The 280,943-nt window shown below is 40.6% G+C and overlaps 3 protein-coding genes across 9 annotated transcripts; 1 reads left to right on the plus strand and 2 right to left on the minus strand.

The window, feature by feature from the left end:
• Nucleotides 1-4,936: 4,936 nt before the first annotated feature.
• Nucleotides 4,937-26,924, minus strand: C2H5orf22 (chromosome 2 C5orf22 homolog). 5 transcript variants are annotated; one of them, XR_010069960.1, is made up of 10 exons: nucleotides 26,763-26,924; nucleotides 24,361-24,506; nucleotides 23,033-23,182; nucleotides 20,321-20,777; nucleotides 18,930-18,992; nucleotides 16,638-16,759; nucleotides 15,669-15,735; nucleotides 14,934-15,073; nucleotides 9,242-9,350; nucleotides 4,937-6,071 (listed from the first exon to the last, which is right to left on the minus strand). XR_010069960.1 is itself a non-coding variant. In XM_063326085.1 (10 exons), the coding sequence occupies exons 1-9, from the start codon at nucleotides 26,859-26,861 to the stop codon at nucleotides 9,326-9,328; spliced, it is 1,269 nt and encodes a 422-aa protein (XP_063182155.1). In that variant the 5' UTR covers nucleotides 26,862-26,924; the 3' UTR covers nucleotides 4,937-6,071. The 5 variants fall into 5 exon arrangements, 4 of the variants coding, with proteins under 4 accessions (XP_063182155.1, XP_063182157.1, XP_063182156.1 ...); XM_063326085.1 differs by having other exon boundaries at nucleotides 9,326-9,350; XM_063326086.1 differs by lacking the exons at nucleotides 4,937-6,071; nucleotides 9,242-9,350; nucleotides 26,763-26,924 and adding exons at nucleotides 13,129-13,581; nucleotides 26,479-26,676.
• Nucleotides 26,925-26,945: 21 nt separating this feature from the next.
• DROSHA (drosha ribonuclease III) lies at nucleotides 26,946-101,496 on the plus strand. 3 transcript variants are annotated; one of them, XM_063326089.1, is made up of 32 exons: nucleotides 26,946-27,014; nucleotides 29,690-30,547; nucleotides 33,685-33,777; nucleotides 34,343-34,574; nucleotides 35,473-35,614; nucleotides 39,243-39,397; nucleotides 42,420-42,500; nucleotides 44,579-44,665; nucleotides 44,778-44,864; nucleotides 47,916-47,987; nucleotides 49,595-49,676; nucleotides 50,965-51,039; nucleotides 54,394-54,563; nucleotides 59,111-59,235; nucleotides 62,970-63,069; nucleotides 66,052-66,159; nucleotides 69,930-70,037; nucleotides 72,487-72,625; nucleotides 73,288-73,348; nucleotides 75,465-75,524; nucleotides 77,503-77,602; nucleotides 80,348-80,450; nucleotides 82,944-83,014; nucleotides 84,114-84,158; nucleotides 86,645-86,802; nucleotides 87,651-87,756; nucleotides 91,455-91,596; nucleotides 92,561-92,643; nucleotides 92,755-92,858; nucleotides 94,482-94,574; nucleotides 95,400-95,446; nucleotides 98,413-101,495. In XM_063326089.1, the coding sequence occupies exons 2-32, from the start codon at nucleotides 29,697-29,699 to the stop codon at nucleotides 98,541-98,543; spliced, it is 4,011 nt and encodes a 1,336-aa protein (XP_063182159.1). In that variant the 5' UTR covers nucleotides 26,946-27,014; nucleotides 29,690-29,696; the 3' UTR covers nucleotides 98,544-101,495. The 3 variants fall into 3 exon arrangements, with proteins under 3 accessions (XP_063182159.1, XP_063182158.1, XP_063182160.1); XM_063326088.1 differs by having other exon boundaries at nucleotides 26,958-27,014; nucleotides 29,629-30,547; XM_063326090.1 differs by lacking the exon at nucleotides 26,946-27,014 and having other exon boundaries at nucleotides 30,190-30,547; nucleotides 33,627-33,777; nucleotides 98,413-101,496.
• A 21,219-nt stretch (nucleotides 101,497-122,715) lies between these two features.
• On the minus strand, nucleotides 122,716-229,697 carry LOC134511711 (cadherin-6). The gene is made up of 12 exons (XM_063326091.1): nucleotides 229,497-229,697; nucleotides 176,145-176,496; nucleotides 153,105-153,399; nucleotides 151,510-151,629; nucleotides 149,316-149,483; nucleotides 147,597-147,784; nucleotides 145,874-146,127; nucleotides 139,884-140,020; nucleotides 135,188-135,309; nucleotides 134,283-134,400; nucleotides 133,944-134,195; nucleotides 122,716-130,100 (listed from the first exon to the last, which is right to left on the minus strand). Exons 2-12 carry the CDS (start codon nucleotides 176,370-176,372, stop codon nucleotides 129,610-129,612), a joined length of 2,373 nt encoding a protein of 790 aa, XP_063182161.1. The 5' UTR covers nucleotides 176,373-176,496; nucleotides 229,497-229,697; the 3' UTR covers nucleotides 122,716-129,609.
• Between the last annotated feature and the right edge of the window lie 51,246 nt (nucleotides 229,698-280,943).

Genomic DNA, 280,943 nt, shown 5'->3' on the forward strand with positions numbered 1-280,943 from the left:
AAGGTGAGATCAATACAATGATCACCTTTTTATCTACCTAGGTAAGAAGCCTAGGTATTCATCTAAAACAACTGCAGTGCTGAACATAGAGTGGTCATATTCACACGACAAAATAACATTCTGTTGGGAACAAATAAGTACTGGCCTGTTTTGAAAATCATCAAAGCTAAGAAATGGGCACAGACAGTGGGAGAAAGTTTTCAGAAACAAATGCATTAATACTATCAAGACTAAATAAACTCTCTGGTACAAAACCAAATATTCTGGAAAGCTATCTCTCATTCATGCAAAAAAGCAAATGATTGCACATAACAAAATGATTTTTAAAACCCAGAAGTAGGTAATGCTTTTTACTAGCAGGGAAAAAAGCTGAAAGTAGTAAATAAATTATTTACAATAAATAATCTAACTGTTAAAGCCCTCTCATCTATCTTATTGATTACTCCTGGGGGACTATGGACATCACTAAAAGGGAGGACTTGGATGCTGCTGTGACTTGCAGACTACTGTGGTGGGTTTTGAATGAACTTTTTTGTTAATGAACAATTGTTAAGATTTAGACAGTATTTTAGCATCCTGGATGATGATATTTGTCTTGTTCTTAGCTACTATTAGTAAATGTTTTGGGTTTTTTGTATTAGAAAAATGTATTTTCCTTGTGAAGTATTTAAGTTGGAACATTTTGATATTTTGTCAATTAAAAATTTCATTTTTTCAGATGAAATTATTTTTATTCTTACATTTCTTTCATCTTACTTAAAAAATATTTCAAAGACCCCACGTTGAAGCAAACAGACTAAAAATATATGTAGTTTTGACCAACTCAGTATGAAAAATTTTTACAAACTAGTAAAATCACAGATAAAAATGCTGAAGCTTTCTTATCCCAATGAATCAAAAGGGAAAATGGAAATGGAAATTGAGGGAGTATCTTTGGTAGGGTAGGGAAGGACAGAAGACTTGAAAGAAGGAATAATAGAGCACATTTATATTTGGAACTTTCTCCTAAAAATACTTTTAAGTGAGCAGGTTCTCTTCTGTTCCCAGACACTGCTTAAAAATGTATTGACCTGTGTCAGGTATTTGCCAAGGTTTTCTCAGAAACCTGAAGAATCACGAGGAGCACCAAAAATAAACACACTAGTGGGAAGTCATCCCCAATAGTGTCTAGTGCTTTAAAAATGTTTCTTCTCTATGGGACCAGTCACAGGCATTTTGTTGACTGACCAGTCCTCCTTTTCAGCCGTTGGACCTAAAATCTCCAGATTTTATTCTGCCTCCAAGAACACTATTTCTTTCCTAGGAACTGATGGACTGAGTAATTTGCTTTTTTTGCTGTCAAGCACCCTATGAAAACTGTAGTGTATCATATATACTTTATAAACATATTCCTATTCTTTTTGCAGTTTATAAACAAGGAAACAAAAAATCCTATTAGTGAAGTATTTCTGTCTGATATGATATCGTTGCCTGCATTGAAACTTTTGGACTATCTGGGAAATGGAAGTCACTAATGCATCAGCTTTTGATTTGCACTTCTCGGGAACTTTAATGAGCTAGCTGTGAGCAGTCCCACATTTACTTGAAATAAAATAACACTTCGAGGCATGGAAACAGAATCCATCCAAGATTTGGTTTTAGTTACAGGAATTTACAAAAAGCCACACTTTAAAAACAAAATCAAAACAAGAAAAAAAGAGTTGTCTTTAATTTTCAATGTTCAAGGTGTGAGGAAGGACTGAGATTTATTACATCACTACATTGTACATTTAGTAAATCATTACATTGCTTTTTGAGAAGAATTAGCCCTGTGTGCCAATTAAGGAGGACCAGCCACCTGTCAGTTTAATGACTGGCCTAGGGCCAAGGTAGGGAGGGACTCAGAGAAGCAGTGGGCTGTCTGGACCAACGGGGCATTCAAGTTCGAGCAATTGGAATTGCACAGATGATAGCAGAAATTCAGTGTTAACGGGAATTGGGTAGCTGGTGACCTGTACTACCTTTAAGTGAAAAAATAAATAAAGCTGAAGAAAAGAGAAGAAAGCCCCAAGGCAGGCTTTGATGCATTGAAGTCAGGTATTTGAGTTAGCTTGGACGTCAGCGTTCAGATGTGAGCAAAATCAAGTGGCAGGGAAGGACCACCTTGTGCGGGGCACAGCGTTCCAGAAGGCTTTCTTACACCTTAGAGTCCTATTAAATTTGTGTTTTCCAAAATACGTTTATGGCAATAACAAGAACAGCTGGAAGAGACGCTGGGTAGCAAGCAGAGTACAAAGGACATAAACATTAGAACAGAACATAGTACAGGGAGATTCAGCATATTATCTCATATCTTCATATTAATAACTCAGCTGTGAGATGTTTCTTGACTGACTGAGGCTGTACATTGAATAAATCTAAGATTTAATGTCACTTAGGGCAGGTGAGGGATGGACACGTTAGACCTGTTTTAGGTGGCCTAGCCCTAAGTTTGCACATAACAGGCCTCATTCTGTAATGTAGTGAAAGACAAACACAAAGGTAATATTATTTTTCTTTGTTTTGCCAAGCGCCTTGAGTAAAATTATATGCTAATGATTCTGCTAAAGGTAAGCAATCCCATAAGAAAGCTCCCTAGCAGACAATGCAGTCCTCTGTGGCAGAATATGTGCAAAACCATTAGGACATTTATGGAAACTGCTGACAATATGTAACTAGCATTTAGTGAGGGAGGGCTGGAATGATTTGTCTCTCTCCAGTGCAGTGGCTCCTTCCTTGAGAGGATTAAATATCCCTGTTTGAAATGATGTATGCCCAAAGTGAATTGCAATTAAACTGTAAAAAAAAACCCCAAACCACAGAATAGAGCCAGATGAAAACTCAGACCAGAGCCCATTTCTTGAATCTTTGGGTATACGGTGAGCAGCAGCTTTTCCTTGCAGAAGAGAGTTCCCTTATCTGAGAGAGGAGGGAGGTGGGAGCTCCTGTAAGGCTGCGGGGAGGTGAGCACCAGCCAAGGGATCCATCCATCACCTTCGCGAGCTGCGCTTGTGACAGAGAAGCCGGGAAGCCAGGGGCCCACAGACTGAAAGAAAGGTAAGGAATTAATCTGCTTTGCGGGGGTGTTACAGTACTGGACCTAGCCGGGCTGCCTCTCTCCTGAGACGGGTCTGCGGCGGGAGCTGATGAGGGTGAGGGAGGGGGTCTGTGCCAAGGCTGGGACTGGGTTTGCCGGGTCCTTGGCTTCCCGCCTGCATCGGGGTGTGGGAGCTGCACCTCCGCTGCGGGGAGAGAGGTGCTCCTCCTGCAAGAGACACTGCAAGCCGAAGGCAGAAAAACGGCGTATTTCCTTTCATCTTGCCTCCTGAGAGTGGACGGGACATGCAAAGGGTTTGCGGTCCTGATGGGGCCACCAGGCAGGCCAGGACAGGCCCTTCCAGGTGCGGCCCAGTGGAGGCATAAGGAAACAGGACCCTTATCCTGGGTCTCCTGGAAATGGGTCTCTTTCCCCAAGACTGACCTTGCTGAGAGTGGTTTTATTCCTCAACAGCTGCAACAGAAGGAAAATGTTTATGCTGTTGACTCTTTGACCCCCCCGTCCCCAGCCAGGGAGATCGACTCGCAGTGCAGCCATCAGGGGAAGGCAGAGAACAAGAGCTGCCAGAGACAGAGAGCCTGCAACGAGGGGGAGAAATGGAGACAGAGGGCACAGTAACCTCAGACATCTGACTCATCCCCTGTCCATTTTTCCTGAAAAAGCTCATTTTGTTCCACAGTGACAAGCAAGGAAACCGCAGTGTGGCTGGGGCGGAGAGCTGGTGATGCAGAGGGAAGAGAGTCGCCACTCAGTATCTCTGGTTTAAGACCCTATTTTGTATTGCACACAAGTGCATGATAGTTTTACTGTTTGTAACAAAATGCTCAGGCCGATGGTCCCTGCTTACTGCAGGGGGCTTGGGATAGATGACCTTTAAAGATCCCCTCCAACCCAACGCATTCTATGGTCCCTCTTGGAAGCTGAGCCATGATTAAGGTAGAGCTATCTCAGCATACCTCTGCTGCTGCGGAATACCTGCAAACGCCCTCCAAAGTGTGCATCCTCCCTCCTCAGCGGTGCCAAAGAGAGCAGCTGGGCTGGCAGGGCCATCTGGCTACAAGAGACCAGGTAGAGCCGCTGTCTTAACACGGCACTGCTACACCGATATCCCCAAGTGAGTTAATTTCTAATGGGCCTTCATGTCCCACCTTTACAGCACTGACTGGAGGTGTTATGTATTACAATTCTGTTGTCTTGCTCTGCATAACAGATATCAAAATAAGCTGAGAGGAAACTGAGGCAGGCACAGGTAATGGGGGATTTGTACATGTGGTCAACAGATAAGCCACATCCAGCAGAAGCGAGAAACAGAGACAGCTGTTTCTGGTTTTGTTTGATTGCTTTTTGCCAAAGTAGAAAACAACCTTGAAAATGTCCTCTTAATATAGAAATTAATGTATTTTTAATTATGTAAGACTGGTATTTTCTGGAACATATTGCACAGTCTATGTTAGTCATAGATTTCAGTTGATATAAATTTGACATTCATGAACAAAAACTGTGCCTGAAATGAAGAGTTCTTAAAAGCTAGGCTAACATATAGTCAATTCATGATCTTACTTTAATTCTGCAGAACCATAGTAAATGTGTGTGAGTAAGCACAGGCAGGGTGCAGGAACAACCACAAAACCACAGAAGAAATATAAAGAGTAAATTTATTTTTGTTACCTCACCAGCCAGGGGATCCCCGAAGCAGCACCCAGGCAGAGGCACACAAGTGGGGATGTGGGGACGCAGGCACCGCTGAGCTCTGTCCATGCTCAAGGATCCCCGGGTTGGTGAGGTAATGAAAATAAATTTACTCTTTGCACTTCGTCTGTGGTTTTGTGGTTGTTCCTGCACCCTGCCTGTGGTAACTCACACATTTGGTGTAATCGCCAGGATCCAGGAACAGCCATGCCATGGCCAGCCAAAAAGTTGAGGACTGGGACCACTTTCCTGGCTACACTGGCACTGCTGGAAGCTTGGCCTGAAATAGATGATGGGTCAGTTGTTACTCCCCAGGCAATTGAAACGGCTATGAGGGGACTGCCATGGAAAGGGGAATGGAGTCCTCTTGCAAGTTAACGAGGAGATTGGGATGGTTTTTAGTTACTGGTCTTAGAGCTCTTGATCATGAAGTTGTAGCATTACGGCATAAAATGAGAGAGCTGGAAAAGGAAGTCGTGACTGTAAGATGCAAAAGCAATTGCTTAAGAAGTAATTACTACTCAAGCCATGGGCTGCAAGGTACTGTAGAGCAGTTGGTAGCATGTATTGCTAATAAATGAAAGGACAGGTATGGAAAAAGTAAGGTTTTTATTTCCCAAGTTCATGCTCTCACCACAAAACCTTTGTGGGATCCCAAGGAACGGGATGGAAATATCTGGAGTGAATCCTCAAACTCGAAGGTTAAGTTTAAGTCAGATTTAGAAGGCAGGGAGGTGGTGGAAGCACAACCCCTCATACAAATCAGGGGGCAACAGGAACAAGTGGATGGGGCAGTGCAGGTCACACGTACTTACTCCCCGAAAGAGTTAAGGGAATTTTTAGAGATCTATCAGCAAAACAGTAGAGTTGGTGATCCTCTGAGTCCCCGCTTGTGCGCCTCTGCCCAGATACTGCTTCAGGGATCCCCTGGTTTGTGAGGTAACAAAAATAATTTTATTCTTTGCAAGCTTTTTTAGAGATGCATCAGCTAATAAATGGTAAAAAGTAGTGCTGAGCTTTCAATATAATAGAAAATTCTTGAATACCCAGGAGGGAATTATCCCATTGTTTTTTCTTGATCACAGTTTAGGAAGGGAATGAACTTGCAAAGGTTCAAGGTTTCTTCCACTTTACTTCCAGTCCTTCAAGTAGCTTTCAAATGATGCATTTGTTGCTCCACCTAGTGACCATAACAAGTATCTCCACGGTCAGGAAGGATTCCTCAGTTCAGGAAACAATTGCAGGTCGTGGGGATACAGGAACTGGAGAGTCACAAGAAGGTGGTTATCTGTTTAGGTGCTCTGAGCTGCATAGAACCACAAAACAAGATGATTTACTTTTGCAAACATCACTTTTGGATGACATAGAAAGTGTCTGCACAAAGGATAGTGGCGAGTGATTAATCTAATGCTAAGCTGCACGAAGCTGACGTGTCTTCGTTTCATCCCAGTGCAGCATGCAAGTGAGTTTTGAGGTTTTTAATAGAGAACTGTCTCCAGTGCAGTCCCCAATGCAAGGACTCAACTAGGCTTGACTTGCTGTCTGAGCTTCCTCTAGAGTTTCTTTCTGGACATCCTTCACTCCAACCCTAAGACCACTCTTCTAACTAATAATAGCTAATTCAGAGCCTATCACTTGCAAGCCTCATTAGGATCATTGCCTATTGCAGTATGGTTAAACTAGCAAAGCCCTAAATGTTTGTTCACCCTTGGCATGACTTTTGACTCCTTCTGAGGCCTTCGGTTTCCTAAAGCAAAAGGTGAATGCTAAATAAATGTGATGAGCTCCTACATGAACTGGGATTCCAGTCTTTTCAGGGTTTTAATAGACTTCTTTTTCTTCACACAGAAATCTGATGGCTGTGTCTAGCCCAGGATGGAGTGGAATATCTTCATATACTGGTTGGGTTTTTTTTCTGTTGTTTGAAAACAACAGAAAATTGTAAAATTCAGTTTCACTTCGGTGATTACAGGGGCATGTGTGCATCCATAAAAATAAGATCTAGCCTCAAGAAATATGTTTTTAAAAATGTGTCCTCTTGCACATAAAGATGAAAATATGGATGAGGTGGTTCCTTTACTACTGCTGCATACTAAGAAATTAGAATTCATGTTGCTTGTCCTGGTTCAGTACTAATATCCAGACACTGTAGTTTAAGCCAGCTGGTCTATAGTGTCCTCCTCTTTAGAAAGTCTTCTGCATTCCTTCTGATTTTCTCAAGCATATGTAAGATATTTGTGCCAGAAGGAAACTGCCAAACTTTCTAAAGCATTCTCGTCTTTTGTATCCACACAAGGTGAAAGAAAGCACAGGTGTTACCTTCTGCTTCTGAACTTCTCTGTCAAAGAGGAAGCCAAATCTCTGCCTTTTGAAGACTTGTTATGAAGTTTGTGTATCCAATAAATTATTACCCATTTCTGGATGGCTCTGTGGCTTTCTATCCGAGTTACCCAATCCTCCATCTGTGTATAGATAAGGCTGCACCAAATACTACATTTTAAAACATAAAAATCATATTCAAGCAAGGCTAGCTATTCTGTCTTTCAAAGCAGTAGTGGATAAATACAGTTTTAAAAGGCTTTCCTCTTACAACTTGAAAAAAAAAAAAAGGTTTGTATTGCAAACAGGCTCATCTTAAGTGACTCCTGTGTCAGTGTCTCAGAAAAGAGAATAAAGCATCTTTTACTGCAGTGCTGAAAAATGTCAGGTTTATTCCATTTCTTGACATAGAAGAAAATCAGTGATGATGGATTTAGAATAAAAATGGAAATGAAGTGTCATTTTCAATAGTAATTTAAATTCTAATTGTAAGAGAAACCCCACAACATTGCACTTCATCATAATACACTGCTGCTGCTCCAGGCTAATTAATCCAAGTCAGTTATCTAATTACAATAAATAAAGAATATCATTGAGTATTCAAAAGATCATGTATAACTGGTATGAAATTCTCAGAGCAAACACTAGGTCTAATATTAACGTTTCCAGGGAGACAGCCATCTCGATGCACAGACATCTGGAGAACTACTTAATATAAAAACTTTATGGATGTTTTCAGTTCTGCTCCTATAGTCATCCTGGCAACGTCTTGATTAAGGTCAAGTAAGTGCAAAAGAGTAACGGTAAAATTTCAAAAAGCAAAAGCAGATGAAGATGCAGAAATCTGTTTTTGCAGTGATAACCAAATTGGGGGTGGGCTATTCCATTCAGTTGGCAAAGACCCTCTACAAAGCACAGCAAAGCAAAGATCAAATTAAAAAGCTGCAGAGGAGCGTTTCCTTTCCTTCATTCCCCTTTTAGATGGGTTTCTACCAGTGAGCACAACTTGCCGTCCCCACATTGTTAATTTCTGCCTCTCCATGGGAGGCGTAGACCACCAAGGAGTTCGACTTTTTTGCTTCTGAAGCTGGAAATCTACCCTGACAGAAAGGTAAATTTTCCTGGCAAGATCCAAATCTTGATGCCTCTAAAACCCGGTGTAGCCGATGTTGCCAGGGGCCTGAGGGGTAGCTGAGACAGGGAGGACCTGAGTGCACAGTGGCACGAATCAGCCAGGATGAGGGATTGCCAGGTGTCCCCCAGCCCTGGCATAAGCCCAGGGTTGTTGTCCTTTTTCCCCTGTGACACTGAATGTGCTGGGGCACCAAGGGGGCTCAGCACATCTCCCAGGTCATTTCAAGAGAATTGCAGTCTACACGTTGGTGACTCTGTTAAAAGTGGCCAGTCATTGCCCTCCTACTCTAAACCCCAATTAAAGGGCTTTATACAGAGCAGAGCATGGCTAATTTTATCAATAATTAAATTGTTAGTGCTTCTTCTGCACTAAAGGCTGGGAATTTAATTTCTGGAGTTGTTCTGTATGCTGCCTGGGGTTTGCACGGGCTCTCAAATTTCAGAGGTTGATGGAGGAGTGAATACCTATGTTAGTCACTCTGCTGTTATAGGTGCTATTTAAAATCAAATCCACTCTTCTCTTAAAATTAGCAGCTGCTCCATTTCTTGCAAAGAAAAAAAAAGTTATTGTATTTCTTATTTAAAATGGGTAAATTATAATCCTGGTGCCTTCATGGTGGTGTTTAAAAGCACTATTCTGATCAAATTTCCTTAATAGCATATCTGTACAAAAGAGTAAATGGCTTAAGCTTGTTTCTAATAATGTTATTTTATTTTTCCAAGCACAAGGTTATAACATGCTTTAACTGTATTACTTAAGTAAGTAATGGGTACTTGTAGTTCATTTAATTACAACCTTTTCCTTTATCCTGAGGAAGTTCTTTACAACGTACCTTATTTTTTTCTTTTATCTTCTGGATGAAATATGTGAAACGTTAAATGCAAGAGTGTCCATTGGTATTGGGATAAGTAAAAACTTACATTGCACTGACGTCCTCTTGGAAGAAACAGAAAAAAAACACAGCTGGGTCTAGGTCACTGAGAACATTCCCCATAAAGAAAACTGTTCCTTTGAGTACTCACTGCATTTGTTCAGACAAAGGTCCTGACTGGTGAAGGGTTTGCATTAAGATGTTCATAGTAAAGTGAGTCGGAAGAACTTCTCACCTATACGCGTTCTTCAAGTGTCAACCTGTGGCAAAACAAACTGCAGGAGTTAGGCAAAAAATTATTTGCCATCTGGAGGGACTTGCAGAGAAAGGTGGAGTGGGAATGAAAAAATTATTCTAAAGTGCCGTTATGACCTTCTACAAGTAGCCAGTAAGTGAAAGCAAGATGAAAATATTGCATTGTGCCAGGTAAAAAAAAACCCCAAAGACAGAGTTCCTGACAGAATAAAGTTTGGATAGGAACGCTTTTTTTGCAAAAAACTTACTTTTGGCAAACAAATTATATGTTGTAAAACCCATTTGCTATGTAGTTGTCAGCTACCTCGTGACATGCAAATTGAGCTAGGCTCAGCAAAGGTTCTTTAAAAGTCACTAACACATGTTGTAAAAAAATTAAGCCCTTAGACTTCAGTTCTACACACTCTAGCCTGAATTCAATAGGTGATGAACCAGACAGTTTTTCATCAATGCTATAAGGCTTTTGTTTGCTTTCCAATCTTTCCTCTAAAGCCCTACAAGCTGGCTATTGCATAATCATATCAGCAAAAATCAGCCCTACCTGAAGGTGGCTGGTTGCAGCCCACAAAAAAGACAAATAGCCACATAGGAAGTGAAGGGAACATTAAATTCTGACATATTTGTGAGAAACTGTGGTATAAACAGACCAGGTGTAACCCACTAACACAGGCAACTATTAACCTGAACTGGAGCTTGACCCAGACTTTAATCTGGCATAGAGCATCAGTCGGAGAAGTGTATGCTGGTTTATAAATCCAGGCCATTCCAGTTGAATCACAGTAAGTCTTTTCAGCCAGACGCACAGCCAGAAACTCATCAGCACCCGCTTCTCACCGGTGCTATCCTCTTTCTGGATGCTTACCTTCCTGGATGCCTACTTCCAGACTGGACGTGAGCTCTGAGTTTTCCTTCCCTCTCTCCTCTTTGGGAAAAAATGATCCTTTCTCTCCAGATCAGCAGCCTGTCTATTAATTTATCGCAGCATCTCCAAAATGAATTTGTACACCATTTTCTAATATGAATTTCAGGGTACTCAGGGACTTTGCACTCATACTTTATTAGAGAAGTGTAATTTTCATGGGTATAAGAATTATCTTGTCTTACTGACAGGTGCTTCTGAGAGTGGAAATTACTGCAGTACTGATTGCAGAGAGAAATGAATACCCTCCATTCAAGCAGGAAGCTGTTTCTTCAGCAAGGAAAGTATCTGATCCTTGAAAAGGCAAGTCTAGCTGTAAATTTGTTTATAACATATCAGCAATGAACTTTCATGTTTTTAATGGCTATATAGGAGGAAGGACACAAATGGCAGAAATTTCAAGCAGAATTTTTTGGTACAGGCAAATTCATTTACCATCCAAACTCAGACAAGAAAGGCAAGTATAAACACTGTTAATTTTGCCTTCTTCCTTCATGCTTCTGACCTGAAGACAGTAGATGGGAGGCTTACAAACTGCACAATATGCTTAGAAATGCCCCAGAAGTGTAATCTGGTGCTCTGCCTGGACTCTTTAACACCATCACAGGAGGTACCAGTTGCCGAAGAACCCTTCTTGACCTAAGGGCAGATTCATCCTGTCAGATCTGAGAAGGACCAGCCTGATCCAGTGCCCCTCATTAGGCTGGGGACCAGCTAAAGGCCCTTCTTTCTGGTAACTTTATAACAAATTTGAAATTAAAGGTCTTTTTCAATCAGGAAGTAATTTTAATATCTAATAGCTTAATTTTGAAAGCTTTTTTAACTCTCAGGGGGCTATTAAGAATGTCTCAAGTTTCTACATTGCTTAAAAATTCTACAACAGAATAATTCAAAGACGCTTGCTTTGCCCTTTCTTGAGTTCCTTCCAGACCTTAACTATAGATTTTGTCTCCTTTCAAGTGTTTTTAGTAATGTGTGTGCCTTTTGGCTACGAAAGAAAAGCAAGCTGTGAACTGAAGAGACAGTATTACAATCTGTGGTCCTGAAGACTGGACGAGCTAGGGTTGGCCCTTTTGGCTGCCAGGGCACACTGTTGACTCATATTCAACTTGCCGTCAACCCAAACCCCCAGATCTCTTTCCTCTCATTCCCCAATTTGTAAGTATAACCAGGATTACTCCATCCCAGGAGAAGAATTCACCACTTGCTCTTGTTAGATTTCATATGGTTGGTGATTTCCCAGCTCTCTAGTCTATCCAGATCTGTCTGGAAGGCCTCTCTACCCTTGAGGGAGTCCACAGCTCCTCCTAATTTAGTATCATCAGCAATCTTGCTCAATGTACATTTGATTCCTGTGTACAGATCATTTATAAAAGCATTAAAGAACACTGGCCCTAAAATTGAGCCCTGCAGAACCCTACTGGTGACTGGCCGCCAGCCTGATATAATCCCATTTACTATAACGTTGGCCAGCCTTGCATCCAAGATCCTTTAATACTTCATAAACAGTCACACATTGCGTACAGAAATGGAATCAGATCACGTACTGCCTGTGTAAAGATATTTTTTTTTTTTTTTTTTTTTACAAGTAAGAGCTGTTCTTTGCTGGGCTTGGAACAGGTAAGCAAACAAACCCATTGGGTGAAAGGTGGCAGGGGTACTCCTGTGCTGTGAGAGTTACGTTAGCCGCGGAGAGAGAAGTGCTCGGGGTGTGATAGCACAGTTCTGCCCGGCCAACCGAGGCTCTCACAAAGCCATCTGTGAATAGAGGCACTGCCTCAAGCCACAGCGGGCCCTAAGGGCTCACCCTTCCCACCCAGCTCCTGCAGCCAATTTCATGAACTGACACTGTGCAGCCTAACGGCCAGGCTCCACGGCACCCAGCCTGGGGACAGTCATGGTGGCAGCCCCCAGGGCTGCGCCTGGCAATGGGCCACTCAGGACCCGAGATGGCCTGAGCTGTCAGGGCACAGCAACGGTGGCTGCTCCCTCCAGGAGAGCCAAGGGTGGCCCTGGAGCAGGCCAGGCCGTGCCGCACCGACAGGGCAGAGCCACAGGACTGGAGCCAGGAGAGCAGGGCAGGATGGAGACAGCAGCAGGTCTCAGCAGTACAGTGATCACTGGGCAGTACAGTGAGCACGGAAAGAAGCCAGGTCAGCAAGGGCTGTCATTACCCCAGGGCCCTGACACTGGCTGAAGGAGGGGATGTATTACAGACCAATAAAAACAGCCTGTTTGTTTGTTTTGTTGTTTGGTTTTTTTTTTCCCCTCTGGAAGTGGCAGTTTTCTCTAGAACCAGATTTCTTTCTAAATTAAATGGTTCTAAACCTGTTATTTTCCAAACAGCAATACTGAAATGAGAGGAAACCCAGTCCTGGAGGTTTTGCTGCTGACTTCAGTGAAGTTAAATCTTTCTTTCTGAAGAAAACATCAATTCAACTCCTTACAGGATTCAACAGATACAAGCATGCACATGCACGCGTATTTTTTATCCTCAAAAATATCTAAAATGAAAATACCAAGCCAGTGTCTGTACATTAGAGATATTATCTGAGTCACCAATGAAATACTCTAGGGCAAAATAAGACAAAGTTAACACAATAGATTATAAATATAAATGATATTCTGTGGATGGGGGAGAAGCCATAAGCTACTCTAGAGAAATGACAGAGGGATGCCTGGTCAGCTGAGCACAGCAGTTAAGAAAGATCACCACGTAAACCTAATGTCTTAATGGCATTATTGAGATAATTTTTTTAAAAAGTACAATGCAACTCAGGAACATGTCTGCTACTCACCAAGCTCCAACAAAAAAAAAAAGTTTAATTACATAAGAGAAATGCATTTATTTTAAGAATTTGTATATATAATTTATTTTTTTTTTACAGATACTTAAAGAAATCAGGTAAAAAAATAATTTTATGGACAAAACAGTTTCTTTTGCACCAATTTTAACACGCAAGACAGTAAAAATAATAATCACAGAACTAATCTGAACAAAGCCAAACAGGTGACAGTTCAGATGCAGCAGACTTGGAGAAAGCAATGCAACTCCAAACTAGCTCTTGGTCAGCTTGGGTTCTAGTGCCACCTGCTGAAATAACAGTATTTTTCCCCTTGCAAACATAGCAAATATGCAATTTAAATTAATCCACTGCATTAGAGGGCAATACAAGAAGAACAGTCACAAAGAAGATGCAGTGCTTGAGTAATCTAAGTGCACATCCAGAGTGCCATACACCGAACCTAGTAAATTGAGAACCTTCTCTTGAATGATGTCAACCTGCTCTGAAGGGCAATAGTCATCCAAACTTGATCTGTAACAAGGAATTGAAAAAAGCATGAGAGAGTACAGATATCACTGCAATATGTATTCTTGCAATGCTCTGTGTCTAGGCTGAAGCTACTTTCAAACCGTGATGAGTTCTGCCTCCCAGTATCCCTTCAAAGCATTGCGCTGTGCTTCTCCTCACTACTTTCAACAGTAACAGTTTGCCTGAAGAACAGAAAGTCTGGAGCAGATTAGGCATGTGACCTATTCATCCTTCCAATTCTACTCTCTTCCTGACTCTGACACAAAACATGTTGGCAGTCAAAGTTCAAGCAAAAGGACTGGTGGAAAGTTAAGACTGAAGAAAAATTCAAGTGCCACTGGTGAAATAGGTAGGAAAACTTGAAAAAGAAATCTTCACAATCCCTGGGATATGACATTATTTACAGTATCTATTAATGAACTGCAAAAAGATACTAGTGAAAAAGCAGAGCTGAACCTTCTTGGATTTTACATCTGTCAAGATCTATGAAAATGATTCTGTATTTTCTCAGTAACAGTGGCTGATAACCCTGCAGCTGGCACAGGAAATACAGCTTTCTTTTATTGTATGCATTAGCCATATTTTCTTGTTGACAAAAACAATTTCATGTCAGTTTCTGCTATTATTGCCTGCCCTTTAAGGGCACACTTAGTATTTCTGAAGTGATTAAATTACATCAATTTGTCAACAGTTACACTGTGGTGTTCATATTAAGTTTTCTCACGACAGATCCCTGGTTCACCCAGGTCGCTGGCCTCAAACTCCATCCTATTCTCCCAAAGAAGACCCTTACACTCTTGGAAGCGTAACTTTTACCCCATACAAAGCTTTACTAGAGCTTTCTAGAATATCAATCCCTTTAAGCCTATTAAATGAAAACCCCTTCCATCAGGAGTTCCACTGAAAACAGAAATCCTATCTGTGGTAAAACCCTAAAACAATAGATTACGGAAGGTTTGTCCAAGCTAGCTTTGCTCTAACTAGCAGAAGTAATAAAAGTAGCGAAGGTGTAGGAAACCCAGTGAAAGCTACCAATCTCAACACACACAAGGCCTCATCACGTGCTTTGTATAGCCTGTGCTAAAGCTCATTGAGTCATAATGTTTTCATTGCTTTTGAAATCTGTGCTAGCTACTCTAAAGCCCAGTAAAACCAGAGATCAGTGCAGAACCTTCCCTTAGACACTGTCACTGCCTTGTGAGCAACATTTTCAAATGTCAATTTTCACTACGCTGTAAGTCTTCCACTTTAAGACAGAACTTAAGATGTGCCAACCAGTGCTACATCAATAGAATCATTTAGCTTTGTAAGCACAGTCCAAGTGTTTTAAAGTAAAGTTATCTACATAGTCTTACCGAGCAACTGTCACAAGTGTGGGCTTAGGCATATCTTTTAGTAACACTTTAATGGATTGTATGAGGCCTTCGATTTCCTCTTCAGTGCTAACATGGTGGGGAAGCTCCACATAATCACAGGTCAGACCAGCCTGATGGACCTACATGTAAATTAAACAGAGATTTAAGTTCTGTTGATGAATCATTGATATAGCTTATCTGTGTGAAAAGTCTCTTAAGATACTATCTCTAGCCCAGTAGGTAACTTACACCTCTTCAGGCAGTAAGAGTTGTTTTTCCCCAACTTGTTCTTTAAGCAAAAAGAATAAAATTCTGGAAGGTTGTATGGATCATTTCATTATCTCCAGTGTACTGTACCTCTCCTATGAATTCAGAGTATGCTATAGCCCTTGAAGATGATAAGTCTGATCTTATACAAATAGGTACCTTGATTTAAGTTCTATAAAGCATATCAGCAGACCCTGGTGAAATGAAACCTTCCTTCACAGGAAGCAGCCTGAGACATCACAGTCCTGAAAGATCACATTAATGTTGCCTAAATATAGACAAGTAGAATTTTAGAAGCTTTAAAAAGAAAAGCTGGCCTAAGCAATAAGACATGGGAAAATTACCAAAATCTCACAAAGTCCTGAATAAAGATGCAAGTCTAAAATGAAGCATGATCTTTTCCCACGCATAGCTGAAGCTATGCTTTTGAAATCCGTCTACCTCCTGCTCTTTTACCCAGTCACCTACCATTTCGTAGTCTGGGCTTTCCATCCTGGTTTTCAAACTGTGAACTAGTTGAACAAGTGGCTTCATTCTGCAGTTGGAAACACATATATTTACCTTAAGTGGTAAAAAAACAAACAAAAAACCACCACCAACAAAAAAAACAAATGAGAGAGGGGAAAAAAAGAAGAATGTAGAAGTTATCATGGCCTAGGATTCGAAAATGAAATTTGTCCCTCTGTGCCATCTCACACCTGAGAAAAATGGAAATTATCAGTACTATTGTACTGTTTCACCAGGTCTTTCTTAGCAAGACCCTATACTCACACCTGCCTCTGGCAAGACATCTTTGCACTTCTTTTAGGGCAGACCTGGAGAGAAGCTGTTGTAGCTCTAAGTTGTATGAACTTCATAGGAAATACCTGTGGTCATTGTTACAGAGGTCTGGCAGTAACTGCTGCATTTGATGGGGAAAATGAGTGATTTTCCCATCAAGGGAAAGCTCGGACTTTTGCTATTTCTTTTCAGCAGAAAACATTTAGTTTAAAAGCATAGTGGATGCTGCCGAGATGTTTTGTGGACACTGTCACTCAGGTACAGCCTTTCATTCACTTCCATTTTTCCACAGCAAGCAGAGCCTTTGGGACCACCGAAGAAATCCTTCTCCATATCCTCCATAGTCTGTTGCTTTTTTTGAGAGCTCTGCTTCACACAGATACCTAAATTGTTAGTCACCAAATCTGCCTTCCTCCACAGGCAACACAATTTGCATGAAGCTGTACAAGGCTGATCTTGGAAGGCTTACCATGGCACTGAAGACAGCAGACTGCCTTTTCTTTTGTTTTGTCTGACTCTTTCTTCTCCAGAATTAAAGAAAAAATGGTAGCTTTGCATAGATCCTGTCCAGCTTCTCTCCTTTTCTGTTAACAAAGTGCTGGGCTAATCAGTTCCCAAACTACTGTTTGCATTTTAAGCCATTTACAAATCTCCTACCCAGGACACGAAGCCCACTTCTGTAGGGTCTCTTCATCATCACTGTCACACAAATCTGCAAATGCTGCTTCCAGATCTTCTAGCTGATGAACACGGTTTTCAACACAATCCAGCAAACCCTCCTTTAAATAAGCACATATAAAAGTATGTTAGGAAAAAAAGAGGTAAGAACATCATGGCTTACACTACGATTTAAATTCTGAAATGACTGATCTACTGGAATTGGGGAATCAGAAACAACTGATTCATTACTGCAGAACACCTTTTCAAAAGGATCAGAATGAATGCCTGCAGAAGCTGTTATACCTTCAGAATAAACCACCTCTCTTTGCACTGTCTTTCTTACAACAAATGGGAAAAGCCACATCTACATGCTGGTAGAATACACCAGGGAGAGCAAAGAAACTGTGTATGACTTATTGTTGGATTTATTTCTATAGCACTGCAATGCTCAGATGAGTGTGAAAAGAGAATTTAATTTTATAAGTTTTAAAAAAATATTATTAAATCAAATGCATTTTCAGAAAAACAAAACAAAATGGGCTCTTTGATGCTTTAAAGTTGTTTCAACTCTCTGTGCCTGAAAAAACATGGAATTAATTTGTCAGTTATTACTCTGATCCTGCAAAGGCTTATGCCCTTTCTTAAAAAGTTTAGAACACTTGAAGAGTCAGTCTTCTTCGAGTGACGCTATGTACATGAATATAGTTGTGCATGCGAACGTTGTCAGAAAGAGATCCACATAACATGTAAAATGAAAAGCAATGCTTGGCATATTTGGTATTAAAAACGCTCAGTGCAGTGGCATGTGAAGGAAAATTATGAAAAGGCACATTGTAATAGATGGGTAACAATTAAGAACATAACAATTCCCTCTTAGGATTCTCCTGGCTGTATCATATAACAGATGCTGCTTCTTGTGGCCAATGATATCAACTTTGGGCTAATTTTTAAGAGGAGCTGAGGGTATCAACCATTCATAGAGTACAGCTTTATGATCCTATCCTGGGGTATAAGATACTTTTCCAAGCAGCATCGGTAACTAACCTTAAAGACACGTCCCATCCCCCTCTAAACTACTTAAAAAAAACCCCAAAATCAAACAAAAAAACCTCAAACACGCTATTACCTTCTAGTATGACAGAAATGTACACCTAACGTACTCTGGAACTACGAAAACAGATTTTAAGAGACAAGACACCTAGGATACTTTCTGAAACTTTGAAAAACCACAAAGTTCACTAGTTTTCTATCTTCAAGTCCTTTAAATTGACTGTCTCACTATAAACTCATCCATGCATCTTGCCTTGTTCAGTTCTATACTTATCCATTACTCCCTGTCTGCTAACCATTTCAGTTGCCTCCTATAAACTTGTTGGCTTTCGTGAATAACTTATGCCCTGAAATCACATTGGGAACTTAAGTCAGAAGTGTTTACCCCTTTCACATTTAACTACTTTTTAAATAGGTAACTGTTTTCATTGCTGATTGACTAAGAAACTTTAAAATCAATTTGACAATCTTCCACATACCTCCATTTCTTTACACACACATATTAATTAGGATTCAGTAATCTGTGATAACTGTATGTGTTGAATCTTTGTGTATTGGTGTTCAAATGAGATTACAAAAGCAAAGACAAGATCTTGTTTAGAAATTACTTGGTGTAATGACCATTAGCATGGCTGTCTCCATGGTTTGGGCTCAGGGCTGAATGATTATTTTGGCAGCTACAGCAGGCTTACATTTCCATAATTCAGAAGCACACAATGCACACAATGAAAAGTACATTACAGTGGTATAATACTGGCTTTTCCACATCTAAATAAATAGGTGAAATACCAGCTAGACATTGAGCTCTGACTATCAAGGAAGAGCAACTACAGCAAGGAAGGGGAGAGCCTGGAGGGAAGAAAAACAAAAAAACCCAACATAAAAACCCCCAAATAAACAACAAAAAAACCCCAAACCAAAGCCCTGTTGAGTCACGAAAAGAACAGGATTGCAGATGACTTACTATGTTTTAAATTCTTCCTTGTCAATTACCACTTGTTTACAGAAATTAATTTTCACATTCACGCTAAATATTTATGCGGTTCACACGTTTAACCAAAACATTTAATAAGAAAGAACTCCTAAGATGCTGCTGATTAGCATTCAGCATGCTGCATGGCTTAATTGGAGACCACTTCATTAAGCACCTTTCATAGGTTCCTTCCTCGTCGTAACTCATTTTCATTGGGTAAATCAAAAGAATCATTCCCTCATGCATCCCACAAGGAAACACCATACCTCTGTTGCATTTTTATGAGGCTTCTTGAAATTGTACAACTCTTGCAAAAGCTCATACTCTGTCTTTGAAAAGGAAAAGAAAGAGGCAAAAAATTAGGCTCTTCAAACGTGAAATAAAATCGTCAAAGCTCTCCTTCTTCAAAAAAAGATTTTGATCACTTAGACCATTCATCTACTCTAGTACTGCAGACAACTTTCTATAAATGCAGGTGAGGAAGAGGCTGTGAGGCTTGAGAAAGTACTTGAGTTTGGCCTCAGCCAAACATTTTGCAATTGCTTAACTTCAAGCCTGACCTCAAGAACACAGCTTTAAAAGCTAAATATTTACAGTCTATTAGTTAAGAGACTCTGAAATGAAATACACATTTTGCTAAACAATGAGATGCTGAGTAAAACTGGGATAGCAGATTTAGGCAGACAAAAGCAATAGGAGAGTATGACTGTAAACGAAAACTGGATGGGTAAAGGCTTCAGGCTGGTTGGCCAAGTTCACAAGTAAACTATTACCAGAGGCTTGCCAGCCCTACTCCTTGATAATACTCTCATTTGCTTTTTAGCTTTTCCTTGTATTCTTACATTTCAGGTGTTAACTTGTGAAAATTTTTGGATGGAACTATCGCAATTTACAATAGAGGAAACCTAGTTAAGAAATGTTAACTGCAAATGAAGTCGTTATATCAAAAAAGGTACGCTGTGTGCTCTGCACAAGTCCGCTTCCAAAGCTGAGAAGCTACCATCGCATAAAACCAAAAAAAAAGCACAATGAAAAAAAATAAAAAACCCTACACCACCAACCCCCAGAAAAACCAACCAACCAAAAAAAACCCCAACCCCTGAAACTTCTCCATTATTTTATTCAGAATGTATTTTACCTAAGAAAGGTATTGAATTTTATTCTTATATGGCAAGACCCCCACTGTGCTTTCCCTTTGTTGTTCGCTTCTCTCTGTGATTCAGAACAACTGACACAGCACACTGTCTGAAGATACTGTGATGCTAAATACTGAACAGCAGAAGCTAATGCAGGTCAGGGACAGTATATGAACTTCTTTACGGTGAACAAGGAAGCAGTAGTCTAGGTGAAACTCAAAGATGTCAGATGTTGGGGGTCTTGCCATATAAGAATGCTTGCTCACTCTTATACTCAGCAGTCCAGACAAAGGAAATGAGAGCAACAGCCTCTCATCAGGAGAAGTTACCACTCTTCAGGGATAAAAAAATGATACAATCTGCCACCCCTCCCTGATGAATCTTGCTCTGGGTATTTGGAACATTACCTTTGGAAACCCAAGCTTAGCTTTTACGTCCTAAGCACAAGCAGAAGTGAGCCATACACCATTGAGCTGAAATCAGGACAGAATGGTATGAGGCCTCTCCATTGTCATGCTTACCTGTGTGTACATTTCTTTGAACGGATTTTTAACTGAAAAAAAATCTAAGTCAATGTCTAAAACATAGGCATCCCCTTTCTGCAGCACTTGGCAGACATCTTTAACAACTTCCCTTATTGGGCATTCACTGAAAGAGCTTGAAGCTGAGCACTCTGAAAACATTTCTGCCTTGTTTGGGGCCCTTGCATTTTGTACTTCCTTCTTCTTCAGACTTGGGGTGCTGTGATCAAGGTCACCAGGAGCCACTGATGAAGAGGCAGAAGCAGTGCTGGCTGTGTCATCTGTGTTTAGCTTCGGTCTCTTAGCAGATGCTACTTCGCCATTTTCTTCCTGGCTGTTTGATGCTTCAGTAGGGTTAATGAGAATGACGTGTAAATTTAAAGGCTTCTGGTTTTCCAGCTGATCAGCAGGGACATAAAGACCATCACTTAAAAAGTAATGATCTGTACCTGTAACCCTACAATTGACAATAACTCACAGTTAATATACATCTTTGCAAAGAGCTTAGGAAAAAGCATGAACACTTAAGGGATTCTAAGATGAATGATTGGATGATTGATGGGTAACAAAAGCAATAAAACTGTGTACACAAAATTATCTATTTTAATCTGCAGGTTTTTAAATTTAAGTTTTTTGTACTTTATTGCTGAATCATTAAAATTCACCCTACATTTTTTATGGTAGCCCTGCAAGGTTTTTAATGGATAAGAAAAAAATTCTACATTATGTGCTACTAAGATTAATTTGTCATTGAATTGCATTCTAAAGACAACATTCAGAATTTAATAAGATATTGTCAATATTATGGCATATAAGACTGCAAAGCTCTGGATATTTTGTCTTGGATTGCCTATTTTTTAAGGAAAATTCTGTTAGCCGTGTTTGTGAATTGCTCTGAAACCCATGGATATTGATTTAGTAAAAGTAAAATACTATGAATTAATAGGTAGCATTTAACTCTTCTTTACCACCGATATAGATTCCCTGTTCTAAGTGGGAGAGACCAGGTAGTTTGATGATGAATAGCTACATATCAATGGAATCCACTTAATTAAAAGCAAACAAACAAACAAAAACCAATGCTAAAAACTCTGCTTACAGTGAAAATTTAAAGAATATTATTTTCTAGCCATGTTTCAGTACATTAAACCTTCAGCACCATAAATTCAGATTAAAAAACAAGCTTAAGAAGAATTGTGAACTTCTGCTCACTTGTGTTCAGGCCTTATTTGATTACAGAGTACATCATCAATCAACCACAAAGACAAATAATTTCATGAGCAGCAAAAACGTGAAGCTTAGTTCCCTCATATCTTGTGGCTGGATTATCCTAAGCCTGCTAAGGTGAAAGCTTGGATCACAGCTTCATCTTGTTGATGGGGCATTCACAGGGCCTCTTCTCAGAAATTCTCCACGGTTCAACGTGAGCTTATGGTACTGCCTTTTGCTTAGTATCTATTGCCTATCCAGCCACCTGTTGTCAAGAAAACATCTAGGAAGTTCGTATTTCTGAGGACTCTTTCCCTTTCTTCCTTCATGATTTTTGTAAGCCTAGAACCTGAAGAAAAGATACTTGACCGTTTTCAAAAGGCATCTTGAAATGTTGTTTTCAAGGTTGCTAAAGCAAACAGGATCTGTGGGAGAGCTATTCAGCCATCATGAAGTATTTCTGTACGTGTGCTAGTTCTCATGGTTAACTGTAACTGAAAGCATTAGCTTTTGTCTTATTATTTAGGTTTACTTTAGGCCTCAGATTCATAACTGTAGAGTTTCTGTGTTCTTAGGTGGTAAAATAGAGCTATGCTGTCTTCTGTTAGACTTGCTTCAAAAGATTTATTCCGATATGCTGGCAAGAGACTTGATTTGGAAACGTCCATTCGAGCTGTACAAAATCACAATACAGGGAAAATGGTGAATGTGAAATTGTCATTGACTGCATCTTGCACAATTATGAGGGGCTGTCATAGGAAATCAAATCACAGAATGATTAAGATTGGAAGGGACATCTGGAAGTCTCTTGTCAATCATCTGACTGACGAAGAACTAACTTCCAAACTAGATGAGGCAGGCTATCTAAGGCCTCATCCAGTTGAGTTTTTACTTTATCAATAATGGAGAATTCTCTGTCTGCTTGTGTACCTGTTTCAGTACTTAACTAGTAGATTAAGTTAAAAAACAAAACAAAAAAAAACCACGCACAAGAAAAAAGAATCATCAAGGGAAGGGAAGAGATTTCTCCTCTTATTCAGCACCAGTGAGGTCACATTTGACATACTCCACCCAAGTCTGGGCCTCCAGGATGAGAGAGATGACAAGAAACAGAAGAAGGTGATTAGAGGGTTGGAGCACATGATGGGAAACTGAGGGAACTGGGTTTGTTTTGTCCTGATAAGGGAGGACTGAGGAGGATCTAATTGCTGTCCTCTGTTACCCAAATCCTCTGTTAAAAATTACTGCTTTCTGAGATTTTGACTTTAATGAAGAGAACCTATTTAAAACTTGGGTAGCTGAAATTAAACGTGAATAGCTAGAATTACCTATTAAAAAAAGAATTCAAGGCACAATTTTAACTGTACTCACTCAAATAGTCACCGAGGAACTCACAAACAAATTAAATTTTCATCTTTATCCAAGAATACAAAAAAAACCCCGCCCATGAAAAGCTATAAAGATAGCTTTCATATTTGTAGCATATGACAGCAGACAATTTACCTGATTGTAGTTGTTGATAGGTCTTTCCCAACTAAAAAGTGGTGTTTTCCTTCCGAGATCTGCTGAGCCCAGGGTGGGTGAAGCCACACTACTTGAGAAATATGGCCAGCATAAACAGCAGGCATAATCCAGTTCTCAATACTTAATTCACTGTAATGAATGGAGAAAGACTGGAGATAATACTGTCACTTTCCCTGTAAGTAAAACATAGTCAAGGACACAACAAACAACTTCTACATCTTGAAAACCCCCATGCAAATCATCTGAAATTAGTTCTCCGCGTAAGGTTCACATCATCAAAGAAACAAGAAGAGGGAAATCTTTATTCCTAAAACAGACCAGACCAAAAGTGTCTACGCTAGAATTTTAAAAGTTAGGATTATAGAGTGTGATCAGCTTCACTCTTAGTATGGCACGTTGATTATAAACTACAAGGATTTTTTGTCCTTTTTCTCTTGATGCATCACACAGAGGAAAGTACAAGGAGCATCATCAACACTGTTATAAATGTCTTCAAACATACCTCAAGGGAGTATTTTGCTATAAACTGCTCTAAGTAGATTTTAAATATAATCTCAATAATTAAAGGGAGTCAATCAGCACCTACAGAATAGCAACTTTCCTGATTATCAATGCTCCTTTTTTTTACGTGTATGCTACTGCCCACAAAACTTCTTATTCATCCAACAAAGAAAATAAAATATTGACCATGAGTAGCATGATACAATTACTTACATACCAATTACATCATCATGTCATTGCTGTAAATCACCATAACACTGAAGAAATCAACACTTATTTTAAAACAGGAAAAGAAAGACAATAGCAAAGATCACTCTGTGGCTTGTTACTGACCTAAGTAGTTGGGCAAAATATCGGTCTTAACAGGAAAATCTTGTTCAGCTTCACATATTCAACCACGTCGACACAGGAGAAGTTATTTAAATTTCAGAGTCAATTTTTCAGTATGAGGAGAGCTGTTTTAAAACCACAGCTCTTCAGACATAAAGCACCCACTCAGGGTGTTGTCCTGTTACTCAGAGGAACTACTAATTGGCCTAATAACAAAATATACTATTGAACAACTAAACAAAGTAAATTTCTAAGTCTTAAATAGCTTGACAAGACACTTAAATATTTGCCCACATTCAAAAAACATCGTCAAAAAAAAAGTTTTCAGTAAAAGTGAAAAGACAGCAGATACAACTTGAGGCTGACTTACATCTCTTTTGTTCATATGTCTTATACAGTCATATCAATATTCACTATAAATCAAAGGCAGCAGGAACTAGACTTAAAAGTATTCTGATGCAGTACCCAAGCCTTACCTAAAAAGAGCTTCTTTGTCAAATACAGTGTCGGCAGGCATATTCACAGGAATAAGAAGGTCTGGATGGGAATCAAGATGAACAAAGCTGATGTTACTGGCAGGAAGGTGCTTTGAACCAATGGCACGATAGATGAAAGGCAGCACCTAAAACAACGGAAATGAAAATATTTCCATTGTAACCAGTGAGCTGAAAAATGCAACAGCTTTAACAGCAAAACCACTAAAGCTTCCTTACCATGCATGGGTGCTGTGGAGATAAAACCATCTCGTTACTTGTGTTTTGTAAGTTAACTGACAGAGTGTGAAAACTGACCCCACCATCATTTAAACTGTAGCTGATCTTTTAACCTATCCCCCTTGAAGAAAGGGCTTAATTCCTAATACCTACATGATTTAGTGGCTGCAATAAAGAGACTACCTTTCTCAACTGCCCAACCTTATTCCCTGCTGAAGGTCTTCACTCAAAGGTAGGAAAAACCTACCTGAGATGAGACAACTCAGCAATTTATAGTGTAGCCAACCACTGAAGTGCAATAATGTAGGGTAGTAAAATGAGAAAACTGACAGCTGATTCATGATACCTCTTACACTGAACTGTAGTAGATGGAGTCCCTCCCACAGTTATGGGCCAGTAACTGCCTTAGCTGCCAGAACAAATCCAGCAAGGGTTGTGAATCACAGCCCTATTATACAGGGAATGTGAAGACTGTAAAAGGACTGGGCAACAAAAATTACACATGATTTCCAGATTACAACAGAATCTGAGACAATTTTTTGGCATAAAACTGATGACAAATCCTGTGTACTACACAAAACATGACTGACAGCTGAAATTTGGACTGTATTTCATCTGTCTAGTAATAAATTCCTCAGTTTACCCACTAAATATGCAGTTATATGTATACTACTGTAACAGCTGATAAAACAAGGTTAAAAACAAAAAGGGTTCCTTGATCCATAACTTTTACTTGTTTGAAAAAAGGAAGTAATCTGGCCTACGTAACAACCTACAATCTTTGCAACTAAAGTTAAAATTTCACCTCAGGTAAGTGTAACTACAAATTGTGAGACTAGGAGAAGATGGAGGAAGACATGAGCGACTAGAATCTCTAACCTTGCCAAGTTCTCCTGCTTTGGAATTAAGAACAAAGTTTCCTTTACACTAGCTGGTATTATTAATGATGCACCTAGTGACATCTTGCCCTAGAGGAACATCAGTGTCAATAAAGGACCATATAAGTTTCTATGAAGTTCTTACACTTGCTTTATGCAAGACAGACCAACGCACATACACACATTAACTGAAAACACAGCGTATATACTGAGTATGAATAGACTTTGTTAATTGAGAACAGAAGTATAGAAGGTAAAACAAAAGATGAATCATTAATAGTCATTATCTCAGTATTCCTGTCACAGTGACACGCTTAGTCCTTGGTTACCATGAAAAGCCAGCTATCATAGCATAATATATTTCAGTGAGTCCTAGCAAAAATGACCTGTGTTAAACTATTTACTTAGAAGTTCAGAACATTATTTTCTTCAGTCAGCTTTATTACACTAAAATTTTCTGTTTGCAAGACACTAATAGCATTAATATTTTTCATTTTTATCTCCACAAGATCTTCATGCCCCCAGCAATCCTCACTGAAATCAGCAGGCTTCTGCACTGCTGGGTGAAGAATCTGCTTACTTCAGACTAAGGTCTCGGCTTACGTTACTATAGACAAACAATACGAGAGACCTGAAAAAGCAGTTCAAAAGCAACTCCTTCTTCGCCCCCTTGTTTAATTACTTAACTAAAAAAAGTAAATTTCCATATTTAACATTTCTCATGAAGCGGCAGTCATTCTGCTTGTTGGGATGTGATTATATTTACCAATTTGCTGTCCACACATCACACACTGTGTAGGGTTGAGTTTCCAAGCACTTTTCTGATACCTAGCTAATTCTAAGAGCTATGTAATGTAGGTATTATTTCCTTTTAACTACAGCAACTACAACACAAAGAAGAAAAAAAAAAAAAGAAAAAAAAGACAGCAATAATTGGTTAAAAAGGTGCCAAAATGGGATCATGGCATTAATTAACTTGAATCAGGAAGGAAAGTGAGGTCACCTGAGCACTGAACTTCACTTATGCTTCCTTAGGGAAAGGGGCCGCAGGCGCGGGGACCGTTCCCCGCCGGAGGGAGACACCCCGGTTACACGGCGGGAAGGCGCATCCTCCCAGGAGACCGCCGGCGACCGCACAGCGCATCCACCGGGCACCTCCTTTCGCTTCCGCCTCCCGGACTAAGCCTCCGCCCCGTGGTGAAAGAAAAGAAACAAACAAACGAAGCTACTCCCCATGCACGACCCTAGGGACTCCCCGCTCCACTGTCCGGCCCGCTGGGTACTCACGTCCTGGTGGTCCTCCACCACCCACACCGGCAGCGCCGGGTAGGCCCGCAGGCAGCCCCCGCGGGGCCGATCACCGCTGCCAGCCGCCGGGCTGTTCATGCCGCGGCAGCCAGGCAGAATGAAGCAGAGCCCGGCCTTCTTCCCTCCCTCTCTCCCGGCGGGCGGCGCTTCCGCCCGCAGCGCCCTCCCACCACTTTCCGCTTCCGGAGCCGGGCGCTACGGGCCGGGCCGGCCTCGGCGGCGGGGCGCCAGGTGGGCTCGGCGGACCCGGCTGCCTGTCTGGGGGGTGTTGCGGGGAGGATAGGGACTTCCCTTGGGCTGCTCCGTTACAGTGCCGCGGGTCCCCGTGGGGAGTCTGTAGCCGCGGCGGGGGCAGGTCCAGGGGTGGGGGGGGTGCGACGGCGCCGGTGGGGGTCAGGCTGGCGGGGCCCAGGCGGCCCCTGCCGGCAGCGCCTCCCGCGGCAGCCGAGCGGCCTGCGGCTGGGGAGGCCGCTCCGTGAGGGGAGCGGGGCCGTGCGGCGGGAAAGTGGCGTGGCGGAGCCGGCCCGGGCAGAGCCTGCCCCGCCGGGTGTCGGTCTCGTCGCCGGGTTTGTCTCCGCCGAGCCTGCGGTGGCCGTTGGAGGCCGTTGCAGACCGTTGGGAGGCGGTGGTTGGATGTGGCCTGGTCTCGGTGCCCTGTTCCTCTCAGCTGTGTGGCTGCAGGGAGAGAAAGGTTGTTTTTTCGGTGTTTGTTAAAGGAACTGGTGTTACTTTTGTGTGTGGTGGCCACCAGCACAATAAGCTGCTTTTTTTTAAGTGACAGGAAAAGGAGAGTTTGCCTCTTACAGTGTTTTTGAGCTTACTTAAATTTAAATGAAAATTGAATGTCACCAAAGTTTGCAGTAGAGGGAGCTTTAAAATAATTTGGGTGTTTGAAATAATTTCATGTATCTTTTTTTATGTTTCTTTGCAACTGTGATTCTGTGCATTTTGAAGCAATGAAATTAAGGTGATAAAACCAGAGCAGTTCTCTGGTGTTGGGGAAGAACTCTATTTAGAGAGAGTTAATAAGCAAGACCTTTTGTTTGAATCCTATAACATGTTAAAAAAAAAAAGTGCTTTAAGGCAAGGCAGTGTGGTATAGTGATCTCTGCTTTAATTTCTTTAAGGTGATAAGCATATAGCTCAGCGTATGTAAACGTCAGCAAAGTATAGAACGGTTTTTTCTTACAAGCCTGAGCTGTGTAAGGTCGTGACCGGAGAACTAAAGCAAAATCGATTAAGCATCTAATCGCTTAGAATTAATGATGATAAAAGGTTGCGCTTTTGCCAGGCAAAATAATAGAAATGGACTTCCCCCCCGACACACACTCTTTGTTTCTTTTTGAGAGCCTTTACAAGGTTGGAGGGTACTGAGGAGGTACGGGCTGACTGGAAGGAACAAATGGCTTTAACCGTCATGGCTGCTACCTCCTAGAAATGCAGGATTCTCACTTTGGCCTTAGTCCAGTTTCTCTGGAGAGGGAATGAACGCCACTGCCACCAATTCCAGTGGCTTCCACTAAGCCCTGCATGTGTAAGGAGAGACTTAAGGTTCTCTTGGTTCTTCCTCCTCTTCATTTCTTTTCCTTTCTCACTTCTATTCACCAGAAGTTGTCTGCTCTCTCTCAGTAAGCTACATCTTTTGCAGCAGTGGCACCAGAATGCACCTGAAAGTGGTGCTCTGAGCCAGTCCGGGTTGGACATGTTGCATGGTAGCACGTGGGAGAATATTCTGTGCATCTACGTCAGCATCAGCAAAGCCTCAGTAAAAGGGAGATTTTGTTTTCTTTATCTGGTGATCTTTCTGATTATGAGTGTGTCTCTCCTTTTTTTCTCTCCCTCCCCCTTATGGAAAACAGGATTTGAGTTCTGCAACTGCTTAAACAATTTTTTTTTCTCTCCCTCCATTCCAGCCAAGACACCATGAATGATTTTTTAAATTTTATTTTAAAAGTTATTTCCTTTCTTTTCCCAGTTTTTGAAACTTAACACTGTAATTAAAGAATGAATTTTAACTTTAATGAAGCATAGTTGTTTTCATTTATGAACATTAATACAATGAATTAAATACATGTGTAGTTTTGAGCAAGACTTAAACCTACTTTGCAGCAGTGCCAATTGCTGGAAAAGTAACAGGGCCAAGCAGACAGCAGAGGGATTTTTTGAGAACCATTTATTTCAATGAAATTGGAGTAACAGCACAATCTACATAATATTTTATATTTTTTTTTTTACTGTAGCCTGTCAGATTCGCATTTCACAAAAATTTACCTACCTTACTTAAAATACTTCGAAATATCTATTGAATTCAGCCCTTTACTAAATTGGGGTCACAATTTTGAATGTAAATTGCTGCTATGTCATTTAGGATTTACATGATTTATTGGACTAGGTAACTTGCAATAAGGCGTTACTAAATTCATTCTGCCTGAAGTCTAGAATCATGTTCTAGAAAGGACACCTTGTTATGGGACTTTGGATGACCATTGCGGTTGTTAAAATGAGTGGTTTCTTTGGTGTGGGGTATCTGAAAACTTTATATCAAAGTGTCTAGTGAATACTAGTAGAGGTACTTGAATCCTTGGCCAGTCGTCGTATCAATCATTTGTTGAAATTAATATTGCCCAAAGTCAAGGAGTGTGGTCCAGTTTGGGTTCTGGCTTAAAGAGAGTAGAGTGCTTTTGTGGATTAGAGGCTTAAAGGAATCAAAGGGGCATAAATGATGTATACTAGAGGTACAAGGAGCACAAAGCTCTGCGTGAAAGACAGCGGACATCCTTCACTCCTTCTGTTAAAGGAAAGTGCAGAATCTCTAATTTCGGTGCTTTGGAAATACTTCCTGCAGATCCATCAAGGACATCCTACAAAAATTGTGTGACACTGGACTTTTATTTTCCTCATTGAAGGTGAGCCATGTCTTTCCATTCCGGGCGAGGATGTCCCCGTGGTCAGGGGGGACCAGGAGCAAGAACTTCAACACAGACCTACCGCCCTCAGAACCTACGTCAGCTTCACCCACAACAGCCCTCTGTACAATACCAGTATGACCAGCAAACTGCCCCTCCAACAACCTATTCAAACCCTCCGACCACTGGTTACATGCCCCCCAGGCCAGACTTTGTGCCCTATCCTCCTCCAGTGCCACCTTCCACGCAAAATCCCATCAGCCAGTGTCCCATGAGGCCACCATTTCCAAACCACCAGATGAGGCAGAGCTTCCCTGTCCCTCCATGCTTCCCTCCTGCACCTCCACCCGTGCCAAATCCTAGCAATGCTCCCGTGCCAGGAACTCCTGCTGGGCAAAGCACCTTCCCTTACATGATGCCTCCTCCTGCAGTACCTCATCCTCCCCCGCCACCAGTCATACCACAGCAAGTCAACTACCAGCCTGTGTACTCCGCGGGCTACTCACAGCAGTCGTTCCCACCACCTAACTTCAATAGCTATCAGCACAACTCTGGCTCCTTTCAGAGCAGCGCTACCAACAGCGGTGGCGGCAGCAGCCATTTTCGGCACACGGGTCAGTATCAGGGAGAAAAGTCACAAAATGATCGACGGTCTCCAGAGAGGAGCAAGCACTACGACGAGCACCGACATCGTGAACACGGGCACATCCACGGTGACAGGCATCGGTCCACTACCCATGGGGATCGTCGGGATCGAGGCCGGAGTCCGGATAGGAGGAGGCAGGAAAGCAGTCGGCACCGGACAGATTACGACAGAGGAAGGCTATCGCCTCATCACAGAAGTTACGAGCGTAGCAGGTAATGTGAGGTATCTTCCACTTGCAGGGGGAAAGCTGCAATTATTGTCCCATAGTATTTGCGTCAATGTTCTTCCCTCACCTGTGTTTTTCCCTGTAGCTTGGGAGGTAGTTGGTACTCAGGTCTGCTGGAAGGAGCTACTGTTTTGACACCTTTCAGGTACACTGCTCCTGCCTCACCTTTGCAAGCTTGGCAGATTTGTTGCCCTTGTCCATGGAGACAGCTGGAAGCAAAGAAGGTCTTGTTTGAAAACTGAGTGGATTGCTGAGTAGTGCTCTACTCTCATGGGTGTTTACCGTAGAACATGTGGCATGAAAGTAGAGTTGGCGCAACTTTATGCAAAAGGCTGCGTTCAGAGTTGAGCCTTACAAACGTTTAAGTCCCAGCACTTCAAATTTCAAGATTTAGGGTTCCAGGTGTTGCTTGAAATTGGTCTTTCTTGGAGTAAGCCCTGTGTTTGTAAAGAACCAGCACTTGGAGGGGGTTTACAGTCTGATAGCTGCACATATCTAATCCTTGCAGTGAGGTGTTTTAGTGAAAAGCATGTTGCGCGGTGTTCTTCGTCCTACGCTGTCCTCATCCTCGTGAGAGACCAGTGCAGGTGTGTGCAGGCTTCACAGGACCTCCCAGTGAGTGCGTAGACCTGCCTGTGTGATTCTGTTCAGGATGAAGACCTTGGCAAGCCAGCCTGTCGTCTCAAGAGAGGACTGAGGTGAAAATTAGCATATACCAGTTAAAAGAAATAGGCAAATTGTAAGCTACATTGACATCTTATGATTCAGGTGGATGAGTGTGGACAGCTTATTTTGGGATGTATCATGAAGTTTCTGTCTCTGTGTTTCATAGACACAAAGAGCTTGCAAATTATGAGCTGGCCTGATGCAGTTTGCTGCGTGGTGTTTTAGAGCAAACCATCAGCAGTTAAATCTTTCAAATGTCTTAGATTTGCTCTCTTGATCACTCTTTATATGTTTAATGATCTAGGTCAGAATATTCAAGGAGAGACACTGGAAAGTTAAGTATTTAAATATTTGATCAGGGCACTTGGATCATGTGCTCTGATTTTAGAAGCTCTGAGCTTTCTCATATCACACATGAAACATGAATTTACACATAGTGCCTGTGGAAATGAAGTTACTTTAATTTAGATGTGCAGAGATTTAATTGCAGAAACTTAGCTGTATTCCAAAAAAACCCCACACAGACATCACGTTCAGTAAGTTTACTCTGATTTCCAAAATAGGATTTTCCTAAAACTGAAGGCAGCTGGCGTTAAGGCACTGGCCTTTTCTGTATGACAAGCTTGTGGAATTTTCTGCCCTGTGTAGGTGACTCAGATATTTGCCACGCAATTTCACAATTTATTGTTTAGATTTTAAAGTTCAGTTTTAAGTTTTAAAACACACGTTTTCAGCAGCTTCTTTCTTACACATTTGTGGAGTACTGCGTGAGGCCAACAGTTTCCAGGTCTACATTACAACGTATCTGCTTATTTTAATAAGAACTACTTCCTGGCCATGTTGTGGATTTTTTTGCACAGCATGGCATAGAATACGCTCTCTCTGAAGACTGAAGTCTGTGCTTGAACAAGGCACGGGTAGAGAAGGATGAACGGGTGTGGGGAAGAACAGTAGATAACTTATATGAACTTTGTGCTTTGTAAATTTGCATTCTATTTCATGTTATGCATATGGAAACATACATATATGTGTTCATAAATAAACTTTACTCATTCTGTTAGTCCACCAAACCACCTGATGCACGTATTTATGGTTCCTTGTGTATCAGCATACTCATTTACTAGGAGATTTGACTGATAACACAAATGGTTGTGGACTAACAAGTTGTCAGCTGTTATCAGAGTGTGAAAACTGCCTGTGTGATCTTTGCTGCCTCAAGTACACAGTAATTTCACAGAATCATTTAGGTTGGAAAACACCCTCAAGATCATCAAGTCCAACCGTTAACTTAGCGCTGCCAAGTCCACCACTAACCCATGTCCCGAAGCACCACATCTACAGGTCTTTTCAATACCTCCAGGGATGGTGACTCAACCACTTCCCTGGGCAGCCCTTTCCAGTGCCTGATAACCCTTTTGGTGAAGAATTTTTTCCTAATATCCAGTCTAAACCTCCCCTGGTACAACTTAAGGTCATTTCATCTTGTCCTTTTGCTTGTTACTTGGGAGAAGAGATGAACACTCACCTTGTTACAACCTCCTTGCAGGTAGTTGTAGAGAGCAATAAGGTCTCCCATCAGTTTCCTTTTCTCAAGGCTAAATAACCTCAGTTCCTTTAGCCACTCCTCACAGGACTTGTTCTCTAGACCCTTCACCAGCTTCACTCATCTTCGTTGGAGATGCTCCAGCACCTCAATGTCTTCCTTGTAGCAAGGGGCCCAAAACTGAACACAGTATTTCAGGTGCAGCCTCACCAGTGCTGAGTACAGCACAATTTCTTCCCTAGTCTTGCTGGCCACACTAGCTGTTGGCCTTTTTGGCAGGCCAGGCAGCTTTTCAGCCACTCTTCCCCAAGCCTTCAGTTAATTTAAAACTCTTTTGCCCCAGAAATATGTTTGAATGGTCAAGTTCTTTACGTCTGTGTCCAAATTGAGTCTTGGGTGTCATAGTTTCAGCATGATGCAAATTTTCTGTGTCTGTCAGTTTTTTGTGTGTGCTTGAGGTGGCTGTCAAGGAGGGAGGGCTTGCCAGAGACACTTGAGTGACTGCTGCGCTTACAAAGCTATTGTGCATGGAATAGGTTTTTCCCCTTCCTTGAGGCATTAGGAGTGGTTAAAGACACAACAATCTTACCCTTTGCCATTTGTAACAGGAGAAGAGGAAGAATGGCAACAAGCCCTGTGGTGAATTTATAGAAGTTAAATTTATAGAAGCTCTGTATGGCTTGAATTAACATTTGTATTGAGATAGATGGCTTTATGACAAAGGCAGCGGAGATAGGTGACTGTCTTTTGCAAATTTCTTGAAGGTTAGCATTAAGAATGTCTGGGTTTTTAGCAGTCAGCATGTGTGTATTATTTTGCATAACATGATCTCAGCCTGCTTCTGTGCTCCTTTCAGGTGTGGAATGTATGAAATGCCAGATTTCTCATTTAACTTATGTTTTGGCCTCTCCAAGGGAGCGGGAGAGGGAGAGGCATAGGCACCGTGACAGCAGAAGATCACCGTCGCCAGACAGATCCTACAAAAAAGATTACAAGAGGGCAGGAAGGTAAGGAAGATTACATTCGGTCTCTTGTGTATTTGAGGCTCTGTGCATCTATGCATGTGAGTTGTTGTGTATGTATATGTGCATACGTGCCTGGTTTGAAATCAGAAAAGATGATGTCTTAAATTTATTACTGTCTCCTTATACATGCAAATGTCAGTTATCTCAAGACCTTGTAGAGTTAGAAACAGGATTAATCTCTGGAGAGGACTTTGCTGCTCTGTCCTAAAAAATTCCTCTTGCATCTGCTTCCAGTCTGTAAATTACCAATGCAAGAATGCAAGTAGGAATTTTAATCTAAAATAGTATGTATTTTTTCATTCTAATTCTTGAATAAGATTTAAAATACAAAAGCACTTTCAATTTTAAGTCATTTTTTTATAGTAGGTCAGAACTACAAAGTGCTCTTTACGTTGCAAGTTAAAAGCAGGATAAGGCAATTGGATTTTGTTGTAGTTTATATGATAGAATGATGTAGTGATATGAAGCAAACTATTTTTTTTCATTACAAAACTGTCACTGTTAAAGTAATAAAGGGAATTGCTTTCGTTTACTTTCTCCCACTAAGTCGGTCTCCAAGCAGAGAGAGAAAGAGACCCCGATGGGAGGAGGACAGAGAAAGGTGGTCTGAGAACCAGAGCTCCAGCAAAGAGAAAAACTATACCGCTATCAAAGACAAAGAATCGGAGGAGAATGCATCTGAAAAAAATGAAGAGGAAGATGAGGAATTACTTAAGCCAGTCTGGGTTCGCTGTACTCATTCTGAAAGCTATTATTCCAATGACCCAATGGATCAAGTGGTATGTTTGTGAGAGAACTCTAAAATTACTGTACACAGTCCTTTATTGATTATTTGATTACTTGATTAATATGAACCCTTCAGCAGGATCATGTTTTGTGTCATTTAATCCTTCTCTCTTCCCAACCATCTCAGTCTTTTAACCCTCTTAAGGACTTAATTTGTTGGTATTCTTCTCTATTTTCGTCAGTTTCTTCTGTCTGTTTTCATTCAGATTAGTGGTACGTGGAAGAGGGGCACTTTTTTGTCTTCAGGAGGGAAGGGTGTTTTGTTTTTTCTGTTATAGCTGTATTTGAGCAAAGATGCCTCAAGCATCGTATATTCCTACAACCATGGAGAAATTTTGTGCAGAAGCAGGAAGTCAGGTTTCTTTGTACTTGACAATAACACTCGCTGGTGGAGTAGAGATAGAGGGAGGGAGGTTTCTGGGGTTTTTTTGTGTTTGTGGTTGGTTGTGGGGTTTTTTTTGAGAATGACATGGAGGGTGGATTCATGGTAATTTGAAGCAGGCAACAAAATGAGCTGAGTTTTGTGTTTCATGTCTGTGATGAAATTTTTTTGAATTGCAAAATACTTTCACAGGTCTCCTGTTTCTTCTAAGCCTGTTAAAAATCAATGCTGAGCTGTACTAAATGCTTAGCCATAGTTCTGCTTCGTTAGGCCAAAGGTTTGATGATAATGCACTAGCAAATTAAGTAATTTCTCTGCTAATTCACCTGGTGGAGCAATGTAATGGTATGCTAAAGCCTTAACAAGTATTTCCATGTTTTGTTGTACTACACTGAGATCTGTCTTTCCCCTCTCTTGCTTTTCATTGTGAAATGCTGTTACATGTTGTGTTCATGTGCTATTTCAACACTGTCTTTTTCGTTGTTGTTGTTCTGCTTTTTAATTAACAGGGGGACTCTACTGTGGTAGGAACAAGCAAGCTCCGAGATCTGTATGAAAAGTTTGATGAGGAGTTAGGAAAGCGACAGGCAAAGGCCAAAGCAGCCAGGCCCCCATGGGAGCCACCAAAGACCAAGCTGGATGAAGATTTAGGTAGGTAAAATCGATGACAAAACTTTGAAATGGAATAATCTGTAGTTAACCTGGTTTTGGCAGTTGCGTGTATTTAATAATGTTGGTGGGGTAATCTGTGTTTTGTAAATCGTTCCTTTGTATTGCATGCTCATGTGAGTTTTACTGTTACTTATTGTCGTGGTTTTGGCCAAATCGGCCTATGGCCAGCGACAGCCCCTCATGCACAGAGAGTAGGAGGAGAGATAAAGAGAGATTTATGAGTTTAGAAGAAACTAAACTACTTTAATAAAATACTAAGAATAAAATAAAAAGGAAAATAATGAAATAGATACAGTATATACAAAACCATGTTAAGCTCCCAGGATGACGTCACCAGCAGGTACTGGGGAAGTCTCAGGCTGGACTCAGCAATGGGTGGGAACTGAATTCCACAGATGGAGTCAGGAACACATCGATCGGGATCAAAGGCAGATGAACAGACAGGGTCCTCCTCGGACGTCAGCCATTGAAGGAAGAGAGTTGACTCTTTGATCCCTCAGCTTTTATACCGAGCATGGGGCAGGTGGGATGCAATACCCCTGTTGGTCAATTTTGGGTCACCTGTCCTGTCCGCTCCTCCCCGCAGCTGGGACCCCTCTGTGCCCCTCCGCTTCCGACCCTTTAACGGGGCAAATAACGAAATTAGCTGACCGGGGTTGTTATAGCAATAAGTACAATCAAGAGCCTCTCTGCATACCATTCCTTGGCACAAACTGTCTTATCACTCTGAACAAACTGCTTCAGACACAACATGCTGTTAATTTCAGAGAGTTAGAAGAGGCCTAGCTAAGAAATAAAAAATACTGAACAGAAAGTTGGTTCTGTTTTACCTCAAACCAGGACACTTTTGACTGAAGCAGAGCTGGATTCTTTACCCAGAAAGTCTAAGGGAAGATGGGGAGTATCCAGCACTGCCTTATGCTAGAGTCTTTTCCATGGTATGAAAGCACCTTGAGCATGATCAGATAGGCCAAAGCATGGTGCACAAGAGGCTTGGAGGAGCTCCTGGTCTTATGTTTCTAAAAACAAAGCAAGAGTAGTGGTGATAAAATTGCATGGCTGCTTGTTATGGCACTGACTTCATCTTTCTTCTGGATTGTATTTTGGTTGTGCAGCTCTGCTTCCTATAATCTTATGCAGAAGTATTAGTTTTCAAAACATGGTTTATCTCCATTGTCATTCTTCCAGTGAAATAAGTCTGCTGGCTGTATCAGTTATTGGGGAAATACTGCTTGAATTAGCAGGGCATGCTTTTTGATAGCAATTTGGCTACTCAGAAGCCAATGAAAACTATTTTTCTTGTTTTGTGAGAACTGTTAGCTATTCCTTTTATACTTTCAGCATTTCAGTGTTTCATAGTGTGTTTAAGAAATTCTTAGGTGTATCGCATTAATTTAGATACTCTGTTGGGCGTGCTTTTTAACTGATGTTTGCTGGTTGAGCTGTTTCAGACTCTCATATCTGAGCTTAGTAACTATTTAAAAATCACATATAAAAAATTCTGAAGTTGAAATACAGGTATATAATGACATGGTGAGTGACATGCTGGTAGTATAAAAAGATAAAACAAAGATGAAAGAAAAAAATGAACGCAAATTAGATAAAATGTGAATTAACTTTTATAAAGGAAACACCTTTTTTATGTTTTTTTGAACAGTGTGTTTGCACGTATTCAAATTTGCTCAAGAATTGATAGCAAAGTTAACTGTAGGGTTTTTCGGGAGGTATATTTTCACGTGCATGAAGCGAGGGCAAAACTGCTGCATTCAGCGTAGCTGTGTGAAGCTTCACTTCCTCAGATCTCTGCAGAAAGAGTTCCTTTGCTGCTCCAGGCTAAAATATGACAGGGCCAAGAGCAACTTCTCTGTGTTTCTTTTTCCACTCTTTCTGGAGGACCCAAAGGCTCCGTGTCTACGCTGGTCCCCTGGGCTGGTGTCTGTGACAGTTTCTCCTACAGCCATGCTTCTGGAGTGTCTAATAGTTTGTCTTATTTTGTACTTAAGTAAATGCTGTCTCTGTTCTTCCTTATGTTAGCAATAATTGCGTATTGCAGTGAGATAGCAATGCGTTTCAAGAGCACTTTTAGATCATGAAAGGCCGACTTCAGTACATGAAACCTAAATTTTTACATTGGTCTTTCAGAACTCCATCAGGTCCCACACTCGTTTTGCACCTACAATTAGACTTGCACAACTGATTGATGTTTGTCAGAGAACTTTTAAAACTCAAGTGTTTGCGGATTTTTGTAGGAACATAGGTGTATGCGGATTTTTGTAGGAACATAGGTGTATGCGCATTTAGGCAAAACTTGATTTCAACTGAGCATATATGACCTATGTAAACCATATGTCCCAAGGACATATTTTAATAATGTTATGCTGAACTATGGACTGTATAAAAATACAACATAATTTTTTTTTTAAAAGCGTATTTTACTAGTAATATTCTCTTATTTTCTCTCTCTCCCTCTTTTCCTTTTAACTAAGGAGAGTCTTGTATTCAATAAATACACATATTTTAAACCATAGTTTCACAGTATTTCAAAGCACTGGCAGCGTAGTAATATGTTTTCTCTTAACTGAAAACTTAGAAATGGAAGAAATGTTGCATCCCTCCAAGCATAATAAAACTTAGTTGCATCATGGTATGTGTCTTGGCTATGAAGGCATTTATTTAAGTTGGAGCTGAGGAGATCTGTGGAAATGAGTGACGTTACTTGTATAAGAAAGGGAGTTGCTTGTAAGTACCACAAGAGGTTAGAGATATTTATGAAGTCCAGACACTTACTAAAATTATTTTGACAACACCACAAAGGAGATATTTTAACGAGTCTAAGACCGTCTTCTGTTCTTTTTTTTCCTTTAGCATTATTCTCCCCTCTGATACATCAGAAAACTTCTTTCAGTTAATACAAAGAAAAATATCTTAAAAAAAAAAAAGTAAGGAGGAAAACTCACAGAACAGGGCTTCCAAGAAACTTATGACTGGATTCACTCAGTTAGTAGTTCCAGGTGTTTTTCTTATCTGTGGTTTCTGATATGTGATAATGGATTTATTAGAAGTAATTGGTTTTGAAAAACTAGTCTAACAGTACACGTTCTACAGTAATTCTGTACTTCTATACATATATGCTTTTTCGAAACTCTTAAATAGAAAGTATTCTGCTACAGACAGGAGCATTTTTAGGTAAAATGAAACTAGACATAAGTACTTTGCTTATTGCAAGCAGAATTAACTTTTAAACAAGAAGAGGTTTTTTTGGTTTTTTTTTTTTTTAGCTTTATGGTAACACATGTGTTGGTTATAGCTCTATAATCGTTAATGCCAAGTAACTGAAATTGTTTTTCTACAACTGAGCAGTGGTGCTCCTGGACAGCCAAACAGCAATCTCTCAAGTATGCAAACAGATGCAGTTGTTGTAGACGTTTGCTGTCATTTTTAATTAAAAATGCAGTTGCTGTCCCTCTTCATTAGCGTGAATATCACATACAACTTTAATAACTCTGTGCCACAGTTAGCTATGGCATGTCAGAGAACGCATTGCTATTGGAGGAGAGAGTGTGTGGAAGTGTTTTTCAGCTGTTTTTATTTTCCCTGTGTGAATCAGAGAGCTCCAGTGACTCGGACTGTGACTCTGAAGATGACAGCAGCTGCTCTAGCAGTTCGGATTCAGAAGTTTTTGACGTCATTGCAGAAATTAAGCGTAAAAAAGCACACCCTGATCGTCTCCATGAAGAACTGTGGTACAATGATCCAGGACAGGTATGGTGAGAGGAAAAAGTACTGTGTGTCTGAAAGTCATTCTCCCCTGTAGACCTAAAATTCTGTGTTGCTGTCAAACATGCTGGGCGACATCTATTTCAATATGCATTTTTTACCCACCTTTTCCCTTTTCTCTCTCATCTTCTTCAAAGCCCTTCACTTTTGATTTCAAGAGTGTGGTTCCAGCTCATGAATCCTGGGATTTATTCAGCTGGAATCATGTCTGACAGTGTTAATAAAACCTGAATTGCTAACGGTCTTCTAATGTCCTCTTAGCCCTGAGATAAAGGCGCACAGATGAATTCTGGGATGGAGAAAAGGCAGCATGTTTACCTCCTTTACAAATTTTTCACCTAAAAGCTCTCTGCTCATAATGATAAATAATGTTTTAAATATGCAGTTAATGCTCCTGATTTCTTGTCTAATGCTTTTTTTTGTAATTGCATGGAGATTATAATTCTCATTAAATGTAATTGCTGAACTCATGAAGTGGTGTTTTGAATGTATACATTGCACAGAAGACTAGTTTTTGTTTGCAGATTTGCCATCTTCATCTTTCTTACTTAAATATTTTACTGTCTATCCTCACATTGTCAAATGGCACCTCAGTAAATTTATTTTTCTGGCACTTTGCGTGATGCATGAGTTTAACATGCAACAAATCATAATGCCAAGAGATACTGCAATGCTTATTGCCACTGTGGTAATTCAAAGGAGTGTTGAATATTCTGTTACAGACTCATGTTTATGCCTCTAGTTAAAAAAAATAGTAATAATGTGACTGAGCATAATTAGCTATTTTTATTTGTATGGAAAACAAAATTAGAAAACTGTTTAGATATTTAACTGAAAAAATTGTGTAGCCCTTGGGCACACGTCAAAGTAATGTTCCAGGCCAGAATATTAGCTAAATAAGAAGACATGGAATAACTGTTGTATGAATAGATACAGGAATGTGTGGTTTATGAGTTTCCTGCTGAAAAACTTTCTTTCCCGAGAACTTTCTTGAGACTGACTCTTTGTCTTTCTTGAAGGGGCTGAAATCAGATCATAGTGAGCTTGTCAGTGCTGTACTACTTTTGAGTAGATTTTATTTGAAAACGTTTTAAGTTTTCCTAGGTATTTATGTGTTGTGCCAAAATTCTTTCTAACTATCACTACATAAACCAGGAATGATTGCCGGGCACACTGGCCCATACAAGTACACCGTCTGACATGGAACTGGATTTTTACGATGGATCTTTCCAACCCTTCAATCTGAGCAGTGTGTTTGTTACTCTGGATCATCTCCAGCAGTGCTGGCAGGTGCCAGAAAAATTGTTAAAGCTGATGCCACCACAATGGCTTTTTGCTTACAAGTGTTATTTACTTGTTTGTGTTGCCCTGTTGGTCAGAGAAAGTAAGAAGCCATTGCCTTAGTTTATGTAGAATTGTGATCGTTCAGCATCATTTTATCATCACTTCATGATTACTTTTCGGCATCTTGTTCCATGAGCTGTGTCATTAGTGTGTCAATAGGGACAAGATATCTGACTCGCTTCTCAAGTCCTGGACTTTACAGGTACCTCACATCTCTCCCTCCGTTTCGGTCTGTGCGTTTAATGTAACAGAGGCAGCGCTAGTGCTTGTTTTTGGGGGAGTGATGAGCAATTTGCTATTGAGTGTATTTTTTAACCCTCTTCTGTTTTATGGCTGTATAAGCCGGTGAGGACGTATGCTCTTACCTATAAGCATGATTCAATTTCATTGATCCTGTACTTTCCTCAAGGGTCTCAAAGTGCGGAAAAAAAGTGTGAACAAAAAGATGTCATGTCACTTTGTTGTTAAGATTGCAGTAGTCAGTTCCCAAAGGAGTAGAGAAGTGCCCGACTTCTTACATTCCTTTGCATGTATGCACTGTGCCAGTCTGAAGAAATTAAATTGAGATTAACATTCAGAGAATTAACATCAAAGCTAAAAAGTTGTGTCCCTCTCCCTGCTGTCTGAAGACTACATTAACAGCAGTTTGGTGGCTTTTGTTTCCTGAGGTATTTTCACATTGTATCTATTTGCTGGTGGTACTATTTAGCTCCGCCCTGGACGCTGGTTCCATTTTCAGACTGTTTATAACGGCACGAAAAGTTCTGCTGGTTTTTGTATTGCATTGCAAGGTTGTTGGTTTTTTCCTAAGTCTAAAAACAATGTTTCAGTTCTTGAATTCAAACTTTGAAAAAATGCCATTTAGGCCTGGGGTTGGGAACTTCATTTGTTTTTCTGATTTGGTTCTGGGTTTTGTGCTTTTTTTGTTGGATTTCTGCAATAGGTGTGATGTTAAGAGCAGAAAACTTTAGGCTATTGTGGTAATTGATGGTCTGCATTGAACTTGGTCATAAAAGTGAAAAGACAGACACTAGCTTTATACCACGTGCAATGGCCCTTTTTGATATAGCTACTTGATGCACCCATGCAGAATACTGAAGTGGGTATGTTTTTCCCTCTTCCTCTTTTTTACTGAGCTGTTCGCAGGATGTAATTGAAGTCTTCCCATTACTTCTTTAAAGTAACAAGTAAAATCTTCAAATGGTCTGCTTTGCATACTTTTGGTGATAGCCTTCCCACGGTGCAGAGGGGTTAATCAGGGACGGGATTTCAGTCAGTGAACTGTGTGGAACTGTTTGCACTTAGAGATTTCAGTATGTAAATATTTGCACGTGCATGTTTAGGACGTGAATCTCATTTTAGGGAGAAAGTGTTCTATTTGTATGTAAAAGAAATGGAAAAGATGTATATGACAGTAGAGTGGTAAGATTCTGCTGAGAGCATTTTTCCATCTTATGCTTCTGAAACGGTGACGAAGTTCTAATGCTATTGTGCAGTTCTCTTACATTAGTCTATACTGTTTTCAGTTTTATTGGCTTAAGAACATCCACTTAATCTAAGCATGACAGGCTTTTAGAAGCATCAGCACTCCAGGCATTAAAACTAACATACTTTTCCAAAACCATTTTTCAATAAAAACAGAATCCTATTTTGTTTTTGACAGATGAATGATGGACCTTTGTGCAAGTGCAGTGCTAAAGCACGACGAACAGGAATAAGACATGGCATTTATCCTGGTGAAGAGGTAACTAATTCTAAGAATTGCCATTATGAATACAAACATCCTGCTGTAAATTCGTACTTGGGTTGATTTGAGGGTTTTTTTCCATGACTTACAGGCTTAGTAAAAACTCCTGTGCAACTTTAAAGCACATAGTTGTGTAACCTCATATTTAAAATGCAATACTAGTAATGAAATCCACCTGAAAATTATGTAAAACTTTTGCTTGTATTTGTTCAGTTCTAGGGTGGGGTTTTTTTTAAAGTTTCTGAAACACCGTTGCATTAATAAAAAAGAACTTGTGGTCAAAGATCTACCATCTTCAAGTGGATGAGTATGTTATGAGGGCCGTCTTTGTAAAGGGATTGTTTTAAAAGTAAATAAAGTATTAATTCTGCTGCTGACAGGAGCAGGAAGCTTGTCAGGATATGTTCTTCTTGCCTTAGCACTAGAGCATGTCTGCACTGCGCACAGTGCTGTCTGCACGCTGTCAAACAGTTTAAGTTCTTTAGGAATGAGTGATTAGAAAAAATTACTCCATCAGCTTCCTGAAACACATTTGATAGTGGTAGTGCCTTTCTTTTGAAAAACATTGATGAAATAGTGCTTGGTTATTTTTCCGTAGAAATACTCATTTTTACACAGCATGCTTCGTGACCAGTATTGTTTCTGGAAAGAAAAATACTGTTTGGACCACCTCAAACTTTTTTATTATAAAAACCGTTGCTCTTGTGAAAGAATTTGCGAACATTAATATGTAGGTTTTACGATTTACCTTTTTAATTTTTCTTGAAGAATTTCATTTTTCAATTTGTCTTTTTACATATATTTACTAAAACATTCTTTTATTTCTCTGCAGTTAAGGATTTGTGAATATTTCTGTGTATTATTCCATTTCAGAAAAATTACTTTGGTCTTACTATAAATTGTCCCAGTTCAGGATCAGTTCCTCCCTACGTTGTCTCTAGTGTTTTTCTTGCAGAGAAGGAGAGAGAAAATTTTAGCAGGAGAAAACCGGTATATAAAACCTGCTGCGTGAAGGCAGCTGCTCCCTGGAGGAAGGCCAGCTGGGAATTTGCAGTTTCAGAAAATCTCCTAGGATATACTAGTTTTTACAGTGTCCTGTAGATAAAACTGCCTAGCTTTAAACTGGCTGGTTTGTAACGGTCTTGTCGCAGCAGTAAGAAGCTTAATTTGGGGCTGAACAGCCAGAGTAATTTCCCTACTTATTGGATGGGGTTTGCAAAGTGCACAGAGCTGCGTACGTGTGTAGCTATCTTGCCATTCCCATCAGGCCAACTTTAGAAATGCTGTTTACAGTAGTACCCCACTCGCTGCCGTGATTTTTTGTGTTTTTTCCCTGTGCAGACAGATGTATTCTGAACAGGCTGGTGGCAGCCTCTGAGCTGCAGCAAATTGGATGTAGGGCAGGCGAGAAACTGGTTTTGTCTGACTGCTGAGGATTTTTAGGTTTTTAAACTGGACTGCTTCAGAACAAGCTGGAAGAAAACATGAATCCCAGGCAATTGGTGTTGCATCAGTGGGCACAGAGGGCTGGCTGCCTTTGGACCTTGCAGGCGGGCATTACAACCTGGCAGACAGAGCAGGGTTACCAGCGCTGCCTCTTGGTGATAGACTAATCCCTTCTATTCAGGCCCCAGATTTGCCCCAAGCAGATGAGCTGATATCTGTCTATCTTGATAACAGACTTTGAGATCTTCTCATGTGAGGTCCATGTTCCTTTTCATAAGCTTTTAAAATCAGTTTCCTGAAATGAATTTATATAAAAGAGGAAATCAGCCTGGTACGTAAACAGCTAACTGCTGTGTGTAAGAAAGACGGAGAGTCAAATGGAAAATGACAAAATTACAGCAATGTTTTTCACCTTTTTTTCCTTTTGAATAGCTCTAAAAATATTTCAGAAAGTGAAAATGTAGATAAGGCCCCGCTTTCCCTCTTCCCAGAATGCTTAATTATGACTACCTGCTTTTATTTAATTTTTCCTAGTGCACATTTCATGGCTATTAGAAATGCTTTATTCTCTCTTTTAATCTAAATTTGCCTTGACTCTACACATAATTCTACTTATCTCTTTCTTTAAGCCCATTAAACCATGTCGCCCCATGACCAACAATGCTGGAAGACTATACCACTATCGAATTACTGTGTCGCCTCCCACAAACTTCTTAGTAAGTACTTTATAAATAATTCTAACCAGGACTCTATTTTTTTTTTTTTTTCAGTGATGGAAGTAGTAATGCTTCTTGCTTACTCCGTGGTGGTTTTGTTTGCTTTTTTTAGACAGACAGACCTACTGTTATTGAGTATGACGACCATGAATATATCTTTGAAGGGTTCTCAATGTTTGCACATGCCCCACTAACAAACGTAAGTATGTTCATTGTTAGATACATGGGATTTGTTTGGAAGGCAAGCTGTTTCTCCCCTGAAGTAGAACTTCTGTAAAACAACAGTACGTGTATGTTAGAAATATCTTGCCAGCCCTGGGGACATGGGAAAGACATTTATGCTCAGGTTTTGTCCTGACTAATTGTGGTAAGCGTTGTCTTCAAACTGACTGGGACTGTGATGTGCATGAAAGTAATGCTTTTTACATGTGTCACAGTTTGGAAGTGAAATAAAACATGGAATAAATTGTTAAGACTGTTAATTGGATTTAAATTGGATGAGGAGGTTTGTTAAGTTGAAAAAGTTTAAAAACCAGCAACAACATCAAAAAAAGGTTTTCCCTTTGTTAAGTGACAAATGGACTTCTTTCAGAGATCCACTCTAAACAGATTTCAGAGCTCACTGTAAACAGATGTACGCAAGTTCTAAAAACTTGACTAGATGTATCCACTACTTTCTGATATCTGTTCAGCTTCTTCAGGAACTAGGCAAGTTATGATTTTTATTAAAACTTGTAGATATTTAAAGGCAATTAATTTTCTATTTTGAAAGCAAATACAACAAAAAAAGGACACAATTGGTACCTGATTGCCCTGCTTTTCCAATAGAGGCTGTTAGCCATATCTGAATGAAAATTATACAAATACTCCATTTCTGTACATTTGAAGATTTTTTGTTTTCCTCATATTTCAAGAACTGTTTTTTCAAATGTTGTCAGGTTTGTTTGTTACCTTGGTTTTATGCCTATTGCTAGCTACACCGCCAATACGAAAACTCAGTATAAGAATGGTTATCAGTACAGGACTGGGATGTAAGAATACTGGAGCTGAGAGGCACTGAGAAGGCAGCAATTATTTTTTTTTTTGCGACGGTTCGCTTGCAATGGTATGACATTACTTTTGGTGAGCAGGGGAAGGGACTGTAATGTTGATGAGAAGTCAGTAAGAGACTAGAGTTCAGCCCATGGGATTGAAGCGTGAAGCGCTCCTGCCGGGTAGTGTTAACTCAGCCTTGGGATTCAAGGTAGATTTGTTCCAAGGCTTTATATTTTCACTTTGCAAAGGAGCAAACAGGAACAGTTTTGTTTTGCTCCCATTACAAGGGTAAAGAGACTACCTTATTTTTATAATTTTTGTGTTTACTGCATGACAGGAAGGCAGACAGTCATGGAAATCTTTAATATACAGCAAACAAGGAAAACTCTTCTTGTCTGACATGAGTAGTTAGTGGAGACATTGAGCTTACTCTTACCGTAAAGCGCTTGTGTGTTTTTCTCATTCCAAAGAGGGGAAGTGATCAGCAGCAAAATGTTTACTTTTTTACAGAGTTGAATATAAAGCAACACTGTATTGTCAGTTCCTGTTACTAACAGGTATAAAGCCCTTTGGAAGTAGTCTCCTGCTGTCTTGGGATGATTTTGTCAACATATAAGCTGCTGTTTGAGAGGCATTTTGGAACATACTTGATAAAAGAGAGGTGGCAAAGGGTAGCAAAAATAGAGATCTAAACACGAACATCTTTGAACGAAGCAAATTTCTGTAATTTGAAGTCTTAGCTTTAGCCGCTGTTAGAAGTCTTACAACTATTATTACTATTACCCAGTACTAATTGAGCCAGTCAGATATTGGGGAAAATGGTTAGTACAGTCATAAGTGAAATTATAATTTTCTTAAATAACTACCAAAACAATTTTATAGTACCAACTGCATGTTCCTTTGCTATGTATTTGCTTGTTTATGTGGAACTCTAATTCGGGGAGATTTTGGTCATGGTCACTTCTCTAAAGCATCCATTTTCCATTCAGTGCAAAGAAAAATACCCCAGGCTACTGAGTTTCTGAATCAGAATATCCTCTCCTGGTTGAACTTAGATGTTAGAAAGTAAGCAAACACTCCGTGTATTTTTATTTTTTTTTAAAAAAAGCCCAGCTGATTTAAAATTGACAGGTTTTCCTGTCCTCGAATTCTAAATGGGACATTTGACTTTCAAGGTTTTTTTATTTTTGTATTCACATTTAATATTGTATCAAATCCTATTAAATTAAATTTTTGGTTTGGTCGTTTGGGGTAACTCCTTGGTTTATCATGCAGATATCAACAGATTTTTGTAGACAATATAGTCAAAGTTTGACAGTGGGCTGCAAGAAGATGCAAGCAGAATATTGCACCTCTGTTAAGTCCATTAGTTTCAGTGCAAACCCAGCACCGTTCAGATATTTATTTGTATGTTTATCAGTGCAAAATAACCTTGGGTTGCTTCACTTTTACAGACCATTGAATTGTTCTACAATACTTTAATGTTTGCAAGGCCGGTGAACAGTAAAACTTACTAAGAGCTGTAAATATGTAGGATAGAGTTAGATATTTCTGTAGTCTTTTAGAAATTTAGCATTTCTGCTTTAAAAGATTCCATTTAAAAAGCAAACACCTTTAGCAGTCCACAGACTTTGCAAATAAAGGAACCTTTTTTCAAAGGTGAAAAAAAGGAATTAGATGTTTGTCTTACTAGTTAGTTCAGTGAACTTCTGAGAATATCGATTGGATGAAATTAGTACAAACCTATAAATTTATCCCGAAGTTCTTGTGTTGCTGTGACTTAAAGCCGTATTTTAAGACTGTATAGCTAACAGAATTGGCAGTGTGCTAAAAACACCTGGCCTTCAGGTCACTGTATCAATCTGACATGTTGTGTCACCAACAATAAATTCACTTCCAAATATGCAGGTGAGAGAAGACACGGGTTTACTGAGCTGAGCATTTTCTTCTAAGCAAAATTTCATCTCCAGTAGATGGCATTATTTAATCTTCCTTTACCATCCCTCCTGTCAGCCCTGTGTTATTATGGAGGTGGATGTTGAACTGTTACTTTTCTTGCACGTGCTTCTGTTCCTTTCTTTGCATGATCCCCCAGCGCAGCTGTTTTACTAAGTGCCCTTTTCAGCAGACAGTAATACCTTTGCATACAAAATTGTATTAACTATACATTTGATGCTGTATAGTTTTTCATGCTGAATTTCTATTTTCCTTCCAGATTCCTCTATGTAAAGTAATCAGATTTAACATTGACTATACAATTCATTTTATTGAGGAGATGATGCCTGAGGTAAGAAGGATAATTAGTCAAAAAGTCAGAGTGGGTTATGTGTTGTTGATATGCTTAATGGATTAAACTCTTCAGAATCCCGTCTTGTGAAATCTCTTGGAGACAGTCCGTGTTCTGAACAAATGTCTGAAAAGGAACTTGCACTTAGAGGTACTAGCATAAATCCATCTACCTAGGCTATCATATATTAAAATCAAATAGTAAGAAGTGCTTATATCCATAGCTTCTTTTCATTTTAAGTTATATACAATATATGTCAGGTACTCTTATCTGGAAGCTGAGTTAGGCATTATCCTCCTTTTACGGATGACAAAAATGCGGCATATGGAGGTGCTGGTTTGCCAGGACCCCATAAGTCAATGGCAGAGCTGAAACTTAATCATGAGTTTGAAGCTCTGAAGATTGCTTATCAGTACTTAATATAAGCTGTTGCCAAAACAAATTTCCGGTGGAACAAACAAAGCACATTCAGTTCATAATCTTTTTTTTTTATTACAAATTAATCCCTGGTGAAGCCAGTTTGTGAAGTAAATTGCTGCAGTGGAACAGCATTTGTAGGTACAGAAACACCCCTGCATATTAACTACAAAGATAGGATCAGTGCTTAATTTAGTCACATATATTTACATTTTTCTTTCTAGTTATCTCTCTTTTCGTTGCTCAACAGCATCTGAATATGAGCAAGAGCTCTGAAATTCCTCAGCAAGATTAATGTGATCAAAGCAATTCATTTCTTGTTACTGAATCTGCTGTGTTGTCTCCAAATCTTGTTCTAAAACAACAAATGGCCACCAAGCACAGTAGAGAATCTGACCTTTTTTTGGACTCCTGGTCAATTGACTACAGCAATTGGCTACAGCACTATTTGGAGATCATCTTTCCTAATGCATTCTTGTGAAAGAGATTGTCTTGCTGGGTTTGGAATTTATGGCTGGTATCATATACATGCAATTTATATCAGCCTGGCCTGATGTTGTTTGTTAAGGAAGGCTTTTTAAGTTCCTTCATTTCTAAACAAAAGCTCTTTGGAGGAGCTACTTCCCCACTTGATGAGAAGAATCTCATTCTTTATTTTTTTTCTTTTTTTTTTTTCTCCTCTCCTTTCCTGTTGGCTCTTGAGGTCAAAATCCTCAATTTGCATTGTACTGATATGTTGCTATGGAAGTGATCATGATATCACAGATGGTGATTTATAAACTTTCAATATGAACATGTAGGAAAAACTGAATTATGAACATGATCCTTCTCAGAAATATGTCATCTGCTTAGCGTGCTCAGGTGAAAGGGTTTTAGTGCGTGGTGAATTAATTTTCGCAGATTCATAATTTCTTTCTATAGCATTGGTTTGGACATTGACTAAAGAGTCTTCGTTACAATGGTTTCATGACAATGCTTTTGTGACAATGCCTTGTGAAGGGGATCATAGTGTTATGTTACAGTAGATGATTACAGATACGTAAATACTGTTTCCAAAGCCCAGTGTCTAGCAGTTGGCAGCTATGAGACACTGTGTTTTTTCATTGTTTTATTTAAATATCTGTGACTGGCATTATTTGAATTATACTAATATATTATTATAATTTGAGATTATTTTTTTCTTTCCCCAGAATTTTTGTGTGAGAGGTCTTGAGCTGTTCTCTTCATATCTATTCAAAGATATTTTGGAGCTCTATGATTGGAATCTTAAAGGTAATTTTTATTTAGGGGAAAAAACCCATACAAAACCTCAATTAGTTGTAGCTTTCGTAAACAGGACTCTATTTTGTTATGTTCTTCAGTTTAAAAAGAAGGAAGTGGAGAGGGGCCTTAGAACAAAGTCAAATGATTGTTTATGTGAGAGGGACAAGCTTCCACTTTCTTCTTCAAGAAGATGATATATATTAGAGTTCATTAGTGTGGTCTATAGCAATTAAAATGCACAAACTTGGCACTGTATTCTTGCAGATAAACTAAATTTCTTCCTTAATCCCAAAGTTCTTTTTAGTCAGACAGTAAACATTGTATGTTTAATATTGCACAGTATCGTGTGCACAGTATTTTGAAAGCCAAGGTGTCAGGTAAACTATTCTCTCTGTTTTTTACAAGCTAACAAACAAGTTACTCATACAGTATTTCTCTACAGTCAACTTACAAAGCAGTGTCATACAGACAGCCATAGAGGATAACGTATCATTATAGCTGAATGCTTTTGACTTGAAAAGATGAAAGTATATGTTTCTGTGAAGACTGTGACAAAGGAGAATTTCAGGGATGATCCTTCCGTTGGTCTAAAAGAAAACTGAGAATGTCAAAGGAATTTGATTTCAGAATTGTGGGTGTGCTTTGGTGTCTTGACTTTGTCCATGAAGATGCACTCTGCACTTACTGCAGTTAAACAGAGGGGCATAGAGGTTTCATATATTTTGTTGAGCCTTCTTTGGTTTGATACTAATTGTATTCTGATATCAGTGTTGTCTTTTGTACCACTGGTTCTGATTGTTCGTTCATTTTTAACACCAGGTACTTACTGGTTTTGTTTTTATTTTCACACAAAGCTTTGGATGATTAAATAGGAAATGAAAAAACCACAAAACAGTATCATGGAAATTTCCTTGCTATGATTGTTATTGTAACCAAAAGACACCCCACTAATTGGGAGGGACTAATAAACTAGTGTCTGTAAGTCTTCAGTGAATTAATTTAATTTTTTTTTCCTGTGTCACTGTTTTAAATAAAACTACTATGTTTTTGTTAGATTCTTTTTATTTTTAAGTTATTGTAGCTTTCTTTGAAATTGTCCATGTGAAAGCTTTCACTAGAAGTTGTTACTCTGTTCCTCTCTGCTGTGCATTTTGTTATTTTTTCCAGTGAAACTTAGGCCCCCGCAAATGTAATCACCGTTCTTTGATTTCATCTGCCGCAGGGTTACATTCTTTTTTTTCTTCTTTTGCAAATATGTTGCTGTTCATAACTTTTTCGTATTTTTTTCATATTTAAGGTCCTTCACTTGAAAATGATTCTATTTGCTGTCCCAGATTTCACTTCATGCCTCGATTTGTGAGATTTCTTCCAGGTAATGTATATATTATGTACCTTTATGGAATTAGATCTAAAAAAAAAAAAAAAAAAACAAAAAAAACCCCAACCAACAAACCCTCAAAAAACCACGCACCCCCCAAAAATAAAAATCTACAGAAAAAGTTATTGCAAATCAAATGGTTCAGTCAGGGTAGAGATCTGGTACTTCGATCTGAAACTGGCAGTGCTTGCTGGCAGCAGGGATGGTTTACTCAGAACTGAGATTCAGATGGGCAGGCCAACTCCCGCTTCCAGCTTTTGTCTCTGTCGTGGTGATTTTAGATAGCGCTGGGTCATCCCTGTCCTGCCCTGTGATGGAGCTGTGGCATTTGAGGTGTGCTATTACCTGATCTCACATGTGAAACTGCATTTAATGTCCTCTCTGCTCTTCAGGATACTGTGTGATTATATTAAAATTATTGATGTGCAATTTTGAGGGTCGGCATGATTGGCACCCCTGAGCACATGTTGTTCTGATTGTTTCTTTCTTTACCCTAATGCAAGCTTAGACCTTGCAGCAAAGGCTGAAAGACAAAGAAACACCATTGCAATGCAGTTCAGCCCTAGCCTGCCAGCCAAGGACAAGCTTCAGTCTGGAGCGTTATGCTCCTTTTGAGTGAACAGCTTACACAGGCATTTAACACGTCCTAAGATACTAGGACAGACTTTCAGTTGATATAAATGTCATGGCTCCATTGAAAATGTGTCCTGCTGAGATCCTGCCAGTGATTGCTCCAGAAGGGTTGTGTGGACAGGAGGATGCATTTCAGCTGCTGGTCTGAGGGTGCAGATGAGACATGGAACAATCTTCATCAAGAGGGCAGTGGCCTGGAGGTGCTCTCTGCTCTGGGCTTTGAAACTTAGTTGGGATATTAATTATAGCTGTAACTAAATGAGGTTTGGCTCATTACTGTGGAGAGTGCTGATGGCTAGATGACTATATTTCTAATTGTTGTTCCTTCCTGGATACACAACACTTGTTCAATCAGAAGCAGAGCTCTGAGGCTTGCTAGCAAACATTGATTTGGTTCTGCTGAAGCAATTTACAAAATAAGCCATCAAGCCACATGTGGCTGATTAACTTGACCTCGTCACAAAATGACAACAAGTTTGACCTGCCTGGTTTGTGCAGCTTGAAGGTGTTTTCCTGTTAGTTTGGGGTTTTTGTATTCTGATTTTTTTTCCTTTTAGTTTAGAAGTCATCTCTTTCTGTGCTGTTGGATTGTTTACTGATAGGGAGAGATAAGTCTCTATAAACATGTTTTCCTGTGTGCTTCCTCCTTAAGGTTCCCTGCTTTCTAACTCTTTATAAAAATGTCTTTTTCCTGATATTTCTGCATATATAGTTGCCTTTTAGCATCTTTATGACAGGTGTTTTTTAATCAAGTTTGCATTTTGTATTGATTATTTTTTGAGATATCCTTGGAGATTTTTAATTTCCAGAGAGTGGGAATCTGTTTCCTTCAGGTATGTTTGCAGAACATTATTTATCTCTGTCTAATCAAAGAAGATATATTGGTCAACAGGGCTCCACACATCCATCAGCTGTCTCTTTAAAGATAGAAATTAATTGCTGATTTCCTATCTCCTCTACTTTTCTTTCTTTCTTATTTCTCTAACATAGTTTAAAAAGATGAGGTTTGGGATGTCAGGTTTTCTACATGGATTACTTAGAGACAGGCCTTGGGGTAGCTCTAAGCTTTGAGCTCATCATACCGGATTTACTGAGTGCCGGAGATGCATAGCATGCCGGGAGAGTTGCTGCATTGTATTAATTGTCATAGTTTTATATGATGATAAATATATTAAGAGAGTAAAAGACTAGAAAAACATTTGAGGTCCCAAGTACTGCGTGTTCTGACCCAGGGAAGGTCAGGTCTCTAACTACTGTTTAGCACAGCTACCTGTAGCAACCTGTACCCTCCTAGTACATGGTCTTCAGCGAGTAAGGCTACGCTTCTTTTTTTCAGGGATTGTTGGACGTGGGCTACCTCTTGCGTAACAGTATAATCTACTTGTTGACAAACTGAGTCCCCCTTTAATTTGAAGGAAAACTTTGCACATTGAATAATCTGCCCCTATAGCTATTTAGAAGTATTCTCTGTTTCCAGTGAGGTTTGGGGTGTATTTTCCCCATTTAAGATTCCCTCTTGGAGTTTGAATGAGGTTAATTGTTCTAAGAGGCTAAGTAAGAGAAGCACGTATTGCCTCGCATGTGCATGTCTTGCAGAGGACATAATCTTATGCAACACTGCTGTTCCGCAGCAGTTCTGCAAGACTTTTCCTGTGTGCCTGGGATGACATTCCTTGTGCGGTGGCATCATCCTCCATATTGCTCTAAGACTTGATTTCTGGTTTTTCTCCACTCCTTTTTTTTTGGTGTGTGTAGTGATAGAGAGAGTGCACTCAGTGGCAGGACCAGATTGCTTCTGCTTGCTGCGGAGGGGAAATAAACATTTGTGCTCTGTGGGGAGGAAACTTGAAGGTGCCTCCATACCTACAAATTAACACCCTATTGCTGAAGGAGGGGGTCAGAGAGATGTGTGTCAAAATTGAAGCGCTGTAGTAACGTGTCTATCTTTTTACTCATGTGAGCAGACACAGTGAAATTGAATAGTTGGTGTCTTCTGAGTGGTGGTCTGTCAGGACCATCACTCACTCGTCTTTCCTGTTTGCATCTTCACATCTGTAACTGGCTACCTGGAGCCAGTCAGATGTTTATTATACCATCCTCCTTTGTTACAAACAGCCTTTGCTGTGCATGTTTTCTGGGGTCTCAGAAGTATTTAGCAGTTTTCATGTGCCCTTAATTCATTTAGTGACAGAGAACAGTATGAGGCTATTTAGCCTTCATTATTGGAGGTACGGCAGGTAAGCACTACAGATGAGCTTAAAATGCAAGGATAACTTGCTACATTCATCCAGAAGTATCCCGTAAAATTTTGAGTGTTCTTTAAAAAAGCTGCATAAATGCCTACAGGCTTTTCAACTACCGTTGTTAAAAGAGTGATAAAAGTGTGAAAAGGAAGACATAACTGGACAATGTAACTGATTGTTCTGCCTACTTATTTTAAAGCTTTTTCAAGCAAGTTAGAAACTTCAGCTTTACAGTATGATGAAACTGTTCCTCTTGCTACCATTACCATTATTGCTTCCAGTTTAGCAGTGTTTATGCATGTGCCGTATTCATCAATAAAACATTTGCCTTCATATTTGTCAAGTCGCTTAAGCATTTTGCATTCTATTTTGCTCTTCCAAATATTATATGTGTTCTCCATATTTTCTCTTTTGCTCATGCTTAGGAGTGAATATCTGAAATGTGTTTTATTTATTTATTCATGTTTTTAAGATGGAGGAAAAGAAGTACTCTCAATGCATCAGATTCTTCTCTACTTGTTACGATGCAATAAAGCTCTGGTGCCTGAAGAGGAGATCGCCAACATGCTTCAGTGGGAAGAACTGGAATGGCAGAAATATGCAGAAGAATGCAAAGGGATGATTGTTACCAGCCCTGGCATGGTAGAGCAAATAATTCTGATTTATGAACAACCCAATGACATGTACATGTCTTGTTTCAGAGAATCTGCTACAGGCTGAATTGGAAAGGGAAAAGATGACTAGTGACAGTGGAGATGACTGTAGGAACAGTTCATTGACCTGTTCCAGCCCTGGGAAGAATTGCACCCCCTGCTGTTCTACTTGAAGGGCAGGTTTCCAGATGAGCACTGTTTCAATGTGTGCGTTAAAAGGAATGGCAATATTTTATGTGTGTGAAACAGCAGTTTTCTCCTCTGCTTTCTTATTTTTTCAGACAGTCTTTATGTGCACAATATAATTCTCTTTTCCCTGACACAGGAACAGAGAATTAGTAACTATTCGCTGTTTTCATTCATCTTCCTCTTTTGACCCCCTAGGTCTATTTGAAGTGCTCTATCCAGATTCTGCCCTAAATACGGAGAAGGTGTTTTCTGCGTATTTGTTTTTTTCCACGTTGCTTCTATGTTGCACTCACTCACACTGAGGAATTTTGTGTACGTTAATGAATGCATCCATTAACTTTCAGTGCCAGTCTTGAAACCCCTATGGCCTTATTATTTTTGGAACAATTATTATTTTAAAGCATGTGTTCTCTGAACACAGCTCCTTTCAACTCCAGTGTTTATGTGAATTTAGCCCATTTTTCTGAATTTCACACTTAAGAAATGTGGGTCATAAGAATAGATGATGTCCACAAAAAGCTGCAGCTCCATATTTTGGACCTGATCTTTTAGACTGCCATGCAGTTTTCTCAGTTGTAATACCTTTCTTTCTCTGACTTAATTTTCCTCCTTTGCTCATAGCTCAGCTTCTTAGCTTCTCCAGAAAAAGTGTGACTTGGTATCATGCCTAAAGGGGAAATTTAGTTTGCTAACTGAAAAACCTGTCCCCAAACTGCAGCCAAGGTGACTTCCTAAGTATATTTTTCAATTTCATATTTTTAAGTATGGCAGCATCACATTTAGTAAACTACTTCATAAGCTAATCGTAACTGGGCAAGATAATTTATTTTTCCCTTGTTTTCATTCTGAGTGTTTTCGTTCTCGTTAAAACTTTCTAGACCTAAAGGAAAATAAAATCATCTGTAGGAACACGAAATACAGAATACATGTGAACTGTCACTATGTAAAATTCTACCTGAGCTGGTTAAAATTGAGTGTTAAACCAGAATCTCATAATAGAAATTGTTAGTCTTAGCTGTTTCACTTAACATTGCCTGTGGTTTCTGTGATGCAAGGTACGTGCTACTGCACAAGTCGTCAGCATCTGAATGGTATACACTGACATAACTTCAGTGGTTTTGCTGAAGATATGCTGATTTCAGCTAGCTGAAAACTTGCTTTTTTGTTTAGCGTGAAGCAACGCGTATATGCTCCTTCCTTGTGCCTCTGAATGGTAACTGTCTGTATGTACAAGGCAGTGCGGTTTGTGAGTGGTAGCGTTAATTTTGAGATTTTGTGTGATTTTTACTGACAGACTTTGCATTCTACAAGACAATGTCTTTTAGTGATGTATGTGGACATCAAAATATGTAAGCACAAAAGAAATCTACAGCACTTTGAAACATTGTCATGTTATAATGCCATCATTAGAACATGATTTTTCTCCCAAGAAGGTTGCAATGACTTTTTTCTTAGTTTGTGGATTTTTTCTGTCCATTGCAGCATATCCTATTGAGTATGAAAGCGAGTGAAAAATAGAATATGAAAGTATTTTCTATGCATTTTACGACGTTAAAAGATAAAACAGTTCTGTTGTTGAGACAATGTGAAACTGCTTTAGAAAATGACAGCTCTTCAATTCAATTCTATCCACTTGACACAACAAAGTAAAACACCACTAAATTTTGTTTTGCTGCCTTCCTCCACAACATCACTTCAGAAATAATAATTCTTGTGAGCAGATGTAGGTTTTATATATGTATTTTTTTTGTTTTAAAGTGAGGTGTATATATGCATGATGGAGAAGAGAAAAAAATTTGATAGGCATATAAATCCTGTTTACTTAAAAAACTAACAGTAGTTCAGCTTTATTTAAAACCATTTAATTTATTCATGGTGTTTCATTAGTTCAATGAAACTTTGTGTTGGAATGGACTTAAAGTTTCACAAATTTTAATCCTTTAATACTTCACTTTTTCTAAAATATTGCTGCTTTTCTCACTACTACAAATACATATGTATTTTAACATATTTTTGTGCTACATCTGCATGCAGTCTCATCCTGTCTTCTAATATCAGCAAAGCCTTGACTGATGAGGAATGGAGTAAGAAACAAAGATAATGGGGCTTCTTCTATTAGAATTTCTTTGGTTTTGATGAGACTGTTAAAAGCAAGCTTGTGATTATTAGATGGTCTCTCACAGCACTTTTAAAAGAACGCAGGGATAAAAATCTGGAAGAATAACATTTAATTTGCTTACGTCTCGTCTGCCGGTGCGCAATTTATACTGTACGTTTCTGTGTGGTGCTGTTTGTTCATGTAACCTTCAGAAACAGCACCAGAGAGGAAGGTAGTGTTCACCCTGCTGAAGGAAAAAAGCATCCCCTCACTATTTTGCTGTCATAATCATCAGCGGAGGAACAACTGTGATTAAGTCTTAACCAAGGAGTTCTTTTGTCCGGGTTGTTATCAGGTGTCTGTGAACAGCTGTGTAACTGAGTGACAAAACTCCAAGGCAGTGGCATACAAATAAGGGGAAAGAGTCTGGTTTTGAGTGATCACGGGGCCGCACGTTTCACGCAGGTGCCGCTATAGGTGTATTGAAAGCTCTTCTCCCTTTCACACTTTTGAAGACCAGATTATTTCTATTTAAGTGTCTAAAACGTGAAACATTTGAATAGGAAAATGTTATCTGTATTTTTCTTTTAATTTACTGATTATAATTGGTGTATTCAGTATAATTATTGTGTTGTATTCTGTTAATCATGTTTTGCCACCTTGGTTCTCAGAGGAGCTGTTGTGTAGCAAGGCTGCTTTTTTGCGGGGGGGCGGCGGGGCGGGGCAGGGATGGGAGAAGTTCCTCATTTTGAATGTTGAGAGGGGGAAGAGCCAATGAACAACTTTTGTGAAGATAAAACCTTTTCAAATTGGCTTTGTGCAAACCCCACAAACACAGATAAACTTAAATTTCAGGACTTTAAGCTCTGGTTTAGAGAACATTCTGTCTGCTACAAATTCTCCCCATGTTTTTCATTAGATTTTGTTGTCCTAATCCCTTTTTGTTGGAAGTGCTGTGGGGAAAACGTTTTTTTTGGGTTTTTTTTTGTTTTTTAACTTGGCAGCATGTGCCAACTAACTTAAATTTTTTTATTTTTCTCTGTTTCTGGTTGGGGTGATGTAACTTTATGTTCCGTCATCATGTCCAAAGGGAAGCTGATAAGCATTTTTCCCTTGGAAAATATTTCGATGTCTGAACGTCAAAGTTTTAAGTAAGTTTCTGTTTTTGTAGAATAGATTGGAAGTGTGGCCACCTGATGAGGCTTACTTTTATTTCTAGAATTGGCTTTGCTTATCCATGCAGAAAATTATTCCTGTGAGCAGTTCTACCAAGGTGGTTTGAAGGGCGAAATCTTTGTTCTTGACACAGTTTTTGTTGTTTTGTGAAGAGAATGGTGGGAGCTGTAACTCTGAAACTCACCTTTTAGAAATTCACAATGCTAAATTAGAAGTTTTGAGATGCAGGTAACTGGAAATAATGCCCTTTTTCTGAAACCTTAGACAAGCAGAAAATATTGGCCTCATCCAGCTGATTGCAAAGTGGGGAGTAAGCAAGCGCATGACAAAGCAGCTTGCCAGCTGATGGAGAAAATGTTTACTCGGAGACAAACTGTGCACCTTCAACTGAGTTTTTAAATATGTTAGCTAAGTGATCGAGAGCTATGTAAGCAGCATGTCGTCTACAGTGATGTGCAATTACTCATTTTCCGCGTTTTTGGAGGTGAAGCAAAAGTCGTCTACTTCTACGCTGTCCTTTTTAACTATAAAAAGAACTTCTGTTTTGAAGTGTAAAAAGGACGAAAGTCTCCTCATTATAGAAGACTCTTCCTCATTGTACACATCAGCCTAGCAGCCTTTTCTAAGAGTAGCATGACAGGTTTTTTAATGCTATTTATTCAGTGTGGTTGAATGGATCTAATAATGGCTTCACTTGCATTGGGAAATCAGGAACAGAACTAAAATTAGAGAGGTAACCTAATCTTAGCAAACTACTCAGGCATGTGGGAGCTTGGATGCCGGAATGCTAATCCTGATTTTATTTCCTGTGTGATGTTCGACCAAAGAAAGTTTCTTTTAAGTTCTCAGAAATAATCAAGTGATAAATTTCCTGAGTTGTAAAATGAAAATAAAAATGCTTCCTTTTTTTGCTGGGAGAGCCAAATATTGATTATAATATTAATGATTAGTTTTATGTGTATTTTAATAAGCTTTGAATATTGCTGCTTTGTGGTTCCTGGATAGTTTTGGCTGGAGGCAATAAATTTTCCGTAGAGCTGTTGTCAATTAGTTATATTTTGTTTTTCTCCTAGAAACCCAGCTCGGTTCGTATCGATCAACTGGACCGTGAACAGTTCAATCCTGATGTAATTACTTTCCCCATTATTGTCCACTTTGGGATACGACCTGCTCAACTCAGTTATGCTGGAGATCCTCAGTAAGATGCTTTTCCTTCCGTCTTATCGTTCAGAAACTCATTACTATTATCATCTGTGGCTTAAATAGGGCTTGTTTATGTGCTTAATTGAGTCCGATATAAAGTTTACTGCTTGTGGCATTGGACACTAGCTCTTGTAAATTAGAGAATATAAGGTGTAACTTCTTTTTCTGGATCTGCTGAAGTAAATGTATCTGCGCGTGCGGTATGAAATTTCTCAACCTGAGAACAGCTCTTCTAGGTCAGACCAAAGGTTCTCCAAGCTCCATGTTATATCTCTGAGAGGCCAGTTGCGAGATTTTAGAGAGAGAATAGTGTAACAGGTAGGCAGGGAGGAAGCAATACTTACCCAGGCTTCCAAAAGTCTGTAGCATATGGACTTGTGAGTTAGAGGATGTATTTAAACCATTTTGTTTAACAACCCTTAACGGAGCTTCCTTTTCTAAATTTCTCAAATCACTGCTTGAGTCTTTTTATGCTACTGAGAGGCAGAAGATTACAGGTAATCACTTACCCAGTACTGTTGTGCATTATATGAAGAAGGACTGACTTTTGTGTCAGAGCTGCTACTTCATCGTTTAATTAGATGCTCTTCGGGTCTTATATCTAATAATGAAGAAAATAGCCATTTTCTGTTTGCTTTTCTTCGTGACATTTATGTTTCTTGCAACTTGCCATATTCTACTTAGTTGTCCCTTTCTATGACTTGAAGGATCAAGTCTACATTCTGTTTCCTAGCTTGGAAGCTCTTGCGTCCATGCTAATATTCTCCATACTTTTTATATCCTTATAGAGATTGCAAGGAATGTAGTGAGGGAATGGAGAAGGAATCAGAACTTCAGGCAAAGCAAGAAATACTTTTCACTGTGGATTTCCTGTAGTAGCATAAAAATGCTTGCTGGATTTTTGTTCACAGTTCTTTTCTTAATTTCCTATAATTTCAGGGAACTCTTCCAATGATTTGGAGATCTGTGTTCTGAATGATGACAGGCAGTATAGAGCCCATCTTTTTTGCATGTATAGTTAAGGTTGTCTTTCTCCTCATGCATTTTCCTCCAGTGTCTTTTAAGGATGTTGAATTTCACCTGCAGTTTTGAGGCTCAATCATTGATATGTGCATGTATGACAGACATATTCTTCTACAACTCCTTGCTGACTATTTTAGATTTAATATGGTGGGAAGTGGAGTGAGTGAGTGCTTATCCAGGTAATATATTTTCTTCTGAGTTTGAGCATGACTTTTAATCATCCTTGTCTTTTAGTTTTCTTATTCATAAAAAGAAACTAATTAGACCAAAGAATATAAGAACCACTTCTATTTTGATGCTGAATTTCTTAATATTTGTAAAGTTCTGGTACCTTGCATTGAAAACAGTATAGAGATACAAAAATTATTCTTCCCATGGTTATTTATTTTAACTTTCTTTAAAATTTCCACATTTTTTTTCCCAGAGCTGCTTACTCAATTTAGGCATGCTGCTTTTTATCAGAGTTAAAAAGCAACTTTTGTGAAAGACCTCTGTGGTGCCGTCATGGATCTCAGGTTTAACTGTGGTATATGTGTGAAATAAGTAATGCCCAGAAAAGATTTTACTCTAGTGTGTCCTTTCTTTTTGAGGTTCAAATACAGAATTTTTGTTACTGTCATCTGTTTATTAATTGTCAAACTTAACTGCAGTAACAGAGCTTGTTCCACTCATATACTAGTAGTAAAACGTATATTGTAGATCATAGTTTCAGGTTCTTGGTTGTGGGTTAAAACCTCCTCATGGTATTTGTTTGTTTCCTGGTTCGTTGATTTGTTCATTAACTCATTTTTCTTCTCTGGATGGGGATTTGTCAGAAGTAGATGCGCTATTCTGCAGATTACATAAATGTGGCGAACAGAGCATAGGAAAAATCCATGGATTGACCATTTCAGATGTGTTTATAGACTCAAAAATTATCAGCATCTCTAGAGGCACAGAGTATACATTCAAGAGTGATGCAGGAAAATAGCTATGGAAAAAAGTGCCAATAAGAAAAGATCTGATTGTGCGCCTGTCACTGTGTTGGATACTGGGAAGATTAAGAAATAGTAAAAGAGCTGCTGCTTTGTTTACTGCTTTGCCACTAGTGTGGTAACTTCTTCCTGAAACCACTGCTCTAAGTTGGTGCTGAGGAGGATCTTCTTTTACGATGTAAATATAAAAGAAAATAAATCATTATGTAAACTTCCTCCAATTCCCTGCTTCCTGTTAGAAGTCTCAGTTTATGGATTTTCTTGAAAAAACTCTGCAAAGGTGATACTATTTTGAAGATAGCATTGTTTCCGAAGGACATGAGGTCCGTGTCATGATTCTCTTGGTTGCTCCTCCCGTAGTAACTTTTGAACCTGTTGATCAGTTGCAGCTGAATGTAACAGTGGGATATTGGCTACAAATGGAGTAAGTTCTTACAAGTTTTGTGAAAATCCATGCTAGATTGCAGAGGAACTCCCACTGACAAAGATCTGTTATTGAAGTTTGTGTGTAATTAGACATCCCCAAAATATGAAAAGGCTAGACAGTTGAAGAAAACCAGAAACCTTATGTATGTACTAACCACAGAGAAAACTTGACTTGCAGTTTCCGTTCAGCACAAACCCATGAGGAAAGAAACTTATATTTCACTGTTCAGAATGGCTTTTGTGTTGCTCATGACTTCTAGAGCTTTTCCTCATGTGCTTCACTGAAATGTTTCAGCCAGTGTAAAGGACAGGCACTTCTTGGGAAAGGTTACTACTGCATTTCAGTGAATGATAGGTACACTCTGTGGAGAAGAGGGAGTTTTCACCTGCCTGGACTGAGATGTCATGCTGTGGGCAAGTCCTTTCAGCATGCAGGGGTGGCCCTCTGGAGAGGATGGGTGGGTATTGAGGAGACCTGGGTCCTGCCCTGAGTTTTGCTGTTCACCCCACACTGCACACTAATCCCTCCTCTCTGCTGCCATGTCCACCCCATTGGAACATCTGCAGAGACCCCTCACCTCTCTTGGAAAATGCTTTGAGGTTTTTTCTGGAGCAAAAAGATGCTTGTCAACAATCTGTGTGTATGTGGGTGCGTTATTAGCAGCCGGTGTGTTCATAAGCACAAATGGTGAGAGCCTTTTGTTGTATTGGTGTAGTTTAACCCCAGCTGGCAACCAGGACCATGCAGATGCTCACTCGCTCTCCCCAGCTGGGATGGGGAAGAGAATCAGAAGAGTAAAAGTGAGGGAACTCGTGGGTTGAGATAAAGACAGTTTATTAAGTAAAGCAAAAGCTGTGCACACAAGCAAAGCAAAACAAGGAATTCATTCACTACTTCCCGTTGGCAGGCAGGTGCTCAGCCATCTCCAGGAAAGCAGGGCTCCATCATGCATAATGGTTACTTGGGAGGACAAATGGCATAACTCAGAAAGTCCCCGCTTTCCTCCTTCTTCCCCCAGCTTTATATACTGCACATGATGCCATATGGTATGGAATACCCCTTTGGTCAGTTGGGGTCGGCTGTCCCAGCTGTGTCCCCTCCCAGCTTCTGTGCACCCCCAGCCTGATCACTGGTGGGGTGGTGTGAGGAGCAGAAAAGGCCTTGACTGCTTAGCAGCCACTGAAAACATTAGTGCGCTATCAAAAGTAGCACGATACCTGCTGCTAATAAAAAAGTTAGCTGTATCCCAACTGAAACTGCAACATGTGTCGACCAAAATATTTGTTTTCTGTTTTTGTCCTTTAGGTACCAAAAGCTGTGGAAGAGTTACGTGAAGCTGCGTCACCTGCTGGCTAATAGTCCCAAAGTCAAACAGGCTGATAAACAGAAATTATCACAAAGAGAGGTATGCTGGGCCTTCCTGTGACTGGTAATTGTGCACGGTAATTCAGGATGGAATAGAGCCATATGACCACCCTGTTTATGGAAACAACAGAAATCCTTCACAAAAGATTTTTCTTTTAAGACTGTTAACACTGATTTTATTTTTATCTTTGCTTGTTAGTGGATGTGTTTTTTTTCCTTTTTTCAGTTGTCAAACTTCTGCAACTTTTTTCCCTATTACAGAAATTATCATTATAGAACCATAACTTCTTTATAGATTTTGCCATTAATGGTTTCAAGAATTAGCTAGAGAAGGACTTTCAATTTCAGAATCCAATTTTAACTGGCTCATAATTTTAAACATTTCTCTTTTGAGATAAAAACTGCCATACTTTTGCATGGTTTTAAACAGTAATTTATTGGGCAGTCTTAGTGACATTCGTTAAGATGTTTGAGTCAAAATCATCTGGTTGTTGTTATTTTCATCAATCTTTAATGATAAATGAGATATTTGTTGGATTTTTGTCTTTTCTCTCTTTTTTCCCCTGACGTGATGAGAAATAAACATTTCCTAAGTGCAGATGCTCAACCAATTGGGAATTAAAATCAGAAAAATAAAGTCAGCTAAATATAGACTAAAGCAGCCTGCTCTCAGGTATCTGTTTTTTTTAAGATCTTGGACTGAAGCTTTGAATTTGGCTGGTGCGTGTCTACCAGGCAATCTTAATTGGACAACTTAGGTAAAGAATACATAGAGGAGAAATTAATTTCTTTGGTACTGGATGGAATTTAATTAAGTGGTGGTGTATTTTTATTTATTGATTAGAAACCCTAATGATTCCTAGAATCGTAGAATATCCGGGGCTGGAAAAGGACCCATGAGGATCATTGATTTCAATTCCTGAGTCTTCCCTGTAGCTTTGGTTGCAGTAAATGTTTGATATATTTGCCATTGCTTTTGATTTTTATTATTATGCAAAGCACAGTATGCTGTTGCATGAGCAAGAGTCTTAGTTGATATTTTATTTATGCTGATATTAAATAAGCCTTTAGCGTACTTACATGTAAAATGGAAAAAACCCCAATGTTACTTAACTGTGTCACAGTAGTAAGAAAAAAAAATTTTGTCCCTATAGGACATTTTGTTTGCCACAGCTTTCTACACTCAGAGCAAGCAGAAGGGGAGACCATTGTTTTATGGGCATCTTTTCATTAGGGACTAATGGACAACTTATTTGTAAAATTGCAGTGGATTGAATGTAGGGGAGTGATTATGTTTTGCTTCAAAAGATAAAATGCTCCTTTGATATTTATCACTTCCTCTGTGGTGTGCTGATTTTTGTTTCTAGAGTGTATTATCTAGGATAATGGGTTTCTCAAGTAGTTGTCTGCCATCAGAGAGGCGTATGGAGCTTTATGTGAGGATAACCTATGCATTTTGGCAGTGGAGATGTCAGTAACTTAGAAGGAGCTGTAGGGCTGCACCTGACTGGTACGTGGGCTTTTGAAGATTATGAATCATATATTGTGAGTAAGACTGGAGCGCTTCTGAGCCGGTCGGCCTGAAAGCACAGCTAGGTCTAGCAAACACTCTAGCACCAGTCTCAGAAAACACCCAATGACGCAGCCTTGAAATGCAAATTTTTGACAATGTACAAGGAGTGCAGTGATATAAGCATCTCTGTTCCCTCTGCCATCGGTCATTTACTACTATGAGATTGTATGATGTTATTATTTGTGACAAGGTCATGCCTGGGGGCTTTAGTCCTCTAATCTAACTTGGTGCGCTTACAGCAGGTGCATAAATTGGGACCTGAAGGCTCACTTTGAAGTCAGTGGAGAGAGAAATGCATTTTTTTAAGCCATTTATCCCCCTTCGCTGAATATAAAAGGAGCCAGGGCTAACTAGGCTCCTACCCTAGGTGCCTTTATATTGAGGTTTCTGAGGTTTGATGAATCCACATCTGGATAGATGTGCCCCTTGGAGCCACTCTCTGGGTCTCTGTAGAGCAGAAGACAGAGCCCGTTCCTGCCCAGAGATGCTCACAGGCTTCAGACTGGAAGCTGGGAAGAGGCAGCTTTGAGCAACTGCCCTGTAGTGAAAAGGAGAAGGAGAGGGAGGATGGGTTGCAGCTTTGAAAAGTTTCATGTTCTGAAGAAGGAAGAGCACTGAGGGAGTCTCTACCATTAGCGCATGCGGTCTGGGAAGCTTGCGTATCCCGGAAGCTTTGCAGTATTGGAACCAGGAGATCCTGATCCAGGGGTGTTTTATTTTAGCTGAGTTTCTTTCACTCCATTTTTACAGAAAATACTTTCTTTTAATGATTCTGTCAGAATCTTTTAACGATTCTATCTCTTCATAGTTTCTAGAGACAAATAAACTGTTCAGACAACACCAAGCAGCCAGTGGTCAAGGCAAATTAGACATTTTTAAAAACTTTTTTTAGTTGAAATAATACTGGTAGATTTCATCATACTAAGTTCCAGGACTAGCGAATGCTGACACGTTTCCCAGACTAGGAGCACCGACAGTGATGAACAGGAACTATTATAAAGTAGCTGAGATCAGAAAACAAAGTCTTTCTTTTGCTTAGACTGTTACACTCCTACTGAATGCTTCAAGCCAGGAGTACTCATGGAGAATGCTTCAATGTTTTGCTGTTTTGCACGCAGGGGTAAAGAAGGTGCTTTCACTATAAGGACCTTAACTTGCTTATTTATGTATCATCTTGGATGTATCAGTTTGGCTGGTTTGTTCTTTGATTTGCAGTAAAAAAATCCAGTCGCCTCTGGTCTCTTCTCAGTCTACTAAAATCCTCTGTCTACATTCTACTCCAGCACATCCACCACAGTCTTCAGCTGGCAGTTACAAGATTTGGACTAGTCTTAGAAACTGCTTGTGAAAGCTAACTTTAAACATGTATTGTGAACGTGCTGACGTGTGCATTGATACTGCTTTGTTGTACAAAGTTCCTCACGGGAGTTCCGCTGTCTCCTTGTCTAGGAAGCACTGCAGAAAATTCGTCAGAAGAACACAATGAGACGCGAAGTGACTGTTGAGTTGAGTAGCCAGGGATTCTGGAAAACAGGGATACGCTCTGACGTCTGCCAGGTGACTAAACCGCAGAGATATCTGATGTATTTTCTTTCTTGATAGCTGCCATTTACCTCTTGCAAGGGTTTGCTGTGATTGAAGGCAAATGAAAATGGATATGTTTGCCTCAATAAGACCTTTTGCTTTAGGTGACCATTCTAGTGTCCTGTCCACCTCCTCCACACACAAAAAAAGTTATTTCAATTTTTTAGTTTTCTTGCCACTGGTTGAGAGGGGTTAGGAATGGTCAGCTTGAGGCTGGAGGTTAGCTGAATGTTGAGTCTGGTGTGGAACTCCAAGAGCTTCTTCATCCATCAGTTGGGTTGGTTATAGATACTTTTATTTTCATATATTTTTCTATTTAGATATTTTTAAAAAAAAAACAATTTCACAGTGAACCATGAAGAAATACCTTTTTACTTGAAAGAAAAGAAAGAAAAAAACCCACCACAGCTAACTTTTGGATGAAAACAGGTGACCCTCAGTAGGAAGGTCTCTTTCAGATACTCTGTTTCATACGCATGACATCTCCAAGGTACAGATCTCTGCCAGATCCTATCCTGAAGCAGTTGACAGCCACCAGCTTTGTGACATGATTAAAAAAGTGCAATTTCTATATAATACTGTATTTGTAGAATTCAAGTAGTTAGACAAATAAATACACTAGAGGCATACTTGCATCATTTTTTTAGCTGTTGTTTTGGAGATCTTATTTAAGAATTAAATGCTTACAATTTAATACTAACTTAACAGTACAAAGTATAAATTCTGGGGGTTGCTAAGCAAAGATATAGGTAGAAATCCTGTTGTTATTTTAGAAATCTAGTAAGGCCAAAGGGGGAAATTCTAATGGGAGAGGAATGCGAATAACTAAAATTGCTTTTCTTCTGTCTGAGACCTTTCTTGTGATTCTACTATTGCTTCTGAAGTCGAAGAAAGAGAATAGTGGAATAGTATCTTCTCACATAGCTGAGGAAAACTACAGCCCTTTTCTAATTTTTTGTTGTGAACTGTATCTGTTTTTACAGGTTAAGTAAACAGAGTAAATTTCTAATTTAGGAGCTTTGAGGCAGTTCTGTGTTATTCATATCTTCGGTGATTCATCTCTTAATGTCTTCTTCGATATTTCTATTTCGTTTTGTTGTTGAAGGACACCAAAACACCAAAGAATGATGAAAGTAAAGCTATTTCACGTTTTTGTGCCCATCTGCAGCTGTAACATCTAAATCAGCCAGTTCTGGTATGAAGGTCCTTTGATTTGATTTCTTTGAGAGGCCAAGAGTAGGCAAACTATGTCTGTAAAATGAAAGATTACTGCTGTTGCTACATGCTTTTTCCCAGATTAAAGAAGACTAAAACTAAATACACATAAATCAACTCTGTGAGCAGAGCTAAAGTGCAGCAATTTAAAATTAATGCTTTTAAAAGCATTGCCGTTTAGAAGATTGAAACTCTTTTAAGTCACTCTGATAGCTTATAGTTGCTCTAAGTTCCACGTAGCATTAATGGCACTCGTCTTTGCAGTGTCAGAAATGAACTGCTTGGAAGGGGAGGAAAAAGGGCGAGTGAAATATTCCAAAAATTGAAAATGGTTGTGTTCTGCCCGGCTCTCTTGAAGTTATCCAGAAGATGAAGTGCACTGCTTGGCCACTAAACTGGGCAGCACTCGCTATGCAGTCTGGCAGGATGGGGCCATGCTGTGAAGATACCACCCCCACACACACACCTTTCCCCCCATCATTGCCTGTATTGTTGCTGGTGTGCCCTCAGCAGCTGCATTAAGTGTTCAGGGTGAGGAGAGAAATGATCTATTTCAAAATATTTCAGCTCACCAGGTTCTTAGTAGCTTCAGGTCAGGAGCGTTTGTCAGCTTGGGGGATGGTGGCGATAGCTGGGGGCATCTGAGAGAGTTACTGCTTTGCCACGTTAGCTGCAGCAAGAAAAGAACATGCAGCATAGTTTAAATCACTTTTTAAAAAAAAAAAAAAAAAGTTACTCACATGTTTATAACCAGGTGCAAGTACCAAGGTTATGGGGTAACTCCTATAGCCATATGATTTCGGGAGACTTTTTTTAATCACTAGTCATTCTTTAGCCTAATGCAATTTTTAAAGCAGATATTTTATTTTCTTATAAAGAGATAAATAAATAAAACATCAGAAACATCAAATAGCTATAATCCAGTATGATACACATTAATTGAATTAATCAAGTGTTTAGTGCCACGGAAGCAGCACTTTGTCAATATAACTGCAGGAGTCAAATAAAAGACCTTCTGTGTGCTCCCAGGGAGATGTCAATTCCTTGTTCACTGCACTGCAACCGATAAAAATCTAAAACTTTCTATTTCAGTCCTCAAACTTAGGGCCACATGTATTGGTTCCTAAGTATAAAGAATATTAAATCTTGCTTGAGGGACTCTTTCTGCCCAGTGACCTGTGCAGTGGAACACGCAGGCAGGGAAGCAGAGTTGGCCTGTGAAGCAATGAAGCAAGTTTGGGGGATTTTTTTGGTAATTAATTCCTTCGATGAAGGAAGACATAGGAAACACACCTGTGCAGTTTATATGGAGATAAGAGGGTTGTTCCCCTAGTTTGTAAATTATCCAAAGAAAATTCTAAATGAGTGATATGGGAACAAAATAAAATTTCACTTACACTTACTCAGTTTGCTTGGAGTGGTTTTTCTTTTTTCTGACATTCATAGAACCAAAAAGTCTTTTTCTTGCTGTTAAGTAATTACTTCCATCATTACCTTCCAGCTCTGCGTTCAGCTTTCAAAAATTTCAGTCTTTTACTTAAAGTATTGCCATCGGTTATTCTTAACTTCTCAATCTTGTAACATTCACCAATTTATATTGTCTGGTGTTCTTTCTTTAGTAACACGCAGAACTCCGTGACATCATTTATTCCATAAATTATACTTCATCTGCTTTGTATGCTTTTTTTCCTTGCCTCCCTCCACACTACCGTACTGATAAACTGTACTACTTGCTTATTTCAACCCAGGTCCATCCAAAGTCAGTCAGTAATATTAGTGTAAAATTCCTGCTTTAAAGCACTGAAAGAGCAAGAGTTTCATTGCCGCAACATACAATTAGTTAATTTTTTATTGAAATTTTCGTCAACAGGAAAACATCATCTGTTTCCTAGATGATCAAACAGCAACCTTTATGATATTTTTTAGCACATTAACCAGGAAACGCCAGACTACAGCATTTCAAAAAGCCCTTACTTCTTCCTTAGAAGGAAATGAAGCAAGGCACTAACAACTGTGCATGAAAATCAAGTAGCTACTGTTGTTTGGTGAAAGCTGGCTAATGTGGTATTAAGTGCTTCTTCCCTAATGGTATGAGGCAGCAGAGGGAAATGGTCTGTCTTCCTCTTTGGTACCAACCTAAAACTGCAGGGTGTTAAAAGAGAGGGTACAAACACATAGCATTGTATTCAGTCGTAGCTTATTGAAACTTGATGCTGCTGGTGACCAGACATTTTTTTTATTCATTCAAAATACTTAAGTAGAAGACTGGTTTTCTGTATTTATTTATTTATTCTGGGTGGGGCTGTGTCCCCACTGTGATTATGCAGATGGACAAATGTGATTTAATTAAGTCCTCTGCTGGTGAGGGTTGGGAAACCATTATTTATTTATTTGTTTTCCTCATTTAAACCAAAACAATAAAGCTCAAGTGTGGTGACAAAGGGGAAATGTTTGTATTTATAGCTTAGTCAACTGAGTGCTCTGTACACTGAAGTTGAATGCCTTTCCTTACTGTAATTGTGTTTTAGCATGCAATGATGCTTCCTGTCCTCACCCACCACGTCCGCTACCATCAGTGTTTGATGCATTTGGACAAACTGATAGGCTACACTTTTCGAGATAGGTGCTTGCTGCAGGTAAGACGTGCAAAAAATAAACTACTTGCTCATTTGTCTTCCTAATATTATTGAGTTTATCCATAATCCTGCCTGATGTACAAACTTGAGAAACGCACTGTGTTGCCGCAGCTTGAAAGTGCTTGATTATTTGCAGTGCAAATCTTTCAAAGGTTTTAGTCATCCCAAGAGATTTCTAAGGAGAGACATTGACTGTGCATGTAGACATACACCTACATTTGCTCCAGTGGTGGGCCTGGATTTGCTTGTAATATGTAGATAGACAAAAATATGCTTACTGAAAAGACGGTTGGGTACCTTACTTATTATTTCCTTACAGGTTCTTTTTTTAGATATTTATGAAGTATATGACGTTATTCTGCAGATAAGCCTTGATTCTTCTTGATATGCCTTGATTCTTCATTTTGTAGTCTGTTGTTCCTAAAAGTAATAACTTAAGTGTTGCCTTTTTATTTTTCATTTATAGCTAGTGCAAAGAAATTTCCAAACTTGTGTTCAGCTCTCGATTTCTATAAGTACAAGATGAAACTTTTGCATTTACAAAGAAAGGCAGGAACTAGAGAGGAGAATGGGTTTTAAATACATCTGTATTGTATGAACAGTTGTTTACGTAAGTGAATGTTTGGAATTGATCCAGCTCCAGACAGAAGGCTGACTCTTGGTATGGTGGCCCCTTTCCCCTTCTGTTTCTTCTGAAGTTATTGAAGGGAAATGGAGACTTCTGTTCAGGATCTCCCCTTGAAGTAAGCAGCCCCTCTCTCCCCTGACTGGAGCTGAGAAAGGTGAATTTTCTCTAAGTTCAAAAAATGCAGTTTCTGTATATGAATGGAGACTTTACTCCCAAACTACTTTAAGCAGAGGCTTATAGAGAAATCTTTTCTCAGAGCTTCTCAGTTTTCTAGAAGTTGGTTTCCAGGGCTGGTCCTACTGAAAGTTACAGTAAACATTAAGCATCTTGTAGGATTTTGTTGCTCACAGGCTGCCTTTTTATTTTTATCTTTCATATTAAAACTGTCATGGAAATCCTCAAAGTGTTGAGACCAAACATACAAACTAAAAAGCAAATTTCAATTGAAAAGGGGAGAAAGGATAAAAACAAGTGTCAGTACTAGTCAAATTAATGTTTAGTTATAACAAAAATACTTTTAAATGCTTGATCCCTATGCATATTTGTTTAAAACCTACAGATTTGTTCCAGAAGAGAAAGACCTTTTAAAAATGTATATAGCACCAGTCACCTAGACATAGGCAATTTTAGATGTATATTTCACATTGTTTTTTACCTGTTTCATCGTGATGTATTCTTTTTCAAGCGTGGACCGGGCAAGAAAGATTATGCTAATTTAACTATTCAAAGAACTTGTAATGTGTCATCAAGTTCAGATGGAGCAGAAGCTGAGAGTGGGCAATTATGACAAACAATGTTAGTGAGGACTTAAAAAGGACCTGGAGAAAGTTCTTATTGTTGATTAAATATAATTGTAATCTCTAAAGTAAACTTCTTGAAGTCTTGTGTTTAGAAAGCCACAGCCAATGTTTCAGTGAACTGCCGGAATATCTTTGCTCACAGCCTGCAGCACCAGTCCTGCAAGTGTTTCAGAAATAACTTTCTGCAGCTTGAATTTGCCAATGTATCTCTTGTCTTATATATAAGGTGTGTGTTCACATACGTTTATACATGCAATATATTTTAGGTGTGTACATGTAAAGAAAGAGAAAATCCATGAATTTGCAGGATGGAGTCATAAAAGCTAGCTGTAGTTCTATTTTCTGCTGCCACTTTTGTAGTGGTGGTGTCGGCAGCAGAGAGTAAGCTTTTAATAATGCTAGATGACAGAAATGTAAAAGACCGTTGCTCTTCACTTGCGATTGAAGAGTAGCCCTGAATATAGTCATGAGAAAGAGAGTTCTTTGAATAACCGTGCTAGAGGTAACATACTTGGGTTTTGTTGTTTGGGTTTTTTTTGGTAGGAAAGTTTTATAGCTATTTAAATAACCTAAATCAAATATGTGAATGGTTGAGAAGGTCTTCTAGTTGTTCATATTTTTAATCTGAATATTTATGCTGCAATGTGAGGGTTAATGTATGTTGAAATAAGCAAGTGTATTGAAATCAGGTCAGCAAAGCTGGTAAGGAAAACTCTTAGCGCAAACTGACAGTTCATGCTTTTTCTCTTCTAAACTAATTTTTCTTGAAAGAAAAAAAAAAACTGTTGAAAGTTAATTAGTTAAACAGATAATTGAGCATAAACGTTGCTTCTTTCTGACATCTGAAACGCTACATCCTACATTTAAATTGCTGGAACCAAGCTAGTAATTGACAAGATCACTTTGTAGCCTTTCTTCAAACTTAAAAATAACAATTACTAGCTACCAGTGTAAGATATTTTTTTCTTACATTTGCAAAAATACAACTAAAACTTTTTTTTCTGTGTGTGCTACATTATAGCTTGCCATGACTCATCCAAGCCATCACTTAAACTTTGGAATGAACCCGGATCATGCTAGAAATTCCTTATCCAACTGTGGGATTCGACAGCCAAAGTACGGAGATAGAAAAGTTCACCATATGCACATGAGAAAAAAAGGTATGCTGTTACATTACTACCATTTTTCTCTCACCTCACAATCAAAAAAAATCCTTTCGTGCATTATTTTGTTGGCCATTGTTATTCTGAGAGATCCCTTCAGTGGAAGATTTCAATGGTTATACACAGGCACCACTGAGATCTTTCTAAAAGACTGGATTTTGCATATTAGTCAACAAGTAAATTGAGAAAAAGCAAGGATAATAAGTGCGAGGGTGTATTTTCTTTGATTTTTGGCAAGTATTGTTTTCTTAATTTGCTGCTCAACATGGTGAGCAAACTGGAGGGTATTTTTTAAAATGTCTTGTTAATGTGAAAATGTGGTCTGTCTGCTGCAGAATATTTTTTACCCCTTCAAAGTGTATTCAATGGTAATGAAGTAGATTATTTATTGTTTATGTAATGTTTGGAATGTCTTTTTCATGCAAGGATGGTATTTTTTTTTGGTCCTCTGGACACTGAAATACAGTGGTTTTGTAATGGGATCACGGTCAGTTAGAGAACATCTGTATGGATTATAGTTGCTGTAAGTATAGCCTGTAAGTAACAGGGTGATCTTGTGTATAGCAATTACAAAGTAAAATTTTGAGTAATTATTTTCTAATCCTATTCAAATTGAATTAATCATTGTTTATTTAATAGCGCATTGTTTATGTTTCTAGGGATAAACACCCTGATAAATATTATGTCCCGTTTGGGACAGGATGATCCAGCTCCTTCCAGGTAATGAAAATAGTTGTTTGCAAGTAGGGAAACTGTTGCAGAGGGAAATGTTTAATAGAAACAGCCAACTTATTGTCAGCGGCAGCTTTGGCAAATAGTTGAAATGAAAGGTCATTTTGAATTGACTTTTATATTGTGAAGATATGCTGAACCTCCATTAGCAGTGACATAGTAAGTGTTTGGTCATGCCTGCAGAAAACCCCTGAGGAAGGTATTAACAGATAATTCTATGATTATTTTTTTTTTTTTATCCTTGCAATGAGGAGGACTAAAAGGCTACCTTTTTGGTTTCTGCAGAATGAAAAATACGATTTGTTGTTATTGTTATCATTGCTATAAATTGGATTCTCCATCACATTTCCTCACAGTAGGAGTAGGCATGGCACCTTGTTAACGTGTGTCATACTGAATGTGGGCTTCACTGATTTACTGGTACAATTTAAAGACGTATGCAAAACCAGCTGAGGACAAAATGCTGAACCATTAGTGTTTGTTGTGGTTTAGCCTCAGACAGCAACAAAGAACCACGTGCCGCTCGCTCGGGCCTTCCCGATACGGGAAGAATCGGAAGAAAAAGGCAAAACTCTTGGGTTGAGACAAAGGCAGTTTAACAGAACAGCAAAGGGAACAAGCAAACAACAACAATAACACGGATAGAGGAATATACAAACGCGATTACAGAACTGCTGCTCCCTGACTGGACCCGGGACGCCCCTGCCTGATCCAAGCAGTGATTTCCCTCTCCCAGCAGCTCAGGGTGGGCATGGCTCACAGGGCATGGAATACCTGTGCCCTGGGGAGAATTAACCCTATCCCCACTGGAACCAGGACAGTGTTGTAGTGTAATAGTCTGACCGCTAAGAATTCTGTGCAAATAGATAATATTTAAGATGCGGTTTGTAGCAACAGCCACCATATTTAGCCAAATGAATTAACAAAGTTCATAGGGCTAATGCACGAAACAGTTGTATGTGAAATCTCCTAAATACATGAAGTAGAAGGCAGAGTGGTTTTTTACTTAGCTAGTGCTATAACTGGGTCTTTCAAGAGTCCTCATTTTGGAGAAAGCTTGGGAATGGGAGAAGTTGAATTCTGAATAAATTACTGTTGCAGTGTTCCCCAAATGCTGTTTCAGCTAGACCGTGTCCTTTTCTTTGACAGTCAGCTTCAAGCTGCTTATTTCAGCTCTCTTAAGATAACATGAGATAAGGCTAAATAGCATTAATTCTCACAAAATAACACACAAATATAAAATCCCACTTCTGAGAGATCTGTGTTTTCCACTATGTTGCTGCACGGAGGAGAGTTGTAGTATTGCTCACTCTTTATTGTTTTGCACAGCAGAGGTACTGGAATTCCTTCTGCCCATAACAAAGGCCTGCTATTTCAGAATTTAGATGAACTATATAATTGTTGGGGAAGTGCAAATTACAATAAAAGCTGAGTTTGGAGGAAGCAAAACTTTCTGCAAAATAAAGGAAAATCAGGAGCAGTGACGTAAGAAAAGGAAAACACAGGGAATATAAGGTTCTACTAGCTTAATGGCATCTTTGAATGCATCTTCTCGTACAGCCATTTTCTCTTTTGAGCTCAAAGGAAGATACAGAAAATAGAGCGTTTAAAGATGCTATGAAAAATGAAAGTGCTTACTCCCTTGTAGCTTTGCCATACCACCAAAGCTGTTGTAGAGCCATCACACCCTGTGGGTGTCGATGTTAATTACCTACACTTTTATGTATTAACCGATCTTAATTACCTAGTTGCATGCACAAGACTGAAGACAGGCAGTTTGTTTCAGTCACCTAGTGCCCTCTGATGGATGCAAAAACCCAGCCTCAGTAGGTCGTTGCACAGTGCCAATCGACGAGTTTCCTTTCTCCATTTCTTAAGCTCTGACAAATTTAAAAGGTGGTAGTGCAAGTCCTGATTTTCAAGTCATGTAGTTGTTATTCTGTTTTGTAAAGGGTTGTTATCCAGAGAGGGTGGGGGAGGCTGCAAGAATGTCTGTTCATGGCTGATGAGCAATCAACTCTGATTTGTTCTGTTTTAATTGTATCGTGTAAATAACCAGCATGTGTTACTTAGCTGATAGTAAACCTTAAAATGCCTTTTTCAGGATTAACCACAACGAGCGTTTAGAATTTCTGGGAGATGCTGTGGTGGAGTTCTTAACGAGGTAAATGGGGAATTCTTCAACAGTCCTCACCTTTATATGTTATTGTCGTACCATTGGGCTTATTAAGCTTTGCAGTGTCTACTTTATGACTGTGTATGTTTGCAGTCCTGCCTGATATTTAGAGCTGCACATCTGCACACAGCTCTCTTGAAAATTCCTTTAGTGCTGATGATACAACAAGGAAGATTACAAAATGAAAAGCTAGAGTTTCTGTTTCATGGAGTGCAATTTTAACTTGATTGGGGTTAGAGATTATTCAGCTACAGACAAGTTGAGCTTTGTACCCTTTTTTAAAGGAAAGATACTTTTCTTAGCATGCCATTTTGTTTCCATGGGTTCCTTTTCTCTCAGTTGCAAGTGAAAAGCGTTTATTGGTAATATTGAATGTGTTGCAGTTTTTATATTTCCAGTTATTAGGTCTGTAGCTTCCATAATGTCTCTTTGTAAATAAAATAGTTGAGCACAAATGTAATTTAGTTAGAAGTAATAACAAAAAAGCATGGTTCATCAAAAATTGCTGCAGTTTTGGTCTGTTTTGAGTATTCTGAAATCAGTGAACAATACAGGGATATTATCAGTTACCTCTATCGGACTCTCTTACTTGAGTACTAGAGTTTTGACAAAATAAAGATTATAATCCCTTTTCAGCTGCTTTGTTCTGCTGTTTTTAATAGGGGAGTAGTCTTGTTTACTGTAAAGCTTCTCTTTCAGCAAGTTTGTTAGGTGAATAACAAAACTGCCCTTATATCTCCATTCCCTACTAGCCCCTACTAGCCATTAGCTACTCAGTATTCAAAGCTATTAGTCTATAAAGGTCTCCACTGCCCTTAAAACCCATGGCCTTTTCTCTCATACAAGAGTACAGGCTGATAAGATGGAAGACTTGCTGATTAAAATGTCTTGTATTTTTCATTGTCATTGCTCATCAACCATCAGTTGACTTTCTGAGCTAACTTTTGTCTCAATTCAGAAAAAACCTGAGTTACATTTCTGTTCAGCAGAGCATGTAAGCACCTATTTAAGTCTGAACTTTTTTTTTCTAACTCTCTTGACTTCAGGTCTCTGCTTTTGTGAATTATGGTGCTTGATTAGATTGCCTCTAAGTTTTATTGCAGTTTTTGCCCTTAAATAATCTCACATCCATCTGCACTTTTCTCCCTGTGTACTGGGTTAATAAAGTATTTTAATAATTAGTGCCATCCACAGCCTTATTTGTGGGATGTTGAAAACTCTTTGTTTTCTTTCCAACGCAAGTTAGATAGTCATATATGAAGACAACTAAAAATCTTTCATCCTTTACTCAGATGTTGGTTGGATCACTGAATTAATTTTTTTGTTTTATTTCTGTTTTATGAAGTACCTTACTTGCATGATGACAAATATCATTAAAGGCAGTTGACAGCCTCTGATTTTTACACATTATTTTTTTTCTGTGGTATTGATGACTTCGCACATTTGATAAATCCAAGCTGTTGAGTTCTGTTCTTTGGTTCCATTAGCATCTGTTAAAGTAGTGTAAGAAACTTGTGGAACAAATATCCTGAGTGGTGGTCCAGCCTGAATCGGTAATATCATCCTAAAGCACTGTGTACCTGCGGCACGGCTTTTCTTAAGGCTGACAGTTCCCTTGTGTTTTATTCCTCAGCACCCTCTAGGTGTCAACCTTGCTGAACCCACTGCTGCTGATAAATAGAAACCTTCAGACGAGGGAAACGCGTGTTGTTGTAGGGATTTAGAAATTAGGTATTGCCCAGTAGAGAAACAGCACTATTCCTGCCCTGCTTCCAGTGCTATCCTGTCAGATATTACTGAGCATTGTTTTAATGTTTGTTTCTTTACTTCAAGCCAAGTTGACACGTTGGGAAGGGACCTGTGTTACCAGCTAGGATCTGAGGGAAAGGCACGGTTCCCTAGAGGCGTAAGTGGTTCGTCTTTAACCAAATGCCGACGGCGTCTGATTTGATTTTTGTTTTGCCAGTGTCCACTTGTACTACCTGTTTCCCACTCTGGAGGAAGGAGGATTAGCTACGTACCGCACTGCCATCGTACAGAACCAACACCTGGCCATGTTGGCTAAGGTACAGTTTTATACGTCTCTGTATTTGACACCCATAGGTAGGATATGATTAGTGCGTGGATTGCTTCTTGAGGGATCTGCCTGCTTTGGACATCAGTATCTTTACTGTGGTTTGTGTTCAAGATTTGGGATACAGGAACTCTTTTCAGTTTGCAAACAGATTTTAAAGATGAAGTAGGACTTAGTGTTTTCTCCAGAGCCTGCTTTTAGGAAGAGTAATTTTTACAGGCAGAAGGATAAGTTTTTTAGGATGCTTATGTTGAAGGTGTGTCTATATTTACCTTAAACAGGTAATGAAGCTGTTAGTAGAATTTAGTGAAGAAAAAGAAACGTACTGGTTGTTTGTAAAAGGACTTGCTGTTGGAACATGTAGGGAGAACGTGGCAGCAGGTGGTAGAGAAAGTGGGGGGAAAAAAGTCATTTTGTCTGCTCCCTAACCTGTGCAGTTCTTTTCAGATTCACTGTGAATGAGAAACATGTTAAAAGTCTTTTGGTGAAAAGCTGTATTGTCTCATGGGAAATATTGAGATGCCTCTGAATTTTATTTCATTTCATTCTGTGAATGACAGAGCTTTTTACATTTCTACATGATACTGGCGGGCAGGAGTATGATATAGAAAGTTGATTAAGTCTCTATTTGTAGATAACTTGGTATTCCCTTATTTGTACCTTATTTTATTAGCCTGTTTTTTAAAAAACAGTCTGAGACTTACCGATGGAATGTATTAAGCTGTGCATGCGCACACACACACACACACACACGTCCATCTGCTGTGTACTGCTGATAGTTTTCAAGTGCTCTTTTAATCTTCTCTGTTCATATTCACACAGTAATTTAAAGAAGCGCATCCAATCTTGAGATTTTGACAAAAACTGCATGATTTCTAACATGTCGTCTTTTGTGCAGTTCTCCGGAGAGGCATAGGGTGGGGAGTGAACACAGTCATTTTTCTTCAAAGCTTTCTTCAATGATTTAGATAAGCATGAATTGATTGAAATGTCTCAAATTGGGGGTTTGTTTACAAATATGGTATTGAACTGCCTGACATTTGAATTCGTGTTACTATTTTAAAACCTGCATCAAGAAAGCTCATATATTCTTAAAGCTCTGTTCACAGCCTTTACTGTTGTACATGGACAATTTTTGAAAGTTTTTATTGCAACATTTTTTAAACTGTATTTATTTATAGCAGCTACAACTGTGAATATTAGATATCTGTACATTCCTGATTTCCCAACTTACCCTTTTTTCCTCTCATACACCTTATACAATGTTCCTGGTTTCATCCCCTTTAATTATCCCCTGCAGTGTCGTGTTGCGTTCAGTTTACTTAATAGAATTCTCAGCTCCTCAACTTCCCTTGTGCGTGTGGAATGCTGTTTTAACTGAGGATCAAATGATAAATTTCTGTAGCTTCTAAGGGACATTGTAGCAGAAAATTTAAAAATAATCTGAAATGTGTTGTGATCAAAAAATGAGAAGCAAACACATGCAAAAAAAAGCTGAATGCAAGCCCCAAAAATGGAGATGAGCCATTGGAGGTGGGGGAGACACACCAACACCCAAACAACACCTGTTAACACGAATAAAAGACAGTAATCTGTAAGAAGTTTAAATTTGATGTAAAACAATTAATGCTCTACTTTTATGTTGACTGTAATGACTGCTCGCCATACTTTATATAGTGCGGTGGAACATCAAAAGTGGTAATTCTGTCTTCTGGAGCAGTAAATAGGCTCTTGTTCATTGAAAAGGGAAGACTCCTTTTTCCCAAGCGAAATGCGTCTAAACCACGCACCTCAAACAACTTAGTCTCCACTTTTACCTCTTAAATATACTCCAGGAGGATGAAGTTGAAAGTTAATGAGAAATTAGTCAGTAGAAACTTACACCCAGTTGGGAAGAACCTATTCTCGTAGAAACTTTGCAAAATGCACAAATCTCTTCTTTAAAAATCTCAATAATGGTTTTGTGTCAAAAAGATGAATATGTAAAGAGAACCCAGTAGCTCTTGCCTGCATTTCTATAGCAGAATTATCATATATTATGTAGGATATCTGACTCACTACCTGAGATTCTGACTGGCAAGCAGAACTATGGTTCAGGCAACAGGTGAATATTAATGATGCACATTTGAAAGGAAAAAGAAAGCTAGGTGGCACTGCGGATTAAAATATCAGTCTTCTGCTTGCAGTGCCCAGAGGCTTTTGCTACTGCCACCTGTTGACACTTTTGAAGGAAAAAGCCTCGGGATTGTGTCTCCCAGGGTTCCTGTTCCTCACTGTTCTACTTTGTCTTCTTTTAGGGAAAATCTTTTTCCTCAGTGTTAACTTCCCTCCCTTTGAATGTCCCTTTGGCATTTCTGAAGGCAAGTCACATGAGGGCAAACTACCAGCAAGAAGCACAGCATGTATTGGGCTATTTTTCGGTCAGACCCCCAGCCCTCCGCTTGAACTCATTCCTAAATCACACTAGTAACATGTTTTGATCCGGCTTCCCTTGACAATTTGGTTTGATGACTTCTAGCTTTCCCACGCTATCACTCTCTAGTTGCTTGTCTCTGACAAACAAATATGAAGTCTTCTAATTTTAGCCTATGTCTGAACTGAAACTATGGAGAAAAGCTTTAAAGTTCCCTCAAACCCGGTTGCTGCATAATAATAGTGTAGCTGAACTGTAGTGACTAGAACTGGTGCTCTTGTACTTCTAAAGCCATGCTTTTAACTCTTTCCACGTATTCTGCAGAAGCTGGAACTAGATCGATTTATGCTTTATGCTCATGGTCCGGACCTTTGCAGGGAATCAGATCTCCGCCATGCCATGGCCAACTGCTTTGAAGCTCTAATAGGTAAAGCGTGTGTATTTGTGTATGCAAAGAGTTATGTGTTAATACGTCTACATGCTGTGTCAATTGTGATGGAGAAGATGTGGGTCTGCGTTAAGTAGTGTTAGTAAGGGCAGGCGATAGTAAAGCTTCTTAAATCTTCTTCATCTGTTCCTGTCTCCTGCACGCACGCTGCGTGTATAACATGATGAGCGTGCAGCATTACAATGAAAATCTCATCTTCTGTATCCTGCCTCCCATGTGCTGAAGAGGCACCCCTTTCATACCCTTGTACCCACAGCACTTCTGCCTGTCACCTCAGAACTCCATCTCTTGTGCACCACCTTGGCCTGCCACCTGAAGTCGTCTGCAGGGTGCAGTTCAGTCACCGTGGCCTGGCAGGAAAAGTGCAGGCTCACTCTTTCCGATAGTACTTGCACAGACCTGCAAAATGTGGAGTCCCACTTCAGCCCTGAATTTTAAACTCTGCAGCTCGCTTTCTGAATGCACCAGGCACTCCCAGCGCCCAAGTCACCAGCCTGCTTCCTCTGTGCCATGCCAACCTTCTCCTGGGAATTAAACGTGACGTTTGCGGAGTAAATATTTTTTGGTCTTTGCATTTTCCTTACAAATAAAAAGTATGGCAATATGCTCTGGCTGGTGTAATAAAGCTAACAAAACCATCTAGCTGAGGATGGGAGGGAGTTGTGTCAGATTTGCTGTTGGGCACTAAGATGCTGATCGGTGACTGGCTGTGCTATTTGATAAATTCATGTTGGAGAAGAAATCAGCACTGCCTGACTGCAGTTACAAATACCAAGCAGTAAGGCAGAAATCTGGTCCGTTATATTCATACAAGCCCTATTTTAAATAGCATATTTTGATAAAACTTTACTTGTTTGAATACACAAAGCAAGCTAAATCTCAGTGATTTAGCTTCATATTCATCCAAATGTACTGTATATGATATTAGCTGTGGGAATGGTTTATCCCTGATCCAGGTCTTTACATACTACGCAAGCTCCTAAAGCATTTTGTCCTGCTTTGAAAAATAGATCATAGTTGGCTTAGATGTCAGCAGTTCTGCGCGTTCTGCCTTGGGCCAAATTGCATTTCTTCTTATCAAGAAATAAGATTTGTCTTTAACTCTGTTTTGCTTTCCATGAGTGCTTTGATCTTTAATTTAAAGATAAAAAACAGAAAAGGAACACTGGATATGTATGTGTGGCTTTGTTCATATTCTTCAGCTTGTCTAGGATGTAGTGACGACTATTTGGCAAGCACTGAGATTTGCTAAGAGAGCAGGCTTGCCGTTTAACCTCCAATACAAAGTTGTTCACAAAGTTAATTGAGCAATAAGGTTTTGTCAGGGCCATAGCTGAAATCTGGGAGCTTGTTAAGGGACCATAAAAGTATATGTGGGGTCTTGGAGCTCCTACTTGAGAACCTTTGTAAAAGTCTGGTGCTTGTTCCCTGTGATGAAAATAATGACTGATAGTATAAGCAGGCTGCCTAGGACCGGTTTGAAATTCTGTGCTCTCATAATATGCCTTTCGCAAGATAGTCTTACAAACCCCCAAACTGTTCTCCAAAGAGTCCCAAGAAAGGAGCTGACCTAGTGAGAAATTAAAAGGAAAGAGGAGGGGAAAGATACAGCAAGGCAAACAGTGTTCTCCCTGTATGTGGGAACATCGACTGTCTTTCTCTGTGCTCTTCATGTAGCTGTGTATTCCCTTTGCTTTTATACAGATGTGCTTACAAGAACTAGTTTGAGGTTTTCTGAAGCCCTCCTGTAAAGAGTATCAAAAGACAAAATGTTGATACTGAATTTATAAAATGCCTGTATTGATACAGAGTGTATATGGTACACACAAAAGATATAATATGCTAGCAAAAGTTTTGTGTAGAGCTTGTTACTGAGGGGCATGTGAAGGGACAGTGAAGGTTGTACAAGCAGTTTTTAAAAAAAAAAAAAAAAAGGACCACAATCTCCAGAAATTGAGAGATGCAGAGGTGAAGTTTCCAGTTCAGACAATGTATTATTGTGATATTGGGGAGACATTGAGATTTAGGATGGTCCTGACACATCCTTTATATGCAGAATGTAATGTTGTTGAAAGTACCGAATAAATGAAAGTTATTTGCTAGCTGTTGAAATGTGTTTCATGCCTTTCACTATCTACATATATGGTATAGTTAGGTGATTACAGGAAACTACTTTGAGAAATAGATTGCTTCGAGCCTAATTGGTTTAAACTTTGCTCTTTGGATGTATAATTTTCTGTCACTGATTTAGCTATTTCAGGTTTTTCTGTGCATTTTATGACTATTGATTTATGTTGGTGTTCAATGTGCTTTAAATTTCTCAAAAAATTAGGTATTACTGCAGAACGCATTCTTTTAAAAAATAAACACGTGGGAGATGAAGAAGGCAGAGATCTTTAACTTAGCTGTGCTTAGTAATTTTCTAAGTACTAACCCATTATTGACCTTTGACTATTTGGTCCTCTCATGCAGGAGCCGTTTATCTAGAGGGGAGTCTAGAAGAAGCAAAACAATTATTTGGACGTTTACTCTTCAATGACAAGGTATTTATGAATTTATATGATTTGATTTCCATTTTTAAAATAACTCAAGACATGCTTTCTTGTCCATTGTCTTACCTGAGAATCACAGGTGAACAGGAATACACCTGTTGTACTTAGTTCCTCGAAACTGAATGTAGCACGGCGTGTTCAGGGCAGCAAGTTGCACTGGTTCAGGCAAAAAAAATTACGGTGTTTCCTCATGTGTGCTGTTTGTAGGTTGTTGGCTTAGGTAGGGAAGGGTGGGAGGCATGGGAAACCTGCAGACTTCCATTCGAAGTGCTGCTCTAACTCCAGAGATGGGTGCTGTGGACCCAGGCAGCATCCTTTGGGGAAATGATGCACATGTAGAGCGACTGTTCCTGTTTCATCAGTTAAATCCTCACACCTCTGAAAGTTTTAAACATATCTGTGAAAAAAATACAGGGGATTTCATTCAGCGTTTACCCAATTGCATAGTTAAATTCTAACGTATTCCTGCATACTGAATCTTAGATCACTATGAGTTGGAATTTATCCCATATAATGGCTAAGGAGAGTAACCAGTACATACTGCCGGGACAATTCACGCGGCAGTGGTGCGGGGATAAATTATACAGTATTTTCCGTCTTGAAAGTCTCTGAGTCTGTGAAATGACAAAGCTTATTAGAAATAAAAGTATTTTGAAGCCTATTGTAACTCAGTGTTTATTTGCTGCTCAGTGCCTGTAGTGAAAGAAGCCTATACGAAATAGAAGAAAATAAGTGGTTTTTTTTTCTGTTTTAGTCCTTGCCTTTGGTGAAGTCAAACTTGCTATTGAGGAGTACTTGCAAATAAAGTTAGTCCTGAGGCTTAAACAAATCTTTTTCTTCCTTTAACCACTTTTTATTTGGTTCAAGGATTTTTCCACCTCTTTGACACAAGCTAATTGGGAGAACTACAGGCAGTTTGAACAGCAAATACACGATTTTAAAAATTAGTTTGCTAGCACTATTGAATTTGCAATAAGCAGAGTCAGCATCTGAAATAGTTCAGTATTTCAAGTAATGACATTTTATTTAGTACTGTGGAATTTGTTAAATGACTCCCTTGAGCATTAAAGGCATCTCTCAATGTTTGCAGGACCTGCGGGATGTATGGCTTAATTATCCACTACACCCACTCCAAGTAAGTGTATCCCTTTCTGTAATAAATTTCATAGCTCTGTTTTATTTTCAGGGATGCTTTTCCATAGATTTCCATTGTAATGACATCTCAGAAATTGTGCTAAAAAGTAGCCAAAGGAGTATATATATTTGCCTTTGTGTTTGCTTTTGGGTTTAGGTTTGTTTTTTTTTTTTTTAATAAATAATGAGTGTCTGCCTCTGGGGATTAATAGTTCACCTTTCTTTGGCTCATGTTTGATATGTAACTGTGCTTACACAATAAATCTAGCGAGAGGTAACATTTTGGCAGCTTCTTGTTCATCTTCTCAAAGTTGGGGGGAAAAGGGTACATATTTTGTTAACCTGAAATTGACTGAAACCTTAATAGTAGGAAGGCACATTAGTTGAATGGAATAAGAGCGTGATTCTGATTTTTGTGTGTGTGTGTGCAATGATAGCATGGTTGTTTTGGTGATTCCAGTAGCTTTAATACCAAGTAAACACTGAAATTATGAAGGTGTCTGAAGGTTAATTTATCCTCCATGTATTGGAGGACACAAGTTCACAAGTCGTTATTTTATTACAAGGCTGGAAGTTGGGAGAATGCTTTCCCAGTCCTTGTTCCCCGACTGAATTTTGGGGGAGAGCTAGATCAACTCACAGAACCTCTCTGCACTGTACCTCCTTGTCTTCACATCAAACACGGTAGCTTTTTCCAAGTGTGCAGGAAAGACTCAAAGACTCGTACTCTGCTTAGGGATTGGAGGCAGTTGGTGTATGCAGCTTATCATTTCTTGCTACTACTTTAACTTCTGTTACGAAAATTTATTTTCTTCCATGTCCCAGAAGCCATCCTAGCTCTACTTGCCAGTAGGGGATACACGGGCTACTCAGGTTGGCCTTTGGGCACAGCTAGCCTGAAAAGTGGTGTTTTAAAAATTATTACTGGGTAAGATACAGAGAATTGAGGGCCTGAAATCCCGTTATTTGGCAGCAATCAAGGCAGTAGAAACAGTGATGAAAAAAATAATTAGTGGTCACCTGGATAAATGTGGTCTCTTTAGAAAAAGTCAACATTTAAAGACCAGTCCAGCCTCACAAATGAATAGGACATTTTAGAGGAAACAAAAAGGCACGTAATGACGCAGATTCAGCTGGGTTTCCTAAGAGGCTGTTGGAAAGGTAGTCATGAAAGGCTTTTTTAAACATGTGTTTAAAAAAAAAAAAGGGAAAGGAAGAAAATAAAAAAGCAACCCCAGTGAATACTGTCAGTCCTTACAAGATTTGAAGGAATGGCTGAAACATAACAAATGGAGAACAGGAGTGAAATGACCACATCTTACAAGGGAAGGAGATCACTGGCAGATTTCCCTAGGGATCTTTGCTGAAGTACAGGCTGTTCGCATCGATAGCTTAGGGAAGGGGATGAGCAGTGAGGTGGCAGTTTATTGACAATACCGAGTTATTCAGGGTAGCGGGGGCAACAGAAGGCTGAAGAATTGCAGTCTGGTTGCGAGAATGCAAGAGATACTAATTACAGAGTAAAAAAGCGTATGGAGTTCTTTGTAGGTAAATATAAAGGACTGTGTGTGAGGAAGCAAAAAGCAGTCTCAGCTCCACAAGCAACTGAACTGCAAACTGACCATTATCACCCAAGCGTGGGATTTTGGTGCCAGGATATGTGGTTCTATGAAAATGTCAGCCGAAAGCTCAGCAGCGTTTAAGGAAAAAGACAAACTGAATGTGATCAATTAATAGAAAAGGGACAGGCAACAAAGCAAGAAAAGATCTTAATGCCACTTTGAAAAACTGGCTATTCTTAACTTTTCCTTTAGGCATCTTCACCTGGATGATCCCTCCACTAAGGCATTGCTATATAAGAGAGGTGCCAGAGTGGCTGGAGGAAATGCTTAAACCATTTCCCAGCTCCAGAAAGCCATTTAACAGTGTCACCACATCAGAGACATCAGACAAGAAACTGATAAGAAAAGATACTGACCCAAAGTGATAATTTTAATTTTCTTGTGTTATTGTGCCCTTTTGAATTTCATATACTAAGTATTTATTCTTGATTTTTGATACTGAAGGAAAGTGGGAGAAATAGATTTGGATTTTGTCTCATCTTGACGTGCTGTCAGTCTGTCAGACCTTTTTTAATAATTTTTGAATCTGTTGCTCAGTTGCAAACAATGTAATAATATTAAAAAAAACTCAGACAAGTACAATTGTACACGTTTTGTGAAAATAAGTAGCCCATGCTATCCACGTGTAGAGATACGGCCATATAAGCAACGTGTTATAAATGCCTCAACTGTTAAAAAAGCATACATCAGAGCTCACATCTTCTTTCAGTGTAATTATCCAAGAAGAAAAGCCAGAGGAAACTGGGTTTTCTCAGTTCAGCTGGCCACAGAATGACTTGTTCACTGTATTCTTTGCCCTTGGTTTACAGGAGGCTTGCTTTTTTTCTGTCAGTTTGTCATTATATACGCTTCATTTTATTTACAGCTGCAGGAGTCCAATACTGACAGGCAACTCATTGAGACCTCTCCAGTTCTTCAAAAGCTTACAGAGTTTGAGGAGGCAATTGGAGTCATCTTTACCCACGTTCGGCTTCTAGCACGTGCGTTCACTCTGAGGACAGTAGGCTTTAACCATCTGACTCTGTGAGTACACAGCAAGAGTCCTCGTGGAGCTCTGTTGGTCCTTCTGTTAGTTTCCCGGATTGCTTTGTTTGTAAACAAACTCTAGATGTTATATCTGTTCTCCAGAAGAGAATAGAGCAGTTGCATTCACCAGTTCGCCTGACTCGGTATCCCATCTCTGACAGTAGTCTGTAGTGGATACCTTGGGAAAGACTACAGAAGGCGTTAGAGAGGCATCCTGGTGTTTATTCTGAGCTTCCTGCATCACTGATATTTGCACATCGCTCCTGAGACAGTAGCAAAACATAGTCGGAGATACGTTTGGTCAGAGGAAAGAAGTAAAATCATGCTCTTTGGTCCAAGTGTGGCCTTTGTGTTCTGTGCTGTGTAGAGCTGCCAAGCAAACAATAGAGCCATACCAGTGGTTACCCAATCCAGGATCTCGCATGGGCGTAAACCTTGATCCTTTTATTTCTTGTGAATGGACAGACCTTTTTCTCTATTGAAGTCATTGCATTCATTAGTTCACTTTCAATCTTAAAAGAAGCTGCAGATCAGGATATTATACCATTACAAACTTGATGTCAACTGCTCTTCTCCTTCGGTTAGTCCCAGATCTGTGATCTAATAGTTGTGTTTATATGTAGCTACTCTGATTTGCTTTCTCCCTAAAAGTTGGTGTTACAACAGTAATGAACTGTGTTTTCATCTCACCTGGTTAATACTGGAAAATTGTCTTAAACGTGTTTGGAAATGAGCGAGGCTCACTTTCAGATCACTCTTTCTTTTAATTTGTGTGTGCATGCTGGTTTTGTTTTTTCCTCCCTGAGTGCTTATTGATTTTGCTGCATTGATGTCTCATTTTTCAGAGGCCACAACCAGAGGATGGAATTCCTGGGTGACTCCATAATGCAGTTGGTAGCCACAGAGTATTTATTCATACATTTCCCTGATCATCATGAAGGGCACTTAACGGTGAGACTGACATCAATCATGCTGTCTGGAAGAGAGAGAGTGGGATGGAGACTGAAATTATGGGAGCAGCTAGTGAATTATTCTGGATTTGATTAATAAAAGAAGCCTCAGCCACCACTGCTCTTAATAAGGCTTTGTTAATTTTAAGTCTTGAGCACTGCAATGAATAGGAAATGGTGATTTATGAGCTGAGTGCAATAATTTCTGTTCTGTCTGTGAAATGGATCAATAATTTTAAAGATGTCAGTGATGAAATCGGGAGATAAGACTAGTTCTTGTTTAAAGATGGGTGTCTCAAACCATTTATTTAAATAGGCATATCACATGACTTTTTTTATTCATGACTTCTAGTCTTGAATCTGCAACCAGGCAGGGTTATGTTTCCTAATAAGGTTTTACAATCTGAAATTACTATTTTAGTCTTGTTTTCCTGTTGTCTTCAATCTGGAGCTCCTCTGGTAGCTTTTGGATTTAATTTTACTATTGTTGTAGTCATCTCTTGTTGATTACTGTACCCTTTCAGCCTCTCTTATCTGGTCTCTGAACAACCCAGTTTGGGGATCTTTCAGCAAGTTACAATACTTTAAACACATGGTGTTAGTGTATGTAGGTTTTTTTCCCTGATTGGTTCATTTACTGCAGCGGGACAGCTGTGGCTTTATTTGTGAGGAAGAAGTTTTCTTAGGCTTACTAAATTTTTCCTAATTTTCAAGGCTTGACTAGAATGCAAAGGTGATACACGCATCAGGAATATGAGTCGAGTCTTCTAGTTAAAACTAGGAAGTGTCACTGTACGTTTCTTAGCTACTCGGAGTGGTTTTCTCAAATCAATAAAGGGATGGCAATCCCAAGCGTCTATCAGGCAATGTGTTTTCAAGAATATGCTTCTTGGATCTTTGGGACTTAAGCTGTTTACAAGAAAAAAAAAAGTACACGCTCTGACTAAATCTAATTTTAATTTTTCTTCACCAGTTCTTAAGTTTCATTGACATTTGTATGGATTCTTCTGCACCATTCAGGAGACAGAGTGCATAAAACCTGAACTTTTGAAGTAAAAGTTAAAAGGAGAAGAGCCTAGTCATGTTAATTCTTCAGAGAAACAAAACCATAAGGCAGAAATCCAAGTTTGGTGGGTTTTTTTTTGCTTTGTAGGTGACTTTTAAAAATGTAGGCATCAGTGTTGTTATAGTAAGAGAAATCTTTCAAGAACTATTTGGCAAGAAGGATATGAAGTGTTGCTATTAATGGATGTAAATACTCAGAACAATGATCAGGACGTCTCCATGTTGCTTAATTTAATGCTTATAGTGAGTTGGCAAGTAGAACAAGTTGCACAGTCCAAGTTTGTAGGGGGAAGTACAAAGTTAGAGTAGAATGGATGCTGAAAAGACATTAAGATATGGAGAAGTAGGCAATGCCTAGAATAAAATTTCAACTCTGGGGATGCGCGCGCAGTGAAAAAGAAAATTGGGAATGTTTTTAAATCTGAGGACAAATTAAATGAGATGTGTGAGAAAGGAGACTGATAATGTGGGATCTAAAGAGAAACAGCAAACACTGAGCTCTTCCTCCTGTTATCTGGGAACATACTTACATTGGAAGTAATAACGGAACATTAGCTGAATGGTGTCTGTAGCGTTGAGGACAATTTTGGTCAGCGATGGGAAGATTCCACTTAACTGGCAATGCAGTGGCTTCCCAGTGTGTAGTGATTACTTGTGGAGAGGTGTCTGTAAATTAACTACATTTAAGAAAAAGAAAGGAGAACATAGTCTTGTCTATGCCAAGTGATCTGCCAAAAAAGAGGATGAAAATTTTGTTGGCTGTTGGAAGGTACAGCTTATGCTACAGACATGGATAGTAGTATGCTGTGTGAAGATGGAAGAGTAAAAAACAATCACTTTGTAATTAGAGTTAAGCTCCAGTTGAGCATCCATCACACGTTACATCATCTGCGGTCATGCAGCCTGTGTGTTGCCAGAGTGGAGGCTGGCTCTAAAAAAGCTGCTGGGAAGGCACAGGTACCGTGTCTTCCCCGTATCCTTAAGAGGAATTGAGTTTCTTGCTAGATCACTCTTGTAGAGAGGGCAAATTCTAATACAAAGCAAGTTGATAACCACAGTGCTAGAAGGATAATGGTTTTTTTTCCATCTCTAATTCACTATGTAGTGTGTATATTGCTCTTTGTTTTATGATACTACTAATCATGATTACAGGTTCTGTCAAAATAAATACTCTACAAACACAGCAAAAGAGATCCTTCTTCCCCCATTACATGAAACAGATTTTTGTCACGTGATACTACACTTCTGTCATGTAGGTTGCATATAGTACTTAGGATACCTTAGGGAAAGTATTGTTTATTTATCTTAAGGACATAAAAGGGAAGAATTTTGGAAACGAACAAGTAGAAGATGAGTTTAAGCAGAGGTTAGGGAGGCAGGTAATAATCCTATCTGCAGCCTGCCTAGTTTATGAAGATCAAGTTGTGAGTATCTGCTTCATACATCATTGCCAAACAAATTATGAACATACTGTTCTTTATTTATCTGTTGTCAGAGATGAAGTATCAAGTGCAGCAAATAAATCTTGATTTTCATAAGCTCAGTTGACATGCTGGAGCCAGGTAGCATATAACTTGGATCTAATAAGCTGAGCAAATGTGACATGGAAGACAAAGAGAGAAAAAATGTGTATGCAGCTTCTCAGCTCTGGATTACATATAAACAGTGGAAAACAGAGCCATTCTTTCCCTCCCACCCCCATCTCCCATAATATGCCAAACTTCTTAAACTAGTGCTGTTTCATTTAAAGCAAAAAAAGCAAACAAGCAGAAAAAATGTTCACCTTAACCAGGGGTTCAGAAAATTGTATGAAACCCTAAAAATCCAAAATAATCTTTTAAAGTGTATGGGATTGTATCTTTGGCAGAGCTCTATGCTTATTTAAGCAATCTGTCTGGAGCCAGGGTTGAGCACTTCAGGGAACTCTACTAGAGAACCAGGTTTCCTGGACATTGTCATACATTGAAAATATTAGAGCCAGATATTTGTCAGGGATTCATCGGCACAGCTATACAGCCTTCAGCAGAGCACACAGTACATACAGGCTGTCCAGCTATGCATTTTCTTCTCTGGCCAAATGAATGGAGCAGCTTCTTCATCTCCTTTTTCTGAAACGTTAGATTGTCTTGCTTTAATGTGCATTTGTTTCAATTACTGACAAGTTATTTCTGATTTGGGGAACACTGGGGACTGCTCTATAGATTCCAGAATATTGTATGTTTATGTGGAAAAATGTATATAACTATGTATTACTTAAACTAGAAAAATGCAGATTAGCTGAAAAAATACAGGACTGATGAACAGATGGTATATGATTGCAAAGAAGCTCACAAACAAGCATTTAAATGCAAGACATCTACAGAAGTAGCATGTCCATAGAATAAATAAAATTTGGTGAGAAGAATTGAAACAGAAGGGAAAATCATCAGTAGAAATAATGAGTGTGTGTGTTTATGTAAATCATTTCAGTTGTGCTGAAACAAAATGTAAGTAAACTGAAGAAAGTGAGAGGCTACATGGATAAAAGTAACTTTTTTCCCAGCTTTCCCTACCTGTTATAGTTTAGCATTGCTGATTGTTACCATTTAGTGGACCTTGATTGTTACCATTTAGTGGACCTTTTTTCTATTGCAGCTGTTGAGAAGTTCTTTGGTGAACAACAGGACACAGGCCAAGGTGGCAGAAGAGCTGGGTATGCAAGAATTTGCCATCACTAATGACAAGACAAAAAGACCTGTAGCTCTTCGGACAAAGACTTTGGCTGATCTCTTGGAATGTGAGTTAATTTGGTTATAACAGCTTAGTACTTATGCAGCTTCTTTTTCCTCAGGGCTTGTTTAAAAAAGCCATTAGAAATTCCCCAATTCGCTATTAAAAATGTATGTTCAGATTTTCAAATGAATTACGCCTATACCTCTGAAAGCCAGATTTTTGAACAGTAGCCTAGAGTTTTGAAGTCTGTATGAAAGCATGAAGGAGGCGTACTTGCAGGTGGCTTAGCGTCGTAGGCTTAGAAATTGAGGGGTCGTGATGACCAGGTCAAAAGCATGTCTGGAAAGTTAAAGCTTGTAATCCGAGTTGAGCTATTGAACAGCGTTTCAGTGTTTCATTATTATATTCTTGTCACTGTTGGAAGACAAGGTAGTTCCTTCAGCAGGTGAATATTTCTGTGGATCGTTTGGTTGCATTTTAGGTTTCAAAATGGTCATTCTACAAGAGGGAAGGCTACATGGAAATTATTTTTAGTCCATTTATGGAAGTTTGTGCTACCTTCTTTCCAGAGAAAGTGGAAACAGTGATAAATATGCTGCAAAGAAAGTTAATCCATACCTTGTATATTTTGATATATTTAGTGAGTCATTCGGACCTCTTGGCTTTTGCCAGATCCTCTAAGCAAATGGAAATAGCACACAAACAGGAGTGATTTATATCTAAAACTTTTTTATGGTACCCAGTAGTGATTTATTTGTAAGTATCCATGGTCTCCTGGTTAAAATGTGAGATTAGGAGCTGAGTGTTGTTTCTAGCTCTTTAAATGACTGCGTGGATTTGGGTAAGTCACTTAATCTCTTTGTCAACTTCTTTTTTTTCCCTGTGCATGCAGCATAATACCTTCATCAGATCACTGCTGTGAAACATAGTTGAATATAGCTTCAAAGTACTCAGAAATACTTGTTTCTAAAGGTTCAAGCCATTAACTTTCTTCTTGGATGAGTAACTACCTTTTTTTTTTTCCCCAGCCTTTATTGCTGCCCTGTACATTGATAAAGATTTGGAATACGTTCACACTTTCATGAACGTATGCTTTTTTCCACGGTTAAAGGTAAGATCAGTCAGGTTTCTTCTTTCCTGCCACTGTTTTAACGCATTATTGCATTTGAGACTCTTACCACAACCTCTCAATTGTAAAAGCATCTTTGTGAACTTCTTACAGGAGTTTATTTTAAATCAAGATTGGAATGATCCTAAATCTCAGCTTCAACAGTGCTGCTTGACTCTCAGGACAGAAGGAAAAGAGCCAGACATTCCTCTTTACAAGTAAGAACTGGCATCTTACGTCTGATTATCAGTCTTTCTTGCATGTGGAGGAAGGACGTCATCAGTCACCCTGTGTTTTTCCATAGTTTGGTTTTATTGTAGTTACCCAAGCCTTCCAGTCTGTCTTTGTTTGAAGATGGAAAATGTTGAGCCCACGTATGTCTTCCTGTATAGTGATAGAAGAGGTTCAGGGTAGTGAACCTCTTAACTTGTACACCTCAGCTAGATACCTGAAGCTGGATGGATCTCCCTTCTCTCTTTCAGTTGTAAAATAGTGTAATAGTTGCTTCAAAGAGGCAATAATAAAATTAGCATTGTGTATTGCATCCATATCCATTCAATTAATCTAGGAATGGGTGTAATGTTAGCCCCTAAAAGAAGAGATAAAGGCTATGAAAGGTCAAGGTTTGTGTTGTTGGGATTATTATATCAAAAAGGTATGAAGAATGAAAGTCTTAAGTGCATTTGTCACATTTACTGAAGTAAAGTTTTCAATGAAATGTAACAGTTCGGTTATAGTGTCAAACAGTGTACTTCTGACGCGTGATCGTTTTAACACTGCAACTGATGCTTTGCAAATCTGACTCCTCGGTGTCTCTCTCTGAGGGTTCACAGCTTTGACTCGAGTGAGGGAGATGAATACAAAAGTAACAATTCCCGATTCTTGAAAACCCACTGAGTATCAAGTGCCAAATGTTTGTTTTGTTTTGCTGTGATGATAAATTGATTTTTATAGTATAGCTTAGAGCTAGTAATATGTTGTTATCTTCCTATTATCTTGTTAAATTCCTTTTCTGGGCATTATCTGTTTCACTGCAGTAAGTACTATTGCTTTTAAATTTGGGGTGGGTTTTGTTTGCTCTTGTCACAGCACACGGAGACAGAATACTATAGTTAGATACTTTAAAAATTGATGTGAAATTGGTTCTTCTTCCAAAAAGAAACATGGTAGCGGACAGAACTCAAGCTGACCGTGGGAAGAGATTTGGTACAGCAGGAAGAAAGAGCAAGAGAAGCAATTCATCGCATGTCTAGGGAATTACCTTTTTTCCCTTTAGATGGTTGCTGATACATGTCCTAGACTTCAGCTAAAATGGAAAGTTTGTTTTGTAACAAACTGTAACTTTTCAAAGCTGATGGAAAATTTCTTTGTACTGTCATAATTCACAGCAGAGAGCTACCATGTCCGATATAAAGTCCTTTTAAAACCTTGCTAACTGCTCAGCTTTCAGGAACTAAAATTTTAGTGCACACAATAATCATATTGGTGTGATTATTTGCAATTGCATAGCTACACACAATTTATATGACTTTATTACAAGTGTTTTCACAGTGTTTTAACAGTTTGTGTTATAGTTTGCATTTTTGCTTATGGATTAAATTTTAATTTTCATATGGTGCTTCTGAGTGAACTTGGAGTAAATATAACCAAGATTATGCACCATACTGGCAATCTCTGGGTTAATGTAATTTATACAGGCACCTTTCAACCCTTGCTCTATGCTTTGCACTAATTCCACTATATGTATTGACCAGACTGAAAGCTTGATGATATATGTGCCACAAACGGATTCTGGTTGTTAATCCTTCCTGCTTGAATAAATCATACCTTTCTTATTTCAGGACTTTACAGACAGTGGGACCATCTCATGCCAGGACTTACACAGTAGCTGTTTACTTCAAAGGGGAAAGAATAGGATGCGGTAAAGGCCCAAGGTATAGTGAAAAATTAATCACATGGTGTTAAAGTTTGAGTATGGCAGTGTCCAAAATGACTAGCCATGGAGAATAGACAAGTGTGTGGTTGGCCTTAGAAAAGGAAGGCTATAAAAGCCTTTTTCTGTAGAGCCATTCTGAGTTTCTGCCTCAGGAATACCCGAAGGTTTCAACATCTGTGTAGTTTTGGGTCTTAAGCTTTTTTGGTGAACTTGCCTACAAGGTGGCTAGCAATGCTAGACAGTTTGTGGCTCTCAGACTAGAAACTGCAGAACAGCTTCCAGGAAACAGTGACTTTATCTTTGGCTTTGCTACTGGATTACTCTCGAAATTAAGGTGGCAGTTTAAGGGTGCAAGGCTCTCAGGGTTGTTTTTTTTTCTGATGTTATTACTTCCAGGCATTTTGGAATTGGTTTCTAAAGTTGCAAAGACTTCAACCATGAACCCTAAAGACCTCATCTTATTTTCTGCTACCAAATCTGGTGGTGGTTATAAAAATATCATTGATTTCATTGCGTTCACACCTCGGCGATTTTGTTCCTTTTTTTTCTCTCAAGTAAAGGCAAATGTTTCAGTGAAGAATGGACTAGAATATTCTCTTAGTGTTATTGATCTAAGTTTAAAAATATTCTACTGGAACTGTAGTGCTATTGCTCACATATTTATGAAAAGGCTGATATATCATACACTCTGGGAATTACTAGCTACTGGTTATCCAAAGAGTTTTATTACAAAAGAGTAGCTAGTGTTCCACTTTGTCAGAAACTTTAGTTTATTCTGTACAACTTGGACCTTACGTAACACGTTTTTGTTTGGCTTTCACAGTATTCAGCAAGCGGAAATGGGAGCTGCAATGGACGCACTTGAAAAATGTAAGATATTTGGGCAACAAAGAAAATCATTTATAGTTTGTATTCTTGATCTTTATAGTGAGGTGAGGTGCAGGTTTTGTAGAGGATAAGACTTGAACAGAACGTATATGCTGAATGCTGTTAGCTTCTCAGCAGCAGGTTTCCCTTTTAGTACTTTCAAGATAATTTTGTAGCAGGTGAAGTTAATAAGATACCAACAGGTATTTTTTAAAGGGAGTTGATCAGCGACAGAGGTTGCAACTTACAGGCAACCCCGTACAGTGAAGTCTCATTGAGATTTTCCATGCTTAAATATGCAGTGGGGTAAGACTGCTTAGTCTCTGATGGTGTGGTTGTCTCATCCTCTAATTTAGCAGCGGAAAATTACTTTTCTGTTGCCAATTTAGAAAATAAAATTTGATCTGAGATTATACAGTAGAGTAGGTTAAAATATAGCAGGCAGATCTCCAGCCAATGTAAGTCAATATTTATCTGTTAAGAACAGCTTATATCAGCGGAGGATCCAGTGATCTCTGTGTGCATCTCTCAGAATTATGCACAGGATAGCCAGCATGGGAGCAGTCCTTCAGTGCAGTGGAGTTTCAGATATGAAAGGAATGAATGTACGCAAACATCTTATACAAAAGAACTTTGGTCAGTTGAGTTGAAGTGCCAGGTGTAGATGTACAGTAAGCAAATAGGTTACGCACATTTTGTGAAGCAGAAGCTCTCTATTCAGAAGAACATGAGGTACGTTTTTTTTTTATTTGATTCAAAGGAAAGACATGCAGTTCCTCAGATGCCAAAGGATTTTAATGTGTTACCTCTGCATCTGGAAATCCCAGGGCTTAAAAATTACAGAACACAATGTGTGCCTGTAATTCAGAATTTTTTTATATCCATCTGCTAGGCATATACTTCTCACGACTAATAAATTTGACAAGTAAAAAAATGTAACTTCCTTTCTCTACTGAACACCTGCAAGATGTTACTGAAGGGTTTTTTGAGTGGTTTTTTTTTTTCTTGTGACAATATCACCACTCAGAGAACTGTGAGCTTCATCTCCGGTCAGTCCAAGGACTTCACAGCTCTTTTCTGAAATACGTATTTGAATATCATAGACTTCTAGAGGTCTCTACTCCAACTGTCCCTCAAAACAGAGCCAACTTTCAAGTTAGGTCATGTTTCTCAGTGCCTTGCCAGTCAAGTTTTGGCTGTCGTTAAGAATGGAGGGTCCACAGCCCCTGTGGACACCTGTCCTAGTATGTATATATTTGTGGAGTGGAGTTTTTGGTTGTTTTTTCTAAGGCATAAGTACTTAACTTCAAGTAAAAGTGCTTTTCATATACCTGTTTATAGATATATGATAGCCATGATGAGTTTATTACATAAATTCCCTTCTCAACATCTTAAATGGGTTATAAACAAACAGGTTGCTACCAAGCTGAGTACCTCTGAGTTCTTAAGAATCACGTTATAGGCACAGTGCTGAAAATCCGATTTTCATTTTATGATGCACACGAGCAACAAAACAACCTGGAACTCCATTAAGAAAGCACTGGTGTTTTTAAAAACAGCAGCAATTCAAAAACAATTTGCTTTTGTTTAGATTGCTTTCTGGTTTAAATAAATATACCCTCCGATGTCCGAGTTGTAAATAACCGATGAATAAACCTTTTATTCCTGTAGTATATAATAAAAGGCGCAAATTTCACCAGCCAATAAAACAAAGCAGTAGAAAGTCATTCTGCTCTATCACAAGCTCCAGCAGATTATGTGGCTTCTGCAGTGAGTCCTCTAGCTGAACAAATCTGTGTTGCCTGGGACCCAGAAAGAGGAGGGAGACGCTTGGTGTCAAGGGATACCTCCCTGAGGAGGCTCTGCTGAAATTTTCTCTCGGTAGCCAACTAGAGTATGAGCAGTCCTTTTCCGAGACATCTCCCAGATTTGTTTATATCTTTAAAGGTCAGTGTAGTAACCTTTTGCGTTCATCTCGGGCACAGATAGGTACCCGGTGCTGATCCCAGAGCTCTGTGTGATTCCAGCAGGAGGTCTGCCACGTACCCTACCACTTCTTCGTTTTCTCATCGGCTGGAGGGTGCCGGTCTCTGCAGCACAGACACACAGATGAACGTCAGCACCCTGGTCATGCAGAAAACATCAAATTCTGTCAGCTCTGCACTAAATTGAGAGCAATTCTGATCAACTGTATAAGCTGGTTTTATAGCCTCAGTTCTAACTAGTGTACATACGTACCAGCCAATGGACAAGTGTCTGAAATCAGGCGCATCCATCCCCCTAGCTATTTCGCCATCACCTCAGCCTTGTCTAGTCTGTTTTAGCCAGTTCTCACTCATCCATGCTCTTAAGACTGTGCTAAGGCTGTATTCTGGTACATAGCCAAGCATTGACTTTTTCAGGAACAGATTTTACTGCATTCCATTTTGCTACACTATTACTATCCCATTAGGAACCCTGCCATAATGTGGGGCACCTCGTGGATTCTGCATAGTTTAAAATAATAATAATAATCATGGAAATATCTGTACAATGCTTGGAACCAGTGACTAATACTTACGGACTGAGAACAAAACGACAAACCCTGACAACATTGACAGTAGTCTCACATTCATTTTTCAGTATCGACCACCTGTTGCTAAGGGAACAGAATGTAAAATCCAGGTAATACCTGGCCATGCTGCTATATCAGGATTTTATATTTTGTTTTTGTGAGTGTATTAGATTTGTCAGTGCTTTGTAGCAGGAGAAACAGATGTGGAAGTCATAAAGAAACACAAGTCTTATGACACACAGCCTTGGTTTACTGTATTATTAGAAATAAATGAGTAAAAATGGTAATAACATTATTCCCTCCTACCCCTAATCTCATCAAAGTTGGTTTTTGGTTTTTTTTTTTAAATATAAGAGATGAGGCTTTCTGTGTTACCAGTTTGTTTCTTAATGTAAAATATTTTTCCTTGTGTCAGATAACTTTCCCCAGATGGCCCATCAGAAACGCTTCATTGAACGGAAGTACAGACAAGAGTTGAAAGAAATGAGGTGGGAAAGAGAGCATCAAGAGAAAGAACCAGATGAGACTGAAGAAGCAAGGAAATAAAAGAAGGGCACAGAAGCAGTGGCATATTTACTTACTTAATAACTCTGACTGCGGCCTATGGAGACCTAACCTAGTTTCTTGCAGATGATGAATGAAGAGTGCCTGTTGATATCAAATAGAAAAGCATAATCTCTTCTTTAAAAAGTGTCTGTATATATAGCATTTCTTTAGTTTGGTTTTAAGTGTGAAGTTTGTTTGGCTTTTTAATAAGACTTGTTTTTAAATCCTTTTAATTTTTATGAAAAGTTGTGGGATTATTTTTATTATTTTTACTGTCTTGTATGAAGTAATAAAGTATGAATTTCAAAAGCCTGTAGGAGGAAAAGCTGTTTAACAGTTGTCTTCTATGTCCAAATGCTGTTTTGTGAGTGACCAGCAAGGTTATTGCACGAGCGCCGCTGTGGCGGAGGAAAGTATTATGAGAAAGATGTGTCCAGATCGTGTATTATGAGAAAGATATATGTCCAGAAGATACCAGTGTGACCATAATACTTCAAATGGTGTATTAGAAACTCCATACAGGTGCTGTTCCAGACAGGTTCATTGAAAACTGGTTGTATCCAATGGAGGGCCAAATTGATCCTCAAGGTGTAGTTCAAAGCTGGCATACAGTTGTAAGTAACCCAGTTTCCTTCATTTTTGGTGTCTGGCTTTTATTAGACAGACAGATGTTTCTTCTATAAAAGCTCTGAATGGTACCAAAAGTGGAACATCCTCTGTGCCTGTTGGTGGTTTTTACCACAGACTACGAACTTCATTGTAGATGTTGGTGCGTCGTTTGTACTTTTAATTTGCCTGCTTCGAGCCATTCATTTTCGTTATGCTGACCTCTGAGTTAAAACAGTCCCTCAGTATTCATTTCTCTGTCTGTCTTTTCTGATAAGTGAAACAGGTAGAACTCTTATTTGCCTTAACTCTGCATTTTCTTCCTGCTTCAGATCCTTTTTGGCAAGTTATTTATGCGTCTTTTCTGATGTAAGTAACACAGAGGTATGTGGTAAGATACCAAGCAGTTTTGTGAGCGTGGATGCACGAGTCTGGCCCAAAGAATTCATAGGGACTCCTGAAAGAAAACCCTTGCCCATTGGCCACACTACAGTGAGCAACTAATTCAGCGGTTGTCTGAAGCACCTTTCTGTCGGTGTGCAGTGGGCATCCATGAAAGCGCTTTATTGCAGGTGCCAAAGTAAACACAAGTGTAGCCAAAAAGTTCAGACTACCCAAATGTCTTCCTAGAGTTTCGCTTCTGAGCTTATCAGTATGTGTATTTTCATAAGCAGATTTTTGTACACATGCAATGTGAGATGCACTTACATGTGGTGGTTTTTGGTTTTTTTTTTTTTAAATTTGACCCCACAGCACTACCTCACTTTCTCCAGCTTCTATGATTGCCTTTTCTTAATGGATTGATGCTTTAAATCCATTTCAGGGGATGAGAAAGAAAAAATAAAAAAAAGCCCAAACATATTCTGTAATTTAGAGACTGATAATAAACCATTAAAACATAAAGGAGGGGATAAAAACGACACGATAAAGGCAAGGAGCTGCTCTCTGGTGGATGCTGCTGTTCTCTGACTTTTGAGACGTGATTGTAACTCCTTATAGCTTCAGTCTGTAAATAGAAAGCTGAGGTGCCTCTGAACAGCAGCAGGCTTGAAAAGCAAGCAACAACAACTCCCCTACCCCCCAGGTCTTTTGTATTTCAGTCTTTTGTAGAATTGCCCATCTGCTTCTAGCAGTAAGTTGAAATGCTGCGTTGTAGAGGGTTAAGGGTAATTGTGTACACGATTATTTTATTTTTCCTTAGTAACTGGGACCAGATTGACGTGTTTAACAAGTAGAACGTGCAGTGACTTCATTTTCAGGTGTACGGTTGCTTTGCAAATTTCTTTCATCGTATCTGATATCACCAGCGTACTCCAGTGGAATTGTTAGCTCGTCGTTTAACATGACTTTCATTCTTTGTACACATCATTTCACTTTTCATCTCTAAGACGACTGTGAGCTTCTTCATAAACATTTGCATAAAAATAGATTGAATTTATCAGATATGCTGTCGGGGGGGAGGAACCCAGAACTGTTCTTTTTTCTTCTCTGACCCAGAAATTGCTTGAAAACAAACTTTAACACGATTTCTGCATTCCGTTCCTACAGTTAACAAATTTTAGGTCTTTCTCAATAAAATGTAGATGGTAACCATTTTTTCATGAGTGGGCTGTTTTCCCTTTTTTCACTGTATAAGCACGGGCTAGGAAGACTGCCTGAGGAAATTCTGTTTTTCTTGTCTTGAGGGCAGAAAACAAGGTAAATAAATTCATGTTTCCTTTGTCTGTGTCAAAAACGCGGTGTCTTTTTGTGTGCGTGCTGTCTAAAAACAGCGGCTGTGAATGTTTCTGATAATTTAAGGAGATGCGTAGACTGTGTAATGTGAGCACAGTCTTTTGTAACACACACTAAGGAGGGAAAGTTGTTTCTTTAAGTTGCGTTAAATTTGAGAAAAATTATTACTGAGCTCATGTTACTCAGTGGAACAGCTGTAGCCTGTAACTAGGCAACTTTGGCTGCTTTTTTTGGAAATGTGAAGGAGTCTCTTGCTTATTGGTAAAGTAATGTCCTTTTTTGATTGCTCCAGAGCTTGATCTGTTCTGATCTAGAGGTTCTCATGCGAGATCTCTTGACATGATTTGAGTACAAGTAGATGAACAAAGAACAAGACTGAGATCTGCGTGGATCCAGCAGATCCCATGAAAGCACATCTTTCTTTTATTTTTTTCTTTTTTAAAGTGCGTATGTACAGAGCATTGAATAGAACTGTAGCTCATTTGATTAGGAATTTTAATTGAATTTACATAAAATTCATCATTGTTATTTGCCAAGCCTAAGTTTGCTTTGTAAGGTTTCAGTTCCTATGGGATTAGTTGACAGCGCTACTAAGAGAGCCTTGGTCGCTAAGACTGTTGTAAACATTGTTGCTAATAAAATTTTCCAGAAAAGACTTCAGGCATAGTTGTTACTTGCTAAAACAATTTGGAAAGATCAAAAGGCAAATCCTGATCATCTGTCTCCCTACTTCAAAGACTGATTATACAGGCTGCATATTTAAATGAAGTAAGCGGTTCACTCGTAAAAACTTTCTTTTTGGTGGAAGTTTGTAAAGCCCTATAAGAGCTTAGGGAGTTGATCATCTAAATTGTACCCCTGTGCATCGTCTTTAGTGGGGATGGTATTGTAATAGAAATTTCTGTGACCCATACATCCCACCCTGCTTCTCCCCTCCTCACCCCAGGGTTATGTATTTGTCCTTGAGCATTTGCAATAGTATTGCCTGAATGGGGAATAATAACCACAAATTGGTTCCTGCTCTGTTCCTTGAAACGTAGTGAAATCTTGCACTTGAAGAGTGCACTGCTGTCTTCTGTTGCCTGCGAGCCTCAATGTTTAGCTCTCGGAATGACTGATATCTTACTGTGAATAGGCTCAGAAAAGAAATGTGACACGTCCCGTCGTTGATTCCTGATAATTATTCTTGTCCAGGAAGCCTTGGTGTCCGGGGACAGGCGTTCTGGGTTCTGCTGTCTGTTCTTTCGTTCATAGTTAAGCAAATATGGTGAATAACCTGGAAAGCAGCTGCAAAATAAACTTAGATTTACTTATTACACCAACAAAAAAAAAAAAAAAATTGCCATAACAATATGGTAGGTGGAGCAGGGAATCAGATCTCTCATCTGTCATGGACACATCTCCATACCATTTATTATTGTAGAGCTGCTCATTAGACCATCTACCACTGAAAAATAGGTTAACTCTTTGTATTTTGAAGACATAGTTTCTCTTTGTATGAAGACACTGATTAAAAGGAATTACAAATCTGGAGATGTACTGGTTGCTTCAAATTATAGACAAAGGTGGAGAGTTTTGTTTTAGTGAGAATGGCCTTTTTAAAATATTTCATGACTTTTTCTTCCCTCATATTCTGATGTATTTTGTGTTCCCAGCTTCAGTTAGAGACGGTGTGTTTCTTAGCAAATTATTCATGTTTATGGACATACTATGTCTGCCTATCAATGAAACACTAGGTAACACCATCCATCGTGTCTCCTTAGTGTATCTCCGGATTCCTCTTTTAAAGCAATCCTCTGCCTGTAGAAGGAAATAAGGGTCAATGCCTTTGCACTGGTCTTGTTTTGTCTTCCTTATTTTCTTCTCTTCGTGGTAGCCTACCTCATTGCCATTGCAGTGAGGTGCTCGGCTGGAGCCTCTCGCAGAAGCTTGCAGAAGAGAAGACCATCCCCGGCTGTTGTGTCTGTGCTTTCTGCCCCCAGGCACATTCTTGACCTGGAAGGGCATGAGCTGAGGGAAAGGAGCGTTGCTGACTGGAGCGCGTGGGCTGGTATCAGCATGCTGGAAGATCTGCCAGGTGGTCAGGAAAGCGTCACAGTCAGAGGCTGACCCCGCAGCTGCAGCCGAGTGCATTGTCCAGAACAGGTAGGCTGGGTCTGTGGAGAGAAACGAAAGGAAATATCTCCCCTGCTTTTAAAAAGTCAAAAGACAAGGACTGCTTGAAGACAAAGAAAAGATTGACTGCCTTCACCGACTCTCCTGGATTTTTTGTTTGCATGCGTGTTTTTTTCAGGTACCCGCAAATTTCACAGATTCTTTCTAGGTTCCCAAGGTGAAATAGTTTATGTGCTCCTGCCACTCAATTTCCCTGTCCATCAGGGAGCAGGTTTCCCTCAGAGGCCTTTTTCTTCACCTGCTTGCTACAGATAACAAAGGAAGCACCAAATTACACTCAAAACCTCGCTAGCTAGGTATATTTCCCTTTGTCTAAATCCTCACTACATTCCTCAAAAGGATTCCAAGATCTTTCATGAACACGGGTATAAATGATATACCTGTGACTTGCCGGAATGCCTCAAGCATGCGATTCTGTTGCTCTTCACAGCACCTGTGTGGAAGGAATAAGGGGCTGCTTATTCTATTGCTGAAACGTGGAAACAAGGACGAAATTGTCACTTGGGCCAGGCCTCAGGAGGTCTGTGGTTGAGCAATGACACCTCATCCAGTGGGTGCCCCAGTCTGTAGATTAAGTATCTTCTTTTCTTTGAAAGCTTGCTACATTTCCCTTCCCATGCCTGAGAGTGTCTTTAAGGGAGAAAAGGAGACCTTGGACGTGCAGGCTGGGCACTGTCACCCTCACCCCTTTTTCCTAAGGAGTCTTGGGAAGCAATGATTGAGAGGTCTATAAAATTAGGGACCCTACTACAAGAAGCCAGAGCCCAAACAGCTTGTACACGTTTTTAGAAAAAGCAAATAAATAAATAAAAACTTCCACTTACAGCAGACATTTCAAAAGTAATGCATTAGCAAAGGACAGACTCTTGAGCTGACAAATCGTGAACTTTTGCTGGTGGCAGAAGTAGCTCGTACGTCGGTGGTCCAGAAGCGACGCGGCAGTGATGGGTGAGTGTTTGTCACTGGAGGTAGCTTGTTACTTTATTTAAAGATGGGGATGGTGGTCGTGGGAACCCATGGGACCCCACTGATGCAAGCTGAGCCAACATTTCTATTAAAAAAAAAAAAAAAATGTACTTCCCTGCAGACTTCCTCCTGTCATTACTTCAGCCATTTACCGTGTCGGAACAGTTCTGACATGGTGACCCGTTTTTGCTGCCAACTAGAATTACAATTCAGATGTTGCCGCTCTGTTTCCAGCAGGATACTTGAACTAGCAAACAAAAAAGCAGCCATCTCCCAATCTAGCAGCACTTGAAAATGCTAACATTTTTCAATATCCATTTATAAAGTCCTTTTTTTAAAAGAAAAAAAAACCAAAACAACAACAACAACAAAACCAAACAAATGAAAAAACCCAACAAACTATTAAAATTCTCTAAGAATTTTTTATGACCTCATTGGACAAATTATCCAAACTTTCTGCTCTTACCTTCTGTTCTTGTGATGATAAACATTGCTGAATACAGAAGAATCTTTTAGCTTTGTCATCATTAAGAAAAAATAAGTATCACACCATCCAAAGGTAAAAATAAGAAAAAAAAGAAAAAACCTGTTTTAATCTTTGGTGTTTAAAATTTGTCATTTGTTTTCTTCTTCCTTCTTCCAACAACCCAGACAAATATTTTAAATATGTTTTACGCCTGTCAAAATGTGCCAGATTTTACAGCCACTGCCTGAGCTCCGTAGGTGTCTGTGCACTGACAATGGAAAGCAATCTCTGTGTTATTGCTTACTGGTTTTTGAGTCGGGGCTTAACCAGACATCCAAAATGGTGGGACGCTGCCAACCTTATAAACCCCCGGAATTTTCAGCAGCCTTGATGGCTTTACCCACCAACAGGTTTTCAAAACTTCACATTCCTTTCACTCCCATTGCTGTCAATGTTTTTTTCATTTTTCGGAGTTTTCATTATTTCTTTTTTAATGTTGTCCATAGAACTACCGTCTCCTATTTCAAAGTTCCCTGATCCTTACTTTTTGGTTAACAGATACCACATCAATTCCTTGCCCACTGTGAGAAAAGAAAATAAATGACCTTGAATTCTTTGCCCTTGCAAGTCATACCTCAACATTTATATCAGAAATCAAGTACCAAGAGCAAGAACAGAAGCCTCACTATGCACCCATGCAAATAAAATACTGAGTCTTTCCAGGATAATTTGGGGGGACGCGGGGATTCTGTCGGACATTTTAAGAGAGATAGTAAAGTCTTAAGGCACGTAGTGATGTACTTTTTGCAGCTTATGTTGCAAATTTATGCAATTGGATTAAGTTTGGCATCTATTCAGCTGGCAGCTTATAAATGGACATGTAAGCAAGGAGAGAAAGGTAAAAAAAGGCAGAACTATTACCTTAAACACTAGAAAAGGGCCTATTTCAACACTGACTGCTAAGCAGCAGATTGATTTGGGTAGAAAAATACGGTAACTGCTTTCAAATACATACTGAAAAATATGGGGGTTTCATTGTAATGTAAATGCAAGTCTGCACCATGTGCTTGGGATAATGATGGCTTTAAATAAACACATTTAGTTGCATTTTATGTGAAGCCAGAGTGTAAATCTTAAAGATAAGATATAGCAAATCAATATTTTTTATTAGAAGTGAGGTGATAAAAATTTAATATCTTAAGATACGGAGGTGGTAAATAATCTAGCAAAGCTGGAATAGGTATCTGGAGTTTAATTAGGAACATACTTGAGTACATACGTTTGGGATAAATGCAGATAAATATATTTATAACATTTATTTATTTATGAAACATCCAAAGTTTTCACTCATTTCAACATGATACTTTTTTACCATGTAAAAAAAGACTCCTCTGTGTTCGTTGTTTATTTAACAGGTATTTAAATATTGTTTATATTGTAGCAGCATCCAGAGTTCTTCACTAGTACTGGGGCTTTTCAGGCCAGCCACTGTACGAACACAAAATGACAGGTAGTCCTTGGCCCAGAAAGAAATAAAAAGAAAGCAACCACTTACTCAAAGTCACCAAAGAGGTCAAGGGTAGAAATGGGAACAAAACCTGAGTCTGCTGAGCCCCAGCTGAGATTCGTCTTCTCTTCATACCACACAGCTACTTCCCTACAGCATTTAGCTTTAGATATAGTAGCTGTTTTATTTCTACATTGATGTGGGCATTTCAAATTTCATGCGCGGCAGACTAGAAGGCGGTTTTACGTCATCTCTTTTGTACTGAAAGCTTATAAAAGTGATTTTAAAACGTGAAAGAAAACTCAAGTGTCTGGCGCTGTGTGGCAGAGTCTCCCTCCGCAGCAGCACGTTCATGTTTCCCAGCCTTTGCTGTTGAGCTCCCGCAATGGCAGCTCGGGCTCGTAGCTCCAAGGTCCCTGCGGTGACGGGGCATGTGACAATCGTCACTCGGGTGGTAACGAGCAGCACCGTCGCGCTGGGGCAGAGCTGGCACTGGCTCCCTTGTGCGCAAGCAGGACAAGGCAGGTCTCCCTTCTGGATTCACGGCCAGGCATTATGGCTTTTGGTTTTTTTAAGTCAGGTCATCTCCCCACCAAACCCATTAGTGGTTAGTATAACTCTAAGCACATGAACTGTACTTCTAGCATGGCTACAAAAAGAAAATAAGCATGTGAACAGCTGCGCTCTCGTTTATGCAAAGTACTTGATTTCAAAGTGCCTAAGCAATTTCCTCGTTTTCTTCGAAATAAATTGTTTGAGAACTGTTTCTCTTCCAGTAATGGCCACAGGCAGGGCCATGGGTTAACATCATTAGAAGAGAAGAGCGAAACTCTTAAGAGGAGCGACTGAAGGAGCTGGGACTGTTTAGTTTGAGGAAGAGGAGGCTGAGGGGAGAACTCATCGCTCTCTACAACTACTGGAAAGACACTGTAGAGAGGTTGGTGCTGGTCTCTTCTCACAGGTAATTAGCAATAGAACAAGAGGGAATGGGTTCAAGCTGCAGCAGGGTAGGTTTAGGCTGGACATTAGGAAAAAAATTTTCACAAAAAGAGTGGTCAGACACTGGAATAGGCTGCCCAGGGAGGTGGTGGAGTCACCATCCCTGAGTGTGTTTAAGACTCGTTTAGATGTGGTGTTAAGGGATATGGTGTAAGGGAGAACTTTGTAGAGTGGAGTTGATGGTTGGACTCAACGATCCCAAGGGTCTTTTCCAACCTAAATGATTCTATGATTCTAAGAGCGTCGCCTCTTCTTAGTCTTGTGCTGTCATGTGTACTTGCTCTTGCGGCAGGATTGGTGGTCGCCGACCCCCGTGGCAGTAGTGGGAGGTGGAGGTGGGGGCAAGACCTCTCGCCGCATGCTTGAGCACAGCCCCCGGGCTGGGAGCATTGGGCACCGGTGCTAAGGTGGGCTAGTGGGAACTCCTCCAATGCATTTTCAGCTGGTAAGAAGGCAGGTGGGTACAAGCATGGGTTTTAGCTCATTTAGCCTTGACCGGCAGAAATTCGCGAGATGGGAATGAAAATTCTCTCTCTGTAAACTGGGGTTACACTCTGACCAAAATATTATTTCCTGCGAGGAGGTGAGGAAGAAGACTAGGGGTCCAGAGGACAGTACGCGTGCAGAAGATCTCATTTCGATCAGCTGTTGCTTCCATACTCTTTGGTAATGGCTTATCTCGCAGCTTCCCAGTTTTGGGGGAGATTTTTTTTCCTGGTCCCACACATGCATGCGTTGTACAGACATATGTATGCGTATGGAGTTAAACAGACAAGAGCGTGTGTGTGTGTGTGTGTACAAAGAAGTTTGGGACTGTGCAAGTGCGGGAATGAAGGAGGCCCAGAGAGACAGCTGCATGACTCCTTCGCCTCCTAGGCAGATCTGTCATTTCTGGCTATAGGATTGGTTTGTTTATTCTGTTTAATGATACTGACCTTTGTGTTGAATAGGTTGGCCTGCTGCAAAGCTAGGATTTGTGGCCTTTTGGGACTTTAGCTGTTTGGAAGACTGAGGATATTTTTTACTACATCGGGTCCAAAGAGAACGACTTCTGATGACCCAGCTGCCCTTATAACTCACTTGCCCTTTACCTTTTGACAGACAAAGTGACTTCAGACTTAGTCATATATTAGAGACTGTTTAAACTTGAAGAACTTTCTGGTAATAAATGATGTCTTATGGCAAAAAGAAATTGAAAGTGGTTTTGAAAATTCCTATTTTTATTATGTATTGCATGTACTTTCTTGGGGGAAACTAATCCTGAATTTGTACTGTGAGTTTTAGAAAGGACTTATCTTGAAAAGTAGAAAAAAATAATAATTTAGATAGATCGGAGGGTGTATTGCCTCAAACTGTATTGTCTTCCACAATAGATCTTACACCAGTGTTACTTTATCTGTCTCTGGAAGAGCAACCAGTTTCTCTCTTACAATGTAAGAATTTGTCCCCAAATCTTATTCGATTTTTGAGACCCCCAAATCTGATTGCACAATCTTTTTTAACTAAGTGAATGCCTCAGGATTGGCACCGAAGAGTTCACACCTGAGATGTTTTGTGGCACATCAAGAAATGGCCTTGTTTGGTGTCTAGTCCCTAGACTTGTAATGCCCCTGATCCTGCAAGGCTTATGCCTAAGATCAATTTTAAGCATGTGACTGTCCGTCTCTGTTGAGCTGAGCACGTCAGCTGCGACTGGGAACTCACATTTTTTCAACTTGCATGTCATCAGTGACAAGAGCTTTGCAAGCTCTGCTTGTACGTGCAGCCTCCACTGCCTGCAGAGGGGGCATAACGCTGGCCACAGCCCAGCGTCCTCCTTTGAGGTAAAACAGAACCACTTTTCTGTTCTGTAATTTTACTTTTTAGCTAAGATTCTTCTAACTCTCTGAAATTATCTGAAATTAAGGGCATACTGTGGAGATACTGTTTGTTCTCAGAGTGGTAAGACCAAGCAATGCTACGCAGAGAGGCTCTTGCTTATACTTACTGCTGTAACAACCAAGGTCAGCCGACTTCGTTATTTGCCCCATTGGAGGGTTAGAAGCAGAAAAGCGTAGAGGGGTCACATCTGCAGGGAGGTGCGGAGAGGACAGGTGACCCAAAACTGACCATTTGGTCATTTGGATATTCCATTCCATCTGCATCATGCTCAGTATAAAAGCTGAGGGACCAAAGGGTCAGCTCTCTTTATTCAATGGCCGACGTCCGAGGAGGACTCTGTTCGTCTGCCTTTGATCCTGAGCCGTGCATTTCTGAATCCAGATTTGGAATCCAATTCTCATCTGTCGCTGAGTCCAGTCTGGGACTTTCCCAGTGTCTGCCAGTGAAATGACTCTCGTCCTGGGAGCTCAATATGGTTTTGTATATATTGTATATATTTTGTTATTTTATTTTTAGTATTTTATTAATATTTTCATCAAAGTAGTTTAGTTTTCTTCTCATCTCATAAGTCTCTTTCTCTCTGTCTTTCCTCGCCTTGGAGACAGAGGTGGGGGAGAGCATCGTTCATTCAGTCCGGCCCAAACCACTACACCCAGAGACCCAGGGGCTGCCCAAGAGGCCCGGCAGTTCGCTTAACAGTCCTATAAATACACGAGCCAAAATTTCTGTCCTGTTTGCCTTCCCTCAGCTGTATTGGTTCTGCTGGGTGGAAAGCAAGGAGGGGGGGTTAAAAAAAAAAAAAAAAGATTTTAGTACTTTGTATGGTAAGTTAAGAAGCACTCTTTCTGACTTCACACAGGAAAGGAATCTGCTGAGTAAGGAAGTGCTAATTTCACATCGTTTTTTGCAGCAGAGCTACACTGTAAGTACCAAGCCCGAGAGGAACGAGAGCATAGTCAAATTAATGAAAAATAGGTTATGATGATAAATTATTCAACTGGATAAAACTACTTCAGATTCAGAAGACTCTGAAACTTAAGGGCCAGATCCTTTTCTGGTATAAAAAGATTCAGCTTCATCACTTTCAGGGAAACAGTGTGAACTTATATCATTCGGTTGAGAATCTGACTATGATTGGCAGCATAAGCAATCATTTAAAACTCGGTGGCACATATTTCATCTACTTTGGGTGACAGCCATAAGGTGAATGTTTTAAATTCTGACATGGCATAGCCTTTCTTTTGAGATCTGTGGTGTGATTTTAAAGGAGATGAGATAAAAGCCCTGCCTCTCCAAAGGCACCTTTTCTCTGATGTTAAAGGAAACAATGTAAAAATATTCCCACTAAATAAATCATCAGGGACTTTCAGAATAGATCACATCCTTCTGTCTTAAAACTTGTACTACAACTCAAGATGTTCACCTTAACTCAGTTTCTTTTGTTCAGCAATTTTTCCATACAAGGAGGCTTACGTAGAGAAGGCAAGTCCAGAGGAGACACCCCATCAGAAGAGGTTCCAGTGAACAGAGACACGAAGCTCCTCTTTCGACTTCAGGCATGGCACTTTCAGAAGTTTAACCCTCATTAATCCCTCTCTCCCATTTCCAAGGAGGGGATAGTGGAGAAAAGACTGAAGGTTGTTATTTTGATGAGGGTGAATACCAGTGACCCGTGAACGTACCTGGCTCTGTAGAATAGCCTCCAGTTTTTGCAGGTGCCTTAGCCAACATAGTGGTAGAAGTATGCTGATTTGGCTTCTGCTGCTCCAGGATGAACTTTCAGTAACACTTGTCTTCAGCCTGTGTGCTCGTAAGCACGCAGAGCGGTGGCGGGAAGCATAGGCTGGCACGACAGGCTTTGAAGGACCATGTCTGAAGTCAGAACTTGCAGCAAGTTGCATCTGTAGAAAAAGAAAATGCCCCAAACTCAAGAACTCCTGGCAAGTCCACCTACAGTACTAAACTCTACGGTTGAAACGCATCAGCCAATTAGTTGCACTGAAGTAACCGCTATGGCCCCCTAGGCCCCTCCTGCAATAAGTGGAGAGAGAAAGCAACACCTCCAGACACTGGTTCATGGCGTAGGCAGGACGAATCACCTGCTCTTGTCTGAGAACCGAAGGGTGACAGCTCTTTTATCTTTCTCATTAGTCCAATGCCCACAGTCAGATGAGTTGAGTCTAGGCTTTAAACATTTGTGGCATGTAGCTGTAATAAGACACAAGTGCTCAAATTGAGACAGCGTGGCGCAGCCTCCTTCATGCTTTGCATGGCCAGTGCTGGGGGGACAACACTTCTTTATCCCCAGGTGACTCCCTAAACGATCCCCTTATGTGCAGACGTGAGGAGGAGTGACAGTTTCTCCAAAGAGAGAGTATTTTCAAATGTCAAGAAGCTTTATCTTTTAATGCTTTAAACCATATAAATTCCCCAGATAATATGTCTCATAACTGAAATGAGACTAATTAGTAGGAAGGTAATGAGAGACCATTCACAGAGGTTACCTCCCAAGGTCTGGTCACTGCTATGGAAAACGTGGGAGAGGGGTAAATACTGCAGTCTGCTTTGTTCCTGTAGCACCGGCATGCACGGTTGTTAATTAACCTCAGCAAGGGCAAATTTAGAATGGCAAAATGAGGAGAAAATTGTTAAGGGACTATGAACTTTGCCTTTCCTTTCTCTCCCCTTTGCCTCCCATCAGTGTCCCTGGGCTGGCGCGAGCTCCTTACCACTACCCCAACCTGCCCCTGCACCCACAGCAGTGCTGGGGCTCCATCCAGCCCTCCCTGCGCTACAGCCACACGCTTGCGCTCGGAAACTCGCGTTCAAGTGCTTTTTGCAGGAGAAGGTGAAGGGCTACCGGAACACCTTTTGGCATAGGTCATCAAGGTTATGCAGATGCCTGACTCCTTTTTAACTGAGAATTAAATGCCCATCTGCAAAAGCAGAAAATAACGCTTCTTGACCTTATAGTATTGTAAGTGTATGGCAGTTACGGGATTTTGAGCACTTGCATACAAAGGTACGGAGAGTTGTGTGAGGACTTGAGACAGACCATTGAATTAGACTGCCATCTGTGCGAGCAGAAATGGAAACTATTGTACTGACTGTGAATGGTAAAGGATCCAAATGGCAAATTTATGTTCGGGGTTACTTAAGCTTGAATAGAAATATGAGGTCTCATTCTAAACTCATCTGAATTGATAGGATCCTTCCCTTGACTTTAATAAGCACCTACACTGAGCTGAAAGTTGAACCTTGGAATGAAACCTTGGCATGCAAGTAACTGAGACTTTAAAAGCATGAATTTACAGTTTGTCAAAATACCAAGGAGATACTGCTGATGAAACAACATCTATGCTGTGTACTAAATCACAATGTACTTAATGAAACACAGATACCTCTTTTGAAAGAAAAGATCTATTGAAAACCGGGCCTGTGCTGAACGAGGGTCATCCATTTGCACAGCTTTTAACAGTCACCACTTACACCTGAACAGCTACAGGGTCTCTCGGATCATTCAAAATGCTTGAGGAAAATGCAACTGAAGGAACGTACAGCCAAATCAGTGCTCACTGCAAAAGAAGCATCTGTGTCTATATACTGATTGAAGGAGCTGTATGGAGAGGGAACAAAATGATGAGCTGAGGAGATGTGGTAACTGAAGTATAACTGATGAGAAGTCAAATAAGATAAAAAAAAAAAGAAAAGAATAGCACTAATGTCAGCTGTCAAAAAAGAAAAAAAAATTACGAACAAGCAGGTGTAATGAGAAAATAGGTATGTTGCAAGTAACAGAATTTGAACACTGTGCCAATCTGAAGCTGATCAGACCATTGTGGAGAAAAATCATAGACAGCGTGCCAGGGAAACTTTTTTCTTTGTTTCGTCTCAGAACTTAGATTTTACAGATCTGCTCTCTTCATCATTTTATTCTTGATCCAGTGTTCTGAAGTATGTGCATTAATTGTGCATCAGCTACCTTTGAATTTTTCACTAGCCTAATTACTCTTAGATTTTTGCTCATGTTTAGCATAAACTTTTCCTTCCTTTGCTTATGGCCATTACTTCTTTTTCTGTTTTCTTCTGAGACTTGGTGTAAATTCCTTCCTTCATTTACATTGTTACCTTGAAGATATTTACAGGCTATGTTCATTTTCCTCCTGAGGTTTACCTTTTCCCCTGTGTTCTCTGTTCAGTTCCTTTCTTTTTTCTTCTCTTTCCCTAATTTGTATGCTCCTCATCTTTTATTATCACCAGTACAGCTAAACATTTTGACTAATTTTACATGTGATCTTTTTCTCCTATGTTTAAGACTAATAGTTCAGTAGCAGAACTGACCTTAAAATGCTGGGAGGGACATTTCCACGAAAATACTGCATAATATTCTCTCTTTTATCACACCGTTTTGTCCTTTTAATGTCCGCCAGCAGCAAACTTCTTGTATTGCTAAGCCAGCTGCCGTGGTTACGCAAAAAATTAAAATAAATCTGTAGCCTTCATTTTTTTTTTTTCCAAGTAGGACTTTATATTCCCATTGCTTTAATTTCTCACCGGGGCATATCCTATTCACAAGCTGCCCAGACTTACATAGGTTCTGCATAACTTGTGGTACATACGTGAGTCTGGTGCGTGCATTTGAACAAGCAGGCAGAGCCTGCGCTCCGCAATTAGAACGCAAGAATGGCATTCAGTGCGCGTGTCCGGCTTTGGATGCTTTTCAATTTAAGAAAGGCCAGGCCAGGTTTACAGCTGTGTTTAGCACATTGTCCTGCACGTAGATGCCTAACAGGATTTTCAGAAGTGACTAGGCAGGTTGAGTTCCTAATTCTTCATTTCCTGATTTTACCGGTTTACTCCTGAATTCCTTCAGACATCTGCCACCTGCTCCTGGTAAGTTTGCCGGGGTGAGAAGTGCCGTTTTCTCCATGCAGTGATGAGACCAGCAGAGCCCTGCCCTTACCAGTTCTTCAGCAGGACCAACCTGAAAATGCCTGGCAGCAGCTAAACAAACTCAGAGCGATGCCAAGGGGCCACGCAGTGGGAATTAATTAAGTAAAGGGAGCCTAGCAAAAAGACACCATGCAATCAGTTCATCCGATGCCGAGAGAGTGAAGAACTGACGAGCAGAAACATCTTGCTTCGCAACTCAAGATGAGGCATTGTCTTCCCGTTCTTTGCAGATAGACTGATTAAAAATAGCCCCAAATAAAGAAATAGGTTGGATGTATTAAAAGGGCAAGAATATACTTTTCCTTGCAATCTCTGGCCTCGTATTTGTTTCTAAAAATTATCTAATAGCGGGAGAGCTGCAATCTGAGAACGTGCCTGTGCTGGCAGTACGGTGCCAGGGAAGGGGAATCTCGAGTCTGTCAGAAAAAGAAACACGTAGAGCAACACACGAGCTCAAGAAGATACAGCTCCTTCGCCCTGAGCCCCTGTTGTCACTGGCTCCCGTCAACCGGAGCGTTTGGTTTCAATGTTGTGGGAAACCTTAGGCAATCTCACACAATGCAAGTGAGAAAATGACAGCCCTCTGACGATGTAGCCAGTTCTCCTGATCAGTGTGATTGTATGAGAGCGCCGTACTTAGTTATATTGATTTGTCTGTGAGAGCTCTTTCTGCCACATAAATCTCATCGAAAATCTTTAAAGATCTTGCCCCAGAAGGCCGCTATGTTTTCTTTCTCAGTAAAAAGAAGCAGAGCCAGGAATTCATTCCTCACCGTTTCAACCAGAATGGTCCATTTACGAGGCAGGTCTGAATGCATATCTATTTTACATTTTGAAAAATTTAAAAACAGCGCTGAGCTTTATGATTAACCTTCACATCTAAGCAGTACTACCAAGAGCTGTATCTATCTCGCCTCCCTTTCTTTCTTAGTTCGAGAGGCTTGAATAAAGAAAATTACCTTTCTTTTAGATGGGGCAATTTGAAGGAGCATTGTACTTATTGTAGCTCAAGCCTTAAGTACAATAGGCGCCACATTATAAAGACACCATTTGTGCCACTCTAGTTAAAAAAACTGTGATAGTGCTTCCCTGATGAAATTCTCCTTTTAGAGTACGTAAAATAATTTTAAATATAAATATTTTAAATTAAGAATCAAGTCTTCCTACTCAGCCAGAGCTAGGGAAGCAAAAGACACAAATTCATACTAATTCTCCATAGAATTATCAACAAGTCTGAGTCATAAACTGTGCCTTTATGTCTGGCAGACACATTTCTTCTAGCATACATACAAGTAAATATGAGTAAACACAAGAAGTTAGACCTTTTTTTTTCCCTGATAAAAATACATTTTGGAAAAAAATAATTATTAAGTCTGAATTATCTGTAGCACACAAAGAACCTGTTTGTGTAAACACATACACTTGTGTTAGTTTTAGGCTGTTCAGGTACAGAACAGCTTGTATGATGGGGCTATAAATGTTTCAGTTACACTAAATGTTTGGTACCATTATTATTTTTTCCTCTTAAATTGCCTGGTAAATTATTCCTTGGCTTGCTCTGTCGGTCTGCACAGACGCAGCTCTCTGTCCACACACTGTAACAGGAGACCGGGGACTTCATTTCTTTCTCCTCTTTTTTTCTTCTCAACTAAATAACGTCAAGACCTTTTACAACCACTATATGCCAAAGCGTCATTTTCTCACTTTAACCGTGCAGCCCAGTGCAACTTAAATATAATTACTGCAGAGAAAACAAAGCTAACTTCATAAAACCAGGACACGGCGAGCAACATCTGATTAGCCAAGCGTCCTCCTACAGGTGCAGAACCATTGGGAGCAAAGGAGGGCTTTGCATTAATCCAGGACATAACAGGAAATTAATCAGGCCATCATTTTTTCATTTATTGCAGAGGGATACACCGTTACGTTTGTAGGGAGCCAGTTTCAAAGAAGTGAGCGCTGTAGCAGTCCCCCCAAATGGTGTAAGTTTGTGGACATGGCCTTAATTGTGTTAATGAATCCTGGCCTAGTATATATTCACGTGTTTGTGAATTTACTCTCCAAAGCCTCTTTGTCTAAGTATTCTTATTCTGACTTTATGGTAAATGACTTGAAGTTGCTAGAGCAGATGGATGAGAAATCTAATGCAGTAAAGCAGCAGGGTTTTTGAGGACTGGAATGGACAGTGCCTAACAGTAAACGTGGTAATTTTTTCATGAGTATAAGCTCTCATACTGGCAGCACGTCAGCACGTGATTTTGATGCATACCTAGTTCCAGATATTTGCTGCGCACAACTTTATCATAATTTTCAGAGTGACAAGTACAAAGAATGACTCAAAGCGATGATGGAGAATACAGAAAACTCATTCTTTAAAAAGCTTGTTCTGGTCTTCACAAGTGTGGAAGTGTTTTTTCAAATAACAGTCCAGACTGACTAGAATTTGAATCCTTGTCCAAGAGTTGAAAATCTTGCCCAGATTTATGCATATTTTTCATTTTATGTACCAGGACCAGTGCCTTTAGTTTCAGTGAACTGACAGACTGAATAATCATAAAATATAAAAAAAGTCAAAAGTCAGTTTCTAAGTCCCCATCAAGTTCCAGAAACCAACTCAATGGTTTTTGGAGCAGTCTTTGGATTTCTGAATTCCCCTTGCTCAGCTCTTGCGTGTCTGCAATATTAATGGCTCTGGTTTATGGGAGAGATGTAAATGTGTCCACTAACCCTTTATGACAGTCCAAGTTATATTTCTGTAAGGAACAGCATTTCTCCAGCTGACCCTCATCACTCCTTTACGTTTCCTGAACTGTCAACCCCTTTTGTCCTTAGATGAGGAACACAGACAGACTCATCTCCTGTTTCCATGGCTGGTACTAAGGAGACGGCTGGATAGGAAGAGTTCTCTTCTACCTCAAACCAGGCCACCGGCCATTGTTTTCATGGGAAAAAGATCTTCCTATAGCTACTTCCTTTCAGTGTTGGAAGAATGATATTTGTGTCTCTCTTTCCTATACTTAACCCTCCCACACCCCAAATAAAACGTGTGCCTTATTTGCTAAGGAGCCTAGAAAGACTCCTGGAGGCCTGTGACTGCTGTCCCAAAGAGACTGGGTGGTGAGAAGGCGGTCTAAGTGGAAAACATTTTCCCTCAAGTAATCAAAATATCTTCTGGAGTTTGGATTTTGTTGCTTTATCACAATACTAGCTCCAGCAATGACAGGAATAACTTGCATGCTGGCATTACTGTATACACAGAAAAGGTCTTCTAGACATTACCAGTGATTAAAAGGTGTCTAGTGAGTGCCCAGAACTAAGTACATCAGCGAAGTGTGAATGGTCCATTCACACTCATAGGGGTGAAAGAGAGCGTGGGGTAAGTACCCAACAGGGTTTCAAAACACGAGATGGAGTAAGATGATAAGACTGAATAATCATTAGCATATTTTTTTTTATATTTTTATATATATATATATTTTAAAAATTATGTGTGTATATATATAGTATATATGTTTTATATATATATATATAAAATATATACACACATATATATTTAGTATATAATGTAAGTGTTTATGAATATACATAGGTTATCCAGAGCATAAAAGAAAGGAGATGCAAGAACAAGAGCTGAATGTAATAAAAGTTTGCAGTTCAGCTTTGGTCCAGCTGGTCTAGAGGCTGGGTACGCAGGAGGGGTGGCCAGAGCTGGCACAAAGCAAGTACTGCCTGCAGCAGGGATGTGACCTTCCAGTGGAGAGAAATTGAGAGAGAGGAGAGAGACAGCTGACAGGATTTGATGATGTCTCAGCTGACATACAATGAGGGGTTGTTTTGGTTTTTGCAAGGTAATTGTTAACAGGCAATAAAACGAAATGCTGAAGTCTTGGCACAATGTTTTATATATTATGATCCTCCTGCCAGAGATCTTTGTTTGCATGTAGTTTTTATTTCATAGTCCTCAGGAGCAACATCTGTAATCTGAGTCCCTTTGTCCTCTGCTGCACTTCGTTCTGGTCATCAAACAGTTAACCTGTATTGTCTTTCGGTAGTCCCGTTTCACCCCTGCCAGAATCAATGAGAAAATTCTGGCTGCGCAAGTGAGCAAGCCCATGGGCCAGATGGATGTTTGGTATCAAGGCATTCGAAAGAATCTTTCTGCAATAAAGAGCTCTGTAAAGTATTTGCTCTAAAGAAAAGTACCAATCTCTTGTCTCCAGGGCATTTATAATCAATATTATATTACAGGTTGATTAAATACCAAGATATTAGAACGGTGAATCTCAAAATGTAGTTTTGACTTTTCTTTGTTACTCAAAAACAACTGTAAAAATTGTTTGGAGAAATGTTGACAATATCAGAAAACAACAAAATCAAAATGGTATCATAGTTACTACTTCTGAACACACGAACTTGGCAAGGGGAAATCACTTGTCATTGGATCAGTGCCTTGCAGATGCCACAGGTGAGCAGAATATAACCTTGTGAGCACCATAACCTTGTGAGCTAAATATTTCTCTTGTTTATCCTGCGCTCCGCGCAAGTAGATCGTAGACCGTGTGGAATAATTTCTGCGCATAGCTTCTTAGGCTAGTATCCAGCATATGTATAAAAGGTGGGTGCGTCTCAAAAAGCTGGTAGCATCCACAGGGAGCCAAATAGAAAGGTTGCAAACTGTTGTCTTCACAGATGTTGAATAAGGGGCATGTCTGGTATGGAAAACTTGAGATTTGATGCATTTGACGCTGTGACAAAAAATGTGTAAGGAAGAGAACAAAGGCCACGAGAAGAAGCACGGCTAACCCAGCCATTCTTTGGAGCATTAACAGCTGGCATGGCCCTCTTGTCACTAGATTCCTTTTGTCCATTTAGTCTTTCTGCCTTTGATAACAGGTATTAGCTTCATGTCCATCTGAACACAGGTGATGAAGGCTGGGACCGGTGGGAGAAGGAGGCAAAGAGAACCTGCCTCCGTATTCTAACTGTAAAAAGGTTTGGCCATCGAAATCCCAAACAGTGGCAAAACAAAGGCGCGCCTGGTTCTGTTTTTTCAGTTCTGACAGGGACATCTTGATATGTTGGGGAGAAAAGTCCACAAAATGAGTAGTAGGGTGGAGCGCACCCTCTGGGAGCTGACAGTAAGCAGACCTACAGGAATGCCGTGTCAGAGACGAAGCCAGACGGACCCCTCTCTTTCTCCTTCTGTCCCTGCACCGGCTTCCTCACTCTTTCACTTACCAGAGCTCTTTTATTCAGTCCTCTTTTCAATGTCTCATTACTAAAGTTTAGGTTTGTTCTTTGGGGGCGTTTTTGGTTTTATTTTATTTTATTAAAGGAGGTTTGAGAGTTTGTTTGTTCAAATAAACTGGAGCTGTAATTGGGAAATGGGTTAAGCTTCCTTCCAATTAAGATAATTGACATGAAATACCCAATTGCATCCTGAGAGAGAGAGAGAGAGAAGTAAGTTCCCCAGCTGAGCTGTAGAAGAGAGCAGCTTTGTCTAACAATGTAGGTAGGAGCAGATGTTTGGAAAAACATGTAAAAGCGATCAGGAGGGGATTTATTCATTTGTTTATTAATTAAGATGCATGCATGAGCAGACAGCAAGCAAAGTACTGAGTTAAGAAAGGCAAAGTTCCAGCAGGGGGTACAAAGAAAGCCGTATACAGGTGATTCTTCTATATTATTATTATTATTATTATTATTATTATTATTATTATTATTATTATTATTATTATTATTATTATTATTATTTAAATAAAGGAGGAACTACTCCAAAGCTTTTTGGAAGATGCAGGTCAGCATGTCCCCCTGCATACAGTCTCCCTCACCGTGTTCCCCTGGTCCTAGGGAGTTTCTTCTATTCTGCTTGAATAAAGTAAGGCACGTGGTGAGGTCCTATCAGACCATGAGTACCTCCACATCAAGCGAAAATATATGTGGGTCTGTGCACTCTGCGGCTTGCCAAGGTTAAAAAATGCATAATGAGTACTGGAGTGATTCTGAAACAGTGACTGACTGAGGACTTCCGACAATACTGATGTTTGCTTTCTACTTTTTAGGGAATAAGGAAAGTGGAATCAGCTTTTCTGAATGGAGGATCAGACACGCTTGGGGATCTGATGTGGGGACAGAGAGCTGCTGAGAACCTGTTAGCTTGTGTGATCAGTTTGGAGGAAAGAAAATTTAGAGGGCAGGTATTGGCTAGGCAGCTGTCTGTGCTTAAAACAGGGAAAGATGTTGCCATGGTTTCTGCTGGGGTGGAGTTGACTTTCTTGCTAGCAGCTGCTGTATTGTTATATTTGGGATTTGTGATGAAAATAGTGTTGGTAGCACACTAATGTTTTTGGTTGCTGCTAAGCCATCAAAGCCTTTTACCGCTCCTCGCCCCACCCCACCAGTGAGCTGGCTGGGAGAGCACAAAAAGTTGGGAGGAGGCACAGCTGGAACCCCAACTGACCAAAGGGGTATTCCATACCATATGACGTCATTGCTCAGCATATAAAGCTGGGGGAGGAAGAAGATGGAAGGGGGGACGTTCAGAGTGGTGGTGATTATCTTCCTAAGTAACCATTATGCGTGATGGAGCCCTGCTTTCCTGGAGATGTCTGAACACCTGCCCGTCGAGGGGAAGCAGTGAATGAATTTGTTGTTTTGCTTTGCTTGTGTGTGCGGCTTTTGCTTTACTTGTTAAATTGTCTTTATCTCAACCCACAAGTATTTTTTTTACTTTTACCCTTCTGATTCTCTCCTCCATCCCGACCAGGGAGTGAGAGTGAGCCACTGCATGGTCTTAATTACCAGCAGGGGTTAAACCACAACAGTCCTTTTTGGAACCCAACGTGGGGCCTGAAGGGTTCAAGATAATGACAGATTTGATTGGAATGTGCTAGATTGAATTTATAGCTGTTATTGCTGTATACCTATTAATTGGCAGACTCTTGTGCTTGCCATGGGGTTTGCTTGCTTTATTGTATATTATGGTTTAGTGTTTATTAGTGGCTGCTTTTTGTTTTCACTGCTTGCTGTACTGCTTATCATCTTACTCTGCTGTGCCTGAGAACACTTTGGTAATAGAATCATAGAAAAGTTTGGGTTGGAAGGGTCATCTACTCCAAACCCCTCTGCAATAAACAGGGACATCTTCAACTAGATCAAGTTGCTCAGAGCCCCGTCCAACCTGACCTTGAATATTTCCAGGGTTGGCACATCCACCACCTCTCTGGGCAACCTGTTCCAGGGTTTCACCACCCTCATTGTAAAAAATGTCTTCCTTATATTTAGTCTAAATATACCCTCATTTAGTTTAAAGTCATTGCCCCTTGTCCTATCACAACAAGTCCTGCTAAAAAGTTTGTCCCCATCTTTCCTGTAGGCCCCTTTGGGTACTGGAAGGCTGCTATAAGGTCTCCCTGGAGCCTTCTCTTCTCCAGGCTGAACAACGCCAACTCTCTCAGCCTGTCTTCATAGGAGAGGTGCTCCAGCCCTCTCTCCTCCATAGCAATGGCGATGTGCCTGGGCTGGCGGATGGCCAGAGCATTGCTGTTTGCTGTGCTGTTGTACGGGACAGGCTGGAACTCCAGTGTGAACTCGAGTCAAAACAACTCTGAAGACACCAAGGTCAGTGAAGAAGGAGGGGGAGGAGGTGCTTTAGGTGCAGGCTGCAGCCTGTGGTGAAGACCGTGTTGAAGGCAGTCTGTCCCCCTGCAGCTCGTGGAGGTTAATGCTGGAGCAGGTGGATGCTCGAAGGAAGGCACCCACGCTGAGGCAGTTCATGAAGAACTGCAGGCTGTGGGTGGGATCCCACGCTGGAGCAGGGCAAGAGTGTGAGGAGTCCTCCCCCTGAGGAGGAAGGAGCTGCAGAAACCTGTGATGAGCTGACCACAACCCCCATTCCCCCTCCACCTGTGGTGCTCAGGGGTGGGGAGGTAGAGAAATGGGGAGTAAAATTAAACCTGGGATTTGAGCTGCATGTTGTGGGAATTACTGTAGTGGGAACCCCTTGTTGCTAGCCAGGCTAGGAGCAAGGGGAGGAGTTCATTGCAAAGTTAAACCCTACAACTTGCCCCAAAGGGACCAGGGGTGGCGATTGTAATGGATATACCTTTAAATTGTTGTAACCCATGATTTCAGTTGCATGTTATAGGAAATGCTACAGCAAGAATCACCTGAACCAATGGAGGACAAGCCTTACAAGAAGCAGTGCCAGTGCAGCAGTGACTTGGCCAGAGCTGGCTTTGATGCCTGGTAACTCCACGCAACACCACACACCATCTCTCCTGCCTGGAAAGACCGTTACGACAGATGGAGCCCAAAGTCATGGACTAAATAAACTCAATGGACATTTTGTGGACATTTATGGACATTTAACAGATATTTCACAGGAGTGATCCATAGACTAAAGGAATTATATCTGTGTATTATATCAAAGGATGAGAACGGGGGTGGTGGTTAATGAGGATGTGTTGGATAGTGTGGGACCTGAGCATGGTGTAAATGGTATGGAATAAGGGGTGGAGAACGTCATGGTTTTGGCTGGGATGGGGTCAACTTTCTTGCTAGCAGCTCGGCTAGTCAAAATTTAGCTTGTGATTGTAGACTAATATCCTCCTCATAAAAAGCATCACTAAATGATGCCTTCTGAAATTATATCACACTTTTGGGAGGCCTCATTGATCACAGCATAGTGATCCTACTGCTCTTACAGCACATTGTGAGCCAGACAGTTATAAATGGCATTTGAAAAATGGAGCCAATTTACCCCTGTGTCTTAAAGTGATTGCAGAATCTTTTTGAAGGATTATCTTTATGATATCTTTGTAAACACAAACCATAGATAGAGAGAATTAGGAAAAAAAAAAAACAAGTTAGAAAAAACAATTTATTAAGTAGTATCATATAAATAACTTGTTACAAAAATCAATTTGCAAAAAGGCAAATTCACTCTGTCTGTGAGAAATTGTTGTTCAAATTGGTTTCTCATTAAATCCTTAAATTTCATTTCCCCCTGCCCCCCAACCCCAAAAGAGAAGCCAGTACAGTGAACAGGAAATATAAGGGACAGAGTGCACACTTGCCATCTGACCATAACAAATTGCCCATGCACACTGCAGAAGAGATAATTGTTCCAGCGTGGGTCCCGTTGCAACACAGGGAAGCTTCTGGGTATAAATCTCTTGGGTGACAAAAATCTTATCGCCCGCAAATGTCCCTCTGTGCTGAGCAGAGACCAAATCCATCTGATGCTGAGGGTCCCTCGGCTCAACGGGGGACAACGTCGCAAGAGACTGCGTGGCTGGAGCATGCCAGCAAGTAAATCTTCCCAGGTGGCGGCATCAGTTTCGATTTATGCTTGGAAGTATTTTTAATTAAAAAAAATCAATACCGAAACGCATTTATTTTAAGGGTTTAAAAATCAAAAATCGCAATAGGAGTTTGCCAGATTGATTTCGCTCAGTAACACAGTTAAGATGCACATAGCATTTATTATAAGGCCTTTCTTTTAAGTTTAATTTTTCAAAGCAATGAAAGTAATCACAGAATTAAAACAGTACAGTGATTCTGAAGAGTTTTTTATGTGTCAAAATCCCGAACAATTTTGTGTTTGCAGTGTTGATTCTGTGTTGTGTTCACCTGAATGCTTAATAATTCTATACATTTGTTTCTTTAATAAACACTAAAGTAATAGTTCGTAGAAAACTAAAAGCTTATAGAAAGTGTCTCCAGGTATATTTACATAAATAGTGCAGTCTCATAGGAAAGGTCAAAAGCCCATGGGAGTGGAAAGGATTTCTCTATATGCTGGATTTACGCCATATTTGTCAAATTGACTTTGTGGAAGGAGAAATTTGAAGTTAGCAGCTCCTTTTTTTTTCCTTCTTTTTTTTTTTTAAAAAAAAGACAGCAAAAGACACATGCAGGAAAAAAAAAAAGAAAAAGAACAGGTTCTGTAAAAGCTCCTTTGAAATGCAGTGACTCTATGCATAATATGACAGCTTTGTGGCTTTTAAGTGCCATGGGCCTGCCTTGCATGTGACTGATGACCTTCCCCCCACCCCCTCAATGCAATTTGCTTTCTGTTCTTCTTCCTGAAACCCCCAGTTCTCTGACTCCTGTACTCCCTGTAACCCCAGTGATGGCTTTTGGATACCTACTGCTGAGTTTTATTAACTATTCAGGAAAGTGTTTAGTGTATGACAAATGCAGGTCTGGGCTGAAAAGCGTAACATGGCAAAATGATGGGCAGGGTCAAGATTGTCTCAGCTGTGCCTAAATAAAACCACTGAAGGCAGAGACTGGCATTAAAACATTGCATTGGCCGCTGGGTTTTTTTTCCCCTCCTTCTGGAGCAATGCATGAGGCTGTAGACGTTAAATATGTTTTTGTTCCTCTTTTTCCTTAAATATCTCTTAATAATCTTTTCTTAATAATCTCTTAGAAAACAAGTCTTTCTGAAGACTAAACTGAAAATGAAAAGTGTTGTGGCTTTGACATTTATTGGAGGAGGCTGCTGTTTCACAGGTCTAGAGGGGCTGGAAAAACCCCCTGTCTTTCACAACTTGCGACATAGTTCATACTCATTGGAAGTAGCATAATGACTGTTAATTTATCAGCTCTCATTTGACAAGGGAGCTCAGACTGCAGTGTTAATTGAAACACAAATGGGGAGGGCATGGCAGCATCCAGTTGGGACAGTGGTCTTCGGAAACACTTCAATACGACTTAGAGCCAAAGGAAACATGGCGAGATTTAAAACAGAAGGTGTCAGGAAGAGCTAACACGGCGGTGTTCGCAGGGAGTGACCTGCTCGGAATCACTGTCCGTAATTCACCCTGCAGAAGGCCATCAGATTAGATCCGCTGCAGGAATTTAACACGTTTTAATAATAATCATGACACAGGGACTTTCTTACCTAGGGATTTGCATGGAAATGGCCTGGATTTAATTTGCTTGGTCTGAGAAAGGTGATGTCTTTCTTCCTATCCATGCAAATCTTCCTCTGGCTGCTGTAGGAAACCTGGAAGCCTTAGAAGTGATTGTGCACTGTTGCCCCTTCTCAACACGGGTAAGTCTGGTTTTGAAACACGGCCAGCTCCCAGTGTTCACTAATTCCCTTCCTTTTATTCACACCGTACATGTGCAGACACACATTCCCAAAGCCATTTCTCCCTGCTGTACTTCTTTGTGACCGTTCTGCTTTTTGCAGTACTAAAAATTTTCAGTTAGTTTTTGTTTTTTGTTTTTTTTTTTTTTTTTTTTGTGGGGGTTTTTGTTTGTTTTGTGGCAGAGAAATGGATATATTGTGCCTGGTAATGTAGCCTGCTACTTCCCAAACCAAATGATTTGAAGGTTGCCTCTCCCATTCACTTTTAACAGCTAGGAAACACCTGTCCATAGAATGAAGTAAGACCTGAACAAGTAATGAAATAAAAAAAAAGTCAGAAAAATATGCCTGTTTCTTAGGACAAATTTAGAAAAAAGTGTTGTCGGTACAGGTGAAGTTTTCCTCTTCTACTCGGAATTTTTCCCAGCATTTTTTTACAAACAATAACTGAAACACACAGATAACTTGTTTTTCTCATGGTTAGACAGCATTATCTGTCAATGTCAGCTTTGGGAACACGTCCCAGTCCTGTGGTACTGTCAGTAGAGCCTCGTGGAAACCCCCAATTTCCTTTGTTCAGAGCTTGCTGCAAGTTTCTCCCTCAGCTCTCTTCCAAGCACGTGTCTACACAGAGAGATGTCCTGGCACAACTGCAGTTGGAGGCATGTGCTGTTGTGTCTCCCCATACTGTGGGACACAATAGCTTTTAACCTGAAATAATCATTCCCCTGGAGTAAAAAATCCTTTTTTGTGGAATAAAGTGGCTGTTTTAGGAGCTGGGATGGAATAGCTATACTAGCAACCTTATTCCATTTCAGGTGTAGAGATGTTGTTGTTCTGCAGTAGCAAAGCTGGAAACATCTCCCATGTAAACATGCCTCTGTATCATAATAACTCCACTGAAGTCCTTGGTATCTTTTAATAGGTCTCCTGTAGTTAGATCAGATGTTTTCCCAAATTAAAAGCCAACTGCATTGCTCATGTCTCTATCTGGCTTAGATAAACTTCCAAATAATATTTCTTCTTCTCAAATAGGTGTGGTTGTAAGAAGAGCAGGCTTAAAACAGCCTTCAAACCCACTTCATAGCCCATAGTCTATCACTTGTTTATCTATAAATGGCAATTCTAACACTGTGTGAAAGCATTGTTAAATACTTATTTCTATCATCTAGCACGCCGGCATGCAACAAGGTACAAAGAAATACTACTGCAAAGTTTTGTATTCACTGCAATATGGCACTTTCAATATTTAATATGCAGTACTGATTTTATAAATTGCACTTTGTGGTACTGCCAAGCAAGAAGAAAAGACAGAATTGAACTCTTCTTGCTGTGTGAGAGATGCTAAATCTGTCTAATTTGCAGGAAAAAAACAGACCTTAAAACCTAGATGCATAAATAATAATTTGGATGCGAGTTTGCCTTGAATTTTCTTAGAAGAATCCATTTGCTATTCAGGCACCATATTTGTGGTGACATAACATAATTTTATATATAATATATTTACACAACAGGCACGAGTAGCCACTCTCTATTATTTACTGTCTCACTCAATGGACAAGATAAAACCAGCTTTCAATTCAAAGAACAAAAAGAAAAAAAAAAAAGAAAAGAAAAAAAGAAACTTGAGTTTGGACTGCTACTAACAATCACTAAATCAGACAAAATCACTGTACAAACATGGGAGTGTAGTTACAAGATCAGTGATCCTCCCATCTTGTTATTCCACCCCAAGGAGTGACTAACGCAAGCTGACCTGCAGGGTGGCCCAGCCCCTTCAAGGCGCGAGGTCTGTCTTCAGTCAAGCGACGGTGACTCCCTCTCCCCTGGGAGCGGGGCCAAAGAGGTGTGCGGTTTCACAGCCACCTCTGCCGTCCCCTCCACACACCCATCTGTTTCCTCGAGGCCTGAGGAGGGGAAGGGACGGCTTTGGGCGTCCAGCTGGACTCTTGAGCTTGAGGCGATTTGCTTGAGACAACCCCAGGCAGTGAAGGGTGAGACACGGACGTGTGCTAGGGGGCTGTTCGGAAGAGACCCTTGAGAGGTACGCTGCCTCCATCCACGGTATGAGAGCAGCCAAAATGAGGGACCAGTGGCAGGTGGTGCTGAACATCTGCTGCTCCTCCATGTATCTGAAATCCAGATGGTCCCTCCTGTGTGCCAGAGCCAGGTTTTGGACAGGTTGCCTCCTGGATACTCTGATTTCAAGGAAGCCACGAAGGACTAGGCTTTCAAAGGCTTTTATCATCTTAAATTATTGAGGAGTCCTCAGGAGGACGTAATACGGGCCTAGTTGTGCCATTGCCGTTGTGACAGGCGTGACAGGCGTGACAGGCTCAGCCCCGATGGAGCTGGGCACCTCGCTCCGCTGGACTGAATCACTGTGAGAGCTCAGCGACACCGGGGGCTCAGGGCCCTTTGAAACTTTGGGCTCCTCCACTCTGAAAACCCATCTAATCTATCATGCTGGGCATCTGCAAGCCATTAGATGCATTGCCCTAAACCTGTACCTGTGCAGTGCTCCCCGCTGCGAAGGACTCCTTCCCAGTCCCAGCCAGAGCCGCAGCACGCCTGGATCGTCCTCTTCACTATGAGCCAGTTCACAAAACCTGAAACTATGTCGTCGTGCTTGTAAAAGTCTAATATTCGTGAATCTTACTGCTCTCTTTATTTAACTCTCTAGAAGTAATGAATTCCAGGGATTAATTTTTAATCCCTTTTAATTTTCTGTTTATTAACTTTTTCCCCTTCTCTTTATTTTTAGAGTAAATTGGAGCTGTTGTTCAGTTTTCAAACTGATTCACTTAAGATTCAGGGGAGGGGGAAAATAGATCTATGCCTGTAATTTTGGTATTAAATATTGTTTCAAATGAAATAAATGAGATTAGTTATGTATGAGGTATATAAAAAAAAATTATAAAAAATATCCTTCTTTCCTTGACACAGTGCCATGGGCTGTGTCCCTACTTTGGGACGCAGGGTGGCTTTTAGCTCCTGGAATTGGATACCTCCCATGGCAGCCCCTTAGGGTTTTCTCCAGATAGCCTCTCCTGGATGGCTGCATTTCAAAAGCAGCAACTACATGCATTTGACAAACCAACAGAAATACTGAGTGGTGCACAAGCTGTAAAGAAATTTGTTTTGGCCTGAGACTATGGCATCTTCCCCCACCCCACCCCTGGACAAAAATTACTTAGCTTGGCAGAGCAGATAAACACACACACACAGAGTTGTGATTAAAATTTTAACTTTGGGTGAAGCCTTTAACAACCCTGGCTGAGTAGTTTATTTAAAAAAAAATGAGTTATAGTTATAAACCCTACTTTTCAGGCCACTGGAATGACACTTGATTCTTGCTTACTTGTGTATTCAGAGTTTGAATCTAAGAAAAAAAAAAAGAAAAAGAAAATAAGCGCTCAAATGCATGAGAAATTACTTCCTCTGGCAGAATGCCAGCATTGTCCATCTCTAAAGCATTTTCCAAATGACTTATATATAATTCTTGCAACATCCTGATGAGGTAGGCATTATTTTCCCACTTTACAGATAGCAGAACTGGGCAGAGAGTCAGTCAGGAAGCCACCCTGGGCATCCAGGCAGGGAAGGTCAGGACAGAAAAAAGCTCTCTTCCCTCCTTTGCAGTTGCTCCTTTTGCCAGAAGGGGTGGCAGTCACCGTGGGGCTACTGCTCCTCTCCTGCACATGAGAAAAGGTAGAAGGGTATGAAAAGCCTGACCCCCACCTCCCCAGCGCAGGGGCCATCGCTGAACTGATGTGCAGGTGGAGGCCGGCCAAAGAAGTACACAGCACAGTTATGATCTGCTCCTTCCTCCAAGTCACGATCTAATCTGGAGCTGGATTAGATGACTTTCCCCATATCAAAAGGCAAGTCTGGGTTACAACTGGGAAACCTCTAAGAATTAGATATTGGGGCTACTGACCGCACACACATGCACGCACACACATCTCTCCAGCAATGCTAGGTCAGAAGAATATATACATAGCAGTCAATGAACTATATATATGTGTGTGTTAGTATGAATCAGTGCATTGGGGGCAATGGCGAGTTCTAGAAAAACACTTAGATTTAAATGACCATTAGGCCTTTCTACCCTCCTCATGAGTAAAATGCATGTTTGATGGTTTTTCTCAGCTTACTCTACTCGTATAATAAACCTTCATTCCATCACCACTACTTTTGACTATAATACATAGGGTAAACTAGGGCACCTCAGTACATTGGGATGTGCAATACACAATCGACAGAGCAGTCGTCTGAGCTGAATAGTCTGAATACAAGTAAAAAGAGCAAGTGAGCTTAAACAGTAATATACTCCAATTTACAATATAAGCAGAACAAGTAAAAATATTGCTCCCCATCTGATCCTTTTTTTCCCCTCCACTACTGCCGTGCCTGTAAGATTGGCTTGGTAAACTGGATGCACTAAAATATAAGAATTTTGCCTCTTGGAAGCTCATAAAATGATACTAGAAAAAGTTTTCTGACGGCTGATCCACACAGACTGCAGTCATTAGACAATTTGAACGGGTAGAACAGAGAACCCTTTCACACAGCTGTGAAGAAATAGAAAGAAATAGCCACTTCACATATCTCAATGCTGTTTCTGAAAATGAGGAAGGGAAAAAAAAAGAAAAGAAAAAAAAAAGGCAACGTATTAAGAGTCTTTGTCACTGTCCATCGTGCCATACATATCTGCCAGCTTTTTAAACCGAGGCCCCCAGTCACTGAGGTAATCGTAGTCCTGATCTCCGTCCGTAGTCACCGACTCCAAGGAGCTGAGGGACTCGGCCACAGAACCATTACCTTCATACGCATAGGTTGCTAACGAGTCATACGGGGGTGCCGTTGGATCTGTATCATTTTCCTTTAACCTTTGGTTAATGAAATCTCTGACATCCGTGTTATCTCGCGCTGCTGCAGTCCGCCGTGGCATAAAAAGTGTTTCCGGCACAATGTCTCTGCGCAATTTATTATCGTCTATGGCTTCGGGATTCCTCAGCGTGCCGATATCAAATGCCTGGGTGTCTTCCTCTCCACCACCTTCATCATTATAACTGACAATGTTGTCTCTGATGTCTTCTTTGGAAATAATCAAAGGCTCTTTTTTCCGCTGCCGTCTGAGTGCTGCAAACAGCACCACTGTAACTGGAAACAAAAATAACAGGGGAAGAGAAAGGAAAGGTTAATCCCTAACTCCATTAAAACCCAGACGAAATGCTGCGCCTCTGCTCGAATTCGAAGTTTTAAAAAGATGTTTTGCAAAACTGCAAATGCGCACGTCAGGTTTTCAGACTGTGCTTGCTCTGCCTGTGAGTACCCTGGGAGATGAAATGGCGTGGATATGCACTAGAAGAAAGGAGACGTCAAGCTTGTAAGAAGCCAAGTGGAGTATCTTTTTGTCAGTAGGCACATTTTTACCCAGAGTCATATGGCAATTTTGTTGCCTTTCTCAAGGCAAGACAGAACTAGTTTCATGAGAGTTGGGAAGGGAGAAACACTTTCTCAGAAATGAGTAACATCGGGTGTTATCTACCTTGAAGCCCTGGGACGGGACACAACTTGTGCTATGGACAAGGCTAGTATGTTCCGGGCTATGATAATCAGTTAGCAAAACTGCGTTTCAAGAGAAGTAAATCTAACCTCCTCTGGAAAAAAGCTTGGAATATGGAGTGGATTTTCAACCAGCACAAAGTCCAAGTTTTATTAACTTCCCTGGCATGTTTTTACCATGTACATCACCTTGAAAAAGTACATGGCTTAAATCTTAGATTGATGAGATATGGTAATCGTATTATTTAATCTGCCAAAGGCATGAGATCTCTAAAACAGATAATTTTATGCCTTTCATTCTAAAGTGTGTGGGGGTGTGTGTGTACACATATATAGATCTCATTTATTTGGAGGGCAGGAACTCTTTCCAAGGCCCTGATCCAAATTTAAATATTTTTATTGAATAGTGATCCCCGGTACTGCTGGAGAAGTAGGGACAGAGGGTGGGAGGAGATATTTCAGGAAGAATTTTTTCACTATGACGGTGGTGAGGCATTGGAACAGGATGCCCAGGGAAGTTGTTGAGGCTCTGTCCCTGGAGATATTCAAGACCAGGTCGGATGGGGCTTTGAGCAACCTGGTCTGGTGGCAGGTGTCCCTGGGGTTGGAACTAAAAGATCTTTAAGGTCCCTTCTGCCTCCCATTCTATGATTCCGTGTTCAACATGTTATTTCCTTTAGAAGCTAATTTCAGACTTCTTAGATGGATTCTACCTTAAGATGGTAAATGACTGAATATTTACAAATGAACAGCAGCAGCAAGGAGCCGGGATGTATTACTACTATCGCTGTTTCTTTCGTAGTCTGAGGTCCACAGTGCCCAATATTTCAGCTTTTCTGTACAAACTATGGAAAAAGACATGTCCTGCTGTCTTTATAGTTCTTTCATACTAAAGCAAAGCAAATCAGAAAATGCCTAAACTCATTGATATGAGATGATAAGGTGGTTCAAAATTATCTTCCATGTCAGCTGTTTTTATAAAATGGGGTGTGAGTCAAAGCACAGTAACCATTAAAGACTTTTTTTTCTGGCAGTCCCTTCCTCATTTGCAACCCTGTTAAGTGAAATGCCAAGGACTAAGGACATCCTCAAAACAAAATTTTAGCTTGTTTTTCTTAGCTTCCTTCAACAGTCAAAAAAGATGAATTTTTTTAATTTTTTTTTTTTTTTAAATAATAGGCGTCCCTGCAGGATTGCTTAGAGCAAGATGCTATCTGTAGGAGTCCTCAAGCATGTTGTGGAAAAGTCCCATACTTTTCTTCTCCATTGACTATAAAGGGATCCCAAGAAGACAGGATAAAGTAGGAAAATGCTCTAATTCCTGCCGTGTCTTTACCATAGCAATACTGTGTGTAAGGGAGAACATCTGTTAATACAAGTTGAAAAGAAATAAGGGAGGGGGTGAAACTGAAAGAATTAGGAGGGCTGGTTCAGATGGTGGAAGCTTCAGGCTCCTACCTCAATGGAGAGGATTTATTTATGGTGTCACGTAAGGGTCCTAATCTGAGCGATGCCTCTTTGTGCTGCTGTGCAAAAATGCAGTAAGAGAGAATTCTTCTCTTTAAGACCAAAGAGCTGTGACGCTATGTGGGAGGACTGGGGAAAGATCTTTGTGAGATAACAGAGATAGCTAGAGAAAATTGTGGAGAACTTGAAAAACACAGTGTCAATTTTGAAGGGGCTTCCAGAATAGAGACTGGTAGAACAATCTTAGAAAGTGTAGGAATGATAGTTTTTACATGGAAGGCTTGCTGAAGTATCTCGTTAACAAAAAAGGTGTTACATAGAATATGCAAGGATAAGACTTTTTGATAATCATGTCACATCTCTGATACTTGGGTTTTCTTATTTTGTGCTGAACTTGCAGGCAAAAAAACACATTAGATGTTATATGTTAAAGTACATCACCTTTATTTGCATGTCAGTGTTTAGCAGTATCTGAGGCCTCCTGATGAGACGCTAGACTTACTCAAACTGCAAATAAACCTAGCAATTTACAGGCACTTTTTGTTGCCTCTAAATTTTAAGTTGTGGTTCAGGTCTGCCCAGTGTATTGTTTTTCCCTCAGTAGTGGTTGCATATGCAAACCCTGCAACCAGCCTGAAAATAGAAAATTATATAGCTGAGTTAATTGAAAATCTGCTTATGGTGCATGGTGGCATGAGCAGTAATTGACATAAAGTGCTGCTTAGCACACAGAATCAATTATTTTCGATTGACATAAAACAGGAAATCGTTTAATGTCAGATTGATATTAATGAGCACAGTTGTACTAACGAGTGCAAGACTATCTGCAGCATTAGATTTCTTTTTCTGGTAAGGAACTTGATACAAAGTGAGCTCAGCCCTTAGAGGCAATGATACCATGTTTTGAAAAATGAATTTAATGGCAAATTAAGGGTAGGACTGTTACTGCGGTAATCTTTTCTGAAAATGGGGTAGTGCTTATTTGGGCAAGCTATGACTATATTGTTAGAGTCTGAGAATCACAACATGGTCTTTGACTCATCACCGGAGAGGGAAATTTTCTTAATAGTAAAGATCAGGATCAATCTGCAGTGGTGATGAGCATGTCCAAGGAAGATATGAGTATTATAGAAAGAACCGGAATCACTGAGGAAACATTTTCTCCCCTGCTTGACCCTACTGCTATAAAATTGGTCTGACTCCCTTCTTTCCTGGCCAGGTACAAAAGGTGACTAATAACATTTCCCCGAGAACTGCTTGTGTCATATTTTACAGTTTTCCCCATATGAATAGACTACGGCTAATGGCTGAAGAACTGGTCGTCTCTGCTGTACAAGAGAGGTGGAACCTGAGTGAGAGGAATGTCAGAGATGTTGCAATCTGTCTTTATTTTTATGAAAAATATATATATGTTGACCACGTGGAAGTGCTGTAGCCAGATCTGTACATCCTCCACACTCAGGATCCAACCTCTTCGTATTCACAGGTGCCTGAAAGGGAGGACCCTTAAGCTTTTGAGACTGCTTTAGTAGCCACCCCATTTTAGCATCCTTTTCCAGCAGAACAGAAGCACTGCGACTTTTTTCTCCTCACTTGAGACACAGGAAGTTAATTATTTAAAACAGAATGAGACAGACATCTGCAGAGGGTGGTTAGTCTGGTCCACCTTAGATAGCAATAAAGGGATGGGATGAATGTGTCTCTACAGGTGCCTGTCTCTTTCCATTGACCTGGGGGTGTAGCCCAGCTGTCTCCTCTTGCCTGGATATGGATAATTTTTAGATAACTAAGATTAGATAGGATGTGTTTTATACACCATATCGTAGCAGCCTTCCGAGGAGGAAATACAACAATACAAAGGCAGGATAAGACAAGAATGTCTTTGCTTTGCTCTTGTCCTAGCCTTGGTATAAACACTCGTAGCAATGCAAAATAACCATGAAAGGAACAAAATGCCTCTGAGCTACTTACCGAGTAATATGATGATACAGAGAAGAATGGCAATAAGAGCCCCAGTGCTAAGACCAGTAGGATGAATCAGGGCTTCTGCGTTACAGGACAGCATCTTTCCTCGATGGTCACAAGCACATACTCGAATAGTCACTGTTTCAGTGCTGCTCTGGATAGGGTAGTCATTGTCTGATATTACCACTGGCAAGAAGTAGGTACTCATTTCATGACGGTTATATCTGGTTTTTCGGGTGAAAATCCCTGCTGTGTTGTCTGGAAACACAAAGCACGTATTAAATCTTCATCTGAAGAGTGAAAGCAAGGATGAGATAATAAAGAAAAGTCTTCCTAGAAATTCACCTCTGTTGTCCTGTAGTGTAAAGTTTGAGCTGCTGGCTGCCTCAGGAGCTAAGGAGAATGAAAACTGATGTCCACTGTAAGAGTCATCTTTATCAACAGCACTTAATGTTTGTATCAGCTGAAACAATAAGAACAAAATTATCTTCAAAGTCAGTGGGCCCTACGCTTATGTATGTACTGTAAAGCAATCTTATTGTATTCAGTTTTTTTCTTCGGCTTTAAGGCAGCTGGTGCTGCTAAGCCGAACTTAAGAAAAGTGATCCATGTGCTGCTGTTGATGTTTAGGATCACCATGCTATTGTATCCTATTCCATCAGCCAGTAACATAATGAATTTGAAAGTTGGCATGAAAATCATGTTGAATTCAAGAGCAGGCTTGGGTTGCTGCCACTCCAGACAGCTAGGAAACCTTTGCATGTGACAAGCAATAGAGATGAAAGGTGACTGTATATTTATCTACCCAAATCTCACATCACAGGAATTGTCTGGCTGAATCTTCCAAATTATCTGCTACTTCGAACCATTTAGTAGTAGGAGTGGTAGAGTGCGAATTATCTGGCAGGAAATAGTTATATCACAGACAGAACCTGTAACAGTTACGGACCTGAAACTGGTTTTGAAGGAGAGAGCGGAGGTAGGTGCCTGCATAAAGCAGAAAATCATAGAATGAAAATGAAACAGGGATAACAAGGTGCAGTACACAAAACAACAGTGTAAACTGTACTGTCACATTAGCTGAAAAAATACGAAGTGTAATCAGACACTGTGCAGCCACTGTTTAGTTTAATTTTGCAAAACTGACAGTTTGATGCAATGCAAAGTATACTTCTTGATGAGGTGACGCAAGAGTAGTAGCAAAACTCAATTATTTTGGAATATTTTCTTAGTACAAGTAGACAACACACCTGTTCTGCCTTTGCATTTTCACAGACGAAAGTCTCATAAAACATGGCAAACTCTGGAGCATTGTCATTTACATCCAAAACCTTAATGAACACTGGGACACGGCTGCTTTGTTTTGGATTGTCTGAAATGATAAAATGAGAAAGAATAGAGATTTTATTTAGCCCAGCTACTGACTCAGTGCAGGAGAAGAAAAGGAGAGACTTAGGGGCTCGTTGCCTTCATTTTTCTCACTCACAACACTCCACTTATATTCTGTTGATTTCTGCGGAATGCGTTATGGGGTGAATGCCACAAAACCATGCTGTATTATCTTTACACTGATTCTGTTAAGATTGGGTAGGAGTCCAGGATTTACAAATTCCTTTGAACACTCCAAGTATGATTAAGAATGTATGTATGACACACACACAAAAGAATATAATGCTGGAATTAAATGAAATCTCTTTATTAACTTAACTGATGTAGTTTAGTGGCAACAAAGTTTCTAGAATATATTCCCTTCCTTAACTCTGAAACAGGAAGACTGAAGATGGAATTGAGTCAGTTTTTTTCCTCTCCACCTTTTATACATAATATTCTGTCCCCTACAAATCTCGTGACGCAGTTTCTTAAGCTACCATGATTACCGTTATGTCACACAAATAGTAAATGCGTCTGTGATCACAGATATTTTAAAATCTGTTGTGAATTTATTTGGTTGATATTCTAGAGTTAACACTGAAATGTATCAGCTGGAGAACATAAGCACTATATAGAATCTGTAGATCCCCATATGTAAACGTGTTTTTTTCCCTATAAGGACTGTGTAGTGCCAAGAGATAGAATTTGACAAGGATATTGCTGAGCATAAAATACTGTGTTCTTTCTAGATAAAAGTAAAAACATTTGGAAATGCACCACATTGTGTAGAACATTCATTTTCCTATTGGACTACTGGTGCTGTTGGACCTTTCCTTTTCCTATTGGGAGGAGACAGGCTTTAGTCATGAAGATACACAAAATAAGGAAAAAAAGCAACGGGCAGCAACCTTGCCTAGGAGCCATGAATGGTGAAATAGGAAAGATTCTGAGGCAAAAAGTCACATCATAACAACCATCGGCTCCTAAAGGTACAAGACCTGCCCCCAAACCAATTTGTCACCACCAATCAAAAGGAAACCAAGAGACATTGCCAGAACTTGATCTGTGTCCTTTATGCTCCACACCACACAAAAAATGATCAAGGCTGGGTCACCCAGACATACCCACCTCAGCGCCTGGGAATATGGGGGTGTTGGAACGTGAGAGAGTGAAATCTATGAGGGAATGAGTGTGATTGAAATTAGTTTCATTTAAAATAAATACCTTCTCTCTCCCTTTCATGAGGACTCACACCGAGTTTTGCTACGTTATTTTCCTACCTGTGTTAATATACTTTATTAATGCATTTTAACCTATGATTCAAGTGAAAAAAATAGTGCAATAAAATATAGCAGATCTAAGGCTCTGTATGCTTCTACAAGCATTCATTATAGTAGCTTGTTGAGTTAGGCTTTAATAAAAGTCCTATTACTGTGTTTATCATACTTTTATAAATTTGAAAATGCCTTCTCCAAAATTGGCACTGTATATTTTTATTACAGAGCTCAGTCATTTGGACAAAATATTGTGCTTTAAAGCTCCACAGTCCCATTGAAGTTAATATGATTCCATTAGGCATAAACCACTTTCTAATACGAACCATTGGGCTAAATTCATTCAATGTATAAAATAACAGTTTATGTATAATATAGACTAGGCTGAATTCTATGCTAAAATACATCAATACAAATGTTGAATTTTTATAATGGGCAGAAAGAAAAGGTACTCATTTGAAGTTGCAGGACTGTTGGCAAGACTATTTTATAAGGACGTACTGTTCTAACAAATGTATTCAAATGTATTGGCAAATGTATTTCTTTTCCTCTCAAGGATTACAATTGTTTTCTTTCCTGCTTTTTGAACCATGAACTACATATTTTCATTTTCCTTCTAGGTGCTTAAGATTCTCACAATTTAAAATGATACCGTAATGAATAGAAGCTTCACAAAACCTCTATGTTCTAGGGACAGGAGCCTTTTTTCTCATTTACTGGAAATGTAAGTTGAAATATACGTATGCATCTTGAAGTCTTTCTTTGTCATCTTTCAAATTATTTTCGCAAATTAATTGGTGTAGGCTAATTTGTTTGCATTATCCTTTAGTTACTGTTGGGCCCCATCTCCAAAAAAAAGCTCCACAGACTCAACAAACTGTTTAAATCTATTCATCCCTGTAGGGGTATGTTTTCTGTTGAGCCAGAAACCAGACTCTTAAAGGTTTTTTTTCTGAATACAACCTCAAAGTCCTACCAATGTTTGATGTACCCTTAAGTGTTAAGTAAAGAATATTTAAAAATACTCTGGGAATTCTGTCCAGTAAATCAGCTGTAATTCTGCAGCCGTGAATCAGTAGCCCTGTGTACTGAGTTTTATTGCCAGTTTGCCTTCTAACTATGACGGAGGTACTGACCCGGTGTCTCACCAACTATTTGTTTGAAACATTCACAGCACGATTCTCCAGGCTGCTGAGCAACTGCGGCTCATGCTGGTGAAAGAGAAGAACATGCGAAAATGGAGCTACCTAAATGTACTGATGATTTTAGACAATTAAAGGAAAAACAACTTCTTTATTTTCATTTTTTTTCTACTATAAAATGAAATCAAGAACAGTCTTCACTGAAAGGTATTTCTCTTTATGAATTTATGGTTTTTCTTTCTTTTTTATATCAAAGGGGGAACCCATCCATCTGAATGCGTATCCTGCCTGTATCTTGACTGGATATTTCTATTAGATTACTTCAGTGAAATATACCCGGAGTTTGATGTGATGGTATGTCACTGAGAGCAATCCGTGATTAGCTGGAATTTAGTGGAATGGGACTTTAGCTAGCCTTGCTAGAAATTACTGGGTTTAGCTAGGAGCATTAAGCAGTGGTGCTTTCCAGTCTACTCTCTTGAGACTGAAATTAGTGAGGTAGCCTGGATCAGACCAAGGCTTCTTTCAACGGTAGCTGCATTTCAGCCAAGAAGATTGCCTTTGGAAGGCATCTATTCCAGTTATGCCAAATTTGGTCTAGGCTCAGTGAAGCACAGCCTGGGAAGTAGCTTGTTGCAGCCTGGAAGGGTTCAGACTAAAGAGAATTGGTAATTAAGACAGAAGCCTGTGTCAGACACAAAAGCTTTAGCTGAGAGCGTTTGGCCCAGTAGAAGGTCTGTCCTTAGGGGAGGAGGCAAAGAATTAAATGAGTATTTCGTATAAATGCTAAGTTGGTTTTCAGATAGTATACCATTTTCTATACTGTATATTATTTCATCTCTGCTGGGATCAGCAAAAGTGCGCCTCCTAAATGTTACTGCTATTCTTTCCTCTCCACGTGTTTATTTTTCCCCTCCTCCTGTACCCAGGAGTTCGGTCTGTAGTGTACAATTCGTGACCCTAGATCACTCCTTCAAAACTTAACAGAAACACAGACACCTCACTAACAGGCAGTGGGAAGTCAGTGTTTGGTATGCTGAAACTACATACCTAGCATTAAAAGGTGAAAGCTTTCAAGAGAGGGAGAAAACTATTAAGAAACATCATTCCTGTAAGCTCTAGCCCATTACTCTTTTACATAACCTCATCTGCTTGCCTTAATGGGATGGTTTCACACCAGATTTTAGTTTTAAAAAGACCTTGAGAATAAAGAAAGCTGGAGTCAAATGCTCCTTAGTTATACTCTTCTCACCATTCAGCAGCTGCTTGAGCCATCTACACATATACACACCATAAGAAAGTAGAATTTATGCTGCTTCAGATTATGTTGTAAAAAAAAAGCCATTTAGCCTCCAAGTGGCACAAAGGCTTTCTGATGGTCATTGAAGTGGTGTTTATATTAGATCTATATCTAACATCCCACCATGCTTCACAGTCATAGGCACTGTGACTCTGCAAAAGTGAAAAGAATTGCATTCCTTAATACGTGACCATGTCACATGCTTACAGTTAGTATGTTAAAAAAAAGAGGGTTGTTTATTAAGGCCACCTAGCATACACGTCCTTATCTAGAACCATGTCATTTCAGCTCCTAAAATGGTCACAACTGTTCTTATCAGAAGTGTACATCTTCTGAGCATTCCTAAAATGAGTGACAGACTGATTTGTAACTATGGCTCATAATTTCAAAGGACACTAAAGAAGTTAAAAATGGAAATCCTTAAAATTGTTTAAGATCTGGGCACCTCGCTCAGGCCAGCCACCTTAGCCTTACTTCAAAACATCCAGCCTGTGCTATATTCAGTCTGGATCAGACTGAATTCAGCCATGGAATGCAGTTTGGCTTTGAACCATCTTTCCTCCTGCATACCAATTTCAAAATTCAACAATCATGTTCAGAATTAAAAATGGCTACTACTGATTAGAAAACGCAGAATTGCTACCTTTCCTCCCTCCTCAGCTAAGTTACCTCTTCACGAGCTGTGTCCCTAATAAACATAAAACTGCAGACCCCCTCTTGCAGAGTTTCTGCTTCTTTATTAGTATTGGATGGACTATCCATATAACCTGACATCTGTCCAGCCGTGCTTTCCACATGCTCAGCTAGAAGGCTGAATTCATTACATCAGGGACAGCAGTGGTATTTAGGTTTGACTTACTGATCTCTGCTGCTATTACAGTAATGTTGTGCCACAGCAGTGTTTCCCGGTCAAGGAGTTTTGAAGTAAATATCGAACCGTTTCCTGAATTGATGTTGAATACTCTGTCCATATCAGTGTGTCGATCTACAGAGTACCTGCAAATACAGAAACGGGGGTTAGGAGAATGCTTTCCTTTTAATTTCTATGTTCTTAAACCATTTTCTAAGACTAGACATCAAACAGCTAGTAAACAGGGTTGGCTTTTGTTTTCAGCACAGGCTTCAGAGTCTTCACACAAAGAGCTAGTTCTGAGCTACTGGATAATGACACATTGGAGGTTTGATTTAGAAGGTGGAGCACTGTCACTGAATAAATGAATTACTGCAGAATTTACATACCTCTGAGAATCATCAAAGCTTTGTTTTTAGTGGGAAATGTGAAGTCTGTGTCCTGAAAGATATGAAGTTTATTTTAAGGCTGAGTTGGCTTTCCATTATAAAACCCTCTTTTTATGGTTTGATATCTCAGCTGTTCCAAATCATTTCTGATATAAAATTTGACAGCTGGGGTGCATTTCTGCCTTTCACTTCCTGGCGTTTAAAAAGACTGTCCCCCAAAAACGAGTCAGCATGGAACAGAGATTCATTATTCCACGGCACATATTACCTAAAGGTTTGCTGTAATTCATTAAAACTAAGATGCTCAGCCCTGCTTGATGGCATCTAGATGTGAAAATGAATGCTAAGAAGCTCTGGAGGAGCTCAGAGTCTAAATACAGATGCAAATTTTCAATCTGATCTTTTGCTTTTTCTGCTGAACTGAATCCATCTTCAAAAGCAGAACTCTCCAGTTCACGGAAGAGGGTGCTACCACCCTGATCCAAACGCCATGACTTGGTTTCATCTCTCATGAAGAGAAAATTCTTGCACAAATTAATTACGGAGGTTTTGACAGAAATATCTCTCTGATGTTGCTAAAGCAAGAGTGCAACTGCATTATTCTGCTCTTGTTTCAAGCCCGAATGTGTGCTTATATACCATCCAGGACAGAGCCTTAGGAAGCCCAGTGTGCTCCCTTGGTCTCCTTGCAGGCCACGACGATGGAGACAAGGCAGCTACTACTGTCCCTTGTTTCCAGATGAGGATAAAGATAGGGCTGAGCTGGTATGCAGGCAGATGAAAACTGGGCTGGGAGAATGACTGGCAGAGTTCACTGCCACTACAGAACTAAGGGGAATGCCGAGGCTGAAGAAAAATTTCTGTTCCCTGCTCTGCCCCAGGAGCAGCTGCGTGACGTCCCCTATTCTGTACAGATTTGCCAGTGCCTATGCAGTGTCTCTTGACTTCTGAGAAAGACCTTGTATGGAAGAAAGGAGGGAATAGCAGAGTCCAGTTGAAACACGTCATTCTGACAAAAGTTTAAAATGGAGTAACTTGCTAATTTTCTTGTAACTGCTTTTTTTTTTTTTTTTTAAATTCTTCTTTGCAAGTAAAGAAAAGGGATATAATATCCACAGGAAATTATACTGGTCTTACTCTAAAATGAGAATTTTAGTGTAGGCTACCTTCCTAAACAAGACTATAGCAAGTATTCATTATTTGCACTAAATTGTTTTTCTTTTTCGGCATTAAATTCCAATGGAAACAATCTAATGAGTTTCAAAGGTACTCGCACAGAAAGACAGCTTTTTTTTGGGTAGGATTTGCGCAGGCACACCTTGCTAGTTTTTCAGGAGCTCATTTAGTTTTCATTCGTGCTGTCACTTGGGTAACAGTACCACAACTTCAGCTGCATGAAGTCAGCTGTGGTGTCACTAACCTAGTTCCTTTATGCAGCATTTGTAACGTTACCATCGGCTTGAAAAGAATATGTGAGAAGGTGCGTAATAGGCAGCGCTGATTGATGGGACAGCTTCAGCGAGCTGTGTTGTTTTGTCCAAATCTAAATAGCACATGTGAATTTGTTGACTTAGCTGAAACGTTTGATGGAAACAAGTTTATACGAACTGGTCTGACTCTCTTATATTTTGACAAAGTAAGTATTTGATATGGTAAACATTTCATTTTAACTTTCATCCATTTGGGCTTTTATATGGTATTATGTTGGTATTTTGTGAATTCAATTATTTTTCAGATATTCTGTAGCTCATTTCCATATCTTTCAGCTGAAATACTTTGGTATTTCCATTTTGCAGTAAATCTATATTTTGCATTCCTACTTGAAATGAAATATCAGGATTTTCCATAGATTAGCTGTTCCAACCAGCTGTAACAGTATGTTTCAGGCTCTTATTCAGCAAGATATTTAACTAAGCAACTAGCTTGAGGCATGAGTTGTCCATGCATTGTTTTTTTTCTTCAATTACGCTTTCACTCACGCTTCATATTATGAATGGACTTAAAATATCTTACTGCCTTAACTCATTTTAATGCCTTGGCATATTGTAATCACTATCTTACTTTGTAAGATTTCCCAAATTAAATCTGTGGTACAGTATCTATAAGAAAGGAAAAAAAATATTTTCTGGACTTTTTTTAAGGTTATCAGAGCTGTAACATTGAGGACTTCTTCTTCAAGATATTTAGAATTTTGAAATATAAGTCCCTGTAAAACTGTATGTATATTCAGTCATTTGTACAGTGGAAAGTTAAACTCCCAAAAAACCCCAAACCAAATAGTCCAACAAACAACCAGAAAACAGCTTCTTAATGATATGTTAATTTTATTTCTTCGTATTGAAAAGAAAATACATACAAGGTCAATGCAGTTAAAATATATTCTAATTATACCGTTAACCCTGGTCTAGAAGGATGATTTTAATAAGCTAGACTGTCACTTCTGTTTCTCAGTTTGTATAATCCAGTCTCTTTTGATCACTAGCTGTTAATTACGTTGAATTGGTGGTGATTCTGACTTATGGATCATAGCCTAGTAAGAATTAAGCAGACAACATAAAACTCATTTTTACATTTATTTAATGAAATTACTGGTGTGTATTTGTCAGATTTCAGGACTTCACCCCTTTCAAACCTTGAGGAATTGGCAAGCTAGAGCAGTTAAAAGGTATCTATGCAGATTCCAGTCTCTCCTTGTACTTTAACAGGAAGAAGGGGAGGGTGAAAGAGAGAATCTAACACATGCAAATATGTTGTCAGTAAAATACACAAACAAAATTAAGCCTTACATTTGTTTGCAGATCATTTTCATCTGGGATACTTTAGTAAATCAAATCACAGCAGGGAGACAGTTCCAGTGACTGATGAACTTCATTATGCCTCTGAGGAGTTACTATAGCAAAAAAACTCAACTAGCAATTTAAAAAGATCTGATGTACAATACAGCAGTGCCAGTTGAAGCATTATTTTTTTTAGTATGCAGTGGTTCATAATATTTCTGTTTAGATCAAGCACAAGAAGAATGCAAAACTTTTTTTTATAACACAGCTGGACAGTAGAGTGTTACTCAGGAGTGTATTAATGTTGCTACATATAGATGCATATTCAAATATAGCCAAACATCTATTGGTGTATATTTGTATTTTCTTAATGCCATGTCACAGCAAAGCTTACTTATAAGGGATGGACTGATGAAATATAGCTCCACCAATGCACAGGTCATGAACGATTATGCACTCTTACAACCAGGGCAGATATCCGCTTCGTATTTTGCTATTGCTTCATTGTCTTCTGATGTTCAGCAGCTTGCTGTCTAATGTAACCACAAGCCAGGAAGATTTGTGGGTCAGGAAGGGATGTGTGCGTGAATTTTTCATAATGCATTTTCATAATGATATTGTGAAGGTTTCCTTTAATGGAAGATCAAAGGGGCTTTCATCTAACAGAGTTAGGGCTCGGTTTGTTTAAAAAGAGAAATCTTCACTCAAGTAGAGGAGAAAATGGAAGGTTTTCATTGTAATATCAAGTGTCTAAAGATTTTATTTTTAACCGTCAAGAAAAATTGACAAGCAAGTGACAAGTCATATATATACAGTCTAATTGCATCTTCCCCGAAGCTCAGGGTGAAAATCACATTTAGCATCTCTATTGCATGATAGAAAAAAAAAAATCCCCCTGTCAAAAAGATGCAGACTCAACCCGTGCCCCTAAATTCTAGGAGATACCCAAGATATTAGCACCATAAAATTACATATTGCAAGCTAACATCTCTCAAGCTACTGCTCTCTGCTGATTTCCTTTCCCTCTCACAGATTTTCATGTTTCTTCTTGCTGTGTTTATTTCTATTACTCTAACCTCTTCACCATTTTTCTTTCTCTTCTCCTTTCTCCTTGATTGTTGCATGCTATTAGAGTATAAAGGAGACAAGTTTTCCGCTGCACTGCATCAACTTTGACACCTCTGCTAAATTTTGCTCAATAATTATCTGATATTTTAATATGCAAAGTACCTATACTCTATTAAAGAACTGCCCTTTGAAAGATAGGTAAGTTTTAGCACACACATTCAATTAATAGAAAAGAGCCAGTAGGCACTACTCAACAATGAACAGCGTAATCCCTATCCACTGTAAATCACTTATAATTAGGAGCTGGTGCTGGTGTGAAATGCAAATGGTTGTAGTTATCACCACAGGGAAGCAGAGGGAAGAAGGGAAGCGCTCCCTTCACTCTCCAGTGCCATTAGACACAAAAAAGCAGGTTCATATGAAGACTGCAAGGGACCTGGGTGTCAATCCAACCAATTTTTCATCTTCATGCTAGCATGCCCACGAAGACATGCTATAGAGGGTGTTCATTCGGTCCCTGGGCTTCACCAAAGTCATCAAAACATTATGTGCTCTTTAAGTTACTATGCTTGGTTCAGAACTCCATGTAATTGTTGCATGTCATGATATAAAGGAAATCAAACCTCAATTAAAAGCTTAGTCTTGAACAAGCTTAGTCTTGAAAAAGAATTCACATGCAGAGCATTGCATGTAAACTGAAGACAGAGAGGGCTGCTGCCCAAAACGGTTTAGATTTAGTTTCTTCATCTAGGAAATTAATATGATAATGTTTACCACTCTCACAAGATGAGCTGAGAGTTTAAAACTTATTTATGCCTCATAAACTTTGTAAGAAATCTTGATGAGAGATAGCTGTTTGCAGAATTGCAAAGTATTGATGGATTGGATTTTTATTAAACCTGTATTGTTCTATTTTGACCTTAAAACTACCATTGCATTTCCAAGATGCCCAACCCAGAGACGTGCTGAAAATTGACCTGGATTTAATATTGCTGTATTTTTCATTTCCTCCTCTTACTGCCTTCTCAGTAGCAAAAAACTTTAATTAAATTTATTTAAAAGTTCTTTTATACTCTATCCAATATGACTTAAGTATTCCAGTATGTCTTCAAATGTACTGAAAAAACGTACCTGTTAATTTACAAAAAATGAAGGCTTAGGTTTAGCTACTCCAATCTTAACATTTCCTCTACTTCCTCTAAGACTAGTTTATTGATTCATGGCAAGTGTAATTTATGAAGTCCATGAGATTGATTCTTATCTTACTAATCTTATACTGCTACAAGTGAGATCAGAGTCTGTGTGTGCACATGATCTGCTTTTAAGGCATTTCTACTTGCAGTTTAGAGAAGGCAAATGTGACCTCTGTTAAGCAGGTCTGGACGGATGGGAGAAGAAAGGGCTGCTGAATCACCCCCCTGTAACATAGCCGAGAGGATGCATCGCATTGCACTGGAAAATGTTAAAGGTGGAAGGAGAACACTAACATCTTCTTAGTGCTCTTTTTGCAGTAAATTCTTCCATGGTAGAAATAACCACAAACACTAGTTACTGAAGACGATAGGATGTAATTCAAGATGCAAGGGCCATGCAAACACAGTCATACATACGTAGATATGCTTAAGTGTGAGATATCATCTACCACCTACAATCCTCCGTATTTAAGCATACCTGAACAATTTCATTATTAAAAGTGTACTGACATGAAATAGCAAAATTAAAGCTGTAAAAAATTTATGCACGAGCTGAAATGGTCTATGCTTACTTGACAGGGTTCTTGGCAGCATCTGGATCCTGAGCAGTTACTGTTCCTATTACACTGTTTATTGGAACATCTTCTTTGACTTCCATTATGTATGCTGGTCTGCTGAACACAGGGGGTTCATCTACATCCTCCACTTGAATTCTGACTGTAGCTGAGTCCTTGAATGGCCCCAGGTAGAGGAATCGGGGGTCCACGTGAGTATTGGTAGCTTCCACTTTCAGAATATACAAGCTTTTATTTTCAAAATCCAATGCCTGGTAAGAGAGAGAAAAAAAAAAAAAAGTTTGAGAGGTCTGTGGGGATAACTGTGGCTTGCAGCCAGATGAGCCAAATGAACAGTGGGATGTCATGGAGAGGCCTGTGCTAGGTAACGGGAGACTGAACTGCAATTAAAATGCCAGCAGAAAGGAGAAATACAGGGCTATATGCTAGTGATGATACAGTATAGGAAAAAAAACCCAACACTTTTGGGGGGAATTCTATGTCTGGAACTCCTAAACATCAATTATTCTTTCCTTCTCAATTAGTCTTAACTCTTCATGCCTTTTATTCTGTCATTTTTGACATTTTGATATTTTCTTGTCTATTCCTTGCCCCTAAGCACCACACAGTAAAGGCGAGAAGATTTTCTAGGAGCTGCTTGTTTAAATATTGGCATTCCATCACTGAAATGAAACACTGTGACATCTGGTGTCTGGACATCCAGGACCACCCATCAAGGAAAACATGATTTTATGATAGGCTATGACTATATCACACTCTGTTAAAAGTATGAAGAAGCAGCATTTAGCGACTCTTTGTTACAGTACTTGGAGAAATGTGGGGAGAGAGTAGTCACCCCGTTTTTCCATTATGTTGTAGAGGATTCACAGCTTCTGTTTGAAACAGACAGAAATGCAAACAGAGTTAGACTGATATAATAATCAGCCCCTAGAAGGCATCTCCTAAAAAACAAGTAATGACAGGTGTCGTACTGATATCAACAAGCAAGTGCATGTTCAGAAAATCTACACAATGTCTATCCAGTGATGACTGAACTTGAACTGATGGAGGATGATATCTGTAACCTTATCAAGCTTGCCTGATAACCCACTGTAAACAATATTTCTCAAACCTTTTCTGACAGCTAATGTGCAACCTAGTAGATGATGTCCATTGTGATCCAGCTGGGCACTGTGATTTTTTTTTTCCAAAGCAAAAACATGCTGATGGATTTATTCGTTACATTTTTACAAAATGTGTCAAACGAAGTTTGTCTATGTACTTTAATACATTATAGCTATACAATTCAACACATTCTGATAATGCAGAGTGTTACTGATTATTTCTGTGGTCTTAATACAGTGCCTTCTAGAAAGTGAGCAAATCCTGTAAGCGTCATAGGGAGAAAATCACAGGCGGATGGTGGTGCCTCCTTGAGTTATTCTGTGGATATGTTCAGACTGTAGAATTTTTTCTCAGTCCTATGCCACTCCCTAGGTTATTTATTCTCTGAAGTCCTTCAAAATATGTGCATTGGTTTAGTGAACGAGGGTATAACAGGAAGAACCCCAATTATTGCTTGTGTAAAAGAAACTTTACACAGCTATTTAAAGATTCCTAATACACAGCATTCAAATTAATAATCAACACATGTTACACTAAAAATGGAAAACAAATATCTGTTAGCTAAAGTTTTGACTGGTTTTTCAGAGGCTGGGATTAAGCGTGTGAAGATGTGTACCTTTTTGACAGTTATAATTCCTTCCTGTGTGTCCTTGTCTGTGGTAATTCCAAACATGTCATAGCCATCCCCCTCAGTGATGCTGTATTCAATCTCTGCGTTTTCATCCACGTCAGCATCATTAGCTTTTATCCTGCCAACTGGTGAGTCAGGTGGCGTAGACTCAGGAGCTCTGAATTGGTATGTGCCTACACCAGACAGAGAAGAAATTTTGTCAGTCAGTCTCACGGTACTTTGGACACCGTCTCTCAGCACACTGTCCATGCTGGGCATGCACGGATGAGTTAGCGAGTTGCTGTGTCTTCAGGCCTTCCTGGGGCAACAGCCTTCAGCCTTTGCCTTACTTTCATGTGGATAGAAGTAACTTATTTTTCTATTTATTTTCTAGTACAAAGGATGGGCATTTTGTTTTCCTACATACATGCATCTTTAGCAACATGTGTCCCTTTCTACATATATATATGGGTGTCTGTTGGCCATATCAAAATTGTATATGAAAAATGTCTTGAGGCCAAAAGACAAATATTAAGAATTCCCAGAGGCCAATGCAGCTTAGTAACACTAAAACCAAATACAGCCAAATGCCTATTAATAATGTGCTACTTCGAATTCTCTTCTGCAAAAAATCTACTTGGGGAATGTTGGCATTATGAAGCTGTATCTTTGGCTTTTATATTGAAGACACTTACGTCCAGAGATGTATAATTAACTCATTGGAGGCAAAGTGCTATATTTTCTCTTAAGTTGCTCTAATTTAAATGGAAACGCTTTGCCCACGGCTAAGAACAGACTTTGAACTTAAATGACAAGTTGCTTCCAATAACTTTCCCAATGACTTAACCGCCAAAGCTTGCTGATTTGTCTGATGGTATCTGCAATTATTTTCTCTAACAGCTGCTCTTGACTTTGACACACACTGACACTGTGATACACACACAGCACACACAGAGCAGTGGTTAGACAAGGCGAAAAAGAAGAAAAAGAGAGAGAAAAAGAAGGAAGAAAAGAAAGAGAGAAGGAAGGAAAGAGAGGGAAAGAGAAGTGGATGAAAACTGAATCACTTTGAATCACTTATGGCCATGAGTGGTCATTAATAGAAATTACATTCTAAGAGATCTGGCTCAAGTGATTCCCATAAATATCATAAGATACCTATCAAATTATCTGAGACAGAGGAAGGAAAATAGGCAGAAATATCTGGTATATTTATGTATGTGCTTTTGTTTCTGTATGCAAAGAATATAGGAAAATCTATTGAGGCAAATGCTTCCTGGGTGTTAAGTATTCATTTTAATAGAATTGCTCTTGGGATCATTTTACGTACTTAAATATGTTTCAAAACTTAAATATGTTAGATTAGAACAGATATCTTAAAATGCAGTCAACAACAAGGTCTAATAGAAATAATATTGATCAAGAAACATAGATTATATCAACCAAAGCTGTTTAACGGGCAGAAAAAATAATGTTTCTGTACTTTAATTCACCTGTCAGACTTTCTACTGCAACAGGAGTAAAAATATTAAACATATGTTTCCCAGTTACTGCAATTAACCTTAGCACGATCCTATTGCTTGCTTGTGTGTTGTCTTTCTCTTTCTTAAAGGAAGTCTGATACTCAGTAAGTTTATGACAGCAGAAACAATATCTGAGGTGAAAAATTAAAAATAGATGTTTGTCCATTTTACTTTAAAAACATAGAATGCAAATATTCCATACTCTGGGGGAAGCGAGGTGGATTGTCATTTACGTCGGTCAATGTGATGTTCACAGTGGTGGTTCCAGATAATCCACCCATCTGGCCTCCCATGTCCTTAGCCTGGATGACCACTTGGTATTGCTCCCTGTTTTCACGGTCCATGTTTAGCAAAGCAGTTTTAATAATACCTGAAAATATGAAAATTAAAGAGGGTGAATTCACAAGTAAGGTACTGACTTTGATGTAAATTCTTATTAAAAACCCCCACAGCCTAAAGAACAAAACAATCTCTGTGTAATAAGTAAACTTCACCCAACACAAATATTTACTGTTATGAGATGGCACATTAAATTACAGACTTGTCATATCATATCTCAGGCTGCTGCCTATGTGACAGACACAATATTAGTATTATCCCCAGAAAGATGTTCCACCTATTTGTGAGCAGTGTTATTTTACATAACTATTTGCCCCCTTTCAGTTCCATGCTAAAGTCTCTCACTGAACTGGAAAAAGGCTCTTTGTTCATCATAAAGTGCTCCATCTTTTCTCTCCTGTTCTGTCAATATTTTTATTTTGACAGATGTGGTGGGGGAAAAAAAATCTAAGTTCAGCAAGACATCATTAAAGAAGCAATACAACAACTTTAAACGGAAGAAAAGAAATTAGTTAAGAAAACTGTGAGCATCCAAGCACACCCAAGTGTATATATTTCTATTTATGCATTGATTGAACTGATTTTACCAGTCACTTCCTTCTTCAAAGGCACAAATATCAGTTATGAGGCCAACTCCTATTGAAATTCAATCATTCAGATTTACCATGAAGCAAAATGTTTGCATTCTCACTTGGTCTCTTTAGGCTAAGAACTGACTCCTTTGTAGGCAAAAGGGGTGAAATTCAAGCACTGAAATCCACAGCAAAATTCACAGCAGCTTCAACAGAGACTTATTTCTCTCTAGGAGTTCTGCAATTGATTTCCATGGCAGGAAGATCAAGCCTGTGGCTTACCTTGCTTCCCCTCTGTGTCCCATACAATCCTCTTGCTAAAAGATTATGGCTGGTGAACTCTCAGCTACATTATCCTTATTATAACTCTAGATAGAAGAGCACATAGTGTACTGCCCAAGTCAGAATGAGTGCATCAGTGCAAAAATCCTTGCTTGTAGTATCAAATACCTTATGCTTGAAGGGAAGCTCTCTTTGATCTTGGTTCTCCCTCTTTTCAGAATTATGTACGTTTTTTCACCTCAGGTTTTTCTTTGAGACATCTAATCTCTCCCTCCTTTTCCCTGCCTGAGTCTCTAAGATTTATTTTAGAAAAAATGCTAAAACCTGATTAATTCTCTGGGATAATCCATTCCTTTCCTGTAAGGATGCTGAGAAGAACTGATTTCTCCAGCTTCCAGCAACCTATCGCAATGGAGTTTCTTGAGATCCTTTGTTTCTTGTTGGAGAAGTCTGTTATAGATCTTGGGAAAGAGACCATCTATGTAGTCAGATAGTCAATGGTACAGCAGATTCAGTCAGCCACAATTCGTACATTTTACGTGCACAGGTTCCAAAGCTGTCTCTTATTCAGCCTATAAAAAATTCCAGTCGCTGTGTATAATTTAAACATCTTCCAAAAACAGAACTCAGAAGTTTTGGATTCTATTTGTGATCTTCTAGTGTAGCGCAACAGCCAATTTTACCTCTTCTATCATTATTCTTAATTAAGATTTCTTTCATAAAATTAGCATTAAAGTGATATGTTGCAGATGTACAGAAATTATAATTACTTTAAGCAAGTTTTGAAGAAGCAGGAGGAGGAAAAAAAACCCACCTGAACAAACCCTCAGTCTTAATTTAGCCATTATGAAGATCTATGACGACTAGGGACTTTTTTCCACACCCACCTGTTTCTTGTTTTCTCCTGAAAGCCAACCTACTTGGTTTAATTTAAGCATCCACGGCATTCTCTGTACCCACTGCTTGTTAAAAATGATTGAAAACTGGTTCACATCCGGTACTAATTGCATTTATTAGACTTTGCTGGTAAGATTAAAATAATGTAGGTGTCATGTTTACAGATGTATCGCTCTATTAAGTTTGTCAGATTTTGCACTAAGATGTAATCTCTTTGAAGTTTTTGTCTAATATGTCCTAGCTTGGCTTAGTATGTCATTTTAAATTACAGACATTGTCATAGAATGACAGATAAGGTCCCCTGACCTGTCTCAGATTCAACGGAGAAATATGGCTGTCCCTGGAGAATGCTGTAGACAACTTTAGCACTGTTCCCATACGTAGGATCATCGGCATCAGTTGCGGTGACTTGCACAACAAAAGTACCTGCAATGATAAATTAAAGAAAATAAAAATCCACCTGTTTTTTTTTCATGGCCAAGACAGTTTATGATGTAGAAAAAGCATAGTTCAGGTTCAGGTCAAACTTCTGGTAAAAAGTTAGAGATATTCTTACTTTGTAGAAGTTTCTTTGTTCACAAAGGACATAGATACAAACGCAAAATGATAGTTGGCTTACTCTCAGTTCATTAAAATACACAGTTATTGGCTGGGTATGTAGATCCTTCATCATATTTCTTATGAAGAAACCAGAAATTCACCCTTCCCCAGATATTGAAGGCATTCAGAATCTGAATCTAGGTCAAGAATATACTTTTGCAAATTTACTCATGCTTGTAAGGTGTTTGACATAGGAATGTAAATCTGTTTTTTTCATGTGTCTTCTAAGGAAGAAAATGGTGTTGAATCCTAGGCAAAGTGTTAACAAACAAAAAATGAGCTTAGGTTTTGGCATTTAAAATAGATTTGTGAATAAAGTAATCACTTCACATATTAAAATATGAATATTAGGTTCTCTCTTCAACAGATGAGGTTTCATCCATGTGACAAGTCCCATGAATGAGAGGAGAGTATGCCCCAAAGTCTTTATTTTCATATTGCTTGAGCTTTATTTTAATCTCATTCTTGATTATGATTAATTACTCCTTCTCTCCCTGGATATTATCTCAGATTAGAAATGTGCTTCTTGCAGTTTAACCATCTATCGCTCTCTGACAAAGAAATCAAAATGACCTCCCTAAGAATCAGAGACAAAGAATCAAAACCTGTCAGCTTCTCTGGAAAAGATCCAATCTTAAAATCATATTTCAAGGAAGCTATTTTCTTTTCTTTTATTGATTGATTCTTACAGCTTGATACATTTTAAATCAATAGAAAGATTTCAACGGACTTCAGTGGACTTTGGAGCTTTTTTCTTTTGCATGAAAAGAGCAACAAAGGTCATCAGAAGTTAATGACATATCTCAGAATCAGTGATGAGTTGACTCAGGTGACAGTTTTCGCTCCTGAAGTATGTACAACCACTTCTGCACTTTTCCATTTTTTTTACCTTCCTGAACTAAAGAAGGGCTGCTGAATAGATCTAGGGATGGTACGGACACACTTTGGTGACCATGGTTTACCATATTATTACACTGCTACTAAATCATGTTAACAAAACATATTAAATTCTTTACAGGTGTGATGTAACACAGCTTAGCTCAGCTCACTTTCACTGTGAGCTAAACTAGATTGTATTAACTTGCATTTTCTGTGGTACAACGGAGGCAGTGGGTTTCACTCATCTGACACCTCTGATTCCAGCAAACTTTTGTCACTGTTTTCCTGGAGTGAGAGGTGCTTTTACTCTAGACTCAAACAGCGGATGTCTGTATTCAGTGCCTGTAAACTTTGGGCCCTTCATTAAGTCCTCGGAAAGAACGCAGACCAGACACTGAAAACAATTGTTGGTTAGCACCTACCAACATCTGACATTTCAGGAATGCTGGCATTGTAAACGTCCTTTGTAAACATTGGCTCATTGTCATTGATATCATGGATCTTAATGATGAACTCAGATTCTGGTTCCACTGGCCTTCCAGTCCTTCTGTTTATAGCCTGGGCACGGAGTATGTATACAGGCTTTTCCTCCCTGTCGAGCCTCTTTGTGGCCTGGATGTCACCAGTGTTTTCATTGATAATGAAGAGGTCTCCTGCTCCATCTCCAGAGAGGATGTACTTAAGTGATCCATCGCCTTTATCCTGGTCTGAATGCAGCTGGTGGTGAAATGGGAATAAAAAAAAGAAAGGAAAATAAATAATTGGGACACAATTTTAGATACTTTAACTGGTACCGTGATACATGCTCTACTGTTTTTAATACCCAGCCGAAGGCTGTACACTGCTTTTGGGAAATGAGATGATACCACAGTAGAAGCAGTGAATTGATAGAGTTGTGTCTTGATGTTGGAATTGCAATGGTCTGCAATATTGTAAGAAAGTGCCTGAGGAAATCCATGAACTGAAACTGCAGATCACTTTCCCAAGCTAAGCATACATCAATGAGATCTAAATGCTAGTGGCTTAGGTGAAATCCTATGAATATGTAGGACAGTGAGATCCTACAGTGGAAAAACATTAGAATCTGGAATTGCAGTAAGCAAAGAATTAAAAAGTGGCCAGGCCAGCCACTTCTTGAGTTTAAATTCTGTATGCTCTGTTCTCACAGACGCTATGCAATATACCACATTATGCAATATACCACACAGTGCACAACATAATAGCATACTAAATACATACACGAATAGCAGATAAACATATGCATTCACAGATATGGCAAACTAAGAGCAGAGGCAGGCAGGCATACTAGACCATTCCAGTACTGGCAATGAAAAGATCAGTTGCCTTATCAAAGGGACATGGACCAAGGTGAAACATGGTGGGTGCAGAGGGAAGAAGTGGCAATTCGCATACAAAGTGTGAGCTGCCCAAACAATCTGCTTTTTTTGCCATGAGATTTTCCGCATCTCTTGAAACGCTGCTTAGCCCACGCACAAGGTATGACCAATTAAATCATACTCTTATGGCTGTTCATTTGATAAAGGCTTATTTACCCCTCATAGCCTTAAAATCAAGGCTAACAACTACGATTTATTTTGTTGTTACATTAGAGAAAATAAAAATTCAAAGAAATGAAACATTAAAATGGCTTCTAAAGTCAGGGCAGAGGTGATGAAATTAATGGGAAAAAATGAATCTATCAGGTAGCAGATTCCTGGAAATTGTCGATATCATAGAAAAGACGCGTTTATGAGTTAGGAGAGCTGGACTTTCTCAACCAGCTCTTTGTTTCTCTTTACCTGCATACAAGTTAGAAAAAAAATACCTGGTTGGCTATGTGTCAAAGTATTGCTGGATGGCACGCTTTATAGAAGAGAAAGATTTGTAGGCTGAAAGAATATAGAAAATCTTCAGATAGACTTTACCAATGCCTGGCTATGCCCCTACCATGCTGGAAAGGCAGTCTCCAGCATGACCATATGGTCAATGTTTTGGGCTTCCTTCAACTTTCTTCCCAGAGCAGTGCTATGCTGGCAGCCTACTCACAACTCAGTGGCACAGTGCTCCACCATGTGCTCTTATACCTATAGTCCCTTCAGAAAGGATGCCCCATGCAACAAGTCTGCCTTTAAGGACAAAACTCTTTGTCACCACACATGCCAAAAATGTCCAAAAATATAAAATACCAGAACTGTAGCATGTTTAATCATTAGCAGATGTGCTGAGGCACCCTTTTTAATTTTCTCCTTCAGGAAGAAAATGGACATTCCATGCAATTTTGCACAGAGCCGTCTCTCTTGATAATAAGAATATCTATAAGTAGCTTGCATGCTGCACTTTTCATAAGCAGATTTCAAAACCCTTCAGAAAAGGAGTCAATACCATTTGCTTTGGTTTTGGATAACAAAGCATAGAAACTTGAAGTTTCTCAGAAAGCTAGTCTTGGAACCTGGAATGGAGTTCAGGTCTCCTGAGTCCCATTCAATTGGCCAATACACTCGGCCATAAGGCCTAGAGGAATTATACAGTTTATTAGATATAACCTCAGCCTCTGATGAATATCTGTTAGACCTGCTTGTTAAGAAGTCAGACTAGAAGTCTACTGTAGGAAGTAATTTCAATAGGATATTTGAGTATAATATTCTCAAAGGCAACCTGCAACAAAAAAGGCATGAAAAGAATTTTGTCTTCAAAACCGTGTATTTTTTATGATTGTTTCACATGAAAAAATCAACTTCTGTTTTCCTTGAAAGCCTCTTTAACTTTGTCTGTATCATATTGGGAGTAAAACAGCCCTTGGTAACAGACTATCATTAATTCACACGAATCATGGTATAGTGCTGTTGTGAGACTTGTTACAGGCTGAACTCCCAAACTCACTTTTATCATCATTTTAATTAAACCTGGTTTCAATGAACAAGGTAGCAAAAAGGTCAAGCTAGAAAAGGTGCTGGAACCACTGGGAATTATCTTCCATAATATTATTTACCTAGCCCAGACCATCTAAAGAGCTAAAAATGGAAACTTGTGTGATTTTTTCAAGTCCGCAGTTTATGAAATTTCCATTCCTCCTCCACCTGTGTAAGATTGACTAACTATAACTTTGGATATCAAGACAAAGTATATCTCATTGTAATGACTCATCAATATTGAGAATGAGGTGATCTTCATCCAAGGTTCAATCTCTAGCCTTTCAGCAAAAGCACTAACTTTTGAAAATAAACACTCCCTCTGACAAGATCCTTTCCAACTTCAGTACCTTTACTTTTACAACTTTCCTAAGACAAGACAGAACAAACTAAGCGCTCAGTTGGCCATGCTGTATGTGGATTATTTACTGTGAGAGCGAGACCTGGGGGAGGTCATGTTCTATGTACCAGTATATACTATGTAGAGCTAAGGCTGGGTGAGTGCTTGGTCTTCAAACCAACAGTGAACTTACAGTGTGTCACCATGTATGGCCTCAAGAACCTGGTTCACAAAGGGTCTCAAAAGGTATGATTAGAATCTGTTGGATTTCAGTAAACTAGGATAGTTCTCTACCTGCTTGCCATCAGGGTTTTTGTGGGATAGGTCCATATCAAAACACCAGCATCAACTGCTTAATAGCTGGGCCAAAATAGTTTGGATTTTGTTCCCTTCTTTTCAGAAAAAAAAATAATGGTTTTATATATTAGAAAAAACAAGCAGTTGTCTAGAAAAGCTTCTCATAGATAATAAATTTGTAACATTCACTTGTGAAGAAAATATACAAAAAATTGATCTATTATTTTCGATTATGTTATCTCTCCTTGACTGTTTGCTTGATAGAAAAGTTTTTATCCAGGCAAAGACAATCATCTGTTTTATTTTCTCTTAAGCGTCAGTTTATCTTGGAAGCAATATTTTGTCTGTGTGACCTATACAAAGGGGGTAATTGCTACTGTAACCAGATTGAAAAAAAATAAATTGGGAATAAAATTAAAGGAGAAAAAAATAGTGCAAGTTGAGGCCAAAAGAAGGGCCTGGAGGTGAGATGCACTTAAGAATACAGTTGATGGTTTTGTCTATAAAACTTAACACCATTCTTAGGTTATGAGGATGAAATAAGTAGTAATAACAACCCCTCCTTTCCTTTTAAGTTGAAGTTATTTTTCACTACCCAGACACCTCATTGCAAAGGAAGTTTGCTGTGATGAGGTATGTGCATAAAATACACTGCAGATGCTTTTACAAGGACCGATCCTAGCCAATGCAAGATATTAAAGCTTCACTCTGTGTGATAACCAGTGTTGCAAAAGACTGTCCATTATCCACTGCATAAAGTTGGTCAGATAAATGGACCATGGCAGATAGTCACGGGATACAATAAAACGTCTTGGGACACAGTGCTCATGTCATCTGGGCTGTATCATATTACCACTCCTCAAGACCAAGTTACTTCAGCCAAAGGTTTTTAGGACTCCATATAAAGGTATATTTTTATTTCCATAGGAACTCAATGACATTCGTTTCAATTGGTGACTGAACTGAGCAATACCCCAAAGGTAAGAATAATTGTGAAGAAGTAAGTCTATGCAATAAAAAGTAGATGCATCAGCAATTGGACTGTATTAATATTACAGTAAATTGATTCATTCAAAATCTAATCTGGACACTTTTGTGAAATTGTCCATCAATCACTGGCTAAGGGTGAGGATGAACGACAAATTGAAGATTTTACTATGCCCTAGGCGTACTTCCACTCATTTTAGTTTAATACCACTGTTAAGTGAACCATGTGGTCTGCTTTTAATGACTTCCAGTCAGATAAAAACTGCCCAGACTCTTTCTTCTGCCACCCCCAAAATGTCCCAGCCCAAAACATTCAAATACAGCTGCCTGAAAACAGGGAAGGCTTCACAGCTCCAGCAAAAAGTGCACACAGGACTGCAGCATTACCCGCCTGTATATGACATTCTGCTTGTTGTCACATACATAATTACTTTAAAAGGAGAGTTGTTTTTATTGTCAAATTAGCTGCAGTTTGGAGCAGCCTCCTCTGGCAGAGCTCTGTGAAAGTGCTAAGCTTCAGCTCAATGTAAAGGAAAAGGCAAGGGAAAGCTGTGCTCAAAGTATTTGTACTGTGAGCATTTATTATTTTTTTATTTATTTCTGGAATGAATATGTTTACAGCATTTGTGTTCATCTCCAATAGATAGCTTCACTTTAAAACAATATTGCAGGAAAATTTTACCAGGGTCTTAAATGTTGAGTTGGAGCTATGCTACACACACAGGAATTACTTCAGCAAAGCATGTGGGAAGAATTTAAGGATGTCTTTCATGTGCTTTTGCAGTAAGACTACAAAATGATACGTCACAAAAACAGCAGATCCAACTGGCTTTAAGTTGCACAAGCCATTACTGCCCGTCTCTGCCATTATACAGTCAGGAGCTATACTCCACAATGTCGGCAGCACTTCCAAAAGCAGTGTCAGTGTGTCTGCACAGAGGTGAGGGATGGCGGCTCCCCGGGTGGGTGACAGCAGGGCCCAGCAGGCAGGGCCCATCCCACCGCCCCAGCCAGGAGTGTGCAGATGGGGACACTGGGGCAGCCCCAGCCCCCATCATTGGGCACCTCCCTGGGGATGGAGAGAGGTCAAGTCCAGGCCAGACATGGGCCCACAGGTGGGCCCGGCTCAGCGGGGCCCATGGCCGGGCAGGGCAGGGCTGTGGGGGGCTAGAGACTGGCCCTGCTGTGGCGTTGCTGGGGCAGGGGCTGACACCCTGGGGGTGCTGGGCCTTGGGCAGGTCGGGGGGAGCCCTGGGGGGTGACATGGGGTGCTGGGCCCTGGGTAGGTCGGGGGGAGCCCTGTGGGTCTGACATGGGGTGCTGGGCCTTGGGCAGGAGGGGGGAGCCCCGCGGGCTGGGCAGGGACGGTCAGAGCTGGCGGTGCCTCAGGGCCCCTTTCTAACCACGCTACACTCACCCTGATACGAAACTATGCAAACAGCAGTACCAAAACTATGTAATGAAAGTGAGATCCCATATATTTTAATCAGTTGAGGCTAAGCGCTAACTTTTTTGTGTGTTTAAATGGAATACGTTAGAGACAAGCGGCATTCTACCATGCATATGTGTAACAAGGTTGTTCTGAAAATGTACTTTTATGGCTGTGGTAATTAAATTACAAAAAATTGAAATTGCAGGCCGTGGATATTCTCCAGAATAAAATAACATCCCTCCTCTACCTCACTCTGTAAAACTGATTTAAACAGCATAGTTAATCTCATTTATGAAGTGGCTTTAGGTTATGTAAGACATCTGTAAATTGCAGTTTAGCTCCCACTAATGTCATATTGCTGGCTATGATACCTAGTAATTTGGTGGGTAAGATGGGTTTCCATCCATCCTACAGACCAAATTCTGTTTCCTGTCGTGAATATAACACCCTACTCGCTGAATTTCAGAGCGGTTACTGAACCTCTGCAAAGATCAAAGTCAATCGACCTTGGGATGTACACACTGAGCCACCAACCTACAATTATCCAGAAATAAGCTGCCTGTTGCGTCTTATTATTTATTTGTATTTATAAGAAGAACTTGCTATTCTGGGGTTGCTGTGGTCACATTTTTGCCTCCTAACAAAATAATGAACTACAGACCAATTACTAAAATAGTAAGTAGGCAATTGGTAGGTAGCTAACCGAGAGAATCACGGGTTTACTCTTAGCAGTATTCATAACACATGATTTCACTCCAAATTGAATAGATCCAAACAGTGGAGTTTATGAACAAATTCAACCGCATATATTGCTTGAGGTTACACAGTGCAATGTCACAGCATTCAGAAAAAATAAAGCATTCAAAATGAAACTGCTAATACTATAATATTGCACACAGTTTCTATTTCAGAATAGTAACAACCTTGTACTCTTCCCTGTCTCTTCTGGTGCTCTGTATTCCCATAACATCAACCAACCTCCTCAATTAATATAATAATCGACACCATTAATATCATCAACATATTAATATCATCAAATAATCGGCAACAAAGTTTTTACTCCACTTGGTGACTGCTCCAGCCCGTGTTCTCAAAACTTCTTGACTGCAAAATGTTGCTACTTCTCATGTTCCCTAAATACTGATTGAAGAAAATACAGCATGGGCTGTGGTTGGTGGCAGCTTATACGTGTATTTATGGAACAGCCAGCTGACCAAACAGTCAAGGCACAATGTAGGTTTATTTGCATTATGCAGCTACCGTTCTTCCAAATTGTGTATGAAATCAATGGTTTTGACACCTTTATTCCTCTCTAAAATTTATTTGAAAGCAGTTAATGGACTTTAAAATTATTTAGAGGAGGCCAGTGGAGCGAGATAGAGGCTAAAGCGCTGAAGCTAGTTATCTGCTGAGGTCAGATAGCTGGAAGGTTATGTCAAGACTTAGGTACCTACCCTTAGGGACCACTGTTTCAAAAATGTAGCTTAAATTTCTGTTAAAAATGGGAGGATAGATGCTAAAAAAGACAATGGGAGAAAGATGCTACAGTGCTTCCAACTTTTCTTGGTGTTTAGAGAAACTAGAAAAGAGGATTCCTTTCTGTTCTTATATAAAGCATTTTGAAAATTATAGGAACATTTATACTTTACATCCTCAAAAGAGCTGGAGAGCTGGAGTTTGAAGATTCAAGCTCTGTCATTTTCAGAGAAAATAAAACAACAAAGAAATATTTGAGAAGATTAAAAAAGGAATGCAAACAGACCCAGCCTTACCAGATGACAGCACCATGATTCCAGAAGTACAGCTGTCAGAAACAGCAGCTGTTAGAATGCTACAACAGACGTTTAAAGTAGATTCCAACTTTTTTGTATCTCCTCACTAACCCAAGATCTGCTGTCCTAAGCAATCAGCAGTCTTCATTGTTCATCACTTTTCTTGACTTTACAGATGTCATGGTTTATAGAATACTTAAATTAGTTAACTACAGTAAGTGATTAGTTTACTATAGTAAGTATAGTTATTATACTATAATTACTACAGTAAACCTGAATATGGCTCAGTGTGACTGATTCCTGAGTGTTTCAGTTTGTTAATGCAGTTTTCACTTCCTTGCTTCCCACTATGCCTAGTGAAGAAAAAGGTGCAAAAGGTACGCAGTTCCTATTTGTTAAGAAATTGCCCCTCTAGTGATTAGGAAGAATCTTGTTTCCCAGATTAGTTGTGCTGTTCTTGTGCCAGCATTGTTTTTCTGTTTTATGAACCTCCTCCCACATATATACATTCTTCCTCATCCAACATTTATAGATAATAATTCCATATGCTCTCACTATTTTTCTTTGCTGCGCTACCAGCCTATATACTTCACTTGCAAAATAGGCACTTCTGAGTCCTCAGCTGGAATCCCGTTTACAACCTCAGCCTCTCATTTTCAAGTCAAGTGGATTCCAAAAAGAGCCAGTGAAGAGAAGGCCAGATATGAAGGGCTGATGATCCTAGTCGTTTTTCTGTAATTGCTACATTTCTATTGGCCTTCCTTCTGTATGAATGGACACAGGTCTTTGAACAATTATGTTCATATTTTCCTATCTCTATTAGAGAATGAGTACAAACATTTGCCATTTTCATTACCGTATCGAACTAGCATCTTCCTGTCATCCCATGACTGACTAAAACACTCAAGTTTTTCTCCTTCTCTTGCTGTTTCTAATGTATGGTCATTCAGTGTGTATTCAGGGTTTTTTTAATGACTTCTGTTTCAAGAACATTGCATTTTTATCCTGTTTCTATTCCTTCCATTTTCTAGGGCATCCTTTTCTTCCTGTAGGATATTCTGGTCAGCAATAGTCTGAGTATACCAGGAAAAGAGTAAAAGAGTAATGCCCTCTATGGGCCCCCTTTAACCTAAGTACTGGTTCTTAGCTCTAACCCTGAGGTTTTTACCAAAAAAATTCCATGACATTCTAAAAAATTGAAAAAATGCTAAAATTGCAACTACTGCAAATAAATAGTGAAAAAAGTTAGATGTCAGATAAAAGTGTTCAGTAACAGCAGTATCGTCTGCAAAAAAAGATTGTCCTGATATCAAGAACTATAGGAGGAATAAAAATACACCTAGAAAAACCCCCACCAGGGTGATGCTGTCTTGCTGTTTCTTGAGAGTATAAAAATGTCAGTGATCTTTCTCATTCACTCTCAAAAGTAGGAGTACCACTCTGTTCCCTGTAAATGAATGACACTAAGAGAAACCAAAACCCAGTTTTCTGCTGCTGAACAGCTTCAGGAAATGAATGGACCAAAAGGCACTACGAACATTTCAAGATTCAGAAGCAACCAGGTACTCAAAAGGCAAACTGACAATGAAAGATGGCGGCATCTGATTTCAAAACAAACAAACAAAACATAGAAAAGACACTATAATAAGAGTATAGGGCACTGTGTGTGTGTGGGGAAGACTAAGAAATAGAGTATAAAGGGCACTGGAATAAGAATTTGTCATTAGACCAGAGACAAGAGGTGAAGTGCTCCCACTTTGGAGCCTCTAGGCTCACACCCTCCAGACTGGCTGGAAGGCTCCCTTCGTTCTCTTTTTGCGAGGGCTATATGTGAGGCTGCACGGCCTGAGATAGACAGGGAAAACAGTCTGGCTGATGTTGTGGTCCTTGGTTTATGGAATAGGCTGCCCAAACAGTAGTTGGGAACCTGTTTTTTATTTTAAATGTATGAAGCTAAGAATAAACATCCATGCTCTGGTGACTCACACCTTTATTACACAACCTTCAAGATCACAAATGGGTTTTCTAACCTGAAGTGCAAACATGCAGCCACAGCTAATCAGCTCTGCAAAAAAATCAATTGGAAAGTGTCAATCCTTTCAACATTGCCCAGGGCCTATCAACTCTTTTCCCTCTTGGGTTCTCCAACTGCTGCTGCTCTTCATTGTGATTAAAGAGGGACAATGGCACAAGAGCTTTTGTCCCGCACTGCGGTGTGTCAAACTAGAAAGGTCCCTTATTCTGTTGGCCCTTCTCTCTAGGGGCAACTCGTTATCAGATCTTAATGAATATTTAGCAAATCTGCAAACTAGGTAAAGGTGTCTCCATGTTTTCCTGAGCTGAGTGCTGCTGAGCTCTTTTGTGGTAATGCAGTTTTATTTGTTCCTTTTCCTATTATCTGTAAGCACAATTATAGCAGGCATTTACAAAGTATGCCTTTAAAAAGACAAACAGGTCTTTAATTTATAAGACTCAAGAGACTGTGGTGTCAAGTCTGATCTCTATACATATGGGCCCTTGAATTTCATGTCCTTTTTCAAACTTCTTGCTTTTCTTTGAACTAATGTATAACAGTAAGAAAGATAACCAATATTCCTTTTAGACTCTAAGGAACTCAAAACAATTCTGCCTCTGAGTAATAGCTGACCTCTCACTTAAAAAAAATAAAAATCCTTGGTTGTAAACTGAATTTTCCCAGTTTTACTTATGTCAGTTGGGTTTCATTATGCCTTTGTCTGAAAGATTAAAGAGCCCTCTCCAGCTAAACAGTAGTGACGGTAACAAAAGAGCATTGTACAGACTTCTGCAATTACCCTCACAAAAGAATGGAGATCTGGTTGTTCTCTTAAGGAAGGACAAGGCAGTTTAAAAAAAAAAGAAGTTTTATGCTTTTTGGTCCATCTATTTCAGCATCTGGCATTTCTTTGTCATGCTGACATCATTCCTTTTTGCCAGTGTTTTTGAACTGTGTGGTAGCAACGGCACCTGGTAGATATGAGGAAAGGTTTTAGTTGAGGCACCAGCATTCACTTACTAAAAAGCATAAAGAAATTAGCCACCTTCAGATTTGTCATACCCTCGCTCAGGTACTGAGAAAACTCTCTTACATGAATAGCTGAACAGTATATTAGGAGAGACTAAAAGTTATATTTTAACCTAGTGCATACACTTCAGTGATCAAGAATAAAAATTCAAGCCCTTGAATCCTTGAAAGCCATAAAGAACTGTACAAGTCATTTTGTTTTAGAAGACAGGCTTTCTCATCACTGCAAATTTACCACCATAACTGAATAGTCAGTCATTGGATTCAAGTGTGAGTCTTAAAGGCTAAATGGGAAAATTAGTTTGAGGCATCACTGATGATTTCCTTGGTATATAAAAAAAATAGAAACAAGGAGTGAAGTGCTTTTAAGTGTGTCTCTGACAAAACACAAGATATGCAAGGGAAAGACAGACTTGTACAGGACTGGCAGGTTTTAATATTGTCTCTGTCACAGTCTTCCTGTCTGATCTTAGACAGATCACTTTTTGATACTTATACATTCTCCCTACAGTAAAATCTGGGTTGTTAACAACGTCCAATTCTGTATGTAATGATTACAGCATGATTTGAGAGCCCTGGGTGTAATTTGTTCTGCGTTAGTTTGTGAAAAGACAGAGGATTGTTTAACTAGAGTAAAGATTAGCAATACTGTGGCTTTGCCACAGCCTGCTGCATTTAGGGAGTGAGGGGGTGGCCTTTTCCTAATCCAGATGGAATGCTAGAAGATCTAATTGCTCTCAGGTGTTTGGTATTATCCACTAGCTGAAGGTTATTGTCACCACAGGTTAGATAAGGGATGGGGTAGATAGTGGAGTTTCTGCAGTCTAGGGCTGGCTATATTAGCTCAAATAACATTCTGAGATATCTTAAGACTTTGTAGTAATGTGAAAAGGAAGATATGTGCTTTCATTTCTACTGCATGAGCTCTGGTGTTAAGGAAAATTAACTGCCTAAATTGTAATGGCTTTCAATGGAGATACAATGAGTCCCTGAAGGGATGCATGCCTCCCCGGGAAATCTCTCCCCTAAACCCCTATGTTTCAATGAGAATTGTGCATACAATTCAAGAGCACCAACATTTGTTATAGCTTTTTTTCTGAGTCAAAGCAAAATAGTTCAAATATCCTGATATCCTTGTATATCTAAAAGACAGGTATGCGCAGAGGAAAAGGTACCTACAGCATAGTTAATGTACCTCCACCGTTTAAGCTTGCTAGTTAATATATATACACTATGTCCCATTTTCCTTTTTTGCAAGAAAAGATACTCACTGAGCCAAAAGGCCCAGATGTATATCTCATCTTTTAAAAAATACACAGGAAAAAGAAATCATATGGGGTTTTTTGGGTACCCAGCTATTTCATGGCATAATGTGACTTCTGTCCTGTACTGCATTACGCAATCAAAAAAGGATCTCATACAGTCTGCATTATATGCCCAGCTTTGCCTTTGATTTTGCAGGGAATTCACCCAGGGACGGTTGCTTACTCTTTATTGGTGGTCAGAATTATCCATTTCATCACCAAGGAAATGTTTTCTTTGCATTAATGAACTTTCAAAAGTGCCTGAAAATTATATGATAAGCAAATACAGCATCTAAATTAAGGTATATGAACAAGTATATTTCTAATTCAGTGAAAACCTCTATTCTCCTGTGGGGGTAGGGGAGGATATATCTTAAAGATGAACTAGGACAAAAACAAAACAATACAAAAAAACCCTTGGCCTAATACCCAGAAAAGTTTTTTACTGGGATACAGTTGAATAAAACATCAGGCTTCTTCAGCAAGTAACAGCTTCTGACTACTCCCTGATGGATGCGCTTGAAAGCAAATGTTCATCCTTTGCTTACTGACAAAGGTGAACCTTTGATATTCTGAGCACTTGACGCTGACAATCAAATCCTGAAATACGTGTATGAATTTTATATGCTGTACAAAAGTGTGTGTGGCACGGAGGAAAGTAGGGGGATGGAGAAGGGAGGATATAGACAAACACTAAAACAAGTGAGAACCCACATTCAGATTTAAATGAAGACTTAACAAGAAAGGAAATTAATTCACCTCCACAGGTTTAGTTGAGTCTTTAATCTATTTGTATGCCTTCTAGTTCTACAGTTCAGAAGCTGGGGAAAGGAAAAATATCTCCGTGCTGGCATGTTCCCCAACTTTATTTCTAAACAAAAGTTTGTGTCATGTAAATGGGTAATTAAGAATTTGTGTGAGACAGCAGGTACAATCTAAAAGGCTGCACATTTAAATCTCAACAGGACCCTCTTGAGGAAGGCTGCTGAACTAGGAATATGTTTATGGGAAACCTTAGCCAAGGCTGCAATTGAGTAGATTCTTCTTTCAAATGAGTATTCCTCAAAATGCATTTGTCAGGATGCAAAGGGGTAGCTTATATGACTTGAATGCTGCAACAGAAGGATGTAGGCCGTTTAGAAAGGCCAGGGCCAGGCCAGGAAGGCAAGGAGGTGGATTAGCAAAAGATCAGCTCAGGTAGATGAAGCTTTGCATTGGAACAGGTGACAAATCAGTCAGGAGCTTGTGGATAAGAGGACAGACCAACACAAGACATCACTGTAGGCATCTGCTACGGACTGCCTGCTCAAAGAGATGAAGTAGATGAAGCCTTCTTTAGATGGATGGAGGAAATCCTGTGTTTGCAGGCTACACTACTCATGGGGAACTTTAATCATTCTGATGTTTGCTGGAAGGGCAATATGTCTGTGTGCAAGCAACCCAGGTTTCTGCAGAATGACATAAGACAATTTATTGACCCAGGTGACTGAGGAGTTGACCAGAAGATGCATTGTGTTGGACCCATTACTCATGAATAAAGAAGAACTACTCGGGGGTGTGAAAGTGCAATTTGTCCACAGGCCCCAAAGATCCCTGACTCTATCAGAAAATTCTGGTGGAGTGAAGCACTATCCACAGCAGACAAAAATCAATATATTAGGAGCCTTTTAGGCAAATTGGACAAACTCAGTTCTGTAGGACAACGCTGGATGCATCTAAGGATGGTGATGAAATGTTTTCTTTCTATAATGTCTGAAAAGTCATAGTGATTGCGGAAGGTTCTTAAATTCTGAAAATAGGGAAAGTCACACCTATTCTAAAGAAGGGCAAGAAGAAGGATCTGGGAACTAGAGACTGGCCAGCTATACCTCAGTTCCAGGGAATGTTATAAAGCAAATACGCATGGACATTAAATTCAGGTACATGAAGGAAAAGAAGTTGATTTGGAACAACTATCATGGATTTAGTAGTGGAAATCATGTTTAACTAACCTGTTTGCCTTCCCTGATGGCATGGATGGCACTGTGGACAAGTAGGGAGCAGTAGATATTGCATGACTTTAGCAAGGCCTTTGACACAGTCTCCCATAGTATCTGAACAGGCAAATCAGTGAGATATGGACTGGAAAAATGTACAATAAGGTGTGTGGAAAATTTGCTGCACAGCCAAGCTCAAATGGTTGTGATCCATGGTATGAACTCCAACTGGTGGCTGTTTACTAGCAATGTTCCTCAGGGGTTGATATTGGGGGACAATGCTGCTTAATGTCTTTAATAAAGACTCAAATGACGGAATGCATCCTCAGCAGTTTTGCAAATAATATAAAAATGCAGGTTGGTTGGATGAAGTGCTCTCAATATTGAGAAGGAAGAGCTGCTATCTGGAGGGACCTCAACAGCCTGGAGAAATGGACTGATGGAAACCACAGGAAGTTCAGAGCAGGTAAATGCAAAGTCCTGCATCTATGCTGGAATAATCCCTTGCAGAAGTACAGACTGGATAGAAAACAGTCTTGCAGCGAATATCTGGGCATTTCAGTAGACAAGAAATTGAATATGAATCAGCAGTGTGTTCTTGCTGAGAGGAAAGTCAACTGGTTTGTTTTAGCAAAAGTATAGCCTGTTGATCGAGGGCATTGATCATTCTCCTCCACTCACAGTTTGTAGGAATACAACCGGAGTACTGCATCTAGTTTTGCCCCTGCTCTCTACAAAAAAGATATTAACATGTTGCAGTGAGTTTACAGAAGGGTCACCAAGAGGGCTAGGGGGGCTGGAGCATATGGTGTATGAGGAGAGGAGAGAGAAACGGTTTTATTTAGAATTAAGAAAAGAAAGTTTATTGTTGTTTACAGTTACCTGACGGGAGGGTGTAGAGAAGGTAGAGCTAGAGAAGGGAGTGATAGGATGAGAGGCAATAGACACAAGTTCTTTTGGTGAGAATACTTGTGTCTATGCTCTCCCAATTATATCATATCTAGTATTCATGAAAGAAAAGAATTCTCTCTGAAGCACATATAATTGGTGTGATCCTATCAGTCTAAAAAATCTAAAAGAAATTTTTCATAAAATATTTTCTGTAGGTAAAATAATAGATATTTGCATGAGGTGGGTTTATCAGATGAATGTTGTAGACCCTGACAGTTTTCATTACTTGGAAGTAGCACGAGGTTCAGGCTCACACCAGTTTGCAAATACCATGAATATATATGCAAAAATTTTCATCCAAAGAGCATTAACTCTTTGCCTGCAACCCCCTTGGCAGTTGTTATTCCCTACATGTACAGGACATTCTGTAAGGAATTTTACCAGTTATAAGCAGCATTATCTCTGCTTTAAGCAACTGACCTGAAATGTGTAAAACCACAGAAAGATCACGGAGTGGAAAGAAACTATGAATGCTCTGACACCTCTGTTTGCATGCCTTTTAAATCCTCTCCTGATCAGCTTGATTGCAAGGGCGGCTAGGGAGAAGCAAGCATGTCACAGAACCAAAGGTACAGTTATACTGTTCTGTCTTTTTCCATTAGTGACTTGACTTAGTTTGATGTTGCCTTCTAACATGAAGATATAGTATAGGCAAAGTTGATAAACATGCTAAAGATGACTGAATGATCATTATGTGAGCCTGTGCGGGACAGTAAAACCTTCTTTGTTCCAAGATATATCTAGTGGTGAAATATTGCTTGATGTTTCGCAAAGAGACAAAGTAAGAAATAGTGCCAGACAGATGATATTCCTATACAGACAGGCCATTCCAGCTGAGTTCTTCTCGAGCCCTGCTCTGTACAACATGGAATATGCAAGTTGGGGATAGAAGGACTGCAGTCTTCTTCGGATGATATGACTCCAAACCAAACCAAACAACTCTGAAAAGAAAACAGTGGGAATGACAGTTCTAGTATAAACGTTTGCTGATCTGTTTTTCCCCTTCTCTTTTAATATACATTTTTAACTTCTGGTTCACTCAGTGTTTTATTTCTTTTCAACCTTTGTTGTTCTGGGGTTTTTTTTGTGGAATTAGAAGAGAAGAGAGAAAAAGGATTGATATTTTTCCTTTCTCCCTTTCCTTCCAGAGGGTGATTCTTCGCTTTCCTTCATCTGCCACCTCAGACTTTCATGATAACTACAAGCTTCACTGAATCCTGAAGTACTTGCAAGTGCATGCTGAGGTTTGTTTCACCCCATTAATGGTGAAAGCAAGCCACAGTCTGCATTAGCGCATACAGATCAACAGTAGCTATTCACATCACAACACATTTTCAGTTTGTGTTTTGAAATGTTACACTGACTGGCCACAGCTCTCAATCTGCTGCTGCCCCACTGTGAACCTGTGTTCACCAGTAAGGGAAAAGGCAGCAAAAGAAAAGGGAGTCACAGACAAGATGAGTTTCATTTAATAAAGAGATTTCTCTAAGATTTATGGCTTACTATCTTTGTTGAGCCAACTGTAAAGAAAAAAATGGTGGAAAAACTGTGGTTCTTTGTCTTGAGCCTGAAAGAGGGATTTGTTTTTTGCTGTTGCTAGCTTGCAAGTTCTATATTCATGACATCACAGCTTTATAGTGAGTACTGTGCTATACAAACAAATAAGAAAATAGTAATCACAGTTCCAAAGATCAGTGATCTAAGTAACACAAAATAAAGCATGAACTTCACCTGCAGTGTCTCCTTGGGGAGGAAGATTAATGTGTTCAGCTATTTTTCTATAGCCAGCAGTCTAAGGGCACACAATTTAGCAAGATATGCAGATTGCTGACAAGGGTAGGACAGGATGATCTGTGAAAAGATGTGGCCCAAAATGTAAGCACTGGTCTGAGCAGGTCATTAACATATGGAAAACAAAATTGTTTAGTTCAGGGCACAAAAAATGAAAAATAAGAGCTAACAGAAATATTTGCTCAAGGGTCCCAGGATTTGCTTGCTTCTGTAGGTAGAAAGAAAAGAAGGGAAGGAGGTTATGTACGGTTACACTGTAAGCACCACCATGTGCTATAATATAGGAAATGTGCTATGTTTGAAACAGATGGTTGTAAGGCTCTTATATTGTGTAATATATTTGGGTACAAGGATGATGCCAAGTAGATTCACAATTATGATGATCGTAAACATTAAGCAGGCTATATTTCCTGCCTTTTCATTTTCTGAATAACATTCTTGCCCGTCCCACCCATTTCTCATTATCTCCTTTCTTAGCCCCCATATGACGGTTTGAAATCGGCAAGCTGTTTCTGGATTGTCATCCTGGGCCTCTAACCTCTCAACTGTCCCTCATTTCAGAGTTATCACTATTCCACAGAGACCGACAGTACAGAGGACTTCCATCAGCGCCAGTAAATCTTTCAAAGAGGAATATAAGACAAGTGTGTGTATGTGTGTGCAATTCAATATAGGAATGAAGGGCAGTTGGGAAAGTCAAGTGGTGGAACATAAAATATGAATGATGGCTGAGGAATATAGGAAGTGCAGATACACCACAGCATTTGTTCCACCTTTTAAGAGAATGACAAGTATTCAGCCTATTGAAGCAAGAGGCAGGTGACCTAATCATTTAGACAGGGGGGAAAAGGGGCTAAGAATTCTGATTATTGGGGTTTTTTAAGTCTTGGTTTAGAAATTTCTGACTTTTAGTTGTGCATAAGGTCATTTAATCTTGCTGTACATCAGTTTCTTCATGTGTAAAAGGCTGGTCTTGATGCTTCTTTCACCACAGAGTTAAACATATCATTGCAGTTAACTAATATTGGTACACGTAAAGGATCCTGTGACTTTCTTGTCAAGAAAAAAGGCAGGAGTGCCATAAATGGCCCAAAAAAAGCCCTATGCCCTGCTCAGAGAGCAATTCCTTTGCAGAGAGTGGTGCAGACGGCTGTCAGTGTTCCCCAAGGACCAGAGCACCTTCATGCATATGGCTTGCTGGGGGGAGCCTAAATCTGGAAAGGTGCAGAATTTTATCCCTCCTCCTTCTGCATGGTAAAGGGTGTGGAGGTCCTCTGAGAGCCGCAGGGCAAAGTCAAATTTCCTGTGCACGTTTAGCTGTGAAAGAAAACAGTTGAGGACTTGCCAGGGACAAGGGTCCAGCCCAGAGCTTTGTGTACACTGTGGGCAGTGCTGCAACCCACAGAGCAGCTCAGATGATTGACTGACGCGACCTAGGGATGATTGATCGCTGTCTTCACTTTTGCTGTGAGCTACTTCAAGCCCAGGAACTGTTCAGGACTGAGAGGTCATTCAGAGACTTAAAGCCTGGCTCTTGGGTGGCCAGTTCTCTTGGAAGAAGGTTGCAGAATCTAGACCTGGAGAAAGGATATTCTAAGTGTCAAAATCAATTGAAAACTGTTTTGAGTAGATTCCCTGAATAGACATCACAAGTGGAACTTTTAATTTTAGGCCTCATAAAGAAAACAAATAGTCACTGTGTTTGGAACGGCAAACTGAAGGCATCAGGTGTGTATCACAGTGCAAGTTACAAGGTAAAGCAAACAGATACCGAGCAAGTGTTTGCCAATAGAACTGCATAAAGGATGTTAAAAGTGCAGATGGGAAGAGTCAATTTAATTTGACTTTTCACATCTTGCTTTTGTTGGGAGAACAAAAGTTTTGATGATAAGTACAGAATGCTAGCGTACTAAAGATCTGAAAGAAAGTGAAGGTTTATCTTGCTAGTTTTCATGTCATCCAGTTAAGATATGATACCTTTTAACCATTGGAGTAATGTGACCCATTTCTGCCTCAAATGCTGAAAATGCATGGACTGTATTACATGACAATAATTTTCCTTGTTTAAATAGCCCCTTGTGTGTGCTCACAGGCAGATATTTTTGCCTGACTGTGTGACGTAGTCCCACTACTTGCAATGGTTTGGAGAGATTCTACCTTGTGTTTGATTTGCTTCTGGTGAAATGCGCTGCAAGGGATGGTTCTGCTTGCTGACAGAATAGTTGTAGTCAGAAGTAAAATCAGGCAAAAGAAACAAAAACAGTACTGAAACTATATTGCGATATCATTTAATCCATCCCCTCCTCCTCCAAAGCAGAATCAATGGTACCTTAAACCATTCCTGACAGAGGGTAAGTTATCTTTCCCAGTGGTTCTTTCAACACCAGACAGAAGGATTCTAGTTTTGGCTAGAGTAATGCAGTATCCTTTCTGCTTTGCCAAGCCACATAGCAGCAGGACTTTGACTTTATCTTCCTTGAAAAATGGAGTTGTCAGCAGAAGATGATTGTTTATGATGGGTTGTACAGGTAGTAACATCAGATAGCTTCCAGGCGAGAATACTGCTTGAACTACATAAACATCAATAATACAGAGCAAAAATGAAAAGTACGTCTGGAAGTTTCCTTCTAGTGCCAGACAGACAGAGTGTGACAAAACTGTTCCACAGGTGTGCCTGTTGTTATCAGAAAAGCAAGTTGTTCCTTTGCACTGAAGGCTGCCAGAAGCCGTTTCTGGGTTAATGAGTAAGATTTAAGACTTGTTCAGACCTTTATTTAGTCTGAAAGAAAGAGGCATCTTACCCCCTTATGTAACAGTGATTTGTAGGCTTGTGCTCTGACAAGACGACTCAGTGATGGATGCCAGTGCACGAATTTTATGTAGCCAACGGGACAGCTGTGCAAAGACATCAAGCAGAATACATATGATAACTATACCTTTGAGTATAATCTTGGAACAGGGCAGATTTTTTTCACTCTTTTGACCAGGAATATCTGAAGACCTCTAGGGAACATAGCGTATATTTCTGTATACAGCTGCACTACCACTTCATGGTTTACCTGTGATTTAGAGATGCATTCACCCCAGCCCTTTAAAATCGTACTAAGCAGCCACAGGTACAACTAGATCACTTTTAAAACCCAACTGAAATGTTGCAGGTTTTGGCTAGGTAGTAGTGCTGGGCACTTCTCTACTTTGATGCTCATGTAATCCTTCTATTTTATTTTGGGATTGAGTCCCCGCCAAGTGCCATAATTTCTGAACCAGAAGAAAAGATATCTTCAGGTTAAAATGTCACTGTGCCCATCAATCACACTTCAATGAATAGCTGTAGTTCACAAGTTATTCAGCAGCGCAATGAATAATTCCAGTCTAGAACTTTTCTGCAAGTTCCTTATATTATTATGTCTGAGACAAACCAAGCCTGGAGGTGTGAACTTCTACTCTTTTTAAAAGGCTTTATTTCAGGAATATACAGGAATGACATTCAGGAATACAAGAACTGGATAATAAAATGGTGGATCTGGTGTCAGAGCCACAGCACACAATCAACTTGTATTGATAACACTGGGAGCTTCTTGTTGGCAGCCACATATTCTTGTCCAGCGTGATACAGCAGCGTATCTGGGCTGACAGTAAAGTGTGTAGCATACAAAACTGGGGAGCACTTTTTAATTGCTGACAGTACCCACGGGTACCAAAAAAGGACTGCTTTGTTTTGTCTGTGCTTAGGCAATTATCTCCTAAAGGATGGAAAGCATTTGGGTTCATTGCATATAGAGTATACAAGGCATGGAGCACAGTAGTGCTCTGGTCGGTGACTCAGGTGGTGCTTCAGCATTGTCTTCAGTACTGCCTTGAGCTCTGCCTTCAGAGAGATTACTTTCTTTTGTATTATCTCAAACCTGAATGCATTCCCCCTCACTTTTCTTCCCTTTCTCTCTAAAACTATTATGATATAAAAGTGATTTTTGTACTATAAATAGTTACATGATTTTACAACTGCAATTTGGGCAGTTTATAGAAATAATGCTGTTTCTTTCACAACAGACTTCTTATATCTCATATTTTGACGTAGATGTTCGAATTAAACAGATGTTAACAAATGAAAAGACAAAAGTAAAACCAGCTCAAGTAATTTTTTTTTTCTTGTAGCTTGTATGGAATATTTTTTTTATAATTATGATGTTAATGCCTACCACCTTCAACTGCCAAAATCAAAAAAACCTCAGAAGATTCAGGTCTGACTGCTTATACAGTAAGACACAAGCACAATTCCCCTTTACATACATATATTGATATTGTTTTAAAAGACTTTCCTGTTCACATCTATTTATGATATAAGAGAATAAAAAGACTATAACCAAATATTCTTACCATTTTCGGTTCATGTTTAAGGTTAACATTTAGTCCTCTGAGAAAAAAATATGCTTCATAAACATGTTCATTATCCTCATTTGCCCACACCAATCAAGTTTAATTGCTCAGCTAAATTGCCTGGTTACCTCAATTTGGAGACATTCAGCTGTTTCTATCATTTATCCTCACACCAATACTCAACTTTCTCTAATAATAAATGGCTGCTCTTCCATGCCTCTTGGCTAATTGTTCAATTACAAGGGTGTGAGCAGTTCTGGCATTTGAAAGACGTGTGAAAGGCCACTTGTGAACAGCCCAGGGACACAGAATCAATGACATTTATATATTATGTGTTGTTTCTATGCTTTGTAAGTGTATTAAAGTACCAACAGGCATAAGAACAACTTTTAAAAATAACATCCATGTTTTTTTCTCTCTCAATGACTCCAGTTCAAACTTTCTTCATTTTCTGGTCCAACCAGGCCATCTTTTTAACTGTCTGTTAGCAAACTTGTCCTGCAGGAATATTCACTCCCCTATCAGTCCCTCTGAATCCAATAGCTTCTACTCAAATTCTGCAGTGGAGACAATGGGGAACTTGGGGCTGAGCAGGTTTAATGTCAAAATTCACAGTGAAAACGACAAGCTGTAGGACTCACCACAGCACCACCTGATTTATCTTTGGAGAAAGAGATCCCCATTACCCCGATCTGAGTAGAGTGTGAAGCAGGAGTGTGTGTGGAGGACTGATGTCTTTTGTTTTCTTTTCTTTTTCCTTCACTCCATATTTCTTAGCTGGTTTTTTTTTTATTGTTGGTTGGTTGGTTGGTTGGTTGGCTTTTTTCTTCACTGTTTCATCTTCTGTTTTTATTTGTGCTCTCCTTAGGTAACCTTTTCATCCCAACTCCTATCCTCTACCCCTATTTGATGCCCCTTTCTTCTCCACTGTCTCGATCTCTCTTTGTAAAGTTTCCTTTCCATCCACCTCTGTCTTTCTAGTTCTTCCCTCTTACTCTCTTCTGGCTTTTTTTCTTACCCTCTTATCTTCCCTCTCTACTTCTCCTCTCGGAGGACTTTCTGCCTTTGGCTTTTTCCTGTAGATTGGGCTCCATGGTATCCTTCATGAATGCTGATTATCCCGGTCGGAGCTCTACGAGTATTACACCAGCTGAGTAGCTCTTCATTTGAATCATGCCTTGCAGCCATTTAGTAGGAAAGGAGAGTTGCATCCAACTTTGACTGACAGCTGATTGGCAGGCAAGAAAAGCAGCCACCATTTCTCATGGGAATGCTCAGAAGCTTGCAGAGGGAGATAAAATGTCAAACCACTGTGATCCGCAGCCTTTGCTAAGAGGCTTGAGAGATCAAAGTAGATCAGACACAATCCCATTTTAGTTTGGAAAACTAAACTGTATTGTTTCTACTTTGAATGTCATCATCAATCGCATAATTTCTGCATTCTGCAAGAGAGGCGCCTATAGACTATGGCACCTTGGGCAGTGTAGACTCTCTAAACTTACCACATGTGCATTAGCTCTACAATTCACATAAAGGTTGTTACCGACATGGGGGTGTGCTGCTCGGGGAGGTGGGTGTTCTCAGAGTTAAGCTGTGATTATTATTTTTTTTTTTTAATTATTATTATATTTTACAGACCCTTTTCTAACTGTCGGCATGTTTTGAGTTTAGAAATTTTCAGCTGGCTGTTGCTTCTTAGTATATAAGCACGGTGTGCTTCAACTCTTTGTAATAGCATGGCTTGTAGTATTATGGTCATGTCACAGAGTCCTCAGTGGAACCACAGAGTCTCATCAGGAAATGCCTGCAACATTGTCGCGTGCAGTGGGGAATTCAAAGGGAAATGGTTGCCTTTTGCTGGATAGAGAGAATCCTCACCAAAGTATGGGTACTGCGATTCCTAAATATTTTGGACCAAAACCTCTTCTGGTTTAACTAGTTTGACTCTAGTAAAATTAATGAGCATGAGGGAAAATGCAGATTACGTTTTAAAACTAAAAATTTGGCCTAGACAACCCTGTAATCAAGGTGCATTATTTCCAGACAAAAGTGAAAAGGGAAATCTTTAACATTATTGTGCATGATTGGTCATGGGACTTGCTGGTTAAACTGGAAACTTCCTGTTGTCGATTACAATTTGAAGCTGAATTACTCCTCAGCAGAAGCTGGGCAGACAGGAAGGTGAACTGAAAGTTGTAGCAGGCGCTGTTCTTATCTATTTGCTATTGCTGGCATTCTAGTCCTTCTAAAATCAAACTATGGATGCGTAGGAAAGAATCTTACCTTGCCAACATATTGGTAGTCAGTTCCTGTGTATTCCTCCAATAAAAAGAACTGATTCCACATCCAGCTCCTTTTGGAACGATGGAGGTCTCGCCTGCTGTTTCCAGACAATACCAAAACCTTTTCCTTTTCTGGAAAGCCACTAGTCCTTTTGGATAATGGAGTTAAGAAACTTTGGTGGGGCTGACCAGCCCAAAACAGCAGCCAGAAGCAATGGTAAGTTCTCATCACGGCAACACAAGAAGTTCTAAATAATAATCTTTTTTCTTGTCTTCAAACTAACCTACTTTACTGCACCGAATCCAATCTCATGCCGTCTTCCTTCTTTAGTCTTTGCAGTCTCAAAGGATCTCTGAAAAGAAAAATAACAACTTTTAAAGCATTTTCAAAGATACTTAACATTCATCGCTACAGCAAATAAGACCAAAGAGAGAAGAGCAATAGTGATTGTTGAAAAGCTGGGCTGTTTCTGGTTCAGAACATTGCAAGCGGTCCTTCAAATAATCTGAGCGAATCTATACTGAGTAGGAGGAAAGAGTCCTGATGTTTGGGTTTGCGGTTCCTTTTTTTTCCCTTTTAACTCCATTTACTTCCATTCATTGACTAAGGCAAACCGGGCTTTTCTCTTTTTACTGCCTGGACTTTGAGATGTAACTGATTGGTTTTTGACTGGGGATCTTGATGAGGTTACCTTATTACATCGAAGAAGGGCTAGTAAGAGTGCACACTGTCTTCCCAGGAGGCATTCTGTTGCTATAGTTATGGGCTGAAGAGCCCAGACTTAGATAACTCCAGGATTTTTCCCTCACATTTAAGGAGTTCTGCCTTTGACTTCATTTAGGAAGGGTCAAGTAAACACGTCAGTGAAATAAATGTGCATGTTTGTCAATATCTCCCACATACTAGACCTGTTTGATACTGTGTAGGAAGTTCAGTGAACATTTTGGTTTCCTCAGTTACGTACTGCCAGAGTTTTGTACTGAGTTTTTGATCTTTAAATACATAGTTATATATGTAAATGCTTTCATTAATAACTTCTAAAAATAAAACAAAATCAGCTAGTTCATCTCCACCTGTAGGTTTGTACTAGCTACTCCTTCCTACTATTATTAATACTAAATATCTGTGCACCTTCAAAATAATTGTGAAAATGATCCCTATCTCTGAAGATAGCATGACTGTCATCACAAGAAAAAGCCACACATACAGTACCACAGTGTAGTATGGACATTTCTTCTGTTTGTAAAAAAATTGAAAGCTTCTATTCAGGAAGAAGAAATGATACTATGTGTAACGAGTCATGCAAAATGCCTAATGAACAGCTTTGGAACATTTTATAATCTGAAGAAATCAGAATTAGTTGACAGAAACCTTCCACAACATATATTTTTCACAAACACTTTGTTAAATTTTTAGTCCAAACAGATCCATACTCTTAGAGAAGGATCATCTGATTAATTTTAATTTGGTTTCACAAATGGAAACTTTATTTTTTTCAATATCCTGATCAAAAAAACATAACTCATTCTGAGCCACCTCAAAATTCAACAGAGCAGCTTTCAATATTTGTAAATAAAGATTGTGGAATGACAATCTGACTATACCAAATTGAAAAGAGAATTTTTTGTTTGTTTTATTTTGTAAGCATTTCACACAACACTACTTGAATCATATTCTATATCAAGGGCCAATTTTTTCCCTATATTATGTGTGGGTTTTTATTTTAAAGGTGTGAATCAGGCATAATTTAGCCTTTGAGCTACACTGATGGAGTTAAAGCATTTACAGTGCCTTGGGTTAGCCACTCTTATGCTTGTCATTGCTCTTAGTAATAAATTTTATAAAATAACCTCCAGTCTCCTACAGTTCCTCTTAGTAAATCATTTTCTATAAAGAAATACCACTTAGCTTTTAGATGGATAGTAGGTAATGGAACAGGGCTGCTCAAACAATATTGTTTTACTGCTTCACAAGGTAAAATACTGTAAAAAGGTAACTTCTGGGTGAGGAGGAGTCAGTTTTTTTAGCGTTTAGAGGAAGAATGGAAAAGGTACAATTAATTCTGAAGCACTGTAGTTTCCTCCGGAGAAGAGGGAAGGTTTCTTGTTAGCTCTCATTAATGCCAATGAATTTTCTGTAGGTAAAAATAACTCTGTCCTGCAGGTCATGGGATTTGCGTCCAGGTAAGGCTTTGAGTGTTGTGAGATAGACACAGACACACAGGCATATACATACTCACATACATGTAAACATGTGTGCGTGCACACACACACACACAGATATAACAGCAAGAACAGAACCCGCTACCCACCACAAGAAGACTTTCACAGAGGAGGAACAGAAAAAGCCAGTGTGACTAAGCTTTAGGATGCGTTCTGCAATTGCCTTCAGTGAGATTCATGGAGCCCCAGTCAATAAATGTGCAGGTCACTAGAGGGGTACGTGGGCAGATTCAGGAGCAGGCTTAGGGAGAGGTGATTTTAACTCTCCCAGTTTTTATAGTCTCTCTTATCCTCCTCCTGTACCCTTCCAACCTGCGTAGGGTCTAGCCTTAAAAGGCTCTGCCAACATCTGCTCCTTTAACCCCCAGCTCTGAGTGGAGTCTGTTCGGGTGGGCACCTTCCCTGACGTGATATGAAAGAGGAGGTTATGTCTCTCACAATATTTTTGACTTCCACTTTCCTGCCAGGCTGCTTCGCGGGGAGGCTGGGGTCTGCCCAGGTGAGTAATTAGTGCCCCGGGCAGCGGCAGCCCTGGCGCGCTGCCATGCCACAGCACGGCCCGTCGTGCTCTGTGCTTGCAGCACAGATGTGAAAAGACGGATGAGAGGGTGGCTCTGGCTGCGCACACGTGGCTCGCCTTGTCGGGGAGGCAGGGTCTGAGGTAGGGAGCACGGCACATAAGCGAAGCTATTATTTAGCCATTAGCGAAGTCTGCGTGGATTGCTGAGGCGTGAGGGGGTGAAAATGATCACTCGACAGGTTCCCCTGGTGCTCGTCTCATTACCCCTCTGGCCAAATCCCACAGTGGGGCTCCATACCTCTGCTCCTGCCTGTAATGTTTCCTGAGCCGTGCTGCCTGGAGCAGCATTACCTGGACAGGATTTGTGCCAGCCTTTTAAAGGATCAGTCCTTCAAATGCCAATTGCCAGGAAACAATTATTCCTGCGGGGGAATTTTCTGCACTTGAAGTCAGCTATATTTCACAGCTCTGATGTCATGGGAGAGGTTTTATAGTGGCTTACGCTGAAATATAGCTCACGAGAATGATATCATAGCTGTGAAATACAGCCTTTTCTCTGCAGAGACGTGTCCAAAATACTGAAATAAGGGCATGATCCCATAATGTCCTTCTGGACTGGGTAGTCTTCACGAAGCAGCAGAGCAGCTAAGCCCCAGCAGCTTCCCTGTGAGTGGCAAGAGAGGAGACACACCTTTACACACCTGGGCTTCAGCATGCAATTGGGGTAAGTACCGACTGAAGTCCAGGGTGTCTTTGCCCTATAGGTGCTGATAACTGTTTTACGGGTCACAGTGATAAATCCAGTTGAGTGAACAAAAGGGACAGGAGCACAATACTCTGAGCTGAGCCTTTAGTAAAGAGTGAGCTCCTGTGGCTCTTAAATGCCATTTTGTGCTCCAGTCTCAATGTCTCATGCTTCAGAGAGGTCTCTGCAATGTAATAGTTTATCTCATGCAATCTCCTTTCTTTATTTTGAAAACAAGTCATTCACCAGGGATATTTTATTTTCTTTAAACGGAGCTGTGCAAATATAACTGATGGGACCTTGGGGTGGGGGCTAAAATTTCTTTGTTTTCTTCACTTCGTAAAACGACAGGCAATAAGACAAAAGAGGCACGTTAAACATGGCATTTCTCTCAACCATCGGCTGGTCAGGTGGTTGGGGAACTTGCTGTGTTAATCAACTGTCAAGAGTGAAAAATGATTTTACTGTACAACAGCCTCAGACAACTGGCTTAGCTCTGTCAGCTCAAATATATAGCAAATCGGGGCTTTTTATGGGAGAAGAAGGAATCTGCATACCCAAGTTTAAAAAAAATCCTAGTCTAACTTTAGATATGATGATTGTTAACATAAAAGCAATGTCACTTGCAGTCACAGAACTGTCTTTGGTGTGACAAGTCGCAGATTTAAAGTTTATGTTCACGCCTCTTTGAAGGATCAAAACCTCAGACAATTGCTTAATCACTATAAATACCAACTTCAAAATTACTTCCCCTAGGTGATGATATTCATAGTCAACCTCTCTATTCACCCTCTCCCCCAGCACCTCGTTAATGTAGGTAATGTCTTAATGCCACCAATGTGAGAATTCAGTGCAGATTTACACATTTCCAGAGAAATACTTAATTATTTAAACTCTAAGTCAAAGAGGAAATATGTCCATTGGAGTCGCTCTTATGAATCAGGAAGCTCTGCCCCTGGAGATGCCTTTCTGGTACAGTGACAGGCATCAGGTGCAGGTTCTTGACTTGAGGAACCTCAAAGAGGTTACACCTCTGATCCCACTCAGCACTGTGGATTGTGCTGCTTTTCCCAGTTAGTGGTTAAATAAACCAGACTAGCAAAGAGCCTTCCCACGAGATGCATCAGTAAGGAGAAGAAAAACATTTTGTCTTCTTTCCTTTCTGTTCAGCCCCATGGTACTCCCCCCTCAACAGACTCTCAAAGGAATATGCTTCATAGAGTGTCCTAGACTTTGGACGTGAGCATAATTTCTTTTTCAGATCCCATGCATTCAATTACATTCCTCTATGTATTTATACATCTTGGATGTTACGGGTTGCCGATTATTAGATTTTAAACAGCCTCTAAATATGTCAACAACCATCAGTGTCTCTAAAGTTTCTGACATAACCTTTATTCAAACAGAAGTGCCAGTATAATGGATCTTTTATTCCCTAGTCATCTAGGTAGTGTTTCATTGTTTGAGGGCTGGGTACAAAGCTTCACACATTAGGATTAAAGTCCATTAGTACCCTGGCATGAACATTAATTGTATTTTCAAGAATTGATAATGTACTGCTATTCTCACACTGAGAATGAATGAGGAGGTGAAAGTTAATAGATGATGTGGCATAGCAATTTAGGAAACTGAGCATGGGAAATGATACTGATATACCCTGGGTGAGTGTAATATGGATCTGAAAATTCCTCTAACAGGAATAGTTAGTTTTAGGTTTGTGGTTCTGTTTTTGATTTTTTTTTTCATTTAAGTGACTCAATAAACTGCATCCATCCTCGTAGAGATTGCTTAGGTTCTTGGGAAAAACGCACAGAGACAGACCCCGCTCTTTCATTTTAGCAGATTACACTATGAATGCACCAGGGTATGTGTTTTTACTGCCCCAAAATCAGGTCTGATTTATGGTAGGTGGTGGAAAGATGCAGACTAGCCCCTGGCTTAATCAACAGCTGTATTATATGAAACGTCTACTACCACCTTTGGAAGAAAGGGAGGGTTCTGCCCTGGAAGCTTTAATTTACATTTAATTTTGTGGAAGATTTGGGGATGGACTAAAAATATTCCGATACCGTATCCTCTAGATGCTTACCTAAGCCAGCATCAATTGAGTTTGCCAGGCAAACTGACCCTCCTTAAATCCTAAACAATTCTACAAAGCAAACTGCCAGCCACAGTAACTGGACCGCAGGGTTCATCGTCACGGTGTCCCTGTGCAGGAGAGTCAGTTGCTAGTCACCTGGAAAGACCATGAAGTGAGAGATACTCTCTATACTCACATGGTCCTGCTGGAAGGACCTTCCCCTGGCTCAAATATCAGGTACCAGTGTTTAACCCATAGAGCCTGAGAGAGAAGAAGACATCAACACTTCATCAAAACCTGAGGCATGAAAAGTGGGAAAGCAATAACGGGGGAGGAGGATGATGGTCCAATAGTGAGTCCTGTGTTTGCTGCGTGAGATGTGACAGTCTGTGGTATGGAATGAGGCATGCTAGGTAAGGATCTGGTGATTATTTGCTTAGGTTTTACCTTGTTGCAAAACCATGCTAAAGAAGCAATGTCCAAGTCCCTAAGAGAACCTGAATGACCCAGAGGAGCAGGACCCTAGGCTGTTGTTGGGGCTGTCCTTGCAAATGTGAAGTATGTGGTTCTGCTGCCCTGCAGGCAAGACTGCAAGGAAGGGATTAAGGCTGTAAGGAAAATGTGCAGAAAAATTACTTTCTCATCACAGGGGGGAAAGGTTAAAATAGCAATAGCTGCACAAAGAAAAGAAAGTATTCCATCTAACTTCAAAAAATAGAGCCTTCCAAATTTATCATATTCGCTTCTTTTCAGTGTTGTATTCATATACTTTAATATATCATAGTGATACATTTTCATATATAGCAAATAATTCCTTGCTAGAGATTTTCAGTAATAGCTAAGTTTCATGTGCTCAGAAGCTGTAACACTGCAGACTTGTCTGTAATTGACTTGCACTTAAAAAGCAGTTGTTGAGTTTGAGCTTACTTTACAATTATGTCTCCCTTATGACCAGTTAGATCTGAAAGTCTCCATCTAATAATTTTCTCAAGTGTGAATTAGCTTTTACAGCTCTGAAATACAAATGCCCTTCTTCTTTCATTGTCCATGAGGCATTCATTTGTAAATATCAATCATAAACAGAAAGAGTCAAATTTTCAGTGTAAAGATAGCTGACGAAATTTTAATCTGCTGTTCACTTTTTTGATCTCTTTGTTATATAAGCCTATATGCTCTAGAGATCATTCCTGTAAATACACCTCTGAAATAACAAAAAAGAACTGAGCCAAGAGAGAATTCGAACCAAAAGATTTGTGGTTTTAAACTAGAGGTACTTTCTGAAGACATCAAGTACACAATGCAATTGCAGCCAGTAGTGGTTGATTATAGTGTCTTTCAAAGTCATTTTATTATTCCGTGCTCTCAGCAGGAAAAAAGGCCCAGAACTATAAAAATAACTAAATGCAGCAGAAATGTTAAGATAACTACTACCTCCACCCTGCACTGGGATCTATTAACATAGCCCTTTTGAACAACGCAACTGCTTTAACCTTAGTGGACCTGAACGCACACGAACACCAGCCTTCACAAAAGCACACACTGACAAGAGAGGGAAAGTGAGACGTATATCTCCTTCTTTAGTTCATGAATGGCCGTGGCAAAAGATGACTGTATGACTTTATTCAGGAGCTGGTGAGTGAATTGATGATGATGTTTGTCTGCTCGCAGATATTTTTATTTTTCTTCACCTGGCATTTGAAAAGAGCCTTAGTGTCATCTTGTTTCAGACGTGCCCAGTCTAAGTCTCTGTATTTAGCCACACTGGGAGCGTGCCTTTTATCCACTGTGCATAAACAGTCTATACACACAAGATAGAGGAATGGCACAGAAAAGGAAATCTTGTTTCCATTGTATGGTTGCATTAAGTGGCTTTTCTGTGGTCTTTCAGGAGTATTTGTGGCGGGGCTGGTGCCTGGACTCAGATTTCCTGAGCCATACAGCAACATTTTAATCACAAGGTTATTCTTCATCCTTTCTGACGGTGTGCCAGTCCGAGGCATAATATCTATGCTCTAACCACCACGTACGCCTTTGCTGCACATGCTGGCTGGATGTTGGCATACACCGGAAGGTGTGTGGAGCCTGTAGCTGGAGCACCTGGAAAAGGATCTGATGTTCCCTGGGTGTGTGGGCAAGAGCAGTGATTGCTATAAAAGCAGCAACCTTATGTAGGTGTCACCTCTGCAAGCTGCTATATGGAGGAGACGGACTCAGGTCTAGCTGATTCTGTCCTCTCTGTGAGCTACCTCTGCATGGCATTAACAAGAAGCAGGAGCTGGTCTTCCAAAAGGCTTCTAGCTGCTGCTGCCTTTTGCAAAAGGTGATGTGGGGACAGCCCTCCACAATATTGCATTGTCCCCCTGCAGCGGGAAGCATTCTCCTAATGCTGCGTTATAATCTAAAACGGGGGACAGGTATGTGACTAGTAACTTAATGTAATTTACAGTATTCGTCTGTTCCTTCATGGACAGAAGACTAAAGCAGTTAAGCAATCAACTGCGTTTAGTAGGAGAACAAATCTGTAGCCCTCCTAATGCTGTGCGTTTCCGGTACATGGGTCTTTTATTCCTGATCAATACTTTAATGGCAGAGAGTAGCAGATGTGCATGGAATCATAAGCAAAGCAGTACAAAAAGCATCCTTGAAGCCATGAAAATGCTGCAGGAAAACCTTATTCCTCGTTGCAGTACTTGATGGAAGTCTGCAGTGTTGTCATCTTGTTGTGAAACTTACTGTTCTTTTCAGACTTGCAATAAGCTACTGTCAAACTTGCAGTTGCTTTAATAAAGCTGGGCTTTTCCTTAATCTTATTTATTTTAGAATAGGGAACTAGCAGGTTCTTCAAAGCAGGAGTGTCATCAAAAAGAAATTCAGTCTACCTTACACATTGAAATCTGATGCCTGAAAAGGAGTCTACCCTCCCTACCTAGTTAATAGAAAGTGAAAGGCTCTTGGGTGACTTGAAGTGCCTAAGTTAAAGCGTTTTGTCTCTCCATTGAAAAAGCTACATGGTTTGAATACCTCTTCTTCTGTTTCTTCTTAGACTTTAGTATTTGAAAGTCTCCTAGACAGGCTCTTAGAAGTGATCATTGACATTTTAGGCTTTTCATTGTAAAGCAAAAATAGATCTATTTTAAACATGACTCCATTCTGAGAAAGGTATGAGATGCCACCACCCAAAAATCTCTAGTAAGGAAACTATTTAGACACGTTAAAAAAAACCAAAACAACATGGTCAGCTTCTCCCTGAAAACTGTTTTTCTTAATGTAGGTGAGTTATCCTGTTCTGCTTTTTCCATGCACACTCAGTCTACCGTTTACCAGGCACCTACCTCTGTGCCCTTGGAGGACAATTATCCACAAGCTCCCATAAATGAGACAGAACCATAGACAACAAATCCTTTCTGTGCTGATCAGCAATTAGTCAAAGCCAAGGTGTCAGCGATACTCTCCAAACACAAGAGAAAAACCTGGGCTTGCAGCTGCTTTAGTAGCATTGCAATTCTCCCTCAAGTATTGCAGTGCGACAAGGAAGGCAGAGGCTATACTGCCACATGCGTAGCCAGGAAGAAAAGAAAGGAGGAGGTAAGGTTTCTTTTTCAACAGGCACCAGCATATCTTCCTATGAAAGACTGATTATTTTTGACAGTAGTAATTAGGCAGCTCAATAACGGACACAAGTAAAAGAAAATTCTCTTGACAGGAATGTTTTGATTGTGCTTTGGGCAGTGTATATTGTTGTCAAGCACAATATTAATTGCTAAAATCCTGATTTATTTCCTACAGAAGAAACCCACAGACTGAGATAACAGAATTGCTATAGCAAGTGGTACAACTGAGGGCAAACAGGTAAGCAGAGTTCAGCTGATTCTAATTTAGGCATATTAGAGCTTAATCACTTTTCTTATGTACAAATGAGATTGTTTTCTGGGTTTTTTTTTTATTTACAACTGTCTGGAACTTCACATTTTTAGGATAGCCACAATCCTACATGTGATTGCTACTGTTTTCGTTTGTTTGTCTTAGTGACCCTAATCTCTTCTGCCTGCCTTTTGCAGTTCCCCTGTACAGGCACTCTCCTTGCCACCCCCATTGCCAGCGTGCCCCATTTCATCCATAGTAGAGCAAAGCAGTTGTCTGTCTTAAGCAGTTTTCCGTTCACCAGCTGCTGTTTGCTCTTCTCTCTCTGCTAGAGGCTCAGTGATCACTATATTTTTCTTTCCTTCTTGACAGAAACATAGGCTGATTTCCCACTCTGAAGTTAGGCGAAAACAATCACTAGGTGGGACATAAGGTACTGGACCTGGGGAAGAGAGAAATAGCTAAACTTTGTCTTCGTATTTGATTGTCAAGGGCTTGCTTATTTCTCATAGGCTTTCATGGCCATTTACCACTGTGAAATGGATGCAGAGTGCTACCAAATCAGAAATGACTGCAATGCTCGGCTTATTGTGGGCAAGTGAACTCCATTTGTGCAAATACACTCCAACAGGAGCAATCACCTGGAAAATAGAGAGATGCCCATTAAGACCCATTTCATTACGAATGTGCTATTAAAAGAACTGCAGATTAGTAGGTCATGTCTCTCTTTTGATGAAAGAGTCTATTATTTCTTTGATCGTGATAGTAACTGGCTATACTAAAACGCTATAGCTTCTTTAAAAGCCTCTTAATGTTACCCCTATTAACTGCACAGCTTAAGAAGCTGTAGCAAAAGGCAGGAGAGCTAATGCAGATCTGCTGCCTCCCTTCTCAGATCTCTTGATCCTACTTGTGATCCCATTAAGGATCTAGGAGATCTTCTCAAGCAGGGCTAGACTGCAGCGGCCTCCATTGCCCTCAGCTGATCAAAAGGCAGTCGGGTTCAGATCCCCGAAACTGGAGAGGCGGACTGGATGGCGGAGAGTGGAAATAACGGCGGCAAGCCCTCCTAGGCTATCCTCGTGGTTAGCATTAAAAAAAGCTGCGGCAGTGAGAGGGACTGAGGCATTTCTGAGTGACTTCAGAGTTACTAGGACTGGATAATGACTACTAAAATGGGAAAAGGCATGCTTGGGGTTCATCCAGGGTGAATAAATACCACACCATGATGGCAGGGGTGTTCTAGCAGGCTGACCACTAGGACATTCTTGTCCAGGCAGGATGATATTTATTCATTGTACAAACTGCACGCCAGAAACATCTATACTCTGCCTGTAACTTCAGGTGAGGCAATAAACTTTACCACTTCAGCGTGTATTTCCAGCCATAATGACTCATTACTTAACTGAGGTTTTGTGAACAGTGAACGATGTTTCTGAAACTCTTGAAGTTTCTTGAATAGGAAACATGCATACTTGCTTTTCAAATTGCTAATCTGAGAGGTGGCTTTCTTCTTTGAAAAGGGCCTTTTAATATGTTTTTGCTAGTAATTTTATGTTTCTCAGAATATGAAAATGTATAAAAGAATAATGTTACTTGTGACTGAATAGCTTCTGAAGTATTTAATAATGCCACTTATGTCACTAGTTCTTTGAAAAAACTTAATGAGTTGTTTAATTAGGAATATTGAGGAAATTTGTATCACACGATTTTTTTTTTTTATTTTTTTTTTTTGCTCTCTTGCTTCACGCAGCTCTGCATACATACATTGTGAACATCAAATACCATACAGGTGACTAACCCCTTTCCTTGTATTATTAAACAATGTTCCTCTGGACATTGAAACTGGTAAGAAAGTTCCTTTCAGTGGTATGTGATCGGTTCCCTGCAAACCTGTTGCTTCTTAGGAGTAAAAATAAATCTGGGAAAAACCCCAACCTGACTTAAAACAATTGGTATTAAAAGTATTGTTAAATTCTTTGCGATTATATGTGGAATCTCTTTGGGATATGAACACATTTTATATTTTTTGGAAGTGGGGTCTCTAATGGAATTACGGAAATCTTCTCCTTGTGTAATGGAGACTTGAATATGGTGCTTTATTTTAAAAATCTGTTCCAGACAGACTCTTTGCTATTGCTTTCCATGGAAGGGAGCAAGAATCATGCTGCAGCTCTTAACTATATTGTTAATGCTAAATAACTATGTGATCATCATATGCAGCAAATTGGGGATTAGAAGCTTCTAGGATGGCTCTGCTCTTATGTTTTAGACAACTGAAAGAGCTAATCCTAAAAATGCAAAGCATGTGATGCAAGTGGTTGTTCTCGGTCCAGGATTCAGCAGAACATTACTCTGTGCAAACCACTGAAGACTGCAAAATCGGCCTTCTTTGCTCAGTGGAGTTTTGGTTTTGATTCTAAATTAATTCCATGGAGTTGCCAGGATTGATAGCCAAGATCAAAAACACTGGATAAGTGGTTTGGGAGGAGCAGAATTAAAAGGAACTATTTCTGCATAATTTGTGCTTTCATGCCTGTAAACAGATGTCTCTGTTTAAAAAAACAAAGAGATACTAATCTGGACAAGAGAGACTTCCTTCTTATTGCAGAAAATCCGTTTCATCTAAAAGGTATTCCCCTGAGCAGTTAATGCTCAGGAAAAAGTATTTCCAGTAAGAAATGAAACTTGACCAGCTGAGGTGTTAGTACAATTTCTGACATTGCTCTTTACATCAGAGAAGGGTAAATCTGCTGTTCTTCTACTACTGGAAAGACTACTCTGTATGTCTTAAGTATTTTCTTAAATCAAACCTAAACTTCTCTGGTGCTCTTATAGAAAGCAGTAAACAGAAACAACCAGTCTTGTTTTTGTTGAAACTTATGAGAATTTCATGTCATAAGAGACAGTGTGTCAGTCCTATTTTTTTAATGTTTTTTAGTTCTACTATTATTTCTTTCAGTTGTTGCTATTACTTTTATTGGCAAAGTTTCTGTTAGCCTGACTTTAATGACCACAGCTGAAGAACTGGAGCTTAAATATCACATGAAGCGGCCAAATATTTACTGACTGCACCTAGAGAAATCCATGCTTTTGCAACAAAGGATGCATTTAATTAAATTTCAAACATTCTGAAAAATTGCATTTATTTGCACTCATAATATGTTCCACCCTGGTATCTTAAATACTGCATTGTGACTGTCGTCAGCTGAGGCTGCTTCCTTCTGGAGAGATAAAAGCCTCCTTCCTGTCAAGGTCACTTAGCTTTGATCCTAAAGTCCTCCCACTTTCTGCTTTCCTGTTTCCTTCTCACCTCTAATTATGGGCAAACTGATGTAAGCTGAAAATTGACAAATTGCCCTGAAGGCAAACATGAGTGCTTATTCACCTGTCTAAGGTACCCGCATAGTCTCAATTACCAAGGAGTTCGATCACTTAATAATCTTTATTGTATTTATCCTCAGAGTCATTTTGTGAGAAGTGCAAAGCTGCCATTCCTGAACATGGAAACAGAGAGAATGTAAAGACCGGACCTTCAAAGGCACTTAGAAAGCTAACTCTTACTGCAATCAGGTCAATGGCATTTAAGCCTCTTATCCCGTGATGTTTTAGCACTAATTCAAAACCAGAAGACAATATGGACACTGAAAAATCTAAGGAATCATTAAAAAATGAACATGGATAAACTCATAAATACATAGGCATATATTCCTCTCATTACTCCGTAAGATTTCATGTATTTCTACTCAAGTCTCGACAACTTTGTTTTTAACAATCTTTTCTTAAATAAGCTGTAAGACGTTCACAGTTTTATGATATTTCTCACCTGCTGGATGAAGACAGTTTCAAAACAAACTCAACATTACACCAGCTGTTTATTAGCTCCATCTACACATTATCTGTCGAATCATTTGTCTTGCAATGAAATGTTTCTTCTTTCAGTTGCATAACCAACCCGTAATTTCTCTGTTTTAAACAAGAAACTAGATTCTCCTCTCCTATTTCAAGCCCTTGCAACCTAGCAACAATGCAGGTGTTAGGTACATGCAGGTAATATGAGGGGAAGTCTGCCCTGGGGTTATCTGCCTCTGCTCCCTCCTCGTAATATCTAACCGATACCCCTTTCTCCTGATTTACTGCAGGTTCTTTTACACTGCAAGTTGTAAGGGGACTTATTTTCAAGTACAGGCACTTACAAAGCAGTAGGGATTATCCAAGATTCAGGCTGTCTATGAAAAAATATGGTATTTCATTAAATAGGCAATCTAAGATTTATGATTTTAGGCTTTCATTCCTTTCTGTTTATAAATGCCTGAAATCTGTCGAAAGTGTGATATATTGTCACTTAGTACCATATTCCAAGTGTTGAGCTTACATATATATATAAATATATATTTAAGAAAATATATATTTATGCCCACGTCTGTGTGCTACACACTACTACCTATGCTAGTAATGGCTCTAGTAATGCTACTATTGCCAGTAGGAATTGAACTTTGATTTTTCAGTGCTGAAGGGCTAAAGCATTTCCTTGACGTTAGCATCCAGAATAGAGTGGAGGCTTAAAACCACAAGCTGCTGTTCCTTGAAATGAAAGTGTGACTCTATCAGATGTGAATAGAGCCCAGTGACTTCAGCTTGAAAGAAAACCTCAGATGTTTGAGGCAATAACATCTAACACTTTGACTGCAGTCCATTTGACTGTAGCTGGAAAAAGGTCAGTTTTACTGACAAAAGCGTTGACGTAATTGGTGCGTATGCTTGTTTGGAGGAGAGCACGTATGCATCAGCAGTACCAGTGTGAACACGGCTTTTGTAGCCCTGCACCTTAGGAAATAAGATGTTGCCATTGCTACCAACAGATTGCAGATTTTGTTTTACCTTAAAATACATCGCTTCAGGCTTTGTCTGGTCCCGAGCTTGTGTTAGCTTGTTTTAGCTGAACCAGCAATTGCCCGACAGGCAATTAATGTCCAAATTATTTTTTTGTGTTAGCTGAACTCTGTGAAATTGCATGGTTTTACCCTAAAGAAATTATTCCATGTATTGTTCCAACAATTCTGAAGTGAATATTGTGTAACTAAAGTTGGGCACCAATTAAAAAAAGCAATAAGCAGTAGACTGTGGGAAAAAGCCCAAGCAGACCCAGGACCAAGGAGGAAGAAACTCTGACCATCCACAGCATACTCCTCCCACTGAGGAACCTGGGACGCTAATTACTCACTGTTGCTACTCCTAAGAAAGGTGAGGATAACATGACCAAAAGACGCAGGTACCAGGAAGTTGGTGACTGACAAATTGGATTGTACTATTAATGGGAATTAGGAATAATTAGATAATATAGACTATAAATGTTAGCATTGTCGTAACTGGACTTAGAATAACTCTTCAATTCATTTTGATTTTACTGTTGAAACATTAATTAGACTAACAATAAACTCTAATTGTTGTCTCTGCATATAAGGTGCGTTCCCCTGTGCCCATAATGAGATTTTGACTGTAACGCTCTTTGTCAGATGGGCAATTTCTATGCAGCAGAAGTGTGGAAAAAGGGAAAATAACGAGAAGTAGCGGCAAGGAGAAAGAGAAGGAGTGGCAGCAGAGAGGCTCCTAGTTTGGCAGCGCTTCAGCGCTGGGATGCAGCTGGTTATCCAGCTGTGAGCCTGGGATGCAGCCAGACAAGGAAGGCTCAGGGTACACCCCCCAGATGTAACTTTTCACCACATTTATATTAAGCTCGTGCCAGTGGCCCTCTGACATATTGACCGGCATTGCAGGTATTTTCTCAGGCTCCAGCCCAGCAAGGAATTTGAGTGGGCGTCCCTCCCCTGTGCTGTCCACAGGGAGCAGCATCAAAGGGAAGGGACTGCATGCAGAACCAAGGGCTGCCATCGCCCTCTTGGTCACAGCATCAATTTTGCTCTTGAAGCAGCCCCCTATTCTCAGCAGTTTCGCACTGCGGGGACGAGCTCCCTGCCAAAACAGACAGCATCAGTTCATTAGTCAAGGCTGACTGAAATTCAGAGCCGCATCTCAGAGGGTGCAGCCTGTAATTTGAAGGCCTGAGGGAAACGTGCATGAGGGTGACTTTAAGCAGCCTTGCTTTCTGGTATGCTCGGGGGGCAAGACGTGGCCCCTGACAAAGCCTAGGCAGTCCTGGGGAGCTCTGTAGTCACTACAGCAGCCTGTGTTTTGCTGCTTAGTCTCTAACTCCCAAACCTCTGCATCTAGGAACTGCAGTCCAAGTCCATCCTGGACACGCTCCCTGTGCTGATATACTCGACAGCAGAGTCACTGGAGTTCAGTTCCTGTGCAAATGATGAAGTCTTTGTGGCGTCTGGGGCTTTTAAGGCTCCTTTAATGGCTCCTTAAACAGACTCTTTAGTAAATCCAAGGAATCTGGGAGAGTGATGGATGGCTCCCTATTCATGCCCAATTGCAACGTATGATGTGACACACGAGTTGGTTTTCTCAATCATACAAAAAGAGAAAAACAACATGCCTCACTGCTCTTGAACGCTAAAGAGGGAAAGGGAGCATTTCACTTCAGTGGAGTTGCATACCCATTGAACCGACGTGGTGGGGAAAGGGACGGGACGTGGTTCCTGGGGGGGCTCCCAGTTAAAATGCACCTGAGCCATGCGTCCTGAATAGGCATACGAAGGAAAATGAGTTGTCTTCAAGGAAAAATGGCAATGTCTGGCCTGCCTTGCCATTCCTTCTCAAATAGGGGGAGTATAATATATCATCCCTGCCTAAACTCTGCATATTGAGTTAAGCCTAACATTTAGATTTATTAATAGTACAACTTCCCTCCTCCATTCCCCCAGGATAAGAATTCAATCTTTTTTCCCAGGAGCTGCATTTTTATGCATACTTATGGGCAGGCAAGGTTTGCAGAAGGTGACTCCCTACAGAAAATACGTGGCTTCTTAATGTCAATTTGTTTCTGCATTTGTTGCAGGACCCTGTAGTAATCTGGATGAATACTTGCTGTAAATTGATAACAAAATATGATGTCCTAGAAAGTATATGCTAGCATGAAACATGAGGGAAAAAGAATCCCCATTCCATTTAAAATTAGCAAGGTTGTTACAAAATGGAGAGATTTCCCTTTGTGTCCCGAAGTAATTTATAAGGGTGACTTTTTTTATTACAGCTGTTTGGCGAGTGGGATGGGAAAGAGACAGATAATTGATGAATGTGCTTTTTCTGACATAGGGGGATGTAAGCACAGCTTGTGGCTGGGGGAGAAAGAAAGATTAATTGTCAGTTGGTCTATTGTGCAAAACTTTGACAAACTTCTACTGTGTGGAATCTACACTCTTTTAATGTCTGTCTTTTTCTTTCCATGGATAGATGTGAATGTAATACTCGTAGTTCTAGGTGTGGAGGAAGGATGTTAAAATGCAAAACTCTAGGAAGAAAATCAGAAGTAGAATGGGTCACCATTTTACTTCTGAATATTTCAGAGCCTGAGAGGGATGGGAAAGGAGCAGCAGACAGCTTTGGCTTGGTCAAACAGAATTTCCCCTTGGGTTTAAAAGGGAGTGCGTGCTGCCATCGCTTCTCTTTCAGCCACTGTGAGGGCTAGTAGCCCATGAGCACTCTCAGTATCTAACCCTATTCCTTGTACTTTTGACTGGGTAGCATCAACCTTGTGACTGTGGGTCCTCTTCTGCCTTTTGCCTGCAGCTGCACTTGTTTTAGTCATGATTAGGTTGGTTTTTTCCCTGAATTGCTTCTAATTGCACTTTAAGGCTGTTGTATCCTACTTTATTTTCGTCCTTATAGCAGAAGGGCCAAATCTATAAATTCTATTTTAGACAAGTAAAAAAGCTCTGAACAATTTTTTAAGCTGTTTTTCTTACTTGCTGTTATTTATAGGCTTGATCTCCAACCCCGTGCCCCAGCTCACCTCTGTACCAAACCACATTAAGTCTTAACAAGAAAATCTTTAGGGTGAGATCATAACAAATAAGTAGCTGCTTACCCATGAGTCCTTTCAGTTGTTTCTCTTTTTTTGTGTGTGTTGTAGTATTTCTGTGGTTTGATAGGATCAAAGTAGTCTGGCTTTTGTATTCCCATAGCTGGTCACCGGCTATATGAACATTTTACAAACTCAACCTTCCACCCAGGACATGTACTAGCTCTCAAGGAGGCATAAAGGAAACATCCCAATCCAATGACTGCTGCAGATGTGTTCAATAAAGTAAGAGCTGTAACTACACAAATTACCTTTGCTAAACTGCAGGGTGCTGCAGAACTCCTGGAATGAGTTTCTCCCTGCCACACTTTTCATTCTCTCTGCTGGTTGTGAATGAATACAAATTAAGAAGAAATCCCTGGAAGAGGTTATAGGCCTGTACAAATATCTTACAAGAGAATTGGGCTGCTCATGCAGCTTTTTTTTCACATTGCTGAAAGTTTTAGGAAGAAAGGGATGCTACTTCTTTAGAAGCCTGCACGAGTAGGGCAGCAACGTGAGACGTTCAGCACAGCTGACTGGCAATCTCATTACAAGTCTTGCAATAACGGATATTTTAATTAAAGCCCCAGCTCCTGGAGACGGGTGATTGTCAGAGAATGTCCATTTTCATTTAGGAAAGTATGTTTCTAGTCTGATGTTTGCAAAATGTATATTTGGAAATATAACCTGTGTCCTAGCTATCCTAGAGCTGGAATGCAATGAAAGCCAATCTGTACTTACTACGCGTTTTCATTGTTTGAGACAAAACACCTCCTGAGTGGAAAGCCAAACTCGTACACATTGGGGCTGGTCCCCAGACCTTCAAATGTGGCATGGTTAATTCTGGACATTTAAATTCAAGATCTGAAATGTGCCGAGACTGAGAACAGCAGATGGAAGGGGCTGCAGCAGCCTGTCGTGGGGAGGAGAGTGGAAGGGGCTGTGAAATACCTGTTGGGACCAGGAGGAACAGAATATTCTTAGCAAACTCTCTCTGCTAGCTGCATCCCCAGGAGGAGCAAAAGCGTGCTGTCTGCCAGGGAATGAACAGCTAACAGAGAAAAATTGCTGTGTTACCTTCTACTGAGGAAAACAGTTTCTTACAGAGATTGATTTACTTCATCTTTTGGCTCCAAAATGCCATTAAACCATGTGTTCAAAACTGTATGACAAAACTTGAGCCCTGGTTTCAGTCCATGGATAACCCAGACTCTCTCCAGACCTCTATACCGGGCTAAGGCTCAGCCTAGTTCTTTCTCCAGTGGCACCCTCAGCTTTGTAGTGTTTTAAGAAATCCACACGCTGCTGCTTCTCTGGCAGAGGCGCAGAGAGGAACTGGTGGTATTTTGGCTTTGTAGGTGTAAAAGCAGGATTTTAACTGTTCTTCCATACGTATAAGTCTGTTTTATTTCTCCTAGCAACTACTTCGTAGAGTCCCTCCTGCTGCAGAGCCCTGGGAAATGAGACCAGGAGTTTACCTACATGAGAGATATATGCAGCCATAGTTTTTTTTTGCCGTTTTTGAATTTGCTATGCACAATCAATTTCAAAATGCTATAAAAAGACCCAACATGAAAGAAATTTGAAACCCTTAGTGGAGTGTTGCCTTTAAAAATAACAACATTTTGGCTTCAGGCCAGCCATGCTGAGAACAAATAGAAGAAAAATTCTCTTAAAATATTTAACATTACACAGTGGATTATACTGGATTACAAATAATCAAACATGTCTGTTTATTTAAAAAAAACCATTCATGTCAAGTGCAGTTCTGTAGCTTTCATGTTTGTTTGTTACTACTCAATAATATTTTAGTAAAAGCCTCTTACGGGCCAGAAAATAATACTTTATTGGGTTTTGCCTTTTTCATATATCTATGTAAATTCAGAGGATTTCTTGCATGGAATTTGAGAAAAGCAGAGTGGAATCCATTTCCAATTAGCAAATGGTACATTCTTCTTCATTACCTATGTCATGAAACGTGACAAGTTACATGTACAAGGATGGCCATGGAGTGACCTAGTTTGTTGCACCAAATCATTGGTGTGAATATAACCAGTTTTACATATAATCTTCTCTGGCATTAGCTGACAGTGTAGGTAATTTGATGCCTTTTTTCTCCCAAATGTGCCTGATAACAGTCTACACCTACATAATTGGCAGAGTTTTGGGAACAAAATTCTTTATTAATTTGTCCACTTTTAAAAGGATGAGTACATCAGGAACGGAAAAAAAACCACAACCAACCAAACAGCAAAAACTACAGGAGAAAGGAATGGAGTAAGAGTGGTTATTATGTGGGATTTTTAATGGATTAGTGACATCTGAGGGAGAAAGTGGGTTGAGAACTCCGAAAGCAACCTTCAAATTATGGAAGTGATATTTGTCCAACCATTGAAATAAAATAGTCAATAGGATCAATTCTCCTGTCCTGTCTCCTAGCCAGAGAACTTGGGCCCTGAAGCTCAATATTTAGAGCCTTTGAACCTTTTTTTCAGCTGGCAGCTGACCCTGGCAGTGCCAGAATTCCCCAGGCACTTGTGCTTCTGCCATCAAAGCCCTCCAGGTGCGTGCACTTCTGCTATTGAGAAAGGGCAAAATTATGCAAATCTGATGCAGGCAGTCAATGTGGCAGCTAACATTTGGCATGATTCACAAGCTAGACCCTCCTTTCCTTATTTCCCCTCAGGAGCCTCAGCTGGGACATCAAAATGTGTCCACCAAATTGGAACAGCATTCAGGCCCATTTCCCACCTCCAGCCACTGTGCTCTGGTGGGGCTCTCTGAGCTGGATCCTTCTCAATTTGTTGTGCTAAGGCCCTGTAACACACTCTAATATTCATAGCACCCAGGCTGTCCATCTGACTGCCCTAACCACTGCATCTAAGCCTCCTCTCCAGCCTTTCTTTGGCCCAGTAGCAAAGGGAAAGTTTTGGCTCAAGTTCTTTCTCCTGGTCTGATTGTTTTCCTTTTCCCTGCTTCTGGCCTAAGAGGGTAGAGCATAAACTGCGCTGCAGCTCTACCTTGCCCAACCAAATGGGCTCAGATGGGGGACCAAGGTCTTGTCCACATGTTCTCTCTCAGCTGCAGCTGTGTTGGCTTAAGAGCCTTTTTGTCAGGAGGCACTCATCCGTACACCCTGCCAGGAGAGGAGGTTGTCAGCTGCACTACACCTTAACCCATTTCAGTCAAAATAAGCTCATTGGAGCTTGCAGATCTCTAGCGAACTTATATAGTGCGGATGCAAAGGAGGTAGGGAGGGCTCCCAGGAGCGGGTCTACATGAACAGCTTTGGGAAGGTGGCCTGCAGGTGGAGGAGCAGCGTCTCCTTCACCGGCGCAGCCAGGAAAGGATGTAGGAACAAGACTTCAGCCACACCATAAAATGGGGGCTGATGCAGCTTCTGTGCAGAATAGATGAAGGGAGTGAATTGTGTCTGAGCCCCTGTGCTTGCTTGTATTTCCCGGCCTGGTCTGCAAGATGCCAATTTAGCTATTAAGGTCTAATAACAAAATGGAAAGCTCAATTATAAAAGATGAAATGTTGCATTAGAGGTTAATAGAATGGTCTGATAAACAAATCAGTTGTTGTATTTCATCTCCCTGTTACTAAATTACTGGTTTGTCAGCTGTATGCTTCCACCCTTCCCTACTCTCTTTTCCATGTGTTTTTTGTTTGTAATGCAGTTGCTTTATATATTATCTGTCTTCTCTTTGAAGATAACAAAGTATAACTAAGACTTAGCTACGTTGCTTTAGCTAAAATATCTCCTGTTCTTTTATCCCACAAACCACATCTCTTGCTTCAGTCATGCAGAAACGGATGAAATGGGAATCGGACTTGAGGGATTTAATTGCAGTGCCAAAAGGCACAGAGAGCCCTGGGGATTCTGCACCCTCTTTTAGCTGTATGATGTTGACACCAGGGAAATTTGAGATGAATGTGTCTGATAGAACAGAGCTTGCACATCATCTTCATAAAAAATCCCCACTGTTTCCAGTTTCACTGAATACCGTACAGTTAGGCACTTCTGCCAGCATTGAAAAACACTTTATAGGCGCTGAGTGGAGCCTTGCAACACATCTTTATGCTAAGTGCTATCTTTATTTAAAAGATTGAAGGGGGAATGAGAAGAGGGAAGGAAAGCCAAAGGGGATTAGTGCCAAGAGGGACTTACAAAAATACTTGTACGAGTTAACTTAATGGGAATTAGGCACCCGGCTGACTTCTGTGCATCCCATGAAGGCGTCTAACTCCCGTGGATGAACTCCCTCAGGGACTTTTGCAAGTCTCTGGAAGTAACATTAAATCTTTGTAAATCTCATACAGAAGAGTGTGTCAAGCCTGAGCCAACTATGATTAGGGCTGAACGTTTCTACCTCTCATTGAAGTAAATGGGACTTGGGGCTGTACAAGAGGTCAGCCTATGCAACTCTAAGGGGATGACAGTGAGCCTGAATAATCCAGGAGCCCGCCAAACTAGTGCACTAGTCGGCCAAGCGTGCTTGAACATGAGAGGCTCCACGTGCTCTGGCTGTGCATCCAGGATCGGTGTTTATCTGGTACTGAGGGTGGCCCTGGGTAGTCCCCAAAAGGCTAACGCCTCCATGGTGACTTCCACATGCCACTCTGTGGCGGAGATAAAATCTAGCTCACCTTACGCCAGCCATGGAGATCGTGCTGCTTCTTGGTGTAGTTAGTAGCAGGGTAGGGAGGGAGCTGAGGCAGTAAAGACTACAAGGAAGCAACCTGCTCCCCCTGAAGTACTGAGATATCTGTTGGCTTTTTGTGGCAGAGAGTTCAGAAATGCTTAATATTTGCAATGTTAAGGTTTTTTCTACTTCTGATCCTCTGACCTCTATGATTACACACAGCCTCCTCAAGCCTTTTGAATTAGAGCATATGTTTTAAAATCTCATTGTCTTTTCAAAAACCAAACAACATCTCCCTCCCCCCGAAATCTCAGCAAGACAACTGGCAAATCCACACTTACAGCAGAAAGTGCAGAAACTCGAAAAATACACAGACAACATAAAATAAGGTAGGAATTCAATGATACGTAGCATACCGCACTCTCTGAGCACAACTCTAATGCTAGTTCAGTATAGATGAGACATTGTCAGAGCTTTTGAAACCTCTTCATACATTTTACAGTGTGCTGCAAAACTAGCAGGCTTGGCCCCAGTGCTTCTCTGATCACGAAGCAAAGAGAAAAGCAACCGCAGAAATGAGAGCTACGTCTGCTGATACGGTGGCTACTATATAACCTGCTGGAGCATTGCTGATACAGGGCTGCGTGTAAAAGTGTGCGCGTGTCTGCTCAGGTGTGAACACATATATTGCCTCCCTTTGTTTACATGGATGCTTTTGTTTCCTGTGTTTATACAAGCTTGTTTTAAAGCCTGGCACATCTCATCTTTGAAGCTGTGAATCCCTCAAATTCCATCCAAGCACACTGCCAGCAATCCACAGCTGTACACAGCAAGAGCAAGTGAATAAAACAAGTGTGACTGGAAGGAAAGCAATGCTGCTTTGCTCCTGTGCGAGCTTTCTCTTTAGTCCTGTGAAGAACTCAATTTAGCAGAGCACTTTACTTTCAAACTGTATGCTTTTACTGAAGGCTGCTAGCAGACCTAAAGATAGAGATGTACCCGAACGCTTTGCTGAATCGAGGCCTAAGAAGAAGAGCATAACAGAGAAAATGTTGATCATTATCTAAGAAATGATGGGCTGGCATCATGCTGATAGAAGTACTTTTTCTGTGCACATAAAAACAGTAGGGATTACAGGTGAGGAATGGATTTTTGCATCTTATCTCTCACTCATTGAAATAAATGGTTTTATGTTTCCAGCAAGTTTATTTAACTTACTCCTTCCAAACAGGCATTTTGTGTTTGAGCCGGGTAGGGAAGAAGGTGAATGAACTTTTCTGATTGTTTTGCAAGTTCAGGGCAGCCTTAGTTTTTCTCCAGTGACACAACTGTAAGCGTGGTGGAAGGCTCCACGTGGGAAGAAGCTTTGTACTGAGACTTTCCCTTTGCCAAACAGCAAAGAACATTTTGTCTTACAACGGGCTGGCAGACCAGGAGTGAGGTGTCTCTGTTTATTATTTATGCTGGAGACCGCTGCACCTTGCCATTCCCAAAGTACAATAGCGTTTCTGAAACTGGGAAAAGCAAACAATGGTCTGGTAGCATAAATGTCTTCCCTGAGTTAACAATTTCCCTTGCAGGGAAAGAGAGGGAGAGGAGAATTTAAATTTGAATGTGCCCCCCTCCACACACGCACACACACGCGCGCGCGCGCATGTATACCTCCTGCCAAAAGATGCATCTGGTTCTATAAAAATCCCAGATCCTCTTGCGTGAATGCAATCTGAAGTCATAGGTTTGCATAAGAACCAAATCCTCAGCCAGAGGGCTGTGAAGTATCTGTCAGCTCGTCAGCTGGATACACACAGAGCGAGCTATTTAGAGCTGATGTTGCTACTCGGAAGACAGGGGCTTGGTTATCTTTTCACTTCTGTGCACCTGTGGCCTATCTTGCTTATCTCGTAGTGCACCTACTTGCTTTTACCTCACATTGTTAGAGCTAAAGGCAACTTCAAAGTAAGGGGCTTACATTGGGGTGCTCTAACCCTTGCATCTGGCAAACTTCTGCCCCGGGGCAGCGAGGCAGCGCGGCGCCAAGGTGCCATCTGTCCTGTGAGCTGGGCACTAAGTGGAAGGAGAGCCCTGTGTGAAAGGAGAGCGCGGTGGGTGTCAGGGAGAGACGCAGTCAGCAAAGCCAAGGGGATTGCACCTGACCCATCACATCTGCAGGGAGGTAGCTCAGGAAAGGTCTGCTTTTATGAAGGCAGCAACTGCAGCGCAACAAGAGCCGTATGAAATCCTATCGGCTGAGACTCACCAGAACCTCCCACCTTTGTCTCAGGTGATGTATGCTCTGCTTGAATGTCTGTTTCAAGCAAACTACAGGCTTTGAACAAAAATTCAGCCAAAACAATGCAGGTTAAACAAACAGGCTTTCAGAAAATCATGATATGATTGACCATATTATTCTGCAAATAACCACCTCTGTAACAGCGGGTAGCGGCACCACCGACTCTCTACCCTTTTAAAAAATGAAAGGAAGAGAACAAACTATGATTTTGGTCCCGTTGTCTCTAGATCAGCTCCAGGTCTCTACAAACTATCAGGAAGTTATTCAGAGGCGATACTGCAATGCCTGTAATGCCGGTGCTGTCAGAATCTCTTCCTAGATGGAGGTGCTGGCCAGCACACTTGAAATTAAATCCCACTGTGATATTCCTTTTCCTATTCCACTGAAACAAATAGGGTAGTGGTTCACTGCTGACTCCTTCTCAAAGTGTGGTCGGTGACAGCAATCTTGGAAAGGGGTCTGCGAGGCGAGCTCCCCCGTTCCTGCTCTGAAGTGCTCTAGCAGATTAAAAACAGTGGGATGGAGGAGGAGAGGTTGCTGAGCAGTTAATGGCACTAGAATGGGGAGACTGCATGTTGTGATGAACATTGCCATAGTTTGTGACCTTGCCTGGTGCATGCGGTGCTGATTATACCAAAGGATCAAGCAGATGTGAAGGAAAATTGAGTTTCATCTCCTCCCAGCTATCGCAGGCCCTCTTTGGTAAGTGGAGGATTATGATACTTTAGGAAAATAATGTATATATCTGTGTGTGGCTGCAATAATGATGGACTTTTTTCCCCAACCAAAGTAACAGTGATTGATGCAGCTGGCTGCAACCTATAACGAACACTAAGGTTAATTGGAGCCAAGGGCACAGCAGTCCTTAAGTAGCGTTATTCTGTGGTGCACTCATGTGCTGTCATTAATTTTCCTATTTGTTTGACTTTACAAAAACACATAGAAAAAAAATCTGAAAAGAACAGAAAAAAGAGCTCAATTATACCTCTTAGAAGGTAGTACTGAGGATGGGGAGGAGCTGAGTCGCCCGAGTGCTCGATGACATTATGCTTTTGTACAGCATAACGCCTCCAGGTAACTGGAGAGCATTCTGTGCAGTGGCATTTGCTACATCTGTGCTCTTCTGCCTCTTCTAGCTGGTGCGTTAAAAGATTGGGCATCATAACACTTCCAGGCCACAGCTATTTTATTACAGCAGAGTTCAACCTGAGTCAGAATGTGAACTCCTGAAGCACTGAAAAAAAGATATGGAACATAGGACTAGAGCCATTGTGTTATGTGAGAACAAATGGATGGCAGATCTAGTCTGGTATCTCTTCTCTGAAGGTGGCGAGCATCTGAGGAGGAATGGTCAAAGATCCCAGCAATAAACTGATATGGGGATAACCTGCTTTCCATGTGGGGATCCTGATCTGGTAGAGTTAGAGTAGACTGCTTTGAACTCTGAAAATCTGAGATATTATGGACTTCCCAAAAGCAGATGGGGGCACCCTGGGGCATTCTCATTCACAGTCTGCTGTTTGTGTCCACGCATGTGTCCCTTTCCCTTTTGGACATTAGTGAAGTTGGATTTAGCAGGATTATGTGTTGCAGTGGTTCCTGCAATACATATTCCAGTTCCATGAAAAAAACAACCAAACCCAAACATCATTTCCTATCCTCTATTTATACATTTAGGCATGGGGCCACAACAAAAAAAAGCTGTGGGGTGTGCTGCAAAGCAGCCGTAACAGTGGAAGGCAGCAGGAATTACAACAGTGACGTGAATGAGAACCGATTAAACACAGATACCTGACAAATGATCTTTGTCTCTGCTGACCCCACAGTGTTGCCCAAATATGCAAGACAAGTCAAGCCCATACAACATGTGAAACATTATATACTTGTCAGAATACTCCAAACAAAAACCTACCAGCCTACTCCGTCCCCTCCCAACAAACAATGCAGTATAAGACCTTTTGCTTTATTATAGAAGTCAACAAGTCGGAAATAATTCATGTTCTTATATAAGATAGATTTTTACAAGATTTTGTTTCAATGAGTGGTGACTGTCAGTATACGGCTATATTAGGATGTGTTTAAGGAGAGCTTCCAGTGCAATGTAGTATCAAGGGCGTAAGCTAAATTCAGACTACAGCGAAAATTAAATCCCCATGATCCACCTGAAATGTTACCCTAACTTCTAACACCTTTGCAAGATTTCAGGGCAAACAATAACATGTCAGGTGCACAACCTACTGCCCAATTCACTCCATGATAATGGCCAAATTATGATGTTTGGCCATCAAAAATAAATACGCACACCAAGAAAAATGCCAAATGTCTCTGTGCTGCCTACGAGTAACTCCGAATGTCTACTTTTTCACACTTGCACCCTTACAACATATTGCAAGCGCGTGAGGGAGAGGAGGAAATGGGAGCGGAGGCAGGATTCCTGCATGTTACAGATACTGCTAACAGCTTTTTTTTAAGTCTTTCCCTGAGACCTTCTGGTTGCTGTATTTCATATATGAGAAAATTTCAAGATCCTTCCCTCGTTATCACTTATTCTAACAGCTATGTGTGCCCTGATGAGACTATGTTCTTGGACATATTCTTATTAGTGCTCTTAAACATGCATTTTGAAATGCCTTTTTTGGCTCAACCGCAGCACAAAACTGTAGACATGCTGGAAAATAAGGACATAAACTTTTCCAGACTTTTGCAAACAGCTAGACTTCTGAAGAAGAGGAATTATTATTGCTTTTGAACTACTCCTTTCTTGGGAAACGTGAAGGCCTGCCACTGTGACCGGTATTGCACAGAAGTTTATTGGGTGAGCAATAACGTGTCATTGTCAATCTAACTAATAAGCAGTTGAAAAGCTGGCAAGGAAAATTCAGACTCCTGAACATAATTTTGGAATATATTTCATATTCATAATTTTAATTATTCATTGAAAGAAACCAGAATGACTGACAGGATCACAATCCTTTTCAGTGGGCCCTAAAAAGTAATCAAGATACTAACTCTGCCAGTGGTGGGCTTTTTAGTGGGAATGTAGCAAGAAAGTAGGGAAAGCACAGGTACAATTTGAGGCCATGCATTCCATAGTCGTTATTGTCATGTATCACAAGGAGAGCAGAACAGTGTTCGCTTGTCATGTGAGCCTGTATTTCATATGGGGATATACTGACAGGGACATAAGACTTGGGGAAGTATATTACCACAGTGAGCAAGATCTTGCTTTTGGCCAGTATCAAACAAAACTATTTTATCGTGTATTTTTCAGCTCATCAGTATGACGTTACGCGATCCAGCAGAAACCATATGGTACAAACTCCTACACAGTTGCAAAGCACTCGGGCTTTCAAATGAGTGCCACAAACATTTTTGCCAATGGTCTGTACTTCCAGAAAGGATTACAAAGTTAGCGTTGCACAAAAGCAGCACAGGGGGAGCCTGACTCGTTCCAAGCTGTGGCTTAAGAGCAGCTTGGGGAGCACAGGTAAGGTGAAAGGTGGCTTTAAGCCATCCTTAGATACTACTAGTCCTCTGTCAGTTTCTGCCAGATCATACCCTTGATCTCTTCTTGTCCTTTATTGCAATGTTTTACCACTTTTAAGCTGCTTCTGCATCTTGTACTTCAGGTCTCAGGTGGGTTACAGGATGTAGTGAAGGGTGAAGTGTGCTGTGCACTTCTGCAAACTAGATGTCTATTATGTGGAGTCTTGTGATTATGGGAGAGCTGGACCCGGTGTCCCAAATGATTCCTTCTAGTGCTGTGTTCCCAGGAAGTCCAGCAATATTTAGAGTAGCCTGCAGGCTATTTTAAGTTGTGCCAGCTGCTAAACACAGCAGGGATTCAACAGGGTGATAAAGGACATTTTAGACCAAGTCCTGACTTATACTCTCTGCAGGGAGTGTAATACAAAAACTGCTAGGAAAGCTCTGCTCGGTCTGAGAATTCACCTATTTTGGGATAAGCAGTCCAGGGCTGAGTGAGGGCAGATTTATTCTGGAGGAATGGTGCCAATCTGCACTAATGCAAACAGAGTCTGACTGTGGAAAGGGAATAACAATAGCAGAATTATTTAAGGCCAAAGATTGATATTTGAGACCTAGCTGGCTGGAGGCTGGGCTTTTTGGTATTTGATTTTTCATTCATTAAACCGATAACTTAACCCATTTTCAGTTCCCGTTAATGCAACTCAATTGCATGAGTGCTTTACCAAGCCATTAAAAGAACCACCTTATAGAAATAGATGGGCAAAATTGTGTCCATATTACTGCACTGTGACTCTGATCACAGGCATAATGTACTGAGCATGATGTAGTGCTCCTTCAGTACTCTCACTGGGGCTAGTAAAAAGTAACGAAAGGATAGGATGTTCAAGAGAAAGTCTCTAAGCTCTGCGCTTTCACATGTGATTCAAAAGCTGGGATTTTGAAATGACACCAGGCGAGTAGAAATTGAAGCTGCAAGAAGCAGCCAGTGTGTCCAGATAAAAATGTGCCGCCTTGTTATATGTATCAAAAGAAGGATGCTGAAAAACTTGGGGAAACTATTGATGCTATCAGCCATTGTGACTTCTGGCACTTGCGGTCTCGGTGAATATTTTTGCTTGCCAGACAAAAATACTCATGCTCCATGGCCTGCATGTTGCTACTATAAGTGGTGGAAAGGGGCCAAAGACACCCTCTTACTCTTCATGGAAGGCGCAGGCTGACCGAATACAGACGCTCTGGAGCTCACCGGGGCAAGGGCTGTAGTCAGATGGTGCATGTATCTTTGCAGGGCTCAGACCAAGAAGCCGGTCACAGCAACTCAGTTGGAAGTCCTTGCCCCCACACCTAAACAAAGAGAGGCCAACGTGGGTGCAGTCCTCGGTCATTCTGGTACAAAGTCTGCAGGCAATTTATACAGCAGTGGAACCTGGTTTGAGTAAGTCCAGGAAATTTTGCACTGAACTTAATATTGCACTCTATCAATACTAACTGCCGGTAGTGGCACGGCAACATACGGCCAGTGGCAAAAACCTTTTAAACCATTTCCACAGCGACGTTCTGTCCTGAGGCCATATGCCTCCACTTTACATGCTCAGTGGAAAAATACGATATTTTTAGCCCGCCATTCCCTGTCTGCGCTTACAGCCTTTGCTGCGTTTACTCCAGCTGTCTGTCAGGACAACACAGCCCTCCTTCATGGAGCTCCTCTTCTTCTGCCAAGGGCCATGACCTGGCCTTACAATTGCCACAGCATCCATGGCCCCCATGGGTCACACCAAAGGTCTGTGGCTCCCGGGGTGACTCTGGGCTGGAAATGAGCCACAACGCAAGGGGAAGACTCAGAAGGGGATGATTCAGGCCACCAAAGTCTGACTATGCTACTCTGGAGAATTTGTTCCCCCTTCTTCATTGCCCTGGGAGAGAACCTTCCAAAACTAGACTTGGTAAAAACAGTGAAAAAAAGGGAGAGCTTTTTTTTTTTTTAAGCCCTGTTCTGGGCTCCCCGGTTCAAGAGGGACAGGGAACTGCTGGAGAGGGTACAGCAAAGAGCTGCCAAGATGATTAGGGGACTGGAACATCTCTCTTGTGAAGAAAGGCTGAGGGACTTAGGTCTTTTCAGTCTGGAAAAAAGACGGCTGAGGGGGGATCTTTTCAATGCTTATAAATACTTAAAGGGTGGGTGTCAGGAGGATGGGGCCAGGCTCTTTTCAGTGGTGCCCGGCAACAGGACAAGAGGTAACGGGCACAAACTTGAACATAGGAAGTTCCACCTAAACATGAGGAGGAACTTCTTTCCTTTGAGGGTGGCAGAGCACTGGCACAGGCTGCCCAGAGAGGTGGTGGAGTCTCCATCTCCGGAGACATTCAAAACCCGCCTGGACGCGTTCCTGGGCAACCTGCTCTGGGTGACCCTGCTCTGGCAGGGGCTTGGACTAGATGATCTCCAGAGGTCCCTTCCATCCCCTCCCGTTCTGTGATTCCATGAAAAGTGGAGCTGCAGTGTCAATTTCAATGACGCGTGTTTGTATCTGACGGCAGGGCGGAATTCTTCTGCGATATTCAGAGAGGTGCCGAAAAGCCTGCCCCGGCGGCGGGAGCAGCCCCCGCTCCCGCTCCCGCTCCCGGCCCCGGCTCCCGCTCCCGCTCCCGCTCCCGGCCCCGCTCCCGCTCCCGGCCCCGCTCCCGGCTCCGGCCCCGCTCCCGGCGCCGGTGGCCACGCGGGGGAGCTCCAGGCTTTGCTGACGGCCGCCGCCCCGGGACTAAACTTGTCCTCACACTCGGCCCGCTGATGCTTTAAAAAAAAAACATTAAATAAAGAAATAAATCGGTGCTTTGATGGGATATGTAGCTCGGCAAATAATTTAAGGGTAGAAGGGAAAGGACTGCCAGTCTTTAAAGAAGCAAACAAACAAAAAGTATCTCCTTCACTGATGCGCATTTTAAAACACAAACGGCTAATCCTGTCGCTGTTTCCTAGGGAAGTATTTAACTGTGACAAAAAAGGGTTGTTTTGTTGTTTGGGTTTTTTTGACCACTTTAAACAGCTCAGCTGGAAGCACAGAAGTTAGCACGAAGTGAAATATTTATGGGAGCTTAATACAGTTTAAGATCGTTATTTTCTCTGCCACAAGACACCAGGGCCAATTAACTATTTCCAACTAAGTAGTCTAAAACAAAACAGAGCAAGAGACAGCGGCCAAGTAGTTATGATCGGACTGTGGAATGAAGAGAGATTGACCCTGAATGCAAAGTAAATAATTTTCTTATACCAAAACATAAAACTACTACAGCATGAAAAGGCAACAATTGAATGAAAGAACGAGAAGAGAAAATCACATTCAGCATTGGCATTATTTCTTCAAATCCTGTCCATTAAATGAGAAGCCTTTTGTTTGCCTACACGTACATCATATTACATCGCATAAGCCTGCTACGCAAATGTGTAATGGAGTGCATTCCTCTCTAGATAGCTGGCAAATTCCAAAGTTTGGTAATTTTTTGCGAGATTTCTACATAGAACAAAGTTAAACATATACAGCGAGAGAAATGCATTTAGTTTTGTCTTTGCGTGACTCGAAAATTATCTAATCAGCATGTCACCAGGCTGCAGTTCTGTGTGTTTTATTACTCCAGATTTTTGAAAATTATTTTTTATCATGTTAATGTTTTTGGCATCTGAACAGTTGACATTGGAGTTGGCAGTTTGTATCTCATTGTAGGAATGGGGAAGAGTTAAAATTCCTCTGAAATGGATGAGGTAATGTTTACAGATTCATAACCAGGCGGTTGCTTCTGCTGTTGTTTGCTCTTCAAGGTTGGGTTAACAGTCTAACTGCCATGGTGACTCCCTGGAAACCTAGAAATGCAGAACAGCACTTTAACAATAGAAAAAGACAGAAACCTAGTGGTAGATTACAGGATACTTCGTAGCAAGGCGAAAATTTTGGAAGAAATCCTGCAATCCCAGAGGTTGCATTTATTTTCACCTTTATGATTTACGACGACAATTTTCTCACACTTTGTAATGACACCTCAGGTAAACTGCCTTGCTCACAACACAGAGCTTGGCCTCGACGGGGAGAAAAAGTGTCCTGTAGCCTCGCCGGTAGAGCCTGACAAAAATCTTAAGATGTTCTGATACTTTTGGGTGCTAAAAAAGCAAGCTCAGAGTGGCTTTCCAAATGACAAATGTTTTCCTGGGAGCCCAGGATGAATATATACATCAGCGGTTATTTTTCAACTGCCATTTTTCACAGTTCAGCCAACTTTGAGTTATTTGCATTGTAGCAGTATCTTAAAGAGACCTGAAAAGGTGTGGGTTTAAGCTACATTGTAAGACGATCTTCCTCAAGATCATCGCATGATCAATGATTAGATCTCGCTTAAAACTTTCTGGATGATAAGAAAAACTAGGCGAGTGGCTACACATGTAAGTGTTTCAGACTACTTGTGTCTCTAAAAATATATCTGTGTATAAGTATTTGCAAGAGCAGGCTCATCTGGTCTAACCTGCGACAACCAGAGATAATTTTCATTTTAGCTTAAATTAGACTTTTTTTGCGCCTGTAACTGTCCTTTGTCCAGTACCCTGACAGCTTTGTCTCGCTATTGCAAAAAGAAGTGGCGACTTTAATTGCAATTGGGTGTGAAATTTTTTCCAGGCTCCAGAGACGAAAGAGGTTTGCATCGACCTGGCATCCACGTCTCACAGCGCTCGCTGGGGAGCTCTCTCTCAGGCGCTCCCGTTCCGGTCCCAACCTGGGATAAAGCACCGCACGGCACTGGCTGCCAGCAGCAGTAGGGAGCCATGCTCTTTACCCGCAGCACTCGTAAGGGCATGCCCACAGCCTTGTGCAGCCAAATGCGATGGGGAGAACCCTCAGCCCTCCCAGGCGCTGCCGGCAGCCCGGCCGGACCAGCACCGCGCTGCATCTCGCCTCATCCATCCTGCTGACAGGAGAGATAACCAGCCCCGGACGCGGCACGGAGCTGGGACAGCTCGGCTGCTGCAGTGGGCTCCCTGCCTGGTGCTGGATTCGACCCTGGGGCGGGTACCGGCGAGCTCTGGAACCTGCAGTGCAGCGCCGAAGCTCTCCATAAAGATGTTCTTATCACCTCGGTATCGAAATCAACAGTATCGCTATCAAACGCTGCCTGGGAGAGACATCTGCTATTTAAATGTGTTATAGCGGATGAAAGAAATTGAAACACGAAAAACAAACACGTCCCTTTTTCCTCATATAATCAGTATTTTTAAGCAGTTTATCTGCTTAATAGGAAGGTTTTAAAACATTTTTGCTTGAGCTGACATTCTTTAATTATAATATTCACACTGCTGAATATGCAGTCGCACCAGCAGAAGCTCCATTGTGAAAGAACGCACAGATTCAATCTGTTTCTTTCTCTGAATTTTTCTGACTTGGTCATATTTTTGCATTCATCATTATATTTTTGTTTGCTTCTCACTTTTCTTCTTAAATATGTGGGTTTTTTCCTCTTACTCTGTTGTTCTACTTGAAAACACCAGGATTAGCATGCAGATGTTTTTTTGATCAGAGATATTTTTTTAATCATTCCCATTTTCCATAGTCTATTTGGGTAGCTGCGGATTTTTTGTTTGCTTGTTTGTTTTCGACCCTGTCTTGTTGGTTTGGGTTTGGTTGTTTTTTTTCTGTTAAATGCATTACCCTAGTCTTCTGAGTGTAAACACCTTCTGTTTGCTGTTGTTTCCTTAAAACAGCATTTTAGAAAATTAACTATTTCTTCTAGTTAAATAAATCACGGGCTATGCTAACTATGCAAATAATCTAATATCTTCCATGTTTTCAGTCCTTCGCTAACAATGAAAGCTTAGGTCAAAGACATACTGGTTTAGGAAGGTTTAAAAAAAAAAAAAGATAAGTTTTCAGCATGTCTGTTATCTGTTGTAAAATTGTGCTGCAATACCTTTGAAAATTGCTTTTAGAATTCGCCTAAGTTATAGGATTTCCTGAACACAGAGAAGATGGAGGAGAAAAGTAATCATATTTCTTGCCAATAAGAAAGGACCAACTTTTTTATTTAGTTAAAAAGAATAATGACCTCTTTAAATGAGCACCGATTGTAATTTTGGCTCTCTTGTAATCTGCAGGCTAATGTACACAGGAGTTAAATTACACTTAATTTTTAGAAAGCTGAGAGGAGAAAATGACGTCCATCAGTTTAGCATAGGGATACTGCCACCGAATGCCACTTAAGCAACGACCAGCAGAAAGAATACAACCTGAGCTGTTACCATCCATGAAACTGGCAACGTCCACCTTCGTTAAATCTATACTATAAACACCTAAGAAGTTCAGAAATGCCTTCTCTCTTGCATTAGAACAAGTAATCAATGGACTTTACAGGGCTGGTATTTCAATATAAATTTTTAATGTCAAGAAACTAAAGTTGGGGGGGGGAGGTGTTCTTCCATAACCCTGAACATTGCCAGTAACTAGGATATCCACCACCGTCATTTAGTGGCTGTATATTTTTTTAAGAACTTCTATGTCTGGAGCACTCATGGAGAGGGAAGCTCACCTATACACCATCGCTTACAAGGAAAAGCAAAATTACCTTCAGTGATGTGCACTGGGCGAGCTCAGAAATGCCATAAACTTCAGTTGTTTGGGAGCTTGGCCAAGACAACAGAACGTCCTGCTCGTTTCCAAAGTTGGTTTAATGCCTAAAATTTTGTTAGTTAATAGCTTGCTCTCATCCAGAATGACCTCGTCGTTCCCTGGTGGGCAATGGCAATGGAATCACCGTGTCCTGGCACGCCTGAAGAGCAGCTCCGGGGCAGCCCCACGGAGCCTGGGGAGAGGTCAGTTCAGCTGAGCAAAAGCACGACCCACACTATTTAGTCGCCCTTTAGAGAGCATCTGCCACCACCTCTTCCATGCAGTGGACTTAATTCCTGAAAAGGGTTATCAGCTGAAGTTAAAAACCAAAACATCGAAATGTGAATTAACCTGTGAAAGTTTTTCTATGAATAAGTAAATACAAAAATCCATGGATGATGCTTTTCTTTTTCCTTTTCTTTATTGCTCGACTCCTTGTAAAAAATGGGAAGTTTTTTTTAGTAAGTTTTTAAAATAAGCTATCTTTTCTCCCACAAGAGAAAGCAGGAGATTATCTATTACCTACAGCTATAATCAGGTTAATATTACAAATCTGTTTTTTCCCTACAATCCTATTTCGTTTTGCTAAAGTAATTAATTTTTTTGTGACAACACATACTTCAAGGAGAAAACACAAGATGACTCTGCTACAGCGGTATGAGCAGAGCAGCAAAGAGGGGATTTTTTTTTTTCTCTCTTGCTCTGCAGTATGGAGCTGAAAATGCTTTGGGGGTTAGTCAGCTTTCTTTAAACCCGTGGCAGTTAAAAAGTGTTTTCCCCAACCCTTCTTCTGTGTCCTACCATGAATAGACAAAGGCAGAAGTTCCTGTTGCCCTGCAGCCCCTTTGCACAGATACAGCTGAAACAAAGGCAACGCAGGCAAAGTATAAACTTCTCCCGAAAAAAAGAGTAGGTGTTGGCGCAGAAGTCGAGATGTGTGCCATCTCCAGCGAGGGACCTGGGTGCACGAGGTTACAGAGGGATTATCCTAAAGCTGCCTCCTTCTATCTTGTAATCTAGTGATTTCCTATCCCAGCACAGCAGTTTATTACAGCAAGGACACAATACAGCATCTCTCTGAACATACCATTATTACTGAACGTATCGTAATTAGTTCCTGCTTGTCTCGGGGTGGACACGGAGGAACATGTAAGTGCTAAGTGCTACAGTCATTATCGTTCACCTTTACTTGATACATTTCCAATGTATTTAGCCGCTTGTGACCAAGGCATCTGCGTGTCTTTGGCCAGACTGTACAGGGATGAGACCACACGAACAGAGAGGTGGCGTCCTCTCCACCTCTGCCTTGCTCCAGAAAGCTGAGAGATAAGTTTGCTGGTAATGTAATAAGCTACCAGTTAGTAAGGAAGTAATAAATTATGGCAATTAAATTAACTGTATTGCAAGCTCAAGTCTCCAAATAAATCACAAGTTAGACTGATTTAAAAGTAACTTAGATTGTTCTTTTATCTTTTTTCTGCTTGGTAGACTTCATGTTTTCAAGGCTTTCTTTATATGCAAGAGCTAGGAATTTTACTTTTTTACTGAAAATTAATTCCTTGATAGATAATAAAATTCCCTAAAGATAATAACATCTTTACCTTAATAGGTCAGAGCTTTAAGGAAAATGAATGCTAAGAGTGGACAACAAGGAATAACAATCACAGTGGACATCAAGATGAAATAACCACCAAAAACCTAAAATATAAGGGCCTGATTCACTGCTACTAGCCCCACAAGCTAAGAATAATTTCACTAAAATCTACGGGTAAAATCTCAACCTCCCAAACTCATAGATTTCCATTGAAAATGTTGCCAGGATCTCCAGTGGAGAGGGAAGACCAATAATCCAGTGTAAAGAAGAGTGAATGTAGGTCCTGTCATTTGACCAGACAGTCTAAATGACAGGAAACAGGATCATGTCTTCAGCTGTTGCAAATTTCACATGTTTTTGCTTTGCTTTTCCCTTGGAAGAATACTGATTTGCCTGCCTGATGAACTGAAACTTTACGCTGAGCTTTAGGTCTGACTTAAATCTAAGTGGAATAAAAAAAGTGTCCGCATGGGACGAACAGCTATATGCATTTTAGATGCACATACATCTCGTTGTGCGAGGGCAAGATCTGTCCTATTTATGAACGCACGCCATATGGTCTCTCTTTGCATGCCTGTGCTTTTGGTGAGGTGCACGTCTACAAAGCCTGAATACCCAGGGAACCTTCAAACCCCAGCGTCCGGGTCTGCAAACTCCTATTCAAGTGAGTCACCACCAGCTTCATGAAATAATTTCTCCATTGTAAATTTGCAAGTGATCTGCTCGGGGCTATAAAAACCTTAAAAGGTACTGATAAAACACACTTTATAAAAAAAATTGAACTCAGCACGAGTAAGGGTTACTCATTAAAGGAAGGGCACTGACACTTAATCTTGAGTTATCCAATTCCTTCTTAAAAACTTGTCTTTAATGGGTGCTCGCAAAACTCTGAGTGTCTTTTGTTCCCCCTTTCCTCTTCCCCCCTCCATCACAGGAGTTACTGCAAGTCAAAGTTTTAAGATTTAAAGATGCGGCCTAAACTCATCAGGTATATTCACTGCAGGTCTTTCACTGCATGACTAGAGTGTGAGAAAAGTGAATTCCACCCCGAGATAAGAGATTCCCCTGTCGGTGGCTCTCTGCAGATATGAGAAAACACAGGCTGTGGGCTCTTTGAATAGCACAGGGGTCCAAAAGTTCAGGAACCCTTCCCGTGCCTGCCTCCGCTGCAAATCAGTTACCTTGGAATGAGCTTTTTTTCTTCTTTTTTTTCCACCCCCTCTCTTTTAAATCTCTCTAGCGGTGCAATGCTTCTGCAGTTTAGATGTTGGCAGCTGCAGAGGCTGAAGACTTTCATTTGTCCACAGAACAGATAAAGGATAAACAGCATGAATGGGAGTTTCACCAGCCCACCCTGCCAAGGAGCCTAGGGCTCGTTTTGCAGCGACGTTCTCCACGCCACTTCTGCTACTGGCTCGTGGGCCAGTGCCACCGAAGTTCTCAACAGATGACACTATTAGCACAACCCCCACTATTCATCTTTTTTCTGTATGAAAGGGAATGGAAATAGTTGTGTTGCTTACACAGACCTCTGAAGAGCCATTAGGTGGTACTAATGGTGCTTTCGTCTGCTGGCATCTGTTCTAGCTGGGGTTTCAGTAGGGGCCTTGAAGGTGGAGGGCTTTCAAAACCCGTTTGCTTGCCAGTCCCCTGAGGAATTACCGGCTATGTTGGTATCAACATACTGAAAGATGTGTGATACCAGCCAGCAAGCCAGGTGCTCTCAATGGCAGAGTAATTGTTTATTGAAAGAGACAGGCATGTGAGGGTGAGCCGTGAAGTAGAGATGCAAGATTTCTCTTGTGAGACCTTTTAAACACTCTTACTGAATTACCCTGTCCGAGTAGCGTTAGTTAAAAGCTTTTGGAGAGTGTTCTGTTCTGTTCCCACATGTCCGCCCCTAGAGGCATTTGCCGATCCATCCTACTGCGGGGAAAAGATAAATGTTAAAAGTATCTCCTTCTTTTGGAAAATAGAGAGATTTTCAGAAGTAAAGCAATCATATTCTCTATAAATTCTCACCATTCTACATTTTTTCCCTGATAGTCCTGTATTTTTTTACCACTGCCAGTGGCCTGAATAGTACTGGTGTAGCATGAGCCTGGCTGTCACACGCTACTCGTCCTGAGCAGGAGTCAGGTCAAAATGCTCACTCTTGTGTCCAAAAGAAATTGGGTTGTTATTTTAATCTTTTAAGGGTTTGTTTGGTTTTGTGTTTTGTTTTTTTTTTTTTTCTCATAGAGGAAAAATCTCAAACACAACCAAAAATGTCCCTTCTGGTGCAAGACGGTCCCACATCTTTTTCCCTCTTTGCTTATGGCTTTTAAAGGGACCATTTCTGCAGGAGCTAGGGTTCAGCTTCCTATTTTTGGCACCGTGTCCACGCTTCTGACTTTGCATGGGAAGGGCTAAGAAAGCAAAGCTGAGTATTTATATTACAAGGTATGCGAGTTGTGCTGAGAGCCAAGCTGCCAGAAGTGCAGAAGGCTTGCAGTGTGTAGGTATACACCCCGTTCTGCACAGCAGACAACAACCAGAAGGCTGCCTCCATGAAAACGTACACCCTCCCTTTGGCATCCCTTCAGTCAGGCAGACACAATGCATTGCCCAAAGGCTCCAAAGCATCCTCTGCTTTGCAGTCACAGAGGCCCGTTCATCAGCTGGTAGAGGCGCTGACAGTTCCTTTAAGTTTCTAGAGTTACACATGGATTTACTCCAGTTAAGGACTTGGCCCAGATTCGCTTTTTTTTTTTTTCTTCTTTTTTTTTTTTTTAATGCGTTAGCAGATGGCAAATATGCACTGAGCACAGATAAACTACTGGTTTTTGAGGGCAATGGCTGCTTGCAATGCTAATTTGGGGGTTTATGTTTATGCAAGCTAACCTGGAGGGACGCATTCCAGAGCTGGCTTGAAGCAGCAGAAAGACTCAAGCCACAAACTGCAGAGCTGGGTACCAAAAACCCATTTAAAGCTGGTCTGTGTGGATGCAGGAGTGGGTGTCTGCTCCTTCTGAAGAGGTTCAGAAAACAAGGCAGGAGAAGATTTTCAGAGATCACAACTTCACGCATTTCCCTCATTCAGTCATGTCAAGATAAGGCCATTTGCACAACGCGGACCTCAGTTCGGTCTCCAAACACGTTCACCGTGTGAAAGCATTTGGCTTTATGGTTTGGACTCAGGCCAGCTGACACTCCACTGCAAGCTGATATCCACGCGTTCTCCTGGAAATGACGGCCACATGAGAAAATTTTAGTGCGTTGATATGTGGTGGAGCTCGATTGGTCATAAGCATCCAAAAGTAGAGGTTGAGAGATGTGTACAAACCAGGTGTTGACAGATTTTTTTTCATGTAGCAGTTCTTTTGACGCATACACCGTGTCCGTGTCTGCGAACTGTGACCTGCTGTTGCAGATTCGTGTGGAACAAAGGCAACATTTCCCACAGAACTCTGTTATCCTTGCTGCAGAAAGCAACCCAGGATAACCATAAAACACCTACTGACCGAGGCTGAACAGCCTATATATAACTAGGCACTAGTTAGTGCCTAGTTCAGACTGTGCAGTCACAGAATAGGAATAAAATGAAAAAGAAAGTAAAGATGAGGCTATTTTCCTGGCAACAGTCCTATCCACAAATACAGTGGAAAGATGCGTGACACTGAGGGCAGGATTTATCCTGAAGACCACTGAAGGCACGCGTTACGGTCTCCACTGACCTCCAGGAGCTCCCAGCGAATGTTTTGTACCTCACTTTTTATTTCCTACTTCTTTGTCTTCCTTTCATCAAAGAATTGTAATATCCTTATGTTAGGCCTGATACTGTGTTGTTCCTCCACATAAGATAGATATTCTTGTGCGTTATGGTCAGACCTACTTTTTTTTTTTCCCCATTTCTGATTTAATCATTTAAGAGAACCAAGAAGCCATCAGTGTGAGTGAAAAATCACACTGACCTCACCTGAAAATTCTGTGCACAGAAGACTGAAATCATTCCAGTGGTTACAGAATGAATCATGATATAGTAGGCATTTAGCTAGTTTTCTTTTTTAATAAGTGTGCTTTAATTGGACAAAAACATAGCTGATGTTTAACTTACACATCTATTACAGGGTAGAACTCACTTAAGTACTCTGCTCTAATAGGATTTGCTGCGAAGTTAGGCACATTTTGGTCCAATAATCCTGCAACCAAGACTGATTTCTCTGAACGTATTTGCCAGCTGGGACTCTATTAGGTTAGAGCATCGCTTCACGCAATTAGGACCTGTGGGCACTAATGTAATACAAATAAATAATAATATGTTGCTGTAGAATAGTTTGGATAAATAATTCATCACGCAGATTAAGTATGAACTATTTGCTCACGCCATTGTTTGTTTGCTGTGTTACTGGCCACAGAAGTCCCATGAAATCGCTCCTGCTCTCTGGCTCCATGTCTGAGGATTTTTTAACAGGAGGGTGAGGAGCGAGTGGGGGGAGCTGACTGCTCTCAGTTCCTGGGCCTGTCCACTGTTGATAATTTATTCATGCATTTTCTTCTGCTTGCTTGGTACAGTTTTCCAGCTTGTGTTTATCATTACAGCTCCCTGGAAGTCAACGGAATAGCATTCATTTGTCCTCTTTTGACTGAAAACGTGACAAGATAAAATTTTAGTCAGAACTAAGAATAAGATAGATACCCTGAGTGTTGCTAATCCTGAATCTAAGGGCCTTATTCCACGCAGGTACAGCTCAGTCCCTGATTCAGCACAATCTTTTGAGCATTTACTTAAATCCCACTGATGGTAATGGCCCACAAGCACATGCTGAACGCAAGCGTCACAAGAAAATATTCTGATTGCGGTTCTCAGAGCCCTTCTAACAGCAGATCCTTGAAATGTGAATGCAGCCCTAAAACTAAAATTCAGTTTAACACATCCTGAAAAGCCAGGGAAATGAGAAAACTTCTTCTGAATGTGTTAATGCTCGTTTTTGCTTTGAAGAACCAGCAGTTTTCAGATTATGGCTCTAGTATTTTAAAACTTAAAGCACTCGAGTCCAAGACAAAAACTAAGATATTGATTAAAAGAAAAGCCATGGAGATGTTGAGAGTTCAAATAAAGCAATGAAGATGCTTAAATATCAGCATTTCTTTTGAGCCTTTCAGTGTCTTACTGACTATGGAAGCTGAGGAGGACAAAAATAACGTCTTCCTTGCTGTGAGCCAACAGAGCTCATAGCCCGTAGCTGACAATCTTCTCCCTTAGCTCTACAGGCTACAACCACCACATCCAACCCTTGGTGAAATGAGTGTTAAATCCACTGAAGAGTATCAGAAATGGAAACACACAGGGGGAAAAAAAGAAAATGTGCCATACAACTTTCTGAAGCAGCTGAACTCGGAGAAGACAAAGTCAAGGGGGGGCATTAGGTCGACTTGAAAATAGATAACAGAACGTACCATTGTTATTATTTTCTATTTGAACATAAAAAAAAAAAATAATGAAAAATAGCCTTGCCAGAAGTGTAATAAATTCCACTCTATTCTACTAAGCTGCACGTCTTTGGCCTGATTTTATACTCGGGAGAGTGAGCAAAGTTTGGCCAGCAGATTTACTGGTACCTTACTCCCCCACCCCCTTCCACCTGGTAGCATGCGTCTTCCTGGGCTGCCTCCGTAATAGCAAAAAGCGACAGCTCCTGCTCTGTTACATCCCCGAATATGGCAGCAGGATCACCCCCTGCCTCCTCTCCTTGCAGAGGCTGCCCAGCAGTAACCTAACAAGCAGGGCTGGGAGGCTCATAGAAAAACATCCCTGAGACAGAGACGCGACTAGTTGCACAAAGTAAATGTCAAAAAGGAAAATTCCTCTCTGGGAAGGCATGTCAGGCAAGCCGTGGTCGTGTACATCTGGATTTCATTCTCTAAAAAGCGATGTTAGCTGGACAACGTTCAGCTCCTGGGCTGGCAGATCTGGGCTGGGCTCTGCCAAGTGCCGATCCCGCTCCATCCCAACGGACTTCAGGGACAGTGAGAAGCAACCGAGCCCAGCAAGAGGCAAAAGCCGTCCTTCTGCAGGATCAAGCCCATTACATGACGCAAGAGGCCAGTTTTCCTTCTGACACGTGTGAGGGGATGAGGTATTAAAAGATCAGTACAGCAAACCAGTGCCTGCAATGTTCACGTAAGCAATGTTTCGGAGGCAGCAATAGTAATAACAAAGATAATAAATAATGAAAATATAAAACCTGGGTACGGTTTCTCTTAGATGCAAACTAAGATTTAAATATAAAAATGATAGGCTTCTGCTAATCCTTTTTAGGAAGTCATAAATTGTTAATCAGACCTTAGGCGGTGTTGTTTAATACCAACTTTAATAAAATAGCTGCCTGAAGCAGAAAGACAGTTGGGATCCTGACTCTAAAACTTTGGTAACCTCATCCACATTTTTGTAGCCTGAGGCTCTTACACTACCATTGGTACCAACTCCTTTGAAATACACTCATTTTTTAGGCTGCTAAATTATTGAACACCTTATTAGTAGAAAGATTAGATGGAAGAAAAGTCATCTCTGTATGACGGAAAATGGATTGGAAGAGGAAGGAAAAGTTGAGGGAATATTTACATAAAAGATACAGCTCTGTTGTTGATATACAGAGGTAATCCATAATCCATAATTCATTTAAGAAATGAACCCATCAAATTACATCACAATGCATGACAAATTGCTACTGTTGAGCTATCTTACAATAAATTACATAGAATCATTCCTGTCAAGAGCAAAACTTGTTTGAGACTACAAAAACAATGTCGCTTCAAGGTTATTTTCCCTGTTGTTCCATAGGATTTGTCTATCACGCACAATGTCTCACATTTCCATCATATACTTTGATGGGGGTAGCAAAAGTTCCCTTGTACGGGGTAACCCCTAAGTCTGCCAAATTTAAACTGCTTTGAAAATTGTGAGAAAAGGGGAAAGGAAGAAAAAGGAGAAATGTTTCGCCCTTATTATTCCTTAATACTTGTCAGTCAGGTGAGCAGATCTTTAGACTAAAAAATAAGCTGCAGTCATTTCCGTAAGTGCAATGCCGTTTCACTGTATGTCCAGAGCAGCTTGTTAGCATGCTAATTGTTTAGTTTAATATGCAATACAGAGCACACTTACTACTTTGAAGTGCTTATTCATGATGTCATGCATATTAGTGTATATTTCTTAATTACACAACAGGACAATCTTTCCCCCCTTCAACCTACACTTTCTGTTGCTCTGATTGGTTTCTCTAACTAGCCAGAATAATCATTTTGCCACACAGAGGCAGATAAGGAAAAAAAAATTGTAAACAATTTTAAAAGCCATTTTAATTTAATAACAAATTGGGAGCTGTACTTTGTGTTAAATTAGCACTGCAAGCCTCATATCAATTCAAGGCAAGGTTCCTTGTTCGTTACTGCTTAATTAATCAGTCCTGTTTCCATCTAAATGAAAAGTTTTCTCTCTCTCTCCTATCATCTCTAATATCTCATTTCAGGCAGCACATCAAGTTAATCTTGCTTACATTAGCAACTTATTTATAATGGCTCAGCTCAGTTATTTACAATAATTCACCCTATCCCAGCTTGCGGCTGAATCCTGCTTGGTCTCACTGCTCTGTCAGGACAGTGGGAGTCAATGGTAAAACAGCAAGTGCTGAGCGAGTTCATCCAGCCCCGCGACGCACCGTGTGAAGCCAAAGACCTACTTCCAACACCGTGATGTCTACTGAACTTTTGGCTTCCTGGCGTTTCTTGGCTTCCCAGAGGAAACATGCACAGAGCTGGGCAAAGGATCGTTACCTTATAAAACAACAGATGAGCATGAAACAGTCCAATGGAAGAAGAGAACTACGTACGGGAAGAATATAGAAAGTTGCATGGTGCCTGGAAACATCTCCTCATTATACAGAACATCCCGATAACCATGAGCCCTGCACTACCATCAGTAGTGTATATAAAAAATATCCAACTTTCTGCCATGCCACTTTCGAAGGAAGTGAAGAATGGGACTTTTAAGCAGCAGCTGTCTGAGTATCTCCTTGTGCTCACCCCACTATTCGTAGAGCTGGAAACTGCTGCCGCTGCCATAATCTGGTACTTTCTATCACTGGGGTAGCCAAGCGCACTAAGTTTGGGACTTAACAAAAGCCCTCTGGTGTTTTGGATTGGACCAACCTGGCCCTGGTCAAACACTTACTGAAGCTGCAGTCGCTGGTAGCCATCTAGTCTCTGTGCTCGCTGTTGCTAAATTCAGCCTCCAGAAGTAAGTTTCCCAGCTGCCTCCTGGGGCTGGGATGCCTGCCCATGTCAGGATGCCTGTTGCTAACCCCCCCACACCCCCCGCCAAGGCACCACTGCTCCAGCAGCTCCGTCCCGCGGTGACCTGCGGCCTCTGAGATGTAACAGATACTTGCTCAGGTCGGGGCTCGAAACTAAATCTGCACCTGAGGTGCCTGCATCACATGAAGGCTGGTTGAGGAAACATAAATACCTCTGTCATAAACACAAAATACTCTTAACATTAAATGAGCCATTCCAAGAGAACAAAACCTGTTCCTGAGTAACCCCAATAGTTACTTCCGCTCATCCAGGATTCAGGATGGTATTGCAACAGGAAATAAGGATGTGCGGTGTATTTTAACCTCCTAGATTTGCAGCTACCAGCTTCTGACCTCACATTTACCAGCCTGGTTGAAATTACAACCTGTTGCTAAGGAAAACTGTCATACCTTAAAGTAACTGTGATATCAAGTAGCTTTGAGATATCTGACAAATGAATTACGGTAGATTAATGAGGAGCCACTTCAGAAATCCTGCAAAAGACACCCTAATATGTTACAATATGATAATACATTTCATTTAGTAACAACATAAATCCTGTGCTGAGAAAAGTGGGAGCCTGTTTTCGTGTTGTTTTTTTTTTTTTTTCCTTTTTTTTTTTCCCCAAGAGGAAGAGAAATCCTTTCTACAAATCATAGTGCACACTTCTGTTTCTGATAGGAAATGTTGCTCTGAAAAGCACTGAATTTCAAAGCTGCTTGAGATCAGATTGTCTGCAGAATTGTGCTGATGGCTGTAAATATTAATAAATAAGACACACTGGGCCAGCTTTTTTCCTCGGATGCTTGTGCACTGCTTCCTCTTCAGTGCAGATGACCTGAAGACACAGGCACCAGAAGGAAGAATCCAAGCTAAGATCTGGCTTTAGAGATGTAACTCACAGCGACACTTGCACAAATGAAAGACGCTCCTGCTATGTTCCAGCAGACCCAGCCAGTAAGTGACAATCTCAGTCCAGTGCTCTGCATCCCCGCTGCAACTGCCCCCAGCTGCCGATGGGAGCAGAAGGACAGCAGAGAATCCCTCTCCATGCCGTACAAATGAGCCAGGGCTATATTGCTGAAGGGGCTTCAGTGGGAAATGATGACCATTCCTTGCGCAGCTTTTTCTCCCAGCCCCACTTTTCCTTGTCGACTATTTAGGGAGACCCAAGTATACAGATTTTTGGAGGTCAGGGTTTGGTTACCATGGAAATAACTGCAAGGTTGTAAACGCTTCATTACAAGATCCCGACATCTTGATCCGGGAAGGCACTTAAGTATTCAAACAGTCTAGTGGACTTCAGTGCAGTTTATTGGTATGTTTAAAAGTAAACTGCTCTGGGACCAGGTATGCTAAGGCAGAGAGAGAGAAGAACACTGCTTTGTTTACAGCAGAAATAACTTGATAATTATCAGCAGTGAGAAGGGAAATACCATAGCAGGGCATTCATATTATTTAGACTTAAATAGAGTTTAGATGAAATACAGAGTTTTATAGAACCGGTTGGCACAGCATGAATTGCTTAAAGGGATGTGGCTGGTGGACTTAAAAGTTGCTTCTGCATCTTTTTCCCTTTCAGCGGTGACAGCTAAATTGAGCACCAATTTCACAAAAGGAATTTGCTCCCTGAAAGGGATTCTAACTCTATATATTTCTGCTCTGTGATCTGCCCGACCACTCTTCGCACAGTGAAAATGAGGAAATAGGTTCTCTTGAATTCTTCTAGGGCTTGATCGGTTTGCGAGGCCAGCTCCAAAAGCATTAGGGCATAGTAGGTGGCGCGCAGCTCAGAACCTGGTGCTATCTGGATCTAACCCTGCCATACAACTTGTAAATTTAGTGTGTCTTTTTTATGTGTCTTTTTCTACTTGTCTCTCTATTTATTCATACTAGGATGAATACCCATGCCAGGAGTATTGGTGTATGCCATGTCCTTATTCAAGTAACTTCCCTTCATATCTATGCACGAGGGATACTACTCCTTAGATGTTTACAAAGCAGGGGTGCTTTGAAATGAATTCATACGGGCATGGACGTGAACAAGAGAGAGTGTGGTGTGACCTCTGGCTGCCCCAAACCACGGGCAGCAGCATGCAGAAAAGGCAGCCTTTTATCAGACTTTTTTATTCCCTTCTCTCCCACAGGCATAAGTAGGTGGGAATGGACAAGGCAGGGAATGGTAAAGAAACTCTGTGTCCAGTCCAACTGGGCCAATGCAGAGAGGAAGGTCATCGCCACCTTGCTTGGGGATAGCTCAGATTACTTTCTCCCGGGAATAAGATATTCAGTCTTGTCCTACAGACAGCTCTAGAGCTACCCAGCCTCCCCCTTCCCCTCCACGCAGAACACGGCTGAACAAACAAGCAAAAAACATCCAGAAAATCCTTTGGGGAGAGAGTGTCAAAGCGGCTGCAAGGAGTCCTTGAGAAAAATAATTGGCTTTCTTTTGGATGAAAAAAGAGACCCAAATCTGTGATTTTTTTCCCCATCCCTTCTTTGATCAGCTCCAACAACTCGAGTGAGCAGCAGAGAGGCAGGAGGGTTGACTGCAAGCTTTACTTGCTGCAAGATCCTGGTTCAGCATCCCCGCTGTGCTATGGCCTCCTCGCGTGACCTTGGGCAAGTCACTCACCTCCGTTGGGATTCGCTTCCCCCTGCTGTAAAACAAGGCCAATTATACAGGCCAGTCTCGCAGGGGGGCTGTGTGATGAAGACGTATTTTTGAGACACTGTGAATTACTTGAACTGCTTTTGAGTGAAGGCCCCATGTCGATCAACTGTGCCTTGTCCCTTACTTGAAGCAAGGCTCCCAAATGTCCACAGAACATCTCACAATGATAGTGTTGTTATTTTTTTTTTTGGCAGGATACTATAAGGGATTTCATTTTCCTTTTGTCCACGAAGATGCTTTTGTCAAATAATGATTGCCAGACTAATGACACCCTAAAGTTACAAACCACCAGGCACTCAAAGAATCAATTCAGCAAGGAAACAGATTTCACCTGAATGCTTAGGGCAAAACTAAAAGCAACCATGCTTTTCATTATTTTTGTTAATGTATTGGAACTGGGGTGGATGAGGGAGGAGGACACGTGGACATCTTTCTAAGCGAGAGAGCTTTCCCTCGGGTGGAAGTGTCAGTACGGAGGTTGGCCCCCACGCTGCATGGGGGGGTCAGCACCCCGGTTGGGACCCACAGGCACACGTGGTTCTCCCACCACCCCACAGCCTCACAGGCAGGACAGGTCTGGATCCCCAAGACCTTTGAGAATGCAAAGGGGAGCTGCCATCAGAGGCGAGTATTTTCTTTGAGTTTGGTCTTACCCCTTCACACCGAAGCAGAGCTACATGCTAATGATCGTGTTGATTAAGCAGCCTTTGTGCTTATAGAAGCTATTAACTGACAGCTGAAATGCAGCAGTTAGGGAGTAGGTGGCTCTGCCTTACACCCAGAGAAGCACGCACCTGTAGTACCTGGGGAAACTCAACTAGTGTTTAATTTCTGTGCTAATTTTCAATTCCTGCTGACCCTTCTCCTAGGTCCTCCTGCTCTGGCTCTGCGATTAGATGCAGAAGTGGGAATGCTGGAAAGATACACTGCCTATTATCTCGCAGGCAGCTGTAAACATTACAGCAAGATAATGGAATTAGTTTAGCTGAGAGGAATTAAGGTACCCAGATAGTACAGGACCGATCTCATTCATAAAGTGCTCTCTTCTGTGCGTTGCAGTGTGTCACTAGGGAAGAGCTGAGGGGTTACGATGGGTATTTCTGTTGCAAATCAAATCTAACAGTCACATCCTGGCTAGAACTGAGCACTTTCTGACTATATATAAATACATATGTATATCCTGACAAGGCAGGCTAATTAATCCATAAAATATTTGCCCACAATGCCAGAATAGAGCCATTATTGAACAGGTTACTTAAAAGATAGCAAGGTTGGCACTATTCCTGAATGCGACCAGATGGAAATATATATGCTCTTTTGTCTGTGCTTGGCGAAGAGGAGAGCATGGAGAGGGTGTCTCGTGGCTGGGTGTGAAGAAGGATAATGCAGTATCAGTGTAATCTTGGATGTTTCAGCCCAGTGCTATCAAGTGGCAATCACTTCTTCACTTAAAGCTTCTTTTTGGAGGTCCAACACCGTAACTCATGAAGGACACCATGCCAGACATGCCTTTTCCATTCTGGCAGGGCTCGCAGGCTCCCCTCACCAGAAAGACACTTTCCCTTCCCCATCAGCATTGCTCCTTGCCGCTGCTAAGGGGGTTGCAGCTGCAGGAAAAAACGTCTTTTCTGGTTTGCTTTGAAAGAGGAAAATACTCGAGGAGTGGGTAGCTCCACAACATTGGACATACCAACCAGTAATATTAATTCACACCACTCTAAACAGTCCTGAACTAGTTACCCTAGTTTCTTCTGGGAATGCTTCTGTTAACAAACAAACAAACAAAAGCATAAATACAAATATTCACAGAATTTGCTCGGGCCTTTCAGTGCCAAGTGCACAACCGGGAAAATAAATAAAGTGGAAGACAATGTTGGCAGCCAGCCACACCTGTAGGAAGTACAGGAGATGGTCACGGGTGCAAGGAGGGATAACGCTGCCCAAAATAGGGAGGGGAAGCTGCTGATGGGTGATCAGGATTAGGAAACACAGCAGTGCCCTGGAGAAGCTTAGCAGCCTGAGGCTGGATGGACTCCCAACAGATATCGGCCAGTCATTGAGGCAGGATGAGAGAGAAGCTCTTAGGCTGAGATTTACTGCAAGAAAAACCCAAATGGATGTGAAGAGAAGTACTCAAACTCAAATTTTAAAAATGCTTTTATCCAGCACTTTCTCCACCTAGTTCCACTGCAGCATAACTCACAACACAACCCAGAGAGGATGACTTTTACTGCTGATGTTTTGCATTAATTATGCATTCTTCAAGGGTGTTTTTAAAACTCAGACAGGGACTAATAATCTGCCCTGTACCTTTTGCTAAGCAATAAAGACAGATAACAGCTGGGTTTAATCGCACCGAACATTCCCTCTACATCTCGTGCCTCCCCATCCCAAATGAAACAAGGTGAGATGTCATAACACCTCTGTCCTCACAGAGCCCAGTTTCTCCAGACCCCTCGGAAAGGGCTGCCATGACTAAGCAAGCAGCATGAGCCAACCAGCTGCTATTGGATTTTTATCTCATCCGCAACACATTTAAACTTGAGAATTGTGTTTGTACTGCAAGTTGAATCCTGCACAGAGTCAGCAGAAGAGATTGGGTTCGGTGTCACACAGAGCCATTCACTTCATGTGCAGGATGGGGGACTCGTTTTAAAGGTTTATGTTGAAAAGGTCGTGAATTTGGCCCCACATGGCAGTCAAGATAATCACAACCAAGTTTATCAGCGCTGTTTCCCAGACTTGTGAACCCAAGTAATTATTTCGAAAGAAAGAAAAGCAAAAAAGAAGCATACCCCAAAAGACACAAAGCCTTTGAAGAAATCGGAACAGTTACTGCAGGTAGCCAGGTCTTTAAGGGGTTAATGAAGAAGTCTCCCTAACACCCAGCCTCCAAGGCAGAGCCCCTCCATGGCATTTCCCACACGCTTATGATAATCAAAAGATACTGAAAACCAATTCTACTTTATTCTGTTATAATTGCAGCAGAGCCACTAGAGGAATTGCAACCATTATGCAAGATGAGGCACCATCACAGTGGGGCCCGCTGTTTCCAACAGATTCTACCCACTCATTTTTATAGATTTCAGCTACCTTTCATTTTAGTAATTAGCCACCATTTCCAAGGAGATCCATGAGCAATTTCCTGCCCATCTTGAGCCATAATGCTACAAGATTGCACTAGAAAGGGAACATAGTTTAAAAGTTGTCAACAAAGGGCAGATTAGGGCACACTAAAAAGTTCAGTTAAGCAAGAGATGGAGACCACCATTTCATTTAACAACAGATAAATGTCGATGCCCTCTAGATCTGCTTGACTACTACATAGCACACGAGCATCCACTGGAAAACCCAGCAGCGATTCCTTCCAATCCCCAAAATACTGCAGGAGTCTGTTAACAAGCAGCAGATCGGTGTGCTGAAATCTTCAGTCAAAGCAAAAATGACGTAGCGGAGCTGAGGAAACAGTGGATTGGAGGGAGGGTCCTGCCCCGAGGAACCCAGTGTGCCCTTGAGTTGAGGGCTGCTCGCGGAGAGAAGGTGCCCTGGCAGGATCCCAGCGGGTGAGAGCGCAGGCACGTTCATAACTTCTATCAAGTTTGCATTAGTTTCGAGATCTTCAGCAGAAAGGAGGGATAAAAAAAAAACCAAAAAAAACCCCAACATTTTTTTAAGTGTGTGTTTTGCTTTCAAGGAAGTCTCTCAACTAAATATTATTGAAACAGCAGATGGCAAAATGCAAACTTTATGAAAGGGAAGGCTGCCTTCAGCGGCAGGTTACCCTTTGCATGGGAGAGCTGTGCAAGGGAGGAGGCAGGGAGGGAAGAGCCAGAAGTTAGGAAGCATATTTCTAGCTGAACAGCTTGGTTAGAAAATGATGACCATGTCTATAAATGTAATCTTTGGAGTGCTGGCATGGAGATACGCAAGTGCGGTGAACTGGTGTGAAAACTAAAATACCTGGAGGGACTAATAAGTCCCTACGGGGAACCCAGTTCCTTAAATGGCTGCAAAGGATAATTGCAGAGAACTACAACAGGACTGAATCAATGCCATTTTTGCTGGGGAAAAAAAAAAAAAAAGTATTGCTGCCTCTGATTACGTTATTCTGAAAAGACTGGCTGCCTCCCCCCCTCCCTCCCCCAGCTCAAAAGTCAACTGTACGCCACTAGAAATATGTCCAGAAAGATTATGGTGCAGCTGAAAGCCAGAAGCATATGAGATTATATATTTACCGGTGCTGTGTCAGATAACATCTGAGAGGAAAGGAAAAAGGGATTCAGCCCTGCAGTCTTTATTAGCATGTTTGGGCTGTTTAAAGGAGCTATACAATTGTGTCATTGCTGCCAGGCCTTTAAAACTCTATATATCCATGATAAAGGAATCTACTTGATCTTGATCACGAGCCTCCAAGCCTTACCGACTCTCCTGTGACATGCAAACTTATTGCCTTTAAACAAGAATTAGAAAAAAAGAAATGAATAGGGATGCACCATTACCCATAGCATTATGTTGCTCAGGAACAGATGTTAATCAATTTTATGGAATGCTTTAAGTAATATGCAAACACTTTTGCACACAACTGGCTGCATAATAGAGATTTCAGCCCAGCGAATAGATGAGATAAGCCTTTATCTTGACTGGGAGACTTATGTCTATTTTGATTAAAACCAAAGAGGTCTGCACGTTCAAGCAATTTTATTCCCTTGGAATTATGTTATTTCCAGGGTGCTATTACATATGGTCCCATGACAAAAAGGAATGGAAATAACCTTGCTCTTGATTGTAGTGTTCTCCTTGCGCATATGTTCATGCACATAGCTCATGAAGTACACATGTAGGATGTATGTACCGTCCTCACAGATTTCTGAGTAGACAGGAACAACTGTACTCTCTATTCCAGCTGTGCTAGAAGAACAGTAAATTTGGAGAAAGGTTTGCCCTTACACTCTGTAAGTAATTTTTGCTACACAATCTCCCATACAGTGCTAACAGAACTTTAAAATCCCACACCATAAACAAGTACAAGCAAAAAGGTGCCCCATCTCCTCGATTTGTATGAAAGTAGCAGCTGTGCCATCGTGCTGGCAGTAATTTTGGTCATTAAACTTCTTGATCCTTGAATGTCATCAGGAGTTACTTAGGTGACCATCCACTTGCACTTACAAAGTACTGCATTTAACTCTCCATAAAATATGGATTTTATTGCAGCAGTGACAAGACTTCTTTCCACAGCCACTGACCTCTATTGCTATTGCTTATCTCTTGACTCAACATTTTGCATAAAAATACATATATATAGTATACATACTGTGTATTGGTTTCCCTGTGTGTGCATGTAGGTGTTATATACATATTAATATATAAATAGTTCAATCTATCTGACATACAAAGTACGTTACCAGCTCCTTAGAAACATTTACAACATAACCAAATTCAGCGCTTTCTTTCTGCAATTATCCAACTTCTCTCCTGTAAAATGCCAGTACGCCTACCCCCATTCTTCCACCACCTCCATCACTCCCCAACCCGTTCTTTCATCAAATAAAAGATTCCACATTTGTCAATTCCTGTAGCGTCCCCAGATCTGCCCCCTCTGCCCCCTTCTTTTCGCTGAGGGAGCGCTTCATTTTAACTGCGCTCTACATTCAGCTCTGCACTTTGCCTCGGATTCTGCTCATGATCCGAGGGGTTTTGCCCTGTATCCGTTTCACAGCAACTAGGCGGTGTCAAGAAACCGAGACAGATTTTTTTTTATTATTATTTTCCAGTTATTCATCACGCTTCTCCTCTTGTTGTTAAATTCTTATTCTTGTTATTACTCCCTTCCGAACACACACGACCCTCCTCCCGCTCTCACCACCTCCCCTCCACCGAAGTGTCTTGCCGGCGCTAACAATTCCCAGGAAAACGCCGCATCCCTTCGCCTGACTTAAAACGCCAGCAAACGTGGTCCCTGAGCCGGGCACAGCGCGGAGCCCCCGGGGGGGTGGGGGTGGGGAAGGGGGGACGGACGCGGACAGGGGGGGACACTCCGTAGCGGCGGTGGGGTGCAGAGCCCTTCGCAAGACACCTGCCAACTTTGCAAAATAAGTGCTTCTCCCCCGCCTCCCACCCCCCCCCCTCACCCCCCCGCTTAATTAGCATTCCAAATAAGCACGGCAAAAAGAAAGAATAAAAAAAAAAAAAAAAAAAAAAAAACAGAAAAAAGCAAAAAAAAAGGAAGCAAGCTGCCTGGTGGCAGTTGGAACTTGCGCCTAAAGAAGTGCAAAGCCGCATCTCCTTACCGGCAAAGCAGGGTCGACGGGGCCGAGCCTCGCCCGGGGAGGGTCGGCGGCAGCAGCGCGGCTCCCCGGCCCCTTCTGCCCCTCCGCCGCCGCTCAGCGCTCAGCCTCCCCGCCTCTCACTGGGGCTCCCGCTCGGCCAGCAGCACTTTTTAACTCCAGCATGCAGGCAGCCCAAGCCGAGGGGGCTCTCTATCTGATTGGTTTCCATTCACTGCTCCTGATTAATAAAAAAAAAAAAAAAAAGAAAAAAAAAAGGGAGGGGGGGGAGGGAGGGAAAGGGAGAAGCGGGGGGGGGAAGTCAAACTCCTCCCTCGCTGCCTGCCTCCCTGGCAGGCTCACACACACGCACAAACACACACACACACACACACACACGCACCGGCACCTCTGGCGCCTAGCGCTGCGGCTGCCGGAGCCGCCGGAGCTGCCGCACTGGGGCCGGGGAGGCGCGGAGCGGGCGCGGGCGCGGAGCGGAACGGGCTCCTGCGGGCGGGCGCTGGGATTTGCGAGTGGATGCGGTGGGAGGGCGGAGGGGGAAAGAAGGAGGAAGGGAGGGCCGTGCTACCGAGCCCCCCTTCCCCCCGAGAGCCGCTCCGTGCTTGAGGTGGAGAGCGGCCAGCTTCTTCCTAATCGTTTGGTAGTGATAGTAAAAGCAGAATAAAACGGGGCGGGGGGTGGTGGGGGGGTGGTTAAAGAGGATGGAGAACGGAGAGGCATGGTCCTCTGTTTGTGAACTGTGTGTTTGCGCCGCGCGGTTTCTCATCCTGGGAGCCGTTTGTTAAGTCCTTCTCTTGACACCAGAGATGCCCGACTGGTCTTTTCCCACACTTCCCGGGAACTTCCTGGACTTGGTGAATCAAGGATTTCGGTGAATTATTAATGGAGATGCTACTTTGTGGGGGTGATCACATGTGGCGGTTTCTATGTGAATGGGAAGCAGGGGAGGAGGATTTTCCAGGTGCCTGCCTGTGCTCGGGCCCCCTCTTCCCAGAGTGCTCCCCACTCACGAGGTTATGACTAATCTTGATGCAGAAAGAACTGAAATCTCAGCTTTTGCCGTGGGACTCGTGAAGCCCCTCTGTACACGGGCATGTTGTACAGCTTCCCCTGCCTCTCCCCCCTCCCCCCCCCCAAGTCTAACCTTAAATCAGGCTTTAGGTGTTTTAATCTAAATATTAAATGACAAGATGGAAATTGCCTGCCAGTTTATTATTTACCTGACTAGAGTCCACTCCAGTTCAGCTGCATGGTGTCCCCTTAAGATTCATGGCAAATGTTGCAAGAAGTGAAGCTTTCTGCCATTTGCCTCTCCACAGTCTTAGATTTGACCTTTATGATGTATTTTTTTTTTCCCTGCTAGTCAGTCTTAAGCTGTCATTTTTTTATTTTTTTTTTCCCTTTTCTTCCCATCTTACCCACCTCTCACAATTTCTGCTTGCTGTATGTCTTAAGGATGAGTCTGTGCTGGCTCTAAGCCACCTTTGTGTCCTCCCGTTTCTGGACCATTTCAAGGCTTTTAGTATAATTTAAATACTCTCAGCACCAGAAGTTCAGGTAACGAACTTGCTGCTTGTGCTGTAATTTCTACAGTGCTGCAGCACCATCTCCACAGTATAGCTGTGATCCCTGAAACTGGTCCTCAGCACAGCTCTTATCCCTGAAACTGGTACTGGTCTCCTTAAGGAATGCTTCAGGCTATTACCTACAGTCCCGGTGCTGGCAGACTCCTTGAGTGCAAAATTGGGCTTTTAAGGACTTCGTATGGTACCTACAAAAGCCAAAGAAGTGTAAAGAGGCTGGATTCTGTATTCCATATGTTTGTAAACTCTGCTTAAGCAAATCACCCCGAAAAGACGCTTAGGTACCACTGCCGTTATCTAGCCATTTTAGTCTTTCCACACAGCGGAGTTTTTCCAGCCTGCAGATCATTCTGATTGCTCTTCTTTGAACTTCCTCTAGCTCCCTCATTATTATGTGTTTTTTTGGGCAATGACAGGTCAGGAGCTCAGTGAGTATTTGCAGAGTATTCCCATGAGAGCCTTCTGGACACAGTCTATCTCTCCTTATGACAAACCACATTTACAGGCTTTCTTTTGCCCTGCCATATTGCATTGTCAATGTCTGATTCACTGCCCACTCTGACCCTGAGGTCTCCTTGGGCATTATTCATTCCTGGATGTGTCTCATTCTGGTTAGCTTTAATAAGGCTGCCTTTTTTTTTTTTTTTTTGGTGTGTGTGTGTGTATTATTTCCTCAGACAGGATAGGGTTATTTACCTCCAAGACGGACTTCTGTATTTTTATCAAAAAGGAAGAGTTAGTACAGGAACTATTGTGTTCTCCAGAGCATGTGCATGAGATTTTTATGTTCTCATTAATTATATGAATTTGTGGTTGACAACTTTAAGTCTGTATCTGTGTGAAGAAAATTTTTTTTTTTATTATTTTTGAGGGGCATTGTCAAAATGATGCTCTTCTTCCTCAGCCCTCTTCTGTTGACAGCTATAATTGTATTAGAATTCCCAAACTAGAACAAGTCATTAGCCCATGAAGTGTCCTGTACCTGACACATTAGCTGAATGAAAGGCTCAGCTAGGATTGTGAAAATTAATCAATATCAGTTTTGGTTGAAATCAACTTCCCTGTCATGAGGTAGAGAATTTAAGAAGATTCAAAGAAGGACTGAATGTTTATGAATCTACCTAAGACTGGAAAGGAGATAAAACTAGGGTTTTTTTTTCAGCTCTAGAAACAACCTAATATTTGGAAATCAGGATGAGTCCTTCATGTAAAACATACTGTCTCACGCCTATCTTGTCTGCGGCTCTTCTCTGAAGCAAGGATTCCTGCTTGTGGACAGACACAGCACTGAATTAGCCAGAATGAAGATCCAAAGTGGCAACTTCTGCCTCTGCAATCTCTGTAGCATGCCCAAACCCTGCAGGCTGTGACCAAAATGTCCATGAACCTCAGCCACCAGCACAAAAGCAAAATACAGCATGAGCTAGGACTATGTGATGGTTTTCTCTGAGCTATTCAGGAGAATCCAAACAATGGAAGGTGTCTATGTGGGATTTAAGGACTAACAAGAAAAGTCCTGAAGCCGGTGAAAAGCCACCTACGGTTCACTAGAAGCTGCAGTATCTATGAAACAATGTGAAGGTCTCACTTTGTAACTCCTCGCATGAATCAGACACTTCAGAGTTTTCCCCGCCATGCATATTTTCCAAAAATGTTAAGGGACCTTATTCTGAATTTATAAAGGGGAAACCTCAGTCTACGAGAACTTCACTTTTTTCTGCTTTTTTGGCGGGGGATGGAGAGGCGGAGATGGGGGGCACGGGGGCAAAAAAGAGCATGACTACAGTTTCGCATCACTGTGGCAGAAAGGAAAAAAATTACATTGAACCTGTCAGGCAATCAGACGATGCCAAAATTTTTGAGGTAGAATAAATTATTAACTTGGTGTCACATCATTATGGATGCTATGCATGGTCACTATCCAGATCTTTAAAAATCCACAGTTTAACACTTCTGACCTTCAGTGATAATGAATTCCACAGGTGAACCGCATACAGCATAAATGTGCCTTTGTTTCTTTGTTTGCTTTATATTCATAGCCTTTTAATTTCACTGTCAGTTTTGTATCAAGTATAAAAAAAATGACGAGCTCCTGGGTAGTTTTAACCCTATTTTTCATTTATTCTCACCAATAGAATTAATTTTTGCTTTCCCAAGCTTGAGTGCCGTGTCTTCTAAAGCTCGAAACCCAGTCGTGTAGATCTACGTGCAGTGATCAAGGATTAGCCAGGCAATTGTAAGGGGCTGAGATAAGAAGTCCCAATTTACCGTTCCTCAAGGGAGACATGCTTCTCGTAGCACTGAAACTGAACCCTTGTTTCCTAGTCCTCATCTGTTGCAAATACAGAAGAAACAGGTTAGGTCCAAACACTTTCCCATCTTCTCCTGTTCATACCCCTGGTCTGCAGGACCAACGGAAGAGTGATGGTGTGCCAGATGGATCCTAGTGACTGCACGCAACCCTACATGCGTATTTTTTCCCATTCTCTGAACAGTTTTGCCCTTTGTTGATGTCCTTCCAACGAGGCACCCGAAATTGGAGAAAGAGGTTATTCCAGCAAATGTGAATGCCTCATGAATTTGTTAGGTGTTTTGGCCCCTTCTAGAAGTGATGAAGGAAAGTAGGTGGTGGCTTGATTCGTTGCTTCATAAGCCACATGAGGAACTACTCCATTTGTGCCTATTTCATAGATATTTTAAGGTGAAAGAGATTCCCACTGTGAGGTACAAAAGAACAAAGAAGCAAAATTTGGATCAGAGCTTGCTGATTTCGTGGAAGCATTATGAAACCTGCCTGGTTTCTCTTCTCAGCTGCCTGAACCTCTCGGCTGCCTCCCAAGTAGGGAACCTGGAACTGCAAATTCTTGCTGTTTCATAGCTTCTTTAATGTCTTTCTTTCCCAATTCCAGTGGTGAAAATCAGGAAATGAAAGTAATTAGAAAATAGTAATAACATTTTTGGTTTATCCTTGAAATAGTTGTATTTATTCATTAATAGTGTAGCTCCTCTTAACAACCTGGAACATCTGTCTTCTTGCCCTAGTTGAAGATGAGAATTTATTTTAAAAAGTGTTCTGGAAGTTCAGTTTTCCAGTCAACTGACATGCTAGCTATTCCTCTGCTGCTCTGCGTCCATCTGAACTGTTCCAAAGAGCACCATTTTTTATTTTAGAAATAGCTATTACTTCCGAATTGAATAATCCTGAGCATCGTGGCCCTCCCCCAGTTTTTCCTCTGGTGTCTAATCCATATCTTTTTTGCCTAGGGATGGCAAAAACAATCTCATTTTGAGTTAAACTTGTACTGAAACAGATATTTTCAAAGCTGTCATACACCTCTGAATTTCTTACCTCTCCAAATTCCAGTGGTATTGAAATATCACAAGAACAGCTGTTGTTATGGTGCTTCTGGAGTCAGTAATTACAGAATTGTGTTGCGAAAATAACAAGCTAAAGGGTGGCACGTACATCTAGTTTAGGTACGTTGAGCCGAACGGAACCTTTGCACTGCAGGGTTCACCCCTCACTCAGCGCAGCCTCCAAGGAAACTCTGCTGTTAAGAATGACAGTAAGGGAGTCCTTCACCTCTGCATTACAAATATGTCTGATTGATCATTCCTGACAGAAGCATAAAAATGTGAGCATAACAAATAAGACATGTAAATAGCAGCTAATGCCTCGGGAGTTTCATTGCCTCAACAGGTACATGAAGTTATAATTGCTCTAATCAGCACTCCCACGAGCAGTTAAGACTTCTACTTGCCACAGAAGAGGCCTGAAAGGACAGAAGCATCTTCCTGTTCAAAATACCATAGAGATCAAATGCATCACAACCAGTAGGGTCTTTAAAATCAAAAGCTTGCATCATTAGGATAAGTGAGGAGCCAACACACATCTGCATGCATGGGATAGCAGCAAATGGAAAATCAGATTCTATCCCTCTAGCTGAATAATCATTATACAATAAAATCAGTTCATGACCAAATTTCACTGCAAGTCATTTGGCTACAATCAGAATCTTGATAGCTTCCCCGTAACTGATAAGAAATGTTATCAGTGATCCTCTGATGCTGCTGTTGTAGGAGTTGTTAGTCACGGGCACTAGTCAGAATTTCTGGATGTTACTCCTTTCTATGTGTGATGTTATTGCAGTAGAATTGGAAAGCAATGCCATTTTTCCAGCTCTGTCAAGGTTTTGGGCGCTTTGGGAATATTTTACAAAATGCACATAAGTATTTTTCGAGAAATACTTTATTTGCTGAAAAAACTCCCTTTAATTTTTTGCGGAACTCTTCTGCAGGGTTGCATCTGTTATCAAAATGCCCCATTTTGGCCATGAGACCTATTGTTTATTTGTGTGAAGCTAACTTTCTTACCAGCCCCTTGCCTATTCGTATCTGTCAGTTCTCTCTGCTCTTGGGGCTCAAACTTTCTGTGTAAGTTACCACGGTTCAACCAGTGCCTCCTCACTGCCTGAGTCACAGTAGCTGTCTGTGTGTACTCTCAGATGGTAGAGAACACCATGTAATTTGACTTTGTCAATCCCTTTTCACTGTGGACTGGGCTAAAAAGAATTATCTTCCATTTGTTCCTGGCTAAGAGTGCCTATATGAACAGTTACTATGCTTCAGCTGATGTAGGCTACTCGCTGTGCAGTAATAACTTGCTTGTGAATCTGACATGAACATACTTTATATTTTAATAACCTCTGGAGAATTGACTGTCTTTTCTGCCTCTGCTTGCACAGCACCTAGCACAATGGGAGAAAAAGCACTAAAAAAGTCATGCAAATAATTAATACATCAAAATCACTGTGTATTTTTCAGTAGTACGCACATGCACACATCGACTCACGGACTTCCTGGCCCAGAGGGTTTGTCACCTAAATAGAGCTGAAAGGCAAATGCTGAAAAAGAAAATGAAGAGATGAAGTGAGCTAAGCTTCACGCAGCAGGTCAGTTTAGATCTGGGGATAAAATCCAGACCTGATTCCTATACCACTCTACCTCACACCAGTGTCTTATCCTCTTATTCACAGTGCCTGCCACATCTGGTTCCTACCAAAGGTTTCAATCCAGGCATATCTTTCTCATTTCTCAGATAAGTACTGCTGAGAACCACAGGTCACTCCTTCCCCCTAGCTGATCAGTTCCTCCTTCTCAGAATTACGATTTAGTCCAAGTGTTCGTCTTTCCTGATAACACTATTGACGCATTTACCTGTCTGTGTGTAAGGTTGGGTCATGTACACAAGGAATAGCAGATCATTTTTGAGTAGTTTTCTCAAAAGTGGTGCTCTTATTTCCCCCATCCCCTCCACTTTTTGATTCATGTAGTCCCAAGTACATTCCTTGCATGGTTGCAATGATCTATGGGGTTACAGCAGGGTTTAATTCTGCAACACACACCTTACACTAAGGTTGCAAACCCACATTGTGTTTTTCTTAACAAAACAGTTTTAAGTCCTTTTCCCTCCTCTACCTGTGGACTAGTCACTCCTGCCTCTGCCCCAGCACACCTGTCTCTAGAATTTTGTCATCAAAACCATCTACGGGATGTGCTGTAACCTGGTCACAGAAATGGATGTGGTTAAAAATGACTGCTGCCAAAGTTTTGCAACTTAGATCATTTGAGTCACCTGTTGTAGTGGTAAATCTGAGGGAATGGTGAACCACTGCATCTCTGTGTATGTGCGGGAGAGTGGTGGTTGGGGGAAACTTCTTGAATGACTATGCATTGGAAAAAATGCAGTGTCACAGGACACATTAAAAGATGCATTCCCTTTCAGGACAAATTACATAGTAGCGTAGTAATAAAAATGATGAAAAATCCCCAGGACATTTGTGAAAGATACTTCTCCAGCTACATACAGAATTTGCAAAGTGAGCTAGAGTTTCGTATTAGCATTTACTTGAGCTAATCGGCAAATCTGTTCTGCCTTTCTACCTGCCAGCTGATACTGTTATCCCACAGAAAACAAACACCCTTTACGCCACAGCTTTGTGGGTTCTCTGCATGCCACTTGCTTTTATCTAAGCAATATAGCTTGATGTTCCTGATGTTTGGCTGAAGACAAGGTGCTAGCAAAGTTCTTGAGGAAATTTCACATGGGCTATTTTATTCTTCCCCGCAGTATGTCTTATTTTTTTCCTTCCTTCTTCTTTTTGGAATTCCTCTTATCTGCTTCCTCATAAAAGCCTTCATCTGAAGAATGAAAATTGCAGCTTCTGGTGCCAGGCCTTAAAGCTGTCAGGTGGACTGTCATTAGAGACCTCTTCGTGATCCCAGTTTTTGGAGTCTGGTGACCAGAACATTTTGATACCTTTCTTGTCCCTGCCTCTTGTGGATGTAAAAGTCGTGTAACTGCAGGAGAGTGACTGCATCTTAAGAAGGCAAGGGCATTTTGAATTTACGTGGATGTCTAAATTTCAAATGAAGGTGTGATTGCAGCTGAAAGGGTAGGAATGCCTGTGCTGTGTTCGTAAACACATACAATTTTCCTAGGAGGCTACAGCATTTTTAAAATCTCCAGCTCATCTGCTTCCATGCTGGTTGCTTGTAACTCCACATCCTAATCCTTCAGGGTAACCTGTGTAGTTGCCCAATCATAGAATCATAGAATTGCCTAGGTTGGAAGGGACCTTTCAGATCATCTAGTCCAACCATCAACCTAACTCTGACAAAAACCATCACTAAACCATATCTCTAAGCACTGTGTCATCCTGCATCCTCTATACCTCAAGCTCTGGCCCTTTCAGGGAACTTGTAGAAACCAGGAGCCAAACTCTTGGCAGAATTTTTTATGACTCCCTTCAAATGGACTTGCAGAGCTACACCTAAGGGTGACAGTAGTACAGTCCCTAATGATGTGGTAGCTTGCTGCAGGTTGCAATGAGGTGCAAAGAAAATACTGAAACTTCATAATGCAGCTGGCTACTCAGCCTAGTATTAATATAATTTTGTGTGTTCTTCCTTAAATGAAGAGAAACATTCTCTCTGCTATAAAGGGTTTCCAGTCAAAAGGAGAAGCAGCAACCTTTTATTTTGCATTTAATGAGAATAGCCCCCTTTAGAAAAGAGCATATTGTCAGGACCTTTTTTATTTATTTTCTCAATTAGTAGCAAACTGTGATAGTAATTCACAAGGGAATTAACCCACTGGCTTCTGCATTTCACTGTCTCCTCTTCCTGTAGCTATTTTAGGAGCTGCAACGCTGTGGGATATACCTAGTTCCTGTTAATAGGTACTGTACTGAAAAGAAGAGAGCTAAACATCCTCTACTTGATCCTCTTTCTAATCTCTTATTCAGTGGGCCTTCTAGCAAAGTGGGAAACATTTTAGCAGGAATTAGAGCAATGTAAGTGGGCGTTTGTAAGAGAAGACCATCTTCTAGTTGAATGAAAATAAATAGACTAGCAAGCACCCGTGATAAAAAAGGGGAAGACAGTAGCTGCCTGGGATTTCTCTTGGAAATATTAGTTTATTGACCTAGGTTGTAGCTCTCCAAGTTAATTAAGAAACGAAAGAAACTGAACTTTGAGCACCTGAATAGTCCCCCCAAAGCTGGAATGACCGTCTTACATCCTTGTTGAACCAGGGCTTGATGTGCTATAGGGGTTAGCACTACAGTAAGCCCCCTGCGGACTACGAAGAGTTAAAAAATCCTGTTTACATGTTCTCCTTGAATCGCGTGAAGAAATATTTCCTGAACCCACAGGCTTTGTTTCACACTTGAAATACTGTATAGCCCATTTGAATATTTCTGTAGTGCTTAACATTAGCATCTCTTACACAGTTTACATTACTTTGACTTATGGAGGTCCCACTGAGGAGGACTGGGAAAAACTAAAGTTCTGTATTAGTAAGCCCATGACAGAAAAAGAGGCAATTATCTCTTACTTTAAAAGCTCCAAAGTGTAATTCTTGCAATTAATTCCTACAAGGTTCAGAGAATCTAGGCTGGATTTGGTTTGTGTTAGATATTTACATTCTCTTTGGATCAGCTATATATTTATATATAAGAGCAGTGATTTCAATAACAATTTTCTACTTAAACTTGCAAATCAAATAGACCCTATGGGGCATCTGATGTAAATTAGTGAACTGTTGTTAGAGGTCCAGCTGAGTATCTGATGCTATGGATAAAAATAGGTTTCTTGGCATGTCTTTGACTCAAAAAAAAAAAGAAAAAAAGAAAAAAAAAAGAAAACTTTATAAGGTTCTTTCTTGCTAGAATTAATTCCCTTTTTTTTCTCCTCCCATATGATTTGTTATGTATTAGCTAAACACTACAGTAGGGAAAATACCCGACAACTATTTGGAGTTATAAAACCAGCCTAATGTAACACATCCGATAGGAACATAACCCATAGGAGCTCCTGGGGTGGGGCCTTAAGAAAGAGCCATAATTTATAATTGGCCACTGTTCATCTGACAAAAAAGAGAGAAATTCTGAGTTCAAAAGGGACTTCAAAATGTGAACCTGTCAGAGCTTGTGCATTGTATTTGCTTTGGATAGTGCATTAACATCTCTAGCAAAGCTTATGCTATTTTGAGTGATGGAGGTCCTACTGTGTAGGACTGGGGGAAAAAAAATAAAATTCTGTGTTAGTAAGCATGTGACTGGAAAAAAAAAAAGGCAATTATCTCTTTCTTTAAGAGCTACAAAGTACAGTGGTGGTAGCTTCTGACAAGAGTAAACTAGATGTGCACAGCTTAAAGGCAAACTGAGGACATGCAGATGAAAAGTTCAGCCCTCTCCTCCTTCCCCCCTCCTTTCCTTACCCAACCTTGTGATCTCTTTGCTGTAGTTTGAGAGAAAATCTGGGGCACTTGTTTCTTTTATTTCTTCCAGATTGTTATTTTATCTTCATTTTTGGTAGAATGGTAATGATATCCAGTGGCTGCTTAGATGAATCACTGGTAGATATTCCTTAGGGATATTCCAGAAAAATGCTTCCCAGCCAGGACTTATTTCCTAAGTCACAGCATGAATTTGAAGCCTATACCGTCTGCCAACAGTAATCAGCTCCTGTCACTGGTCAGGTTTCCATTATTTTTCTCCCTGGCACGCCTCTTCAACCTTTCTATTTTCTCCACCCTCACCAGCAATTAAAGGCTGCAATGAATCTCTTACGTGCGTAAGAAGGTGAGAACACGCACTGGACCCTTTCTTACCTTTGCATTTTATCTCCAGAATATTACAGCTTTTTTTCCTCCCTTTGCGCTCACTAGCTTATGCTGACTTGGTTTGGGATTTACAAGATACTTCCATTTGTTTTCTTGGGTAATTTGCAAGAAGCAAACTGGTTATACGTTTCTCCTCTTTGAAGTCTGCAAGGGCACAATCAAAAGAAAAGGAAAAGATTGGGAATATTGTAGTGGAAAGACAAGTGAGCTTTATTCAGGGATCCGAAATCTTGACATGAAAAGTGACACGTGCAAAGGCTCCACACAGTTAAGGAAGTGAACGCTGCTGGTGTATTCCGTGGTTGCTTCTGAAAGTGCAAAGTGATCTCCTCAAATTGCAGGTTGTGTCATGAAATGACCCAACAGCTACAGAGGGGGTTTTTCCTGTTCCTTCTGAATTTGGACCACGCCGTTAGTCACCAGGATTGGTTTGAAACTGGGAACCGATTGTTCCGGAAGCTGCTCCAGGCACGTTACAGCATCTGCCTGCAAAATCTCCTAGCTGCGGCGTTACCTTTTATGGAAAAGTTCTTCTCCCGGTACGGCTTTTGGACTGGCAGAGCACATCAGCTCTCCCTCCTCACAAAGGAAGGCCTTTCCAGGTGGCCTTCGCTGGTTGCGTCAGCTGCCTGTCGGAAAGCAATCCATCCCTGCTTTCACTCTGCTCTGCAGTGGGCAAGCTGCTAAAGAGAAATGCCTTGTAGAGCTGGGCGAAAATAATTTCCCAAACTTGCACAACATTTTATCTGTTACCGCAGCTGTACAAAAAGAGCTCCATCAGCGGCCGAGCTGAGGTGATGTGGAGCGAATGCGGCTGGCTTCCCCCTGTGTGCCTGTCCTGCCACCACCAGGACTGCGGCCGTGGGGCTCGGGGGAGCCCAGTGCTAAGCATGGGAAGGGAGGGAGGGAGGAAGGGAGGGAGGGAGGAAGGGAGGGCTGCCTTCACACCAGCACTGCCCAGCCTGTGGTTCTGCACTCCCGAGCAGCGGAGCTGTGCAGCTGGATCGCTGCACAACAGGCACCTGGCCTGGATGAAGAACAGGCTCACAGTTGCCTCTTTTTTTTTTTCCTGTTGTTGTTGTTGCACTAGAGCATGGATTCATAGTAATGGATTATGCCGTGTTGGTATAGAGGCTGCATATTTGGCTATAGGGCAACAGACAACTGATGATCACAGAATCACAGAACGGGAGGGGTTGGAAGGGGCCTCTGGAGATCATCTAGTCCAAGCCCCTGCCAGAGCAGGGTCACCCAGAGCAGGTTGCCCAGGAACGCGTCCAGGCGGGTTTTGAATGTCTCCAGAGACGGAGACTCCACCACCTCTCTGGGCAGCCTGTGCCAGTGCTCTGCCACCCTCAAAGTAAAGTTCCTCCTCATGTTTAGGTCAAACTTCCTATGTTCAAGTTTGTGCCCATGACCCCTTGTCCTGTCACTGGGCACCACTGAAAAGAGCCTGGCCCCAGGCTCTTACCAGCCAACTGGTAAAAATTCACCTGTCACAACTGGCAGGGTGAGTTAATACCCGATCAACTCTCTACATCCAAGAGCTATGATGGATTCTGAAGCCAAATGTACTACATTGCCAAAACGCAGCCTTATTACTTGCAGGATTCTTAGTAAAAGGCATACGGCTCCTCGGGCTGCAGAGGCTGGGGAGGGTGTAATTGCATGTTACGTTTGGGAAGGATGCTTGGGTAGTGCTGAAGACTGCATTGCAGTTCACTGCCCCAACTCCCCCGGCTGTGCTGACACAGCTCGATGAGAGCTGAACCAGGGAGCTAGGTCACTAAAGTTATTTCGCTGTTACTTTTCCGGGTTACTTTTAACTGCCAGCGTTTGAGCGATCCGGTTTATACAGAGCAGTCAGACAAGCAGTTGCCTCGGCACACCAGGGAGGGGAAGGCTGCAGTGTGAGGTGAGAGGCAGAGCGGGTAACTACGCTGACCCAACCACTCTGTTTTGAGCTCTCTGGCCATCCCTCCGTGACAAAGTTGAAGAATATGGTGTATATTTTGCAGCATTGCTCCCAGAAAGTGTGAGTATCTTAGGTACAGCTTACTCTTAAGCCGGCACTTCTCACCGTACAGTCTTCGTCTTAAAATAGACAGAGCAGGCTAAAAGATGTTTGTTTACAGTAAAACAAAAGCTCTAGAAGGAGCAAATTAGTCTTATGGTATTTAATTTGTGATTCAGATTCATCTATGACTCTTCCTGCTTTTCCGCAATTAAAAGAGCATGTAACAGCAGGTAAACATTTAGCCCAGTTAGAATTGGGTGCCAAACTTTTCTTGCTTTTCAGTGGTATTTTGGGTGTTAAATCATTGTTTCTTCCTTTAAAAGCAACACCAGGATTCAAGGTGTTTGGGGTTTTTTTTCCTTTTTTTTTTTTTTTTTGTGCCCAGTTTTTATATTACAGGGATCAAGTAAATATTATACAATTCTCCCACTAGTATTGCAATAACAACTCCATACGATATTAGCACAACTGTAGCAAAAAAGCCACACTGATACACGTAAAATTTTCAGCAGATCCTAGCGAACTAGCATATTTGTAGGGTGCCATGTCATGATCAAAACCTTGTGTTATTATCTCCGTAGGAATGGCCCAATGAGGTCACATTAGATTACCCCCTGCTGGGGATTTTCTCTCTCAAGTCTCCTGCTTGGGGCTAAAAAGATTGTGAGCTGGGTGTTCAGTGTCCCACAGAATTAGCCAAAATGCCAGCCTAAAAAGCAGTGATTTCCGCTTATTTTAATCAACTTCGTACCAGTTTGGTTCATCATCCTTTCAACAAAAGAATTGTTTATCCCATTTTTGTTATTAGATCTCAAATTAGTATCTTCCAGGGGAGGCACAGAAACTAATTGGAATAATAAATGTATTCATATTTGCTGATGTATTTTAGCATACCACATTCAGATACAACACATATGAATAGCATTTAATAAAAGTTTGCCTATTGAGACATATACTAAAATGATACATTTCTTTTTACTTTGGATCTGACTATAGTGTCGTGATTTCTCTTTTATATTTTCCTCTGTCTTTCTAGGCCTTTATATGCTGATGAGCAGAAGGCAGAAGAGGTAAGGTCATTCTTCCTTTCCTATATCACTGTCATCATCAGCAACTGATGTAGTTGCAACAGAAATAATACTATTCTTGTTTGTTCGCTCCTCTGAGACTATAGAGAAACTCTTCTGAATGTTAACAAAAGGCTTGAAGCGTCTGTCTGGTGTGTACAGAAAGGCCTCTGTCATCCTGTTTCCTCCTCCCTAATATTGAAAGTAGCTGCCGGAATCGTAAGCCCAGCATGGTGGCAGTCGCCTCACACAGTGACTCTGTTTATTTTGTTTGCGTGGAGCTTTCAAGTCAGATCCTCATTGTCTTTTAATCAGGAGAAACTCATTGACTTTCTAGACTTCACCTTCAAACACTGAGTTATCCAAGATGTGGGATCAAAGACGTGGTGTGGAGCAGGCAAAAGCTGAAAAACACAAACGTGCTGTTTCCTAAAGGGATGTTTGGGCGACTAGAAAGTTGGGCAGTAGACAAACATCCTTTTCCTTTCCTCCTCAGTGCTTTGTTCCCTGCTACTGTTAGGTGGTAGGTACATTGCTAGCCATCCATGCCCATGATGTATCTTCGTGGTCAACTAGAAGCTGTTCTTGGGCTGCAAGGCCCAAGGCGTTATTGCCTTTCTAATCACAGAAAACAAAATTGCCGTGACTACTTTGTAGCGGAGAACAAAGTCTTTTTCCTTCTATCTTTCCATGTTACCTTACCACAATCTGTTTTCAGAAATGCGTGCTTTCTCTGGAAGAGACTCACTGATGAGCAGCAAATTCATCTCACTACTTTGTATACAGTAATTCCTACTGATATTGTATCAATGCCCCCAAATCTAGAAAAAAAAAACCCCAACCCAAACCCAGGCTCACTTTGTAAATATAGTCATCATACTTCCTTTATTTATAGTTTTTATTGTAGTTTGAAAGACTATCGCTTGCACCAGTTATCACCAATCCTATTTTGGCAGATCAGAGCTCTGCCCCCTTAATATGCTCATGGGAGACTACCCATGTACTGTTTCGCTTTGCCTTTTTTCATATCCGCCTATGAATTGAAACAAAGTTCAAGTGTACCAACATATTTTTTGGATATCAGTATGTATGAGTGGAATTAATGACTGGCCTGGTAGATGAGGGGAGAGCTGCGGATGTTTTCTGCTTGAACTTCAGTAAGGCGTTTGACAATGTATCCCGTAAGATCCCCGTAGAGAAGCTATCGGTGTACAGGCTTGATTAGCCGCGGGGTGGGTGGAAAACTGCCTGAACGGACAGGCCCAGAGGGTGGTGAATAAGGGAACAAAGTGTGGTTGGAGGCTGGCAACTAGAAGTGTACCCCAGGGGTCAGTACTGGGTCCAGTCCTGTTCAACGTCTTTGTTAATGATCTGGATGACGGGGCAGAGTGTATCCTCAGCAAGTTTGGTGATAACACAAAGTTGAGAGGAGTGGCCGACAGGCCAGAGGGTTGTGCTGCCATCCAGAGAGATCTTGACAGGCTGAAGAAATGGGCTGACAGGAATCTCATGAAGTTCAACAAGGGGAGGTGCAAAGTCCTGCACCTGGGGAGGAAAAACACCGTGCACCAATATATGCTGGGGGCCACCCAACTGGAAAGCAGCTTTATAGAAAAAGACCAGGAACTGTGTCCTGGTGAACACAAAGTTGAACATGATCCAGCAGTATGCCCTTGTGGCAAAGAATGCTAATAGTGTCCTGGGCTGCGTTAGGCAAAGTATTGCCAGCAGATGAAGGGATGTGATCCTTCCCTTTTATTCAGTCTTGTGAGACCACACCTGGAGTGCTGTGTCCAGTTCTGGGCTCCTCAGAACAAGCGACTCAGGGACATACTGGAGACAGTCCAGGAAAGGGCCACAAAGATGGTTAAGGCACTGGAGCGTCTCTCCTATGAGGAAAGGCTGAGAGAGCTGAGGCTGTTCAGCTGGAGAAGAGCAGGATCAGTGGGGGTCTTATCAATGTGTATAAATACCTGAAGGAAGGCTGCACAGAAAATGGAGCCAGGTTCCTTTCAGTAGTGCCTAGTAACACGACCAAAGCCAACGGGTACAAACTGAAACACAGGAGTTTCTGTCTGAAAATCAGGAAAAACTTTTTCACTCTGAGGGTGACTAAGCACTGACACAGTTTGGCCAGAGAGGCAGTGAAGTCTCCATCCTTGGACATACTCAAAAGCCGTCTGGGCAACTGGTTCTAGATGGTCCTGCCTGAATAGGGCAATTGGACCAGATGACATCCAGAGGTCCTTTCCAACCTCAACGATTCTGTGATTCTGTGTTTCATTGAATTGGTTATTCTCCTAGAAGGTCTATATATGTACTATTTAACCAGACATGAAGAATTTTTAGTTATGCAAATTAGCCTCTTCCAAAACATTGCTCCTGAATGACCCTCACCGAAGAAACTTTTCTGTTGTTTTCCAGGACAATTCTGTATCTTCATTTCTGCCCCGTCACTAGATGCAAATCAAGGGCATTTCAATTCTGCAATAAAGTTTTAATGAACTTCAAGACTTTTGCAGTTCCGTGGGCCATTACTAGTTCCAGTTGAGGCCATTACTAGTAGTTGAGATGTACGAACAAAGGGTGAAGTTGAACATGAAACCAGCAAACCTTATTGTCAAGAAGATGCAATACCACATGCTCCTGCAGGGCAGTGGAGTGGAGACAAGGTTACCCAGGTCCCTTTCCCACTCATGGTGCTGCAGGAAGGATTGCTCCAGAGTAGAAATAGGAACTAGCAATGTGGCAGGAGTGGCATCTGCCCCAAAGAGTGCATTGCAAAGTACTCCAGCAGTTGCTATTATCTTTCTGTGGTTGCCTGTTCATGGGAAACAGAGAAATGCTTCCCCCATTCCTGTGTCCCAGGAATCAAGCTGTAGGCTGCTAGTTGGATTATACTGTAGAGTGAGCTGAAAAATACAATCTTTTTTTTTTTTTATACAGCTCTATCATTTCCAACCATAAATTTAAGTGGAGAGGTTAAGGATAGGAGATGGCTAAAAGTGAGGTGGTTTGAAAGTTATTGACTGAAGTAAAAGGAATTGTGAGCTAAGCAGGGATCTCAACCGTGAAAAAGAAAATTATCTATTTAATTATTTGCATATGTAATATCATCATAATATCTGAGCACTTTACAGATACTACAATTTTTTTCACTGTATCTTCTGCAGAAAGATTTCATGTTCTGTTCCATAGAGTGAGCAGTATCAAGATCACTAAAGGTGTGCAACACTTCTGACGCTGAAATACGTATGAATTTTGTCATCTATTGGAGTCGGCTGTTGAACCCAACATTATGAGAGTATTAGCTGACAGCCGCATACGAGTAGGGTTGGTGGAATGAAAAGAGTATGAAAATAATCCACCAGGATTTATAATATTTTTCATTCCTCTTCTCAACAAAGTCCCTGCAACTCTGCCTTAGAGCCTTTGTGCCCCCACGGGATCAGCACCTGGACTACAAAAGCTGGGATGTTCAACATTTGCTTTATGTTAGGTCATGGTCCTGTATGAAGAGACTTACAGGACTAGAGGAAACCCTTGGCAGGGGGAGCAGGAGATTGCTTCTTTCCTGTGAGCACCTGAGGCTATTTAGAGAGAGGAGACTCTGGCAGATGGAGCAAGTATAAGGGACTGGGACACTCCTGAAGGAGCAGGGGCAAACATAGTGCCAAGCCTCAGAAGTGGCAGAAGGAAAAAGACTTTTCTTGGAGAACAGAGGGCATGGTATAGCATTTTATGCATTTCTGCATGGGTGGACTGTAAGCAAGCCTGGAGTCATGGAGCTCTCTTTAAGGACACAGTAAGTGAGACAGAGATTTGATTATAGATCCCTCTTATTTCTCTTCTGCCACACCAATCCTTTTGGTAGCTGCACTTGACACATTCAAATTTATACCAGGTTTCCTATATTTTAGAAATTTGTTTTCTTAGTTTATAGTCTAAACAAAATTAGGTTTTCAGTTTACAGGGCATTTTGATTTTGTGGGAGTTAAAGGTGTAGGTAGACCATCCTCAAAGTTCTTGCTGATATGGGTTCCCTCCTCTTTTTTCACACTGCAGATTTTTAAAGCAAACTTTTCCATAAACTACAGTAATATGGATGAAAACAGGAGAAAAGAAAAAAAATTGAAGGAAATTGCATAGGTGTGATACAAGTTTGTGAGCGCTCTTACAATGAGAACAACTGCTTCCAGATAAATGGTTCAGTGCAAACTGTGCTACTTCTGTACATGTCTGTCAGTTTGTAGTGATTCACAAACTGCTGGACTTCCAGCCAGGAAGCAATTTCCTTTATGTTTGTGTGCTTTTCCCCTACATTATGTGTTCAAGTACTTCAAACCAAGCAAATTCTGGGCACCAAAATATGCATCAGAAATGAGAAAAGGTGATTATACAGTGCTTGGATTTTCACTGCTCCCAGGGCTTTCAAATACAGAAACAGCAAGCAGTTGAAAGGGAGAGGGGAAAAGGCACTGGTGGTGGAGGTGGGAGGATGCAGTGGGTAGTCTGGAGTGTTGCTGGAGATTAGAAGGCACCACTGGTGTTTCTGCAATGCTGCTGCAGGTGTGCAGATTTTGAGTGTTTGCAGGTATGTTTAAAATAGATTGTTGCCACCTGAGCTGTACTGGGTATCCAGAACCCTGAGCAGGTGGGAAGCATAGTCTGATGAAGCCTGTCTGGATGTGTTTTCCTAGATCATCACAGGCAGGCTGGCCCACGTGTGCTGCAGTCCCGCATCCAAGTATCGCCAAGCTCTGCAAGGGGGACTGGGATTAAAGAGAATGGATGAGAGACAGAGAGGATGAAAGGATGTAGATTTATATTCAGACTTGACTCAGGACTTCTAGTCCACTAGTACTGTTGCACTGACTACATCTGATATGTTATCACAAAAGGACTAGTTTGGGTCAGAGTCAATTCAGTGTGGATGAATAACCCACAGTGACCTCCACGTTACTGTATCAAGTTTATTATGTCTGGTCTTCATACTAGTTGGGTGGAAGCTAGATTAGGTATCGCCATACTGTGCTGAAGACATGTCTGAAGCTGCAATGCCATATCTGAAGCTCCCCTAATGCCAAGGGGAGGGACTTCAAGGGGAGTGGACCAAGTCCTTGTTATGCAGTGAGCAATATAGGGGCCCAACACTAGCCATGAGGTTTGGTATCTACAAAATACCAAAGCTTTATAAACACCTCGTAGGATTATTTTTATTTTAAGAGTAGTTTAGAAGACTACATTTTGAACTAATTACAAAGGCACTATAATGTTACCTGAGATCCGTGAATCTTAACTGCTTTTTCTCAGCTGGTAGTTATAGACTCCTTAAAAAAGACATGGATTTCCCTGTTCTGGAAGGAAGGTGGTCCATGAGCACTGTAAGCAAGTCTTCTTTCCTAGGAGTTGGTGATTTGAGGTTGGAGAAGTATATCTTATGGTTCAATCACAGCCTTTCAGTAGTAGGATCTCCTTACCCCATCATCTCTTTTCATCAAGCTCACAGGAATTTAAGACTTTTCCAGGCTCTGTCCTTTTGTCAATATCTCATCTAATTTTGTCTAATGAGTTCAAAAGTCATGGGGAGGACAAGGTCCTAGAGAGAAGAACATCCACACAAACAGCAAAATCACTTTGGAAAGCAAATTTGAAAACAATAGTACACTACAACAGAAAAGGCTGCCTTGGTTTGTGGAGCATAGTAATGGAGTTGCCTGAACATGTGATCTGTCTGGGCAACAGTTTCACTGAAGTAGAATTTAATGAAATTTGATGGAGATAGAGCTCATTTATCTGTGATTGGTATAATAACTGAGGCATTTGTTTTAAGTTTCCAGAAACTGTAATTCCTAGATATATAAATTCACCTGGCAGTCAGAATAGCTATTGGAAATCCCACCAAAGGCTTGTTCTTTTTAATCCAATATTCGGGCGAGAACCCAAAATGTTCAACAGTTTGGACACTGAGCTGTGTGAGCTCAAGAGTTGAATCTATGCCGGGTCCAAATAAGCAGTCTGTTGTGGCTGTCATTTTATATGGTCAGCTTTAACTCTACGTTGCACTCTCCGAGCCCCACAGCTGCTCATTTTAGTGGTTCCAGTGCTGACTCAGCAACAGTGGGGATGAAGCAGTCCTGCCTTCATAACAAGACAAGTAAGCACGCAGGCAGGAGGAGTGGATGTAAAGCAGCTTAATCCACTCTAATCAATAGTGGCCACCAAATTGTACACTATCAAGAAACGTTGGGAACATCCCAGCAAAATTTAAAGAAAGAATCTAGCAAAGAGGCTCCCAAAGGCTCTTCTGAGTGCTGTGAAATTGTATTTGTGTCAGTGAATGGCCTGCGGTGGTATGTCCAAAGCTGACACGTAATGAATCTGACCTGATTTACGTGAATAATTTGAGTAATAACTTCTTCTAACTGACGACTAAGGCTCTGGCAAGAATGATCACGTCATAATTTATCAATGAAATGGGCTTCCAACGTGCCGAGTCAGCAGGATCTTTTCCTTAGCCTGGGTAACAGATATTGTTACCTCTTGCTCGGTCAGAGGTGAGATACTGCTCTTTTGGCCTCATTAAGTTTATCGGAGAGCCTGTGGGTTATTTAGTTAGAGTTTAAATAAAATTCAACTGGAAATCCATTGCTGCTTTGGGATTTAGCTTTTTTTCTCACAGTTAGGTCTATTTCTGTGAAATGCAGTCAGGTTCCCAGGTGTTCTTTCCAGGCTTTTTTATAAAAAAAACCATGAAGGAATTAACCAAAGCTGACTATAGGTTTTTGTTTTAGTCTATGTACTACAAGGTTATCTATTTGCTTCTCTATGCTCTCTATAATTTTTAGTTAAGGCAAAATAAAACATGGTCTATTCATTTTCTACCACATTTTCTATTACCTCATTTGTTTTAGGATTTTTATGTTGTCGTGTTTTAGCATGATCTTGGTGTGAATTTAAATGTTTCAAGTACAAATCTTTCTGGTTTTATTAGCCTTTATGAAGATTTTCTTTCTGTTACTGTAGACAATGTTGTAATTCTGGTGTATAAGCATTTGCCATATCTTGGAATACTGCAGTTGTCACGGATGCAAAACTACTTAGTTCAATAATCTCCCAGTCATCAATGCTGAAAGTCACAAAGGCCATGACCATAAGCAGGAGCTTAAGCTTCCCAGGCAGGTGAGGAAGCTACCTCCCAGAGATGTTCAAATTGCTGTTCTTGCAGTCTCATCTTGAAATTATCTTCGTTGCTGCATCATTTGCAATTTCAGGTAACTAGTGGTATGTTAGAAGATAGTATCTTAAATAAGCCCCCAAAGAGAAACGTTTTTCTTTCTGATAGTTGAATGTGTTAGTCTCCTGTGTCTACCTAGTTGCTTGCCAGGACTGACCATGGCTTTATTTGGCTCATATAGTACAATAAATGTTTGAGTTGTTAATTTCTTCCTGACCAAGAAACCGCTTGTGATCCCAAAGACAGCTGTTGGTGCTGCAGCTCCAAAGACTCCAAGAGTGATCCAAAGAGTGATTTGCAGTGTTTCTTTTTACTTCAACCCAGCATAAGAGCTAAAATGAGAATAATGTGGAGTTATGAGTACTTTTCTATGCAAGGCTTCTATAAGCTGGTGGGGAGGACTGATCTCCTTCATATCTTGTATAGCTCTGATAATTAGGAGATGGTGGGATTGTGCCAGTAAGCACCACATAAAGCCTAACCACTGGCAGTCTTTAGGGACACACTCAACAGATGAAAGGGAAAAAATGGATGAAAGGAAGACAAACCCAATATTATAGATGACGTTCAGCTCTACGCTGTGGATTTTTGCAGGAGGAGTTTTTTTCTTGTATTCAAGGTGCAAAATGTGCAGCCAGAAGAAACACTTTCGTGAGCCATTTCTTCTGACCTCATTAATCATACAGGCCATAGGACTTTCCTAATTGACTTAATTATCACCTGAGCGTGCCAAAAAAAAGGTCCCAACCAAAAAAAAAACCCCAAACCTGAGGACATCCCATCCTCACTGCAACATTTCCAGTGATGGAGATTCTACCCTGTAATACTTCTAACACTCTGGTTGTTAACTATCCTTACTGTTAAAAATGTCTGCCTTATGGCTGGCTTGAATTTTGTCTAGTTTTCACTTTCGGACTTTGACTTTTCTTATGCTTTTGTTTGCTAAGTTGAGATAATGAAGAGACATTTAAAAAGTCCTCAGGTAGTGCTACCCTGCTTTTGATCAAATCACACCTCCACCTCCTTGTCATTAGGCTAAGAAATGTCACCATAGGGCATGTGTTTCAGTGCGTTTAATCATCTAAGCATCTCTTCTCATAACCTCTGTCAATTTATTATCATCCCCCCCTGTAGCGTGGATGTCTGAACAGGACAGTATTCTGGCTGTAATCTCACACCATTCAAAATGCTGATATCCTATACCTTAATCTCAGTTGGGATTCTTCTGCTTATTTACCCAACAACAGCATGAAGAAATGGATTTGTTTAACACAGGCTTTTGTCAGAATTGAATCCTGGGAGCTGTTAATGTCTATCACGCAACTTGCACAGAGTAGCTAGACATCTCATGAGGCATTCATGGTTTGTATTTTGCTTTGGCCACTGCCATGAATAGTATGTATTTTGTTTTCAACACTCTTGGAACAATTCTGTACAGGAACATGTCTTCCCTTCCAAGCTTGCCACGTGTTCCAGCTCTCCTGAGCAATTCTTGTACAGTTGTACATTTAAGTACGTTAGTAATAGTTACCCTAGGTCAATCACCTTGCAGAAGCTCACAGGTGCTCTCCCTGTTCTCCCTCAGTGCCATTAACCTCAACATCTACTGCAAGGGCTTCAAGCTGAAGATGTCTTCCCCATTCTACTCTTCAGGAACACCAACAATCCTTATTTGTTTTATAACCTTGTCCTAAAAGGTCTTCATTTTTTTGGAATTTTGCCTCTGTTTTATCAGCTTTAACCTGAAAGTGAGACACTAATTCCTCTGACTCAGTAATTTAGTTTTTCAGTCCAAGTTTGTGTGTTTTGGAGTAAGAGATGCAGATGCAGAAAGATGGCCCTTATGAATTTAAGCTTTGTCTTATCAACAACCAGTCAGCTCATCTACTCTCTAAGTTAGTTGAACTCTGAGACAAGGTAGCACTTCTTTTAAAGCAGTGGGGTTTTCTAGGCACGACATCTACTCTCCCCAGGGGTGTTTGAGCCCCTTTACTATGGAAGGAAGACCATAAGGGAAGTCCTTTCTCTTGTTGTGGTAAGCCTGAGGGCTTACGCGGTATGTGGACCTGTGTCCTTCTGCATCTAGAGGGCTCTGCAGCATGATCTGGGTAGGGACTGTTAATGTCTTGATGGAGAAGAGAGATTATATACATTAGGCTGAAAGAAGTTAGACAGGACAATTTCAATGCACCAGTAACTTGCCTTTCTTCCTCTGCTTTCCATTATGAGTTTTAAAAAGTTTCTTTGAACTATCATGGTGCCCTTGGGGAGTATAAAATTGGTCTGGAAATCTCTATGCCTTTTTTGGGGTTTTTCTTTTTTTTTTTTTTTTTTTTGAGAGACAGAGAGAGAGATTTCTAGTACTTTCTCTTCCAGCTGAGCATAACAGCAGATTTTGTCTTCATATTTTGGCATCTTCACTTCTACTCCCAGCTGGAAGTGGGAGATGCACTAGCAAATGAAATTGAACAATAACAAGGACAAAAAGGGGAAAAAATAAAATAAAAAGAGTCACAGAGGGTTCATATGTTGTGTTGTGTGTCTTCCTCCTGAGGTGGGTCTTGATCCTGCCAACTGTTCCCCCTGTAAGAAAGTTTATGCCTGTGGGTACTCCTGCTGAGTTCAAAGTTACTCACATGAATAATTGATTGCAGGGTCTAGGACATAGTTTGCAATTCCTTTTTCAAGATAAGTTCATTATCATCAGATCTCATCTTGCTCTGAACATTGCTGGGTTAGGGACAAGTAGGTCAAATGGATACCTGATTTTTTTGTTGCAGGAAGAGCAAGCAACTGGCAACCTGAAACGATGATTTAATAATAATAGTGGAAAAAAAAAAGTCACTGTCACTCTTTTGTTGGGGTAGGTTTTTATCAGAGTGGTGAGCTTTAAACAGCTTGTTCAACAAGAGTTCGAGTCCCAGGGGAAGGAGAAGAGCTCAGAAAAGCTTTACGTTTTACAAATGTTTAAGTGGTATTATTCATGGCATAATACACTACCCTGGTGTGTGCTTCAGAGCTCTGCTGCTGCCTCTTCTGCCATATAATTTTCCAGAAGTCATGCATCTCCAAATTTATATTCAAGGTAATCAGTGTAACGTAGAGAAATTAAATAATAATTGAAGTGAATACAAGCTGCTTCAGTAAAAAGTGTCTCATTTGGATATATTTTTAGCAGTCGGTGTACCACATTGATAAAATAACACCAACTCACTGAAGGGAGAGAAGGAGGAAAAAAAAAAAAAGAAAGCGCAGAGTTGTAGAGGATGTGAGAAGGAAGAAAAGAACAAAGAGGACTTTTTTCCAATCAAATGCAAATGGAAATGACCCTAAAGATTCTGGGAACACAGGCTTTCTCCTGACAATGAACATTTTCATGCAGCGAAATCCATTTTTGAGACTCATTAGCAAATGCTGTGATCTTGCTTATTTTCTATAGCAGTGTCTAGTTTTTTCAAACTGATTAGGAAACCTCTGATGTGAGTGAATCATGAGCTATTTCAGGTATTTCTGTAATTGGTTATCATGCTTAATTACAAATGTTTGAGTACAACTAGTTTGTTCTGGACTTGATTTTTCCTGCCTTTCAGTTGCTGCTTAGTGTATGTGTTAGTTCAAAAAAAGAATAATATTAAAACTTCCAGAATGCTTTTGTTCTAAAAGAGCTGAAGATTTACAGAATGATGGATTAATTTAAGATGTACTATCAATAATGATTTAAAAACAAAAGAACTAGACTATCTGTCTATTGATCACCTATCCATCTCAGGGGCATCTGTCACTGTCAGCGTTACCAGTCTGGTTTGGGTCTAATTACAGTTCCTTCCACATGGCACCTTCTATTTGCCACTTACTGTTTAAGGACTTGGTTGCTGAAAACGAAAGTCCTGAATCTCTTCTCAGTTATGCTAACATGCCATTTTTGCTCTGCTCTGTGTGCTAAACTGCACAATCCAGGAACAGGAAGATGCAGTAACCTACAAGGCTTGTGGGAGCTTCATGAAGAAAAATGGCTATCAGGATTGTGGTATGTCAGAAAAAAAGGCCAGTATCTTGAAGGGAAACGGGAGACCCTTTGAAGAATGGTGCTGTCACTTGGTGTGGGCATCTGTTTGCTTTGTGAGACTACAGCAGCCATTGACAGCACTCATAAAAAGAGAAACAAGCAAAGCACCAGGACAATAGAGAGCACTTATGGTGACACAAAATCATTGTGTATCACAGGTGGGAGCAAGCTGCTTCATTAAGGTGTGTATGTCCTTACCTGGCTGCAGTATCCCTATTAACTGGATACAAAGCCCCCTTTGGGCTTTTCCTCCTCTAGAAGGGACAGCCCATCAGGGCAGGACAACACAGCAGTTACAGGCTTTCCTCTGTATCACTAAAGTTCTGCGGTTTGTGATGAACTTAACATTCTAAAAAACGAAAAAAAATATTTATCACTCAGCTCTGCCAGGAGACTAAATATTGCTAATGAGAAGACTGTGTACCAAATGTTGCTTCCCAAGCTCACTCAATTCTGTTTAGCTCGGTCATAGCTTTAGGCATCATCACCTGTTCTGCTGAGCAGGGTAGTGCTGTGCCATAAGAGCTTTTCATTTTCGTTTCCGTAGCAGTGACTTGGTAGGCAGAAAGGGTCTCTGAAGAATGAATACAATTTAACGACCCAATAGCACAACTGTAGGTAACTTCATCCAAAATACCTTGTAACACCTGCATCATCAGACGCTTCTGTGTGCTTGGACGTCCCCTCATTAAATAAGCCATCTAACCAAACTGTGCGTATTCGGGTTGTAATTCATTACTCAAAATGAGCTCCACGGGGCTGTTCTGTGGGAAGCAATGCTCTCCTGCGCCTTCTCCTGAAGGCTTCTTTCAAGGGGCCAAACAAATGAGAAGCTGATACTGTCCTGCATCTCTGTTGATTTCAGTAAGCTCATGGACCTTATTTTCAGTTTCTTATTTTGGGGGAAGGATATACAGGAATAGCGTCCAAAAGCCAAGCTTGTCCTTTGTCCTACAACAATCATTACTTGCTCGATGGTGCTAAGACTTTCTGGTGTAACCTCACGGAAAGCTGACCCGTTTCCAGCAAACAGTAATCTTCCATATTTACACATTTCCCAAATTTGTAAGAATTCAAATGTCAGCTAAATCTGAGGAGACACTAAATGTTTTTCCTTTTGATAGTTAGTATTATATGAAAGGAACGTGGGATTTCTGAATTAAAGGGGAAAGAAAAATCTGTTCTAGTTCATGTACACTTTTTTTCATCATTGTAAGCGTGAAGTACAGAGAAGAAACTGTTAGCTTTTACATTTGATATTGATGTAGTCACACCAGCGTTACTTACTTGCAGACTAGAGAGAACCATAAACCTTTTAAAAATCAAAACTTTAATTTAAGTCTTAGCTAAATGAAAATTTTCATGCGTGCTTTTGAAGAATAAAAGGCAAGCTCTGAAGGCTTTTTCCTCTCTGTAGCACAACTATCAGTTCTTGCTGTCCAAAGTATTCTCTATCAGCACTTCAGTTAAGCCTCTGTGCTTCTGCTGGCGCTAACATTTTTCTCTAGATTTCCCAGCATTTGCACAGCACTGATTCACCTCTCTTGGTGATAACAACAGTCAGGGGGGCGAACGGAGACTAGCTGCTGGCATTTTAATCTTGCCCAGAGCAGGCAAGAGTGAAAATCCTGTCGCTGCCTACCCTGTGCTTATGCTCCCTGTGGCGAAGCTGTGCTGTTGGTGGTAGCGCTGCGGAAGTTTTAGGAAACTGCTCATGTTGTGAAAGCCTGTTGGCCCTCTGACAAAGGGAGACACCTTCATTTGACAGGTAAAAAATGCTTACAAGGGAACACAGGTATATATGAGGGAATAAGCAGACCCTGAAGCAGCCTGAACGGGGACAAAGGAGAGTTTCCTACTTATTCCAGGAAAGAATTCATCTGCAAAGTCTCGACTTCGATATTTATTCTGAGAGTTGAATAGATATTTAAATGAGATAATTTGGCCCTGTGGATTTACTGGAGCATAAGCTAACTATTTGTCACCTTTCTTATTCAAAAAAATACAATTTCCATGGAGATAAAAAGAAAAAAACCCACTTCAGAAGTCTTGCATGAGGATACTTTGCTGAGATTAGTGAAGACTAAAGCACACAATGTGATAAGAATAGAATTGCTGGAGTCTGCTCTCTTCTCAGTGGGGGCCTATTCTCTCTTTTCCGTCAATATGCATACCCCCCATAAATGTTAATGGGAGCTATTCACAGACAAGAAGAGGCCCAGAGACTCCAACATATGCAACTTCCATTCACCGTAATAAGCAGGGAGGTTTGATTCTCTTGGTGCCAGCCTCAGGTCTCTCTGAGAACTTGTGCAAATAAGCTGTGGGTATGGACACCCAAATAAGTTTCTACAGAGGAAGTGAAGCTGTGAATTCGCAGTGTTTCAGCAGCTCCATGGTAACATTTTTGCATGCGTACTCTTACCCCACGGTAATTGTAAAGTAATCTGAAGTATTTCATCCTTCTGTGAAGGAAGGGAAAGTATAAGACACAATGCGTTAATCATAGGTTTAACAATGTGGTGAAGGGAGGGTGACGTACTGCAAATTTGTACTTTAGCTTACCCTGCAAAAAGCTCTTTGGGTGTCCACGGACTGAGAAGATGCCTGGACAGACTTTGGTAAGGCACTGAGGTGGAAGGAGGGTCTTGCTGATGAGGATGATTAGATGATGAGGAGACCCATTTTTGGGGGTGTGAAGTTTCAGCAGCTCATAGATATCAAAATGCATGTTACAGACCGACTAGCAACTGGAAAATAAGTGCGCTGGCAGCGTGAAGTGTGAAGGTAACTGATGTGGATGCTGCAATTGTAGAGAACTGAGTTTTTCAATTCACTTTTCCATGAGAAGTGAGTCAAGAGGGCCATGGACACTGTCTGGAAAGGATGCTGACTGATAGAAACCATGGTGAGCGTGGGACCCTGGGCTGCGGCATGGGGCACGTCCCTTTGGCTGGCCCTGAATACCAATACACTTAAACGATTGTTGGAAATGAATAGGAGTCAAGTGCAGGGATCAGGTGAGGTGAGATCCCTCTGCCTGTGTGTGCAGAGTGCTCTGACGCTCGATTTGTGGGAGAAGCACAACATATTAAGCATGGCTTTTGTTTGGAGAGAAGATGTCACAGCAGCTACAGCAGCAATTTCAGTAGCAGGAGACTGGGGTATACTCCTAGTTCTGACAAGGTTTTGCTCCATTACCTCAGGCAAGTTGCTGAAAACTGTCATTGATTTTGGGTCCCTGGGTCTCTGGATGCCTAGCTCAAATAATCTGGGGTCTGACTTTCAGAGGTGCTTAGCTACTGCAGTTTTTATTGACCATGACTGATACCTAGGGCTCGGCACATCTGGCTCACCTGAGGTATTCCGAGTCCTCTCTCAAAATTTTGTCATGGTCTTATAGTGCCTAAGCTCACAATACAAAATCAGTTGTGATGATGATATCTACCAAACACCGGTGTCCCAACATGAAACATAAACAGCCATTCTGCGAGTGTAAAGCATTAATTTCTTGTTTACGGTCTTTAGGTAATTTTTTCCACAAGAAGGACAGTCTACTTAAAAAGAGAATTTCATTTGGTGAAGTGTCTTGATGATGTCCTGTTACACTTATTAATAACATTGCAAATGGCACTGGGGGAGAAAAGGATGGGAAGCCAAATGTCATTAATAATAGCTGTAATATTCTTAGTGTTAACAAATTATCAGCTGTATAAATTTTTAATTAATAGGAGTATGAACAGCAATTTGACTGTCAACAGGCATCAGTATTGATGTGTGCGAGTGAAGCATGGCAAGGCAAAGATCAAGGGGGGAGGATAACCAAAACCACGCAGCTGTGAATGACAAGTTAGCGTTTTCTGAACAAACTTCTGAGCATCACGACTTTGGGTGTAGCCCTCCATAATAATAAGAAAAATGAACCTCGGTGAGAGCAAGAGAACCCTTTCATAGTGAAGGTGAATTCATTACATTTGGGATTTTCCTGTATTTTAGCTGAACTGGCCATTAAGTGCAGCAGCAAAAAGGCATTTAAGAAGTTGGATGGGAATATGGAGAAAGAATAGCAGATTGGTTACCTCAGACTAGAGACAACTAGTGGACTTCCATTAATAAAAGCCACAAGATCCCAGCAAGCAGACAGGATACTGAAGTGTAAAGATGTGCTGCTTTCTGCTCCTTTCACTGAATTTTGTGAGTTTCTAACAAGCTGCTTGAAATAAAACAAGCAAGCCTGTTGATTAGGTCAAAACCTGGCATAATGAATCAGAGCCTGGAACAATATTATTTGGTTTAAATGAAATCAGAATATTTTAAACTTATAAAAATTTCAATAACACCCTTAAACCTCCTTTTCCCAACCAACTTGTTAGTTTCAGTTTTCTTTTTCTGTAACTTTCAAAGCGGCTTTGATTAAAAGCTTAGATCTCTTATCTGAATTGTATTGTGCAGGATTTTTACCCCTTTTTTTGCATTCCTGTGCTGTGAATCCACAGAAACAACTTCTGTCTTTGGGCATCCTAAGGAAAAAGAGTTTTTTCCTTTTCCTTTTTTTTCCTTTTTAAAGAAAGGGATACAGATGTAGGAATAGGGAGGACGAAACAACTTAAGTATCTAAAACACTGCTTCCCCCATTTTGTTCAGATTGGAAACTTTGGAAGGCATTTTTGGTTTGGTTTTTTTTTTCTGGAACGTATTTTTGCCTTTATTAGTAGTAGCTATTTATAAACTGTGAAAGATTCAATATCTAAGTGTATGGACAATATAAATGCACCAATTATAGATAAAAAATATTAATACTGGAGTAACTCTTTCTGGCTTAGTAGATTATACCATTTTTTCTGTTATATCGTTAATAATCTAAAGATTAAAGCTTTTTTTCACTTTTCATTTGAGGAGATCAAAATGCTTTAAAGACATTAGCTAATTCTCCTACTAATCCTGGGAGACTGAACAGTGTTATGATAATCCTTTCACAGATGAATAAATGGAGATAAGAGGGAGGCTAAGTGACTTTTCAAAGTCACAGATAGATATAATCAGTGGCAGAGCTGGATATATAACCTTGGGGTTCGGATTACTATTTTTCTTTTACAGACTATATATAATTATTTTTCTTTTCTTTCCGCATTGGTAACAATACACAGTGAAAAACTATTACCACTGGTTATGTTTATAATAATAATGATTGTATTTATTTAGTGCCTCCCCGCCAAGACAGTCAGGGTGCTGCTCCAAAGACAATTAAAATGCAATTACTGTAATAAATAAACAACAATAATTAAAGCATCATAAAATAAACAATATCAAAAGCAATCAAAAACACTAAGTAGCCAAACTTAATGCAATTAATAATGGATCTGAGTGACTCATTTAAAACAAATTGCAGATTTAGTGATTCTTTTTGTTTTGTGAAAAGATTTTTTTTTTTTATTGCAAGATTATTATTTTTCATCCGCACTTTTATATCCAGCCCTTGAATGGAATTTTTTTTTTTTAATATACAGCTATTTGCAGTTTTATGATGATGCTAAATGATGACTGGTCAACTAAATTACATGAATTGCATGAACCATATCAACTAAATAACTATTGCAGTTCACTGAATGAATTATCTCTACATAAGTATCTGGACTTCAAGCCCATCAGTAGGAATGACAAAACACAAATGTATAGGTGAAATGTAGACCACTTTGATGTGACCTATTGTCCTGGACCTTCAAAGTGCATTTAAATCAAAAGGCTAGTTTCTTGTTTTTCATATTGACTTCAGTACAGTTTATCTTACACTCTACCACTCTATCTGCAGCAGCTTTTAGTGTACGCGCGTTTGATGGCATTACTCAATTTTAGGGTTGACCAACCCTTTCCATAGTCTGTCATTTAGCAGCAGTCACTGAGCATAGCAATGACTTCTGTTTATTGTCTTTTAGCTAGAGGCCAAACTTTTGTAGCATTGAGATGGCTCATCTGGTTTGGTGAAAGGAACTCGATGATACGAACATTTTGTTTAGACCATGCTAAAGCAGTTTTAGAAGGCCCAAAGACTTCGAGCTTTGAAATTCACCTCTTCAAGCTTTGAAATTCAGCCTTTGTGTCAGGCATGATGTCTACTGTCTTTCTGGCAGAACATTGAAACCTGTCCTTGTTATGAAGCTGTGAAAACTGTGGTTTGTGAAAAATAGTCTGAGAACTGGGGTTGGGGAACAGGGCCAAGAAGCAAAAGTGAGGATGGACTGGGGCTGGTGAAGACGACCTGGGCATAGGGGAGGAAGATGAAGCTGCATGGGTTGGGAGGGTAGCATGCAGATCCAGTGGAGCTGAGAGAAGAAGGTGAGGCAGAAGGGAGGACAGATCTGACTGAGAGAGTGAAGGGAACAGGTAACTCATTAGACCAAGGCAAGGAGGATGGAGGTGGGAGGCCTTGTGGAGATCACATATGGCGCTGGGAAATGGAGGCCAGGGAATAGGCTGGTAATGAGAAAGCTGGGTACAGCACAGGAAGAGCAACAAGGCTCTGGAAATCAGAGGGGAGATGAGGCTGCACATCCAGTGAGATGAAGACTTGGTGGGCAAGAAGGTTGAAAGGGGAGTGAGAACCCTGTTGAGTACGTGACCGGCTGAGGAGCCAAGGGCAAGGAAGAAGCAAGATCGGTTTCTTGGTTTAATGAGAAAAGAAACCAAGTTTATAAGTAGTAGTAGATGTGTCCAAGCTGCACTGGCACATTCCCTTCCTGAGCCAGATAGCTTATGAACAGATCTAAGCAGACAACTTGAGCCTAAGATCCCTGAATATTACTGCTCTGCTCTGGAACCATCTGCCAGAACAGGGTGTTGCATCCCCCTTCAGCATCTGTCCACAAGGAGGACAGCAATCTATTAATGCAAACAGTCGCTCCATTAGCTCAGTGGCAAAATGTGTCTGTTGGCAGTAAAGCTTTGAACTCTGCTGATGACCCGCATGTGTTTTAGAAAGATGCCAAATAATGAAATTTGTGTCTGTGTATGGTTTGTTCTCTTTTCTTTTGTTTATTTTTAGATAAATTTGGGAGAATGCATACGCAAAATTACAGTAAACGTGGTTGTTTTTTTTTTTTATTGAACCCATGGACAATAGTACTCAAACACTAGGAAATGCCAGCATTTAAATCTTTTATATGGGGGGTAAGCATTTGCACCAGTTCTATGTTTATAAAATGAACATGGTAATACCATGTAAGTTTAGGTTTCCTTTGCACCACTCACCGTAAAGTCCTGCACCTATTTCATCTCTTCCTTGTACCTTCTTTCACTTCTACTTCCCCTTGCATCCTGCACCAACTCCATGTCAGATTTTTCTCCTTTCTCCTCCTTCTCCCCCATCTTATGATGGGACTGTTGTGTACCCTGTACTGCTTGGATACCAGCAGAAGGGGCACCAACAGCATGGGAAAGACAATCCTGTGTGTTTTTAGTACTCATGTCTGAATCAAAGCAGTCATTATAGCAGAAAACCATACCTATAACCCTTAGCTTGAACACGCTCCCTTGTTCTCTGCTTAGTAGTACAGGCACTGCTTCCTCAAGCACAGGAGCTGTGAAAATCTCCAGCATATCCTGTGAAGGCTCTTTGGGGAATTCGGCTGCTAAAATCAAAGCAGCCTATCGTAGATATGCACAAACAGCAATTATTCAAAGGCTTTTAACTTGGCTACATTTGGACTAATTTTCATATAGGGCAAAAGGCACAACCCTGATTCATTCCTTTCCCTCCCCAGACAGATTTCTGGCCTTTGCCTGATGCTCAGTTGCAGGAGAGTATTCCAAAGAAAGGGTTGTCATGAAAAGGATAATGTATTTTCTCATTAACCTTTTTCTTGGAAATGACTGAAAAGCATTGGCTGAAATTTTCCAGGAAAAGATATAAATAACTGCACAGATAATGGGCAAGTAAAATTTCTGCCAAACAGGTTAAATTGGGTAAAGTTAGGAAGCAGCTGACCAGAGGGGCTCCTAGGAGGATATGCAACTAGGCAATATGAATGAGCATAATAAACGGTACCAGCTTCATCACCTGTTAGAGAAGTGTAGACATATCTCTCTGGATCAGTGGAGCACAATGCAGGGATTTCCAAGCTGGCTTTGGACCAAGCTGATCACTTCACCCAGTGCTGTGCGGATGAATCACCTCTGGTCCTGAAAGCTGGTTAGCTGTGTTTCCATAGCGCTGCACATCATGGTCAAGCACATTAGCTTGGCCTCAGCGCTGTATGCACACTGATGGTGCGCATCGAGCGGTACTAGCCCGGTTATCGTGTGATGTACGTGTGCCCTGAGCGATTCGACTAAAGTCAGACGGGACTCATGTGGCAGAGCTGAGAAATGAACCCAGTTCTCCTGAGCCCTAGTTTAGTTCGTTAACTATGGAAGCTAAATCAGCTTCCTACAGAGCAGGGACTAGAACGATGGACTCAACGCCATAGCAAATTAGCTTTCTTCTTAGAGTCAAATATGGCCCAGCTGATGTGAACTCTTAACCTCCTTGGTATGTATATCCGCTCTTCTTCAGCGGGACATCACAAAAGGGTTGTACCAAGGTGAAGGGAATAAAAGGTACCTTGTGCACCTTGAACAGCTTTGATATATCTCCCAGCCCACCCAGAAGCTCTTTCAGGTAGTCCATAGGGAAATTCTGGCAAAGACTTGATGCCAAATACTCTGTACTGTGTCCTGGGAGGCAAGGAAGCTAAGCTCTGCAAGCCCATGCTGCAGGACCCCCAGGCTCTTCCTTTAGTGTTACCTTAATCTAATTTTCCTTTGTATTTAATAAAAACCTATGGGTCTTGGGTTTTTTATTTCCTTTCAAGAAGCAACAGAGAAAAACTCTCCTATTTGATCCTGCTGATGTTCGCTTTCCGACACCTGCCACCAGCACTGCTTGGACACGTCCCTTTTATTTCCTATTCTCTTTTAAGTGTCTAGGAGACTTTGATATATTTCTGTCTTTGTCTGTAATGGCAACAGGATAGGGTGTTATTCTCAACCTGGGCTTGGCATGATGAGCCTTTTATTTCATTAAAGTCACATTCCTTTTCAGGAACTGTAGCGTGAATTGGAGTTATTTTGCTCGGACTGAGGATGAGTGTACCAAGGACAGGAGTATAAAGTACAAGCATCTATAAGTGGGGCTTTGATTGGATTTTACCCATCCTCTTTAAAATTCATACATGATAATCAAAATCGTGAGTGGGTAGGGAGCATTGCATCCTCTTCAGTTTACTGCCCTCATGTAAAATCTCAAAATAAGGACTGTAACCAGCAGAATTCCAGCATTTATATTTCATGAGAGGATTGTCCTTGTGTAAATATTGGTTTCTTTAATGCATACACTTCCATCTCTTTTTAAAAACTCTCAACTCAACAGCGTCTGACAGCATTACATGTCTCTTTCTGGAGGCAGCAATGAAAATGTGCTGATAATTTGAGCCCTGGGAAGAAGTCTGTTCCCCCGTGAATTTTACCACAGTCACACTGCTCTGCCATTGTATTAGCTCTCTGCTGCAGTACAAGAATAGCTGCTCTCTCCACATTATAATACCACCTCTCTCAGATCACGTCTTACTGTCAAATAATCACCCATTCCCAAACGGCTGGAAATTAATGATGGCTGAACCCATCAGTGCTGGGCTTATGCTAGTTACACAGTCCAGATCCTGAAAAGCCTTTTTGTGGGGAATGGCTCTGGATAAACTCCTGCAGGCTTGCTTGGATTGTCTGAACTGTTCCTTATCCTCTCCCTCCCATCATCACTGGCCACCCATGGTTCAAAGGATTCTTCCAGTTTACCTCAGTCTTTGGAATTAGAGCTAGAGATTACGAAGTATACGAGATACCATTTGTGTAGCATCAATCACGAGAGGCAAGATTTTTCTTTCTTGCCCTGGAGACTCTTAAATCCTTTCCTTTTCTTCTCCAGATCTTCTAAAAAAATGTAGTAAAGTTTTGTATCCCAGGCAGTGCCTCTGAAAAAGTGATAGAAATAGCTGCCCAGATATAACTCCTTATACTATTGAGGGATTTTGATGTCCAGGAGAGCAACACGTGGATACGTCTTTTCTCCCTTCCATTAAGGAATATGGATGGCTGAGGTCAGACCACAGGACCACCCGCTGCTTAGGAAAAATCAAGGCCTACATACAATTTCTGTACCTCAGCTCAGTTCAGAACTTTTGGGCAAAACTGATGATGAGGGAAATCTCATGACTGTCTTTTGTATGGTCCTACTCACCACTTCCTACGAGTAAAAACTTAGCATCCAGACATCTGTTCCTCTCCTTCTGATAGTTCAGGTTTGGGACATGAACTTCGTTAACATCAGACTAAAATAGCACTTTGGTTACTGAATATTTTACTGATTTTATTATCATTTCCACTGAATATTCAGTGAATTATTCCCATTGTCCATCTTGGTAGAGACTTTTTTATAAATATGGTTTCAGGCTTGTTATGAGTTGTAACACTGAACACAGACTATATGAAAGAAGTGGTATCGGGGTATGCCTTTTTTATTTGATGCATTGCACTGCAAAACTGCAAATTCAACCTGATCTTTACATGTTTTTTGAGTTAAATGCTGAACCATAGTTTTTGCATAGTAATTATATTGCATGCAGTTTTCTGCATAGTTTGTTTGAGACATAAATATACAGACATATATATATAGTGTAATTTAATCAGTTATTTATCTATTTATCCTATGCTGCTGATGAATTATATGATGGCTGAATGCCTTTATTCCAGCTGGGGAAAGATGTAGCATATGGTCAGCTCACAAGGCTCTGGAAATAACTCTTTGGCACCTGTCACAAAGCGATCTCAGATCTGTGTAAATGGTTCCTTCTACTCTGGAGATTAAGTACCAGATGCTGTCCTTTGCAAATAAAAAACAAATAACAAGTTAGCTGAACACACTGGCCAATCTGCTGTGAGTGCAAGAGAACTTGAAATCTACCGTGCCTCTTCGACAAGAGCAAATCTCATTGTGTGGACTATACTGAGAAAAAGAAAAGGCCTGAGAAAGTCTTTTCTGGACTGATTTTCCGAAGTGCAGTTTTGTCTATATTCAAACAACATCTGAGGCTGTACTTAAAGGATTCTTTGCAAAAGTGGGTATCATTCTTGGTTCAAAACAATGGAATTTCTTTCTTGGGTTTTTTTGGGTTGGTTGGTTTTTTTTCTGACTGAAAAAATACAAAGGAAAGCAGGTGATTTAAATTTATGGAAGTTTTTAGCATCTTAATCTATATGTACTCTAAGCCCTGCAGAGCATAAGTACTGATTCTTATTTTTTCCAGTATAAGAAAATGAAGGCTGAAATTCTGAGAGCTTTCACTACGCCTGGTAATAAGCCCAATTATTTGGCTGCCTACGGTAATATTCAGGTTTCAGGCACCCAAGTTAATGCATGTTTGGACTGTTCTAGTGGGACCTGTACTAAGATGTTCTTATGCTTTGGTTCGTGGACTATAGTCTTGGAAGGACCATCGTACAGCTGAATTAGGGTCATATTCTGTGGAATGTGTCCCATGTTGACCTGTGTTGGTGGGGAAACTAATGCTTTCTTGGCTGCCCTGTGAGCTTGCACTTTGGGCCTTCTGTCATCCTGTCATTCTACCAAATAGAAATATTCCTCAGATGCAGAACTGCAAGATTTCCCTGGTAGGTCTGTCAGGCAAGTGAGACAGTTTTGGGCACTGCCAATGATTCCTAACTTTCCTCTTTTTTTTTTTTTTTTTTTTCTTTCTACTCCCTATACTCATTTGTTCTGTCTGTGCTTTTGAGAGTAGCTCAAAGTGAGAAAAGTCCTGCCAGGTGGGAAGAAGCATCCATCCCCTGCTCTTCTTGAGGAAGAAAATAATAACAATAAATAACCATGTAAATGTGGTAAAATTTTACTGGGAAAACAAGAGAAGAGAGGTGGTGGGGAGAGGGCGATTGTGAGGAAGATTGTGAATGCAAGGTGGGATGGGAGAAGCAAAGAGTTAAGGCTCAGGACTGGCTGTGGGTCCTGTTGCCTGGTGTACTCTTGAACTATGCTCTGTCACCACATCTTTCCTTACATTGCCTTGCTTTCCCCCTTAATAATGTAAGGACAGAGGCTATTCCTTTTTTTCCGCAGGGTAGTGAAGCAGTTCAGATGGAGGATGTTATGTAAGTGTCATGTATAATCACTAATATATTATTACTAGACAAGGAGACAGGTCAAACCAAAAAAGCGCTTGTTCGGCTCACTCTCCAGCATCCTTGAAAAACGTCATTTGAGCTACACAGAGCTTGGCAGTGGTGCCAGAGAATAACCCACGCGCTGGTTCCCACGCGGATTGCCCTAGACAGTATGGCCAAACATGTCACACAGCAGGAAGGTGGGCCAAGTACTTACAACGGGGCGCAATGTTCCCTGCCTCGGGTTATACAAGACTTGAAGAGGTCTACGGGCAGGAGCTTTCAGGGGCTGTAAGAGCCCCAAGAATTTGTCCTTGGCTGTTTTTCAGCTACTGCCCCACGCTGTCCCTTCAAGTTCTGGTTGTGGGGCAGGAGGTAGTGAGTTCGGAGCAGTAATGCTGAGGGAGGTCGCGGGATACAGCCGCCAGTGAGGCCATACCTCCCCAGTCGCCCAGCTGGCATGTGCTGGGAGAAACGTGAGCTCCTGGCATCAGGATTATGAAAGGGGGATTGCTTAGCACTTTCTTGTCTGTTCACTATTATTATAATAAATATTTTTACGAACTACCGCTTTGCCAAGGTGGTGAGTTTGACTTTTCTGAGGCGCATAACAGACTCTCAGCTTTTGTCCATCCAGCACTGTAATGCTCTGTTTTCTACCTCAAACCAGAGTAAGGAGGAGAGGTTTCAAAGGCTGGATGTAAATTGTACCAGCAGTGCAGTATACCTAAACTTTTCCACTGTGGTTTCGTACAATGCTAGGTAATGGTTACTGCCGCAAATGTCAGCTTGTCAATGTAGGGGAAGGAATGATCACAGACCAGCCTTTTAGCGTCAGTCAGTCAGCGATTGCCAGCTGGGCTACAGCACTGCAGGTGTGGTTGGGAAGTGCCTCGGTAGGAAACACGTGCCATGCAGCGTTGGATCCCTCTGTGCAAAAAGATGTGTAAATTGGTACCAGTGTGTCTGTGCACCTTGTCAGTCAAGCAGAGCAATCTGGAGCACGAGGGCACAAAATCTGTGCATTGTATGTTCCAGCAAAACCAACACAGACTATAATTTTCTCTTTGTCACTGTGCCCTGCAGGCAGCAACTATACTTTGCTCAAGTATCTGGATTTATCTATCTGTCACGTTGCTTTCTTGTATACACAGTTCATGAAGGGCATTCTTTTCCATAGTCCCTAGCTACTGGTTGACCAAGGAGGCTGAATAAAGTGGGATTTGATAATTAGCTGACTCGATGCTACAGTGCCCATCTATTTTCCCTCCCATCATGAAGAGATGGAACATCCCGATTTCCATCCTCAGAGCCATACTGTGCACTTTGCAAGAGGTGGGGCTCAATACAGCTTTACCTTGCTTGACCCACGCTCCCCAGCCCATTCCTAAGGCAGAACTGTGAATTGGCTACTCAGCAGACTTACTTGAGTTTACGTTTGAACCAGCTTGTCTTGATACCAATAGTGGGGCTTGCTGGGTGGCAGAGAACTCGGGTTTGCTCAGACCACACAGCCAAAACAGCTGAATGGCTCCACACTGACAAGGAGCTCCTTCTTCACCCCTTCCTGCTTTTCTCTCCTTTATTCCTGCCCACAGGGTCCCATGCCATCCCTGTGCTGGGTCTTCTCCTGCCTCAATTCCCTAGTAAGCAGTTGAATACTATTCCTCCCTCTCCTCTTCCTTCCCTACACCTTTTTTTTTTTTTTTTTTAATTTTTTTTTCCCTGGGTTAGTTTAGCATGCCGTTTCAGCACAGGGAGCAGTGAGAAGGATCGTGCTGAATCAGCTGGGAGCAGAGGGTGAGGAGGGAGCCTGAATCTCCCGAGCTGTTAGATCAGCACAGGGACTGTGGCTGCCGTCCCCAGACAGGGTGGCCAGGTGTCCTGGGGAGGTGCCCAGGCAAGAAACTCACAGTGCAACCTCTGCTGCAGTGGCTCCAACTCCTCGTGGTACCCTGGCTCAGGTCAGTTCCCAGCTCAGGCTTTCATAAAAAAAAAAAACGCCTTGCAGTCGGCTTTAACTGCAGTGCAGACAGCCTGCAGCATGGAGTTAGGTTTGCTAACATCAGTTGTCTAAAAATTAGATGCCTAATCTAAGCATCCCTTTTCAACACACTCTGGAAGTCAGCGGAGTGTGTCAGACAGCCCATTAGTAGACAAACATCGATGTCCAAAGCAGATAGGGAGAATCCCCCACTGGATTTGCTGTCTCCATTGACTATAGAGGCACCCTATAGAGGCTAGTTTTTTGAACAAAGTTAGATGGGATTAATCCCACCCTTAGAGATGTGCAACTTCATCGGTATCAGAGCAATCTGCATCTCACATTTGGTTGTAAAACTTGTCCTTAATATGTGCATTGTAACTGCCTCCGTGAGCTGGAAATGCATGGGCATATTTACAGCCACTTCCATGCAGAATTGTATCCCCAGAATATGATTAAAGCAGCAAGCATAAGGCAACAAAACCCCCTCCTCCTATTTATCTCATGGTGCTATAAATTATATTAGAATGCTATGGGATTTTTTGTTGTATTTGACACAATTTGACTAGCTTGTAAATGATACAGTTCTAAACTGAAAAATACAAGTTGTTTAATACATCCTAGGGTCCTAAATGTATTATTTGTGACTGGGACATAGAATTACTATTTTTTGAATGTCATTAGTCCCAGAAGTCATTATTTTTTCTAACTTACTTTTTTCTTTTTTTTGTAAAAAGCAAAAAGAAAACAACTATGGTTCTCTTACTCATACAAGCTTACATTAAACTTCAGAACTGAGAGGCTATTATAGATCTTGATTGCTTTTCATAACTAAAGGAGTATATAAAATGTTGGTTATTTTTTCCCTGAGGACTCTAATTAATTATGCAAATGTTAATGAAAACAGAAGAATGAGGAGAGTATCTGTAAGTACTGATACTTCTTATGCTTTTTCTTTCTGATTTTGAAACAGCCTTGAATGAATATTTCTTATCACTCCTGCATCTTTTTTTTTTTCTTTTCTAGTGCCTTTAAGAGTAACAGTTTTCTGTATTGTAGTGACATATTAACATGTGAGACTTTCTAATGTATATCTCTGTGTGGCTGGAGTGCAAAATTGGCATAGGGATGAGGGAAGGTGAAGAAAAGGGGAGAGTGGTGACATTTTAGCTTGTTTGAAGAACCTGAGCCAGTTTCTAAGTTTAGTGTTGGCGGGGATGTAGAGAATTTAAGAAGGCGCTGATCCTTTGTTATAGTTCAGATTAAGGAAAAAAAATATGATTGCTCAAAAGTTACGCACGGTAACTGGAAGGCTCCATTTTAATATTACCCTATAAGTGGAAGGTCTCTCGCAGGCAAGCAGTGAAGTTTTAAGGTTAAAATCAACTACCTTTTAGGGACTTTAGTGGAGTTTAATTAATAGCCAGTTGAAGGTATGCTGCTTTGTGATGATAACTGTTTCGTCGAGAAGTGAGAACAGACCTAGCTGCCTTTAATCCATATAACTCCTCTTAATGCTAACTCTAATGATCTTCAAAGGAAGGGCAAAAGAAAATGATAGGCAGTGTGTCTTCAAGTTAACTCTCCCCACTTCAAGTTAACTCTCCCCACTGCAAATCTAGGCGCATTTACAATGAGGCTGCTCCTTAAATGTAGTACTATTCCCTTGTTCTCTTACTCTTTTTGCATCTCTGGGGGCTCAGGGATTTGCCTTTAGGCCATGTGCCTTTGTTTGCATAACACATTCTCCTTGTATTTATTAACATACTGTTAAACTATGTTCTCAGCATGAGCAGGCATCCTCTCAGGCCATCGCCCGGGTCCAGGCATGCTCACGCAGCAGAGATAATCACTGGAACTGAGCTGACTTCTCACTGGGAATGTGACTCCAGTCACAGCAAGAGAGCAAATAGGGAACGTCTCAGGGCAAGTCTCACTAGGCTGGAAAAATGAATTAGACACACTCCTCAACAGAATCTGAAAACAGTACATTCAGTGAAGAGAGAGGAAAGGTTAGAGCAAGAGGTTGCTTACCATTTCCACTTTGGAATTGAAATGTGTTTACGGGTACATTATATCTCCTTATGATGTGAGGTTTGTCTTTCAATCGTATTACCCAGAAAAGAACCCATTCATCAAGCAGTCCTTCCATTCTTCATAGACAGTTCAAGTTCTGAGAGAAGTAGGTTGTGTCAGAGGTAAATCTCAACACTTTCCCGTGAAAAACTTAAAAAAAAAAAAAAAATTTGAAAGTAAAATTGTGGAAATTGCTATGACCTTTGAGACACCGTCCTTTACAATATGCAGTAAAAAAATTGGCTGCTGAGGCTTACATCAAGTTTACAGGAACATAAATTGCCACAATTGAGCTGCAAGCTTTATGTTCTTAAATCACATCATTATTTTTCGGGATATTGGAAGGGAAGGTAGAAAATAGCAGATTTCCATCCATCTCAAGAAATAATAACAGTCTTACTGATTGCCTTCAGTATTTTGCTGCAGTATATTAGGTCATTTTTAACCCTCTCATTTTAAAGAAAACTTCTTTTAGAAAACATCTGCTATTCAGGATAAATCACGACATTGACAATCTATTTGTCTGATAAGGTGAACCTAGTGCACTAGTTTATTTTTGTCTGGAGTGTAACACACAAAGGCACAGGTAGCAGAGGTAAACCTAGAGAAGCCCGCAGAGCTATGGAATTATGTCAATTTGTACCAGTTGAGGATCTAATCAAAACACCTCAATGGCATAAAGTAAAAGCTAGCATTTGGTTTAAAATAAAAGTGAAGAATACTTTAATAAAGCAAAAAGAAAATCAACTGCAGGAGTCAAACAAAAGGAAGAATAAAAATTGTGCCAACATCAAAGAGCTCCTGTAAGAACTACCTTGCCATCTTAACACAGTTACTGGTTTTAAAAACAAAAAGACCAACCTCAGGATCATGTGAAGGAGCAGTCCTTTCCAACTAATCCTTAATGCTGTGATACTGCAGATCAATGATAAGTATTTTTTATTTTTGGAGGGGCGGGAAGAGTAAAAACAAAAAAGGAACTTTGCACATTTTTTGCTAATAAAAACTTCAGCCTTAGCCTATATCTGCTAGGTTGCCATTGAACTGAATTAAAAGTACCAAAACCAAGTACTGCTAGAAATGCCCCCCAATATGTATGAGCATTTAAGTAGGGGCTAAGTGGTACCAGTTGGCCTTCGTGACCAAGTGCTTATGAAGATTCATTCCTTAATGAGCCAGAGAGCACAAAGGGTTCTCCTGAGACTTGCAGGCTTGGGTTTGTGCTTCTTGTGTGCTACTCACGCTGAGTAACTTCCTCTCTTCACCTTGTTCTGCGAGATGCATTTTCTACTTTAATATGAGAAAGGGAGAGCAAGATGCTAATAAGTAACGTGGCATAGATAGCAAAAGATTATCCAAACAATAGAAACTGTAGAAGGAGAGCGTGTTCCCTAGAGGAGAATTTATTGAAAGCTGACGTGTAACAATAAGAAGCTACATTCACAAATCTCTAAAGGCAGCTTTGCGCTGCTTCAGCAGTGCAGAGCAACTTAAATCCAGCTTAAATTTCCAGTGGAGTATGCTTTTGTGTAACTGACTCCTCTGGCTTCATAAGGCTATCGTAAGGTACATGACAAGGGAAGAGCTGTGGCCCAGGTGACCTGTTCCATCATGTTTCCTGCAGATGGTTTTGAAGCCTCCCCTTGAGTTACTGCAAGCACAGTTCAGATGCAGCCCAGAAGTACAGGCCAAAATTTGTTATCGTCATTGTCTGTGTTTTCTTGATGACAGAAAGGAGAGGAGAGAAACTACAAATAATCTAGCCGTGCATAGAAACAGGTCATGCTACAAACCAAGTTGGTGTCTGGTACTGATTTTGTTTTGACTGTCTTCTCCTGAGTAAGTGTCTCTAAAGTGTTGTTCAAAGTACACGAGTCAGACTGTCTGCACAAATGAACTTTGTGCTAGATAAAATCTTGAAGGCATAGAGTTTGCCCAGTTTTTCATTCTCACTCCTTATGAAGGATGTGTGCCCTGTGTTACTACAGTGTCTAAATATCTCGTAGTCTTTAACATGTTGCTGTGCACAGCATTAGTGTGACATTAATACAGTAATACTTAGCAAGTTGTGACACTGTCTATGGATGTGGGAGAAAGACAGTAGAGATTAGAACACTAATCAGAAGCGTTGGAACCAGCAGAATATTTAGGTGTTTGAAGTAAGATTGTACATTGCCTTGCTTTTAGATGTTGACTGCCTACAATGGACACCAGAAATCTGTTAGGCATATATAACCTGTACAAGGCACGTGGTGAGTTGGGCGCTTCTAATGGGATCAAAAAAACCCTAAGTAGATGCAGAAATGAGCTGCTCACAGCTAGCAACAAGAAGCACATGTGCAAGTATTGTGCCTGAAATCTTTGACGAACTCTCAGAGTTGGGATGCTTGCTGCCTGGAGCTTCTCCTCGTCTTCTGCTTGTCCTCTGTTCTTCCTCAGCTGAAGGAGTGTGGTTTCCACTTCTCACTTACAATGCTGTTTGAAGAGGACAAAAAAAGAGAGAGGAAGTGGTGGTGGTGAAAATATCCTCTTCCCCATTCTTAAGTTCAGTGTACGTACAGCAAGAGAGAGATTTAACTTCCTTGCTGAAGAGGATTCAAAACCTCAAAACCTACAAAAACCTAAATTGTTTGACTTTGGGGAACTATCCATTTCTCCTATTGAAAATATTTCACTGTTGGGGAGAGGGGGAAAAATAGGAGTATGACACTAGCTAATTGATTAGGTATGTGTTGCAGTTTCTCTCTGTTATGGCTAATACAGTATACAGAAACTTTTTTATGTGTAAGTAGTGGACTCCACATCTCTCAGCTCCTGGCTGAGCATTCTTAGCCGCTGGATTATGTGGCTGTGGGCCAAGACCAGAGAAGGGGAGGAGAGGACTGTTCAGGATGCCAGCTGAAGGTTTCAAATGTTTCTCTTCGCTTAAATCTTTCTTTTGTAAGACCGATTTGCCTACCATACAGAAGCTTGTGGTGAAGTAGAGGCTTGAACCTAGGCTGACAGTTTAACTGCTTCTTCTGGGCTCCCTATTTGACTGTACCCACTCTTCCTTTTGTCAGTTGTTGGCCTAACTTACAAAGATAGGTTTTCTCTAAACAGCAGATGGACTTCTGTTTACAGAAGTGTGTTACAGCTTTGTTCTGCACTATGTTTCTTCACAATAATAAAATCTTCTTGGACAAAGAATCACCAATTTCTTTTTTTTGCTACTAAATCAGGCTGATAATACCAAAATGAGAACGTATCAAACTTGTGGTATGAATGAGCTAAATGTGATCAGCTTTGGACACCTTTGCAATCAGGTGTCTTTGCCAAAGAGAAATCACAGCAAGAGGACAGTATGTAGAGTGTGCACTTCAACACCAGCTTCCACACAGACATCTCTTACAAGAGGGCAAGTCGCCTTGCAGAGCTTCAGGAAGGGGTAGCATCTTTTTGTATGTATCATTAACAATAATCATCCTATCTCAGAAGTTACAGAGTATGAAAACACAAGAGTCATATTTCTATAGAAAGAATAACTGCAGATAATCTGAATTGAAAAAAAAAAAATTGAAGTAACATTTTTATCACACACGTTTACTTCTGGAATCTGCATGCTGGCAGAAACACAAAAACTATTATAAAGGAAAAAAATCCCTTTCATTTCTGTTCATTTCCATTTGCAAGGGCCAGTGAGATGTTCTGTGTTTTGAATGAAGCTGAAATGAACAACACTTGTTATTTGTTTAACAATAGCTGTATATGCAGTGTGCCTTGCCTTTTTCGCTGCGTATTGGTGCTACGTACCTGAATTTGCAGAGCTGGCAAAAATTGTTATATTTTGAGAACTGTAGCTAAAGAGCGAAGAAGAGGTAGGGAGAGGAAAAGAGGGAAAGAGTTGTTTTGTTTATTTTCTGTTTAAACTCCTGGTGATACACTGAAGAATTTTAAAACACGGATTCGGTATGAGAAGTGGCTGCAAAAAGCCTCATTTTGAGGGTTTGTGCATTATCACAATAATTTCTATATTGACTCTACATACTACACAAGCAAAATCGATGTGTACATACAATTTAAAATATTGATTAACCTTGTAACTATATCCTGGCATCTGAGGTTCAGACTGGTGGATTATTTTTTTCTCTATTACCACCAGCAGCAGTAATGGTTCTGTAGATTAGTAGTTGATTCAAATATACCAAATCCAGAACTATCTACAGCTGTAAGTGACTAACTGAAATTGAACTCTGTAATATGTGTGACTATTTACACTGTCTTAGCTTGATCGTCTCTGCAGCACTAATGGATATCTAAAAAAAAAATTAAATAGTAGAGCGTTACAACACACAAATCAGAAGACAGAAATGCCCTTACTGAAAGGCTGTTAGCAGCTATATGTTGAAATAATTTTGGAAAATAAGTTGTAGGGTGTTGTGAGTCACTTCATTTTTTTTCTTTTGAAGCCATTTGCTATTAGACTATTTTCAGATTACTTTGCATATGAAGTTCTGTCACCTGAAGGCCAGTTGCCAATACATCCCTTCCAATTCAGGAATTCAGAATATTTCTTCCATCCAGTTCCTGTGTTTCTGAAGGAAACTGTCTCGTCTGCAACAGCATCTCTTCAGTACTGTCAGGAATAATTTCTAAATATTTAGCATGTGTGTATTTAGCATGATGTGTGGTGATCTCCAAAACTTTATTCATCATCATTTAATTCCAAAGAACAATTGATGGAGCATTCTGTTACTACATTGACTCTTGCTTTAAGAGGTTACGCTTGCCTGACAAATAAAATTGTCTATGGAAAGACAAGGCCTCTGTCCTGGCATGTGGAGGAACACAAGACAATGTGCTCACTTCTTTTTTTCCTTCTGTTAATCATACCTTGGGTCAAAAAAAAACCAGCCCCACCTAACCGGGGGAGAACCACAAATGGTATTTTTAGTTAATAGGCTACGTACAGAAATAGGAAAACAAAAAAATGAGCAAAAAAACCCCATTGTGAGTAGTGTGATAAATAACAAACTAATTAACACTGTGTATGTAGGAATGTAAAACATTAATATTAAATGATACCAAATTTGAGTTTCACTTTGTAATTGTTCTTGGGTTTTCAGGTTTGCCTTTAAACTGGGAGCTTCAGTATTAAACACAGAACACAGCTTGGCAGTTATGTGCTGCTGACATTGACCGTACTGGGAGAGTCTGAATTCTCAAGTCCCAATTCACCTAACATTCATATTGATCATGTGCAAGTGTTTGCTCAGCATAAGGTTTTCTGAAGTGTTCTCGAGGAGGAGAGCTCAAGTGTGCTTACCTCAAGGTCTCCTCTATGTAAACTGGGAAGGTCTGTCAGAGATGAGGCTGAGAGCAAAATGGTCTGGTCCTGAGCGGCAATTGTCCCTGGGCTTGCTCTTCGAATGCCTTAGTCACTCTTAATATTTTGGTGTAGATGTAGCCTCTGACTCCCAAAAGACTCCAGTCCTCAGTGCATTCTTGCGTGAGGCTGAAGTGCAATTTTTCTTCTTTTTTCTTTCTGTTTGAGAGGAGCAGTTCAGGCAATCTCCCTAATACGTGTTTTTCTAACTCTCTGCTTTCATATGACAAAATTATTGACACTCTTTGTTATTTTATCACTAGACAACTGGCATGTGACCAGCAACATCTTGTAGAATAGCTCTTCTTTATCCTAAACACTTGTTCATATCCCTTCTCAATACAACATTATCATTGTTGACTACTTGTCTTTTATTTTTCAAACTGTGGAAATGTCATCTTCATTTCTAGCAGCCTGGGCTACCTGCTCATGGTTTTGACATTCTTCATTGGCATGGCTCTTGGACATGAGAGAATCTCCATGACGTACCTTTACAATAAGCTCCTCTACCTTGGCAGCAATGCCTTGCCGCAGTGCAGCAGCCGAAATGGGTTTATCTCTATGCTGCCTGTTGATCTGTTTCTATTGCTGTAGCCACCCCCACAACCATTCACCACCATCCGAGAGTCAGTATAGAGATAGAGTACTGGTCACTTTTTTTATTCATCAATATCTGGAGCCAACTGGATGGGTTTCAGTTCTGCAAACTGACTCGATCTGCCTTTTCCTTGAACAGTTTTTGAGATATGTCATCTGGGACTCTATAAAGCAGTTTTCCACTTCTGATAGTTTTCCAAAATAAGATGGGACACATCAGTAAACAGAGTATTTTTATCCCCGTTTTCTGGTAATTTATTATGCAGTGGGACCTTTTCTGGCTTGAGTTACCTCCTTGGGTTGTGCTCCAAAATCTCTGCTTTCTGATCGTTCATGATTTCTTCTGGGACTTCTGGGTGGCTGGGGTTCCCCAGTCAAACCCATTACATGATCAGTGCTACCCACTTACTCCATGTAGCATCAGTCACACTGCAAAAGTCAAAAGTAGCCATTAACAAGTCCTGAAATTTAGTGTACAGCAAGAAAGGGAGCAGCTAAGAGAACAGACAAACCAGTGTCAAGAGCAAGGGTATCAACACTGTGACCAGGAACAGCAAGTAGCAACTTGCCAAGCAACAGCTAAGCAGGTGTAGCAACTGTAAATTCAGTCTAGCACATTCTGATCAAATCTATAGTTACCTCGAGCCCCGTCTTGGGCGTCAAAAAGCACTGTTGGGGGTTGACACCAGCTGAGAGGTTAAGTCCCCAAAGAGAGTCGCACCCCCCATTCCTCCAGCTCCCCTGCATCAGGATCAGGGAGAGAATTGGGAAGGCAAAAGTGAGGGGAAAAAAACCCTGATGGGTCAAGATAAAAACAGTTTAATATGTGAGGGGGTGGGGGGGAAATTAAAATAAACAAGTGATGCAAAAGCAGTCACTCACTGCTAGCAGACCAATAACTAGCTGGACTCCGAGCAAGGGCAACTTGGGAACACACACACCAGTTTTTATAGCTGAGCATGATATTGTATGGTATGGAATATCCCATTGGACAATCTGGGTCAGCTGTCTTGGCTGTATCTCCTCCAAATCTTTTGACCACCCCTAACCTACTTGCCAAGGAGGGCAGAGTGGGGAACAGCGAAGGTCTTGTTGCTGTGCAAGCGCTTCTGAGCAACAGCTAAAGCACTAGCGTATTATCAACACTGGTTTGGCCATAAATCCAAAACACAGCACCACGCGGGCTGCTGTGAGGAAGGTTAAGTCCATCCCACCCAGACCTGGTGCAGACTGGTAACATCTTGTAGAATAACTGTTCTTTATCCTAAACACCTATTCACATCCCTTCTCAAAATACCACTCACTACCTCTTCTGACCACCTATCTTTTATTTTTCAAACTGTGGAAACGTCGATGGTAAAACTAAACTGTAGAGATGAACTTTTTCGTGTTTTGCAAGACACGGACAGCAGATCCGTGTGATACATGTGGAAGAAATTTATACCAAACCTATGCATTTATTGTATGACATGCAGTTAGAAGCTCCAGCTGCAGACCATGACTATTGTGTGAGGTGCTGTGCAAACATGCGGTCAAAACATGGTTTCTGCCATGAGAGGAGTCACCATTCTCATACCAGAGTTGATGACAAAGCCATCTGTCTGAATCCAAGCAAACAGTGAGGCAACGCGAGTGTGATAGGCAGCAATTTCATCATCTCAGGAGCTGAACTGTTGTTCATAGGCATTCCTTCAAGAATAGGGCATATTTAACTACAGAGAGCAAGATTTTGTTCTCTGGATGTGTGCTGGAGCAAGGATGGAGAACTCGGCTTCATTCAGTGGCCAAGAGGTGGCTTGACCCTGAATATGCTTGTGGAGAGGGTAGAAGCTGGTCCTTTCACAGACCTAAGGACGTGATTCACTTCTTGTGTGGTACTGAATGCGCCTCAGATTCCAGGCATTTCTCTGTGCAAGTGAGAACATGGGCACTTGATATCTTTCAGAAAGTCCTTAAATGTGGCAGAATCAGCATTCTTCCAAAAAGTTTAAAGTCTGTGATTGGTGTGGTAAAAGTCTGAATTTCCCCTCTAGTCAAATTATATTTCTAGTTTAGCAAAACAAAAATCCTTCTTTACTGAGGATATGCAAATTACATATGTGGTCTACTTTATCTTTAGACACAATTTGCAAACTGGTATATGGGGTTTTAAGTCCCTAATGATCGCTTTGGAGACAAGTCTCCTAATACGACACTGGAATGGAAATCATGGTCTTGTGGGGAGGGGCTTGTCTTGTACTGGTAAGTGCCTATTTGTTTTTCTGTAGAAGTATCTTTTGCCTTTAAATGGAAACATTTGAAACCCAAGAATGACTTTCAGAAGCAAAAGACTAAAGAGTTGGGAAATGCCATGTCAGCAGATCTAATGCCTCCGAACCAAATAATTGCAAGGTGTTTCTCCGCCTTGAATTCCTCTGATATTTTGGCTGGTTTTTAATATATTTTTAAACCAAGATATAAATCTCTGAACTTGACTGCAAAGACTTATTGCCAGCTAAAAAAGGAGATCAGACAAACAAGTGTTTTTTGATGGGCATTAAAAGCTTGGTCGTTCTTTCTCTTCTGAAATATTGTGACATTCTCATAAAACCCCTTTTCCCTTTTATGCCAAAGCAATGCTCCTGTTAATAATATAACACTGATGGCACCAGCCACCTCTAATCATGAGATAAACAAGCTGGCCCTAGCAATATTCTACTTGAGGGATTTGTTCAAGCCAATGCTCCCCTCACCCCTCCACACTAGAAGTTGCTGAAGATAAGAAACGTGACGAAACCTTAACATGATGCATAGCTACTGCATTTTTTTTTTCTTCTGTGGATAAAATAAAGGAATTTGATTTGTAAATTAGGATAGCATACCTTGAACAGTGCTATATACATGTAGGAAAGGCTGCTTTGACAGAAGTGAACTTTTTCATGCTACTACCTCTTAAAAGGAGTGGGGGATTCGAAGTATGCGCAGCAGTAAATATGTGATAAACTCCACTGAAATTTTTGGTAGATTAAAGAAACATACTGTCTTGATCTCATCCTCGTGTGTTGGTCTGGACAGGAGGATGTTCTGAGATGCCTTTCCACCCTTCATTGCTGTTCCCTTGTATTAGTGTGAGTATTGCAGGCCATGTTTCACCACATCAAAAATAGCCATGCCTCTTTTAGGCTTCACATTGAAAATGTGTAACTTGCTTCTAAGTGCTACCTTAGCCCCACACTGAACTACAGAAATGAGGCAACAATGCTGAACTGGAAAGGATAGGGACTGCAAATGATCAGTTACTTCTCTTGGACAGCTGAGTGGGGAATGAGGTTGTTGCTTAACATTTGCACTTCACAAAACACTAATAGAGGGTAATTAGATGGAAGAGCCCTTCTGTGGCTGCACATAGTTGCTGGGCCAAATTTCTGCTCCGCTAGCTGACCTCAGCACTCCGTGCTGCCGTGTGTTCTACCAGGTGTGTGGGAACAGGGCCCCTGTGCAACAAGAGGGGAGGCCGGTTTTGTAGGTGATCCAAAACCAGGTACATAGACTTTTATTCTGGGAACTGAGGAGAGGTATATAGGGGATGGATGCCACAGACACACAGGGAATTTTACTAAATCTTTTTAAAGCAAAGGCCTCACTTAAACAATGATCCTTGGATCGCTGGCTATCCGACCCCATTTCTGAAGCTTGAAACTGGCTATTTTTGCTGTCATCTGCACACATGAGCTTCCTGAGTGTTACAGAATAACTTCTGCAAACGATTGCTGAACTAGCTTGTTGGTGCGTCACTGACTGGACACTTCATTCCCTGGCAGAACTAGTAATGAATGACCCAACAGGTTCATTACATATGGTTGTATATTTTTTTCTGGGCACTTCTCAGTATAACAACTGCATGGTGCTCTGCTTTCGGAGGCTGAAGAGGCAAGAGAAACCTTATTCAGGGTAACTGCATAAGGTTTATGCCTTATTCGCATGGTTGCAACGTGAGCTGGAAGCTGAGTAGGTGTGGTGGGACAGGAAGATCAGCCAAGAGTTTCATTTGTGGGACGTGTTCAGGCTCACGTGAGAAGTGTTTGAGCTGC

The sequence above is a fragment of the Chroicocephalus ridibundus genome, chromosome 2 (genome assembly GCF_963924245.1).
Source record: "Chroicocephalus ridibundus chromosome 2, bChrRid1.1, whole genome shotgun sequence".
NCBI classification, from domain to species: Eukaryota; Metazoa; Chordata; class Aves; order Charadriiformes; family Laridae; genus Chroicocephalus; species Chroicocephalus ridibundus.

Bases quoted from the DNA above. Each gene is read 5' to 3' on its own strand.
- C2H5orf22 (XM_063326084.1), bottom strand. From the start codon at position 26,861: ATGAACAGCCCGGCGGCTGGCAGCGGTGATCGGCCCCGCGGGGGCTGC. The intron at 23,183-24,360 runs GTAAGGCTTGGG...CATTCATTACAG, and splicing joins GACAAAGAAGCTCTTTTTAG to TGAATTAAGTATTGAGAACT. The intron at 18,993-20,320 runs GTAAGCATGACA...TCCTTTTCAAAG, and splicing joins TCAAAGAAATGTACACACAG to ACAGAGTATGAGCTTTTGCA.
- DROSHA (XM_063326089.1), top strand. From the start codon at position 29,697: ATGTCTTTCCATTCCGGGCGAGGATGTCCCCGTGGTCAGGGGGGACCA. The intron at 33,778-34,342 runs GTAAGGAAGATT...TCTCCCACTAAG, and splicing joins GATTACAAGAGGGCAGGAAG to TCGGTCTCCAAGCAGAGAGA. The intron at 34,575-35,472 runs GTATGTTTGTGA...TTTAATTAACAG, and splicing joins ATGACCCAATGGATCAAGTG to GGGGACTCTACTGTGGTAGG.
- LOC134511711 (XM_063326091.1), bottom strand. From the start codon at position 176,372: ATGAGAACTTACCATTGCTTCTGGCTGCTGTTTTGGGCTGGTCAGCCC. The intron at 153,400-176,144 runs GTAAGATTCTTT...TTTCACCACCAG, and splicing joins ACTACCAATATGTTGGCAAG to CTGCATTCAGACCAGGATAA. The intron at 147,785-149,315 runs GTATGGAATATT...TGTCTGGTGTAG, and splicing joins TCCACCTCGCTTCCCCCAGA to GCACATACCAATTCAGAGCT.